Here is a 275,811-nt window from a genome sequence, read left to right as displayed (position 1 = left end):
TCAGTTATATTTCAAGCTAATACTTGTCTCACTTCTTTCTCCTAAAATTAGTAGGGAAAACTATCGTTCATAAGTTTTTTTGTTTGTTTTTTGAAAGAACAACTGTTTTCAAAATTGATAATAATAAATGTTTCTTGAGCACCAGATAAGCATATTAGAATGATTTCTGAAGGATCATGTGACACTGAAGACTAGATTAACAATGCTGAAAATTAGCTTTGTGTCACAGGAATAAATTACATGTTTAAATATATTCAAATAGAAAATAGTTTATTATTAAAGGTAGGGTAGGCAATTTTTTTATAAACACTTTTTGTTATACTGGTTGAACCTCTCTTCACATCCATAGCAATCAATAATAGAAGAGTTCTAAATATTAAAACATGTACATATATCTTCTGTGGAAGTCTCAGGACAAGAAAATGTTTGTCCAATCATTACATTCGTGCAGCTGTTCGCGTCCTCAGACTCGGACTTATGCGTTTCTATGGCAACAATATCGTCAAAATGAATCTGCAGCAGTCAGGTGGTACAAGTCAGCGCTCTGTAAGTTGTTTACATTCATTATTTTTGTAATATTACATTCTAAGACATGAGGTAATTTAATGCTGTCTCTTGTGACGCTTTGCAGACTCTGTCTGTGCGCGTTCATGTGTTTTGTAGGAGGCATGGCTTTGGAGACGCTCTGAAGGGAGGGTGTGATTTTATGCTTTCAAAGCTAGCTTGCTATTGCTAGCCTCTCTGAAATTGCCTACCCTACCTTTAATTGTAATATTTCACAATATAACAGTTTTTACTGTATTTTTCATCAAATAAATGCAAATGCAGTTTTGGTGAGCAAGAGACTTTCAAAAGCATTCATTTACACTGATTCACTTATTTCATGATATATTTCTATGTTTTATTTTGTCCACTAAATTTCATTTCAAGACAGACCTATATTTCATGTCATATTTTATGAGGTTTTTATATGTAAGCAATAAGGTACGAGAGGCTGTGCTGTATCGTGAATAAGTCATGGCTGAAGTGCGTTGTTAGGCACGAAGCGAAGCCTTATTGCTTATATAAAATGGTTACCACACAATACAAATATTAAAGCCAAAAATATGTATCAATGCAACTTTCATGAAGCAAACTTTCACTAAAAGCCTTCCTTCCGCCAGAAAAAATAGTCCCTGACCGTGAACAGCAACAGAAGTTACATTATTCCGCCATTAGATGGTGGCAAAGACTGTCTTTGTGAGTGTGTCACTCAGTAGCGAAGACTTTTACATTGAAAAGATTGAATTGTTGTGAACACGGAACAAGACGCAACTGACTAGTACGGAGCCCCGGACATAACATGCAGGAAAAAAATAGTAGGCTAAATCGTGCACACGATTTACTAATTCGTTCCCTTGATTTTCTAAATCGTGCGCACAATTTACTATTTCGTTCCCTCAAATTAGTAAATCATGAGCACGATTTAATTTTTTTTTCTTGCATGTCATGTGTGGGGCTACAGAGACTAGCGCTTTGACTAGCGCTGTCAGTCATGGGAAAACCCCTTAACTATTAAAAGGGCAAGATAATACATCAGACATTTAAACAGATTTTTTATTATGAACATAGGACTGACCTGAAGGAAAATGCTAAATCTGAATGCAGGGAACTCGCTAACTTGATCTCTTTCTCACAACACTCTTCTACATAATACACTAAGCTTCAATGAACAATATAAATTGAGAACAAACAGTTTACATTGCTAAGAGTGGTTGCTAAGGGTGTTGTGTAGTGATACACAGAACCGTTGGGTGAAGCGGTCATGGCCGTGTTTTATCGTGAATAAAACACAGCTATTGACCAATCAGAATCAAGGACAGGAACTAACCGTTTTATAAATACACAATACGACATGAAATAGGAGACTTCGTCCTGACATGAATGACAATCAAGGAGCTTTAACTGCTACTTCTTGATGTTCTGTAACTGTTTACTACAGGGGAGAAGCTGATTTGCCGTAGTCATTAATACTAATTAGATAAGTAAATGTTATGTTTTATGGTTATGTGGAATTTTACTTGTATCTGTATATCATTTAATGCCAAAAGCAACCCTTCTCTTGCCTTTTTTAAATCACATTCTTTTGTATTTTGTCAAGTGATTAAATGATTCTTTACGCCATCCTCTTTATTGTTGGTTAGTGATTTTTGCGTTCTTTGCCTACGGCAGTTAACAGTTCACTTCCGGTCGCCATCAGCAGCTGTTGCTTAAAGTCCCTATTGTCATTTCATATGGCAACTGCAACTTTATTTCATGAATTTATTATTTTTGTTTGACCTTGCAGGCTATGTTATTATTTTTATAACTATTTGAGGGGCTCAGTTGTTCTCTTGAGACAGAGTAGGACATTCTGACCTCAGGCAAGCAGAAACTGTGCGAACAGCTTGAAATGCAGCCTGCCTACCCGTCAGTTTAATGCATGAAGTCACATTTTCTCAAAGCTGTCAAGAATCAAAGGACCTTAAGCAACAGTAATTAAGCAAAACCCTTCATGATGCACAGCTTAAAATGCTCATGCAGATTATTACCACTGTACTGGCCCTTTGGGAGATGGATCTTTCTGCTAGAATGGCTGATTTTTTCGGTGCTTTCAGACCAAAGCTGAAGCATCATCAGGATGATGACAAGCGATAAATGTGTGGACACATCGGTTTTCACAGAGCTGTTTTGATGTTTGATGGGGCCACTGAATCATAAATAACTCTTGTAGGATATGTTTGCGTCTCTGATGTGAGGCTTTCTGATGGGTCAGTGTTTCAGGATATTTATGGGAGTGTCACGTTTACAGAACAATATTAGGCAAAATAGATCTTGAAATAATGCTTTACCAATATGCCACGTCAAATGATTGTAAAAAAAAAAAAAAAATGTTTGGTGTTATTTTAGAACAAATGTTTGTTTCCATTTATTTATTGAGTTGTTCAGCTCCATTGTCTTCATAAGTGGTTAAAAAAAAGTACAATGAATTTGGGTTATCACTTTGGCACCACTTTGATTTTACTTAAAGCTGAAATGCACCATTTTGGTGCTACTAGCATAACGGAATTGCAAAAATAATGATTAATTTCTTAAACCAGGGTTCCCATGGGTCCTTAAAAAGTCTTAAATTCAGTATGATCAAATTTAAAGGGATAGTTCACCCAAAAATTCTGTCATTTACTCACCCTCAATTTGTTCCAAACCTGTATACATTTCTTTGTTCTGTTGAACACAGTGGAAGGTATTTTGAAGAAAGTTTATAACCATACTGCTTTGGGGCACCATTGACTTCCATAGTAGAAAAAAATACTATGGAAGTCAATGGTGCCCCAGAACTGTTCAGTTTCCCACATTCTTCAAAATGTCTTCCTTTGTGTTTAACAGAACAAAGAAATGTATACAGGTTTGGAACAACCTGTGGGTGAGTAAATGTTGACATAATTTTCATTTTTGGGTGAACTATCCCTTTAAGGTCATAAAAGTCTTAAATATCTTAAATTTTATAACAAAAGTCTTACTTAATTACCATTTTAAGAGGTCTTAAATTTGGGGACCGAAAAACAGTACTCAAAAAGGAATAATTAAATTAAAATAATTAATATTAAACATCAAAATTATTACATGTGAGTGCTGTATGATTCAAAGCCACAATGCGACACTGCTGCACATTCTACAGGCTCACAGTTTCAGAGCAGTTCGCAATCAAATACTGTGTATTTATGCCGAGCAATAGCTTATGATCTACTTTTGAGAATTATGATAATCTTTACTTAATGGTGTTAATATTGTTATAAGATATAGATTTGTTGCAAGAGTGTGTATTTTATCTCCCTCATATTTTTGAATTAGCAGCTGGAAACAGCTTTCAAAATAAGAGTCCCAGTGTTTTTTGGGCTTATTTATAATTAAAAGTCCCACATTATGCATAAAAATGTTTCTTTCTGGTTATTATTAGTATTTTGGTACCAATTAACTGGCATTTAATTCTAGGAAAACTCTTGTAGTTTCTCTCTGGGCCTCCCCATCATAGGAAGGAAAGACTAAGAACTTCATTTAACACATTCAATGTATAGACTTTACTAGCGGCACAATATGTTCATTGCCTTTCTTTAAACACATTATTTCTGTATCAGCAAAATCCAATATCAGTAGACCTCTAATTCATATGTATTGATATATAAGTAAATAAACCAATTTCAAAACATATGTATATATTCAGTCCTTTCAGGGAAAGTCTGTTCACTCGGCAGCCATATTTGCAACGCCTCCGGGCAGCTATTTCGGGCATCCAAGACCATGTCCTACGTATTTGAATGGCAGAATCCTGAAATCTCAAAAACTGCTTGGTGAATTCCCAATTAAATTATATATTTCAAAACAGCAACAAAATCTGACATGAACCATCCCATAAATGTTGTTTCTTATGCTAAAATAGCAATGCGCATGTGCAGTCCTAAGCGCGAGTCTCAGATTTCTATGGGAACCGGAGCCTCTAAGGGCAGCTGCAGTGACGCACGGATTTATCAATCAGTGATTGGCTCTTTTACTTAGAAGGAGGGAAATATTCCGCCGTATTGCGCGTTGCAATTTCTCCCGTTCATAACTAATATTAGTGAATTGTCTTTCTATATCTACTGTATATTCTTTTTGGAATTTTATGGAAGCTTGTTTCCGCCACGGAATAAAATAATTTACAAGATAATTGTGACTTTTTATCCCACAGTTCTGACTTTTTTCTCACAATTGCGCATTTACATTTCAGAATTGCAAGATATAAACTCGCAATTGCAAGAAATGAAGTCAGAATTGCGAGATATAAACTCGCAATTGCGAGTTAGTGAAGGAAAAAAGTGACTTTTTTCTCAGAATTGCGAATTTATATCGCAATTCTGACTTTATAAGGCAATTGTGACTTTATATTATGCAATTCTGAGAAAAAAAGCCAGAATTGCAATATGTAAACTCGTAATTGTGAGAAAAAAAGTCAGAATTGTGAGATAAAAAGTCACAATTACCTATATTATTTTTTGTTCAGTGGCGGAAACAAGCTTCCATAGTTTGTTCTGTATGAACATATGGCACAGGCCTTAAAAGGCTTAAATTTGATTTTAAAAGTTTGTAGATACCCTGCCGAACATTCCCCCTATCCTCCATTGGTTGTAATTTTAGATTTTTTTTAAAACATTGAAAATACTCTTGACCACAAATAAACGTTTTAATTTATGGGGGTTCTATTTTTTTTTTTTTACAATGTACATTGATCTCTGGGGAATTTAGGTGTGAATAATTCTCTTGAACATGTAAAATCCATTTGAGAACTTACAGTATAGTGGACTTGACAGAAACAGACTTGTGTTGTTTGAGACTCTGAGATATTGGCTGTTAAAGCAGCCCTGGCTTGATCTACTGTGCCGCCCCACTATGAGGCCCAGGGCACATACAGGAAGAGCTCGTGGCAGCGGTAGGACTGCAGGAGCATATGGTCCTCACAGCAGGGCTGTCTCATCAACCTGACACTGCTTCAGAACCTCAGAACATGAACTGCCCAAACCAAAGCTCTCTAAACACTGCTGAAAGACCTGTTGTAAGTGAAATATGTTATCTGCTAAATGGCAGAGAGAAAAATTAAATTCACACACAATACTTTTTTTATAAGTCTAATTAGAACACTTCTTTACATAAGTGAGTCCCTTGTAAAAAAAGAAGTACACTTTAGCATACTTTTTTAAAGTTGCCAGCCACCACCAGCGTTTTTTGATAATTTTCACAAAAATTAGAGAATATTTTGTTGTAAAATCTCTTAAAAAAAAAAAACGTTTTATTCTAGCTTCATGCATTCTTTCTTTATTAACACTTGAATGTGGGTAAGTTTCAATAAAAAAGCAACATTTTGAACAAAAATCTGAGATAATTGCATTTCTTTCAAAGACTACAATGTGCATAAACAATGCTTTCGTCGCTTGATTCTGCTTCTTTGCCTGTGTTTTGATCAGGAGATTCTCTACTCTTTCAGAAGTTGTGTAATAGCGCCCCCTATTGTATAACAGTGAAAACTCGGAAGTCCGGAAATTCTGTCAATGGTGGGGACACGTCGTCTCAAAAATTACAGAAAATTCCATCAATGGTGGGGAAAGAGTTAATATACTTCACCAGAAAGTCACCATGAAATCAAAACAACGGGACAACCTGTCACCCACATGAGATCACAGCAATAGCAAATGAACATGATCCAATGATCCCAACATTTCCCGATGGACAAAATCATGTCCTGTCTTATATTTGTTCTTGATTGAGAAACGTATATACGTCACAATAGGAAAGAAAAGACTACCACAACTTCCATTTCATGCCGACTTTTAAAGAATATGCTTAATGTGATAGTAATGTTTTAGACACTTAAATGCATGTTATATACAATCACATGAAAACATTATATTTTAAATGTATATTTAAATTCAATTAGTTGAATTACACAACGCTTTTTTTTTTGGGCCCACTTCAGTAAGACTTTGGTACATCTTTATATGTAATTTCATATTCACTTCTATTATTTTTGAAAAATTGTTTAAGTGGACTGCATTTACAAGCATTTATGGTACTAAAATAAGTGGTATTAAAACTAAATATACTTTAATGTAATTTCTGTTTAAACTTTTAAATGAGATTGTGTTTGAATAATTGTTTGTATATGCCTGATGTAGGACATGGGACCGAAATGTTGCGAATAAAGTTGTTTTGATAAGTGTGCAAGTACTGATAGTGTGCAGGATTTTTCATTTTGGATTGTTGAAACTTGCCATGTACTTAAATGTATTTGTAAGTCACAATCAAGTAAATTTAAAACATATTAACTGTAAATGTAATATCAAATAATACACTACAGTTACATTTATAATGAAGTATTTTACATGTGTTTTAATATGTTAACCAACGCATCAAAATATGTCTACTTCTACTTTAAGCATGACAAAAGATTATTAAAACAATAATTTAAGATGTACTTTTTAGTTTGACATTATTACAAAGAGCACTTTAGAAATGTGTACTTAAGAAACAGTCATGAAAGTCTACTCTCTTTACGTACTGTACACTTAAGTGGCCTTTTATTTCAGTAATATTTTATCTGCAAGTATATATGCAATTGACATGATTAATGTAGAAAAGTGTTTTTATGATCAACAGTGTTGAGTTTTATAGACATGCTGTGAAAGTCACAGTGTCACACAAGCACTGACACAGGTTTCCTCAACACGAAGGTCATACTCCACTGCTTTATTTTGGGCCTTGCTGGGCATTCGTTTAGTATTTGGTAACATAAAACCTCTTTGAATGGTTTCTTTTGCTCTAATTGTGTCATTGTTCAAGGTTAAACCTGGTGTCTGTTTCTGCCGACTGATATTTCATATGCTTTATAATGGCACTGTGCTTAACCATTGGTTTTTACATAGTTCTCTCTCTCTCTCTCTCTTCATTAATGATCAGGCTATATATAATAAGCAATGTGTGTTGTCTCATCTAGCTTTGCATTTAATAACGAAGTGACGAAAAAGCTCTATAACAGTTTTCCTTTTGACTTGCCAACTCCAGAACAAGTTGTATTGCCTAATTTATTTCACTAACCCCATGGTTTGTTTTTTATAATAACATAATCATATTAAACAGTCTAGATCTCATTGGTATACGTTGTAATCCATGCAATATGCTAAACCAACTTTCTTTATAACACTACTGGACTATGCTGGCTGTTGAGCCGAAAATGAAAATTCTGTCATCATTTACTCAGCCCATTGTTGTTTCGAACCTGTTTGCCTTCTTCTCCTCTGGATACACAAAACTAGAATTTTTAAAGGAAGTACTAATTACATTAAAGCTTCAAAAAGGACAGAAAAGCACCACACGTGATGCAGTAATTTCTGTTATGGCTCTTACAATGAAATGTCCATTTCACTTATCAGTCCTCATCACAACAGACTGATCTGTTTTTAGAGAGCATCAGAGACATATTGTTCAGTATTTACTAATCTCTGTTTCTAATCTGAATCATCAGGTGAATGAAAATGGGCCGCAGACAGCAGGAAAAACACTCAGTGTGCAAATAATAAAATGCAATTAACCATATAATTGTTATTTGTGTATAGTTAGAAGTTAGAAAATAGATTTGTCAGCTTTTAAAAGAGAGAAGAAAATCTCTGCCACATTTTGGTGCAAATCCATCATGAATCAAATCCATAATTATGAATATGACACATATTTAAGATGCATTTGGGCGACGCTTTTATCCAAAGGAACTTACACTGGATTCAAAGTATGCATTCCTTTTTCATCAGTGGATCATCATCATGCATTTCCTGGGAATCAAACCCTCAATGCTAGCAAGATGCTCAAACAGTAGAGCATCTTGCTAGCAATGCCAAGGTCATTGGCATTGCTAGCAAGATGCTCTACTGTTTGAGCTACAGGAATACTTAAACAATATTTGACCAGTATTTATTCCATGTGATGATACACAGGGCAACTTTTTGAGCAATGTTGCCGTCAACGGCAAACTGGTGAGACACAGGGCAACTAATTAGGGCAACGGAAAGTTGGCAGCAACCAATCAGAGAGGAGCAAATCTATTGCCAACCCAATATATACTTTATTATAAACACTTGTTAGGCACTTTATTTCAACTTTTCTACTTTTCTTTTCTTCACTTTTATTAAATATAAATGCCTTTCCTGTCTGATTTGTGATAGGAAAACGGAGAAGAGCGAGTTTGGCAAAAGGCGGATTAGAACCAGAGTCGATCGCGTCAAAAGTTGCTTTCACATGTCATATGCCCTACAGCTTACTCCACTACAGACATTAAACAGAATGCATCTTTTTAGTATTTAACTGAAAACATTAGATGGCTAAATTACAGCCTGCGCAAATTAAATTGAACACTTGTTGGTATTTTAAGCATTAAATGAGGTAAATTCCCTATTTTGAGTTGACACATGACAACTTACCAGCGTAAAAAGATATAAGTTCACTCTCCTTTTCTTCGCTCCACTGCCACTGAGAGGCCACCATCTTGTTTGAATTGTCCACACTGGTCACGTGATTGGCTGCTAGCATTTTGATTGCTCAGAAAATTGCTCACGACTGATCTAAAGTATCCAGATTGTATCATCACCTTTAAAGTGATGATCCACGGGGTAACTTTTTGAGCAATGTTGTCGGGCAATGTCACCGAGCAATGATGCTTGGACACTTTCCCATTGAGAATGGTAAACAAATTTCGATCTAAAGTATCCAGATACTTTAGTTGCCCTGTTTATCATCACCTTTAGTCTACTAAACCAAACTTGTGCTGTTGTTTATGCACTGACATAATTTACACAGCCTATATCACGTTAATTATTCTACATATTAAACCTATCCATACCACCAAACCTGTCCCTAACCTTACCCGTATCACACCTCAATAGCAGCAAAAGTGTTTTGCAATACAATATGAACACAATAAGTGCATTGTACTTATTTTTTTATGTAAGTACATAGTAGTTAAGGCCACCTAATATAAAGTGGGACCATTTCATGTATTACCGCTTTCAACAAAACATGCAAACAATACAAAAACAGCCATGATTATCTAAACCTCATCTCAGATGAGAGTCTACAGATGAAGAGACATAGCTGATGTTCAGTCTTTATCCATGAGTGAACAATGAGCTTGTCTAAAAGGATCATGTAGAGCGAGGATGAACAATCACATGACTCTTAATAGAGCAGCAATGTGGCATGTAACTGACTTAACACTTAACACTAGACAGATAAGTTGTGAACAGCACACACACAGTGTGAAACTGTGATGCCAGCTATATAACACCACAGAGAAGAGATGTGGTCTGAGAAAAGCAAGCCTGGCATGGTGTTTCTTTTGGTGTGATGTTTGTGCATGAGGTGATGGAAAAACATACAAAGTTTGAGCTGAAGGGCATGGTCTTGAGCTTTTATTAGAAGTTTAAAATTGGAATTTTGTGACTTTTTGGTCTACATCTATTTTGGTTTAATGCAGTGACAACAAATCCCGTTATTTAATTATGGAAACAACATATTTTTCTCAATGGGTTTTTATACATGGATGTATGTAGCTGCCTTTATATTTTAGGAATCATATTTGGAGGTCTTCGGCCTCTCAGTGGTGTATACAATTTCCCCCCCAATCAAATGCTCCCTATAATGTCCATCTCCCTGATACCACTTGCCTATTAATAGCAATAGCAAGGAGCAAATCATGTTTACATCAATCATCTAAAGGAAATTCACCCAAAAAAAAGAAAATGCAGTCATTATTTACTCACCCTGGTGTTGTCCTAATGTCTTATGACCTTTCTTTTTCAGAACACAAAAGGAGAAATTTTGAAAAATGCTTGTGCTCATCAATATAATAGCAGTGAATAGTGACTACCTTTAAGCTTTAACAATAAAGATGCTAATGTATGATCCCATACAACTTGTGCAGTATTTCCCAAGTGTTCTAAAGGCATACAATAGAGTTTGTTGGGGGAAAAAACCCTATATTTATTATTTAGCCAAATCCTGGCCAGCATGAACAGGGGATTTTTTTTTTTTTTTTTTTTAATTTTGTGTTCTGAAAAAGTAAGGTCATATGGCATTAGAACAACACCAAAGAGAGTAAATAATGATAGACAAACTTGTGATATTACATAAGCCAGAAGGCTGTGCAAATTTGACCTACATTATTTCTGACCAAAGAGTCCTTGAACTTCAAGTTTCTATAAATACTTATAGACTCCTTTTGATGTTACATCAGCCAGACAGTAGTCCATATTTGACCTATGGAACATATTTCTGGCCAAAGAGTAATTCTTGAATTCAGGTGTTTCAATCAGACCCATTGCCATAGGTGTAAAAATCAAGCACCTAGCCATACAATCTGCATTTACAAACATTTGTGGAAAAAAATGTGTTGTTCTCAAGAGCTCACTGAATTCAAACATGGTACTGTGATAGGATGCCACCTTTGCAATTAGTCAGTTCATGAGATTTTCATCCCTGGTAGAGGAAGACCACATAAAATCACAGAGCGGGGTTCTTGTTGAGGCGCATGAAAGTTGCCAACGTTCTGCTGATTCAATAGCTGAAGAGTTCCAAACTTCCACTGGCATTAATATCAGCACAAAAACTGTACAGCGGGAGCTTCATGAAATGGGTTTTCATGGCTGAGCAGATGCATTCACATCACCAAGTACAATGACAAGTGTTGGATGGCACATGTAAAGCATGCCACCACTGGACTCTGGAACAGTGTTCTGTGGAGTGACGAATCACGCTTCTCTGTTTGGCAGTCTAATGGGCAGTTCTGGGTTTAGTGGATGCCAGGAGAACGTCACCTGCCTGACTGCATTTTGCCAACTGTAAAGTTTAGTGGAGGAGGGATAATGGTGTGAGGCTGTTTTTCAGGAGTTGGGCTAGGCCCAAGTGAAGTGAAATCTTAAAGGATTAGTTCACCCAAAAGTGAAAATTCTATCATTAATTACTCATCTTCATGTTGTTCCAAAGGCGTAAGACCTTTGCTCATCTTCGGAACACAAATTAAGATATTTTTGATGAAATCCGAGAGATATCTGACTCCTCCATAGACAGCAATTTAACCACCACTTTCAAGGTCCAGAAAGGAACTAAAGACATCATTAAAATAATGCATGCGACTGCAGTGGTTCAACTTTAATTTTATGAAGCGACGAGAATACTTTTTGTGTGCAAAAACAAAACAAAAATAACTTGACTTGATTCAACAATATACCTTCCCTTATGTGTCATTTTCCTATGGTGAATACATTCAGTGCTTCCAGGCTCTACGTCAAAATGCAGACTCATTATAAATACCTTAAACCACTCAAAAATATCTTAATTTGTGTTCTGAAGATGAACAAAGGTCTTACAGGTTTGGAACGACATGAGAGTGAGTAATTAATGACAGAATTTTCATTTTTGGGTGAACTAACTCTTTAATGCTTCAGCATACCAAGACATTTTTTGGACAATGCTATGCTTCCAACTTTGTGGGAACAGTTTGAGGAAGGCCCTTTTCTATTCCAGCATGACTGTGCCCCAGAGCACAAAGCAAGGTCTATGAAGAACTTGACTGGCCCGCGCAAAGCCCTGGCCTCTACCCCATTTAACAGCTTTGGGATGAACTGGAACAGAGATTGCAAGCCAGGCCTTCTCGTCCAACATCAGTGCCTGACCTCACAAATGCTCTGCTTGATGAATGGGCAAAAATTCCCACAGAAACACTCTAAAAGCCTTCCCAGAAGAGTGAATGCTGTTATAGCTGCAAAAGGGGGACCAAGTCCATATTACTGTCTATGTATTTAGAATGTAATGTCATTAAAATCCCTCTTGGTGTAATGGTCAGGTGTCCCAATACTTTTGTCCATATAGTGCATTTAGATATAATCCAAAATAGTTTACACTCAGCTGACACATTTTGCCCCAAATGCCACTTATTTTAACAGCATGATTGTCTTTAGGAGTATGTTCAGCTGAGAATAGGCTAATAATCATGAATCAGCTCCATTATTTGTCTGATCTACATCTGCTTTGTTGTTGTTTTGCTGTGCTATATGCACAGTGGACACAATTAGCAAATTGATGGCCATGTTAAATAGTTTCTTTCACTAGCAGGCGGGCTTGGCAGATGGTCGCCCCTGTTCTGGAGCCAGTCCCCCCATACACAGCTGGCCAAAGCTGTATATTCAGACAGGGGTAGTGAGTTAGCACTGTCAGGCTCCTGTAGGCCTCACACAAAGGACTACCCATCTGAGGCCTGCCCCGAGGGGGAAGAAACGCCCCCCTTTAATGCATGCTTATCAAGGAGTCCCGCAGCACAGGGGCGGCTCGTCCATTTTTATCTTTTCACAAATGGATGCCTGTCCTTAGAGTATTTTATGGTTCAGAAGCAAAAGCTTGCTTTGAGTGCATCTGCAGTTTCACAATGATTACATAATGGAAATATGGTCTCGTTCCTACTGAATCCTAAAGGAGGAACTTACCATATTGGCACCCAGCATTAACAAGAAGGTCATAAATTGGTTTGAACACTAAAATGAACGTTTAGTCATTCTCAGGAAAATGGTGCTATTAGCTTCACAATGACTGAATTAAGAGAATACTGACTTTATTTACATTGTTTGATAGATTCATTCATTAAAATAGATGTTGAAAATGAGTAAAACCCCCAGAGTCTTACTAGGTCTATTCAAATTATAAGTATATTAAATCTTACTGTGATGGGGTTGAAATAATGCTTTGAGTTTGGGTTTGGCTTAGGGTTATTAATGATAAATAAATCCGTACTTTGCAAGGCTGTAACCGCATATTTAGGATTACGGGTAATAGTTTATTAATCAGACACTGAAAACCCCATATTTGTTGACCACTGATCTGAATAATGATGGGAATCGTTCCCTTATTGTGGTCCCCAGTGTCTATCGCGGTTATAACCATAATACTTTGAGCCTGGGAGATGAAAAACACGATTTCCGCAGTTCAGCATTAATCTTTTCCAATGAAATTATTTGAAAAAGTCCTGATTTTTTCTTCTTCAAATGGACAACCTAAAGTTGGAATAAGTTTACTTCATAACTTGGTTAGCCTTTCCTCTAATCTCTGACACAGATGTCCATTATTATGCCAACACAAATGGAGAGGGGAGGTGTTGGAGTGTTTATATGGCACGCTGAGAAGTATAAAACTCAGGGGACAGATGGGTCGGAACAGAACGTACCCAATGTGACTCAATCATGTTCATCATATCCTCGTCATGTTCCTTCTTGGCCCACATCTGTGCACAATTTTGTCCAACATCCATTAACCAATCAGATTAGATTCTGTGATTCTGTCCATGTGCTTTAACATATCTAGTGCAAATACTAGCATCTAAATGATATCTATTCTGTTGGAAAGCATTGGGAAGGAACATAAAGCACATTTCAAAAGCTTGACACTGTCCATAAGATAAAGTCTTTTAAAACAATAGAATTTAAATCAATAGAGTTGTGTGTCCACACCCATTATATCACTCAAAGGACTGTGACAGCATCGATGCTACACTGCATGGACCGTGTCAATAAGAACGTTCTCTCTTTGTTTGTCTCTCTCTGTCTTGTGACAGCATGGCTGAAGGGACTTCGAGTTCCTCTGCACAGTGCTGGTACAGAATATAAAACAGAGCTCTTAGGAAATTTCGATCAGCTCGCACAAAGCATGTTCTTTGCTTTAGCGCTGAGAGACTAATGCTAAATAAGTCCCCAGAAATCTGTAGACTTGATATAAATGATAATAACCATCTAGTTTCTTGCATTTGTACTGATTATTAGTGGTCAACTGATTAGGGTTTTCTGAATTTAAAATTTTTTTTGCACTTGCTTTGAAATATTTATTCTTTATCCATTGACCAGAATGTCACTACACTTGTGAAATCGACACACATCTGTAATGTAAAAATTACCAGATATTGGACAATTAATTGGCTTGGCCAAAAAATCAATTGATTACGAAATACTAAATATTCTGGCATTGTGATACAGAAGGAAAAAGATACACTTAAATGCTTTGTATTTTAATATTACGCTCCTCAGCTTATTATATTTACATATTCTCCTTTTCCAGAGCTGCACAATGCAAGAGAGCTTTCTCTGGAAAATAAATGACTAGGTATGCCTAGAAACGCATGCACTGGGATACACCCATGTAAACCCTGTCCATAACCATTAATTGTGAACTTACAGTAGTAGACACACACATATGACAATGTACAGCACAGTGTGTCACCCAGATGAATCAGCATATTCAGTGTGTGGATCGACTTAACATTTTGCTGTTTCATTACGATGTGAGTGAATTGCTCACCGGCCGTATAGCCTCAGATGCATGCAGCTGCAATCCGGTATTGTTTCAGTATGGTGCGCGCGCAATGACCGTGTCCATGGTGCTGAACGTTACGCGAGCATAGTACTGAAACAAGCGTTCATGTGCATGGAATATTAATGCTCTGAGCACATGCATCCATCAATGACCCAAAGGAATATCAAAATATCAAAATTTATGCGCCTTAGGAAATATGGTTTATTCATCAAAACTCAGGACGTGTCTTATCATGAAAATAATACTTCCTTGTCTGGAGAGCTTTAATGCAAAGCTGTCTTGAGAAAAATGACACAACCATGCAAATCTATAGTATGCATCAGTCATTAAATGCACGCGCCTTAAAATAGTCATCAAAAATGCGCTTTTTTAGTTCTGTGATTTCTTTTGTGTGCATTAAAAATGACATTTCCCTGTGAAAGCTCAAATGTAATGACACACCAAACCAGCTCCAGCCAAAGCAACCTCACGCGCACCTCTCAGGACCTTTAAAAGCATGTGCCTTAAATTCATTTGCATTTTGTATTTTGCATGCATTTAAATATTTCCCCGTCTAGAAAGCTCAAATGGCACTGATCCTCCACTCCAGTTCAAATGGGGGAGAATTTAACAAAAGCAACTCTTCTTACCTTCTCTCTCACAAAGCTGGATGGCGTCCAGACTGAGATTCTTTATCATGTCCTCACACGGGCTCGTGGGGCTGCTGACACTGTGTCCCACGCGTGGAACCTCCATCATTGAGCTTCTAACGAACGATATTCCGGCAGTGAGAGTGACTGCAGTGCCGCAGGACAGATCTTCACTCCGCGCTCTCTCTGTCTCCCACGGGTTTCCACAGTGTGCTGCTGATGAGGGCTACGTCAGCACATCGTCACGGCCGCTCCATCAGAGCTGATCTCTCCTGCGACACCACAGTCAAGGGCAAAGAGCAGCCTCTCTCCAGTGACGTGTTCTACTGTAATTACACTCCCATATTCATATTTATATGGTCACTCTTTATATCACAGTGCCACTGCACCTGTGTAAGTACTGTGAAATACTAATAAGCTATTATTATGTTGTTGTTTTTTTTGGTGTAATTTTGATGTAGTTCACAGCTGATATTCAGTACAACAGCATGAATATGAGTGTAATATTGCTGTATACAACAGTTCTATAAGTTATTCATATTGGGTCACTTACATTTCACACATAAGTTTGGCAATAATTTTTTTTTTTTTTTTTTTTTGGTCTTTGCAAGTGGAAATAGTTCCAAAACAACTTAAAACCTTGCGAAAATGTTGTACTGTGCAATTAATTGTATTGAATGTGCACTTATAGATAATATAATATTAATGAAATGAAAACTCACCTAATAAGAGTACAATTTCATGACTGTGTTTCTTAACACTCTGAAGTTCACTTTTAAAAAGTATGCAATAAAGAAGGATAAAAAACTTCGCCGTAATTATATTGGGGCATATACGTGTGCATGAGTGCGAGCACGAGCACCAGCACGAGCAATAAGTTGCTGGCTGCAGTTCACTTAACGGCCACCGGTGTCGCTAATAAGACGGTTTTCTGAATTCTACAAATAGCCACTTTAAAGGCCTCAATATACTCCTGGTGAAGTTCGTTTTTGTTCTTCGCTTAGATGTAAAAAGAAGTTCAAAATATGTGACCAGCAAACATCCAACACCACCCACGCTGCTGAGAGTGATGTTTAGATAATTATGTAAATGTGTGCTGCACAATTTCCTTTCAATAACAAAATTAACACTTAACAAAAATAACAGGGATGAGAAAACAGCAGTTAAGAAAAAATGTATATGTTTGCACCATCTCTGATATGTTTGCACCATCTCTGCAATTCGGCACTCCAGTAAAGTCATGTAAAGTTTATTAAAACAGCATTTTATACAATAATATTAAACATGAAAAATCAGAGCCTCAGTGAACATCTATTACATCATCACCATGGACCAATGCTAGTGCAAAGGTGTTTACCAACCGCTGCAAACTATTCCGGAAATTTCACTTTGGCAAGCCTGTTTTGAACTCCCGAAACAAACTTAAAAGAACTTCGTTTTGCCCTATTTTTGATGGAAATGACGTCACACCAGTTCATTCTTTGATTTTGCTTGAAGTATCAGTGTCTTCTTTTAAAGTATAAGTACTTTTTTTTTAAAGTAAGTTAAAGTGTAGGCTACTTCTTTTTCACAAGGGAACAAAGGACTCATTTTAAAAGTACAGTCTCTCACAGAAGTGAGTACACCCCTCACATTTTTGTAAATATTTTATTATATCTTTTCATGTGACAACACTGAAGAAATGACACTTTACTACAATGTAAAGTAGTGAGTGTACAGCTTGTATAACAGTGTAAATTTGCTGTCCCCTCAAAATAACTCAACACACAGCCATTAATGTCTAAACCACTGGCCACAAAAATGAGTACATCCCTAAGTGAAAATGTCCAAATTGGGCCCAATTAGCCATTTTCTCTCCCCGGTGTCATGTGACAAGTTCATGGCACCTCATGGCAAAGAACTCTCTGAGGATCTGAAAAAAAGAATTGTTGCTCTACATAAAGATGGCGTAGGCTATAAGAAGATTGCCAAGACCCTGAAACTGAGCTGCAGCACGGTGGCCAAGACCATACAGCGGTTTAACAGGACAGGTTCCACTCAGAACAGGCCTCGCCATGGTCGACCAAAGAAGTTGAGTGCACGTGCTCAGCGTCATATCCAGAGGTTGTGTTTGGGAAATAGACGTATGAGTGCTGCCAGCATTGCTGCAGAGGTTGAAGGGGTGGGGGGTCAGCCTGTCAGTGCTCAGACCATACGCCGCACACTGCAACAAATTGGTCTGCATGGCTGTCGTCCCAGAAGGAAGCCTCTTCTAAAGATGATGCACAAGAAATCCCGCAAACAGTTTGCTGAAGACAAGCAGACTAAGGACATGGATTACTGGAACCATGTCCTGTGGTCTGATGAGACCAAGATAAACTTATTTAGTTCAGATGGTGTCAAGCGTGTGTGGCGGCAACCAGGTGAGGAGTACAAAGACAAGTGTGTCTTGCCTACAGTCAAGCATAGTGGTGGGAGTGTCAAATAGTGGTCTGGGGTTGCATGAGTGCTGCCAGCACTGGGGAGCTACAGTTCATTGAGTGAACCATGAAAGCCAACTGTGACATACTGAAGCAGAGCATGATCCCCTCCCTTTGGAGACTGGGTCGCAGGGCAGTATTCCAACATGATAACGACCCCAAACACACCTCCAGGACGACCACTGCCTTGCTAAAGAAGCTGAGGGTAAAGGTGATGGACTGGCCAAGCATGTCTCCAGACCTAAACCCTATTGAGCATCTGTGGGGCATCCTCAAACGGAAGGTGGAGGAGTGCAAGGCCTCTAACATCCACCAGCTCCGTGATGTCGTGATGTCCATGGAGGAGTGGTAGAGGAATCCAGTGGCAACCTGTGAAGCTCTGGTGAACTCCATGCCCAAGAGGGTTAAGGCAGTGCTGGAAAATAATGGTGGCCACACAAAATATTGACACTTTGGGCCCAATTTGGACATTTTCACTTAAAGGTGTACTCACTTTTGTGGTCAGCAGTTTAGACATTAATGGCTGTGTGTTGAGTTATTTTGAGGGGACAGCAAATTTACACTGTTATACAAGCTGTACACTCACTACTTTACATGGTAGCAAAGTGTCATTTCTTCAGTGTTGTCACATGAAAAGATTTAATAAAATATTTACAAAAATGTGAGGGGTGTACTCACTTCTGTGAGATACTGTATGTTAAATTGCAGGCTACTTCTTTTTCACAAGGGAACAATGACAAGCAGACTGAAATACACACACACATAATCAGCACTCCTACAACATTGTTAGGCTACGGAGCCCCGCACATGACATGCAAGAAAAAAAATTAAATCATGCGCACAATTTCTATTTCGATCCCTCAATTTACTAAATTGTGCGCACAATTTACTAATTCGTTCCCTCGATTTACTAAGTCATGTGTGGGACTCCTACTAGGCAAATCAAAACCGAGAACAATAACTCTGTCACGATCACCAGCTGGAGTGCCTTTGACAGCCACCAGGGGGCACTCCCTCACAGACTTTTGCCATTCCATCAAAGACTACATCCCCCATAATCCTCTGCCCTGTTTCATCATCACTGATTGTCTACAACTGTTACTCATTAGCCTCATTAGCTTACCCTTTATAAGCCTGGTCAATTCAGTCATTCTTTGCCAAGTCATGTATATGTCTACTGCATTTCTAAGCCATTGTATTCGGTTCTCCCGTGTTTTGGTTCTCTGCCTGTTCATTTGGATTTCTCTGTTTACCTCAGCCCTTTACTCAATATTGCCAATTTAGCTATTTTGTCACTAGATTTTGCGACTCCCTCGCCCCTTTTGAGAACTTTTTCAAAAGCCTAGTGACAAATCTAGCAACTTCTTGGACAAATCTTCTCTAGATTGTTATATGGCTCACTGATAAATATATTTATATAAAACAGTGAAATTGCCATTATGATGTCATCTAGTGACATTTAGCGATCAGATTTAGCTACTTTAAATTGAAAACAGTTGATAACACTGCCTGTACTCGGTTATTGTTTGGATTGTTTTTGTTTGTGTATGACCGTTTCCTGGTTTTGGACTACGAATGTGGATTAGCCTTTCAATAAATACTGCATCTGGATTCTCAGCCTTCGTGTCCTCGGAGCAGTTTCATGACAATCATTGTTGTAGCCTATATGTTGTATATTTGTCAATTAAGACCAACATGAATATTTGTCAGGCTAGACACAAAGCAAATTTCACTCCTGTACAAAATGGTGCTGATTAACAAAATTTTCTCTGCACCTTTCTTAGGACTGTCAACATGAATGCTTTAGCACATCGAATTTGTTTACTTGTTAGAGCAATTAATGAATTTCCTTATACTTTATTGATTGGTCCCTTTATCTCTGGGTGAAACAAAAATGATTTGGGCTTGGGGTAAATAGGCCTTTAGTGCACTTAAAAAAAAAAAAAAAAAAATTATGAATTGAGGGAAAAAGGAAATACTTTTCTGTGGTAATTGACAACATGCCACAGATGCTGTCAATAGAGCTTAAGTATTCGTTCACACAGAACATTTGGTTCTTCATTACAGGAATAGTACACACCCAAAAATGAAAATTCTGTCATCATCTACTCACCCTTAAGCCTGTAATGTAATGTGTAACATAATCTCAAACTGGAATCTAATACTGAAAGTATTATCTAAAGTGTTATATTGTGAGCCTAGAGGAAAGCTACAAGTGTTTATTCTTCTCCTGGGCACACAGTGAACACAGAACGGATTAACGGTAAATGAAGTGAAGTGAATTAAATGTTTTGTTATGTAACAAGATTACAGCCTGTCTGCTTTCTTGTTGTCCCATTGGTATTCTGGTACACTTTGTCAACCAAATAACTTTGACTCTGGTAAAGGAGGGGATAAACTGCTGGATCTCTCTCTCATATGCTCCTCTCTGAATAGGTGAAATCTGTAGTTGTTTTGTAATCAGTGCATAATAAAAGTAGTATAATGAAGGTACAGTGAAATAAACAGAATTCAGACATTAAAAGATGATGCGCAGTTGATGGTGTTACATCATGGCATATTTATTCATTTAAACCAACACCATTGTAATAAAAGTATACATTTTTATCACTAGCCTACAGTATGTCTTAAAAGGTTCCAAAAGGGGGTTTTCACAGCGATGCCATAGAAGAGCCATTTTTGGTTCCCCAAAGAACCTTTCAGTGAATAGTTCCATAGAACCATTTTTTTTTTTTTTTTTTTTTAAGTATGAAGAACATTTTAATAAATCTAAAGAACATTTTTCCACTATATAAGAACAATATTTTGAATGGAGATGTTCTATGGGTTTTAATGATTCTTCATGGATCCTGATGCCAATGAACATTTATTTTCAAGAGTGTGGGACTCAAACCCTTCCTAGCAACCAGTTGATCAACACTAAAATTAAAGTTTATGGGAAAAAATGCAAATAACTGAGACCTACATACTAATACTACACTAATACATCTTAGAAAATGTTATGCAGTTTGAACCACATTTTGCAGATTACGGCTTCAATGCGTAATCCCCAATCTACTATGCAGAGGAAATCAGTAAGCCATTTATAGGTTGATTCCCCTCGAAAGTATAACACTGTCTCTGTGTCCCTTTCAAAACACGTACTACATCCACCATGTTGTCACTGTCATGTGACCTTTGGCATCAGTTGTGTCTCTTCAACGGCATTCACAAAACCTGTGGCCTCATCGGATAGTAAAGTGTCCATCGACTACACATTTTATGAATAGCTATGAATTCAGACATATACTCGGCTCACGTACTGTTTTTCTCCTACTATATAGCATCGAAGTAGGTATAATCGGACACAGCTATTGTTTGTTTGAGCATCCTGACCAATATTGGCTCAACCAATGGCATGAGTTTTGGGCGGGACTATCTGTTTGTCCAACCAATGGAAGAAAGGGGGAGTGTCTTTGATGCTTGTTTAAAAACAGTAATTTTTGCAATTTAGCTTGGAGCTTGAAATTATTATTTAAGCTTGAAATTATGCACTTCTACTTTGATTTAGGTTTTATCCTGCTTAAATATCTTTGCTCTGTTCATTATACTTTTGCTTATAATCGTCCTTGACTTTGCTATCATTTAAATATTCATTCATGCACATAAACCTAAATCATTATGTATGCACCTCTTGGAACAGTATCTTATCCTTGGAGCTGACCTCATAAGTGGTGGCAATATAAAGATATGAGCATTTTAGCCTAAAAGCATTAGGGTTTAGGAATGCTTTTAGTGTTAATATGTCTAACTGTGCCCATAAAGCTTGAAACAAATCATTCATATGGTTAAGCAGTTCAATAGACTGCACAATATGATGTCAGATGAAGCAAAGTCACATGGTTGAATAGTCACACTATAGAAGCTTTTCATTCAGATCAAATAGAAGAATGCACATCTTAATGTGTATTTTTGCTGCCAGCTGAACCAGGAACAGTGTGTGGTGATGTAAAGCAGCTGGAGATACAGTAGAGTCGTCATCAGTCCCTGAGAGGGCAGATAATCCAGTACCCCCGACCTGCTAACCATTAATAATCTGCCGGTAGGATCCTCCCCCCCCAGCGGAAAAACCCAACACACCCATCCCCCCTCTAACCATCCCTCCATACATACCTCTCTCTCTTTGTCCATTCTCAAAAATAAAGGTTGCACCACAAAAATAAATTACATTATATTTTCAACAATACATTTTTTTATTAGTCAGAAAAAAAAGTCATATTTTACATTGCACAACACAGTTCTGGCCCTAGATAGTGATTGGTTGAGGGGTGTTTCCAAAGTGCTGATATTGCAACACAGGCTCACTGGAAAAACATGCCTTTACCTACATTTTTATTCCATATTTTCCTTTTCACACAAATTGTGTGTGTGATTGATACACACACACACACACACAAAAAACTTTTTTCAAGAATGACGTATTTAAATTGATAGTAAAATTCCGTCAATTTTAATGCTTACATATTATTCATATGAATTAAGAATTTTAATTGAGTAAAACAAACTAGAGCTTAATAAAACATTTTGTATAAATCTTAAACTTAAATTTAAACATATTTTCTTTTTTATTTATGAATACGAATCACAAACTAAATTGTCCATTCCCTTTGTTCTATTCATATTTATACAAAATGTTTTATTAAAGGGTTAGTTCACCCAAAAATGTCATTTATTACTCACCCTCATGCCGTTTTACACCCGTAAGACCTTCGTTAATCTTCGGAACACAAATTAAGATATTTTTGATTAAATCCGATGGCTCAATGAGGCCTCCATAGCCAGCAATGACATTTCCTCTCTCAAGATCCATTAATGTACTAAAAACATATTTAAATCAGTTCATGTGCGTACAGTGGTTCAATATTAATATTATAAAGCAACGAGAATATTTTTGGTGCGCCAAAAAACCCCAAAATAACGACTTATATAGTGATGGACGATTTCAAAACACTGCTTCATGAAGCTTCGGAGCGTTATGAATCAGCGTGTCGAATCAGCGGAAGTCATATTTTACAGGATTATTCAATTCAATTCAATTCAATTTGGAATTTTACTAATATCATTTTTGAGTGTAGTTACTTTTTTTAGCAAGTAAAAGCTTTTTTATAATTGTAAAAATGTCCACCTTTCAGGTCATGGTACATGTGCCTTTTTGCTGTGAAACTTAAAGTAAATGATAAAATAACTTTTATTTGCCTCCACAATAAAACTACAGAGATTTGATGATAAATTTTAGTGGCATCTTGCGAACTGCAACCAACGGCAGATCACCCCTCCCTTTCGTGTGATTTGAGAAGCTACGGTGGCCGTCTGGCCGACCCAAGTCAAAGATGTTGTCGTTTGAGACAGCAGAGACGTTAGCCAGTCAAGCAATGAGGTTTCTTCTTCTAACAAAGAATGGTCTCTGCTTCTAATAAACCAGACGACCATACTACTACTACTTCTTCGTAAGTATTTGATGCAAGCTGCCTCTAAAAACATGAACGATTTAGAAGAACAACAACATAGTGACTAAACGCGCTCTGTAGAGTGTTTGTCCGTTTAGGGCTGCTGTAGAAACATGCGGCGCAAAATGACGACTCGACATGGAGGGGGACCCGCGGTGTATGTAGATATAAATGGCTCATTCTAAGGTAATAAAAACATAATGGTTCATTATGTAAGGTCTTTATAGACCTTATGCGCCAGAGAAACAAGCACGCCACCATCTTTATATATTGTCTTTAAACTTCCGCTTTTTGTGGTAGCTCCTCCCAAATTTTACACATTGCACCTATAAGCGAGGCATACCGTTTCGTACCGAGCCGTCCCATGCAGTGGAAAAGCGCCAAAAAGTGAGCCGTACTGAACCGTAGCATGCAGTGGAAAAGCGCCATGAGCATTTAAATATCATCTTGCTAAGACATTGTATTGGGCGACATATTGAGTGACAACTGATATTTATATGCATTTTATTAAAAGTATTCTGCTGTTATAAAGATCTCACTGATTTACATTTAAAACTCAGAATTCAAATAACATCATCAAATAACAATATCTGCAAAAAATTGCATTTTGGCTCATTTTTCCTCATCTCAGTATAACATGCTATATGGTCCATAAAACCCTGATGTATCAAATATGATACAAAAACACATAAGTTGCAGGGAGTTCCATCAACCGGACTGAAGCTCTATTGAAATTATTTTCTTCTGGTCACATGGTAAGGCTAAATATCTCCTCTTGTTTCTTGTAATGTATTCACAATGATGTACAGTATCTTCATCTACTGCCAAATGTGAGGGGAAGATGGCAGATGGCAAGACTTTATTATTATGCGGAGGAAAGAAACAACCACATGGAGCGACAGAGCCAGATACAGTAACAAAAGAGCCTGGACGTATAACAGCGATGTATTGTGGATCAGAGAAGTTCAAGTGAGGTATGCACACATACTCGCATGACTATGATGAAGGGCAGTGATTATGAGGCAGGGCTCTAATGTAATCTCTGCTGCAGTGAGGGGGTTGTGTTGCACACAGAGGACACATACATTTCTGACCTACTCTTCCCTGCTGTACAGTTACACAGCAATTAATGTGTTGAGGACTCTTACAGTGATGGAGGCCAGGCTAAAAAGAACACACTGACATATGCCATTAGTTTGTAATTTATATTTTAATCATGGGGTGGAATACATCCAACACTGCTTAAACTGACCCAGTCACTGATAATTCCAAACAAAACCATGACTTGCTGTCCTTTGGAGCATGCACTTTAAAGGGATAGCTTACCCTAAAATGAAAATTAAGTAATCATTTGCATAAGGCAGCAATGTCATTGCACCATTTGAGATACAGAAAGGTAGTAAAGACGTCATAGTCACCGTGACTGCAGTGGTTCAACCTTAATGTTATGAAGTGACGAGAATACTTTTTGTGCGCAAAAACAAAACAAAAATAACGACTTTATTTAACAATTTGAATTGTTGACATACGCCGTTGATGTATAAATCAGTGCAGGCTTCCGTGTTCTATGTCAGGACTTATTATTGGCCGGCTCCTGCATCAGCATCACACACATGCGTCACGTGAACAGAGTCGGCCAATACTGAACTGCCGTTTGGACGTAAACACGGAAGCCTCCACTGTGTTCACTACGTCAACTGCGTATGACAACAATTCAAATTGCAACTATATTGTTTGACTTTTCACTTAACACCTTATACCTACTAAGATTCTGGGCCCTATTTTAACAATCTAAGCACATTGTCTAAAGCGCACGGCACAAGTGCACGACGGGAAAAATGGTCGGCGCGCCCGGTGCATGGTCTAAAAGGTTTGTACCTACTCTCTTAATGAGTGAAGGCTGATTTATACTTCTGCGTCGAGTATACGCCGTAGGCTGTGTGTGCCACGCGTAGCCTACGACGTAGCCTGACGTGCACCTCTTCAAAAATCTAAGAACGCGTCAATTCTACGCGGACCGCAAGCGCTGTGATTGGTCTGCTAGAACCCCTCCCTCAGGTCAAAAAACTGGCGCGGAGCAATCGGAGAAAAGCGAGCGTTTTCAACTTCCATAGGAATGAAAAAACGCTCTGTTTCAGGGGACACATGCAGTCATACTGCAACAAAAGTCGTTACCTATTTGCCGCTTCTATTTGTAAGCTTCTCTGACAACGTACATGACAAGCTGCTTCTTCTTTGGCTTTTGCCTTGACACTCAACATGACCACTGTAGTGATTTTTACTCCATTCACCGGTGACGTAGTGGTTTTTGATCACGTGTCACTTAAGGTGTGGTTTTGAGTGCATCAGATGACCCCTCCCCCCTTTTGTAATACGGGGCACCAGTTAAGAATACTTAACAAACTAATCTTAACAATTTAAGAACACTCCAAAAGAGCTGTTCAATAATTCAGAATTAACATAAACTGGAGGGAGTCGGTCAACTGATTTATCTGAAGGATTTGCGAGAGTCTTTGATCATCAACACAAGGAAGACACAGTTATAATAAAATCAATGAAATTTATTAACAATAGACATGCAAGAGTAAATACCACAACGATTAATAATGAAATAATGAATATGCACTTCTAAAAGATAGTAAAATAATGATCAAAGGAGAATACTGAATTAAATCAAAGAAACAAATAAATGAAGTGAACACAGAATGGATAAATGCAATGCTGTTGAACTGAATGTAGAATGGAAGAGAACTGTATGGGAATGCTTCTTATGGAAACCACCTAATGGCTCTGGTAAAATGGTGATAAATAATTGCTTATTTATCATTCAACAAATAATATCCCTATTATTTGTAACAAGCTGACCTCAAGTAAATGTTATCTAAACAGGTTAGAAAAACATATGCTGCATGTATAAACTAATGCCAAGGTCTCTAGAAAGAGGTTTGGTAAGTTTATATTTACGTTCCACACAGTAGGGTGATCAATCCGGTAGCAGAGACGTCTTCCACTGATGATGCAGGCTGCGTGCAGTGGGAGGGCGCGGAGTTGCGAGTTCCAGTAGTCGTGCCACGCTGGGCTGGAGGATGCTGAACTTCGGTTGCGCCAAGAGGGTCCTTTAGCTGGGTCAGATGAATCTTCACGGGTTCCTTTGCAGGCTGGCTGAGGAGCCGTGTGGTACAGGCAATGTCTGCCAATGCAGAGGTCCTTTACGGACTGGGCTGCGCTGCTGTAGGAGCCGTAAGGGTCAGATGAAGTCCCTCAATGCTGGGGCCCTTTTTGCAGCTAGAGTGCAGCTGAAAGCAATGTAAAAGGTTTTGCTCGCAAAAGCTTCACCTTAACCGTCTTGTAGTCTCTTTCCTCGTCAAGTCAGAAACTCAGGACGTGGGGTGTCTGTTAATGTCTCCTTCCCCGTCGAGCTGGAAACGCAGAACAAGGGTGTGTCTACCCGGGGGACATATTTATCCTTTCTAATGAGGAGGAGATTGAAATGTGGCACCTTGCCGATCCTGGAGTGTGATTGGCCACTGTTATCTGAAGCAACCCCGGTGTTGCCCACCCTAGTGTGGAACTCATTTGCATAGCATAAAGTACAGTGTTAAAATAGTGTCTTTAACATTTTACCCATGCGTTATTTCTTTACCAAACCCCTTTCAAATTATTAAAGGCATCGTAGGGAACAGATAGACACCAAACACAATATGAAATGGTTAAATCATCGTCCATGCATTTGTTTATCTGTTAACAGGACTGTCCCATGACCTGTTGTTTTAACAGTCAGTAACCATTAACATAAACTGTGCTTTGCATGAAGATGGAGTGGATGTGATGCAGTTTCGATCAAATTAAGGCCTCCAAACATAGGTATGAATGGATTTAGATAGATCTCTGTGGCCTCTCTTTATTTCAGTCACTGTTGCTCCATCCAGGGGGTCCTGAAGGAATTTTTATGGCAGTCCTTGCCTAAATCTTAGGAATGAGTTTGGTGGTTAGAGTCAATGTGTCGTCCAATGAGAAGTCCTCTCCTTGGTTTTGGTGGGTGCAGAAGGTTCCCCTTCCTGCTCTGGAAGAGGTGTCTGGTAGTTGTCCTAACATCTTATCTGATGTTGCTGAACATTTGTTTATGTTCATTCACCAAAGATCCAATCACAGTGTGGCACATCTTCTTACACACCAGCAGTTAGAGAGGGGCCCTGTCGTAAACTGGTCCCTGGAATGCCATCTTAACTGTTGTTCACAACACCACGGACACTGCCTACTAGTGGTCTGCATGCACGTTGACGCGGACAACAACGCTGAAGTATAAATGAAAACAGACGCATAGCCTACGGCGCAGAGGCTCCGGCATAGGTCTGACGCAGAAGTATAAATCAGCCTTAAAGGGTATGTTTTGGGTGTAATGTGCAATAAACCAATCAGAGTCTCATCTCCCATTTCCTTTGAAAGTCAGTTGCACTCGCGCCATGGCAGATTTGCTATTTACATGGCAGAATTTGCAAGCGGAAAAACTGAATGCTTTTCTAGCGAGGAAACGGATCTGCTCATGCGCGAGGTTAAAGTGCGCAAGCAGACCATCTACGGGAAAAGCCGGATTCCATCAAAGCATTTTTATCTTTATGTACTCAATAATAATCTTATACATTGTTATCCTTTTATTTTTAATATTTGGCATGTTTGTGTGCTGCTGCGTGTCCCTTTGTTTGTAATAAGCAGAGTGTACGCGCATTGTGCACGCGCATATTCTTAACACGTTCTTTAAATGCACAGTTGCCTCAAAATAGCAACACGCCAACAATGCACCTGAACACCTCATTTTCAGACCCCATGGCGCACAAATGGGCGCAAATGCATTTGCTATTTAAACAACGTGGCACAGGACGTGAAAATGATAACTGCGTCGGGCTGAAACTAGCATAAAACACTATTTTGACTGTCTACTTTAGACATTCCACTAACTAGAAGTAACTTTGCAACTACATATCAACTAAGTCTCAGTAGAGTATTAATAGACTGATGCTTAATATCTACTAACATTTTATTTTGATGGTCTAACAGACATTCTACTAGAAACCTTGCAACATGTCAACTTATTCTAACCCAAACCCTAACACCTAACCCTAACCTAGCAGTCTACTACAGTATACTAATGCTAATTAGTACTAATTAGTAGACATGTAGTTGCAAAATTAGTAGAATGTCTGAAGTAGACCATTGGAATAAAGAGTAACCGAAAGAGAAAAAAAAAGCTTATTGGTGTTGATTTCCACAATCTAAAGTAGGATTCTCTCCAGGTTGTGAGTGACTGTGGAGATCAGCCGACAGTGGTTTGGGGTCCGTTGCATAATGGGAGGCATTTCACAGTGAACAGATCAGATCACCTCATATGACCTGTCTTCAGTCAGCATATGAAGGTCAATGTCAGATGAGGAGGTGAAATGTTTCAGCTGGTTCTCTATTGATGTTTAAATCTAATATACACATGGTGATTTGAGGTTTAATGCTGGTAAGGGATGCACTACGGCTTCTGAATGTAAATAAGGTGCATGAACACATACAGAATGCAAAACAGAGGCAAAACACATGTGAGATGATGATACAGGCAGGGGAGGTGATGGATGAGATCCAAGTATATCACATATAAAATGTCGTTCCAGACCTATGTGACTTTTTTTCTTCTATGGATCACAAAAGATGGTATTTTGAAAAATGTCTCAGTATTTATTTATTTTTGTCCACATAATAAAAGTCACTGAGGTCAATGATCGACTTCCATTGCATGGGAAAAACTAATTGAAACATTCTTCTTTGTGTTCCACAGAAAAAAAAAAAAAGTTTATTTTTAATTTGAGAAATGGAACTTATGAACAAACTGATGGTAAAATCATTTCACATCCTGCTTCATGCATTTCTACAAAACATAATGTTAACAATAAACATGTTTATCAAGCATGAATGTTTAAATATTTCAAAATGACTGTAATATATATATATATATATATATATACACACACACACACACACTGATATATAAATTAATGACAATATTAAGGCTGCTCAGAGGCAATACATTACTCTTATGTACAAATGTTGTTTACTGTTTTTGAATAAAGGAAAACTTACTGGCAGATGCAGATCAATAATAAACATAAAAGTAATAGTTTAAAGTCAGGTTTGAGCAAATTCATGCCTTAGTGCCCCCTGTTGGAGAACAAACAACAGTAATGCATTTACATTGAAAGAGGCATAAAACACAGAACACATCAGAAATCATTAATCATTAATGACAGAAATATAGTCTATTGATCAATGATTTTATTTTTTATGCTGTAAAAATAACACATTCTGGACCTAATATAAATCAAGTTATTCTCTATGTGAAACCCCAAAAGACTAAACATTACTGTGAGATGTAATCTTACTCTTAATTATAATAAGCTAATGTAATAACATAATGTGAATTAATTAGTAATCATATAAATAACGCATTAAATTAATGGGTACAACAGCTAATTTCTCCTAAATATTATTGCAAAAGCATTTAAATTTCAACTGCTACGGGATTGATAATCTGTTTAGTGTATAGAAATTCATTTTATAGATGAGCTCAAAATTCTCCTCAGCTTCTGAAAAGTATATAGTGACACTATGTAGTCTGTCCATCGACACTAACTTAACGGATAAAGCTCTTTTGGTCCAGCTTAATATGAACAAATAATAAGTCCTTTTCCTTGATGTTTGTATCTGTTTATGAAAAGATGTCTGAATGTTGCTGAAGGATTTAGTTTTGTTGTGGTGAAATAGACACATTTCATCCTCCCAATAACCCTTGGACACTCTCTTCACATTATATCCATAATCCAGACAATGTGGCGAGATTCAAAAGCTGGAATGCAAGCTAGCCAGAGGAAAATGAGAATATTTTTTTCCTCTTGTTCCAGCCGCAAGCTGTCCTGTTCCATTTCCAATCCAGGCCCGATTTACAGTATCCGCAGAGATAATCCAGAGAAAACACAATCTAGCAAAATAACAAAACAGTTACACCCAGTTTTCAGACTTCTTTGTTCCATTCTTTACAGATTCATATCTGCATAAAAAAAGATAAAAAGAACATCCATTTCCTCAAGTCCATGTGTGTGTGATTGAGTTTGTGTGTGTGTGTAAGCAAAGGATTTCAATGAGATCACTGACATATTTGTGACATACTGTAATCAGACAGAGCCTCATATAAGCTCTGGTATGACTGGGTGCGGTTCATCTCAAAACACATTTTACACAGTGTCCTAACCAGATGCGACGCCGTGACGCGATAAAATGTAGGCCTATCTTTTTTTCATGTTAAATTATACATTGAGAATTTTTGTCCTAACCAGCCGCGACACTTTCTATTTCTGCGACTTCATGACTGGAACAGCAACATCAATGATAATCTCAGGTAATGATTATGTGCTTTATTTAATGTTTAAAAAGAATTTGATGTGAGTTTGAATTTCATTTTGTGTGACCTTTATAGCCATACTGAAAGCGACGAAATTCACCTCAGATATTGAAAATAAATTAAAATTCAAACTGAACTCAGTGGAAAATGAGACAAATGTTGTATCAGTACATCAGTATATATTTTAATAATGTTAAAATGGTGTTAATAAATTTGGTTATAGCCTATTTCTCTATTTCGTTGCTAGTGCAGTGTGCTTTCAGAGAGAGCCCGCCCATACGCTCTTCTGATTGGCTGTGATTTTTGATTGATTTTGTCGCGGCTTTGTCTGGTGTGGACAGACAAATTTTGTGTCGCTGGAATCTTATCGCATCACGTCTGGTTAACGCTAGTCTTTTTCCTCTCTACTGTCTGCCACTACATCCACTTTAGTCTGTCATTCACAGATGTTCATGCAACTAAAGAGGGAAATTAATTATTATGTAGGCCTATGTACAAACCCGATTCCCAAAAAGTTGGGACACTGTACAAATTGTGAATAAAAAAGGAATGCAATGATGTGGAAGTTTCAAATTTCAATATTTTATTCAGAATACAACATAGATGACATATCAAATGTTTAAACTGAGAAAATGTATCATTTTATGTATGATTTTAAATTTCATGGCATCAACACATCTCAAAAAAGTTGGGACAAGGCCATGTTTACCACTGTGTGGCATCCCCTCTTCTTTTTATAACAGTCTGCAAACGTCTGGGGACTGAGGAGACAAGTTGCTCAAGTTTGGGAATAGGAATGTTGTCCCATTCTTGTCTAATACAGGCTTCTAGTTGCTCAACTGTCTTAGGTCTTCTTTGTCGCATCTTCCTCTTTATGATGCGCCAAATGTTTTCTATGGGTGAAAGATCTGGACTGCAGGCTGGCCATTTCAGTACCCGGATCCTTCTTCTACGCAGCCATGATGTTGTAATTGATGCAGTATGTGGTCTGGCATTGTCATGTTGGAAAATGCAAGGTCTTCCCTGAAAGAGACGAAGTCTGGATGGGAGCATATGTTGTTCTAGAACTTGGATATACCTTTCAGCATTGATGGTGCCTTTCCAGATGTGTAAGCTGCCCATGCCACACTCACTCATGCAACCCCATACCATCAGAGATGCAGGCTTCTGAACTGAGCGCTGATAACAACTTGGGTTGTCCTTGTCCTCTTTAGTCCGGATGACATGGCGTCCCAGTTTTCCAAAAAGAACTTCAAATTTTGATTCGTCTGACCACAGAACAGTTTTCCACTTTGCCACAGTCCATTTTAAATGAGCCTTGGCCCAGAGAAAACGCCTGCGCTTCTGGATCATGTTTAGATATGGATTCTTTTTTGACCTATAGAGTTTTAGCCGGCAACTGCGAATGGCACGGTGGATTGTGTTCACCGACAATGTTTTCTGGAAGTATTCCTGAGCCCATGTTGTGATTTCCATTACAGTAGCATTCCTGTATGTGATGCAGTGCCGTCTAAGGGCCCGAAGATCACGAGCATCCAGTATGGTTTTCACGGCCTTGACCCTTACGCAGAGATTGTTCCAGATTCTCTGAATCTTTGGATGATATTATGCACTGTAGATGATGATAACTTCAAACTCTTTGCAATTTTTCTCTGAGAAACTCCTTTCTGATATTGCTTCACTATTTTTCGCCGCAGCATTGGGGGAATTGGTGATCCTCTGCCCATCATGACTTCTGAGAGACACTGCCACTCTGAGAGGCTCTTTTTATACCCAGTCATGTTGCCAATTGACCTAATAAGTTGCAAATTCATCCTCCAGCTGTTCCTTATATGTACATTTAACTTTTCCGGCCTCTTATTGCTACCTGTCCCAACTTTTTTGGAATGTGTAGCTCTCATGAAATCCAAAATGAGCCAATATTTGGCATGACATTTCAAAATGTCTCACTTTCAACATTTGATATGTTATCTATATTCTATTGTGAATAAAATATAAGTTTATGAGATTTGTAAATTATTGCATTCCTTTTTTATTCACAATTTGTACAGTGTCCCAACTTTTTTGGAATCGGGTTTGTATTTTAAAATACACAAAGCTAGACATCAGTCCCAAATGTAATGAGGATCATACCAACAGTAGTGGAACATAAAATGGAAAAGCTTTATTCTTTCATAACACCTTCAACTTATCAAGAACATTCAGCAATACCAAACTTATGGCAATTATACAAATTTATGACCATCATCATAGAACAATACAATGGAGTATATTACAAAATCTGCGCCAAGCTCACAGAAAAGTCAATCCCAAGGCACTGGCCAATTAATGAACATTTGGAAGAATAATACTGGTTGATGTGCTTCACTGCTCTGTACATTTGTGCACTCATGATGTTTGTAACCTCATAACCCAGAGGTTACGCATTTGACTTTGGTCAAAGATACTCAAAAATGTGCTGGCCACATGAAGGCCATGTCAGAATATTAAGACGTCCCTTATTTTTCCCTCTTGGGTAGAGAACAAAACAATTCTACAAATGAATTACAATCGGTCTCTCACTAAAGTAGCATTTGATGCATATAAAAGGCACTAATCTAAGATATAACAAAGTAGCAATTTACGGAAAACAAAGTCTATAAAATTAATTCGCTTTAAAACAAAAACAAGGAACAACCAATAAACCACAAAAGCGTATGTGCTTAAACAGAAACATTTAAACCTAAAATGGCAAAGTGATTCTTTGCATAGTCTGTTGCATTTTATTATTACTAATAATATTTTTAGGCTACACAGAGAGCTATTGTTTCACTCATTTGTCAGTCTCAATTTAAAAAAAACAACAAAAAAAACCATCATAAACTATTACACAAATTGATTGACTGGTTGATTGCTACTGTCTGTAAATTATCAAAGCAAACTACATAAAGTCTATAAACAAACATAATAAGACAATATGCAAAATACAAACTTAAATAGTACCTCTATCACGTGTGAGGTACAAATTCAATGTACTTAAGAGCTAAATGGAAGTACTAAATATATACCGTACATGTAAAGATAAAGCAATGCACTGCGAGATTACTCTGTAAGTGGTACTTCCCAGTAAAACATTTGTACCTTTGAGAGATCGATAGTCTTCGATTACTTTGGAAAAGTTGTCAGTGCAAGACAAAAGGCACTTGGTGGTATCAATCCTTTGGAGTACATCTGGCAACATTCACAGCTTTAGATATAGTCAGAATTGAAAGACGTGCTTTGGAAATATCCGAAGAATACGAGAACACAACGAGCGCGTTGGGATAACGTAACAATGGTGAGAGAAGATAGAAGTAAACAAGCCGCTTTAGACGATGTAGGAAGTCTAGAGCTCAAGAAAAGCAGCACAGACTTTGGTCGCGTGCAGGAGAAAAGCCGTAGATTAAGCCATGGTCAGCTCTGACAAGAATTCCAAGTGCGGTCAGTGAAGACTTGTGGTCTGTGGCGTTCAGGAAGGTGGTTGAAACAGAGCTGGTGTAATTTGCACTTCTGTCAGAGGCTAAAGAGAGACACTATTGAGAGAGCTACTACTGACAGGCCGACTCTAACCTCTAAAACCAACAGCTAAAGGGATAGCTTATCCAAATTAAAATTCTCTGTGACTTCTTTCTTCTGCAGATACACAAAAGAAGATATTTTGTCCATACAATGAAGGTTGTATTGGACCCTATAAAGTGAAACAGTTTGGTTCCAATTTTGAAGTAATTTTTTTGATAGACCTATTGTGAGCTCCAAGGCTGTTAACCAATGGTATATGATTTTGTTGAAGCATCTGTTTGCATTATTGTTCTTTGCTTTTTTTTTTTTTTTTTTTTTTTTAATCCCTATGGCAAAAATGAATCGAAAAATACTTCTGGAACCAACGCTGTGGAAAAAATGAGCGAGAACTAATGCACTCTATTAACTATCATTGTATGGCCAAAAACAGCTGAAACATTCTTTAAAATATCTTCTTTTGTGTTCCATAGAAGAACAAAAATCATACAGGAAATTATGGCACAATTTTCCTTTTTCTGTGTACTATCCCTTTAAGAGTAAACAACTTATAGGTTCAGAAATAATATATATAGACAATGTACAGTGGACCTTAGTTAGGGTAGACGTCATATTTAATTTGACCTGAATGAAAACAAGCCTGTGAGGGATAGACGTACACTATTTGTGTCAAATGCCGTCTACTCTGACTAAGGTCCATCAGTAATAACAACAGGCTGGTGATTTCACTGTGGTGCAGCCTTGTGGGATGAGATAAGATCCCCTTATGGATAATTTGCGCAGAACACTTTGGCTTGATATCCATTTAAGTGCTTTAAGTAAGATCCAAGCACATCTAGTCAGGCGAATCTGTCCATAGACTAAGTATTTAGCATTTTTTAAAGTGCAAAGATTTAGTATGGCGAAGCCTAAGACAAGCATATAAATAAAAGTCTGCCTGCACCATATACAAGGACAGTGCAGGAGCTCCAATGTTCCTTCACAACATTTCCTTCATTGTAACATGAGTACCATATTGCATAATGTACCATACTGCATATAATATTCAACAGTTCTTTGACCCTAAACCTCTGTTCCATGGACATTGTTTATTTGGCACAGTTTCAGAAGGTCCGGGTTTTGGTCCAGTACTTTATGTCAGGTTGGGAATGGGAATTTGTGCAGTTCAGGCCTATGTTGATGCATTGGCATGGGCTCACCAGCGCCCGCTCACACTGGCAATGTCTGTGTGGAACTGTCGTGGCAGTCGACCGCTGGCGCCCCCTTCCAGGAACGAGGAGCGGATGTTGGGCGGCTCAAAGAGCTTCCTTCGGTTCTTGTTCAGCTCTGTCAAAACAAGAAGAGGGCTTAAATATTCATTGTTTACACTGCATACATGCAAGTTAAAGTCCCAATGAAACAGAAGTAGACAGATCTTTTCTTCTGTATTGATGTACATCAACGTTTAAGGGATTATCGAAAAAAAGAAACCAATGTAGGGTAGAGATTTGGTTCGATGCATTGGTTATTGACTGGATATTGAGATGCGGAAGTTGCATTCAAAAGTGGAGGTAGATGAAAGCAAGCTTAAAGGGGCGGGGTTTAAAGGGATAGTTCACCCTCAAGTTGTTCCAAACCTGTATAAATTTCTTTGCTCTGCTGTACACAAAGGAAGATATTTGGAAGAATGTTTGTAATCAAGCAGATCTCGCCCCCCATTGACTACCATTGTAGGAAAAAAAATACTATGGTAGTAAATGGGGGGAGAGATCTGCTTGGTTACAAACATTCTTCCAAATATCTTCCTTTGTGTACAGCAGAACAAAGAAATTTATACAGGTTTGAACAACTTGAGGGTGAGTAAATGATGACAGAATTTTCATTTTTGGGTGAACTATCCCTTTAAGCAGACTAAATGATTGGAGAGTTCCTGCATACGTCCCCAGAGAGAAGTCATTTTTATTGAAAGATCCAGCTATGACATTTTGATTACACATTACAATGTCAAAACATAAAAAAAAGAAAAGAAACATATGCACGGATGAATCATTCACAATAAGATCTATAACAGGCAGAAAATAGACAGCGACAGATTTCCATTTAAAGGGGACCTATTATGCAAAATTCACTTTTGCATGGTGTTTGGACATAAATGTGTGTTGGCAGTGTGTGTACACAACCACCCTATAATGATAAAAATCCAACCACTCCTTTTTTTTTTAATCCCCATAAATCATAAGCAATGTCTCAGAACAAGCCGTTTGCAGGTTAATGGCAATGTGACGTCATATTAGCCACAGGCCCCGCCCACGAATGTTGACAGACACTGCCGTTTTAACATAGAACCGCCCTGAGCGAGTTCACAGCGAGTTGTACACATGTTCGTCATTGCTGCACTGATGAGAATGTCTCCCAAGCGTTTTAGGTGTTCTGTAGCTGGATGGATTAATCCACATAGCTCTCTCAATTTACTCCTGAAACCTGAGCCACTGAAGACATGGATTAATTTAGCTTTCGAAGAAAATGCTCCCTCAACTTTACCGAAATTTGTTTATGTCTGCTCGAATCATTTCACACCGGACTTTGTGAACGAATGTCAATACGAAGGGACAATACAAAACAGAGGCTGTGCTAAAAATATGTTACTCAAGGGTAGATCGGTACAAACTGTTCTTGATCCAGCTTATAGCCTCCAGAGTGATACTAGATACAGCAGTAATGAAGGTGAGAGCACTTTATTACAGTTCATCGGAGTTGATTTACAGATATAAAGTTTACCAGTTTATTTAAGCACCACCCGAAAAGGCATAAGGTCTTTATATATTTGTTTACTGTTAGTTGTAACGAGTGTTTCTGTGTACTTCGCTATGTATGTTGATGATAATGCAAGGGAGAGAGAGAGTTTATGGATAATATTTTAATGCACACTTGCACTGTGTTTTATTAAGCTCTTACAGTGATTTTCTAGAGTGAAAACAGATGCTTCTTATGTTGTGTGAAGTACAATAAATGTTATAAAACTCATCGGTAAACAGGCTTGTACTAATATAGTGGATAAAAACAAGAAGACAATATAAGTTATAATCGTAATTAAACTAAACTATACCTGTTCTATCTCCATGCAGCATATATTCGCAGTTTCTGACATTATAGTGCATCATGACTGAATCCTGACACTGGAGAACGAGCTCTTGAAGCTCCGCCCTCTTAGGCCGAGCGCAGCAGCTCATTTGCATTTAAAGGGCACACACTGAAACGGCGCGTTTTTGGTCACCCTTAAAAAGTGGCAATTTTAACATGCTATAAAAAATTATCTGTGGGGTATTTTGAGCTAAAACTTCACATACACACTCTGGGGACATCAGAGACTTATTTTACATTTTGTAAAAGGGGGCATAATAGGTCCCCTTTAATGCTGACTTCAACATCATGACAGAAACACCAAGGCACTGCCGAAAAACTGAACTTGCAGATAAGACTGTCTAAGACAAGGATGTCATTTTTATATTCATGTTTGGTTCATAGGGTTTTGAAAAATGTTTTAAAAAATTTCAACAAAGGTTTAAATGTAATGACTGTAAAAATGTCATGTGGTGCAACCATTAAATAAAAAATAATCATTATTTTTGTAGGCCAAAACCCCAGAAACGAGTTGGCCATTGTAGCACTTCCGGTTCCTTTGTCCTAAAGTCAATGTATTTTTTGAATGTTTTTTTTGGTTGTATGCCTGAAATAAGGTCTGGTTAACACAAGCTCAAGATATTTTCATGCTTTATATAATTTATCAGTCATACCCCTTGGAAGCTTTTACTTGTCTTGAAAAAGGGGGTTGCTAATAAGTGGCTAAATGGGACTGCATCATCATCACACCGAACAGGAAAACTATCTATTTTTGCACTTAGTTTGTCACATTCTGATGCATTGTCTTAATAAATTGGTCAAAATAAGGTATACTACCTTAAAATGACACCTATGTTGACAGCTCACTAAGTTTTGAGCAGCTCCAAGAGTTCGCGCTATGTTTTTTTTGGGATGACAGATCTTATTTATGTAGGTGGGCTTGACAATGCCAATGTTCCCTTTTTTTGCTGTAGAGGACACAAGCAAAAGAGGACATTTCTCTCACTGGGACCAAACTTGCATCAGCCCAGTAGGATTGTCTTCTGGCATCTGAGGTCAGTCAGAGAAATAAACACAGGCCTGCAGTCATTTCCTGTCCTCCTCGTACCTCTACACTTTGGAATCCCATCTGTACCATAATTTCACTTTTAACAATGAAAGGGCTACCTCAACCTCAGGCATTGTGTTTTATTCTCAAACCACGGGGCTGATAAAACAGGAACAATGTTTTTGTTTTAATAAATATCTTTGCCAGACTGCAGGAAGTCATTATGGTTATCTAGCAGTGGGTGGTCGAAATATATCACAGATGTTCTAGATGTCTAATGGCCAAGCTTGTCACTTCCACTTGCTGTCATGCTAGGATGTGGACAGTCAGTCAACCCTGGCCGGTTATGTAAGTGGAAAGCCAAATCCAATTTCATCTCTGACACCTCAATAAATCATAACCGTAATCCCAAAACCCTGCAGCTGTCCAAATTACTCAAAGCTATTAAAAAGGAAAATCTTGCTTGGCATGTTGTGTCCATCAGATATTACGGTTAATGTTCTTCTGGTTAGTACCAAGTTGATACTAAACTTTCGGTAACACTTAATTTTAAGGTGACGCAGTTACAGAAGTTACATGTACTTACTATAGTGATAACAGTAAAGTATGCATATCTACAAGCAACTAACACTAAACCAAACCTTTACCCTATAGTAATTACATGTAGTTAATGACTATTACCAAAGTCCCTTTAAGGCAAGTCATTTCACTCGGTGGCCATATTTGAAACGCCTCTCAGAGCAGCTATATCCATCTTTATATATTTAAAGTCTTTGCTATTACTCAGTACTTTTGTGTAATTACACTGTAACAACGTCACCTTAAAATAAAATAATTTTTTAATTTTTAAAATAATTTTGCACCTCAGGGATCTCTGACTAAGGCGGCTGCTTTTCAACAATCAAATGAGCATTTGTGTGGTTTTTCTGTGCTTATAGTAATGTCGCTGTGCACATAAACATTCAATTGAACTTCTTGGTATTAAAGTGTAAATTTGCTGATTTTCAACCCGCTTTGTAATGTTACAATGTCGGTAGTATATGTAAATGAACAATGGTTACTCTTTTTTTTGTGTTACCTGGACCGAGAAATTCAGGTTTATTTGTCAGCAAAAGTCTTTGACAGCTTTTGACAGCTCCAGGACTTTTGTGAAAACTAGATTATGCTTCTGTATTTTTGTATCCCCGACCATGGACTGTTGGATTGACAGAGGGTTAACAAAACAGTTATTGTAAGAGTATGTTTATCACTGAAAATTGTATTGCACTATGTCTACTCTATAAACAGCATTATAGAGCATATGGTAAAAATGGAACACTATGGCAACAGCGTTCTTACCTGTACATGACAGCGTTTTGTGTGGAGTTCCTCAGGGTTCTATCCTGGGACCAATTTTGTTTTTCCTTTATATGCTTCCCCTAGGTTCTATTTTTGAGAAATTTGAGATTCACTATTATCTGAATGTGGATGATTCTCAAATGTATTTATTTATACTGAAACATGGGCATAAATGTGCCATTCAGTCCCTGCGTAAATGTTTGACAGAGGTTAAGTGCCGGTTGGCGAATAACTTTCTCCAACTGAATGAGGATAAGACAGAGATGATTTTATTTGATAATAAGGGGTGTGTAGAGGATGTTTATGACTGCATGGGGTTGTTTCCTGGGAAAAACTGTCTAGCGTGAGAAACCTTGGTGTCATTTTTGACTCTGAGCTTAAATTTGACCGGCAAATCAATGCTGTTGTTAAGAATATTTTTTTTCCATCTTAGATTAATTAAATCTAAATTGAAGTCCATCCTCTCTTTTGAAGGTTGTTCACGCCTTTGTGTCATCCCGCTTGGATTACTGTAATGTGTTGTGTCTGGATGTGAGTCAGGCCTCTCTCTCGTTTGCAGCTTGATCAACTGCATTGGTTACCCATATGATACAGAATTCATTACAAAGTGTTGTTGTATGTTTTTAAGGCTCTGCATGTGGTGTTGAAAGTGCTCTATAAATAAAGTAGAGTTGAGTTGAGAGTTTGCTTCAGAAAACTGGAAACTGAAAGTAACTCACTCTCGCTAAACGTTTAACTCTTTTAAATTTTTGCACCCAGGAACAATACAAGTTGACATCATTATGACTGAAAGTTTGCCAAGAAGTATTTCCCACTAAAGCAAGTGCTATTTGACTCTGATAAGCATATTCAAAGCAGACTGGTGGGAGTGGCCTCGGTAAGTAATGCCCAGTGCATTATGGGTGTTAAAGTTTTCTTATTTGGCAAAAGGGAAGTTTTTCTGTTTTCTCTATAGTCAGGTAGCACCGATTTCATTTTTTTTCACCTTTCTACTGAATAGGCATTTCATTTTTGCTGTGGAATCAAGAAATATATAGAGAACCTGAAAGGTTACTGGTAATAGTATTGTGACAACTGACCTGAGATGGCCAACAGCATTTTCCTGCGGGCTCCGAATGTAGTGATGCCAAGCTCTTTCAGGTCTTGATCGGTCAGCGTGAGGAATGTCTGAAGGTCAATCTGATAAAAAGACAGAAATTGTATTTTTGGTTTGGACTTTCAGAAAAAAATGAGTGAAAATTAGTGTGGTCAGAAAGACAGAATCAAACCTGCATCTGAGAGTGCATGTGCACTGACCACTGTACTCTTTCTCTAACATTATAATCATATGTTTACAAGATAAAAGCCAGAACCATACTTTGGACTCCACAGTGTTATCTCTGGCATCTTGAAATACAGGGAATCACAGAACTACCTTCTGGCTTTTCTAAGGCTTTCAGTTCTGTGCTGGAAGTTGCGTCATTTTAACCGTAGGCCAGTTTCAGACAGTATATGCAAATGACAGAGCTGTCACACTGACAGTGTTTCTGCCGTGTAACAAAGCTGTGGCTCTACACAAAACAAAGTCATTTCTGGGTTATTACATTGAGTTTTTCTTTTAATAAAAGCCATAAATTATAAAATTGGAGTTCGTCATTTATAAATATTACAAACCTGACTCACAAATTCTAATATGAGATAGAACATTTACATCCAAATTGTTCAGATTCATTACGTGTGGAACTTGCATTAAACCTGGCGGATGTGTTTATTCAAAAAATGAGTTAGCTGTTCACTCCAGTATTTCATATCGCTTCATAAAAGACTGCCAAAGACTGTGTTGATAAATAGGTTTAAAGTGCCTTCTAAAGCTAAAATAGACTAAGCGCTGAAAGACATAAGACACCTCCCGGTGACAGAAATCATCTAAAACTCATTTATGTGCTCTCATATCAAACAGCAACATTAATAGAGAAGATATCGACAGCCCCGTCTGTACCTCCTGCTGTTGGAAGACGTCTGTATACTTCCCGAGGCCAAGTTTACTGAAGAGCTCAGGCAGATCAGATCCTTTGAAAGATGTGTTGAGATTACAGCCGTTAGTTCCCGTCACTGACGAGATGCAGTCCATGTAGTTGCTGCTGCTTAGGTAGTGCTCTATTCCAAAATACATAAAATATAGTTACCAGTGTTTACCAGGTTACCAAACTGTACACCTAAAGGGTTAGTTCACCCAAAATTAAATTTCTGTCATTAATTACTCACCCTCATGTCGTTCCAAACCCGTAAGACCTTTGTTCATCTTCGGAACACAAATTAAGTTCTTTTTGATGAAATCCGAGAGGTTTATGTTATCCCCCATAGAAAGCAACGTAATTACCACATTCAAGTTCCAGAAAAGTAGTAAAGACATCGTTAAAATAGTCAACGTGACTATAGTGGTTCAACCTTAATGTTATGAAGTGACGAGAATACTTTTGCACGAAAAAAACAAAACAAAAATAACGACTTCATTAAACAATTTCTTCTGTCGTCTCCTACGCTGTTTATGTTGTATAGACAGTGCAGGCTTCTGGGTTCTATGTCAGAATGCTGGCTCAGTATTGGCCTACGCTGTTCACATGAGCAGCATGACGCATACGTGTGATTCGGATGCAGGAGCCGGCCAATACTGAGTCGGTGTTCTGACGTAGAACCCGGAAGCCCGCACTATCTATACAACATAAACAGCGTAGGACCATGGACCTACTTTTCTGGACCTTGAATGTGGTAATTACATTGCTTTCTATAAGGGATAAAAAAACATTTCATCAAAGATATCTTAATTTGTGTTCCGAAGATAAACAAAGGTCTTACGGGTTTGGAACAAAATGAGGGTAAATATTAATGACAGAAATTTCATTTTTGGGTGAACCCTTTAAACTAATGAGCTGGCTACCAAAATAGTATTTTAGGGCTTGTTTTGGCCAAACTGCATTCACACCCTTGTGAAAAAGAAGTGCGCTCAATTTTATTTAATGTGCACTTGAAGTGTGCTTCAAAGTAAACATTCAAAGTAAATACTGTTACATTCAAAGTAAATACATTTTAAATGCACTAAATTACAAATATATTTATATACCAAACATAGAAGTTTCAGTAGAAATTACATTAATTTACATTTTAGTTTACCATAAATGTTTGTCAGTACATTCAACAGTACACTTTAACCATATTTAAAAGACACTAGAATTATGAAGTTATATATAAATACAGTGGGTACAGAAAGTATTCAGACCCCCTTAAATTTTTCACTCTTTGTTATATTGCAGCCATTTGCTAAAATCATTTAAGTTCATTTTTTTTCCTCATTAATGTACACACAGCACCCCATATTGACAGAAAAACACAGAATTGTTGACATTTTTGCAGATTTATTAAAAAAGAAAAACTGAAATATCACATGGTCCTAAGTATTCAGACCCTTTGCTGTGACACTCATATATTTAACTCAGGTGCTGTCCATTTCTTCTGATCATCCTTGAGATGGTTCTACACCTTCATTTGAGTCCAGCTGTGTTTGATTATACTGATTGGACTTGATTAGGAAAGCCACACACCTGTCTATATAAGACCTTACAGCTCACAGTGCATGTCAGAGCAAATGAGAATCATGAGGTCAAAGGAACTGCCTGAAGAGCTCAGAGACAGAATTGTGGCAAGGCACAGATCTGGCCAAGGTTACAAAAAAAATTCTGCTGCACTTAAGGTTCCTAAGAGCACAGTGGCCTCCATAATCCTTAAATGGAAGATGTTTGGGATGACCAGAACCCTTCCTAGAGCTGGCGGTCCGGCCAAACTGAGCTATCGGGGGAGAAGAGCCTTGGTGAGAGAGGTAAAGAAGAACCCAAAGATCACTGTGGCTGAGCTCCAGAGATGCAGTCGGGAGATGGGAGAAAGTTGTAGAAAGTCAACCATCACTGCAGCCCTCCACCAGTCGGGGCTTTATGGCAGAGTAGCCCGACGGAAGCCTCTCCTCAATGCAAGACACATGAAAGCCCGCATGGAGTTTGCTAAAGATGGTGAGAAATAAGATTCTGTGGTCTGATGAGACCAAGATAGAACTTTTTGGCCTTAATTCTAAGCGGTATGTGTGGAGAAAACCAGGCACCTGTCCAATACAGTCCCAACAGTGAAGCATGGTGGTGGCAGCATCATGCTGTGGGGTTTTTTTTTTAGCTGCAGGGACAGGACGACTGGTTGCAATCGAGGGAAAGATGAATGTGGCCAAGTACAGGGATATCCTGGACGAAAACCTTCTCCAGAGTGCTCAGGACCTCAGACTGGGCCGAAGGTTTACCTTCCAACAAGACAATGACCCTAAGCACACAGCTAAAATAACGAAGGAGTGGCTTCACAACAACTCCGTGACTGTTCTTGAATGGCCCAGCCAGAGCCCTGACTTAAACCCAATTGAGCATCTCTGGAGAGACCTAAAAATGGCTGTCCACCAACGTTTACCATCCAACCTGACAGAACTGGAGAGGATCTGCAAGGAGGAATGGCAGAGGATCCCCAAATCCAGGTGTGAAAAACTTGTTGCATCTTTCCCAAAAAGACTCATGGCTGTATTAGATCAAAAGGGTGCTTCTACTAAATACTGAGCAAAGGGTCTGAATACTTAGGACCATGTGATATTTCAGTTTTTCTTTTTTAATAAATCTGCAAAAATGTCAACAATTCTGTGTTTTTCTGTCAATATGGGGTGCTGCGTGTACATTAATGAGGAAAAAAAATGAACTTAAATGATTTTAGCAAATGGCTGCAATATAACAAAAGAGTGAAAAATTTAAGGGGGTCTGAATACTTTCCGTACCCACTGTATGTACAGTCCTACTTAAAGGCACAATATGAACGATTTTTAGATTAAAATATCCAAAAAACACTAGAACAGTGTTATATATTTTGTTAACTTGTGCACTTACATTAACGTTTCCAACAATGTTTAAATCCAGAGAAATCAGCAATTTTAACCAGGACACGGACGTGTCATTTCGGCGCCTGTCAATGACGTCATATCTGCGTTACCCTCGATTTCCAGTTTTACTTTCGTAGAAACCATGGAAACACCATGTTTTTTATTAGACAGGTGAGCAACTGTTTGGATACATTTATCAACAGAAAACTAATCACTGTTATATAGCTCAACACGGTTAGTCTTATTGTTCGAATCGCTTGTTTTCTTGATTTACCATGAGTACCATGTTTTTACCATGCCTCAGAGACAACACTATTTTGTCAAGTGGCTAACATAGCATAATCAGAGAGAGTGTTTTCCATCATACAATATATTTTAAAATTAACTGCATGTCATTTAGCAACACAAGCCATCCAGTTTTTATTAATATGACATTCTTATATCTAGATTAGAAGTGCAACAAGTCTCTCATAGCAGTGTTATTTTCGTAATTGCAATGGTCAGCCATAAGTATTTGAAAACATATGCCTTTTATTTTGTCACATTATTACAGTCACGTTGACTGAAGAACACACCTGTTTTGTTCTGCTTCCTTTTGGGGCTGATGGGAGAGGGGAAATCACTGTGTGTCGGGAGCCCGCTCCCATTTCTTTCCCTCCAATTATCCGAGTCACTGCCACTCGCCATGCCCTCTCTACTGTTGGAGCGGGACAAGGCTAGAGGCGACCCCTTATAAAAATACATATCATATCATTGATCATGTTTAATCCACTAAAATCCTGCAGTGATGCATCATTAGAAAATAATAATAACAAGTATTGCCAGAGCTAATAGACATCAGTGAGAATGCACCGGATGAACTACAATCAGCATAGAGCAATTCATAGGAGACATATGCTTATCCCATCTGCTGGAGAGGTTGAGTTTACCTCATATGTAGTTGACATGGTAGGTTTATAAGACACATGGTTCGCCCTGCGCAACTCCTTAATAGTTTCCGCAGGCATAGACTTTGAGAAGCCCAGACCGCTCCATGTGTTAGTGGGGGTACGGACCTCCGTCACCACTGGCTTCTTTAACATGGCTGAAAAGAGAAACACAGAAGAAGATGCATTTAAACAACTTGATAGATGTCAAGTGAAGGTCACATCACACTTCATTCAGAATTAAGCATGTGATTATCATGAAGAATTAGGCCTATGTCATATTTCAGCCCTAAATAGAAAAAAATAAAACAAAAAAAGACATTATAATTTACAACATATATTTATTTTATAGTCCATTTTTATAGTTAAATAGTTAACAATAACAATAAAAAAAAAAAAAAATTATATATATATATATATAAAGCAAAAAACTGAATATAAATATTTATTAGATTATTTTATTTTTCAATATACGTCTTTATTTAATTACTTTTAACATACTTTTTTGTATACAATAAATGTTTTTTATTTTTTTCTGTATACAATAAAGAGAATGATGGGGAGAAATTGTGAGGCAACTGTCATGACAATTTCACAACACAAAAAATATAAAAAAAAGCTTAATTTTTTTCATTTTATATATATATATATATATATATATATATATATATATATATATTAAAATTTCTGCTGCACTTAAGGTTCCTAAGAGCACAGTGGCCTCCATAATTCTTAAATGGAAAACGTTTGGAACGACCAGAACCCTTCCTAGAGCTGGCCGTCCGGCCAAACTGAGCTATCGGGGGAGAAGAGCCTTGGTGAGAGAGGTAAAGAAGAACCCAAAGATCACTGTGGCTGAGCTCCAGAGATGCAGTCGGGAGATGGGAGAAAGTTGTAGAGAGTCAACCATCACTGCAGCCCTCCACCAGTCGGGGCTTTATGGCAGAGTGGCCCGACGGAAGCCTCTCCTCAGTGCAAGACACGTGAAAGCCCGCATGGAGGACTCCAAGATGGTGAGAAATAAGATTCTCTGGTCTGATGAGACCAAGATAGAACTTTTTGGCTTTAATTCTAAGCGGTATGTGTGGAGAAAACCAGTCACTGCTCATCACCTGTCCAATACAGTCCCAACAGTGAAGCATGGTGGTGGCAGCATCTTGCTGTGGGGGTGTTTTTCAGCTGCAGGGACAGGACGACTGGTTGCAATCGAGGGAAAGATGAATGTGGCCAAGTACAGGGATATCCTGGACGAAAACCTTCTCCAGAGTGCTCAGGACCTCAGACTGGGCCGAAGGTTTACCTTCCAGCAAGACAATGACCCTAAGCACACAGCTAAAATAACGAAGGAGTGGCTTCACAACAACTCCGTGACTGTTCTTGAATGGCCCAGCCAGAGCCCTGACTTAAACCCAATTGAGCATCTCTGGAGAGACCTAAAAATGGCTGTCCACCAATGTTTACCATCCAACCTGACAGAACTGGAGAGGATCTGCAAGGAGGAATGGCAGAGGATCCCCAAATCCAGGTGTGAAAAACTTGTTGCATCTTTCCCAAAAAGACTCATGGCTGTATTAGATCAAAAGGGTACTTCTACTAAATACTGAGCAAAGGGTCTGAATACTTAGGACCATGTGATATTTCAGTTTTTCTTTTTTAATAAATCTGCAAAAATGTCAACAATTCTGTGTTTGTCTGTCAATATGGGGTGCTGTGTGTACATTAATGAGGAAAAAAATGAACTTAAATGATTTTAGCAAATGGCTGCAATATAACAAAGAGTGAAAAATTTAAGGGGGTCTGAATACTTTCCGTACCCACTGTATATATATATACACACACACATATACATTATATTATATATATATATATATATATATATATATATATACACACACACACATACAGTAGTCAACATTGAAGTTTTGATCCAAATTTGACTTCAAATGTTGACTACTATATATATATATATATATATATATATATATATATATTCTCTCTTAATTTTATGGTGAAACATTACCAAGAAATGTTATTGACGTTTTTTGTGAGAAATTATAATTAGTTGATCAAGAATGTAATGCCAAATTCCCTAATATTGTGTTAAATCGGCCAAAACCCAGAGTTTTACAATAAAACTGCCACATTTCAAAACAGTTCCAACATAAATCATTAACAAAGAACTGTTTACAGTATGAGGGAAATAAGAGCGTTAACACTGGGTACATTCCACAATTTCAGGCCAAGAGTTTACAGTATGAATGCTGGACACATGAACGTGAGGTGTGGAGAAGCTTTATGAGGCTGAGTATATTTACCGTAAATGTGAAACAGGACTTTAATGACACCCTACTCATTGCCAGACATTCAACATATGAAGACACTGTAGTCTTGCTTTGTTCATTGCTGGCACACTAGACTAAACATAACCAGTTTCCAATTCCCCAAACCGCCTACCAGCAGAATTGTTTTTAACAATATAGATGGGTGGGAGACACTCTTAAAGGTTCGGTATATAGCTTTAACTGCGTTTTGATTGGTCAGTCACATACCTTTGGTCGCCAATAACTTCTTTTGCTCGTAGTCGAACGCCTGTAGAGGTGAACAGAGAGAAAGCAAAGAATGTTTAGGCTGTTGGAAAGGATTTAAGAGTTATGTCCCTCATTTCTCCTGTCAGCTTGGTTTATGGAATGAGAAAGGCAAATGGTAAACATTGCCTCATTCTGTCAAAACCATTTAACAGACTGTGGCGAACAAAATAGTGTTGACTTTGTCGTTTCAGAAACACTGCATTGTCTTGAGAGGCAGGGCATGAGATCACGATACAGACGCACATATACTACCAGTCAAAATTTTGGCATAATTACAATTTTTTAATGTCTCTTATCCTCTCCAAGGCTGCATTTATTAGATAAAAAATATAGTTGAAACATCAATATTGTGAAATATTATTACAATTTAAAAGAACTGTTTTCTATGGAAGCTTGTTTCCGCCACTAAATAAATAAATAAAAAAGATAATTGTGACTTTTTATCTTACAATTGCATGTTATAAAGTCAGAATTGCGTGTTTTACTTTTTTCTCGTGATTGCGAGTTTTTAATCACACAATTCTGACTTCACATATCACAATTCTGACTTTTTTCTCAGAATTGCAAGATAAAGTTAGAATTGCATGATATAAACTCGCAATTGCGTCTTTTTTTGTCAGAATTGTTTATATCTCACAATTCTGACTTTTTTCTCAGAATTGTGTTTATATCTTGCAATTTTGACTTTATAACTCGCAATTGCATGTTATAAAGTCAGAATTGTGAGATATATACTTGTAATTCTGAGAAAAAACGTCAATCTTTTTTCCCTCACAACTGCACATTATAACACGCAATTGCGAGTTTATATCTTACAGTTCTGACTTTATAACTCGCAATTCTGACTTTATATCTCACAATTGTGATATTATATCTCGCAATTATGAGAAAAAAGTCTGAATTGATAGATATATACTCGCAATTGAAAAAAAAAAAAAAAAAAAAAAAGACAGAATTGTGAGATAAAAAGTTGCAATTACCTTTTTTGATTTTTTATTTCATGGCAGAAACAAGCTTCCATAGTTTTATTTTTAAATACATTTTAAAATGTAATTGATTCCTGTGATGGCAAAGCTATTTTCAGCATCATTGCTACAGTCTTCAGTGTCACATGATCCTTCAGAAATCATTCTAATATGCTAATTTGGAGATCAACATTTTTTTTTTTTGTGGAAACAGTCATACACTACCATACAAAAGAAATTCATATTTAATTCATCAAGGATGCATTAAATTGATCAAAAATGACATCAATTTGAAGTGTATAATGTTACAAAAGATTTATATTTCAAATAAATGCTGTTCTTTTGAACTTTCTATTCATCAAATAGTCCTGAAAAAATGTATCACGGTTTCCACAAAGATATTAAGCAGCAAACAACACTGATAATAATAAGAAGCATCATTAATAATTGAGCACCAATAATCCCTGATAATAACTGAGCAGCAAATCATTTTGCTGATTTCTCAAGGATCATGTGACACTGAAGACTGGATTAATGATGCTGAAAATTCAGCTTTGATCACAGGAATAAATTACATTTTAAAATAGATTAAATTAGAAAACAGTTCTTTTAAATTGCAATAATATTTCACAATATTACTGTTTTTTACAGTATTTTTGATCCAATAAATACAGCCGGTGAGCATAAGAGACTTTTTGCAAAAAACATTAAGAAATATTAATTATTCCAAACTTTTGACCTGTAGTGTAGCTATTATTTCCATGAGGGGTGTTGGCCTGAAATGCTGAAAGTTAAATGTGATATTCATGGCTGCTCGATTAATACGATAATTGTTTTTTAAACTAAGGGAAGCACTTTGACTCTTCTAATGAGATTCCAAGTGACATTAAGAGTGCATCACCTGCATACTGGAGAAGGAGGACTGGGGAGGGAGGCGGATTCTGTCCGAGTTCTGCTGAGCGGCCCGTTCGGCTGCTCTCTCGCTGCCTGGAGCGCGTTTATCAGCCACCGGACTCTCCGAGGCGCTGGAGTCAGAGTCTGACAACAGACACTCTGAACTAGATAGGTAAAAGAATAGGTGTAAACATATTGCATGAGCATCTACCTCTAACATTGACTAGTGATTGACTGTTGAGTGATTGTGTTTGTTCAGATGTGTGTTCGTACTGTAGGAGGGAGTTCTTGGTGCCCTGTAGCAGCTCCAGGGCTTGCCTCTTTCCTGACGATGTCTTACAGGATGCCAACATCTGCTTCAGTTCATTGCTGTTTCCCGAGTGAGAAGGGCTTCGAGGCATGCCCACTTCCACGAACGTATCCGAGCCTGAAACACACACACACACGAAAAGGTGTTTTTCTTTCCTCAAGCCCCCATATTGAACATTTTAGCTGAGTAGTTTGAGATTGTATTCCTGCAGCACTCAGCATCAGAGAATCTAACATGGCATTTTCCATCACTTCTTCTAAGGAATAACGAGATTGAATTGACTTCGCCTCATCTCAAAGCAAATCACACAGGCTAAATGGATGTAGGGCCAACTCAAACATCTTTAACAATGCCAGAGCACGAAAAACCTTGGCCTTGTATTTCCATAAATGCCCCGTTCATAGAGCAGGAAGGAATGGTATTACCATTTGGAACTGAGTTTATATTTATCTATAATTAGACTGACCAAAGTCAACAAATTCTTGCTTTCAATCAAGAGAAGGTCAAGGAGTTCTTTCAAGTGTTAATCAAATGGTTGACATAATTCAGCAGTGAATGTCACTGGTTGCATTAGGCTCGAATAAAGGTGAGTATAATATATCTTTCAATTAATGTAGCCTTGGAAAGTGGCATGCATGAAGTATTGATTCACATGGCATACACTGCAATACAAATAAAGCTTGCTGGCATTTACCAGATAAAATTACTCAATTCTGTCAGGAATCACTCTTGTAGAATATGCCATCACACTTAATTGACATTAAGAATGAGTGTGTGTGTTTGTGTGTGTGTGTGTGTGTGTATACAGTGTATATATATATATATATATATATATATATACTGTATACACACAAACACACATTACACCATTTGGGTTCAGTAAGATTTTTTATGTTTTTGAAAGAAGTCTCTTATGCTCACCACAGCTGCGTTTATTTGATAAAAAAATACAGTAAAAAAATGTAATATTGTGAAATATTATTACAATTTAAAAGAACTGTTTTCTATTTTAACATATTTCAAAATGTAATTCATTCCTGTGATGGCAAAGCTGAGTTTTCAGCAGCCATTACTCCAGTTTTTAATGTCACATGATCCTTCAGAAATCATTCTGCTGATTTGGTGCTCAGATAATATTTATTATTATGATCAACGTTGAAAACAGTTGTGCTGCTTAATATTTTTTTTGTGGAAACCATGATACTTTCAGGATTCTTTGAGAAATAGAAAGTTCAAAAGAACATCATTTATTTGAAATAGAAATCTTTAGTATCAAAATAAATGTTTTCACTTTCACTACTGATCAATTTAAAGCGTCCATGCTGAATAAAAGAAAAACAATTACTCTGAGAATCAGTTGATAATATTAATATTTCAAAGTTTAAGATAACAGTTTTATCTTACATAAAGCTTAAAATAGATCATACAAAACATAAATAATTATATAAAAATTCTATATAAAATTATAAAAAATATTAAAATATTTAAAATATATATATTTTTAGTACATTATTAATTATAAAATCAATTCATAAATTATTTATAATATAAAATATTAAATTATATCAATAATTTATGGATATTTTTACAAGTCAAGTAAGTGATTTTTTGCAGTGGAAATGCATCTTGTAATGAGGAGCTGTGGGTAATGCAGACCTTGGTCTTGGCTGGACTTGCTGGACAGCGGTTCAGAAGGACAGTGAGGGCTGGCTTCCTGCACTGAGTCACCATGAGCTGCGGTCAGAACTTTGTCTGTGAGAGACGCTGCAGACATTCTGCTGTACATGGTGCTGGGCTGCTACACAACACATGCACACAATATTCTGGTCAAGAGGAAGTCCAAGATGACAAACTATGAGAGATATTCAAGACAGCTTTTTAGCACAACTATATATAATCTCATGACAGTGAAAGAAGGTGTGCTCACTTTACTACTGAGGGGGGACACAGCTTTACTGCAGTCTGATACCCCGTTGATTTGTGCGTCAATGGGGGCGAGACCAGGAGGAGGGGATGGAGTGTTCTGTGTGTAGCCTGGTACTCCTGACAGCAAGATGCTAGTTAGAGTGGCCTGGGTGGCTGGGTGAATCATCAAGGGCGATGAGAATCCTAAGAAAAATAATTAGCCAGCTTTTTTAGTATTGTATAGTAAAAGTCCAACATTACAAATAAAATAAAATATAATAAAATAAAATAAAATATACAAAAGGACTTGGTTATAAAAACAACAATGTGAATGTGAAGTAGAATGAGACCCTAGAGAAATATTACTATTGTACAGTAAAATTCCAACATTTAATATAAAAAATTAAATATAAAATAAAATAATAAACAAATGGACTTGGTTCTAAAAACCAACAATATGACTGTAAGGTACAATGTGAATGCAAAGTTCGATTTATTTCAAAGAGAACTGACGTGTGAACATATAAGATTATGAATGCATATTGAGTGTGATTGTTTGTGGAGGAAGTCTGTCAGTCATCTCTTTACCTGGTGTGCTGGCTGGACTGGCCAGAGAGTTGGACCAGAGAGTGGGGCTGGGCGTTCCAGAAGTGGGTGTATGTAATGGGCTGATGGAGCTGTTGAGAGCGTTGAGAAGGGAGTTGGTGGAATGTCCTGTCATGGAGGCTGTTGTAGGTCCCAGAAGACCTGCAGGTCAGAGACAATAAGCCATACACACACTGTCAACATAAGACATATGATAAACACAAATGAAGGCACTTCCTGCGCAAGCAGTACACCTCCTGCAGCTCATCAGCTAATACAGTGTTAATTTCGACAACAAAAAGTCGGCATGAAACATAAGTTGCGAAAGACTTTTCTTCCCTACTGTGATGTATATCCATGTGAAATGGCTTCTTGATCAAGAAAAAAACTTGATTTTGTCCATTAGGAATTGATTGGATCATTGTTGTTCGGTATTGATGCGATCTCATCGAGTAAGCGTTGGAAAACACGGTCATGTAACACAACAACTTTAGGACCATGCAGAAGGCTAAGCCCAATGGTTGCTTAGAATACCCCCCTCACTTTTTGTATTGTTTCCACAGTCCTGTATTTCAGACTTTTGAATACTGTAATGTATACTCCAGTTTTAATACACAAAAAATAGATTCATGAAAATTGAAGTCAAGCTGATTAGTAGATTAAAATAAATACTTTTATAGTCACCATGACATAAATTCACTGTTGTCTTACCCAAGCTGGTGAGGCCGAGGCCGGCAGAGGCCAAGATGTCGAGCCCCACGGGGCAGCTGAGAGCTGGAGGTGGGGGAGGGATGGACGGAGGACTGCCGCCATTACTGCTGGTGATGCAGCTGGTGTTGGTGGGGACTGATACGCCGCTGCTCTCCAAACCCAGCAGATAGCGTCTGGCCTCATACATGTTCAGAGCGTTCCTCTCCACACTCTTCACTATAACTGACTGACAGCCCACAGAAAAAGAGATTTAGAGTTAGAATCATCTCCCTTCCACTAGTGGGCGCTATATTTGATTATTACAGTGTTTGTTTGGCGTCTTTTAAAAAAAAAAAAATCAACAACAGCAGAATCCAGCAGAACAAGACAATAAGTTCTCATGAAGACAGCAAAGGCTCCGATATACTCATGACCTCAACGGTTCCACATCAAAGAAGGTGGAGCCTCAGCGCACACCTATCTATTACATAGTCGCCATAGACCAATGGTAGTTCGAAGGTGGAGTGAACTTTTCCTGAAAGTTCGCTTTGGCCAGGGGTGTCCAATCCTGCTCCTGGAGGGCCACTGTCCTGCAGAGATTAGCTCCAACCCCAATTAAACACACCTGAACCAGCTAATCAAGGTCTTACTAGGTATACTAGAAACTTCCAGGCAGGTGTGTTGAGGCAAGTTGGATTTAAACTCTGAAGAAGTGGTTCCCAACCCTGCCGTTCACACAGAACACGTTTCCTTAACTACACATTTTGTCAAAATTTAGTTATGACTGGAATCTGATCTCTTAGGCCCTGTTTCCACCTGGTATATAGATGCGTTTTGGTTGATCGGATCACAAGTGGACGAGGGAGACACATTCCCATTTCCACCTGTTATTTTAATCTGTCTCTTTTGTCCACTTTTAACCACTTCTGCCCTGATTTCTTTGAGGGGAGGGTCTATGGGCAGGTAAATGTATGGGTTTTTTCAGATCTTTTGATCTAATGGACAAAATAAGCTTGCACAATTTACATATGAACTCGCCCGGAGATGACTGAAAAACATACAGAGAGCAGCAGCTTTCATTTCTGCTCTGATAGCCGCAATACCACGCTGAACGCTGTGAAAATGGTGAGAGACATTATGCTTGGTAAGTTTTTTGTCTTCAAACAAAACTTGGGTCTTCAGCTGACAAAGTTTAAAGTCCTCTCTGGCTAGCGCGCTTCCCATAATGGTTATGAGTTAGGTCAGTAGGCAGAGAGTAGGTAGACTTTAGTGGCTGTTCGAATACATTCGACCACATGAGTGTTTCCACTACGAAAGCAATCTGGTTGAATGCATTTTCGACTACCTCTGGAAGTGGTTGAAAGTGGACAAGCTCGAAACGTTTTACACTCCATTTGCACCTGTATTTAGCATTGTCCACTTGTGATCCGATAGACCAAAACACATCTTAATACCAGGTGGAAACAGGGCCTTAGACTATGATCTGATTTTGTGATTGATATCAATTTAGTCCAAAATTTCAAAGGCTGTTTTTTCTCAGTTCTAGTGTTGGTGTATAATCACTGCCTTTTGTCTTTGTAGTGCAGAATGTCATAATTATGAGTATAAAGTGCTTGATGTTTCTTTTTCAAATATTTTTTTTTGCCTTAAGGTCCACTTATTGCGGATGTTATAGGATCTGTAGAGCGGCAGGTGCTGCACACAGCAAGAAACAACACAAGGTTTGATGAACTTTCCTACATTTTACTCTAATCATTAAGTTGTTCTTTTGTTTGAAATAAATCAAAATCCAAAGAATTCAGAACAGTTTCAAAAGATGTTTTTTTTTTGCTGGGGAGGAAGTTTTGATTTCTGAAATGTACAGTATGTTTTCACTGTATGTCAAACTCTTTTATTTCAAAAGATCAATGTTATTTTTATTTCTAATGATCCATTTACATCATGAAGAACTGCCTATTAGTGGTGAACTCTTTGAACTGAAATTAATCTAAGGTTTCTTGGTATGTATTGAAATTCTGCATGTCCGCATTTTTTCCCCCCTGAATTGGTATAGAACAGTATATACTTCCTTCCTAATATATGTGCTGTATATACTAGTCAAGGCTACTACTGTAGCGAACTATTAGCAGAGTGAAAGAAGAGAAGCTGGAGGTATCAAAACAAATCACTGAAATGGAAAAACAGAGGTTTATGCTAAGACTGATAATTTACAGTGCTGCCATTCAGCCTAAAACACAGGATAGGATTTCACCATTGACCATGACCAAGGACGTGAAACATTCCCAGTTTCCACATCCTGGTTGTAAGCCACCCAGAAATCCTATATGTTCCATACATTACTTTTACAAGACTAGGCGCCTTAATTTTGAGCCCCTGAGAGAACTAGGCCTTAATGTTTGATCTGATTCAAAGTGTCTTACATGGTGGCACTAAAAACCAAAAATCACGAAGGCTACATTTATTTGCTCACAAATACAGTAAAAACAGCAATATTACGAAACATTATTACAATTTAAATGAACTGTTTTCTATTTTAATACATTTTAAAATGCCCTTTATGTGATGGCAAAGCTGAATTTTAAGCATAATTACGCCAGTCTTCAGTAATTTGTTGCTCAAGAAAAATGACTTCTGTCAATGTTGAAAACTACGGAGCCCCACACATGACATGCAGGAAAAGTAGGCTAAATCGTGTGCATGCTTTACTAATTCGTTCCCTCAATTTATAAATCGTGCGCACAATTTACAATTTACTAGCTTAATTTGTGGAAAACATGTTTCATTTTTCTGGATTTCTCTGATTAATAGAAAGTTCAAAATAACATGATCTATTCAAATTACATTATAAATGTCTTTGATCAATTTAAACTGTCACTTTTGATTAATTTAAAGTTACGAAGAAAGTGTAAACTGGCATTGCATCAGTTAAGTTTTTCCGTAAGTTGAATAGGGAAGGTGTAGGACGTAGCGTAAGCTTTTTGAACGGCAAGAGTTTTAGACTTTCTTCGTACATTGAATACGGAAGGCGGTCTGGCAGAAGCTAGATATTTTACTTTATAACTTGTTAAATATGTTTTTTTTTTTTTTTTACACAAATGCATCGCTTTGCTTCAGAAGGCCTTTATTAACCCAGGAGCTGTGTGGAGTATGTTTATGATGGATGGATGTGGATGGAGGCACTTTCTTCAGGCCATACTCGTTGGTCCCGTTCACTGTCATTATAAAGCTTGGACGCGTCAGGATATTTATTAAAATATCTCAGATTGTGTTCATCAGAAAGAAGAAAGTCATATACACCTAGGATAGCTTGAGGATGAGTAAAGCTTGGGCTAATTTTCATTTGAAAGTGAACTAATTTTTATTTATTTAAATGAATCATGCAAGGTGATTTACTAATGTTTGCGCTAGTCAATTTACTGGTATTTCCTTATTTGCGCTGCTGGTAGATTGCGTTGGTCATTATGGAAATGATCCGGCTGCTTCTGTATTCTTTAATTAGTGCGTCGTCAGTAGATCACGAGCAGAACTTTCCACTCCCACTGCGCTTTTTTTGGAACTGCGCTCTCACACTAATTTGCAATAAATCAGGCCCTTAATGTGATGAACTACACCTGTGGTTCCTCTGCTAGGACAACTGTTTGAAACTGAAGAGAACTGACTTCATTCATCCACTAAAAATCACCTTGAAACAGGTTGATTAAAAGTAATTGCAAAAATGGCTCAAAAACAAAATGTTAGTTGTGAGAAAAGCTCAGAGTGGGACGTAGACATATGGTGTCTGCCACCATATGTAATGTTGCATGTGTAGGTTTGGGTGAGTGTGCAAACCTTGCTAGGTTGCTTGGGTTTTGGTTTGACGCTAATGAACACATCAAGCTGTTCCATTAGGGAAGTAATGCACTGTGGTTCCACCTCAATATCCTCTTTGATATCAAACATCAGCACCAGTGGCAGGCAGCCCTGCGGAAAGCACAAGGAAAAAAACAAGAAAGAGAAATGAACAAAGTTTTTCTAAACTGTTGTAAATCATTCATTGAGTCGAACTTTAAGTGTTTCAAGGACTCAGTTGGCCTCAGTCCTAAAGCAGCAAAGCTACAGTTATTCAGCAGTGATCCATCACCTAGTTCTCATGTTGAAAAGAAAAACAGCAGCAGGTACTCCAGGCGTAAGGCTTTCATTTACTGGTCCTTGACCTTCTTTTTCCTCTCCTGACACAGCTAACTCAGCAGGCAGTGAAGAAACTGCTACATATGCAGGAAAAGTTCTAGAGGCTAGATTGTGTGGTGGAAAGCCTTGCTATCACAGTCTTATTTGTGAATGCTAAAAATGTCCTTAATGGATCTAAATCGAGCCAAAAGGCATGAATAAATTATTCTTGAATACTGGCTCTTCCCTCTGCCTCCAGCTGCGTGCTTAAATCAGGACTGGGCTGGCTTGCGGGGACAGACGGGGCGATATCTGTCTCCAGAGAGGACCGCAGAGTAGTGAAGGGCTAATTATTTCGCTTTCAGAGTGTGGGGAATGCTCTCCACTTGTGTGTTCCTTGAAAGGATTGTGTTTTTATGCTTCTTCTGGTGCCTCTGCCTTTGTCACTTTTATATTCTTCTGTGTTGGTTGGAGACCATTAATTTGAAAAAGACCACCACATAATGAGGCAAACCAGAGTCACTATTTCTCTGATGGCTTGAGGGAAGATGAAAATGAGAGAAAACATGCTCGCTTGTGCAAAATTTGGCAGTACTTTTAATAATTAACACCTAAATAAAAACAGAGTTGTATATAAATATTTAAATTGCTCATGAGGCAGTTTTTATATCAAAGGTGCATTAAGCGATTTCTGAGAAACGCTGTTGAAAGTTGATTGGGCCGAGCATCAAAACATAATTGTAGCAGCAAGGGGCGTGTCCACTCATTAAGGAGGAGGTGCCTGTGTTACTTAGCGTGTTTGTGAATTAGTGGGCGGAGCTATCAGATGGGGTAGGGGCGTGTGTTTTGGTGATTTCAAATATCAACAGCATTTCTCAGAAAATTGCTTACTGCACCTTCAACTTTTAATCATATATTAATTTGTTGTTGAACTGTAAGGTATTTTAACAGTGCTTGTAATAAAAACTTTAACAACAGGTTAAGTAAAAATGTAAATATAATGTTCATACATTGTTTACAAGCTGTTTTATAGACGTCTTTCCGTTGTTGAACACACTGACTGCGCAAATACTTGAGACATTTCGGAAAGTTGTACTGTATCTTTCAACATACCTTCTGATGTTCATTCATGTTTATTTGGTACTATAACTAGTAATAAAGAGGAAGACAGATTGATTCACATGCCGCTTGAACTGAGGCGCTGCAGCGATCTGTCAAGCCACATTATAGAGTGTCAAAACAATATTCATTGTATGAATTTCATTATAAAAAATGACTTAAAGCTGAGACTTTGTTTCATATTAAAATTTACAAAGCACAAAGACTATTGCCATTTATTGGATGGGAGGCATGCTACAAATAATGTTTAGTGAAGTTATGTTCACGCATCAACTGAATAGGCCTACAGCATAGACTAAAAGATTGACTGGAAGATTGATTAAAAACAACAATATTGTCAACACAAAATAGACACTGACAGTCAAAACGCGCCATTGAAGAAGCCCTTATTAAACACTGTTTCAGTCAATGATTTCAGCTGCTTCAGTTTTGGCCGCTGAAATTTTGGTGAAACACTATCAACTGTCACAAAAAGGTCAAATTATCTGATATTTTAAGAGATTTATTGAACTTGACACACAGAAATAAGGGTCTGCAGGGGGTATAATTTCCCGTTTTTCATGTTTAAAAAAAAAAAAAAAAAAAAAAATTTAATAGATAAATAGATTTTTTAAATGATACTCAAACAAAATGAGTATCATGTCATTGTCTCTTTCACAGAAACACTAGAACAGTAAAAAGAATAAGATTCACTGCACTCAAGTGTAGAATTTATTGCCAGACAGGTCTGATTGCTTCGAGAAAATAGCACACTTCTCCTCAACAAGCTGCACGATTTGAGGTTCCATTCATGTCGGTAACACAAACGCTGTGGAACAAGACAGACAGAAACACTGAAATAAAGAACAAACAATCTCTCACCATCAGGTACTGACGGGCCAGACACACAGAGTCAATGGTTCCCTGCACGTAGACGGTGGATTTCTTCTGTGGGCAGTTAGGGTCTGGGAAGTGGACCTGGGCTCCTGTGCGCTGCATGATGTGCTTGATGTTGCTGCCGTTGCGGCCCATCATGAAGAGGTGGTGCTGGGGTGCGATGTCAAGCTGCGTGCTGACCGTGATGGCGCTGGCTAGGTTGCCCGCGAGGTGCTCTAGTAACACCGCTGTGCCCCTCTGCAACAAGACCAGTTGTGGAAATTAATGGGGACTTGGGGGAAACATGCCACCAAAACAAACAAAAATGTTCCCAAATTCAAGACAAAAAGGCTCTGCACAATTAAACTAAATCTATTACAACTGTCGATTACAGCGATTTAATCAACAGTTTAAAGTGATTAAAGTGATATTTGGTTACATCTTCTTATGCTGAATCAATAACTTCTTTTTACACAATTTTTTTTTACAGTGATGAGAATTATAGCCAATCACATACATTTCTGTTGAGCGTATGAATGCAATGGCCAATCAGAGGCGTTTAGATTAGTCACCAGTGAAAAAATCTACTGAAAAATCCATTAAGTACTCACCCTCATGTCGTTTTCAAACCCATAAGACCTTTGTTCATCTTCGGAACACAAATGAAGATATTTTTGATGAAATCCAAAGCAACGTAATTACCATCATTCAAGGTCCAGAAAAGTAGTAAAGACATTGTTAAAATAGTCAATGTGAGATTGACAGGGTAGAGAAGAAATTGTTGAATAAAGTCATTCTTTTTGCACACAAAAAGTGTTCTTGTCACTACATAACATTAAGGTTGAACCACTGTAGTCACGTTGATTATTTTAACATTGACTATTTTTATATCTTTCATACCTTTCTGGACCTTGAATGATGGAAATTACTTTGCTTTCTATGGGATAAAAAACCTCTCGGATTTCATCAAAAATATCTTAATTTGTGTTCCAAAGATGAAAGAAGGGCTTATGGGTTTGGAAGGACATGAGGGTGAGTAATTAAAGGGATGGTATAATGCCACTTTTACAAGATGTAAAATAAGTCTCTGATGTCCCCAGAGTGTGTATGTGAAGTTTTAGCTCAAAATACCCTACAGATTATTTTTTATAGCATGTTAAAATTTAGGGTGAGCAAAAACACTCTGTTTTTGTGTGTGTCCCTTTAAATGCAAATGAGCTGCTGCTCTCAAAAGGGGGCGGAGTTTCAGGAGCTCGCATTAGCACTTAGCAGCGCCTCACATTACCTCACGCAGACACGCAGAAACTGTTCTGCCTTTTATGTTCGAAACGGAGTCGGACAATGATGGAGAGGCTTTTGCCGTTTGTTGTAGTCCTTAAATAGAGAATTCTTTAAAAGACAATATCTCCGTTTGCATTGAACTTTCAGCGCTGTAACTTTGCAGATACTGTTTATGCTCAAGCAGCAACATTACACATTAATTAAAGTTAAAAAAGTGAAATCGCAATGAACCACCCCTTTAAATGACAGACATTTTATTTTTGGGTGAACTAACCCTTTAAGTTATGATTTTCTAATGCATAATGCCATGCCAGATGCAGCTTCTCTGCCACCTTTGCAGTGTAAAGGTGGCTTTTGTTGATGTTGATCAGATTTTATTGGTAGCAGTCTATAATATTCTGATTAATTGAAGTAACTGGTTAAATTTAAGTATGACATAGAAGCCAACAAAAATACATTTAATAAGGTAATAATAAAAATTGTACTTCCAAAGGTCAAAAATGCCCCAGTAAATCAATTCCGGGGTAAATACTGCACTTTAATGTGAAAGTTGATTTCTGACCCTGAACAAAACTGCAAATACCTCACTGACCACTTTTTCAGACTTGTGTCAAATTTAACCACCCTGGTTATGAACCGCTAACACGAATGGTACTTTTTGACACTAATGGAGCATGTTTTAGTAAACAAGAACCTCTTTATGTTCTTGCTTTTCCATCTGGCATATACGACCCTGAGAATGGCCTAGACTGGGGAGTTTCTTTCAGCACGACATAAAACTAGGGGAAGAGAGGAAAGGCAAAGGGGCTCTTTTGGGGTTCCTTTTTGGCTGTATTCGTAGGCGGTTTTGGCACGGCCTCCTCACCCCAGTTCTCAACACATACCAGGCATAGCCAATAGCCCACAGGACAACTCCAGCCCTAGACCCTTCCTAAAGGCCAGAGATGGAAGAAGATTCTCTTTGGGAAGAATAACAGGCTCTACCAACACTAGACCCTTGGTCTAAAGCATTGCCAGCAGCTATTCGCACAACCTGAAGAGCTCATCGTCACCAGAAAACACCACAGACACAGAGAGATGAAAGGTTGTGTAGGAGTGTGCTGGAGGATTTAATGTGTTCCGGTGTGGAGCTAATGTGGATGCTTCTTTTTAAGAGATGAAAATGCTTTGCGACCATATTACTCCATAGGAAATGAAAATCACAGAAGGGATCTCTAATATCTCAAGTTTTCAATCTGTTTCTTCAATTTTTCTCCTGTGAAAAAAAAGTAGTAATCCCACATGTATCCCATTTAAGAGATCTCAACAATGTCACACTGTGCTCAGCACTCTTACTCTATAGCAGTCTTGTTTGTTGCAAGTTTCAGTCATTTTTGGAGAACCATCTGAGACAAAGGTATATGTATTTATTTTAAATGTATTAATTATAAACTTTTTACATTATTTTTGTAATTAACTTAATAAACAAACAGCACTTTAACACATTTCAGATGCACAATATCACAATATCCTGACTTAAAAGTGCAATATAACATATTCACAACCCTCTGTAGAAAATATAAATAATAATTACAACAAAATGGGTGAACTATTCATTAAGTGCTATATTTGAAAATACAAAAACGTGAACAACATCTAAGAGTTTAAATGAAAATTTATATTTAAATGACTTGGCTGAGAATTTAAACCTAAATGAAAAAGCAAAAAAATCCCCAAAAGATTAAAAAAACTGCAAATGCCCGTTTACACCAAGAACAATAACTATAAAGATAACTATAACAATAATTGTAATAGCGTCCACACCAGCAGACGATATTGTTCTGTTTATTCTAAGCGAGCAAGTGTGCGTTGCAGTTATGTAGTCCACCGATTTAAATGCTCAAGTGCTTTAAAGCAGGATGGATTTTGATTGGCTGTCAATGTTTTTATCATTCATCAGCTCAAAAAAATAATTCTGAAAGTGATAACAACAATATAGTAACATGAACTAAAAATGAGCAATACATTTATTACAGTATTTATTAATCTTTGTTAATGTTAGTTAATAAAAATCCAACTGTTCATTGATTGTTCATGTTAGTTCCCAGTGCATTAACTAATGTTAACAAATACAACACTTGATTTTAATAATGTATTAGTAAATGTTGAAATTAACATTAACTAAGATTAATACATTCTGTAGAAGTATTGTTAATTCTCAGTTCATGTTAACTAAAGTAGTTATACTAATGTTAACTAATTAAACCTTATTGTAAAGTGTTACCACTATATCTTCAGTTATCGTCCTTGGTGTGAACGGGTTTTACTGTAAGTCATGAAATATTCCCCTTGGACAATTAGAAAGTGATGCATTTATATGAAAAAAATGTCGCCCCCATGTACAGTACGTCAGTGTATGAACACCTCACCTTCACGGCTGCAGCATTATTCTGTGAGCCCCGCACTACTCCTGTCGCTCCATAGAGTCTGGACCTCTGTTTGAAGGCCACAGAGATGTTGTATGTCTGGGAGATGTGCTGGATGGCAGGAGAGCTGGGGTCAGGGTTCAGCTGTACTATGACTGGCAGCTCGAACATCAACACCAGCGGGAGTAACTCCTGAAAGAATATGAATAAAACCATCAGTTAATGTTATATATCGAATTATTGATACTTAATTACAGTCAGTAGACTAAAATCAATTTTGTGATTTCAGCTGGAGACAGGTAAGGATTATGAGTAATTGATCAGCAGACCTACACCGGTTCAAAAGGCCATTTCTATTTTGGGGGACTTTTGAAACATTTTAATACACAAAAATAAAATAATCAGGAAACCATAGGGAAAAAGAGGAGGACTGAAACAGATTTAAACCCACGCATGAGCACAACAGCTCAAGATATCCCTTGTGAAATATATATATATTCAGACTGTACGGTAACACTTTATTTCACAGTGTCCTTGTTACATATTTTACATGTATTTACTATACAGTATATTATGCATAATTACAAGCAACTAATCCCCAAAAAACCCTAATCCTAACCCTATAGTAAGTACGTTGTTAATTAAGATAATACACTGCACGGCCAAAAAAAAAGTTGCTGTTTGGATTTTAATAGGCAAATACTTAAGAATCTATGAATGGATCATTATTACAGTGATAATTATGTTTCTAGCATGGTATATGTTTGGCAAAGGTTCTTTTAACCCTTAAAGATGGAGTGTGTAGCTTTTCATTTCTTAAACAACCATGTAGAAAGACACATCATGGCCATATTCCAGGATGACAATGTCAAGATTCACCAGGGTTACAATTATGAAAGAATGGTTCAGAGAGCACGAAGAATCATTTTCACACATGAATTGGCACCTCTGAGTCCAGACCTTAATTTCATTGAAAGTCTTTGGGATGTGCTGGAGGAGACTTTACAGAATGCTCACCTCTTGCATTGTCAATACAAGATCTTGACCAAAAATTGATGCACCTCTTGATGGAAATAACATCACAACATTTATTTCCATCGAGAGGTGCATCATTTTTTGGTCAAGATCTTGTACTGACAATGGAATTGGATCTAGAAGTGCTTAAAAAGTCAAAGGCTTAAAGAATCTTTAACTGCTGCTTAGCTATTTTTTAGAGTTTGTGTGAGAATGCAATTTTGGGACTGTAGCTAAGTTGAGGAGGAGAGCGACTGTAACTGATGCACATAGTCTGCAATTAATTGTGCACATAATGACTTCGACAATAATAAATAAGAAATTTGGGGGTGACAGGATAGTGTGTGCTTGGCTTTAGAAGCAAACAACATGGTTTGCTCTAAATGAATGCTGGTCAGAATTACAGTAACTATAACTAGGGCATTTGGCTGACATTCAAGCTATGAAGTCTTCCAGAATACAATGGCATAAGCAAAAATTTCCCATCATTCCACTGTGATTTAGGGTCATCAAGGGCCCAGCAAACAGTGCCTCACCAAACTGAATTGGTAAACAGAACGAATGGCCAAGCCGTAAAAATGCGGCTCTGATAAGTCCCATATGTTGTGGGGGCTTCGCTCACCCTCATGTTCTGTACCGGGGGCCAAAAAGAAAGACATTCTCTGCCCCTTTAGATGTGGTCAGGATAGTCACTCTCCCTTTAGACCAGGAGATGTTTATTGGGTTCAACTTTAGCTGGGAGCAGGGAATCCGTCATGGAGCGAGCTCTGGAATTCCAATCATTCATCTTTGTTAATGGTTCTCCTCATTCTTGAGCTATTAAAACCATAACCATGGTTATTTTTAACTAACGGCTTATGCATCGGCTATGAGCAGAGCTTTCCAAACAAAAACCTCCTGTGCTTTTGTTTTGATTATTGTTAATAAAGAATTTGGAGGGGAGTGCTTTTTTCTGATCTTTTACAAACAAGTGGTCTGAGCTTTCCTTTGACCTTCTGTAGAATCAGTAACTTCTGTATTTGCTTTCCCAGTGTTTTCACAGACAACACACATCCAAAGAGCCAGGAAGATGCTCCGTGGATCATTCCACTGGAATGAACTCGGCTCCTCTGAGAAAGTAGGGCTAATGTTTAAACTGTTTAATCTCTCAAGCATCAAGCGTTGGAACATGGTCAACACGCAGGGTCTCGCACAAAAATATGCAATACAAACATTTTGCTTGTGGGTCAATGACTCTTCTATGATAAACATGTTTTTAATTTCTGAATTAAAATTCATTTTGATATTTATTGGGGGCCATAAAGTAAAAATGTCAGGGTGATACGACTTTCTTGAAATCATAATGAAGAAAACATCTCCTTAAAACATTGAAATTCTTAAAGGGTTAGTTCACCCAAAAATGACAATTCTGTCATTAATTACTCACCCTCATGTTGTTCCACACCCGTAAAAGCTTTGACTTTATTCAACAATATCTCGTGATGGGCGATTTCAAAACACTGCTTCATGAAGCTTTGAGGCTTCGAAGCTTTACAAATCTTTTGTTTCGAATCAGTGGTTCGGAGCATGTATCAAACTGCTAAAGTCACGTGATTTCAGTAAACGAGGCTTGGTTACATCATAAGTGTTTTGAAATTTCAATGTTTCATCACTGGGGGGCGTGACTTTGGTACACGCTCTGAACCACTGATTCAAAACAAAAGATTCGTAAAGCTTCGAAGCTTCATGAAGCAGTGTTTCGATTGTTTTGCAGTGATTGTTGAATAAAGTCATTATTTTGGTTTTTTTGGTGCACAAAAAGTATTTTTGTCGCTTTATAACATCAAGGTTGAACCAAAAATATCTTAATTTATGTTCTGAAGATGAACAAAGGTCTTACGGGTGTGAAACGACATGAGGGTGAGTAATTAATGACAGAATTTTCATTTTTGGGTGAACTAACCCTTTAATAAAACTTTATCAAGTAGTTTGGAACAATATTTTATTTTTTTGTAGAAACTCCTTCACTGCTTATTAATATTTGATAACTTTGGTCCACCAATGTGCAGAAAATAAGTCTTAAAATATTAGATAATTTGACCATTTTATGAAAAGGCAAGGTTAGTTCTGGTTGTAAAATATCATGTGGTACAACTCTCCAAAAGTATAAGTATTTTATGAATAAATAAATTATGACATTCGATTAAAAAACAAACAAACAAACATAACGTCTTCACTTGAAAAAAACAATTATATATAATATTATTTATTACTTTTAAATTTATGGTTGCACCTCATGACATTTTTGAGTCATTTTTATTTAAACTTTTCTTGAAAATGGTACAAATAATTTTTCAAAACCACTGTAAATACATTGTATTAAAATTGTTAGAATATATATACAACATAAAATTGTTACACTAAATAAATTGTTACAATATACAATATTCATAAGGACAATGGCCTGGTTTCACAGACAGGGCTTAGATTAAACCACAAGTAGGCGTTAGTTAAATTAGGTAATTTAAGTAGCTTTTATAAATGTGCCTTAAAAATATTACTGATGATTATCTTGAGACAAAACAATAGCACTGACATTTCTTAAGATATGTCACTGAAAGTTGCTTTCGGTTAAGACAGCACAAACATACATTTTAGTTTGGGACAAGGCTTAAACCTTTTCTGTGAAACCAGGCAAGAATGTTTTAAATATTTTTAACATTAGAGTTGTCAGTGGACGACACTGTTATTTGTCATTGACCTTTATAAAACATTAAGATTTTGTAAAGAAGTGGAATTATCTAATTCTGACAACTGCACAAAATTCTGCATAAACTGCCACAATAATCTCAGTTGGCTTTAAAAGAGAGGTTAAGTGTGAGAATTATGCTTGCCCTACACCATTCACAAGGGCGTAACGACACAATAAAGCACAAAAACGACTGTGGGTGAAGATCTTTGAAAGACAGAGAAAAGAGGAAAAATAGAGAAGATTAGGTGGTCAAAAGAAGGATTCCCAGCAGTTTTGGTCACGCGAATGAGGAAGGGAAAAGTGAGGCTGCCCCACTAACATCCTTCCCTCAAATGTACATTTTACCCACAGAACTTTATGTTTGGACAAAAAATGGAGTGTCTTCGGTTTTTCAAAGGTGCTCATTTTATACAAATTGCTTTTTGAAACAATAGTGAAGGCTTATGATGGATTCTGGTGTAGAACGTCCTCGAGTTAATTGGGGCTTGGGCTTTGTGCAAATACTAAGGAAGCCTGCTGTGCCTGAATGCTTTGGTTTGTTTTTCTTGGTTCTCTCTGAGGAGGAAGCACGTGTGCGCTGGTGAAATCCGAGGAGAGTGTCTGGACAGAGAAAGAGCGCACAGGCGACACCCGGCCAAACAGTCAAGATATCACTAAAACTGCAGTTTCAAACCAGCTTCAATTGGCACCATGTGTTTGGCATCAAGACATTACTAACGCTGGTCTTATACATAAAATCACAATTCCAGGTCAAGACCTTGAGTGTCAAAAGCTTCAATTTTAAAAGACAACCTTCTTATTCCTTATGTTTTATCCCATTAAATGGCTTTTGTCTGTACAACTGGGTGAAAAGAAGGTGTCCATGGCATTAAGAAGTGGCTGTAATGTTTATAAAACACCAACAGAGGGTAGCAGCTCTGATTCAAACACCAGATTCTCGCCTAGAAACATACATTCCTGAAAAAAAGATGAATACTGCTTGTTGTGTTGCTGTGATTACTGCTGGGATGCTGAGGAATGTGTTTATCTCATCTAAAAAAATCATTTATGTTAACACCCCCCATACCTGTCAACTTCCTCAAGATAAATAACAGCCTCCCACCTCTACTTCCTGCTTATCTCAGAAAAACACAGACGTTTGTAATCGTATCATGAAAGTTTATTTACCCGAATTCGGGCTCTGGCGGCCTCCACTCCTCCTGGCTGGCCGGCTATAGACACCTGCAAAAAAAAGAAATGAGAAAGTCACAAGTATGTTCATGGAGTACAAGGAACTTGATTCAAATACATCATACATCTGGTATGGATTAAAAATAAATAAAAATACATTTATACAGTGCACAGCATAAACGAGTACACCTTCTCTGAACAAATACAAAAGATGTATTTTCTTAATAATCTCTAATACAATTCATGGAAAGATGGCAAAATTGAAATGTATTAAACATATACTTAAAAAAAACAAAAAACAGAATATATGTCATTAATATCTGTAAAATAAGTAAATGAGCTGATTTTGTTTAAATGAAGGATTGCAGAAATTAGTACACCCCAGATTTAATTCAAAAAAAGGAATAATGTTCTAGTACTTAGTATGTCCTCCTTAATTTTAAGTATACTGCTCTGACCCTTCTTGGCACAGAGTGTACAAGTTAATGACAAATTGTCACATCTGTCCTGTTTAACTCCAGGATGATGACCTCCACCACAGGTGTTTAAGAGTGTTAAGATTGGGTGCAATACATGTCCACAGAAGGTTTTTTACCATAAGAGAATGTATATAGTCATTGTCGTGTTGCAAAAATGCTCAACAATGTAGGGAATGAGGATATCTTCTGTTTCAAGTTTTTGTATTAAATCACTTGTAGTGTGTAAATTCATGACAGCATTGATAAGCACAACTACCTCACACCTTCAGCACTCACACATCCCTATATAAGAGCTTTACTACCACTGAACTTTACTGTGGGAACCAGGCACTTCTCACTGTACTCCTCCTCCAGCAATACCATCACATTTTGGATGCTGTTAGATCCGAAATGATTGACTTGGTCTCATGAGGCCAGAGTATGGATTCCCAGAAGTCTATATTTTGTAAATATAGGACCTTGGAAAAGGCTAATTGACTTTATTGTGCTTTGGCTACAGTAAGTAGTTCCAGTGAGGACAACGACCATGCATGTCACTTCTTACTCTGTGAGATAAACAGTCACTCTTTTCATAGCTTTTGTTGGCTCTGAGACACTCGCTTGGTATTTCTCTTTGTCTAGCAAAAAAAATCACTCATCACTAAATGAAAGCTTAAAGGGTTAGTTCACCCAAAAATGAAAATAATGTCATTAATTACTCACTGTCATGTCGTTCTACACCCGTAAGACCTTCGTTCGTCTTCGGAACACAAATTAAGATATTTTGATTAAATCCGATGGCTCAGTGAGGCCTGCATTCACAGCAATGGTAAATTACTTCTCTTTAAATGTTTTGGTTCAACATACTTACCTGTTGATCAAAAATTACACCAGAAAAAAATATTTTGTTTTATTTAGAGGCTTTCAGGAGGGTGTACTCTTCGCAACACAACATTTTATCACTTTGATGGGAAAATCTTATTTTCCTAAATAATTTTGACAATTTTTTGACAACTTTGATAATTTCTTTGGTAATTGATCAAACAGACTTGCTGGAACATTATATTTCTAAAGAATCGTAACATGTCTTCTAAGTAAAGAATATTTACTGAATTTGTTAAGTTTCAGAGGGGGTGTACTCATTTATGCTGTGCACTGTATATATATATATAAAGCCTGTATAAGATTTAAGCAATAAATGTTTTTGGTAATACTTTAGTATAGGGAACACATATAAACTATTAACTATGACTTTTCCCTCAATAAACTCCTAATTTACTGATTATTAATAGTTAGTAAGGTAGTTGTTAAGTTTAGGTATTGGGTAGGATTAAGAATGTAGAATAAGGTCATGCATAATAAGGCATTAATATGTGCTTAATAAGTACTAATAAATAGCCAATATTCTAGTAATATGCATGCTAATAAGCAACTAGTTAAAAGACCCTAAAATAAAGTGTTACCATGTTTTCACTAAATATTTAGCTTAAAATTAACTCTGTTCCTCACTCAAAGCTATCATATAACATGATGAAGTCTTGGAATATACTGCACAAGTCACATGGGCTACTTCTCTGGTACTTTTATTTAATTTAATTTGTTTTTCACAGAAAAAAGAAAGTCGTGTGTTTGGAAGGACATGAGGGTGAGTAAATGATTTTCATTTTTGGGTGAACTAATCCTTTAAGAATGAAAAATACACTTCTGCCAAATGTTATCATAAGAGCACCACTAGGAGGTGAGATTTCTTAATTCTAGCCTGACTGGCTCTCATTCACCTGTCAGCAAGTACCAGCCACTCTAAAGCCAACACATGAGCCCACACTGAGGGAGTGCCATGCCATTGCTCAATTTCCACATTCCCCACTTCATCAAGCCTGAAAACATGTCTCGCATCCAATTAGAACTCGGTCTTTATCCCTATTGTTGAACCTCCCTAAGCCTGCAGCAGTCAATATGCATAGATACAGTAGCTCAGCGATACATTTCATTTTAGAAATCAAAACCGGCCGTTAGAACCTGAGAACCTGAAACTCTTTTGGGTGAACCTCAAGAAACCTGTCAAGAACACGTCCAGGTCATCTTTCATTACAAAATAACAAGAATATAATTTTAAATGATAGATAATTTAGTGTAATTAATAAATATACAGTACATAATATTATAATATTTCCAAAATTAATACTTTTATTCAGCAAGTACATACTGGTACACATTATGTAAATGAAAACTTGTGCTTAATTGCTTTAAAAATAATGTCACAATGCTAAAATTATTAATGTTTATTTATGCACAAACTTCAGTAATTGATTATATTTTTTTCTGTTGATTAATGAGGTGAAATGAGATTTGGACATGAGCTGGGTAGGTCAGAATCCCACCTGGTTGCTCTTCTCAGCCTGGTTGTTTCGGTTGGAATCGGGGAAGTGGATGTGACAGCCCGTGTCCTCCATCACCTTCTTGATATTGTTTCCCCCTTTGCCGATGACATGTGAATGCTCTGTGTGCGAGACGTCCATCTTTAGAGTCACGCGGTTGCTCTGAGGAAACAAAAAAGTCAGACTGGATTAACTGCGGTACCATAGCAGCACTCGATTTAAAGGTGAAATGTGTCATTTCTCCGCTATTATCTATACTTTAGCATCACAGTTTCCACAAAATATTAAGCAGCACAACTTCTTTCAACATTAATAATAATAAGAAATGTTTCTTAAACACCAAATCATCATATTAGAATGATTTCTGAAGGAACAAAGTTCTGAGTTGCTTCATTTAAGTTGTGACAGACCGAATCATATCTATGAGCTACAGCCAAGTCAGATTTCCATTACATCAAGACATTTTACGTCATCAATTTGAGAGAATTACCTCACAAATCTACAGTGATATTACAACAAACTCTTCAGTTGGTGTTGGTGGATGTTCTACATTATGTCTGGTAATAATTACGAAAAGAATGGATGTAGTCTTGAATCAGTTGTGCAAATTCTATAACAATCCCTAATGTTTTGGTACAGCTCACGCAGATGCCACAGTTGTCAGCTGCCCTTGATGGCCAATAGCCTTAAAGTCAGCATGAAATGGAAGTTGCTATAGTCTTTTCTTCCCTATTGTGAAGTATAGTCATGTGAAATGGCTACTTGAACAAGAAAAAAATGTAGGACAGAACTTGATTTTGCCCAACAGGAATTGATTAGATTAGCTCGGTGTGTTTTGCTATTGGTCAATCTCATGTGAGTGACAAGTTGTCCTTAGAGAAGAGAAGTCGCTGCAAGTTATTTTAAACTTGATTAAAAAAAAAAAAAAAGAAAAAAAGATGTGCATGGATAAATTATTTATAAATACTGCAATATTCCATAAAAAATCAAGAATTTTCATTTTGACTTCAGGGTGATTTTAAAGTCAACCAATGTTATCAGGCGATAAGTAATGGCATTTGTATTCTTTTCAACCAAACACGATTTAAGCCATGATTCATTCTACATCTATATGAGGAGCTCCTGATGTCAAGTTTCACCTAGTTCCTCACAGAATCTTCAAGGTCCATTACTTCAAATGTCACAGATTGCCTAAAACCCAACGCAATGCAGCAAGCAGCAGTATGATAGGTATGATGAATGAGGCATTTTTGTGTTGCACGATGTTGCTGTATCAAATAAGAATCACCCAATCTGAACTGACACGCTCACCTTTGTGTCCAGTACAGACATGATCTTCTCCTTGGCTTCCTTCACATTGTCCCTCTTACCACTAACTTTGATGTGTGGATCTGAAAGACAAAAATATATAGTGTAATCCATGTAACAAGGTTTATTTACACAATTTATAGCATTTCCATCAGCACACATTAATTAACAAACATCTAACTCTTTGTTTCAAGGTTTTATGCAACAGACATGAATAAAATCTCAAGTCATTCAGATTGTTGAGAAGAGGTGTAATATTACTGTTATTTATTTTCAACTGGCCAATGGTAAAATGGGTTTCCATAAACATATTAAGCAGCACAACTGTTTTCAACATTGGTAATAATACAAAATGTTTCATGAGCACCAAATTAGTATATTAAAATGATGAAGACTGGAGTAATGATGCTGAAAATTCAGTTTTGCCATCACAAAAATAAATTACACTTTAAAATATATTAATTATTTTTGATCAAATAAATGCAGGCTTGGTGAGCATAAGAGACATTATGAACAAAAAACATTACCGACCCCGATGTTTTGAACGGTATTGTTCTAAAAAACACTCAAAGTACCCTAGTATCATGGTGGACAGTTCTACATAGGCAAGCAGTGCTTACATTTTCAGATAATGTAAAAATCTAGTTTTTATATTTATCATAAAGCTTCATTAATGATATGGCTGTTTACTCACATAAATTATATGATAAGTCATATCTCACATGAATAATGTTGGGATCAAGTGGGGCTGGCAGAAAAATGCATGCAGTGTTTCATGGATAAATAAATCCAGACAACATTTATATAATTCCGGTACTTGCTCATTCTGTCATTGACTTCCGCACCAGAAACATCTGTCTCACCGTGCTGCAAAACCCCCCAAATTCTACAGAACTAATCCACTTCATGCCATCATGCTGTATATCTCTGCTTGGTGTCCCAAAGGAAGACTTCTGACTAACGGCATGAGGTCTGGTCTACTTTACAACTTATTCCGGCTAAGAGCCGCCCACTTAGACAAGATGATACCAATGAATGGCATGTAAAGAAACCTCCTGCTTTTGCTCGGATTTTGCCCCGATTTGCTCTCTAGATGAGTTGACAATAGTTGTTGAAAGTATGCAGGTTTTGGGCAGTCGGAGTTGACAGAATTCACAGAAAATCGTGTAGCGTATGATGGGCACAGACTCAGATTTTTTAGCTTCAGACTATGATTCCATCCAGCCGGTGGATATCAAAACATGTTTGATATTTTGAGGCGATTTTAGAACACATCATAGTGTTTGACACGTCGCTACTGAAACTGGAGCTGTCCTCCATCTACGAGTGTTGCAATAAAATACAAATACAATAACAAAACAAAAGTAAATTAACAGAACACATTAGCCTCTATATTTGACTCCTCAGCACAGATAAAACAACTGACTGCGCCACTCACTTCTTACTCCCATTGTAATCTGTAGAGTCCATACTGTCCACGTCTACTCACCCAAGACTGCATCCATGTACACTTGGCTTGATTTTTCTGTTTAGATTTTAAAAGTTGTGTAGTGTATTCCAGCCGTTAGTTAGAATAGATAAACCCGATTCCAAAAAAAGTTGGGACACTGTACAAATTGTGAATAAAAAAGGAATGCAATAATATACAAATCATAATAATAATTTACATCACTTATATTTTATTCACAATAGAAATATATATATATATATATATACATATCAAATGTTTCAACATATCAAATGTTGAAAGTGAGACATTTTGAAATGTCATGCCAAATATTGGCTCATTTTGGATTTCATGAGAGCTACACATTCCAAAAAAGTTGGGACAGGTAGCAATATAAAAGGCCTCAAAAAAAGGGTCAAAAAAGAAGCCATATCTAAACATGATCCAGAAGCGCAGGCGTTTTCTCTGGGCCAAGGCTCATTTAAAATGGACTGTGGCAAAGTGGAAAACTGTTCTGTGGTCAGACGAATCAAAATTTGAAGTTCTTTTTGGAAAACTGGGACGCCATGTCATCCGGACTAAAGAGGACAAGGACAACCCAAGTTGTTATCAGCGCTCAGTTCAGAAGCGTGCATCTCTGATGGTATGGGGTTGCATGAGTGCGTGTGGCATGGGCAGCTTACACATCTGGAAAGGCACCATCAATGCTGAAAGGTATATCCAAGTTCTAGAACAACATATGCTCCCATCCAGACGTCGTCTCTTTCAGGGAAGACCTTGCATTTTCCAACATGACAATGCCAGACCACATATTGCATCAATTACAACATCATGGCTGCGTAGAAGAAGGATCCGGGTACTGAAATGGCCAGCCTGCAGTCCAGATCTTTCACCCATAGAAAACATTTGGCGCATCATAAAGAGGAAGATGCGACAAAGAAGACCTAAGACAGTTGAGCAACTAGAAGCCTGTATTAGACAAGAATGGGACAACATTCCTATTCCTAAACTTGAGCAACTTGTCTCCTCAGTCCCCAGACGTTTGCAGACTGTTATAAAAAGAAGAGGGGATGCCACACAGTGGTAAACATGGCCTTGTCCCAACTTTTTTGAGATGTGTTGATGCCATGAAATTTAAAATCAACTTATTTTTCCCTTAAAATGATACATTTTCTCAGTTTAAACATTTGATATGTCATCTATGTTGTATTCTGAATAAAATATTGAAATTTGAAACTTCCACATCATTGCATTCCTTTTTTATTCACAATTTGTACAGTGCCCTAACTTTTTTGGAATCGGGTTTGTACATAGATAACCAGACGCTGTAAGTCATTGTTTTTCCTCACTTTTTAAAGCATTTCAGTGATGAAACTCTACAGTAAATTTAAATTTTATTAAAGGGGTAGGGTTAGGGTAACTTGCAGGGGAGTGGTCTGTAGTACTGCAGGATGCAAACAGACCCTTCTTGGAATTTGGATTAATAAATTAAAAGTAGGACTGTATAATTAATCAAAAATCAATATAGACTAATATCTGTGAATAATAAACTGCTATTTAAAGATGAAGTCTGCATGTTCTGCGCGTGTCTGTACAAATGAGCGGCACAGTTTCATCTACTACCCATACTCAAGCACATGAGACGCTCATGGTGTTTACATATTAATTACATATTACATATTAACAATGATTACATATTAAAAGATTAATTAAACTGTTTAAGTCTTATACATTCATTCGACTACCACAGTTTTTTCATAATGAATTTGTATTAAATCATAAAACACAGAATCCAAAATGAAAACAGACAACACAGAACTTCCGAAAGAGTAAAATGGAATTTGGAACAAAACAAAACGGATTTCATAGAGTCCTATACATGTTTTAGTAACAAGGCAGTTTAAGAATCTGAAACAACCCACAAGACACACCAAGCCTTATAATTCACTCTCCGCAAAGGAGGAAGACAAGCATAAGGATCCGGGTCTAACGCTACACGTCTGGCTTTCTGTGCTATAGCTGCTTTTCCGGAGCTTAAAGGAAACTCGTGATGAGAGCTTTCAATGCCAGAGGGAATGAGTGAAAAAGCCATGCTAAATCACTGTCCCACGCAGAAGTGAATTTCTCCACCACAAAATCCTGCAAAACATCCATTCGGCCAGCTGGACGGACATTGCGGGAGGAAATCTCTCCAGCCTGGCTCCAGTGACATTCCATGCATCAGAAAATGTACAGAGCATTTCGAGTTAGCCACTACAGTAAGACTGGCCTTAGTTAAAATTTCATGTAATGTGACCATTTTCTGTGGTCAAGCTCAAGTGCTCAGTAGAGGTTTTACAGTTTATACTGTGGTGTTAGGGTGAAAACAAGAATATAATCGCATACAAAAGGGCTTGTCTCATGCAAACATGCCAGTTCAGTGTGGTTTAACACATGTAGGATTACACCGATGATTAGGATCTCTCAGCTTCCACACTGGCAATTATTGTCCACCTCACCAGTTTTGAGTGGCATCCCCTTAAGGGTTGGATTTACAAGAGTGGTGAAAACAGTGTAATGTAATATGTTCAGTGCATACCAAGTGAAGCAATGCTGGCTACCAAAATGCTCCAAACTTTCAAATTTGTGCATGCAAAGCAAAAATGGCTTATTAAATTGCTTCGAAACCATAAATCATCATGCCGCTGGTTCATTTATTGTTTAAATGTGAGGGAGGGTGCCATTAGGGAAAGCATTGACAAAATGTTTGGGATTCCAGAGATGGTCATGAAACTGTCTGGTTTTAACCTACATGTTACCATGGTAGAATAAATTTACATTTACGCATCTGGCAGATCCAAAGCAACTTTTTTATGCATTCAAGGTACTGTATACATCATGAATCAGTTTGTGTGTTCCCTGGGAATCAAACCCAAGACTTTGGTATTGCTATCCAAAAATATAATGCTCCTTTAAGACACAAAGTTCAGCAGAGTTACAATCAGGGCCGTCCTTATGTTGTGCGAAGGCACCGGGCCCCATGCTTTAGGGGGCCCCGCAATGAACACGAATGGACCGAGGGGACAAACCACGACCCCACCCACCCAGAAGGCGATTGCGAACAGGGGAACAACCACAAACCACCCAAACCGTCCTTCTCCCCCACCACCTGGAAGGCAAACGAACCAACCGAGAGGGGCCCCGCTTCCTACTCGCACTGGACCCCGCCCCATGCTTGGGACACCCCTGGTTACAATATTTAAACTAAGGTGAGCAGATTTCTGAAATGGAAACCGGGGACATTTCCTAGATTAGTTGTCAAAATATAATTGAAATCTCACTTGTTACACTCTTAAAAATAAAGGTTCTAAAAGGGAGTTTTGGTTGCGAAGCCATAGAAGATCAATTTTGGTTCCCCAAGGAACCTTCTAATTTTTCTTAGTGTAAAGAATTGTTTATTAATCCAAAGTACTTTTTTTCCCCACTATAAAGAACCTTTTGTGCAACGGAAAGGTTCCATGGATGTTAAAGATTCTTCATGGGACCATCAATGTCAATAAAAAAAAAAAAAAAAAAAAAAAAAAAAAAAAAAAAAAAAATATATATATATATATATATATATATATATATATAAATAAATATATACATATATATATATCATGTATTATACTTCACGAAACACATTACAAAATAAAACAAAATAAATATGAGAACCTATGATAAATATTTAGTATTTTGACTTTCACAAACTGTTAATATATACTCTGTACAGTAATTATACAACTTTTTATGAATTTATGAATATGAATCACATCACATAAACAGAAATGATCCATTCCCTTATTCCATTAAGATTTATAGATTTATAAGTTCTAGTTTTTTTTTTTTTTTTTTTTACTTTTTTAAAATTCTTAATTCATACTATGAATAATATGTAAGGATTATTCTTACATATTTCTATTCAATTATCTGATGAAATGTTTACTATACAATTGATATTCGTAAATGTAAAAAAAAAAGTTGAGTGTATGTGCTTACTGGAATTGTTGCGAGTGTAATTGTGATGTTGATTTATTATTATTATTTATTTATTTATATTGGGGTGAATGCCTGGCTACTTTTGAATGGTTGTAAAAGTGTTGAACATGGATTAGCGTCGTCTACCTGATCTTATGTGTGTACATGTACAGTGTGTATGAATATTGTGTCTAATTTTTATCTAATTTTGTCTATTGTGTTTAATTTTTAATATATCAGGTTTTGTCGAAATGCTGGCTATTGATTCCACTACAAATTTCTCTATCAGGGACAATAAAGTATATTTCATTTCATTTTATTTCATTAATAGAGAAAGACTTGCCACCATAATTGTGTAGTTACAATATCCACCAGCAGAGGCTAACTAGTAAAACCCATTGTGGAATGTTCTTTCACATGGTTTGCTCATGCTCACACCTTTTTGACTACAGCATTTAAATATAGCTCCATCTAAGGCTGCTTACACACACCTCCATCTACAGCTGGCTTTGATAAGCGGCACACTGCACTGATTGTGGCGAACACATCTGCTGAAAAACATTCCTCTGAGAATCTAAATCAGTCATTTCAAGCAGCGGGGGAATGTGAAAAAGCTGAGAATTCAAACAATCAACAAGCTGAATATACCAAATCAGTTCATTACAATTATGATTCATTATTCTGAATCATGTGGAAGGAATCTGTTTGACTGCTACTGGCTTTAGAAAGCATGTCGTATTGTGATCCTTTGGTTTTTTAAAGTTTGAATTTAGGTGGGGAAGTAGAGTTTAAGAAAGCACTGTCTTTTCAGAGAGTTATTTATCCACACAGGGGGTGGCGTGAGCTAAATGGAGCATGCTGTTTTGGAGGCTGCAGTGTTTTATGGGCTGTTTGGAAATGCCCAGAGTGGATTGTGTCATGTGGACATGAGGAACCCGCGAACTGTTGCACTGCTGCCACTGTGAGTGAAAACAGCAGAGGCAAAAGATAGCAAAAGGTGTTTTGCCATTAGCAGTTAGTACTAAAAAGATGTTCAGGAGAATGTGCATCTACATCCTGAGAACCATGTTATACGCTCATGTTCTCTTTAGGGCTGGGCTGTATGATGGTGTATATACCATGTGATAAAATAAAGGCATCAACTGTTATGCTATACTCTGCTTTATATTATTTAAGACAGAAAGTTAAATAATTTCATTAAATACACACTGTGAACCCAACTAAGTTGGCAAAACAAAAAAATGTGAAAAAAAAAATGAAAAAAGTTGCCTCATTTTTTTTACGTTAAGAAATTCAAAGTTTAAGTCAGCAGAACTGGCAGGTTTTTATTTTGTACTCATATTTTAATTGTTCATAACTTGAAATATTTGAGTACACTAATGCATAGATTTAACTTAAAATCATCATGTAACCTCAATGTACACATTTTATTAGTGTAAACTTAGCTAACTATAACAAGCTATTTCAGAAAATGCTAACTTGCTAATTTGCTAACATGTTAACAATAACATGGTACAGCATGTGTTATACTATACTCTCAAACCAAGCCACTTGCACCACTTGTCACCATGATGGTAAATTTCCAAAAACCCACATTAACAGAAACCCTTCTAAATTAGCATAACTAAACATTAATCACTAATAAATCTCCCACTTAACATTAATCTTGTACAAAAAAACCCATTATATAACACTTAGTTTTAGCATTTACTCTCCCTTTCGAGTGCCATGGGCAAAGCATGCTGGGAAATAGAAACCCCAGCCCAGTTTCAGTTAAAAATAAGTTTGTCTAAATTAAAAGAAGTTCATAAAACTCAAAACAATGAAACAGTTCAGTTTACTTAAAATATATCAGTTCTGTGATCAGTTCTTGAGAGAAAAAGAAAGTGCTAAATACTCAGTTGATCTGACTGAACTAATGTATTTAATTTACGTTTATCCTACTCAAACCAATTAATTATTTTGAGCGTTAGGGTTTACAGTGTTTATTTAGTTTTAATTATGTGATAATTTACAAATGATGTAATAAATGACATAATAAATGTACATTTATGCATTTGGCAGATACTTTTTATTTTATTTATTTTACCTTTATTTAACCAGGAAGTCTCATTGAGATTTAAAATCTCTTTTACAAGAGAGACCTGGCCAAGGTAACAGCCAAACAGTAAGACAATTTTAAAATACAACGGGTACACATTACAACAATATTTAAACACATCCTCTCAACAAAAACAATCACAAGCTTCCAATCCCACTCTCTTTGTAATGCATTTAAATTCACCAATAGACACAAATTTATCTAGTTTTAGATCTTTTTGCAAATTATTCCATGCCCAGGGTGTATAATATGAAAAAGCAGTTTTCCCCAGTTCTGTACAAACTCGAGGTATGTTAAAAAGCAAACACTTGGAAGAGCGTAGCTGGTAATTGCCAGAACAAAGACAAAGAATCCAAAATGACTTATATTGCACTAAAGTTATACATTTTCATCAATTCATGCATTTCCTGGGAGTCAAACCCATGACTTTTCCGAATAGTAGAGCTATTTGAGCTACAAGAATGTACTGAAGTAAATATAATTTAATATGGATTATTACTTGATTAATTTTTTTTTTTTCTGAATTTTCAGCAGAAATAACAATATTGTGATATTTAAATGTAATATAGAATTACTCATTCTGTGTAATTAAATATATATATTTCAGGTTAGGTGTCCACTGAACAGAGCTCAATGCTCTGTCACTAACTGACTTTAGTATTACTGTACCACTAGGTGGCACCCTCAAGACTTTATGTGTTGCTTTAAACTTTAAGGTGGTCTAAGGAGGGAAGTATCCTTACAGAGATGTTCACCAATTATTCCAAGAGAAATAATGTCCTTGAGTCCTTGTTTTAAATGTTCTTCAAAATATAGGTGCTATAAATCTCCTCAATTTCTTAGCTTTAAAGTATGCATTCTCATGCGCTTCATAAGTCACATGATTTAGCACATCTGGAGTCACGGCATCTTGCACAACAAACAGCGCAAAAATATGCGACTCTACTGCTGTGTGTGACCGAACAGATGTTCGTGAGCTATAACAAAAACAAAATGCACTCACGCACTCTGGCTGAATTCACAGCACTGTTCACATAAAAAAAAAAAAAGAAATTATGAAAGAAATTAATTAAGGAGGCTAACAATTAATTCCAATTTAAATGACAGTCATTTTTAATGGAGCTCTTAGGTCACACAGGCGTATTTGCATGGAGAAAAAGCAGGAAGCTGCTCTGTTTTTCTACTACATACTTTGGATTGCTGCACCACCATGAACAGTCAGATGTAGCGGCAGCAATGGAGACATGATAACATCTTCTCGTGTGAGGGCTGCAACCAAAGAAGGCTTGATGATTATACTGAGACCTTAATGGAGAGGCGCAAACAACCTTCCTGAGGCCCTCCGAACAGTGATGAGCCCTCCCGAGTGGCTCTGGATGTTTATTGTTCCCATAAAAGTCACAGAGAACACACGTGTTCTGTATACGCCTCGCCTCGTTATGTAGCAAAACACTGCTACACTGAACACAGTGCACCATTAAGAGCTCAAACAGACATAGGCAAAGGCGACTGCATTAGTTTTTTTATTGGTGGGAAATACATTATCACTACTTAGGGCACTAAAGGAATAAATCATGATTTTGGAAGGATTGAACAATTTTGACTTTCTGCAATATTTTCTTCACCAAAAGAGGAAAAAAAAAAATTCAATCCTAAATAACAGCCCATAGAATTTACATTTTATATTTACATTTATTCATTTTGCAAACGCTTTTATCCAAAGTGACTTACAAGTGAGGAATACAACAAGCAATTCATTGTGAAGAGGCAAATAGACACAAGAAGTGCTCACAATACAAGCTTCAGACATTGCTTAGAGTAGCTAGAATAGGGAGAGATTAAAGGAAGTGAAACATTTTTAATTTTATGAGGAGGTTAAGTGTTCACGAATGAGACAAGTTTTCTTGCTGTCTTTTGAATATTGCCAGGGATTCTGCATTCCGGATGAAATTTATAAACATTTAATTTCGATTTAATTTCATATAATTTTCCCACTTAAGCCCAAAGTATAGACCTTATGTAGTGCCGCCCATTTTCAGTGCTGTGCTCGTTGTGTTCTGTACTTCCACAGCATGAAGGTAAGATCTTATGAATGAACCACTTGCTTTAAAGTCTTCCCGGTCTACTGACATTTGTTATGACATCCGCTTCAATGCTCATGATAACTCTATAATAAGTAAATCCACTTCACCAGCGATGCCATAGAAATATACAGAGCTACCGCAAAAACAGAAGTTCAAACACAAAATTCTAAAGATGGCTGCGTGCTTGTTTCTTTGGTGCATAAAGGCCCGGGTATACTTCATTTTCTGCATTCAGCTCCATCTCACACACACTTAAAGTCAAGAGTGTACTTCATCTGTCCGCGTTTCATGATGATCTGCATCAGGAGGGTCTGCGGATGTCCGGTGTGCATACAAACGTCCACTACATAGTGTGCACACCATCCATGCGCACACAAAAATTGGGCTGCACGCGGACAGTGAGCGCAGACATCTGTAGACCCTCCAGATGACGAAAATTACGTCACGTGGACCGTCGCAGAAAGCAGCCAGCCGAAGTATACTATGGGCTTTAGGTTTATATTTCGGCTGTCCACATTGTGAGACGGTCAGCACATTGTCCGTGTGATGTAATTTTCATTATCAGGAGTGTCCGCGGATATCCGTGCGCACTGTTGGCATGCAACCCAATTTTTGTGCCCGTGTGGTGTGCATACAACACATAGACTATAAAAAAAAGATGGACAGCGCGACTCTGCTTCCTTCCACGGTAGAAAAATTAGGGCAAAATATCCCAGTAATGGTAGTTGCTGAGTTTTCCATCTTAGGAAAAAAAATATTTGAACCAAAAAAATACATATATTTTTTTTTTGTTTCTCTCACATCCCATTCAATTACATGGCGAGGGTTTAAGACCTATACTGCAGCCAGCCATCACGGGGTGCTCGAAATGCTTTGGCTTCACTTTTCAGGATAAAGATGTCAAGGGTGAAAGGGTTAGTTCACCCAAAAATGAAAATTCTGTCATTAATTACTCACCCTCATGTCGTTCCACACCCGTAAGACCTTTGTTCATCTTCGGAACACAAATTAAGTTATTTTTTATAAAATCTGATGGCTCAGTGAGGCCTCCATTGACAGCAAGTTAATTTACACTTTCAAATGCCCAGAAAGCTACTAAAGACATATTTAAAACAGTTCATGTGACTACAGTGGTTCAACCTTAAATGTTATGAAGTGTGTGACAAAAAAACAAAATAATGACTTTATTCAACAATATCTAGAGATGAGCGATTTCAAAACACTGCTTCATGAAGCTTTGAAGCTTTACGAATCTTTTGTTTCGAATCAGTGGTTTGGAGTGAGTATCAAACTGCCAAAGTCACATGAACCATTGAAATTTCAAAACACTTATGACATAACGAAGCCTCGTTTACTGAAATCACATGACTTTGGCAGTTTGATACGCGCTCTGAACCACTGATTCGAAACAAAAGATTCGTAAAGCTTCAAAGCTTCATGAAGCAGTGCTTTGAAATTGCCCATCACTAGATATTGTTGAATAAAGTCATTATTTTGTTTTTTTTCACACACAAAAAGTATTCTCATCGCTTCATAACATTAAGGTTGAACCACTGTAGTCACATGAACTGTTTTAAATATGTCTTTAGTAGCTTTCTGGGTGTTTGAAAGTGTAAATTAACTTGCTGTCAATGCAGGCCTCACTGAGCCATCAGATTTTATCAAAAATATCTTAATTTGTGTTCCGAAGATGAATGAAGGTCTCAGGGGTGTGGAACAACATGAGGGTGAGTAATTAATGACAGAATTTTCATTTTTGGGTGAACTAACTCTTAAAGATGTCAATTTTCCAAGGCTGGACAGTGCTTTTGGCCACTAGTGTTTAGGTTATAATATAATATAATATAATCCATAAAATGATTCACATAATTTTATCTACTTATGTCATGTATATAAGCAAAATGCACTGTTTTATGCTTATATCTTAGTTCAATGTTTTAAGTTACAAAAATAAATAAATAAATAAATGTAATCATGCAATATTATGTAATGAAATAAATATTAACCCTGGGTATAATAAATATATAAATAAATTTCATTTGCGTAGCATGCGTGAGAAATAACAACGCTAATGCTTGAGCTCTAATTTCTCACTGCTTTATTTTACCAGTTTATTGCAGCAACTCTAAATTAATGATACATTTATGGAACCTTTTTATAGAATTTGTTTTGTATCAACTATAAAATTCTGTTGGAGTCATAAAATTCCACCATCCCTCACATCTGTTGTTATGGAAATGTCTCATTTGCTCCTCAAACTGTAACAAAGTCATTCTGGGAAGAAATTTATTTCCTTGGGATCAAGAGGGCAAGTCCATTGTATCCAAAATCTGCTGACAAAAGAGCCAAAGATGTTCATTTGAAGTTAGGAACTTTAAATCCCCTGTCCGTCCACAGTGGGAGCATACTGGGCAGCGCACGCCAGCAGCCTAGCAGCTCTCCATGGAGACGAGGGCCCAGTCTGATGCAACAGAGCAGTGGACAGGGTGATACTGGAAGAACGGAGCGCTCCGGACTGTTTTTACAGCTGCTGCCCCCCTTTAAGAGCAGGCCAGTGGGAGTTCTGTTCTCCTGTCCTCCTATAAATCTCTCCATACAGCAGCCCGAGATTTATTCAGCGCTCCAAGTTGGATTTGCCAAGACGGCTAGGAGTGAGGGTGAGTCAGAAATGTCAGCCAGCTTGTGGGTCTTTGAATGTGAGAAGATGGCACGGTTCGGGCAGAGGGAACTCCAGCAAAGCACTGTTTAAATGTTTAGGGAATTTTTAAAGAATTCATTTAAGATGAACTGATAATTGTTTCTAAAAGGAGACATACCAGGAAATATGCAAAAATTTATCTAATCACTAATGGGCTTCCCTCACACTTTTTTTTACACAAACTGTTAAACCAGGGTCATTTTCATCCCAGATTAACATAATTTTGTGGTATGTTGCTCCATGTTACACACTATTCATATTTCAACTTGTGTTAGTAATTCACACTGTTTAACTCTAGCACTGGAATTTGGCTCTGCTTTAGAGTAAGGCCTCAACCCATGGTCAAAATCAACATAAAAGCTGCATGAAAAATCGTTAAAAGATTGTGATCTCGATTAAAACACCCCTGTAATCTTATTCTTAAATGACAATGGCTCAGCTGTCTTTGGCAAGTACAATCACAGCAGAACATTCAAATCTGCGTTGCCACTGCTGTTGATCCAGAGAGAGCAGTTGTCATGTTTAGGTATGAAACAACTTCACAAACAGTCTTTTCAACCACACAGTATCAGTAGTTCTGTGTTACAATAACACAATTTATCACAGAAGTACTAGGATAGAAGTTTATAGTTCGGAGATAAACACTGATGTCTACTGTAGTGAATACAGTAGCTAAATCATCTTTTGAAAGTAACTTGACGCTTCAAATAGAGATTTTATCAACTGCATCGTTACACCAGTAGGTGGCGACGTAAGTCGCATGATAATGACAACATGGCGAATGTAATACGTCCGTATTACATTCTTACTACACACATTCAGGGCAGTCACTAGAGTGAAGCAAGGTGGTGACGATTCTCGGGCCCGCAGCTTTCGGATTTCAACCAAGAAGGGCCCACAGCAACAACCTGCACTGGGGCCCCGGATACCCTAGCTAGCTACGGCCCTACCCACACAGCAGGAGACTCCTAGGCGGATCCGCATTCAAGTCGCCAAACCCGCGTGACTGTCACATTCGTTTTGGCGCCGCCCAGAGGATCAGCTCCGCCTCCGGGTGGCGCCGTAAATTCTACTGTCAATCAGCGGATCCTGAGCGGACCCATGTCGGATCCGCAGATGCGCACGCGCATTTACTGTAACGGTTGTATCAATTTGCGGGTCCCAAATGGACCCGCCACGGAGGTAAGGTTTTAATCGCGGATGCGGAGCGGATGCAGCGCGGAGCCATGGCGGGTCCGCGATCCGTCTTCATTGCAGATCCGTCACCGCGCGCAAGTGGACGCCGATACAGGTTCGTTCGCGGATACATTCCAGAAGCCACGATACCTCCGCGGCCGATCCGCCGCGGTGTCCTTTTGCTGTGTGGGTACAAACATTCACAGTATATCAAATGCACTTTGTGCAGTTGTGAAGTAAATACTTTTTCAAAATAAGCACCTACTCAAGACCTCACTCGTATACATTTTTTTGCTAAATCGTACGTATTTTATGAGTTGCCAAATTCGTATGAATTCGTATTAATGACCTACCCCAAACCCCGGCCCTTAACCAACCCCGTCACTGGGGTTTAGACAAATCGTATGAATTTGTACGAGTGAGGTCGTACGAATTATCCAACTCATAAAATACGTATGAATTGGTTGTGAGATAGCGTTGTTCAAACCGATTTTTTTTTAAATAATTAATTTAGTAATAATTAAAATAATTAAATAGACTGCAGCAAATAACATTTTGTCAGAACCTCTAGTAAATTACATACTATTTTGTTTAGTTGTCTATTTAGAATCGTGGGAGAATTGTGATTTTCTTTACTTTAAACAAAAAAATTGTGATTCTTAATTTATCCAGAATCGTGCAGCTCTAATCAATAAAAAAAAAAAATAAATAAATAATTTTATTTTCATTTCTTTTCATTTGTGGTTTACTTTCTTAATACACATTCCTGGTCTTAGAGTGGTGCAGGGATGACGACAAAACCTGGAAGACTAATTCGCCACTGGTTCCCTTAAAATTTTCCCATGAGTTTTTTTATAATATGTTTTATAATAAGGTGGTAAACATAACTTGACAATACTTGAATGTTTTGCTCTACAGCATAAATTACACACACCCATATCGAAAACGTGAATTTTAAAGCTGTTATGTTTATTTTAAATAATGTATGTTTCAAGTAAATAGATAAGAATGTTTAAGGTGTTTTACTTTGTGGAACAAAACGTACAGGTATTGTCAAGTTATCAAGTTTTAATTACATTTCTGTCAAATTACTCTGAGAGAACTGACATTAGACAGCTTAATGTCTGAACTGAAAGCAGTTTGTTGCCCTCTGTTTACACTGATTATGTCTTTAATAAAATAAAATCACATCACATCAACCTTTAAAGTCAACAGAACAGCATTCACAATCCGTGTTATTTTTGTAATATGATGTATTTGCAAGTGAACCAGGATATTCAACTAGAGAGAAAATGCAGGCCAAAAGATTGCATGGTGATTACATTGTGAAAAGTGGTTTCTGTGAGACAAAAGAGTTGACAAATAGCAGTGCTTAGTGATGTCAGTCCTAAAGGAGTTTTCAAGAAAAATAACAAAGAGAAGCATTTTTTTTTTCTATTAGAATAACATGCACAGATGAATCGTTCAAAATAAGACCATGAATATGCATTAACAAAATAAATATAGGATCAATTTTGAATCCATGTTGACTTTAAAAGATCCAGTAATAAAATGTTGCTAATTTTAGATCAGGACATTCATTGAATACCGCTAAGATACAACAAGAGGACATCATTCTGATTTAATGTCAACATACACACTCAGAAAGAGAACTCTGACAGAGACAAAGTCTTTCAGAGTAAATCAAATCCAGCGTTTTTTGTGACAGTGCTGTGTGAAGGTCTGCGGAGTATCAACCTGAGCTTTACGATGGCAAATGAGTGAAACAGACCGCGAGAGACTTCAGAGACCAAGATGAAAACTCCCTACGTCAGCTCAGACTTTGCAGAAAAGGAATGCGTCCTCAGGAGCCACATAAATACACCGCAAGCTGCATTTCCACTTTTAACACACAAAGAAAGCGTCTCGGGGCCATTTCTAGTTCTTAGCATTCCAGTTAGGGCCCATCTGAAGGCGATGATGACTGCATTAGCTGTGATGACTCTTTGGCCAATAGAGGCGAGAGATAATAGCACATAGCTGTGGGTGTTGGTCCTATCCCAGATGATGCAGGCTTCCAGAGACTCTTAGGAGCCTGTAATGTGTCTGCAAAGTATCTGTCATTATTAAGAAGTCGAGGCCCTGATATTACTAAGCACTTTCAGCCACCAAGGGACATGCCTAGCATACAGATTCAAATATTTAATTGTTAGTAAACTTCGACATTTTGGCAGAAAAATAATATGTGTAAAAGCTGGTTCCAGTAATGACACTCAAAGTAAAAAAATAGTGCACTGTTAGTGTATAAAGACAAGAAACATTTAGGCTCATTGGAAAAATGTGCATCTACTTACATTCCTATACATAAATTCACTGCAGTTTCCAGTTGAAACGCCATATGGTGGTAGTAAAACACCAACAACTTTTATTCCTTAAACAAATCATGATTACAGGGACAGATTATCGATTAATGTTATGACTAGGGGTGTAACGGTACACAAAAACCCGAACAGTACTACTAACTTATAAAGATTGAGTACGCTGCAGTTAAAGTCTGTTAAATCATTGATGGAACTTAAAACAATTACATTTTCTGAACGAGGAGTTTAGTTTTATTTTTGTGTAGCTCAACATTTTTGAGTAAACCCTTGTACTTAAATTATTATTTTTAAGTTTACTGAGTGATATAAAGTGACGTCATCCATGTCACTTCACTGCCGATGTTATCGACGTAACCGACGTTATCAGAAGAGTCCATTCAACATTAAACTGAGTTGCAACAGATTTCAAGTTCCCAGCATGCTTTGCGTCACACTCTGTAAGGGAGAATAAATGTTGAAATTGAGTGTTATTTTGTGTGTTATTTGCACAAGATTAATAAAGGGGAAGATGTGTTATTGTTTAATGTTCTGTTATTTTGGTATTTAAATGAGTTTCTGTGATGTTGACGTTTTTAGGGTTACCATCGTGGTGAAGAGTAGTGCCTGTGGATAGGTTGAGAATGGGCTGCAAAACTTTAAAGCTTTATATACTGCATGTTGATTAACAGTTCATGCAAGTAAAAAGTGATAGTTTCTTTGATGGTTACATTAGCACATGCTGGTGTTCTGTAACTAACACTTAACCGTAAAGATTAGGTGTTAGTTTATTCAATATTTCAATTAAAGTGTAATTACTGAATTTGTGAAGTATAATATATATATATATATATATTATATATATATATATATATATGGATGCACCGATCCGGCTTTTTTTGCTTCCGATACCGATCCGATACCTGGAATTCAGTATCGGCCGATACCGATCCGATACTCAAGTAATAATAAAAAAAGTGCTAAATTGCCTAATAAACTGTATGCCTCACTTAGGGCTGTGACGGTCGGCATGACAAAAGCACCACCGCGGTCGTGGAGTGTCACTGGCGGTAGTGTGACGTGTATATATATATATATATATATATATATAAATAATCTCAAAGGGCGCGTTAACCGAAAACTAAATATATTTATATATAAATATAGGCTATACTATAAAATTAAAAGACATTTAAATTTATAGCGGAGTTTTTTTTTTTAATGAGGCAGCAACGTATGATAGATAGGACAGAACAAAAAAAATGCTATTAACAATCTTTCATTGCGCAAAAGTATTATAATATGAACTGCTCCCATACAGAGCGGCACAAAGCGCTTATGCGCATCCCGTGTGCAGAATGATGCGCTTGAAGCATCATGGAGTCACAGCGCGCAGCGGCAGTGCTTCGCATTGAAAAGTTCAAAGCACAAAGTGAAGATATATTGATGCGTATTGCATTAACGGTATCGTTATCTACAGATGAAGTATAATAATAGAAACATGGATTCATCTTGGAGAGGGTTTCATTGTGTTGATTGTCGTAACCGAACGTGACACGCAGTTTGAATGCTGAATTGAGAATGACTGACAGCCGTAGCGGAGGGAGGCATTTACGTGAACTTTAATTTAACGACTTAAATATTTATCTGTACCTCAAATTAAACTATGGAATGGCTTCAGAACACTTGGAATATAGTGCACAGAAACTTTCTGGTGCTTTTTAATGTTTTTGTGCCTTTTGTGGAGCCTAACAATAACACAGACTATGTATTACAGCCATATACTGATACGCACAGTATCGGATTTGGATCGGTCCCGTCCGGCCGATACCCGATCCGGCAAAAATGGCAGTATCGGAGCCGATACCCGATCTGAATATCGGATCGGTGCATCCCTATATATATTATATATATATATATATATATATATATATAATTTTTTTTTTTATTTACTTAAATGTTTTGAGTAATCTGAATTTATTGGGTTTTACATCCACTGCATCAAATTATTGAAAAATAAGAAACATTACGTATGGTAAACAATAGTTTTAAGTACAGTGGACTTAAACATTAAATAAAACTAAAATTAAAAAATTTCAGTGTGACAATTGTTATAAATAAATAATTATTATTTAATTAATAATAATTAAATAATAATTATTCTTTACTTAAAAGATTTGAGTTGCTTACATTTTTTGAGGTAATCGGTGTCTACAATAATTTTGAGTACACTGAACTTATCAGGTTTTACAGTGTGAGGTAAATGCTACGTGACAAGCTGTTATATTGACGTCTTTCCGCGGTTGAAACACTGACTGAGCGATTACAGGAGATATGAAATGTTTCAGTAAGTTGTACTGTATCTTTCAACATACATTCAGATATTCACTCATGTTTATTTTGTAAATAGTATTAAAGAGGAAGGGATGATCGTGTTCACTCGCGCTAGGCGCTGTCGCTTGAATTGAGGTGCCGATCTGCTATGCATCAAAAAGCCACTTATTGTTTGAATTTCGAGATAAAATGGACAGAATATGAGGGACAAGACTTTGTTTCTTATCAAAAGTAACAAAACACAGAGCTTATTGCGATTATAAGTGGTTAATGGGCTATAGCTCTGTATTTGTCGGTACACGTGTACCGAACCGAAAGACACATACCGAAAATTCTTGGTACGAATTTGAACAGATGAATTCATGTTCATCTGTTTCGAATAAAAGTGAATACACTTTTAGTACCACTCACTAGAAATTTCACTTTGAAATGTGCAAGAAGCAATGTAATATCATTTTGCAGTCACCAGACCACATTTTCCCAATGAATCTGGGTTGAAGACAACAGACAGATAGATTTCTGCAGCAATGCTTACACAAAATTCTGTATTTTTCAAACAGCACCAAAATGTATGGTAAATGCAAACACTTCAAACACAGTCAAAATTAAAAATCCAATAGAAATATAAACATTCATCAAACATAATGATTGTGGGTGATTTTTCATACTTCACTTGATCATAATTGAATTCCTTTGTACAGTGATTTCAAATTATTTTACTTTTGTTAAACCAGAACCTTGTTTAATTCAATCCCCTAAACTACAAACATCTCCACTCCTCAACAATCACATACACCCAGCACTTTCATTGTGCAGCAGAGGTGGACCCAAAGTCAAGGCTGTTGGTTCCATCGCACGCTGTGCTATCGAGCTGACCCGGAGCGTGTTTTGTTCCAGAGCTGTTGCGCAGGATCAACACTTCTTAACTGTTGTAATAAGCTGCAGACAGACTCGCAGGAAACAGCAGGTCCCTGAAGGCCACACAGGCTAAGCCGGGCCTGGTGCGGTCCACATGTCAGAACCGTACATGTGTTTTCCATCATTAATTAGCTGGGATGTTTGCTGCATGCAGTCACCAGATAACCACAAGCGATTATGTAACATTTTTGGTCAGCGCAGAAAATGCCCCCAAAATAAACCATGCGCAGGAATGTGAATGGCCTTTGACTTGGGCCGTGACCCTGAAAAAACATTGTTGGCACACATGAACTTGATCTGATGTTTGTTTGGAACGGCCAAGCTGTTGTTGTCATTGTTTGCATTCCGTCCGCTCGATTGCAGCATTATTACATGAACATGACTGTTGCCATAAGCTATTAAATCTTTACAGAGAAATGAAACACTCGTGTAATTGTGCAACAAATGTTTGATTGACATTATGGCTTAGAAAATATGTAAGTATCAAACATGATGCTCAGCAAAGTTATTCAGCAAGAAAACATATGTTGCTATGACCTCTATGAAAGAGTGCAGCATTTGGAAAGCACTGAATTTTAACCTTATAAAAAAGTGATGTGGTAGTACCATGGTACAGTGATGGTTCAGATGGTAATATCATGGTACTACAGTTGCAAGTTCTTGGTTTACCAGTTACTTCCAAGAATACTTCCAAGTTACGTCAAAAAAAAAAAAAAAAAAAAAAATCATAGTAGCACGTCAAAACAATGGTATGCAGAACCAAAAGACATGACAGTACGATAGTACTTTTTGGTACTTATTTTGTACTCTGTACTAAAGTTTGGGTTGGTAAGATTTTTTAATGTTTTTGAAACAAAGTCTCATGCTCAAAAGAAAGGTTGCATTTTAACAACTTATTTCAGACGAGAAAACACTACAAATAAGACTTTTACATTTTCTGATGAAAAATGCGTTGTGGTTGCTGTGTTGATCTGGGTGGTTGCTTACTTTTCCAAGTCAAACGAGTCAAAAATTATAAGTCTGATCGCTTAGAAAAGCAATAGAGCACCTCTTTTCAAAAAGCCACATGATTTAATCATTCATTTCCACATTCATTTTTCTGTAGCAAAATCATTCGTTATTCTGTAGCAGTGGTTTGGGATGAGTTATGTGCCTAAGTTTAATAGGTAAAATGCTACAAAGGAAGAAATGACTGGACTCGTACACTGTACTGGTGATTAAGTTTCTGATGATTCCAAAACAAATGAAGCAGCCCAGTGCAAACTCCTCATGCACTGATACACTGTAAATATGATAATAATCCAACAAATATATTGTCAAAACAGGACTGATAAAATGAAGCGCAAGTCGTCCTCTTCTCACGATAACTTAGACAAAAGACGCCCAAAATCAGGATAGCCAATGCTGAGATACTACTAAAACTATCAATCCGACCCTGAGGCCAAGATACTGCCAGGAATGATTATGTGATGATATTTAAAATGTTTTGTTACCACATCGTTTATGTAGCACTTTGATAAGACAAAAATTCCAGTGAAACGAAAGCAAGACTGTTAAAAGCTAAACAGAAGGTACATTTACATGCAACCAAATAATCTATTCATAATCAAACTGATGGCTCAAAAGTTGGCATGAAATGGAAGCTGCGATAGTCTTTTCTTCCCTATTGTGACTTATATAGTATACATGCATAGTGCATGTAAACATACCTAATGAGGGAGTAACAGAAAGACCCCACAGCAGAGAAATAAAACAAACAAAATCTTCAGAAGAGCGTGTCTCAAATGAGGGACAACAGGTCTTACCTTTCTTTGATTTGGCACCAATCTTTAGCTTGGAAGGCCATGCAATCTGAGTATCTGTCTCCTCCATAACCTGTGGGGAAGAAAAGGATACACACGTTAAAAGGACCATATTCTACACCTTTTTTCAGTCAATTCTACTTCTAAGTTTAGTGAAGGTTTTTAGCTCCAAAAATAGTCATATTTTGGTTTTATTCACCATTCTCCACACTCTCTCTCTCTCTCTCTCTCTCTGACAGGTCAGTTTTGCTACTGTACCTTTAAGAGTTCATATAAATGACTATTAAAGGGGACCTATTATGCAAAATTCAGTTTTATAAGGTGTTTCAACACAGCTGTGTGTCCACAGTGTGTGTAAACAACCAGCCTATAATAGTAAAAATCCACCCACTTGTTTTTTTTAATAATCCCCATAAATCATAAACAGTCTCTCCAAATGAGTGGTTCCAGATTGTGAAGCCCCACCCATGACTTAGCTTAGCCCCTCCCCTGAGGGAGCTGTACACAGTCCGCTATGTTTCTCCTTGCCAGAACATTTAACAGCAGCATTCAAGTAAGAAATGTATTCTTATTAAAGCTACTGAAGTTATTTAATCAAGAGTAGTGAGTGAGTTTTTTTTCTTTTGTTGTTTGATTCATATTAACAGCATATATAGCAGTAGTTACTGCATATTATGCTGCTGTCACTTTAATACACTGAATTTTCAGCTTCATTACCCCAGTCTTCAGTGTCACATACATAAGAGACTTCTTTCAAAAACATTAAAAAAAGCATCATTATTCCAAACATTTAAGTGGTAGTGTATATCCATGATTCATACTCTTGCAAAACGATACATCTAAATAATTGCATCTAAACTATTATTATCCAGCTATTATGGTAAAATTGCTGCATGTATAGCACTGTTGTTTGTCTTTACTTCCTCACCATGGTAACGTAATGGTCAACATCAGAAATTGGGCCTGCCGTGGTAATACACATTCCAATAAGCTGATGTTGGTCATCTGAATAAAATGTGAAGAGCGTGTCTGCTTAATATGTTATTAATGATAAACCACTAATTACTTACAACATCAAAGTAGAGCCAAGAAAAGATTATATTTTCACAGTACTGGACGTGGGAGGAGTTTCTGACCTTTCTTTAAGATTTAGATGACAAGAAAAAGAAAACAATATTCATATACAGGTATTTCATAATCAAAATATTTATCCCTCAGCCTTAACAACGCATAATGATGCTTTGGGAATTTTATTTGGACAAATTGAGTTGTAACTCTTTATTTAATTTGGTTTACTATTGAAATACCAGTGCATGCAAGACAGTAAAGCAACTGCAAAATCTGTTAAATATTTAATTTAGGTTCAGGTTTTAGGCTTTGGTTCTGCATATCAAATGTGTCTGTGATGACTGTTGTTGAATGTATCAATGTGTCCTCTGTGAACGGTCCCTAAAGACACTATAAATGCATGCACGCAAAGAAAAGATCAATCACAATTCAAAATCAAAACAGATGTAAGAAAGAAGATGAACAAATTCAATTGTTGATGATGAAAGATAATCAACATGTAATCTTAAAGGTGCAGTCAGCAATTTCTGAGAAACACTGTTGATATTTAAAATCAAGCCAAACAAACACATCGCTCCCTTCATTGCTCCACCCCCAAAATGCATGAACAATCAATGCAAGAGTGTCTCTTTATCATAGCTGAAGCGAAGCAAAATAATGTCACCAGCACCAGCTCCAGAATGACACTCAAATCTGTCCTGTTAGGTAACATTACAAAAACAGCATATCTTGGTTCTGTGCCCCCTAATACTGATTGGTTACAGGTGTGTTGTGGTGCTCGGTCCAATCCACTTTCAATGGCATTTCTCAGAAATCGCTGCACCGTTAAATTTTTAATCAAGCTTTACCAGCTGGCCCGGGTTGGCACAGAATGGAACGGTTACGCAATGAGAACCGTTTGGCCCGACGGTGGAAAAGCAGCTATAGATAACATAACAAATGTTTAAACAGAGAAATTTTACAATTTTATGCACAAAATGAGCTTATTTCAAATTTGATGCCTGCTACAGGTCTCAAAATAGTTGGGACGGGGGCATGTTTACCATGATGTAGCATCATCTCTTCTTTTCAGAACAGTTTGAAGACGTCTGGGCATCGAGGTAATGAGTTTCTGGAGTTTTGGTGTTGGAGTTTGGTCCCATTCTTGCCTAATATAGGTTTCCAGCTGCTGAAGAGTTCGTGTTCGTCTTTGACGTATTTTTCGTTTAATGATGCGCCAAATGTTCTCTGTAGGTGAAAGATCTGGACTGCAGGCAGGCCAATTCAGCACCCGGACTCTTCTACGACAAAGCCATGCTGTTGTAATAGCTGCAGTATGTGGTTTTGCATTGTCCTGCTGAAATACACAAGGCCTTCCCTGAAATAGACGTCATCTGGAAACCTTTATATACCTTTCAGCTGCCCATACCGTATGCACTTATGCACCCCCTATACCATCAGAGATGCTGGCTTTTGAACTGAACACTGATAACACGTTGGAAGGTTTCCCTCCTCTTTAGCCTGTAGGGCACGGCGTCTGTAATTTCCAACAAGAATGTCAAATTTGGACTCGTCTGACCATAGAACACTTTCCACTTTGAAACCGTCCATTTTAAATGAGCCTTGGCCCACAGGACACGACGATGCTTCTGGACCATGTTCACATATGGCTTCCTTTTTGCATGACAGAGCTTTAGTTGGCATCTACAGATGGCACGGCGGATTGTGTTTACCGACAGTGGTTTCTGGAAGTATTCCTGGGCCCATTTAGTAATGTCATTGACACAATCATGCCGATGAGTGATGCAGTGTCGTCTGAGGGCCCGAAGACCACAGGCATCCAATAAAGTTCTTCGGCCTTGTCCCTTATGCACAGAGATTTCTCCAGTTTCTCTGAATCTTTTGATGATGTTATGCACTGTAGATGATGAGATTTGCAAAGCCTTTGCAATCTGACACTGAGGAACATTGTTTTCCACAATCTTTTTACGCACTCTTTCACAGATTAGAGAGCCTATGCCCATCTTTACTTCTGAGAGACTCTGCCTCTCTAAGACATCCCTTTTATAGCTAATCATGTTACAGACCTGATATCAATTAACTTAGTTGCTAGATGTTCTCCCAGCTGAATCTTTTCAAAATCTTTTCCTGTAGCAGGCATCAAATTTGAAATGAGCTCATTTAGTGGATAAAAGTGTAAAATTTCTCTGTTTAAACATTTGTTATGTTATCTATGTTCTATTGTGAATAAAATATTGGCTCATATGATTTGAAAGTCTTTTAGCTTTCATTTTATTCAATTTTAAAAAACGTCCCAACTTTTCAGGAATTCGGGTTGTAAAAAAAATGGCGAGTGCACCTACAGCAAGAATGAAATATTTACTAAAACTTTGGAGTCAGTCTGTTAAGTTGTTTGAACTGAATTAATTGTGGAAGTTTCTCCGAAGTCTCTTATGCTCACCAATTTCATATTTATTTGATCAAAAATACAGTAAAAATACAGCAACTTTTTCCTGTAATGGCAATTTTCAGCAGCCATTACTTTAGTCTTCATTGGCACATGATCTTTCAGAAATCATTCTAATATGCTTTCTAATTTGCTGTTTAAGAAACATTTATTATGTCGAAAACAGTTGTGCTGCTTAATATTTTTGTGGAAACCATGATAAATTTGTAACATTATAAATCCTTATTAGATTTAACCAATTAGACTGACTAAAACATAGAGTCATACAGATTACTTTTAGGCTGGCCTTGTGTGCTTTTTGAAACATTGCAAACTATGCGTAATATAATCAGTTGAAACCACCCGTGTTATGATCCATATCGCTCTGTCACATATGTTGTGCAGTAAGAGTAAAACAATACCACCTAATTAAAATATCTCAAAGTATCTAGAGCAAGAAGTCAAAAATCTCAGGAAACCGAAAATCTATAAATGAGAAACAGAAAAAAAGTATCCCTCCGAATATTTTCTGCATTACAAATGGAGCATGCAAAAGCCCGCAGCCATCAGGAGAGCATTACGGCCTGTACAGGATGTGAGGGCCAGTTAAGTGCTTGTGAAAGTCATTGTGTATATCTAGCGATATCAGCAGTGGTCAGTACAGTCCTGTAGGGTCATTGATTCAGTTGCTGTCTGGATAATTACAGAGGTCTTGAGATCTTACAGACAACTCTGAGGTGTCTTCCTCAAGTGAAAAGCAAACAAGCTGATGTCACTTCTGGGCAGTAGGCATTTCCCAGGCCTCTTACTAGCAGATGTCGCCTCTGGCTGTTTACCAAAAATCTAAGTGAGCTGCCTCCATAGGCAGCATTTTAAGTCATCACAAGCACTCAGGATGCGAAGGCTGGTCCAAAGTGTTGGCACTAAACTGCATTATTATGTCTTTTAAGATGCCTACTTTTGGCATGAACACTAGTGGCAGTAAAAGGGCAACAACATTTATACCTTTTCATACAAATTATAATTATGGTGCAGATTATCATTTAAAAGATGAGTATGAAACATAAAGAGACACCACTTGCATTCAACACACTGTTCCAAAGCCTAGTATACAGTCTTGATGTCAACTGCCTTCTTAAGAAGCATCCAAACTGAAATGGAACCTCATTTTGAACCCTGCCCATAGGCAACAACTTCTAGTGCATCATACAAGTAGCGCTCCTCACACAAAGACTCAAACCAAAACCATTTCAAGCATGGTTCTAAGCTAACAATGTGATACTTATTGTGCATAAAGTACAAATGCTGGGTAAAACAGTCCATTTTTAATAGTGATAACTTAAAATATTATATAAGTTTTAATCAAGATTTTTCACTTTGTCCATCTTGGATTTCACTTTGCAGTACTTTCTGGATTTGCATGTAGCTCACTGCAAATTGTGTTTGCTTCTTGCACATTTTGCGACACTTTCAAAGTGAAATGTCTAGTGAGTGGCACTAAAAGCATGTTCAGTTTTATCCAAAACACATAATCTGGCAATGTTTTATTATGGTAATTGTTGTACCTATCGTGTCAGTTCAGAAATTAAACATTCGGTGAGTGGCGCTAAATGGTTAATACTATATATATTGCATTTGAAAATAACGTACTAGACCCGACAAGCAAACTTGAGATAAAAAACACATTCGCTGAAGCAATCATGCCATTTTAGCTTACTTCTACAAGTCTTTGAGCTCTTTTATCGTGACTCGTGTTTCATGTGACTCGTACATGAGCACTATGCATTGCTGTACCAGGTGAGCTACTGAGCAAGTTTACTATTTTACAAAAGCCATACATATGGAGCTGATTATGTACTGTCAAATCGTGCACTATAGGTTAAATGCGTTTTGAAGGAACCACATAAAAATAAGTGTTTATTAAGGTTCTTTATCAATTGCGACTGTGAAGAACTCTGTTTTCTCTATGGTATGGACTCACTCAGAGAACTCTGGCTGGCGTCCTACTATCTAACAATGACCCGCGTAAATGCTTCTGTGAAGCTGTTTTTGGCAAAGCTGTGCCCTCCTGAAAGACATTTTCAAAAAGACCACACACAGCTCCTGAAAACTTACACAGCCAAAACATTTTACATGTTACAGGACACCTCCGTAACCGGTTTAATGTTCTTACAAATTAAACGGACTGTTAATTTAACAAGCTCTGAATTAATAGTCAAGTCTGGTTGCCCACAGACACACTTTCAAGGATATTGCTTTTTTAGAGCCAGATTAAATTTAAGATTTATTATTTGAATTTATGTGAATGTACAGGTGATGACAAAAGTGCAAAGATGTCTTTTGATCTGCTAAAATATGAATAAACAATTCACAGCAACCTACAACAAAATATTTTACCAAAATTAAACATTTTAGCAGAGACATCTATAGCAAATGTTAAAAAAACACTCCAAAATATATAAGAATTATATAACAAATTAATACTAAATTAAATAACATATATAATAATATAATAAGTAGTGCCATGAGTCGATTAAAAAAATCTAATCAAATTAAATACATGATATGCCAAGTAACTAATCCTATTTAAGTCTCAGATTTATTCTAGGAATTTATAAATAAGGACGTGAATATAAAGGTGATGACAAAAGCACAAAGAGCCCAAGATATCTTATGATTTGCTTAAATATAGCTCAAATATGAATAAACAACAATGCACAGCAACCTACAACAAAATATTTTACCAAAACTGAACATTTCAGCAAAGACATCTACAGAAAATGTGACAAAACACTCCCAATAATAATTAGTTTAAATCAAATTAAATACATGATATGCCAATAATTATTCAAATGAATTAATATTTGATGACTGAAGTCCCCACATAAAGATAATGGATAATTGTCCATTATTGTGGCAGAACATTGAATGTAAAACACTGAACACACACACAAAAAATTTGTTTTTTCAAGTCAATATATAATTTCCATATAATTGATCTATCACTGGACTTCAGTTCACAGAAATCCATTATGCAACGTGTTCCCCCAAACTCTATTAAATAATGAGTAGATATGTGCATAAAACGAAATTAAAAAATGTGTTGGAAACATAAAAAAAAAAATTGGACCTCTGAGAAAAAGCTTGAAAATCATTTGTGTACACCATGTGCCAGACTACCAAAACATGTTTTAGAGAGAGAAAAAAAGATTTTGCGTAATATATTAAGCCATGTGATTATGTTTATGGTGCGAGCACACTCCTGCTGTGCTCCACAGAGAGAATGGACAAAATGATGCAAGACTGTGTTTGCCACCTGTTTCCTGCCCCAGTCCCGCTGTGCGGTGCCACAGGTGTCCGGCATGGAACTGTGGGCCTTAGAACCAGACTCAATTTGGGCCTTAGTTCACATAAACAGCTTTAAGTGTCATTATAAAATACGAAGGGCCTTCTATTGACTCAGCTGAGGCTCTGAAGTGTGTTTGGTCCACTGGGTCGGGGTGACATTGTTTCTGTTTTTCATCAAAGTTCGGGTACGTAGAGAGCATGAACACAAGTGCGAGGGACACGTAATACAAATTCAGCTCGGCATCATAGATGCTCGGTTTGCAGGGTGAGCTGACTAGAAACAAGCCTTTTCCAGAATCACATGGAAAGGGAGGAAATGCCTCAAACGGTTTCTACTGCGGAGGCCGGAACTGTATAATATCACCCTGTTTTTCTTGATCTCCTCAAAAATTGCTATCTTTGAAGATTCTCTTCCATAAATAGAAAGGATCGGGGGAGTTGAAAAACAAACCCGGGTGCTCTATTCATGCTCAGTGAAAACAAAAGCACATCCACTGTTCAGGAAAAGAAACAGAATTATTTCCTTTAATCTGTTTTATACATCAGCAAAAACACTTAATTTCACATTGGCCGTCTGAGCATCATGAAAAACAAACTATTAATACTCCTAGTTAATGAATTATAAAGAGAAAGAGACCAAAACAAGACTAATACTAGAACGCTCCCATCCTATTACAGTCAACAAAGCTGTCACTGTATGTTTATACAGATTAATGTGACTGTTTGAGTCTTGCAGTACAGCTTCAGTTTGTTCTGGACTCTCGTGAATAGTCTCATAGTCTAAAGACACATCTGTTCTGTGAGTGATATTTACCTTGTTTTCCTCACATATCACATTTCATATTTCACCTCAATTCATATCTCAAGTATGGTATATTCTGTACAGTATATGGTATCCTCCTGTATAGATGGTTTTTGTAAATATGCCAATTGACAAACTTGCTGTTATTCCTGCTGTTATTTCCCAGGTGATTCAAGATGCTGTCTTTATGTATTAGTTTACAGTGTGCTCAGTTTTTAGTTTTATTACTACTTTTTCCACAATAATTTAACAATAAGGACTCTAGCCTTCAAAAATGCCCCGCAACAAATGCAAAGGGTCATACAGTCGTTAATTCACATTGAAATTAGAATTTTCGAAAAGGGTCTTAAAGGGGTCATGATATCAGAAATCAAATTTGCCTTGATCTTTTAACATATTAGAGATATTTGTACCAGTAATGCATCCTGCAAGATTTAGAGCTTAAAATGTCCTCCTCATTATAAACAAAGCATTTATTTAATCAAGCTCCAAAAATGGCTCGTTTGGATATTGGGGGACACACGGGGAAATGTATTTGCATATGCCTGCCTCCACAGTAAGACATCAATATTTCTTCATCATCGCACCATAGGCCCCGCCTACTGCCGTTCAGTCGCTTAAAGGCTGACACTTGCCTACACCGGATGCGAGCGTCACGTCAAAAGCAAATAGAACCATTATAATTGCTGATGCTGTCTACGCTGGATACAGTATACAGATGCCCGCTCACTTTACTTCACGAGCTTGAGTCTGCTGAGAACAGGACAAATGGAAGAGTAAATAGAAGCGTAAAGGAACATTGGCTTTGGTGCGTCCAATTTAAACAGCTTGCTTGTGTCTCTGTACAGACTTTAGAAGGATCCCAATATCAGGAACAAGTGGATGGTTTATTTTTTTTGGCGTCCTGGATCATGTCGGAGGATTACATGTTTGTTCAGAGAATTTGACCGTAGATGTTCTGTAAATGAGGCACAGTGTAATGGAGAGATCACAAAGAAACTTTTGCTGACAGATGAAGCAGCCAGCTGTATTGGATCTAACAGCAGCTACATCATAAGTAAACTTTTTAATAATGTTTTGTCTGTAAATGAGGGTTTTACATGGATAATGTTTTCAAAAACACATACTCGCGTGTAATAATGAGTGGGCGTTGATACTGTTTCCTATGCAATGACGTTAGCCAATAATAACAGTGGCCGTTTACTGACAAGCCTTAAAGGAGCCGCCCCTTAAAGGATTAGTTCACTTCAGAATTTCCTGATAATTTACTCACCCCCATGTCATCCAAGATGTTTATATCTTTCTTCAGTCGAAAATAAATTAAGGTTTTTGAGGTTTTTCTCCATACAGTGGACTTCACCGGGGTACAAAGGGTTGAAGGTCCAAATGTCAGTTTCAGTGCAGCTTCAAAGGGCTCTACACGATCCCAGCCGAGGAATAAGGGTTTTACCTAGCAAAACAATTGGTCATTTTCTAAAAAAAACAAAAATGTATATACTTTTTAACCACGAATGGTCATCTTGCACTGCTTTGCGATGTGCCACACATTACGTAATCACATTGGAAAGGTCAAGCGTGATGTAGGCGGAAGTACCGTGGCAGGGCGAAAATCTCATTTTCTCTTCCAACTTCAAAATCATCTGACGCCGTTGTTTTACCTTTTTTTGTAAAGGGCATTTGACTTAGTCTTTGCATGTTCGCTCGGTACTTCCACCTACATCACGTGTGACCTTTCCAACGTGATTACGTAATGCGTAGTGGTTTCCAGAGCAGTGCAAGATGAGCATTTGTAGTTAAAAAGTATATACATTTTTTTTTTTTTTTTTTTTTAAACGAACGTTTTGCTAGATAAGACCGTTATTCTTCAGCTGGGATTGTGCAGCTTCAATTTGGACCTTCAACCTGTTGCGCCCCGGTGAAGTCCACTATATGGAGAAAAATCCTGAAATGTTTTCCTCAAAAACCTTAATTTCTTTTCAACTGAAGAAAGAAAGACATAAACATCTTGAATGACATAGGGGTGAGTAAATTATTAGGAAATTTTAATCCTTTAATGGATCATTTCAGACAGAGGGTCAGAATGGAGGTTGAAAATAATTGTTTTTCCACGCATATATTAATTAACATAGAACCTCAAAGAACATGTTAAAAAAAAACCCATGTCATGACCCCTTAAATTGAAGCAGGTAATCGGATTGTGGTGTATACATGATTCAGTGCTATTCAGAATATTGCTAAATTCTGAGTAATATTGGAATATTAATGTGCATGTAAATGTAGTCACTGACATGGTTGTCTCATTTGAAAAAAAAAAAAAAAAAAAAAAAAAGGGACAAAATTGTTCGGTGAGGTGAAAATTATGCCACAACTGTGAGAATTTTTTTTAAATAGTAAAAGTGTTAAAGTGAATAGTTAAAGTGAATTGAAGTCAGGGACATCAAAAGGTATACCCATGAAAAGGTAAAACACTAAAATCTATGCATAAAAGACACACTTACAATGTAAGTGTAAATGTAAAATGTAAAATATGTGTTTGTCAGATTTTTCCTTAGAATTTACAGTTTGGGTTTATATCTTTTAACTGATAAAATAACACAATTTAAGGTGCTAAGGTTACTAAGCATAACTGGTTTAAGATTATGCATGTAAACACACTCATTATTTTTTAGCAATATGCATTCCCAGAGTTTTTCGCTTTAGCCCTACCAATAAAGATTGAAGAAGACGTTGAATGAACCACTGAATCTTGAACCAATGCTCTTTTGCACACCAGCCAAATTCCTGCAGAGATGCTCCTCTGAGATTCTAAACTGATTGGACATCTGAAAAAATGATCAAACGGAAACCTACGCTGTTAATTGCATACAATAAAATTCGTCATTTAGAAACTTGGACAGAACAAGGCCGTTATTTTCATTGATGGTATCTATGATCAAAAAGCACATGGCTGAATGGCCAGTCATCTGTCACTTGGTCAGAATGGCATTACTCATTAGCATAATAGAAACCAGTCCGTTTGGAATAAAAAGACTGAACCTCCGACATATATTATGATAGTCAATATGTAGCCACCTTGTTCTTGCATGAGTGAGTGATTTGTTCCCTCAAACATGCTTTTATGACCAATACTACAAATCCCAAAGGAAAATGAGCTCAGAGGATTTAGTATTCAGTGGCACAGAGTTCTTTTTTTACTTATACTATGTTTTTTTAATCAATCTTCTTCTAATATGCTCACATTGATCTACACCCCATTTCAAATAGCTTCACTTAGGATCAAGGCAAGAAAGAAAGCCATTCTTCATAATGCAGAACATGTCACAATGGAAATGTTTACAGCGCAGTTTCCATGAGATGGATGGAGTCTCTAGAGGCCCAAAGCGCTATTAACTCATCAAAGATGTGCTTTTTTGCTCCTTTGAAGGGATACAACTTCGTCCAACAAAAGGAAATGTACTATCACATTCAAAACAGTTCTCTTTCGATTTGAGTTAACGAGAACTTATAAATAATATTCCGACCTCACACACACACACACATCTTGGTCCAGGCTTGGGAAAATCCCTCGCCTTTTGTTTTGGAAAAATGTGCGGTAGAAAGGTCAAAAATAAATCCAGCCAACCAGAGCACTTCATTATTACGTTCAGCGGAAATCAGGCAGACAGACAGTGAGCAATAGCGAGTCAAGTCATCTATCATGAGGCGCGGGGAAAGCTTGGCAATATTACAAACTCGCCGAGTAATTCCATATGATCCCTGTTGCAAACAGATTCTCTTATATCTGTGTGAGGCGCAAACACCCGCTGAGGTCCAGAAGTCTGATCCATCGCGCCAGCACACGGAGGCTTACCTCACAGCTTGTGTGTCACATCCAGCGAACGGGTTTGTGGGTGGAGGGCTAGGAAACGGCCCAAATCAGTGTTTCCATGAGCACACAGGCTTCAGCGTACTGTGCTAGATGTTGTTGTTCACCCTGTGCATCGTTGAGATTGGCATCTTCCACGACTGACGAATTGTGTTTGTTTTTATATAATTCATGACATCTTGTCAAATAAAGAAGACATGTAGGAAAACTCAGACTCTAAGGGGAATCGGGCCAAATGTTTTTGTAGACAAAATCAAGGATTCAGCGGTGAGAAGAATTCAAAAACAGGAAGGATCAGGTAAGGCTGAGAACATCACTGATGCAAATTTACAGAATAATAAACAAAATAGCTTAACCAAAAAGTCTTTTTGATTCAAAACCGCATGACTTTATTTCTTCTGTGGAACACAAAAAGAGATGTTTTGAAGAATGTTCACGTTGCTCTTTTTTATAGATGAAAGTGAATGGTGACCAGGGTCTGTCAAGCACCAAAAGGACAAAAAAAGACAATAAAATCATCATAAAATAGTCCATATGACTTGTGCATTATATTCTGAGTCTTCTGGAGCCAAACAATAGAGTGCTGCAGGGATGACATATTTTTGTAGGCAAAAATCCGGAAATGAGTTAGTATTTTAGTATTTCCGGTTCCATAATGGTAAGCCAATGGCTTTTTTGGATGGGTTTTTGGTTATAACAATGTCTGTGGTTAACACAAGATCAAGATATTTTCATGTTTTATTCTACTGCATAAAATATATCCGTAATACCCCCTTTTGATATACACTATATTGCCAAAAGTTTTGGGATGCCTGCCTTTACGTGCACATGAACTTTAATGACATCCCATTCTTAATCCATAGAGTTTAATATGGAGTTGGCCCACCCTTTGCAGCTATAACAGCCTCAACTCTTCTGGGAAGGCTTTCCACAAGGTTTAGGAGTGTGTTTATGGGAATTTTTTCCCATTCTTCTAGAAGCGCATTTGTGAGGTCAGGCACTGATGTTGGACGAGAAGGCCTGGCTTGCAGTCTCCGCTCTAATTCATCCCAAAGGTGTTCTATCGGGTTGAGGTCAGGACTCTGTGCAGGCCAGTCAAGTTCCTCCACACCAAACTCACTCATCCATGTCTTTATGGACCTTGCTTTGTGCACTGGTGCGCAGTCATGTTGGAACAGGAAGTGGCCATGCCCAAACTGTTTCCACATGAAACAGCATGAAATTGTCCAAAATGTCTTGGTATGCTGAAGAATTAAGAGTTCCTTTCACTGGAACTAAGGGGCCAAGCCCAACCCCTGAAAAACAACCCCACACCATAATCTCCCCTCCACCAAACTTTACACTTGGCACAATGCAGTCAGGCAAGTACCGTTCTCCTACCAACCGCCAAACCCAGACTCGTCCGTCAGATTGCCAGACAGAGAAGCGTGATTCGTCACTCCAGAGAACACGTCTCCACTGCTCTAGAGTCCAGTGACGGCATGCTTTACACCACTGCATCCGACGCTTTGCATTGCACTTGGTGATGTAAGGCTTGGATGCAGCTGCTCGGCCATGGAAACATATTTCCATGAAGCTCTTTACGCACTGTTCTTGATCTGAAATTTGAAAGCCACACGAAGTTTGGAGGTCTGTAGCTATTGACTCTGCAGAAAGTTGGCGACTTCTGCGCACTGTGCGCCTCAGCATGCGCTGACCCCACTCTGTGATTTTACGTGGCCTACCATTTCATGGCTGAGTTGCTGTTGTTCCCAATTGCTTCCACTTTGTTATGATACCACTAACAGTTGACCGTGGAATATTTAGTAGTGAGGAAATTTCACGAATGGACTTATTGCACAGGTGGCAACCTATCACGGTACCACGCTTGAATTTACTGAGCTCCTGAGAGTGACCCATTCTTTCACAAATGTTTGTAGAAACAGTCTGCATGCCTTGGTGCTTGATTTTATACACCTGTGGCCATGGAAGTGATTGGAACGCCTGAATTCAATGATTTGGAGGGGTGTCCCAATACTTTTGGCAATACAGTGTATTTTCAAAGCTTTTATTTGTCTTAAAAAAGCCTGTTGCTAACAAGTGGCTAAATAGGATTATAGAGATTGTCAGGTACATTAAACGTCATCACGCCGAACATCTACTCACTAGTCTACTTTTACAGCCTCACTGTGTTTATAATCACACTCTTGCAAATTATTCTAACTCAAAGTTTGATGGAAAATGTTGTAATATAAAGACTGAAAGAGCTTATTGGTGGTGACGTTGAAGTCATGTGACCGTGGTGTAGTTCGTTTCTATCCTATTTTTAGCTTTTTACTTCTGGCGATTGTATTTAGGCTTCAAAATTCATCAAAGTTGTGTTATCATGATGTACAAAACGTGTTAGAATCAAACATTTGTTAGTCACAAAGTTTATTTTCTACACTAATCCAGAAGCAATGCAATTGGGTTTTTGTCAAGGGAACCAGGGTGATGCTGACTTCTGGGTTGGCCTACAAAAATACATCATGACTTTAGCACTCTATAGTTTTCCATGCAAAATAGACAAAAAATTAATTCATTGAAAATCATCAGCCATGGTTCCAATTCACTTGTATTGCACTGAAAAGAGCAGCTTATACATTCTGCAAAATAACTCCTTTTGTGTTCCACTGAAGAAAGAAAGTCATACAAATTTCATGAAAAAGATATGATGAATGAATAATAACAGAATTTTCACTTCTGGGAAAATTATTTCCTTTAATAATCATAAAAAATAAAAAAATAAAAGTACCTCAGAGGAAGCTCCAAATTCAGACCTATTTAAAAGTCCAATATGAAATAGATTAAATTATGGCAAGAGTACAATGCAAGTCTTTGTACAGACACAAGTGCCATGTTTACTTTTTACGCCCAGCCTACTTGTTGAGGCTTTACGTAGTTGCTCCAACCAGCATGCACCTGCTTTTCATTTCCCTCCAAAAATTCCACATCAGCCTGTTGACAAATAACTTTACAACAGTTTACAATTAATCCTCATTCTATAAACATCTAGGAGAGTTTGAAGAGGCAAAGAGTTTATAAAATGAGTTTACGATGATGGTAATCCACACCAGAAAAAAATCATGCAAGACCAGCTGAACAATTATCAATTCAGTTCATTGTCTAATTTGTGTAAAAAAAAAATTCTAACTACACTAAAACATAGATGTTTATATTTTCTGAGTGATGCAAGCCTGTGTGTTGTGGATGGTGTCAGAGCGTCGCTAAGGGGTTGCTAAAGTCTTCCGATTGCTCGTTAGTGAATTGCTACGTTGTTGTGAGTGTTTTATGGGTGGTTTCTAGGTGGTTGCTTACTGGCCCAAGTCAAAAGAGCCTCTATGATAATCTAGTCCTGGGGTGTCCAATCCTGCTCCTGGAAGGCCAATGTCTTGCAGAGTTTAGATCCAACCAACTCTAACACACTTGCCTAGAAAAAATGTTTTTAGTGGTTGCATCAGAAGGTAGGAAGGCATCAAGGCATGTTAGCTTCAATTCCTGTCTCCTTCATCTGATCGTTTTTTCATAGATATATCCTTCGCTGCCTATGATATCCCACAATCCCATGCATTCCATTCTGTGACAATTGTGCTAAAACTAAATATGGCATCTGAAAGTTGTGGTTGGTGGTCCGTTTGTGTGTTAATGTACAACTTTTTCCACTAGTACTATAGTACTAAAACTATTGTAAATATTTGCTTAGTTGTCACCAAAGCTCACTCTATTTTGTTGTAGATTATTAAACCGTTGCGCTGCCCCAGAAGCCTGTCCAAAATCAGTTTCGTGAGGTCTTGCGCAAATGATAAAAATTGGGATTGCAATTTAAAATGCAAATTGAAAAAAAAAATCCAGGTTTGCTGTGCTTGTTTATAGACCGTATGCACCAGAGAAACAAGCACACAGCCATCTTTAGAATTTTGTTTTTGAACTTCCGTTTTTGCCGTAGCTCTATATATTTCTATGGCACCGCTGTCAAAGAGTAATTGGCTGCTGAAGTGGATTTACTTATTGTAGAGTTAACAAAAGTTATCATGAGAATTAAAGAAATTGTCATAACAAATGTCAGTCAGCCGGGAAGAGTTAAAAACGAGCAGTTTATTCATAAATCCGTAAGATCTTACCTTCATGCTGTGGAAATATAAACCAGAAGATAGAACACAACGAGCGTAGTGCTGAAAAGGGGCGGGGCTACATAAGGTCTATTGGGCTGCACAATTTGGCCAAAACATTGTGCCTATACTGTATATCAATATGGCTATAAAAATTTTATTTTATATTACATATATAAAAAATAATAAATAAAAAGAAAATATTACTGTAAAATAAAAAAATCAAGTATTTAAGAAAAATAATATATTATTTTATTTTACATCTGTAAAATTGCAAAACTACTATTTATGACTGTCTTAATTCCTTCATTTTCAAACTTTTTTTTGACCGCAGGGAACCCTTACATTATATACATAGTTCTGTCATGAAATTCTAGATGGCGCAGGCTGATGTCTTAACGCAAGCTGATGATAATTACAGCGTTAACTACTTGGCACAAGCTGATTGGTCCATGTCACATCTGCAGCCAATGAGCTTGTTGCTCACACATTTAAATGGCTGGTTACATTCACTATAGCAGTTTACAGTGCGCTTCAGAGTTCCTCTAAATTCCTCCATCTTCCTCACCTTCACCTGTATAGATCTGCTATGGGTTATTGATATATGCTATTTGTGCAGCAGCACTATGCCTTTCTCACAGCAGCGTATATATATTATATATATTTATATATATATATATATTGGCAGTAGCAAGTTCCTGTACTTTCTCTGCAGCAGCAGCAATTCAGCAGCAGCATAGCAGATCTATTCTGCCAAGACCAAATACATTAACTTTGTCATATCCATTACCATGCTAACAATCTTTCGAGAGTTGTCATGATAGAAGTAAGTATATACAAGCCATATTGTAAATCTAAATATCTAAATATTGCCGCATTCTTTCAGAGAGGTGAGGCAGGGTTTCCTGAGGTTTCGCCGTTACCTGATCAGAGCTCTCAGCGTGAGAGAAATGTCTAAGGAAAAAGAGCTGAATCCCATCTTTGTGCAGAATCACGGAACACCTGATGGCTTCGACACGAAAACCCAGCCGCCATGATGGACAGGAATGCAATGTTGTTATTAAAAACACGTGCAATTTTAGCAGGCTGGTATCACTCTACTGAAGACATGCTCTTGGGGCGTGGGGTGCTGATTCGGCAGAAATATTTTCCTCACAGTCAAAAGATATATTATATGCTTTCCTTTTTTTTTTAAATACATTTCTAAAAAACACTCTTTTTAAAAGGATTTGTTGTTGCTTTCAATATATGTGAGATAATTCCTGAGGTCATTTTTCATGAATTCATCTATGTCTCTGGGTGCAGGCTGAATTTCACATTCTTACATAGTTAAATAAATAGATAAAGTATTTGTTTTCAGCACAAGTATGTTGACGTGAGCAGCAAAATACCACTCTTATCTTATGTTAAATCACATTTACAAGGTTCCTTAGGAGATACACTGTGTTATTTCACAGAGGAAATATCATATCCTTCATTTTTACCATCTACTAATTCAGATAACAAATAGGGTCCGTCCCAAAGTGGAGCAGTCGTCCACAGTGCAGGCTTTGCAGAAAGTGCATAGCTGCTGCAAAAGGAGTGCTTGTGAGCATGGTTCTGAAACCTAAAATGAAAAATTGGTTTCCTTAACAAAAACCCAATAGGATTTTTCAATTTTTTCAGAAAATAAGCTCTGTAAGCAACTAAAGATTATGATTCTTACATTTTCATCATGATAATCTTCACAAATACACATATGCTTTATGATTTGTGAAGCCAAATACAATCAACAGAAGTAAAAAATGTAAACGTCTGAAGCCTAAAATGAAAATAGGTTCCCCTGACAAAAACACAATAGGATTTTTTCAGTGGCTTTTGGATTATTGCAAAAAATAAACTCTGTAACCAACAAACTATTATGATTCTAACATTTTCATCCTGATAATCTTCACAAATGCACACAACTTTTATGAACTTTGAAGCCAAATACAATCCCCATAAGTAAAAAGTTAAAAGTCTGAACTAAAATGAAAAATTGGTTCCCTCAACAAAAACCCATTAAGAATTTTCCATTTGGTTTTGGATTATTGCAGAAAATAAGCTCTGTAACCAACAAAAGTTTATGATTCTTACATTTTCATCATGATAATTTTCACAAATGTACACAACTTCTATGAATTTTGAAGCCAAATACAATAAAAAGTTAATCGTCTGAAACCAAAAATGAAAAATTGGTTCCCTCGACAAAAAACAAAAACAAAAAAAAAACCAATAGTATTTTTTCCATTGGCTTTTGGATTATTGCAGAAAATCAGCTCTGTAAGCAACAAAATGATAAAACATGATAATCTTCGCAAACGTACATAAGTTCTATGAATTTTGAAGCCAAATACAACCGACAGAAGTAAAAAGCTAAACATAGGCAATAAACGAACTACACCGAGGTCGCATGACTTCAACGTCACCACAATTAAGATTCCAACAACTTTTTAAGTAAAAAACATTTTCCCTGAAAGTTTAAAAGTTGGAGTAGTTTGGACAAGCGTGATTATAAATGCAACAAGGCTGTGAAAGCGGACTAGTGAGTTGATAGGTTTTCCTGTTTGGCATGATGACAGCCTACGGTGGAATGGACTTCACGGACGCACGCGAGCAAGGTCCATGAGACCGCAAATCCACATTTAGGCTGCCATTTGGGACACAGCCATTGCTAAAATGCTGTTCGTGATATGGTAGGTTATGTTTATTTGAAAAGCAGGAATTGGCGTTTCTGAAGCTTTGCATCAGCTGCGACTTCCCAAATATGAGGCAGCCCGAGGCTTACGGTGCAGCCAGCCGTATCTTCCAGAACCGGCCGTTTCCAAGCCCTCTTAACTGGGTCTGATTATTTTCACACACTTTTCAGGTTAACACAAATGAAACTTTGACATGTGCCGGATTTCTTAGTAATATCGACTTGCCTGCGAGAGTTTATTTTGAAGGCCAGCATGCTTCGATTCAGGTGCTGAGTCTCATTCCTGTCCTGAGCTGTCTGGTTTCTCCAGCCTGTATTTATTCACAGCCTGCCAATTAGACCAGCAAGTGTTTGCCCTAAAGGCCACTCTACCTTGCTGAATCCAAATACGCAAAGTGTGCTTGTTTTGGCGTGGCCATAAACGGACGGGAGACCTGTTTTGAGTATCCTTCGGCGAAAGGTGTTGTGTCACGAGTCACTGACTAAGCTCTCGAGGTAAAGGTGATTTATCACACACTTCAAACTTTTGCATGGACTTCCTATACACTTTTGCAGAGATCAATTTGAATTCAATTATTTTGTCATTTTAGGATCCAGATTTTCTAACAGGCAGAGTTTACCATTGCCAGCTAAAGTATCACATATATCACTCATGCTGTGTTGGATTAATAATATTATTCTAATATTCAATATGGTGATAATTAAGCAATAAAGTACCGTTCAAAAGCTTAAGGTCTGTATTTTATAATCTTTTTGATAGAAGTCTCTTATGCTCACCAGAGCTACATTTAAATGATTAAAAATACAGTAAAAACAGTAATACTGTGAAATATTATTACAATGTAAAGTAACTGTTTTCTATTTCAATATATTTTATAATGTAATTTATTCCTGTGATGTCAAAGCTGAATTTTCAGCTTCATTACTCCGGTCTTCAGTGTCACATGATCCTTCAGAAGTCATTCTAATATTTTACGAATTTCTAATATTTTTCAAAAAAGATTATTCACTAAGGTGATAATTAAGCATCATGGTACACTATCATTCAAAAGTGTGGGGTTGGTATAATTTTTTTTATGTTTTTGAAAGAAGTCTCTTATGCTCACCAGAGCTGCATTTAATTGATCAAAAATACAGTAAAAACTGTAATACTGAGAAATATTATTACGATGTAAAGTAACTGTTTTCTATTTTAATATATTTTATAATGTAATTTATTCCTGTGATCTCAAAGCTACATTTTCAGCTTCATTACTCCAGTCTTCAGTGTCACATGACCTTTCAGAAGTCATTCTAATATTCTTATTAATTTCTAATATTTTTCTAAAAATATTTTATTCTAATATTCAATAAGGTGATAATCTAGCATCAAGGTACACTATCATTCAAAAAAGTGTGGGGTTGGTATAATTTTTTAATGTTTTTGAAAGAAGTCTCTTCTGCTCACCAGAGCTGCATTTAATAGATCAAAAATACAGTAAAAACTGTAATATTGTGAAATATTATTACAATGTTAAAAAAACTGTTTTCTATTTTAATATATTTTATAATGTAATTTATTCCTGTGATGGTAAAGCTGAATTTTCAGCATCATTACTCCAGTCTTCAGTGTCACATGATCCTTCAGAAATCATTCTAATATTTTTCTAATTTCTAATATTTTTTACTTAATATTCCACAAGTGTATTGTACAGTTTCTTGATTATTAAGTTGTATCTCACCAAAAATGAGACTTGGTGCTTCATTAAGCATATAAATGTGTCACATTGTACTGCCATTGCCTGAATTCACCCAATTTTGACATTCATTAAATTCTTTCCTTTGGTCTTCTGAAGAACGGATAGAAAGTCATACAGGTTTGGTATGAACTCTCTTTAAAGGATTAGTTCACTTCTGAATGAAAATTTCCTGATAATTTACTCACCCCCATTTCATCCAAGATGTTCATATCATTCTTTCTTCAGTCAAAAAGAAATGAAGGTTTTAGATGAAAATATTCCAGGATTATTCTCCTTATAGTGGACTTCAATGGTCTCCAAACGGTTGAAGGTCATAATTACAGTTTCAGTGCAGCTTCAAAGGGCTTTAAACGATACCAGACGAGGAATAAGGGTCTTATCTAGCGAAATGATCGGTCATTTTCTTAAAAAAAATACAACTGTATATGCTTTATAAACACAAATGATTGCCTTGCAAGTGCTTCCACCATTCTGCTTTCCGTATTCTTCAAAAAGCTTACGCTTATGTCCTACGCCTACCCTATTCTACTTACGGAAAAAATGGAACTGGCGTCGCGTTCCTTCCGTAAGTTGAATAAGGAAGGCGTAGGACATACAGCGTAAGCTTTTTGAAGAATACGGAAAGCGGAAGCACTTGCAAGGCGATCATTTGCTTTTACAAAGCACACACATTTGTATTTTTTTAGAAAATAACCTATCGTTTCGCTAGATAAGACCCTTATTCCTCGTCTGGTATCGTTTAAAGCCCTTTGAAGCTGCACTGAAACTGTAATTTTGACCCTCAAACGTTTGGAGGCCATTGAAGTCCACTATAAAGAGAATAATCCTGGAATGTTTTCATCAAAAACCTTAATTTCTTTTTGACCGAAGAAAGAAAGACATGAACATCTTGGATGACATGGGGGTGAGTAAATTATCAGGAAAATTTTATTTGAAAGTGGACTAATCCTTTAAAGATTGTTAGGTACAATGCAGAGTGGAGTGACTATATTCACAATACAACATGTTTCCTACTGCTTTTTTAATGAAAATCTTGTATATTAAAAATATTAAGACATTTTCATAGAAAACTGAATTAAGACGTGTTTTCTAAATATGCTCATTTTCAATTAGACCTATAAAGTGCTGTCATCTCCTCTTAAGATTGGTTTGCTAAGCCATAACAAAAAAATCAAGCGAGCCTCTTTATGTTACTGAATACATACAACTTCTATTTTGATTCAAATTTGGCAGAGCAAATACACACTGTGCATACAACGGTAGTTATGTAGCACCGCATTTATTCTATTACCGCAGTAGTAGTATTTTGAGGCTTGAGTACCGCAAAACTGTTGCACTGCTGTGTCGTGCAGCACTGATTGCAGTTTGTCCTTCAGCAGAAATAATTACACATGCAACATGATGCTAACCTATTTTCTACCACTGCATGAGGCTGCCAAAGCAATGTGGTTTTCTTTACCTTTTGAAAGAAGTCCTCACCTCCGTTGACTCGCCCCTCCGTGGCAGCTGCGGAGAAGAATGGGACATTTCAGAAAAAGCGTAACATCAGGAATCACTTATGTTGGCGTATTAACAAAATCAGCAATTCATATCAACACATTCTTCCACATGGCCTTGGGTGGAAAAATGTCTGTGCAATTTAGGCAGGGCGGGGGTCATTTTCCTGTCCATTTGCAGCAAGTCACCTCTGTAGAAAAATCAATGCATTACTACTTTCTAAAGGTTTATGCAGGATTGTACTAAACTTTGTGATGCGTAATACTAGGTTTAAATGAAGTGTGTTCTGTGTTCGAACCCCATCTAAGGCTTCCTATAGCTCATCTTGTAGATCATGGCACTAGCAACGGCAAAGTCACGGATTCAATCCCCCAAACACCGATCAAAATGCATGCAGTGAATTCACAGTAAGTTGTTTTGTATAAAATCGTCCGTTGAATGTAAAAATGTAAATTTAATCCACATGAGACAGAGAAACTGACATGCTTGTTCGGTTTGAGATGTTTGCCAAGAACATTTGATTTAAATTAAACAATAAAATGCAGACTTGTTCATCAGCAAATTTGGATGTTGTTTAAAGACATTGAAACCACAAAATGCAGCAGCTGATGGACGTCTAGAACTTTTTCAGTTCATATTTCTCTGGATCAGAAACATGACCTACATTGTGAGATGCAAGCATAATCTTGTTGGGCCAAGCTTTAAAATGTGTGTCTACTGTAATCCAGACAAATGTGACGTGTTTATTTATATCCAATGAATTACAGGGGAGTTTTTCAGAGCAGATTGACTGAAAATTGCTCAAACCACAGGCACCGGCTGAATCAGCCCTGCTTTACCGCTAAGATATGCTATCCAGAGGCAGTGGAGGAAGCTCTGGAAGCCCTGAGAACAAACTGAACTCTACAGAGTTAACTACATTCAGAGAGAAAACAGAATTACTCATTTTTCTGTGATTGGCCAAGGAACAAACCAAAACAGGATCTAATGGATTTATGAGACTGTGGAAAGGCCTCAGGAAACTATTCATAAACACCATAACCTTCTCAAAAATTATGAACAGACTTTGACCATTTTACTCCATGTTGCTCAAAACATTTGATGTGTGACCACCATGTGCCAATAACAAGGGTGGTCTCAGCCTCACACTCATGGATGCCCACGGTTTGTTTTCTCAGCATTTGATGCATATAGCACACAGCACTGGAAAACACTTGTGGAGATCACAAGGTTCAATCAGACTGCTACAGTGCTAGTTGGTTTTTTATCACAAAATCATGTTAGTGATACACCAACATTTTTGGCAGGAAACAAAATTCTGTTTCAGACAAAATCATTCTGGAGGGCCGAAATCATTGACCAGAGCAGAGACGCTTAATTAGTGCTTCTCCAATAAGGTGTTTTGACTGTGTCAGCGTCTATTCCGTGTACACAACGTGGATAAGCTACAACAGGTAATGTGGACGTAATGTTGAAATATCGAGAGGTGGTTCAGTGATGAAGAACTCTACATACGCCTGGTTTGATTTATCACCTGAGAACATGATACCCTGAACAACATAAAGAGTTCAGTTGCCCAAATTTAAATTACAGAAAACCATTACTTTTGGGTAAATGAAAACATCCCCTGGTTACTCACATAACTTCGGTTCGCTGAGATATGGGAACGAGACATTACGACAATAGCTGACACTATTGGGGAAACCACCTTTCTCCGAAAATACTGAAGCCTTACTGAATCACGCCAGCGTAAGTGCACTGTCCAATGACGTTCATCGCCTGAAACAGAGGCAGGCTCGACATTTTCTCGAAATCTCTTTCGACTGAAGTCTCTGAGCAAAGTAGCACAGCAACACATGCCATGATTGTTTCCTTATTTTAGGGAACCAAGGTTATGTAAGTAACTGAAGATGTTTACTTTCAATTTTCGTAGGGTTGCCTTCTAATAGTCAACTAAACGTTAGTCGATGAGATGAGGCTTGGGGCCAGATTTACTAACAGTTTGCACTAGCGCAAACCCTCTTTTGGCCTTAAAAAAATACTGTCAGGATTTACTAAAGACACGCAGTGAAAAATTTGCGCTGAAAAGGTGTGGACAGTTATTTTTGCGACTGACCTTATTGCATATGCATTTGTAGGAGTTTCACTTTCAGACTCAAAATGTATGGGAGGAAAGTATTTAAATGAATCATACAAGGTGATTTACTAAGGTTCGCGCTAGTCATTTTACTGGTATTTGCGCTTTTATTTACCACCCAAAAAAAGCATGTCTTAAACCAGACGCTAATTTGATAGATTGCATTGGTCATTATGGAAATGATCCGGCTGCGTCTTCTTTAATTTGTGTGTCGTCAGTAGATCACGCGCAGAACTTTATACTCCCATCCACGTTTTTTTTTTTTTTTTGGAATTGTGCTCTCACGCTAATTTGGTTTAGTAAAGTTTAGTAAGTTTAGTAAATCTGGCCCTTGGTTGAATAAATTAGAATTGGTGAAGTCACGCAGTGACAGACTGTTATCATGGCTGGTCCATGCAGTAGGATATGTTGGTAAGTAAAAAGTGTAGGAAGTTTTCGAGAGGGTAATGACCATGAAAAAATAAAGTACAACCTCAAACATGACTTTAAAACATGTTAGTAGCTTAATGTATAGCCACTTTACATTTGGTGCAGATCCTGAGCATCAATGACAAATATCTTGTAAAATGTGCAGTCAGTACCGCCACTCCCTGTACAGTATACGTGAGTATAAGAGTATACGTGATCACGAATTTGAAAGAAAAAGTAAAAAGCAAGCATGCATTCAAAAGTGATTTCAATACCCCAGATATATATAGTGCCTTCCTGGTACCCACAAATTAAAGGCTCACTGAAGTGCCTTGGAACATGCAGCATTATTCAATGTGTTGACGTAATTTCAACTGAAACAGGGCAGGACATATCAAACAGCTCCTCTCCTTTTTTAAAATAGCCAATAGCGTTTCATTTATATCACAGCTCAGCCAGAGCCGTTAAGCTAGGTAAAACTTTCCTTCTAATCTTTAACCATTTCTGCTCATAACCTCCTCCATGTCGCTTCAAAATATAGCATTCTGTGCAGAATTCAAAAGGGTCCAATATGTTTTGTGGTCTGTGCCGACTTGAGGATATGATCCGTTCTGTGCTATTGTGTCTCTGGACCGGAGCAGACTGTGTGCTCTGCGGTTCATGTGACACTAATGTGAAACCAGACGTCATTCGCCTCAATGGAAAGCATATTTACACTGTCTTAATCGTTGCCTATCCCCTATATAGTGCACTATTTGCCATTCACTATGTAGAAAATAGTAAATGTCTGAACAAGTGATTTCAGCCGCAGCTTCAGCGTCTATTTATAATGTAGGGGACGGGACGCTTTAGATTCTAGAGAGCATTTGATTGGACAGAAGATCTCATGAGAAGCTGAAGTCTGCGGTGATGTCATGAAAATCTGTGATCCATTTTAGTGGAAGCGAGAGACTGTAAGTTTTAAATGCGAATCTCCTAAATGCGAATTTTGTCATTGTTTTGGAACACACCAGCTTATTCATAACCTTAAGGCTAACATATTCATACTAATAACTAAAAAACTATACAAGGTGTACTATAAAGGCCTGTACAGGTGAGTACATGTGAATGCGATTTCAAAGTCGAAAGTGAAAAGCGAGCGCGCAATCAAAAGGGAACTTTAAAGTATTTCAACTTTACAATAGTCATTCATAAACATTGCTGAAACATTGTTAATAGGATAAGCACCATTGGAAGCCATTGTAAAATAGACAATAATTGCACATCTGTGACTACAAATCCTTTTTACATTACTATGCCAAAATACTAGAAATAAAAGTAACTATTTACAGAACACTGGTGTCTTTTATTCTGTTGCTGTTGTTGCCATATTATAAAAGCAATAAGCCACGCAAGGCAATGCATTACAGTGATTTTACCACATATAATGTGGTTTCAGGCATTCTTGTTGATTATAGTAGATTGCCACAGAAAGGTACATTTAACTTATTATTCATTATAACTACACTTGGGAGGTCGAGCAACTGCTCTTCGCTGTTCTTCATGCCAACTTCTGTATAAAAGCTTCAAAGACATATCTTTTTGTAGTTGACATTATTTTTACTTGGCACTTAGTGTCTTATTGCTTAGCGCAACGTGCCAACAAAAGCCACGGCCTTATGGAACACAAGAATAAATCAACAAAATGCTCAGCTCCACAGACAAATGTCAAGACTTTGTCCATCGACACATACATTGAATAAAAAAACATATCTATGAATTGCTGGCACAGATAAAACATTCATTCTTATCCAAGATGGGCTGTGTTCAGGGAATAGTTCCCCAAAGCAGATTAGTGACCCAAATGTCTTCTTTGTGACTAGATTTCTTCCCTTTGGAGCAAAGTGCAAAGTTAAAGAATATAGTGCTGCCAACATCCTCTCATGCAAGGTTAGTGGTTAACCTCACTGTAAGCAAAGAAGGCCACCAGGTTATTGAGTCTGGATAGGCTACACCGGCATGAGAGGAGGCTTTTATAAATGGGTTTCTACATTACAGAGAACATAATGTAATCATACATAAATATAGTAGGAATTTCTGCATCCATGGTTTAAAAATAAAAAAAATATGTTCCTAACTACAGTCCCCCTAGTAAATCTCGGCCATTTTCGCCATGACTTTAACACTACTTTATAGGCAAATTGAATTTGTATTCATAGGATGAATCTGAAATTGTAGAGACCCTACAACAATATTTTGATTCAGTGTTTTTTCTATATGCACTGATATTAAAATTCATTAAAAATGTATTGGCTGTTAACCAATAAATTGCTGATACTACAATTCTATACTATTTTCTCCACATAAATTAAACATAAACTAAAATCATTTTAAATACTACAAGTGAATTTAGGAATCACAACATTATAATGTACACAATGAAAAAAATATCCGCTTTGAGATTTGCTAAAGATTAAAGTTGCTTAGGCACCTATTGTATCTGTCAGTGTTCTTCTTCTTCTTCTTCTTCTTCTTCTTCTTCTTCTTCTTCTTCTTCTTCCTCCACTCTTGTGTCTATGGCAGCCCATAGAACCATATGGTAAAAAGTTGTGAAATTTGGCACACTGATAAAAGATAGTCTGAACATTAACCACAGAAGTTTCTAACTCAATCCTTCTAGTGCCCAAATTTGCACTTGCGTTTATGCAAATAACATTTGAACCGTAAAGGCTAGAAACAAAATTCCTCTGATTCCTTGGTGATTTGATTGCACCCAAGTCATTTTCTGTCATGAAATTTTTATTCGCCATTTTAAATTTTCAGAAAAAAAAAAAAAAAAAACTTTTTCAAACTCTTCCTAGACTATTGCTCTGATTTTCACAAAACACGGCACAGATCATTTTCAGACCATGCTGACACATAAACATGGAATTCAAGTAGATTCATCAAATTCTCGAATAACAAGCAAATGAATTTGATAAAGAGCATGCCAAAATGCACGTGAAGCTATATCTCCACAATGCTTTAGCGTATTTAGAATAAACTTGGTGTGTGTTATAATAACCATGATCTGAGGATACCTGCAGTTTCTGTGTAGTGCCACCTAGTGGTCCGGAGATCCGAAAAATGGCTATTTTTGCTTATAACTTCTGAAAGTTTTGGCCAAAACTCACAAAACTGGTCTCTTTAGATTTGGTGTAGTGCCGAGTTGAATGATAACCAATTTTCCAATATCGCCTATTTTGGGCATCGGCCATTCAGAATTTTGTCGTAAAATGCTATAATTTATGAACGCATTGGCGTATCATTATGAAACTCGGTAAGCGTCATCAGCACCATGCCCTGAATGTACTCAAAACATTTTGGGGCTGTGCCACCTTGTGGTCAAGAATTATAATGACATTTCAAAAATGCTAGTAGCATCATTGTAATGAAACTGGTCTCAATAGTTTCTTTGGGTCATGTCGAGAACCAATTTTGCCATAGTCGGCCAAACTTCCTGTCCACCAATTTAATCAGAAAAAAAAAAAAGCCCCTCAGCTGGTCTGATGCTTGCTGCCTTGATTTTTAGCTCCTTATTCTTCCTTTGTGGTGCTTGGTCCCTTAATTTTTTTTCCACACAAAAGTGACATCTAAATAGATGACATCTAAATGTAACAATAGAAGAAATGCACAATTAAACACCCAATATAAGGCAATATGCTAAATAAAACAAAAATCTCTAATATCAACTGATATGGAACCCATATATTGTGCAACCATAATGTCTTTATTATATCATCATCATCATCATCATATTGTCAACTTTCAAGAGTGCTACTGTCATTAATTGAGATTAATGAGAATACTAATGGACAGCTCCAGGTATATTAGACCTCCTTGCTTAGATCAGTATGGCAGTATTTTAATAATTAAGTGTGAAGCTTCTGTCTAAAGTATATTCTTGAATGGAAAAATACTGCAGTTTAATCCTGCTCTGTCACAACTGTTAACAATATTATATATTATTAGTACTCCTGACCTTAATGCAGTGGAATCTTAATGGCCAAGGCTCTGGCCTTCTAACAAAAGGGTTATAAGTTCAATTACAGATGGGAGTTATCCATGAACAGAGAATTAATGAGATCTCATTCAGTTCTTTAATAATTCTGGCACTTGACACAAGGTTGCTTCAGAGGGACCGTATCTTTAACTTGTGCACTTTAACTTGCTTATGATGGAAAATGTATCTATTAAATGTCATTATGCTGGTTCAGTGGACCTCTGCGGGAACGACGGCCTGCTGTTGCCTGGAAACCAACAAACAATCGCACAGATGTGTGATGCTGCCGCGTCCAAGGCTCCAACTGGATTTGCTGACCTCATAATTGTTGGCTAGGATATCATGAACTTTCAAACTGATGTCATGGAAATGTTGCATAATGCAAACAGCAGAATACTGATGGTTTGATGGCTTTGAATGCATAAACAGTGGCAAGTTAAATGCATCACAGTTTACAAACATTTTAAAGCCCACATTACATTGCATTAGGGACCATGAGCGCACAAGATCACAGCACTATGATGCAATTTGCACAAAAAACATTTCATATCTAGCAATGCAAACATGACTGAACAATCAAATAATTCAAAAATCAGGTACATATAGCAATATAGCAGGTGAGTTATGTATGATGTATATTACAATGTTATGATGAACTATATGCCTTTCTTAACTGACTTTCTATGATGTTCAAAGCATTTCTAAGGATACTGATTTTTAGAAGGCAGCTGTCTGACTCTGAGACGGCGAACAGAAACATGGTTTGTGAAACATTAGTGTTAGGATGTACCAACGGCCAGAGGTGTAAAAAAAGATAGCAGGGGACAAAAATGCACAGTTCAGAGTGGTTTTAATCCAACACATTTTTTTAGCTGTTTGATAACGTAGTCAAGCCAAAGGCTAATCATATCAATTACTGTTAGAGAGCGATACATAAAATACATAAAAAGCACTACCATTCTGATACATCGACTTGTAGACAAGCCTGTATAACTCACTCTTCCTTTTCTTCTTCTGAATCAGTTCCTGGTTCAAACATATATGGCTGAATTAAACCAATATTTTCACTTGCCTTGTGTAGCGTTTACTACAGTAAAGTTGACAGAGTAGATGAGGTAGTCTGAGCTGGTGTGATTGGGTGGAGGCAGGGACTGATTTGCATATTCATGGTTCCACGTATACTGTTTATTGTAGAGTCACAAGAAAAAAAAAGTTTAAATATGTCATTTTGATTTTCAAAGAGGTGTTTTAAGGGATAAAACTGATGACTGCAGGGGGACTTTAAAAAAGATTTTTGATTTGCAAAATAATATTTCTGTATATTTTACAAAGTTTTTTTTTTTTTTTCTGTCAAATTCAAGTCAGTGAGGTGTAACCAAGCCATGTTGTGTTTTAAGGTCAGTAAGATTTTTATTTGTTCAGATATTTTAAACGTTTAAAACAAGTGAGTACGGGTTTTCAAATATCCATTGTAATAATTCCCCCAAATATTCATGATTTTTAAAAATACTTTTATTCATGAAATATATATATATATATATATATATATATATATATATATATATATATATATATATATATATATATATTAAGAACAAGTAATTTTTAATGACATTTTTAGAGTAATTTGGGCCGTATTTATTAAACAAAAGCAGTGAATTTGCGGTAATAATGCAATATGTATGAATGGTTTTATCAATTATTTACACAGAAAATCGTTCTGCTCATGCACATGAGCAAAAGGCCTTAAATCAAACCTATTTTTTAAAATAGAATAAACAGTTCCCAAAAATGTATGAAAAAACCAACATGAGTTCACTACAAAGATTACCCTTTCATGAACTTGGCAGGCACAGAAGTTTTAAACTAGAGTTTTAAAAGATCTTTCCTTTCATCATCTCGGATATCCTTTGTCTCTGACCCTTGAAGAGAGTAAACGGAAACCATTAAAAATGATAAACAAAGCTTGCAGTTTGTCTGCAGATTGTGGCACATCGTTCACATGTCCCAGCTGAGTGTGAGTCAGTCTAGAAGAATGCATGCTTTCTTCAGATTATCTGTGGATGGAGGGTACATACCATCAACATACGCACTATCTGCCAAATGTTGGACTCAACAGTGTATTGAGAAACCATTATCAGCAGCTGCCTTTCTTGGCTCCGTTTACTGGGATTAAGATCCATCAATGGCCGTGTTCAATTTAAGAGTCTTTAAAAGCAGACATACTGTAGATTATCTGCTCAAGGCTCATATAATTAATAATTTTAAGTTTAAAATGCACATACGTACCAAAATGTAATATTTGTATTTATGTCACTTTCTTGCAGTTTTAAAAAAAAAATCATAGAATTAAAAAAAAATGCTGATTTAAATGGTTAGTTCACCCAAAAATGAAATTTCTGTCATTACGTACTCACCCTCATTTCGTTCCACACCCGTAAGACCTTCGTTCATCTTCGAAACACAAATTAAGATATTTTTGATGAAATCCGAGAGGTATCTGACTCATCCATAGACAGCAATATAATCAACACTTTCAAGGTCCAGAAAGGTACTAAAGACATCGTTAAAACAGTCGACGTGACTGCAGTGGTTCTGTAATGATGGGTCGGCAGAGCGGGGATCCAGTTGCAGCTTTATTAAGAATAGTAGATACACAGGTAGACAGGGGCAAAGGCAAGAACATAAACAGGGACAGGCAAGGGTCGAGGCAGGCGGCAGACAAACGGTATCAGGAAGCAGGCAGAGATCAGGGCAGGCGGCAAACAAACACAGTCCAGTAAGCAGGCAAGGATCAGGGCAGGCAGCAGAGAATCACAACGAATAAACAGTCCAACAGAAACAGAGTAAACAGTCCACAAGAAAACGCTCAGAGTTGATCACCGGGGCAAATCAAGACTTCGCAATCGGGTGGTGTGTGTGTGAGTCTTTTATAGTCCAGGTAGTGTGCTAAACTGTATGTGGCAACAGGTGATTGGTGTGGAGTGTGCATGTGATTGGCAGGGAGGATTATGGGAAATGGAGTCCAGGAACTGACAGGAACAGACGGTGATCGTGACATAACGCCCCCTTCCGGAAGGCGCGTCCTCGCGGCGTAAATGGCACAGATAGGGAGGGGGGGTGGGTGCATTGGAGACGTAGACAGGAACAGGGTCTCCAATGCAGATCCAGGAACTCAGGCAGCCATGGCGGGTCAGGTGCCACGGGCAGCCATGGCGGGTCAGGTGCCACGGGCAGCCATGGCGGGTCAGGTGCCACGGGCAGCCATGGCGGGTCAGGTGCCACGGGCAGCCATGGCGGGTCAGGTGCCACGGGCAGCCATGGCGGGTCAGGAGCCACGGGCAGCCATGGCGGGTCAGGAGCCACGGGCAGCCATGGCGGGTCAGGAGCCACGGGCAGCCATGGCGGGTCAGGAGCCACGGCCAGCCATGGCGGGTCAGGAGCCACGGCCAGCCATGGCGGGTCAGGAGTGTCGGGAGGCCACGGCAGGTCAGGTAGCTCGGGCAACCACGGCAGGTCAGGTGGCTCAGGCGGCCACGGTAGGTCAGGTGGCTTGGGCGACCACGGCAGGTCAGGTGGCTTGGGCGACCACGGCAGGTCAGGTGGCTTGGGCGCCCACGGCAGGTCAGGTGGCTTGGGCGACCACGGCAGGTCAGGATCCGTAGCCGGCCACAGCAGTTCACAGGCAGTTGAAGGCCGTGGTCGTGTAAGGTCCCCACTCGCAAGCTCAAGCAGTTCGGAGGCCGCTGATGATCGCGGCCGTGCAGGGTCCCCACCCGCAAGCTCAAGCAGTTCGGAGGCCGCTGATGATCGCGGCCGTGCAGGGTCCCCACCCGCAAGCTCCCCACCCTCAGGTATATGCCCCCCCCCAAAAAAGTTCTTGGAGAATTCAACGGAGGCCGTGGCGGTTTCGTGGGTAAGGAGCTCGGGTGGCGCCGGCAGGGCAAGGAGCTCGGGTGGCGCCGGCAGGGCAAGGAGCTCGGGTGGCGCCGGCAGGGCAAGGAGCTCGGGTGGCGCCGGCAGGGCAAGGAGCTCGGGTGGCGCCGGCAGGGCAAGGAGCTCGGGTGGCGCCGGCAGGGCAAGGAGCTCGGCGACGGCCTCCGTGGCCGTATCAGGAAGAGCGGGCTGCTCGGGGACGGCAGCGGGCTGCTCGGGGACTGACTCACGGGCTGGAGCGGGCTCTGGAGCGGACTCACTGGCTGGAACGACCCCTACGTTCACAGACACTGGCGGGGCGGCCATCTTGCCCGTGGGCACTGGCAAAGCGGCCATCTTGTCCATAGCATCCAGAGAGTTTGAGTGCGTAGCAACCGGCGCGTTTGAGTGCGTAGCAACCGGCGAGCTTGAGTGCGTAGCAACCGGCGAGCCTGAGTGCGTAGCAACCGGCGAGCCTGAGTGCGTTGCAACCGGCGGCTTTGAGTGCGTTGCAACCGGCGGGCTTGAGTGCGAGGCGGCCGGCGGGCTTGAGTGCGAGGCGGCCGGCGGAGGTTTAGGAATGCCAGCCGCTCGTGCTGAAGTCAGCGGTGGATCAGCCACACTGGAACGCAACCCTCTCCGCTTCCGGACAGATCCAGAGACGTGACGTGATTCTAGACGGTCAACGGAGATTTGACTTGGCTCTGGAAGATCAGCGGAGACATGATGTGATGATGTTGTGGCCGCCATTTTATGAATGCTCTCTGTAGAGGCAGCCATTACATGAGGGGATGAGGTGTCGCGTTCCTCCGCGACACCCACGGTAAAGCTAGAGCCACTCATCTGTAATGCCAGATCTATATATTGTTCTAGCGTCCCATCAGGGTCATGCAATGGCATGATGGAACGGAGCGGATCAGACAGTCCCCCGCGAAAGAATATCATGAGGCATACAGTGTCAAAGGTGGTTAAGTGTGCCAGTTCAATAAAGTCCTTGACATAGTCCTCTACCGTTCTCTCTCCTTGACGGAGACACATTAACTGGACGGATGGACTCATGTTAGCTGAGACAGGAACACTCACGGTAGCTGCTGGATCTTGTGTTGGCGAAGTCTTCTGTAATGATGGGTCGGCAGAGCGGGGATCCAGTTGCAGCTTTATTAAGAATAGTAGATACACAGGTAGACAGGGGCAAAGGCAAGAACATAAACAGGGACAGGCAAGGGTCGAGGCAGGCGGCAGACAAACGGTATCAGGAAGCAGGCAGAGATCAGGGCAGGCGGCAAACAAACACAGTCCAGTAAGCAGGCAAGGATCAGGGCAGGCAGCAGAGAATCACAACGAATAAACAGTCCAACAGAAACAGAGTAAACAGTCCACAAGAAAACGCTCAGAGTTGATCACCAGGGCAAATCAAGACTTCGCAATCGGGTGGTGTGTGTGTGAGTCTTTTATAGTCCAGGTAGTGTGCTAAACTGTATGTGGCAACAGGTGATTGGTGTGGAGTGTGCATGTGATTGGCAGGGAGGATTATGGGAAATGGAGTCCAGGAACTGACAGGAACAGACGGTGATCGTGACAGGTTCAACCTTAATTTTATGAAGCAACGAGAATACTTTTTGTGCGCAAAAACAAAACAAAAAAATAATGACTTTATTCAACAATTTCTTCTCTTCCCTGTCATTATCCTTATGCAGTTGCTGCAGTAAGCACAGTGAAGGCTTCCGTGTTTACGTCTGAATGCTTGCTCAGCATTGGCCAAAGCTGATCACGTGAGAAGCACGACATGTGTGTGATGCTGACACAGGAGCCAGCCAATAATGAGTCGGCATTCTGACATAGAACCTGGAAGCGCTGGATGTAAACAACATACGAGAATGACACAGAAGAGAAGATATTGTTGAATAAAGTTGTTATTTTTGTATTCTCGTTGCTTCATAAAATTAAGGTTGAACCAATGCAGTCACATTGACTGTTTTAACAAAGTCTTTAGTACCTTGAAAGTGTTGATTATATTGCTGTTTATGGACAAGTCATATACCTCTCAGAATTCATCAAAAATACCTTAATTTGTGTTCCGAAGATGAACAAAAGTCTTACGGGTGTGGAACGAAATGAAATGGAAATTCACCCTATCTGTTTTTAAAATGCATGTTATAGATCCTATTGTGAACGATTCATCCAAGCATGTGTGTCTTTTTTGAAAATCTCTTTTGACCTCCTAATTTTTCACCAAAATGTCATAACTGCCAGTTAAAATCTGCCAAGGGCTAATAATGGAACAACAGTTTTAAAAAGTGATTTTTAACTGTTATTTACAACAGGATCTGCATTTGCATGGGTTTAAATGAAATATTTTTGTTATAAGAGACAATAAAAAATAACTTTGTGCATCAAAACCACTTGGTAAAAAAACTAACCTGATTTTCAAACATGTTAGTCTCTGAGTAACGTAATTTATTTAAGCCACGTAAAATAAGTATGATAAACTAAGCAAAAAGCATTTTGAACTAAATAAAGAAATAAATAATTATTACCTTATGATCCATCTGTTTTCAAATCCACATCATTTGAATATCACAACATTGTCTGTTAAAAAATAAAGTGCACAATACACTGTAGTATTTACAAGAAGAGATCCAGCGAGTACACACATTTCCTGGAAAACCCACACTACTGGATGTTTTGAATGCATCAGAGACAATAACGTACACAATACATAACACACGGGAGTATAAATTTGTGCTTCACTCGCTGAAATTTAATCAGAATAATCAGGAAACTGAGTAAAATACTTCACACTGCATGCTAAAGAGAGTAAACGCCAATCCAATTGAAAAACTTAGTGAACATCGTTCAGTGTGTTGGTTTTGAAAGACATTTTTTATGCACAAACTACACATTCTAATTCTGACAATCTTGATTTTAATATTTTCAAAAATGTTCTATTCTTGACTGATCTTTTTTTTTTTTCATAATTTTGGGAATAGATTAACTGTTAAATGAGTGATCTTGAGATGAGTCCCTGTAGTCATCCAATTTGACTCTCATGCTGACAGGTGATTTTTATAAAATGTAGTTTGATCACTATCTTCTCAGTAGTTTAAAAGAATAAGGCAATTATCAAAGTTTAATAAAATGTTGTTTAATTTTCCAATAAAAGCTGTTTTCTGTGAGAACGTATTCAGGCAGTTCAGCACTGACTGTGCGCGCTCGTTGGTGAGACACGCCATCATGTTGACCGAGTCCAGCTCCACACTGAGAAAAGAGATACTCTGCATGGTGGAGAGTTTGTTCTTTTCCTAGCTGACCCGAAGCCCCAACTGGCTGAGGTGCCAGAGCACCAAGTCCTCGTGTTCGCACAACTGATCTTGCGACTGGGCCAGAATGAGCCAGTCGTCGAGATAGTTGAGTATGCGAACACCCACTTCCCTGAGCGGGGCAAGGGCACCTTCCACGAGGTGACAGGGACAGCCCGAAGGGTAGGACCTTGTACTGATATGCCCGACCCTCGAACGCAAAGTGTAGAAATGGTCTGTGTCGAAGGAGGATCGAGACATGAAAGTACGCGTCCTTCAGGTCGATCGCTGCAAACCAATCCTGGGCGCGAACGCACGTGAGGATGCGTTTCAGCGTGAGCATCTTGAACGGGAGCTTGTGAAGGGCCCGATTCAAGACACGCAAATCCAAGATTGGCCGTAACCCCCCGCTTTTCTTGGGTACTATGAAGTACGGGCTGTAAAACCCTGACTTCATCTCGGCTGGAGGGACAGGCTCTATAGGGTCCGTTGCCAAGAGGACCGCAATTTCTGCCCACAGGACAGGAGCGTCCTTGCCTGCCACCGAGGTGTACAGGACCTGGGGGAACGCCTGGTGAATTGAATTGCATAGCCGAGTCTGACTGTCCAAATGAGCCAACGGGACGGGTTGGGGAGGCGTAGCCAGGCCCCCAAGCTCCGTACGAGTGGCACCATCTGGACAGCAGAAGTACCCGCGGAGGGGCAGCGTGGAGAGCTGAGGCCCAACCCTGGAGGCAGAGCGTCCTGAGGTACAGGCAGTGAGTGGGGTGCACTCACGTGGCTCCGAGTGTCCCCTGGGGGACGGGGCAGGGAGGCGTGGGGAGGCTGTGTGTCCCCTGCCCGTGGCGAAGGAGGGTGTGGCCGAGAGTGAGGAAGCAGTGCGTCGCACACTGTCAGCACAGACCCTGTATGGCCAAGAGATTTTGGAAACTGCTCTTTTATTGAAAAGGAGGGCGGAACAGAAATAAAACGAAACACAGGATTCTCCACCCAGCCCTCTCCCGGGGGAAGGAGCGGTGCCTTCACCATCTCTTGGGACAGAGCAGTCCCCTCCATCTCTGGGCCACCCGTCTCAGGACCGCTTCGGAGGCTTCATTTTCGAGGGCTTAGCGGCCTGGGCGGGCTGCGTCGCCTTCCTGTAGGAGGCTCTGGGAGGATGGGAAGGTTCCGATCTCCCAGGAGCCTGTGCAGCCGCAGGGGGACGCCCTCGGCGACAAACAGGTTGGGGGCCAGCCCGTGGCGGAACGGTGGCAACATCACGCCGGGGCAAGATGTGTTTTATGGCCTCCGTCTGCTTCTGCACTGCCGAGAACTGCTGGGCAAAGTCCTCGACAGTGTCGCCGAAGAGGCCGGCCTGGGAAATGGGGGCGTCGAGAAAGCGAACTTTGTCGGCGTCCTTCATTTCAGCCAGGTCCAGCCAGAGATGTCGTTCCTGGACCACCAGGGTGGACATCGTCTGACCCAGGGCACGCGCTGTGACTTTCGTCACCCGGAGGGCGAGGTCAGTCGCCATGCGCAGTTCTTGCATATTTAAAACAGTTCATGCGAGTTCAGTAGTTCTACCTTAATATTATAAAGCGCCGAGAATATTTTTGTGCGCCAAAAAAACAAAATAACGACTTTTCAACAATATAGTGATGGGCCGATTTCAAAACACTGCTTCGGAGCTTAGAATATGAGGGCGAGTAATAAATGACATTATTTTCATTTTTGGGTGAATTAACCCTTTAAGTACAGTGATGTGTTCTACTTTCATAGAGCGTCACATGAGAGCGGTTAATCAGGCGCGCCGGCGCCATCATGTGGTCGGATCATTTTCTTCTCCTAACGGTTATCATTGCTGTATTGTCAGCATGTCTAATTGTAACGCTTGCTTATTAAAAATCGCGATTTCTCGATTTCAAAAATAATAAAATCGAGGCAAAACGTTAAATTCGAATTAAGCGTAAAAAATCAGAAAAAATCGCCCAGCCTTACTGCAGTACTATACTAATTTTACAATACTACAGTTTTTAAGAATTCCTGTCTTTTTAATGAGTTTTTTCTATATTTTGATCTCACAATGACATACACATTTTACTGTAATGTCTGAAAAAAAAAAAAAAAAAGAATTTTAATTTAGACATTAAAAAAAAATCATAGAGGAATTGTATTATTGCCTATATTGCATGTTTAATATATTTCTGAACAACTTCCAGACAAAAAAAAAAAAGGAGCGCCACGTCATTGACCCTTTGAGCAAAGTTCCCACATATGCAGGCAGCTGGTATCTGGGAAACCACAGCCACTAAGCATGCAGCAATCCTGGAACAGACCAAAAAATAATTCAACTGTAACTTCTGCCTTAAACTGCACATAATATAATGGATCTTAAGTGCAATAGGTGTGTTAGGATGTGAATAAAAAAAATGCCAGAGACATTACTCATTCCGCCAGGAAACTCTTGGGTGGATTCTACTGAGGTGTTTTAAATGAACTGAGAGGTTCACCTAAACACAAACTATGAAATGTAATTACTGATTATTTATGTATATGATGCCAATGCCAATGGCAAAAAAGCAAATTTAAAAGACAAAAAAAAAAAAAAAAAAAAAAAAATTGCTCTGCAACATAAAAGACATGCCTATAAACAAAATGTGACAATGTCATATCTAAGATGTAACACATTTACAGGTTTGATTGCTTTGAAAAACAACCATTTCGTTTTCGACTCAGATGAGTTGAGTTAGTAGCTATAGTGTAATGGCTCGTTCTTTTCCTTGTCATAACAAAGTCTCTGGTCCGCGCCAGCATTTTTTAAAAACAGAGACTCTCCAACAGCTGCAGTGAATTATGTGCTGTGAGCACTGGGACTCTTCCGCCCACCACCTCTCAAGGGTCCCTCAGACCCGAACAACACAAGCCAGGGTTTCCTGAATGGTCCCAATATACTCGATTCTACCACCTTTTACAGAATGATTTCCATTCTTTCAAACATTTATTGGCCTTTCGCATTGTATTACGTTTGCTACGTGCCAACTGAGTTGCTAGGCTTTGTCTGTCCGATGTGCTTAAAACGCCATACTGCTATGAACTCAAAAACAAGGCCACGGCGATTCACCTCAGCAGTAGTTCTTGGGGAGAATGCCACGTTTACCCTCTGAAAGCTACAGGGAAAAGTGTTTCCCTAGGCCTCGATCCAGAGGACAGTTAGCCCCAAGCACATTCCTCACCGAACTCACTTCCTGTCTCTATACTTTCATCCGACAGACAACAAAAAGATGAACTTTTTAACCAGGCCTCGGCCAAGCACGCGCACAAACATACCCAGAACAGAGTTAGCCAAAGTACACTTTTAAGACACAAGCAGTTTCAGAATGTACTCTATGTAATTTAGTAAGCAATGATACTTAGTAAATAAATTATTGTCTTAGTAATAGTCAGAAGTTTTTTAAATGGGAAAAATAACTCCAAAGCCAAACCAGCTTTCTTCAGTGGAAGAAAGTTCACCTATTTTCCACATTATAAACATGCTATAAAAACTGAAGTGTTTTACAAAATCACCAGGCAGCAACAATGTTTTATTTGGGCTCCCCAGAATGGATCAAACCCATCTGCGATAAGAGTTATGCTTGTTAAACAAGCCATTTGATCCCTTCCTGTTTGGAATCTTAAACAGACTGCTAGTTCACTTTGGTGCCCGACTCTGACCTACGGTGATCAAAGACATTGAGATGTCGTGTAAACTTGTTTGGGAATTTCTTTTGCAAGGGTACTTTTGCAAATCCCCTGCCAAGATTTGGGAAGAGAAACTGTTTCCATCTCATCTAAGACACGTAATGAAAAACAATCTGGGCTTTGGAAATTTGGAAAAACCCAAAGCCCTTGATGTAGACTGGACAGAGAGTACTACTCCTTATTTGTACAAACACTATCTAGAAAGTCGAGAAATTGGAAAAATAAACAATTATCTCCAAAATACGCAGTCAATGACTGCTAGACACTTAACTTGACCCATGAAGAGGGCTTTCAACATCACCACTGCAGTATATCCTGAACACGTCTGCCACGTTCACACAGAAGCAGAATACGGTTGTCAGTCCTTAATACGGTTCTGTTCACATACAGTTCGGTTATTTATGGGAGTGACAACCGCATTCTATTACCAAACTCACACCCGTAAATTTTCAGGACTCACAATCGTATTCTCTGAAAACCTACACTGTGTGAACGGAACCGGACTGGACAACTATTTGTCTGCCACGTCATACAGTGCAAGAAAGCCGCTCGACGCTGCACGAATGCGTGTCTACCATTTGCTGTGGGCTTTCTGAAGGTTTTAGATCCAGTCACTGTTCACCACCGAAGCTGCTCCCATCAGTTTTTTTGTTCTACACGTGACTCAAATGCTCTGCTCTCCACCCAGATATAAAAGCTGCTGTCGGTTAATGAAGATTTAACGGGTGAACTAGCTTCTCAATTGGACTCTTGTCATATCAAAAGTGATAACACTTTTCAGTTTTATGGATGTCGCCATCTTTGATAATACTCTGGTAAGAGAATTCGGGCTGGACTCCCGTTGCACGTTCATACACAGACAGTATTTGAGACCCTACTGTAAGTTAGTTGCTGTTTCAATGGGACATTTCAAGACTCACACCTGTAAGTATATGCAGTTGTCAATCCCAAAAACTGACAGTGTGAACACAGCCTTTGACGCTCAAATCTGAGTCCATCTCAGTCTGTTTCCATTAGCCTCTGGTATTTGGTCTCAGAGTAAATAAAGCAGGATCCACAAGAATCAGAGACAAAATATCTTGATTTATAAAGAAGAAATCAAATTCAGTTCAGTTGCAGAGCTACTATTTATCTGTTTACGAATGACTAATTGAGCAATGAGCAATGACATTATGAACATTTATAGCTCTTTTTATGAAAATCTAGTGGGTTAACATTTTGCCTAAGGGACTGTGTAAAGCAGAATCCTGACTTAATGGAACCTCATAAGTGACAGTCTGAACACTATATTGGCTGCTGCTCACACAAAGGAACTTGATTCACAAATGATTTCAATAGAGTTTGGCATTAGCACGTTGATAAGATAACAAAGTGATACTCTAATAATCATAAAAATAATTGCACATACATTGCATATTGAGTAAAATAATCAAATTTCAAAAATCTCACTTTAACATTCAATGGAAAGTATCTTAGAAGGCAACTATGGAATACCGATGTTAAAATTCTGACTAATACCGATAGGACAACAATTATTTTCATGTTATTCATCACTGATAAATGGAACACATTAAAATTCAATAATATTTTGTCCAAATAAATAAAATATAAAACACTAAAAACTAAAATCAATCAATTTAAATGCAAGTGCATTTCGGAATCATAAAATTGTAATGTATAGTTTGAAAAATTAAAGGGATAGTTCACCCAAAAATGATTTACTCACCGTCAAGCCATCCTAGGTGTATATGACTATCTTCTTTCAGTTGAACACAATTGGAGATATATTTTAAAATATCCTTAGTCCTCCAATGGTGGTGAATGGGGGGCTGCGTTTTGAAGTCAAAAATAATGCATCCATCCAAAAAAAAAGTAATCCATACGACTCCAGTGGGTTAATAAAGGCCTTCTGAAGTGAATCGATGCGTTTGTGTAAGACAAGCATCCTTATTTAAAACTTTACAAAGTAAAATAACGTGTACTATGTTGCAGAAGTTAACGCTTTTTGGACATACAACAAATGCGTATGGCTGTCGCGCAGGAAGCTCGTTATTTTACTTTGTAAAGTTTTAAATAAGGATGCTTGTCTTACACAAATGCATCGATTCACTTCAGAAGGCCTTTATTAACCCCCTGGAGTCGTATGGATTAATTTTTTAAAATTTTTTGTCTTCAGAATTTGGGTTACCATTCACAACCATTATAAACCTTGGAGGACTAAGGATATTTTTAAATATATCTCAGATTGTCAGAAAGAAGATAGTCATATACACCTAGGATGGCTTGAGGGTGACTAAATCATGGAATAATTTTCATTTTTGGGTGAACTATCCCTTTAATATTAATTTTTAAATCTAATAAAGATTGCATTAAACAATGCTATTAAAGGGGTCATGAACATTTTTTAAAAAATGTTATAATGTTCTCTGATGTCCATAATGTTAGCAAGATTTATACATCAAAACATCCTAATTTACAAGTAATAGGCTATTTTCTATCCTGTTTGACCCTTTCTTTGAAACACTCTGTATTGATTCTTATGTGAAGCATTCAAGAATGGTAATTAAAAAGTCGTAATTACATTTTTATTTTTTTATTCTGTGATGAAAAACAAGCTTTCATTCCTAATAATTAAGCTAATCACATTTTGGAACAGCTTTAGTGTTGGGAGCCTATATGATGCATTAAAATGCTGCCTACGTAAGCAGCTCACTATAGACTTTCAACAGACTGTATGTTACATTATAATTGGTGCTGATCTTTAGGCATAGAAGCATACATCATTTTGACACAGTAGTGCAGTGAACATAACATTAAACAGAGTCATCCTGGTATGGATGCATTCCTGCTCAACATAATCTACACAAATACAAAAAATAATACATATCTGGGACAGAAAACAAGTTCAAGCCTCCTTTATGTGATCCAGTATAGAGAATTCCAGGATGACAGTGTATTTCGTCCACTTGAGCCAGCTAAAATAGTTATAAAATGAAATGATGAATGGTTCTTCCCATCCAAGAGGTACAATAAGATTCATAAAAGCATTCTTGAATGTTGCTTAACTGCTCTCATTATAGCCTATCTGATGGAGAAAGAGCTTTTGGAGCACGCACCTGTGATGTTAACATTTCTGAAAACACGCAGAGATGAGCGGTTCACAGCTATTAAACATGAAGCTTGAAGTTGGAACTTTAAAATATTTGAAAACTGTTCTTACGATTAACAACCGTTGCATCCTTCTTCAACAAAATGACACTATATCTTGTAACAGCTGCCAATGAAGTATTCATGCATTGGCAAAGTCGTAGATAATCAGACATGCCAGAATGTCAATTAAAAGAAAAACAAAACTTTTTTTTTTCTTTTTTTTTCTCACAATAAAAGTGCTTTCTACTTCTGTGGATTGTAGTATGATTGTTCTGGATATGAAACGCAAGGTCACTTCATGTTTGATGAACTCTAGTTTTATGACCCGTCTTAAATCTAATTGAGTAATGCTAAGTTTCTAACATTTGGTTTGGTAAATAAATCTCATAATTTACATGAGCTTCTCTGTGCGTCTTCTAGAAGAATCCTAATCCTTAAGGCATTCCTGCAGCAAGCAGGTTGATCAAATACACTGTAAAATCCTGTGAGGAGATGCTGAATGACCTCAGCAGGAAGGATTGCTGTGGTGAACTGAACCTAGAGACTGTGTGTGTAGGAGGATGATGATGTCCCTTTCAAAACTCACTCAGAACCATGAAACAACATGGAAAGCATGACCCGACATGGACAAAGCATTACAGCAGAGACTATCAAAGCGCTTTACCATCCCTACAGAGCCGTTGGATGAGAAGCTCTTGACAATTTTTATAAACTGCTGGATAAATCCACTAGTTTAAAAATCAAACCGCAACAGATTAATGGAAAAAGTTGCATTTATGAATGTTTTGTGACTCTACTAAAGCCAATACAATTTTCTTTTTCTCAGTTCTGAATTCCACAGTTTTTCAGCCAATCATCTGAACAAATGCCACATGCTGTCTGAACTGTGAGCCAAAACATGACAATTCATTGTCCAAAAACTGCATTTCATTTAATCCTTAACTTTTTTGAAGCCGTTAACTACATTGTCACTTTACAATTACTTTAACAAAGGCAAAGATGTTTTAACACTGCCCCCTATTGATTGAGTTGTTCACTGCGCACACAGTTAATGTAGGCCTACTTGTTAGAATATTAGAATATACAGTCCTCTCAGTAACTACATCAAAATTGGGGTTTTACACTAAAGTGACCTAACTACTCAAAAGGCGTATCAGAAGAAAATATATATATATATATTCAACCCATGTTTTCAAAAACAATATTCAAGACTGCTGTGGAAAAGATGAAAAACGAGAAACTAAACAAATAATAATTTGAAGAATCAATACTTTAAATACGCAATAAAGACATAGTTTCTATGTCTATTTTCAAATGTAGTCTATAGAAACTTTCTTTGAAACAACTGAAAACTCTATGCAAATGAAAACTGGAGCCTTAACTAGCATACTATATATTTCAACTCATGTTTCTGAAGACAAAATCGGTGTGGAAGCAAGAATTGTACACGGGAGGTGAACAAAGGAGACGGGGAAAATAACCGGCTCAGCTGTGCAGATGCTGGAGGCAATGCGTTAGATTTTGCATTACTATTTGTAAGTGTTTGTTCAGTTAAACAATTATAAAAGACAATTATTAACAGCAATGGTGCCTTCTTCTAATTTGTAAACTTTGCTGAGTGTTTATTTCTTTCAAACTCTCTAAAAATTGATGATTGTTGTCATGGAAACAAGATTTTTACCTAATAACATGATCTCCAGTTTTTTCCGGTCCACTCGAAACCTCTCCTCGGTCCACTCGGGGTCCGGAGGTGCCGTGGGTCCGCTGGAGTCATCTTCAGACACTGGCAGAGGGGAATCAGTGCTGCGCTCGCTGTTGGAGCCCGGATCAGATTGCTGTAAATATCCGCTTAAGGGTTCACACTGAGCGGCCATGACTTTCACAGAGCACCGCTGACTCTCCGCAGCCGTCAGATCAGATCATTCCAGCGGAGAGTGAGCGCCAGTCATCGCGGCCACGGGCTCTGTGTGTGAGTTACATTGACCGGAGAAGTATAAAGTGAAGGCAGGCAAAAGTAGAGCGCCGCCCTTTGTTCAATATGAGCCAGAGAAGGTGGTCTGTGGGTTACAAAATGTTGTGAGCTAGTTAAGTCAACTCAACCCATGATGCCCCAAAATGCTTTACGTTCCTTCTTTGCCTAAATGCTGTCTTGGACTGGGTAAGCACTAGCAGTTCACGTTTTGAGACACAGCCAGTGTTTACAAACACGAACTTTATTATGATCTTATATGAACTTATTATTTTGGCATATGAATTGCATGCTTTGTTTTAAATTAGCAAATATATATATATTTTTAAACATTTTATATTTAAATATACATATATTTATTTTAATATTTTATTATCTTTATGTTTGTATTTTATTATTATTATTATAACACTGGGAACGTTTTTTTTTAAACAATAACATAAAATATAATGTAATATAAATAATATAATGTAGTTTATTATATAGTAAACAAAAGTTGTAAAATAATGTTTAGTTTAATAAGACAATTATGTCAACATTTAAGACCATATGAAATATACACTATAAATACATTTTATATTTTTACAGCAGGCTATAAATGCATCGAATAATTCATTAATATCATAAAATAACAACAGTAGTATAGTGTAATATAATATAATCTTTTATAGCGAACCCAGATCACGTGACCCATGATGCTTCTGCTGCAAGGATGTAGCCTTCAGCTGGACGAATTTGACAGATATGACTTGAGGTGCTTACACAAATTTCAAGTACGTACCTTCTTTATTTTCCCTTAGATGTACTCAAGGCAGCCGTATTCTCTTTTTATTCAAAATCCGGCTGTGCAAATGGTATAAGGTGGCATTAAAGGCTTTGTTTTGTTAGCTTAGGTTGCTAACAAAATGGAGGCGAGCGCGTCTTTAAGTGTAATCTCAATGAGCGCGCAGCAGAGTTTGTTTTATATTACACCCATAAGTCTGAGGCTCTTTTTACCATTGTATCAGTCTGAGTAATCATGTATTATGCCCAACACAATTGTCAAGGGTTGGTGTTTTCAGTAAGTGTTTCTGGGGTTTGGTAGGATGTCTGAACATGGAGATGGGGATGGAGAGGCGAGTTCATCTACTGCTTTCAGACCATCATTTGCTGTGGGCAGAGGACTGCCAGGCCGAGTATCACTGAATCCCCCTCCACCAGGCAGACTGACCTCTTTGCGCTCCCGAGATCTCACCCTGGGTGGATATAAAAAGGTTGCACTCTCTAATGTCAATGGTTCAGTATCATGAGTGGGTTTTTGTGCTGCTCTTAGCTTTAAAAAAGAAAGGAAGAAGAAAAAAAGGATGTTACAGTAAATAGATACAGCATCTTAAGTTCAAGATTAAAAGAATGCACATATTCTAGAAACTTTTACAACTGACTGACTTTTTTTCCCCAACAGAAAACCTTTGTACCAAATGTTCACTCTGTTCGCAAAAATAAAGATGAGTAAGTATTTTAGACATCATTATAAACTTTGTAGTACTTGTGTTTTATAGTTGGCAAGCAGACATCTTGTAACTATGGCTACATGGTAAAGCTAAAGTGTAAAAATTAGGATTTAAAAAAAAAAAAAAATACACATGTATATATTTGGATGTGTAAATTGGACGTTTCATGATATGATCTGACATTGATTCTTTTAGAAAATCTGCTTATTTCTCAAAACTTGCCGTGATATGATTGCGATTTGAAAAGATTCAGGATCCTGTGATAGATATATTGATAATTACATTTTACATTTCATTTTATTAACTCAAAATATAACATGAACAATTAAACTCACATAGAACGACCACAAAAAAATACAGTTGATTTTTTTAAATAATATAGAAAATAATAAAAAAATAAAGCAGCACATGAGATCAATGTGACATCTTATATATATATATATATAATTATATATATATATATATATATATATATATATATATATATATATATATATATAATTATATATATATATAACAGTATATAATATAACAGACGTTTGTTAACATTTTTAAGTAATAATAAAGAGTTTTTAATCAGTTTATTGAAACTTCATAATTATAAGTTTACAACCCTGGATTAACTATCAGAGATTAATTTCACAGTATTGACACATCTGCAACACTCTTTGAAAGTAAATGACATGTCGTTCTGTCATGTAAACTGCTGTCAATGTGAACTCTTGTTTTCTGAAGGTTACAGGGGACTCGCACTGCACCAAAGAAAGAGAGAAGAGAGAGAGAAGACAGACAAAGAGAGAGACGGCGGCGAGAAAAACCTCAGACTATTCAGTCTCACTCCATCTTTGAGCAGGGTCCTGCAGACACCTACAGAAACCAGGTAAAGAACACTTTTAAAGCACACAATTATTGACATTATATTTGGACTGTAGAGCCAGAGGAGAACTGGTCCCCTGGTGTTGCCTGGTTTCTCCCAAGGTTTTTTTTTTTTTTCTTCATTATCCAGCATGAAATTAACTTTTTCATTCCTTGCCATGAACTATGTTTCCATCCAAAGTTGTGAATTTAACTTGTGGGCAAAATTAGAAAAAACACTGTTTTTATCCATGTGTTCAAGAAAACAAAATCGTCACTTCCTGGAAATTGCCGCTAAATATCTGTAATATAAATGGCCACTGTGCCTCTTTTTTCATATATTACAAATAACTTGCACCTCAGAGCAAGCAGACTAAATGCTGTGCGTTCGAATGCCTGGTGTTTAAGTAAGAACAGTGGCATTTTCATCACGCACTGTTACCGCAGCAGAAACTAAATATTCCAGGGTAGAAAAAGAAACATTAGCAGGTGTGTGGGCCACAGAGGGATAGATGACCTACCTGTGGGGACGACACTGTGGACTGATGACAGCCCACTGACCACTCTCCTGTCATCTAAGGGCCAAGGCAGAGCAGGTATTCGAATACCCAGATGGTCAGCTAGGCTGATGGCATTTACTTATGACATTCAGTATAAGCTAGGATGCGAGAATGTGACCGCAGACTGTTTATCTCTCTTACCATTTCCCAGTACTGAACCTAGTCCGGAAAAGTTGTGGCACTCACCTCTACGCTCACAGTAACCAACACTGAGTTCAAAGCTGCACTGAATTCTTGTCCTATTCAAGCCGAGCTGTGCAGACTGCTCAAAATGGCCAAAGTGTGCTAGGGCTCTGGATCATGCTTTACAGCCATACTTTCAATAATTGGCTTGAACTTTCACTCGTACTCGATTTAAAATTTTACCTGTGTTGGGTAACCGGCAAAATACCAGAAGTGGCGCATTCCACAGACACATTATTAGACCATTTTCTAATGCTGCAATATGTATTAAAGCCATTTAAAAACCACAGGGCTGCGATTCAATTAAATAAATATATACCCTGCGGGTTTAATAGATATATTCGCTTTAATTATTTACATGCGTGTAGATTACATGGCATCTCAGAGCGGCTCCTCGTTCACAGTAAATGCTGTTTAAACAGTTTGTAAACAGTTCCAAATGAACTGTTATCATTTACATGCGTGGAGCGTCTCATACTCCATCTCTGCATATGCTACGAGTTTGGGTTGCTTATAACGTTCATCTGGGAGGGCAATTTGTGCCATTTTATCAGACATTTATCAGACATATTTTATCATTTATAAACCTACGCCAGCACAGGAGAATACATCAATATCTATATAAATATGCGAACTGTTCATCGTGATTTCAAAATAAAAGTTTAAACCTTTGCTCTGAGTTTGCTGTTGCTGTTTTGATGTCCACATATTCTTGTTCAAGAAATTACAGTGGCTGTACCATTTCTATTGTAAAGAAGTTGCCAAATATTAAAGATTAAGTAAACATATGAATTTAATGTTGTTTGGTCATTAATTGCCAATATTAAACAAGGATTTGATCTGCTGTAAGTGTAACAACACCAGGTTGGTGCCCTCTGCAGGCATTTGTTATAATACTTAATGTACAAGATGATTGTACATATTTTGTACATTATGTATTTCAACAGTGTTGTTCTATAAAACCTTATGTTTACTTGCTTTTGATAGTTTATTTGAACCAAATATTATTGCCTGATTATGTATTTTAAGTTAGGTCTTTGCTTAGGTCTATTTTTATTACCACCAAAAAAAATCTTATTTTTAATTATTATTCTTATTTTTAATGATTAATCTTGATTAATCGTAAAAATAATTGACTCGATTACTCCTGGCATGGATGCACAAACGGAAATGGCTGTCAAATTTTGTGTCACGTGTCAGTTACATGACAAATCTGCTATCACACATACAACACCACTTCATCCCATATAATACCCTACTGACGCCTGGGAAAAAGTGGCCATAGACATCATGGGCCCTTTTGACGCTGCACCTGTGGACTGTCGCTTTGTGGTCATTCTGTTACAGCAAGTGGCCTGAGATAGCGTTCGTCTCACATCCTACCACTCATTCCATGATACAGTTTCGGTCTACTGTGTTTAGCAGGAAGGGGAATCCGAAAGAGCTGATTTCTGACAATGGAGTACAGTTCACTTGGCATGACTTCAAGCTGTTCCTGCAAGACAGAGGAAATGTACACAGGACATCATCTGTGTATTACCCAAGAGCAAATGGGGAACGTTTCAATCACAGCTTAAAGGATAGCTTACAGACTGCATCACTGGAAGGAAGAGGGTGGAAGGAGTTTACCAGTCTTTCTGCAGGCACACCGTGCAGCGTCACATGCCACAACACATTGCACACCAGCTGAACTCTTGCATGGTAGAACTTAACGTCTCGGGTCTTCCCTTGCCACCTGCAGGTAAACTGCCCTCACCTTAACAGCTTGCTTCACATGTAAGAGACAAGCAGGCAAAAAGTAAACAGTACAGTGACAAAAAACGTTTCAGTGTGGATCCTATGTCCATGTAAAGAGACCAGGAATTGTGGAAAACCCCTAAAGGTTGTGAGTAAGCAAGGTCAGATGGATGATGCTGGAATGCAACTTAGCTGGCACCTGCAGATTTTCTGTAAAGCTGCTTTGAAACAATGTGTATTGTGAAAAGCACTATACAAATAAATTGACATTTACGCTGACTCATAGTGTTAAAATGAATATTAAATACCAAATCAAATTTCATTGAAGTAATTTTACTGTGTCTGATTTTGCAGGTAGTTGGTGCAGCACTAACCTGAATGACTGTGATCCTGCACTTGTCACAAAATGCATTAAAAAGGAAAAGAACAATACTGAGGATGATAACGAAATTTTACAAAAACTCCAACGAGATGATGTAAGCTAAGTCATAATGGCCCTTTATCATTTGACCCATTTCATGGAGTCTTTAAGGTTAATCAATAGTAAATTAATGTTTTTTTGTTTGTTTGTTTGTTTTTCTGGTTTAATTGAGCAGTTTTTGGATGATCCTGGATTAAAAAATGATCCTAAGCAAAGACCAATCAGACTTCCACTCCATCAGTCATACACCTTTTTGTCAACAGAGGCAGCTAGTTCATGTAAGTTACAGTTTATGCTAGCAGTAATTTTATGTGGTTCGTTTTATTGCCAGTTAAAGTGTTTTCATGCTACTTACAGTAAACAAAGAACTGAATCCAAGACATTTTTGCAGTTAAAGAGACCACATCTGATAATGCACTGAAATCACCCAGAGCTGAGCAGAAATACCCGCTGCCATTGAGGGGAACATCTGCATTCCCGCAACAACCAACTGTTGGAGAACTTTTCCAGCAGCTAAGTGTTTCAGATCAGGAAGAACTACTGTTTATTCAACTTCCTGATACCATACCTGGTCAACCTAAAACCTCAAGCCCAGAGAAAACCAAAAAGGACAACAAAACTGAAGACAAGCGCTCATCACAAATTAAATCTCTGGTAAGTTTGTTTCATACTATGCCACTTGAAGGGGTCATGTCAGGTTTTTTTTTTTTTTTTTTTTAATTAAACTTCTTTTTTTTGCCACTGTATATTACACAAGTTGTTTTCACAGGTCAGTTTCAGTATACACTATCTTTCAGAGTTGGGGAAAGTTACTTTTAAAAGTTATGCGTTATAATATTGCCTTACTCCCTAAAAAAAAGCACACAGCACATGCATGAGTATGATTTCATAGCATACTTATAAAAGAGTTTGTTTCCTCATGAAATGATCCTTTGAAGACAAACCGCATTCAATTACAAACATGTAATATCATCTTTACTGTCCCCTTTTAATGCTATGATGATATCATTTTTCAGGATCAGCCTGATAAAGCCGCTGTACCTTTGCTGTCTGACTTCTCAGAGGGTCTGATTGGAAAACTGCAAATTAGAAAGTCTGGTAAAGTCCAGCTGGTCATGGGAAATGTTACATTAGATGTCTCAGAAGGAGCGGCCTTCTCTTTCCTACAGGTGAGTTAGCACATTGTCATTTTAGTTTCAGTGTAGCAAAATGATCTAGTAAAGATTGACAAATAACAAAATCAGTTGAGACTTGCTCATCATTATGCAATTAAATCACACTCTTTTGAAATACAATCATCACATTAAGCCATATCGCAATTCCTGTTTTTCCATCCTCAAATTTAAGACTTCTTGAAAATATAATTAAGAATGTTCTTTTATCCATTTAAAATATTTTGTAGAAATGCACCGATACTAAATTTATTTGTCGATACCAATAGCCGATTATTCAGAATGATATCGGCCGATACCGATAGTTTGGTTTTTCTACAGGAAAAAAAAAAATCTCTCCCAAATAATGTTGCAAACTATACAGGGAACCCTCTATTGTAGTGTACCACCAAATGTGGTACACTACAATATTAGAGAAATGTGTAAAACTTAGTATCACGTAAGGTAGTTTTCATAAGCACTTGTCTTCATGGCAAATTTTCACAAACATATAATTAACAGTAAACAAGCTCCTCTCTAGTGTTTTTTTTATATGTAGATAGCTAAGGAACTGTGAACATTGGAAAACATTCCTGAGGTAAAAGTGACATGATGTGACATATTGTTCACAAGCTGTTTTATTGACGTCTTTCCGCGGTTGAAACATAAAGTGATTATATGAAACATGATACATGCTGGTAAGTTGTACAATATATTTCAACATACCTTTGATGTTCATTCATGTTTTTCGAGATATAGCTTGTATTGAAGAGGAAGAAAAGACTAAACTGAGGCATTACAGTGATCTGACATCGGCATTTATTGTTTGAATTTTTATGATAAAATGGACAGAATTTGAAAACTGAAAGTAACTGAAGTAATAAAGCACAAATCTTTTTGCGATTATTGGATGGGAGGCACTACAAATAATATTTGATGTAGGAAAAAAAACGCAGACCTGGCAACCCTGGCTTGAACTACGGGTGATTCATAGGGTCAAAAAGAGCCTGCTTTAACGTCACTATTTTTAAACTGTTAATGCATTAAAATTCAACACGAGTGATTTTCTTCACACACAGTATGTATGAGTTGCAGTCTGAACACGTCTTTCCGCACCCTTTTGATTGACAGGATATAGTCAGCCCTGATCATCGACAGTTTTTAAACAATCGGCCGATGGCTGATAGTGATAATAATAGCTTTTATCGGCCAATACCGATTGTTAGCCGATACATCGGTGCATCTCTAATATTTTGGACAGTTTATGGCTTTAAATTTGATCAAACTGAATTTAAGATTTTTTAATGGACCTGCAGGAACCCTGAAAAATAAATAGTCAAAGGAGTTTTGGTTAGTGGTGGGCAATATGGCAAAAATATCATATCACAATATTTTTTTAAAAGATATTATCACAATCCACGATCTTGTTATGATTCTTTTTCATGACAGTTTAAGCGCAATAAGACATGAAAGATAACTTAGGGTGTTAAGCTTATGACAGAAAAGTTTAACTGGCAAGACTTTAAAACACATGTAAAAGATAAACTTTCATGATGGCGAAGAACTGCATTCACATGATTGTAATTCTACTGTTGCGCTGCTAAACATGATGTGAATCTATGCCGTGATATACAATATTGTGACGGCGCCAAAACTGCAACAGATGGCAGAACTGCACTGTAGCACGATAATAAGATCTCTCTTCAAAGGCAGATCATAGAGACATTTTAATCATTCACAATTTAAAATTGCGATATCGCATAACCCCTAGTTTGGGTCTGTGTCCAACATTTTTTGTTCCTGCTGTACCATTCTGGATAGCCAAGCTGATATTGTCAACTGTGGATCTGTTCTGTTTATTCAAGGAATGTATGACTGATCTCATTTACATGAAAGATGTTTCATGCGATATGATCATGTTCGTATTTGCAGCAACTTGTTTGTGTTCGGCTGTCGGAGGGCCTCACCGGGGACATGACTGTGCTGGGAAACATCACACACAAGCTGGTGTGTTCACCTGATTTTGAGACTTTACTGCAAGAAGCCAAATTGCCATCTGATCTCTCCTCGGCTACAAAAAAGTCCTGATTTTATCCCACAAGAGTATTTAAAATAATAATGTAAATAACTTTTTTTAAATGTAAAAGTTTTAAATGTGAGGTTTTGTACAAAGTACTGACAATTATAAGTCAATATTCAGCCTAAATCTGAGGTCACTTGATTTGCATTTAAAAGGGATAGTTCACCTAAAAATGAAAGTTTTGTCATGTTTCATTTTTTACTCATGCTTATTTATTCCTGCTTCAAAGAAATGTAAAATATCTGAATGTTTTAAGGCCTGTTCACACCAATGACTATATTGATAAAGATATATAGAATCCTTCCTGCTTTAAAGAGCTTGAATATTTAAAGTGGCAGACGACAAAACTGCTGCGTTTATAATAAAAAGAAAGTTTTATTTCGTGATTGCGGACACTAATATAGGTATCGTTCTTGGTGTGAACAGGCCTTTACACAAAAGTCATACTGGTTTGGAACGTGACGTCAAGTAAACGACTCAGTTGTCACTTTGGGGTGAACTATTTCATTTAACCTTAGAAAGCACATTTATAATGACGTTTTACAATTTAATGAAAACTTTTAAAGTATTCTGTTGTAAATACCTTCTGTTGCTTTTATATAAAATGTAAATGTTTATTTTGTAAGTAAAGACATACAAAACATGGCGTCCTCTTTTAAAGCATGATATGCAAACTCATACTAAGAAGCAAATGTCAGTAATACGGTTCATGGTAAGTTAAGAAATGTTCTTAAGTAGCTTAAAAGCAATATAGTACTATGAAAGCAGTCATATTCAGGGTCTAAAATATTATTTACATGATAAGTGAAACCAGCATAAAAAAAAAAAATTTTTTTGAAAAGATGGAGACTTCATGAAGGGTTCTTCACAGTTTTAAAGCCTTCATGTTTCGAACAGTATATAAATGCAGCTCTAATAACGGAAAGCACAGGCTTTTTATTGAGGACGGAACTGGCCTTTGTACAACACACTTTGTCTCACAGATACATAATCTCACTTCTTGGTGCTCTTCACAGTCTTTTTCACAGCTGTTCCAGCAACAGTAGCCTTCTTTTTTGGTGCTTTTGCCTTTATCACTGTTACTTTGGATTTCTTCTTTCTGTCTTTGACGGTTTTGGCTTTGATGGCTCTCCTCTCTTTTCTCCGAACAAGGTCTTCCCTTCCGATCTCAATCATGTGCTCCTCCCACGATTTTATTTCGTTCTTGTAACGGACTTTGTCATCCTCTGCCAGCTGTGTGTATATCTAAAAATAGATCAGTGTAGTCAGATAAAGCAAAACATAGGCCATGTTCACACAGCAGTAGAATACAGACATCAGTCCTGTATTTGATTCCTTAATACGGTTCTGATCATACGTAGTACTCACAGTATTATTTATGGGAGTGACAACCACATTCACCTAATTCTCTATAACCAAATTCACACCGGTATATTTTCAGGAATTGCAACCACATTCACATTCACTCAAATTTTTGAACAAATCTCTTGAATGAAAGATTCAATGACTTTTTTTTTTTTTTTTTTTAACCAGTCACTTGGTGCACCAAGTGCCATAACAATTCAATCGATACAATCATTATTTGAGCACCAAGTTACTTTTAAAAGGTAATTTGCTCTATTTTGTTAACTACTGTAGACGTCAGTGTTTACATCCGAACTATAAACTTTTATCCCAGTACTTCTGTGATAATTTGAATATTTGTAACAGAAATAACAAAACTGTGTGTTTGAAAAGACTGTTTGTGAAGCGGTTTCATACCCATTCATGACAACTGCTCTCTCTGGATCAACGGCAGCGCCAATGCAGTTTTGAATGTACGGGTATGTCAAAGGTTTAATAGACACAGGTCAGTCGTTGTCATTTAAAGGCAGGAACACACCAAGCCGACGCCGACAAACTAGTGGCAACAAAAGCAGACTGCGGGGTTGGCTCACGTCGGCAGCGTCTGGGTCCAAAGTTGCCCTGACGCACCAAACTGACACCAGACAGCCAAGTAGCACGTCCCTTTCCATACCAGCAGGTGGCAGTAGCTGAACAGCCAATTAGAATGATCAGATGGCCTGACGGACCGACAAGCTCCGACGCCGAGTCAACATGTCGCATCGCCCGAATAAAAGCCGACGAGGACCAACTTCAGCCGACGGTGCGGAACACACTGAGAAAACTGCTGACGAACAAAAACTGCCTGACGGCCAACCGTCGGCTTGGTGTTTTCCTGCCTTAAGAATAAGATTGTGTTCTTTCAATGATTAATCGTGCAGCTCTATTTTTCAGTATTCTTTAATGAATAAAAAGTTGAAAAGAACAGCATTTATTTATTAAGTTGAGTCTCTTGTATGCTTTACCTGAGCATTGATATTTGTATGATGCAGAGTTGCTGCTTATCTAGTGTTTCAAATCAGACATTTTATGAGGTGCCTTAGATGGCAACAGCCTATGCAGACAGTGAATAGCAAGGCAGCTTACTAGATTATGGAACAGAGCCATATTGTGTGGCACTTTTGAAAAAAATGACGCTCAGTTTAGGCAAAACTCACTTGTTTCTGTGTGTTGTTGAATCGCATCCAGTCGTCTCTCAGCGACTTCAGCTTCGCCTGAAAGGAAAAATGACATTTAACAAAATTGTTGCAACCAATAAACACTGTATGAAATACTTAAATAGTATATTATGGAAATATTTTTTTAGGTTTTAATGGTCTGTAATATCAGTTTTGTTATACTGTAAACCTCAAATATATCAATAAGCAAAATGCAGATAGCTAAACTAGGTGCTAAGATTCAATATCCAGTCTCCAAAAATATTAGCTCCCTTGCAAAAATAAATAAATAAAATCATGTATTCAAAATATACTACAGTTTGATAATTTGGAATCAGTAAAATTATTTTAAAAAATTACACTTATCCAGCAAGGACACAATAAATTGATAGTAAATCAAAAGTAAAGGCATTTATAATGTGTCACAACATTTCAATAAATAAAATAAATGCTGTTCTTTTTAACTTTCTATTCATCAAAGTGTACTGAAAAAAAAATTATCATGGTTTCCACAAAAATATTACTCTTTTCAACCTTTATAATATTAAGAAATGTTTCTTGAGCAGCAAATCAGCATATTAGGGTGATTTTTGAAGGATCATGTAACACTAAAGACTGGAGTAATGATGCTGAAAATTCAGTTTTGCCATCACATAAATAAATTACATTTTAAATTATATTCAAATAGAAAACAGTTCTTTTAAATTGTAATAATATTTTACAATATTACTGTTTTTACTTTGTTTTTGATCAAATAAATGCAGCCTTGGTGAGAATAAAAGACTTATTTCAAAAATTATTTTTAAAAAAATCTTACAGACCCCAAAGGTAATGTATGTTAAGTTTTAGATAAAACTAAAGTTCATCTTCACCTGCATAGTAGTTCCCTTTGCTTCCTCGAAGTGCTCTGCCATGAAGATGTTGAAGGCGCTTCTGGGGCGTTTGGGCTTGCCAAGACTATTCAGCTCCTACAGTTGAAGTACAATATTCCTTTAATATAACAGTAATCAAAATGCTTAATTTCTCAAAAACTCAGGAACTAAGTTATGCAAAACAAACCAAGGATGAATATAGTATAAAAGAGAATAAAATAATTGGTGGTTTAGTATAGTAGTTACATGATGGAGGGTAACACTCACCTTCTTTCTCCTAATTGCTTTTCTTTTGGCCACTCTTTGTCGTTTTTCCTCTGCAATAGCAGCGGTCTGTGCAGGAGTGAGCTGGGCTTTGTATGTCTCCAAAGCAAGCTTATACTGCTCCCTGGATACCAAAGATGCATCCTGAAATGGCTGCACATGTGAGACAGTTCAAATTAGTGGCTGACTGTGGAATTGTTCAATACCAATAAACAAAAAAAAAAAGTGTGGTAGCAGATATAACGTTAAGATCCACAATTAAGGGATCTGGGCAAAAATGACAAAAAGGCGCAGAGATTTAAGATGCCTCTATAGTGAATTCTATGTTGTTGTTTTTTTTCACTTGTTATGAAACATTTTATATTTTATTTCATTATATTCTGTTCTAGACCTATCTTGTTATGTATTATGTATGTTAGATTATACTGTAAATAAGAGTTGTAAAACCTGGACAATTGTATAGAACAGATATTAGAAGAGTTTTGTTCAGATTTATCATTTATTTCAATTAGGCCAACTGAGTATTTGACCTAATCGGATAACATGCTGTGTTTTCATGTGTTTCAAAAAAATATGCCCTTTGTAGTAGGTAGGTAAAAGGTAAAAATTGGGTTGGGTTGATTAATTTCTCGATTTTAATTGATCTTCATTTTGATGAACCGATATTGATTCTTAAATCCCAAGATCAATCTTTTAGTCTATTATGTGTCTGTTGATGTGTGAACAAAACCACTAAACATTTTAGCTGTAATTTTGCTAAATATATGCTAAATAATAAATATATGAATATTACATATTCATTATATTTTTATTAATCCTGTTAGTAATGTCTTATTTAATGCATGTTGAATAGATTTGTCAAGTTCTTATGACAGCCACTGTTTATATCAACAAATTGAAGTAGAAACATGGTTATATCCTTAAAAAGTATATATAAAAACTGCCTTATGTGCAATTTAAATGTCTGTATACAATTCAGTTTTTATTTAAGTATCAATTAATATCTCTAAAAGTAAATAGCAATTGAATTTAATCATTTTAACTTTGAATAGTAATGTACCAGCTGACAGGGTATATATACTGTATAGTTTACAGAATTAGTAGAGGGAGATTTTTTTTTCTTAAGAAAAAGTCACACATACTGTACCTGATATATAACCAAATGAATCAGTATCTAGTCGAGCTGAGATCAGAATCTAATCTAACTGAATTGTTTGTGTCAGTACCCAGACCTAGTTAAAAATTCCCCATAAATCAACTCCAATCTTTCAAATATTGGCCCTCATATAATTTCTGATACTTATATATATATATATATATATATATATATATATATTTATATATATATATATATGTGTGTGTGTGTGTGTGTGTGTGATTTTTGGCAAATACAATTTATAGTAATGGATATATACACATATAAGCTGACATTTTACACAATATTCATACAAATTACAGCAATAAATAAATAAAAAATATATGAAGCAGGTATGTACCTGCTTCTGTTCAGGAGTCAGCATTCTCCACTTCTCTGCTAACTTTCGGATAATATCCACATTTTTCAGTCCTAAGCAAAATAGATTGCTCTTTATCTTATTTTAAAACAAATCAGAAATTCAATTTTGCCTTGCAACTCGAGTGGAAATTACCTGGGTTTTGTCTGCTGAAGCTAGGCTGCATCTCCTTCACATATGTCATGTATGCTGTCAGGGGTCTTTTGGGTGGACCCCCTGTTGTGGTGCTAAAACTCTTTATCACTGGAGCTACACATGAACACCTACAATTGCAAAGCAATGTCATTATAAAAAACTGTCATGAAATGTAAAATTATTAATTATATATATATATTTATATATATTAACATAAAAATAGCACAAAACGCTTTTTACACCTTACGAAAAAGTTAAATGATCACTATTAAACTAGTGCAGCGCTGTCACTAAATCTTGCATTAAATGATCATGTCTGTTAAACTGTGAGAATATGAATTTATAGCTGTCTATCGTTGCTGTATATTTCTGACGCATATAAAATATATTGCCAAAATAAAATCTATCAGATATGGGACATGCATGAATAACCTTAAACTTGAAGCATGCTCACCTCACAACAGATGCACTCGAGAACAAACTCAAAGACTTGACCAAAAGATTAGCACCAACTGACATCAAACTGAACGGAGCCATCGTACACGTGATGTGATCTTCCCAATAATGTAAATCGAATATTTAATATGCACGGTAAGAACAATGTACACACAAGCTGACTAAAAATATACTGTTATGGTTGTGAATTCTGTTTCTCCTCCTCCAGTTAAGGCGCCATTCCATCTGCCGTCTGACCGAAGTGCACCATGGGAGAATTATTCACCTAAAATTTCATACAAGTACTTTCACTAAATGAACATTTGGGAAATAGCAAAAATGACGTATATATATATATATATATATATATATATATATATATATATATATATATATATATATATAAAACCACTTATGCACTTTATTTAAATCTAAATAAAAATGTCCATTAGTGGTTTAAGTTTGTGTCATATTTTATATTAAAAAGCCTTTCTATATATTATTATTATCCCCTAACTTCTTTTACTTTCTTTTCCCTTTATTATTTGTTTGCTCTATCTGTAATTTACCTACTTTATACATTTAGGCTCAATTGTAAAAAAAAAAATGCTAACGCTCATGCAAATAAGGCTTTGTTGACTTTTTTATTTTTTTATTTTTTTAGCATTTCTCCTTGAGCTTCTCTGGAGATGCAATAATACATAATGACTTTTATTTTGTTTTTAACCGGTCCGCACCGGAAGTGTGAGCTTGCTGAGCTACAGCTGTCTCCCTTTCTCGCCGCTCACATTCGTTTTTTTACTCAGGGAAACACAGTATTGCTGAGCTGTTTCGTAGCAATAATATCGGACAGATAATATAATCGCGTAAATCTGGGGCGGTACACACAGTAAAGCAGCATGGCATTAAAGAGAATACAGAAGGTAAGATCTTTGTGTGTAAATGACAAACATTAGCCAAGTTTTTGTTAACCTGCTCGCGTTGTTAATGTCAAATAATGGGGTTAAAATTCGCATTTATATAACTAATAATATTTTATTTGTTATTGTTTTGCGTTGGTAGTCTGTAACAAGTCAAACCGTTTAAGAATAATGTGTATATCTAATATGTCGACGGTGTAAGTGGAATGTAGCATATAACGGCTAGCTAGCTGTGTTTCTTCGCTCAAATCATGTCGGGTTTTCGCTGTTTGTTGAATGTTTACTGGCAGTAATATAAATAAATATGCGCTTTCCTTAATTTATCAGTAATACTGGTAAAACCTGAAATAATAGTGACGCGTCAAGGTTGTCAGTCAACCATCGTATTGTGTTTGTGTGCTAGAAACGATACACTTATACCTGGAAAATCAAACAGTTACGTAAATGAGTAATTTGTTTACATCAAGACGCGTGGTTTATTAAATTCCTCACATAGAAAACGAACTGAAAATATATATATATTTATTTAATAATAAACATTTTTGTGTTCTTTTCCTCCGTGTTCGAGAAGGCCCAGAGCTGAACAAAGACAGCAAACCTGCTTCAGCCTCGGCAGCAGCCGCACTAAACGAGGCCAATCTTTGTGTGGATTCATCCACTTTTGTGTGCTTTGTTAAACCTCACAGCTGATGTGACATTTCGAGTGACTTTGGCTACAATTGATTTGGTGTAGTTTATCTGAATATAGTCGGTAGGCGCTATTGTGTTGTGTGTTTGACACAAAGCAACACAACCTGATTCTCTGAAGTTCCAGCGTGACGCCATCACTTTGTCATTTTGACAGTTTCTGTTTCGCAACACTATGATGTGTATCGCAGTCTGACAGTGTTGTTAAACACACTTTCAACTCCCAAAGTCCTTGCCAGAAGGCACATCTATCCACGTCTGATAAAATCATAATTATTTATGTTTTATATCTTGTATTGTTGTAATTTAAAATGTATATTATTACATATTGTTCATTTAAAACTTAACCCTGTAAAGCCTGACATATGAAATAATGAAAAACTTTTTTTTTTTTTTTTTTTTTTATAAATAGAACAGTTTTGATTGAAACCTTTTGACAAAATATATATAAAAAAAATAGGTTACAATTTATTTTAAAGTGTCCTTGTTACAGTGTAATTATACATTTAAGTACTGAGTAATATTAATTAACTACATGTACTTACTATAGGATTAGGGTTTGTTTCAGGGTTAGTTGCATGTAATAATGTATAGTTGTTACTACAGTAACTACATGTAACTTGCAACAAAGACACTGTAAAATAGTGTTAACAGAATAGTTTGCATATGTTTTGTTTGCATCATATTTGATACATTAGGCTTTTTGTCCTATAAACAATATGATATAAGAATATGGAGCTCACATTTTTTTATTCATTTTTTGATGCCTAAACTGAACAAAAATACACAGTTTGGTACAGTTGCTGTTATTTTTATGAACAAAAATGATGACATTCTGATTTGCAATGTAAATCAATGAGAACTACAACTGAGTACTTGCATAAAATGCATATAATTATTTTAGGCTTAGTTTTATGATCAAAGTTTTTATTGTGGAGGTAAAACATAAAATGCAATGCAATATGATGATGATTGAGAGATGAACATATAAACATTCATCAATAATCTGATGTATCATATTTGATGCATATGATTTTTCTAAAAAAAAAATCACACATGGATATTCAAGTAAACCTACGTTGCTTTAGTCCAGAAAATGTTCATCTCGAAATACTAAGAATATAAAAGTTATGTTAACTTTATAATAATACGATTAAAGATTTCACAGCAGAAAGACGTGTATAACAACCTGACGGTTTTAGTATTATACAGTTTATTTGCAAACAAAAGTAGGAACTGTCAATCAAAAGGCACAAGGAATGTAATAGATTGTGTACAACAGGTTTTTCAGCACAGTTTTGATAATGATTCATGTATTAAATATGTACAGGGTTAATAAACTAAATTATAAAGTGTTCAAGTCACTTTTATTGTTGACAGTTTGGAGCCCTGTGATAATTTATTCAAACTCAATTTGAATGCCAGTATCTGAAGCCTCACTTAAAAATGGATGAATGTCATTGCATTACACAACAAAATATCAAGCCAGGTGGTTTTTATTTTAAAGGTTGCACATTTCTCAAGCATGATGTTTAAAAATGTGAAAAACACTTTTCAGTAGTTCACTTTAGACGTGTCAACTAGCAGTCATTGGAGTGTTAGTAGACTGTCTGCTTCATATCTGCTAACACTTTATTTTGATGCTCCCACAACAGACTTTCTACTGTCAACTTATTCTTCTAACCATAACAGTCTACTAATACTCTGATGAGAGTTAAGTTGACATGTAGTTGCAAAGTTACTTATCGTTAGTAGAATGTCAAAAAGTCGACTATCAAAATAAAGTGTAACCAAAAATGTTTTAGTATTTAATTGATGAAACCGATACTGTTCAAAATGAAAACAAAAAGCATCGTGCCATTTTGTGGTTGTCAAACATGTTGTAGAACATGTTGATGATTAATTCACACATGTGGTTACTCTGATAGGACACCTGTATTGTATTGACTTCATACATTCACTAAAAAACATCTTGACATGGGGTGGTTATAAAATCTTTTCAAAATTGCCTTGAAGATTGAGATCAGTAGAGTTTTTCCACTCATAATGTTATTTTATTTAATTGAAATCTTGTTTTTTCTTCTTCAGGAGCTTCAAGACTTGCAGAGGGACCCTCCAGCTCAGTGCTCTGCTGGGCCGGTTGGTGATGACTGTAAGTTCACTGTTATTCTTTTTAATGAGGTTGCTTTACATAACATCTGACACAGCGGACAAATTTCAATAATCCTCTTTTTTGTATTTGTAGTGTTTCACTGGCAGGCAACAATAATGGGACCTGTAAGTACTCCCTCATTAGCCTTGAACAGTGTGCTTTGCTCAATAATATTTGCTGAATGTGATAATGTGATGTTTTAAAGTGACTTTTAGGAATAACTTGGAAAATGTAATTAACTACAGTGGCTAGCAAATGCCCAATTTCTAGTTTTATATAACAACTGCTCATGCTACATGTGTGTAGCATCTTAGTTTGGATTGTGATTAAAATGCAGTGGTTGTCTGTAATTTCAAATGGTTACAGATATTTTTTTGTTTAAGGCTAGTTTGCTTGTTTTAGAGCAAATAAACTTCTAGTTCCAGTGTAGACAGCATCACTGAATATAATGGGTAGACAGATTATAATGTAGACAGCATCACTGATTATAATGGATTCTAGGGGTAGGGGAAAAATCTATTCACATATGAATCACGATTCTATCTCCTACCAATTCGCATCAATTCAATAATAATAAAAAAAAGATTTTCTAAAGTGTTACACATTGCAATACTAAAAGTTATTGATACGTTAGAGTGTTATTAATTACAATAAGCCACAAAAAAGGACTCAATGTGGTGCTTTTTCGGGACTTAATTCAGGATCGCATGCATCTGAAAGGCGATGCAATCCCGTAGTCACTCCCGAAAAAGCACTACATTGAGTCCTTTTTTGCAGCTTATTGTAATTAATAAAACTCTAACTCAGTTCTCTTTCACAGCTTATTGCGCTTGCATGGTCAAATACACACAATTATGTCACAATGCACATCGTGTGGAGTATTCACAGTCTGTTATGTCCTACACTAACGTAAACAGTTAATCGGATGTGTAACATTATATTACATCCGTGCATTCTTAAAGGGACAGCAGCCTCATAAACTGTTGCTGTCTGTTTCATTAATGTTAATAAATCACTCACTGCATTTTCACATCTTTAATATGAATGAATTTATATTTAATTCATACAGTGAAGACTACAGTGTTTTATTTTTTACATTTGATTTTTCAATATCTGTAGTATTTCTTACTACATGTTAAATAAACCTATAGGCTACTGTACCTGAAAAACTTACTTTATTTAATTTGTATATTTTTTTTGTGTTGTATTTGTCCTATTTTTTTGTAATTTGTTTCTTTGTTCCTATTTTTAATATAAAAAATAAAATAAAATTGCCTGCCTAGCTTTATTAGAGAAGACTGCCAGTCGTGTGTAATGATTGCAGTCGGCTTAATAATAATATTGGGTTGACTACAATAGGAAGAAAATAAAATTCAAGGTTCGCATTTAATTCAGTAGGTTTTTTTCTTCAAGACCTATTAAACAGTCTACCATAGTCAAATAGGAAAAGTAACGCAAAACAGTAAACTACAGTCAAATCTATGCCTATGTCGAATCAAAATTTGAATCGATTTTTAATCGAATTGTGACCTCAAGAATTGATATGAATCGAATCGTGATAGGCCAAAAGATTCCCACCCCTAATGGATTCTGTTGTCAACACGGTATTGTAGACAGTGTTATCTTAAATATAAGGTGGTTGCACATAGCATCTCAGGGTGCCTACTATTTATGTATATTTGTTACTAAGCAACAGCATTTTTGTTAAAATCTGAGATGTCTTATTTTCATGAACCTAAATCCTGTGTCATTTCCTTCAATTTGTAGAGTGACAGCCCATACCAAGGAGGAGTCTTCTTTCTCACAATTCACTTTCCAACAGACTATCCCTTCAAGCCACCAAAGGTAGTAATGTTACACCCCACCTCCATTTACTTGCCTTGTTTAAAAATCACATTTTGACACCCATCTCAATTTAACAGGTAGCGTTTACAACGAAAATCTACCATCCCAACATTAACAGTAATGGAAGTATTTGCCTGGACATCCTGAGGTCGCAGTGGTCTCCAGCACTAACAGTTTCAAAAGGTACTTGTGTGTGCCTCGATTGTTTATTGCTTATTGGTTGAAATGCAGAATTCGTAATTCCCATAATTTCATTATTTTGATGATTGTTTTCAACTCTTTTTCAGTTCTTTTGTCCATATGTTCTTTGCTTTGTGATCCAAATCCTGATGACCCCTTAGTCCCAGACATAGCACACATCTACAAATCAGACAAAGAAAAGTAAGTATAAAGTTTGAAATTAAATTCTGTCTTTATTTATTCACCTCATGTTGTTCCAAACCTATATGACTTTCTTCTATGGAACACAAAACACAAAGACAATTTGAATACTGTGCTGGTTGCTCTTCCACATGCAAGTACAATCAATGAAGACAAGCAACAAAGGGACCATATAAGTATTGCCAAGTGCTGCGAGTGACTTGTGTGCTATATTTCAGGTCTTCTGAAGCCATACAAAAGCTTTGTGTGTGAAAGACCACAATTTAAGCTGTTATCACTGATAATAATATCCTCCAGTGCATTCAGGTCATTGAGTGCTTTTCATTTTTTAAATAGTGCATCCTCATTTTCTTTCCTCATGTCCAATGCTCCTCCCAACTAGGATGTGAGGAAAGGATTGAAAATGAGGATAGAGGAAAATTGAAAGAACTTATTTGTACATTGGAATGTTTTTGATCACTCATGTGTCACTTCAAAGCATCATCAGCTGCTCTCAAGGGATCTGCCCTTGTTGTTGAGTGTTGAGGGTTTGGTTATTTAAGAAATGCATAATTATTAATGAAGAAAGATGCTCTGTTGAAATAGCTCAAAATATTAAAATTTCCGCCTAAATGTAAAATTTCCATCCATTTTGATTACACAGTTTTAACATGAACTTAATGTGATACATATTTGTCAGGCATGCATGAATGAAATGGGTAAGATTTCGGCACTCAAAAAATCATGGTATAGGCATAGTTTATTCAAGGTGCAGTAAGCGATTTCTAAGAAACGTTGCTGAAAGTGGATTGGACCGATCACCACGACACAATTGTAGCCAAACAGCAGCAGGGGGTGTATACACTCATGATGGGGAAGGAGAGAGAATGAGCAAGAGGGAGATTTGAAGAAAGACTGTAGAAAGAGAGATGGCTGAGAGACATCACAAAAGAGAAAAGGTCAGAGGAATATCACTGGAAAAAAAAAGATCAGGCAAGAGCTTTAAGACCCGTGTTAATGTTATAAAAACTTTACAGCGCTGGAGAGACCTAAGCAGAAAGGCCTGAAAATGGAACCAGAGGTTGCGTTGTTTCTGCTCCATACGTGAATAACATTGGTTTTGCTGTGTTTCACAGAACCAAGCTATGCTGTTGTTGTAATGTTAGCAATAGTAATAGGACAGTTTTGAGTTTTGTTTGTCTGGAGCTGTTATGCTTCTGGTGACTAACAACGAATTCTTGCTTGTATACACTCTTGTGTAATGTATTTTCATTTTTTGATCTTCCTTGTCGTTCGTTCGTCACCTTAGCTATATTTTCTGTGAAGCATTTTGTTACGCTTCGACTATGATAAATAGACTAATAGACATGCGCGTTCATGCATTTTGGGGGCGGAGCAATGAAGGGGACTGGTTTGTTTGTTTGTTTGTTTGGGTGGATTTCAAATATCAAGTGTTTCTCAGAAATCACTTACTGCACCTTTCACTATTTGCATGTGTTTGATTTTATTAAAATCATATTTTCAAATTGCTTAGATTTAACACTTAAAAAAGAACAATTTAAAAAGTATGAACACGGTTAAAATATGGCTAGCTGTGGAACAAACAATATTCAGTTAGTTAAAATGTATGAGATTGAAACAAAATGGAGTTATTGATTTTAATAAACCTGGTTATTGTGTATTTAAAACACATTTGGTTTATTAGTACTGTTACAGAAAATGTACCTATTTGTTTCATTGACTGATAAATATGCATCACATTAAGTTTATTAGTTTAAAACTGTAATCCAAAATGGATGGAAATTTTATATGCAATTGAAATGCTTATCTTAAATTTAGGCCTAAATATTTTTTTGGTGAATGTGAAATGTATGGTTTGTTTAAACTGCAAAAGTAAAATGTGAATTAAAAAGTGACAGCTCTGAAGGGAGTAGACAGTATATATGTGCGGAAGGTTTTTTGATTAAAAACACTTCCGCATAGGATACGCTCCTCCTTGCTTCTCTGAAAGCTTCCTCACTCCCCGCTCCTTGTGGTGCAATTAGAGAATTGAGATGTCCTTCAAGATGGCTGACGTCGATCGATTTCCAGGTTACAGGCTGGAGGACGGAGGAGCAAACAAATGGGAAGGCATCAATTTGAGTATTGAGAAGCACCAGTTGAGTAATAAAGCTCGAGAACAGGAACAGTCTAATTTATGAATGAATTCTGACCAGTTCTGTGAACTAGATAATATGATTAATTGAAAAGATCCAATGCAATGAATGATTCTTTTACACAAGATTTACATATTTGTTAATTAAATTTTGGTTTGTTCTACATAAAGCTTTCATGTGACTTCACAAGAGATAATTTAGTCCATTGACAGCTATAGTACTTTCACTTTCATTATATTGACAAGATTCGGCCAAGTTATTCTTCAGGAATTCACCTTTTGTGTTTTGTGTTAGAAGAAACATCAAACTGGTTTGGAACATCATGAGGGTGACTAAATAAGGATCATACTTGTTACATTAGATTGTGATGTCAGGTTAGACAAACTAGACTGTTTATGAACTTTTTCTTTTTCTTTTTTTCAACCAGGTACAACAGACTAGCGAGAGAATGGACCCAGAAGTATGCAATGTGAAGACTTAATGGACATTTTTTTTTAAGTCACAAATCACTGTAAATTCTAGCATCTAAAAGTAAGATTAGGTTATATTATTAAACAAATTGTACTGTTAACATTTACCATCTGAAATGACCAATAATAATAGCTTAACTAGTATTTTGGAGGGGACTGTGCATTGCACAAAAAGACATTAAGCTTTTTATTGGTTTTGTGCATTTTGGTCATCCCCCGCAGTGGTGTTGGGCACTTTGTTTTCTTGTTTCATAAATCCTATTTAAGATTGGCATGATGTTATACAACTGCAGTTACCCTACAAGAGGGCAATTAAGAAATTGAAAACAGTTTTATTGTATCTCTCATTCAGTTGATTACATTTTCTTTTAGATATTTTTATTGTATAGTTAAGAGCAACTATACTGGATCTATTTTTTTCTTTTTTATTTTGCATTAAAATTTGTTTAAAAGCGTGCATCTGTGTTTCTGATATGTTGATTTGTGTTTGCTCATATTTATACAGTGTTTTATTTGCTGAAATGCTATTTGAACTGGCCTTGAGTACAAGTTACCATAAGTTCCACAAGCAGCCTCTATTTCCACTAGATCCAATGCAGTAATATTCAGTGTCTCTGATTTCAAAATTAATCTGGCATATTACATATCCATCAGAAAGACAATGTTGCTTCATTCCTCCTTCCTAATCAAAAAATATTTTCTGTTGCTTTTTGAAATATTCTGTGTCCATTAAAATTACAACAACAAAAAAAGTAATCAGAGGCTAATTTATATATCCCCATAGGTATTCACATAATATTTAGCTATAAATTGAGTTGATGTTTATAAACAGGTCCTCATATATCCATAATTACAATGATATTCCCAGTAGAATTTCACAAATTATGCCTGAGGGATTTTCTTAATTACCCAGTACTTTGAGAACACAAATCATATCGTTATATAAAATATTTTCCTTCGCAATGTTTGTTTAGTTCGGTTAGTTTTTATCAGCTTTCTCATTAGTAACACAATAACTGAGCATTCAGCAGCATAAACAGACTTTTATCGTATCCGATGATTATACGTTTTTTTTTTTTCCTACCCGGAAGTATTTACAATTAAGACGAGCCAGCCATTCATCGTTATTAGAAAAATTTTCCATGTTCGACTTCACGTTATCCCTCTAATATTATCATATTTTCGAAAAGGTACCCAGTGTGGACGTTTAACGAAAAATAAGAGAAAAGAGCTCGACTTATTATGTGACGTTTCAGCTCGCTGTGCGTCGTGACATCACCCGCAGCGTGTCTCTCGGGGACGCGCGTCAGCTTGTGCGGGGCGGAAACAAACAGCGAAGCTTTCGCAGAACTGTGAGTTCCCGTGCGATATGACTAACTCCGCCAGAATATCGTGTCGATCTTTGTACCCTGCTCGTTCCGTATCTACCATCTCGTACCAATTACCGCGGGAGGAGTGTAAACATCTCTGAAGTCAGGAAGTGGGATGTGGCCCAGGTGAAAAGCTCGTTATATGGTTGCGAGCGTGGGCGCCGTGACTGATGGCACGCGATCGCTCACACACATCAGGATGACGCGTCGAGGGTGTGCAACCAATATGTGATTTTGTGTGTAGACAGTTGTTTAGAGAAATAAAGAGCCATTGCAGTGAAGTCTTCGGTCTCGGCATCATAATGGACTCTTCTGTGGCGGTGGGGAGGCTGGAGCTCGCGCGTCCGTTAATGACCCGCGGCTCGTGTTTACCGGAGGGCGCGCAGAGCGCTCACCTGAACGGCTGCGTGCCGCTCTCTCATCAGGTGGCCGGACACAAGTATGGCGTTGATAAAGTGGGTCAGTACACATTTGATGTAATTCCTTTTTATTTGAACCTTGATTCTGTTATTTGAAATTGACCTGATATTGTACACTGGAGAGACCGGAGCTGGTTGTCACAATTTTTACTCCAGTCAGTATTCCTCAGGGTCAGTTTCTGTATTTGCACATACCTTAAAGTATTATTTGTATAAAGCTGTTGAACAAATATTACCTTTATTACCCAGGAAACAAGATACAGTTGACCTTTTGTGACAACATGCTGTCACACTATATGGGGTAAGTTGTCACAATGGGACTTGTCATTAAACAGCCTTTCATGTGATTTGCAGTAAAAAATTAAACAGTAAAATAATTGAGGCACAAAATCATAAATCAAAGTGCAAAAATGTATACATATAACAGTCATATAACAGTTTATTAAAAATAAATGTTATATTATCTATTAAACATTTACATATATAATGTATCATTTAAAATATTTCAACAAAATGTATAAACTTCCCACATAAAACAATTATGAAAAATAATCTGAGAACACTGTTTCAGTTAAAAAAAAATTACTTTTGACATATTGTTGACCTTTCCCTGAAATTATGGTTTCATTTGTGCTTTAATTTACCCAACAGTTATTCATATATTACAAAAACAAAGTGATATTGAACTTTTAGTACAGAGGAATTGAACTTATAAATTAATTGTAATTTAAGGCATTTTTGCACTTTAGGAGTTTGAAACAATCATATAAAAGCACTGCTAAAAGGAAAGCAATCATTTGTGTATTTTTTTTTTAGACATTTGACTCCAAATCTTATAGTTACTGACATACAGCCTATGTGACAACTAGCCCTGGTCTCATATTAGTAATATTTTCAAATATGCTTTTCCTGATGAAACTACGAATTTAATAAAAAAGGCTTTGTTTGTATCTATATAGACAGTGCTGACTCAATTGGATTTGTCTCGTGACACGCTAATATGTTAATGACATGCAAAAAAGCTCTAAACGTATGACCCATATAGTGAGTCATTTGTAGCACAGTTTGAAACAGAATTTGGCCAATGCAGTGATGCACAGCAAAGATTTGATTTGCATTTGTGTCCACTATAGTTCTTTATTTCGGCAAAGCGTGTCGAGCACTTTTTTGGGTTGCACAAAATTTTATTTTGCATGAGTCTATATACTAAATTGTAACATTTGTAAACAAAAAAATTGCATTACAGTGAAATAGTTAATTTTCATTAATTCTCTCTGCACACATTTATTTTATTAAAATAATACAAATTATTTATTTTACTATATACTAGTAATTTATGTGTTATTTACTAAAATAAATGATTGTGATGTATTGATTTATTTTATTAAAATTATACATAATTTCTCTCTCTCTCTCTCTCTCTCTCTATATATATATATATATATAGTAATTTATGTATTTTAATTTAATTATTGTGTGCAGGCAGTATTTTAATGAAAATTAAGTATTTTACTGTAATGCAAAAAAATGTACAAATATGTTATAATTTGTATAATACAACAGTAATTTCTGCTTCTTTTGATAAAAACAATCATTTTGCGTGGACAGGAATTTTTTTTTTTATTAATGTATTTTTATTTTTACTTCATTATTTATTTACTACAGTCCTCATGAACAATTTTCCATAATAAATTTACAGTTTTACATTTTTATGAATGAGAATAATCATTCAAGATTATAAAATTGAAAAACTAAAAATTGAAACAATCCAGATGCATTACAGTGGTGAGAATAAGGGGGAAAATGTGCTTAATTGTCATTAAAGTATTGTTGCAATGCAAAAAAGAAAAATTCATAATAGCCATGAAACAAGCTTCATTTTATTTTATGCAAAATAAAGCAATTTATTACTTTCTTTAGGGTGAAACCAATAGCGTGTAAATGTATACATTAGATGTACTGTACGAAAATCACTTTGCATAAGAGAGACGTATAGTATTAATTTAAATAAAGGCGTTGGTAACAATTTCTGTCTGGTTGATCACATGTTTGACATCAATAATTTATTCTTGTCATGTTTGCCTTTCTTTACCATTGATGTGAATAGCTTTTAAGATGGCTATTTTTAAAGAGGGGGAGCCTGACCTAAATCCAGAGCTTCACCGTCTATGACCGTAATCTCTAAGCCCTATCAACCTAGTTCTCAGCAGCATATAGGCCAGGCTGTGATGTCATTTACACTCACTGCTGTCATCTCCCCATCATATAAGCTTCAAAAGGCCTATGTCTCTCACTTAACTCTGAATGAACGAATGTGTATTTCAAAAAATGTTAGCGTGTGCTTATTGGTATGGCCTGTGCAGTGCGATCATAATAACGGTAATGATTGAGCTGTTTTTCAATCACAGGTATCTTGCAACATCCTGATGGCACGGTCCTGAAACAGCTGCAGCCTCCTCCAAGAGGACCCAGAGAGATGCAGTTCTACAGCATGGTGAGTGTTACAGGAATGTTCTGGGTTCAAGACTGGTTAAGCATCTGTAACACGCTGTTAATTGCCACAATCATTTTGACTGGTCCTTTAGCTTAACAAGTCAAATTGCACCCGGATAATAAGGGTGCTCCAATTGATCGGGCGGCGATTGTTATCGGACAATAATAGCTTTACATTGTTTGATCGGTGGTCTCTATAAAGGCCGATCAGATGAGGCTAAATGCGCAAGGCAATTTTTCTGGCAGTTCTGAAAAGGACAATAAATTTGCAACGTCTTTACGGAGAGCTGAGACATTGCATCGACAGCAACCCTACAGCAATGACAGCAAGAAACTAGGGCTGTGATATTTTAGTGCATTTCATTCCCGCACAGTGGTGTGCTTTCTTTTCTCCCAAATTGGCTAGATCAGTGATTGTCATAAAATACAGTCTACTGTTGCTAAACTGCAGAACGTGTTCAATAATAAAACGTTATTTACTCTGCATGAACCTGCAAAACAGATAATGTTCGTGTTCCCCAAGTGGCTTTTTGTGCGCGCGCGCTCTGGGACGGAGTGGAGCACGGACAAGCACAGTGAACTTTGAGCCTCGGGTTCACTGTTAAAAGAAATATGAAATATGTAAAAATGTCTGGCTTGGTGAGTGTTCGCTTAACACCGTCTGTTATGTGAACATATACATAAACAGTTGGGAAATAACTCGCATATGTAACGGTATATTTCATTATTGCAATAAAGAGTTGTGAATTCATGATACTTTCTCATCTCTTAATTTTTTTTACTTAAAATAAATTGTTGTTAAAAATAGTATTATTTATTTTGGTGATCGGTATTGGTGATTGTATCGGCTGATACTGCTTTCAGTGATCGGTAATCGTTGATCGCCCCCAAAAAGCACCCTTATTGGATAACCCAGGGTCCTGTCAAATATAAAGTTATATATCCTGTATCCTATATGCTGTATTTCATCAAATGTGCATGGATACCAGAAAGGCACTGATTACGTAGAGGAAAATTCTCCCACAGGAATTACTTTAGTAAAGGCCTGTTCGCACCAAGGACGATAACTATAACCATGAAGTCTTAGTAATTGCTCTAACTCTAAAGCCCCTGATGTACTTTAAGCAAGATCAAAGAATGAACTGGTGTAGCGCTGGGTTGAAAATATTGATTTCTCGATTTGAATCAATTTTCATTTTTATGAACTGATATTAATTCTTAAATCCCAAGAATCAATCTTTTAGTCTATTCTGTTTTCAGTTGTGTGAACAAAACTTCCCTAAACTTTATTTTTAGCTCTCCTCCCATCCAATAAACCACAAGCTTTGTAACTTTTGATATGAAACAGGCTCAACTTTTCAATTCTGTCAATTTTATATACATAAGTATATACATAAGTCATGGAAATAACAGACGATGGGCACAGAATGGTAACAAATCTGACATTTACAATTACACACCCACCACAGGTTTGCAAACCCAAAATACCGGTTACATACCTCACTTTAAATATTGTGTACATTTTTGTGTGGGTAGGTTTCAGAGATGTTTAGATAACTAGAAAAGTATTCACATTCACTTTTTAATTTTTTTTTTTTATTTAGCTTTTAAATTGAGATCTATATGCTTCAGTTTGTTATATTATTATATTATATTATATTGTATTATCTAATAAAAGTCTAAGTCTATTAAATATAATTGCTCTCAAAAGGGGAATTCATGAGCAATAAATAAACAATGTTGATGGTTTAATGCTGTCTGTATACATATATATATATATATATATCATGAATTCAGAAGGGGAATTCATGAGCAATAAATAAACAATGTTGATGGTTTAATGCTGTCTGTATACATATATATACATATATAATATATATATATATATAATATAATATGCTTCATTTAGTGACTTCGGAATTAACTGATTGCTTTCGAAAATATGATTTATCACTAAGTTGCATCAAGGATCAAATCAAATATAAATAGCACATTAAAGTTAAAAGTTACAACTGCATGAAATGACCACTTTTTGTGTGTATGCTGTACAGGTCTGGTATAAAGAATGTTTTTGATCAGGTGGCCAAAATGTCTGCCCAATAGAGCGACGTTTGGCTCAGCAAGAAGAAAAAATTAAGAGGGAACATTGGCACCTGGTATTAATATCCATTTCGATCATCTGGTGACAAGTGATCAGTACAAACAAGTGATCAGTATTTAAACAAACGTATAAATGGGGTCCAAAATGTTTCATGATCTAAACGCTGAAATAGGGAGCGTAGTCAAAAACACGTTACATCATTGTATTTGTAGTGCAAACACTAATGCATTGTGGACAACAGTGAAGGGCCACCGCCTCCCCTGTCATTCAAACACTTCACTAAAACAAGGGATTTAAATTTTTTTTTTTGTATTGCCGATCACGTGGCTTTTAAAAAAGCAACCATCCAATCTGAAAACGTGCATATATATATGGCAGAAATGGTGTGACGATTTATTTATATTTTTATTTGCTATTTCTTATGTTTGTTGTATCAAGGCACAGTTACAGGCAGGCATAGCAAGTCATGTATCCATTCTAATACTATTGAAATTTCACAGTGTGATTCTTTTTTTTTTTTTTTTTTTTTTTAATTCCAGGTGTATGCTGATGACCACTGCGACCCCTGTCTTATAGACCTCCAAGCGCACCTTCCCAAGTACTATGGCACGTGGTCCTCGCCAGACGTTCCCAAAGGTACACAGATGGGTGCATGGAGCGATCAGGAAATTGGTCGATATACAGCATGAGTTTAGTAAGCATATCTGCTCGCTCTCTTCCACAGACCTGTACCTCAAGTTGGAGGATGTGACGCGCAGGTTTCAGAAGCCGTGCATCATGGACGTGAAGATCGGCCAGAGGAGCTATGATCCCTTCGCTTCACAGGAGAAACGGGAACAGCAAATCAGGAAATACCCACTGATGGAGGAGATTGGCTTCTTGGTTCTGGGGATGAGGGTATGTTTTCTTCTTAAAAATGTTGGTTTTATTGATTATCTCGGATTATCTTCTAATGAATAAGTGAATTAAACTGCCCCTATTATGTTATATTAAAGGCTCCTAATTTAGTTTTGGAGGTCTCCTACAATAGGTGTTCATTAGGAGTTAAACAGATCGTAGTTGATCTGATCCGTATGGACCAGGCCTCACAGTTTGGCACACATGTGATTCACAGATTAATTGCAGTGATTATCCATCATAGAGTGAAAGTTTATCATTTGCACATGCTTTGTCTTGCCAATTTACACATTCAAGCGATTTTAAACCATTTCAGCACAAGAAGAGGCAAAAGAGAACTCAATTTGGTACTTGCATGCTGTTATCTGTGCACACAGCCGTACACACACAGAGAGGCATGTTTCAGACAGCACGCAAACACCAAATTGATTTCTCTTTTGCATCTCCTTGCACTTGGACAGACATATACAAACAAAATTGTCAAAATACCCGTCTCGGCAAGTTTTTTCATAAACACAGTTTGGGATGTCTTAAAGGACACTCCAATTTTTTTGAAAATAGGCTCATTTTCCAACTCCCCTAGAGTTAAACAGTTGAGTTTTACCGTTTTCGAATGAAAAGTTGCGATTTTCTAGGCCGATATGGCTAGGAACTCTACTCTCATTCCGGCGTAATAATCAAGGAACTTTGCTGCCGTACCATGGGTGCAGCAGGCGCAATGATATTGCGCAGCATCTCTCACAAATGTCTCTATGGTTGCAAGGCACGCTCCCTGTGCAAGCAGGGGGTCACAGGCGCTGCGTAATATCATTGCGCCTGCTGCAAAAACTCAACTGTTTAACTCTAGGGGAGTTGGAAAATGAGCCTATTTTCAAAAAAAAAGTGGAGTGTTCCTTTAAGTGAATGTAAACAGTTGAGAAAGAAATCATTCACTCATCTGAAAATCTTACATTTATACTCCATTACTGTTATTACTCTCATTAAAAAAATACAATTTCTTGTATTTTATGTATTAGACATTAAAAGCCAGTTTAGAATTATTATTATTATTATTATTATTATTATTATTATTATTATTATTGTATCGATTAGTTGTGGCTAGAAATGTGCCAATATTCTGTATTAATACGATATGAATATGCACGATATTGTTATCGTGGGCACTTCAAAATACCATGAATAATTATTTATTACGAATTATTCAAATTTTTATAATACATTTTAAGAATACTTTCCCCATCAACTGTATAAAATGCACAACACCACTGTATGCTGCGTCAAAGGGACACGCGCACTCAGATGTAAACAAGCCCAACATGGCAGAACGAGTGAGGGAGACGCGCTACATGTAAGTGCATGTTCACTCTCTGACAGCAGAGGGCACTGATGGAACAGAAGAAATTCTGTGGTTACCCCGGAAACCCCGTAAACAAATCAACTGCGCTACTAAACAGTATCCAAAATGGTTCAAATAGCCATTTAGTATTTTTGTATTCGTAGTGTTGTTCATCACAGCACCAAATACTTAATACTTAAAGACTTAAAAGGCTATTTCCAAACTTAAACATTTTTATATTTTAATCTGGACTACAATATGCCCTATGATGATTGAAAATGTTGTGATTTGTTATTGTTCAGTAACACTTACTGACATAAGGCTTCATTATTTAACATGTTAATTTATTATTACCAAACTGACAATGAAAAATACTTATAAACCATTTATTAATCATAGTTAATGTTAATTTCTTAGTTAAAGTTTAATAACATTACTAAAAAAGTTGTAATTATTATTTAATGAACCTGAGCCAAAACTAACAATGATCAGTTGTATTTTTTAACTAACATTAACAAAAAAATAATTCTGTAACAAAATATTCTTAATCTTAGTTAATGCATTAACTAACATTAAATAATGAGACCTTATTATAAAGTGTTATAAAGTATTATAAAATGTTACTTTATATTTTTTTTGTGTATTGCATTATTGTATTTAAATGCTTAGAGTTCTTAAACCTGTTATAATATGACAACACTTTTTTTGCATCTTATTTCAATACCGCGATAATACCGTATACAGTGATAAAAGCTTCAGCAATTATCGCAACATGAAAATTTGATACTGTCACATCCCTAGTTGTGGCAACTCTAATTGTATTTATACCTAGTCATGCAGATATAAGGGTCTCTTTTTGGTGTGAAAATGTTGCAAGGTCCAAATTAGGTCTATTTTTGAATTTGTGGTGTTATCTGCTGTTACATTCACGTCACGGAACTTGTGAATTGTGTGGGGGGTCATGTTTGCTGTGTAAAATTAAGCAGAACCGCTTGGGTTGAAGTGTCAGAATGGCTTTGCATTCTGACTCACCTAACAAGTTCAGAGGTGGTTGTTCCACTCTCTACCAGTTCTTTTGAATCATTTGTACTTCCTGTGTAAAACCCAAACACTGCTGTCCTCAAAGAGATAGCATTTGTCTTTTCGCATGAGAAATAAGGATAACACAAGAAATTAACGAAAATATAAATATTCTTGGGGGTTTGGTGGGAGCAATAGTTTACTTATAATTAATTGACTTATTTGCTTGTTTATTTAATTATTTACTTACTATGCCAGCAGCCATATCACCCTGTAGCCCAAGACTGGTTGCCCAATGAAGCTAAGCAGGGTTGAGCCTGGTCAGTACCTGGATGGGAGACCTCCTGGGAAAACTAGGTTGCTGCTGGAAGGGGTATTAGTGAGGCCAGCAGGGGGTGCTCACCCTGTGGTCTGTGTGGGTCCTAATGCCCCAGTAAATAGTGATGGGGACACTATACTGTCAAAAAGCACCGTCCTTTGGATGAGACGTTAAACCGAGGTCCTGACTCTCTGTGGTCATTAAAAATCCCAGGATGTTCTTCGAAAAAAGAATAGGGGTGTAACTCTGGCATCCTTGCCAAATTTGCCCATTGCCCTCCGTCCATCATCATGGTCTCCTAATCATCCCCATATACTGATTGGCTTCATCACTCTGTCTCCTCTCCACCAATAAAGCTGTTGTGTGGTGGGCGTTCTGGCGCAATATGGCTGCCGTCGCATCATCCAGGTGGATGCTCCACAATGGTGGTGGTTGAGGAGATTCCTCCCTTCCATGTAAAGTGCTTTGAGTGCAGAGAAAAGAGATATATAAATGTAACAGAGCTATATAAAAGTTACTTTGTTTTATTATTGTGGGAAATGAGAATCTTTTTCTGTCATTTTGTGAGCAAAGATGGAGTTGATGAAGAAAAATGTCACGAAACATATAAATATTTCACCAAAAAGGCGGATATAAAACATGCAATTTGCAAACTTTGCATGAAAGTAATGCCAGTGAAGGAGTCTCAACCCAGTCAATTCAAGTGAAAGCAAAAACTGACCGAGCTTTTGGCATCTGATGCTGCATTAATTCTCTCAGACACGACGAGAATAGGCTTTACAGAGTGCTCGACCCTTGCATTGTCAGTGCAAGATCTTGACCAAAAAATCATGCACCTCTTGATGGAAATAAATGTTGTGATGATATTTCCATCAAGAAGTGCATCAATTTTTGGTCAAAATCTTATATTGACAATGCAAGAGTTGAGAACTCTGTAAAGACTACTCCAGCACATCCCAAAGACTTTCAATGAATTTAAGGCCTGGACTCGGAGGTGCAGATTCATGTGTGGAAAATCAGTTCTTTGACAATTTGAGCCTGATGATCTTGGCTTTGTCATCCTGGAATATGGCCATGATACATCTTCCTACATGGTTGCTACACACTCCATCAATTAGGGTTAAAAGAACTGTATAAACATAATAAAGACTTCTTTTTTTTTTGGCCAGGCAGTGTGTATATATACAGCCATTTCAGCTAATTATGAGCTTTGGTATGGCCAGTGCCTGAGCCTCTTGTTTTTAGAGGTTTTAATTAATGGTCAGCAGCTTTAGAGTGGGCAGAAGGGGATGAAAGCTCAGTGGTAAAGCCACAGCGTTGTGTGCACTGGAGTCACACATTTACTGAGCTCTGGACACAGCAGGCAATAGCAACACTGCCATCAACACTGCTGGAGTAAAGTGTTCGGATTGCTCGGGAGGGACATTTGGTCTGTATAATCATGGGAAATGGGACAAACGGAGCATGTAAAGACACAAAAAGTGGACCTAGCATTTACTGCAATAGTGGTTGAAGCAATCATAAATCCTCTGTAAACTGGTGAACTTTGATCACCTCAACCACTGAAAATATGCATAATGTTGTGTAAACTGTTAATCGACCACAAAAATGGAATCCACACTCATTCAAAATCCTTGGAATATTTAAGAAACGTCTGTGTTCATAATTTCTTTGTATGACAGCCTGGCCAGAAATTATGTCGGCACATTTTGGCATGTTTCATTGCGATATCACAAATAAAACAATTGACTCCAAGCACAATTTATCCCTACAAAAATAAGGTTTTTACAGTTCTCACAGATGTGTATATATAAAATAACATGTCCTTGAACATGTTATTTGTCAGCTCTTTTATTCATGAGCATTTAGAGCCATGCACATGTGTTTGTAGCTGTATCTTCTGCACTGGACTGCTTTGTATCCATGTTCTGTAAATACTCTGTGTGGATCAAAATGAGGTCTCTGCACCAGCTGTCTTGCGTAACACATCCTGTTCATAAAGCTTGATTGTTTAGTCACATGTTTTCTTGGCAGTACATGTATATGAATAAATCTTGGAAATAAGACAAATTCTAGAGCTGTAATTTCTCAAAACTTGGTTGACGCAGATCATGACAACTCTTCCCATTTATTGTGTAATTGCGTAGAATGACCACAGTGAGTGGACTAATGGGGTAAAAAGGAGGGGAGCCATTCTAGGGGCCAAAAGGGCCCATGACGTACAAAGAACAGGTTTTGGGGATTACTTCTTTTGGTATAAGTAGTTTTAATATATCCATCTATGGTCTCCATCTTTTAAAAAAATAAATAAATAAAATTTGATCCTCTGCGGCACGTTCTAAATCTGAACGGATGAGAGAAATTCATGCAATGAGTGAGTCATATTGTCAGGAAAGAAATGAAAATCTGTTCACCATAAAAGAGAAGAAGGGCCGGCAGCAATTTAGAAGGAGAATGTTTAACCAAATAATTTTTCAAGGAAGGTGAGTGTACTAACAAGTCATATTAACCATAACAGAGAGAGAATGGTGCCACACTGGTCTGGAAAAATATGTCTGGATTTACCACATCGAAGTTACACTGTTACAGGAAACCCTCGTTCAAAATTAAACAGAAAAGGCTGATTAAAAACAGTCCAAGGGCTGTTTTCCACAGAATTTGTCATTAAGTGAGTATAAAGAAGGATATTTCTACCAATGTTAAAATACATAAAATGATCAATATTTAAAGGGTTAGTTCACCCCAGAATGACAATTCTGTCATTAATTACTCACCCTCATGTCATTCCACACCCATAAGACTTTCATTCTTCTTCGGAAGACAAATTAAGATATTTTTGATGACAGAATGCTGTCAGATTTCCTTCCTTTGACTGCCTTTGCAACTTCCAATTTGACGCTTCAAAAACTTCATAAATAGATCGTAAAACTAATCCATATGAATCAAGTGGTTTAGTCCAAATTTTCTGAAGAGAATCGATCGCTTGTTATGATGAACAGATTTAATTTATGCTTTTACTCGCATGTAAACATTGATCAGCGAACATAAGCAGAAGCTCAACCAAACCTACTACATGCGCGAGAACCAAACGTTTGAGCTTCTGGATTATTCACTACCGATAAAAAGTTTGGAATCATTAGGATTTGTTAAGTCCCTTACAAAGGCTGCATTTATTTGATCTCCAAAAAAACAGTAAAAACTAATATTGTTAAATATTACAATTTAAAATATCTGTTTTCTGTTTTAATATATTTTAAAATGCAATTTATTATATGTGATGCAAAGCTGAATTTTCAGCATCATTACTCCAGTCTTCAGTGTCACATGATCCTTCAGAAATCATTCTAATATGATGATTTGCTGCTCAAGAAACATTTCTTATTATTATCAAAGTTGAAAACGGTTGTACTGCTTTATATTTTTGTGGAACCCTTAACTACCATTCAAAAATTTGGAATTTCCATTTCAAATAAAGGCTGTTCTTTTGAACTTTTTTGTTCATCAAAGAATCCTGATAAAATGTAACTGTTTACACAAAAATATTAAACAGCAAAAACTGTTTTCAACATTGAAAGAAATGTAATATTTCACACTATTACTGTTTTTACTGATTTTGATCAAATAAATGCATCTTTTGATCGGTATTGTGTAAATTTAAAATTAAGGGATAGGGTTAGCAGTTATAGCAAACATCATTAGCTTATTATGAAATTACTTCACGAATATAGTGAAGTGTGTGTGTGTGAGAGAGAAGGATATGTTTGGTTATCAGTGCCATCAGACAGGATGAGCTTATCACACTGTGGCCTCTCCCAGCATCCTCTGGGTCTTTCGCTTCTCTCTTGAGAAACATGGGTGGAGACCTCCAGACTCTTTATCATCAGTTTATGATGGATGAGGTTTACTCAACACCCCTTTACTCATGCAGAGCCATGTCATTTTTAATTATCTTAGAGAAAATGTACAGTCAGAGAACAAAAAAACTTTCCTGATCACATTACATGCTAAAGCTAGGTAAGATGTGTCAGTGAATTGCCACTAAATAAATAATCTTTAAATAAATCTTTACAATACATCTTTATATCTTTACAAGTGGCTTTACAATAAATGTCTGTAGTATACAAACAACCCAGTATTTATGATTATAATATAATAAATGTCAGAGTAGATTTTCTACATGACAGGTAGAATGTGTTTTATATCAAATGTATCCAGATTTAGGTAACCACATCATGCATGTTGGTCATTTGTCATTGTATTAAACTATTGTGCAGTTTTTAACTGAAGGTTAGGCATGAAATATTAAAGCATTTTTACAAAATGGTAACTATTGGGTACAGTGTGTCAGCTACAGATCTTAAGCTTTGTATATATATGAATACTATTACATTGGCCTGGGGGTCAAATGTCTGAAGAATCTGCCGTAGTGTTGGCCATAAGAAACCCACCTTTTAAAGAAAATGCTCATCACAAAGCCATGTATTTAATAGGGATGTGCAACAGCGATCGAGTACTCGACTGTGACAGCGACGATCGATCATGTAAACGATGATCGAAATGTGTTTTTTTTTTTTTTTTTTTCCTTCTCCTGATTGGTTAGCAGCACTTTGGGCGGCACCCTGAGCTCTGATTGCTTAGCTTGCCACATCATACGTCAAAATACGTGAAAGAGAATGTCTGGCTTCACTTTGACAAGATGGATGAAAATACAGTTTAATGCAAGCTGTGCAGCGCCAAGCTTTTATCTTGTGCTAAAAATATCCTTTAAATTATATTCATAATTAATTTAGCAATAATCTTCAGCATAGGCGCCGAGTTGAAGGTTGGTCTGATGAGTCTCGATTTCTGCTGCGACATTCAGATGGTAGGGTCAGTTTGGCGTAAACATGATGGATCCATTCTGCCTTGTATCAACGGTTCAGGCTGGTGGTGGTGTAATGGTGTGAGGGATATTTTCTTGGCACACTTTGGGCCCCTTGGTATCAATTGAGCATTGTTTACACGCCACAGCCTACCTGAGTATTGTTGCTGACCATGTCTATCCCTTTATGACTACTATAGTGTACCCATCTGATGGTTACTTCCAGCAGGATAACGCGCCATGTCACAAAGCTCAAATCATCTCAAACTGGTTTCTTGAACATGACAATGAGTTCACTATATTTGTTCTTATTTATTTGAAATGTGAATCCTTTGTTTTCTCGATTGATTGAACTTGACATGACACAGCTAACCCCTATGAGTCAAATTTAAATTACTTTAAATTTCTGCATCCTGAAATATAATTTATGTTGTTTGTTTTACCTCTTTCATTTCTCCTGGCTTAAAGGGCAGCTTAAGTTAAAAAATAAATAAATAAAAAAGTAGCACAGTCTAATAGTTTGAGGAAAATTATTGGTTGACCTTTACTATGTTTAAAAAAAAAAAAATGAAATTTTGAAGTCTTCAGGATGGGAGTTGTCTAAAATTGTGCATAAAAAGGGCAGTGAGGTCCAGTTTCTTGGTGAAATATTGATGGGGAGCAGACGGTATGTAAATTCTCAGTCTCAATCCGTCCCAGGGGTTCAGCTCTCTGCCAGCCCGTACGGAAAAACAGATGGATGAATAGAGCCGATCTACATAACCACCAAGCAAACAGAACCATTACTCATAATTGCGCTGTTGATTTGAATGATATAGAAAGCAACTTAATGCCCCTCTCAAAATAACCCCAAATTACACAGTACGATATTACACTGGCTCCCTCATCACCCTTTCCAGAAGTTCAACTTGAATTTCATTTCCTCACTGGAGCTTATTCAATCAGTGGAGTTACTGTAATGACCTCACATGTCCTCTAGAGGGAGAGCAAGACCTATGAAGAGACTATTCATATTTACCTCCAGTTAAAATGTTTCTCTCTGTGTTTTGTGTTTTTAGGTGTATAAAGTTGGCTCAGACAGCTTTGACACCTATGACCAGCATTATGGAAGAGGTCTCGTGAAGGACACAATCAAGGAAGGTAAGATCACCACAGGGTCAAAGCATTATACTGTTTATGGCATACCACTATAACCTAAAACAACATGTTTCTGCTGTGTTTAAGAAAAACAAGTTTCATTTACTCTTAAAGATCCCTTGAAATGCCTTGACGAGCAGAGTGCTATTTTTTTAAATGGCACATAACCAGACGTTTACTTTGTGAACCATAATTTGCTGCTTGTTGTTTTTGTTGGAAGGCAGTATTAGCAATTGTTGCCAAGTAGATTAAAAATGTCTAATGCAAAAAGTAAAATATAGAAGTATTCCTGTGGCTCAAACAGTAGAGTATAATTCCCAGGGAATGCTTAAACATAATGAAAATGTTTAACTTGAATGCAATGCAAGTCGCTTTGGATAGAAGCGAAAATGCTTAAATTTATAATGTAAATGTAAAATACAGTAAGAAATCTTGTTAAAAATAAATGAGGCATGCTTTCCATGCTGTTTGCAAGTAAAAAGTAAAGTAAAGCACAAGGAAAAGTAATATTTTGTTCACATGTAGGCTTTTTATATGTACCAGTATAACCATGCTTGGTAATGAACAATAGTAGTGATGCACCGAAATGAACTTTTAACTGAAACACTGAAACGAAAGTTTTAATTTAGCTGAAACTGAAAATAAAGTTTATTCAATAATGAATCAGTCAAATTTATTTAATAATCAACACTAAGGCTAAGGCACCTAAGGCTGTTTTATATCCACTATTTAATAATATATTAATTTGTTTTTGAAATACTTAAACATTTAAACGGTGGCTGTAAAATTTTCATGACAGATTTATTGTCCCACTTGATATTAAAGGGTTAGTTCACACAAAAATGAAATTTCAATCATTAAGTACTCAACCTCATGTTGTCCCAAACCCGCAAGACCTTCGTTTGTCTTCAGAACACAAATTAAGATATTTTTGATGAAATCCAAGGGTATCTGATCCACACAAAGGCAGCAACGACATTGCTTTTGCTTTTAGCCCTGATGAAGGCCTGTTTGCCCAAATGCGTTGGCAAAATAAAATATTAATCTATTAGCTCCATCTTTTGTTTATTTTGCCCCCTTGATGCCACAAGTGTTGCTGGTATTGTCCATAAACAGCAACGACATTGCACCTTTTGAGGTCCAGAAAGGTACTAAAGACATTGTTAAAACTGTCTGTGGTTCAACCTTAATATTATGAAGTGACGAGAATACTTTTTGTGCAAAAAAACAAAACAAAAATAACAACTTTAATCAACAAATTCGTCTTTCCCCTGTCATACTGCTACGCTATTTTCGTTGCAGAGCTTCAGTGTTTACATCCGAACGGTGGCTCGGTATTGCTCTGGTCACGTGAGCAGCACGACACATGCATAAGCCCGCGTTCAAACATAAACACTAAAGCTCTGCAATGAAAATAGTGTAGCAGTATGACAGGGGACAGACGAATTTGTCGAATGAAGTCATTATTTTTGTTTTGTTTTTGCGCACAAAAAGTATTCTCGTCGCTTCATAATATTAAGGTTGAACCACTGTAGTCACATCGCCGGTTTTAACAATGTCTTCAATACCTTTCTGGACTTCAAAAGGTGCAATGTCGTTGCTGCCTATGTGTGGACCCTCGAATTTCATCAAAAATATCTTAATTTGTGTTCCGAAGACAAACGAAGGTCTTACGGGTTTGGGATGACGTGAGGGTGAGTACTTAATGACAGAAATTTTTGAGTGAACTAACCATTTAAGTGTCTTTAACTACTATGTACTGATATTTAAATAAATCTTGATACAATGCATTTATTGTGTACATAAATGTTTTTACATTGTACTTTTTACATAAGTACTTATATTAAAAATACCTGCATGTAATTACAGCTGCAGTTACTAATTACACTGTTGATCTTTCCTTTACCCTTCAACCCACCATTAAACCTGATACCATACTATAATACCAGTCCCTAACCTTACCCGTATCTGCCTCAATAGAAGTAAAAATGTTTTGCAATACAACATGAACACAATAAGTACATTCTACCTAACAGGTTTTTTTTTTTGACGCAAGTACATTGTAGTTAAAGACACCTAATATAAAGTGGGACTGAATAATTCAAACATACATTAATAAATAAATAAATAAATAGACAACAGGGTAAGTAAAAAATATAATGACTATGTAATATAGTGCATATATTTAGCAAAATGATCCTATCTAGAGTTTTTCTTTCTAACTAACAAATATATGGACATTGAATGGCTTTTCTGAGGTAAATGTATTGTTGTGTGACATTAGCTTCGTTTACATGGACCCTAATAATCTGATTGTAATCAGACTGGTACCAAAATTGAAAAAAAAAAGCCACACGTAACCACGTCAATCAGAATGAATAGGCCACATCCAATTTAAATTTTATTCGGATTGTAAGAGGTGGTTTAAACCTTTTGCAGTCCTTCAACAGTACATGTAAACACTTGATCGGATTGAAAACTGAAACTGGAATGTTCTGTGTATGTGCAATGGCGTATGACATACAGAATGTGCTGTTGTTATTGTTGAATATAATGTAATAAATGACTGTTGTGTCAATCTAAATTTCTCTTTCCAACCATCATCTGTGCAGTGGAGCAGGACTACATTGTCCCACCAGTCCTTGTTTCGGACTCTCATCTGCAGATGCCTTGTTTTGGGTGTGGGAAGGGGCGTTTTTGCTGCTTGATAAATATAAGCATCATGGTACACAACAAAGAACTCTGTATATTTGTGCTGTGTGCGCATATCAGAAGATTACATTTTTTGCAGCTTGGAGATATTTGGAGCTTGTGACACATAAATGCGCACATCAACCCAATCACTTTATTTATCATTCTTGTAAACACCATGTTCAGATTCATCAGTTGGAATGATTTCATTCTGATTGAAACAAAAGGTGTCCATGTAAATGTAGCTGGTGTTTGCAAGCTGTTTTATTGATGTCTTTACCGCGATTGTAACACTCATTGAGATGCAAGTTCAGTTTTGTCTTGAATTACCTGCAGATAAGATTGAAATAGTCTCAGCATTTGACATCTTCTGTGGTTCTGTTTCCTAACTGACTGGTAGATTTGAGTAATTCAGTTACAAACCAGATCCTCTCCATGCTGCAGGTTTATCCAAGTTCTTCTACAACGGTGATATTCTCCGCAATGACGCCATCACTGCCAGCATCCTCAAAGTCCAGAAGATTCTTCAGTGGTTTGAGGGCCAGAGTCGGTTCAACTTTTATGCAAGCTCTCTGCTCTTTGTGTATGAGGGCGTCTGTGCGCCCAGCCTCGATTCTCAGACCCTACGAGAGAGCCAGATCGCACCCGAGGCCTGTGAGCAGAACAACAACATCAATCAGAGCCTTTCCACCATGTACTCCCTGCACAAGAAAGGCTGTGTCCGGAGCCACTACCAATCCAAACAGGACAACGGCGTATGGAGCTCCTCACAGCAGCCCAACGGCAACCGCAGCCTGGCAAGACTGGAAGAGGACAGGAAAGACACGAAGAGTGAAGCGGGACAGGAAACGGTCAGTGACGTGGAAGTAAAGATGATCGACTTTGCACATGTCTTCCCTAGTGACGTTCCCGACCAGGGTTACATCTACGGACTGAAGAACTTACTGAAGGTCCTACATCAGATTCTGGAAGAGTAATGGAGTGGTTGTTGTTGCTGCCTGAAGGTATGAATTTTGTAGCCACTTTCATGTCTGTCTACTCGCCTCTCTCTAATCTGCACTACCTACACCATCAGTGGAGTAACAAGTTTGTAATCCTTCGTCTAATGTATGTGCTTTAGTCTTTTAAAAGCTTTGTACAGTTTGTACAAATGTATCTTACTCTTACTCAGGTAAATGAATCTATAATGCTTGTATATTTATCCCGGCAAATGAAATTCAAACACTCTCATCATATTATGTCTCAGATATTACATTAGTTCCTGTTTCCAGAGCCATTCCAGGATTTTTTTTTTTTTATTATTCTTTTATTGTTTTTTTTAAATCAGTGTAAATGAAAATAAAAATTTGACGAGTGAGGATGTAGGGAAATATTTAACATTTATTTTGCATATGCTGCCAATATGTCCCTGCCTGTTTCAGACCTGTTGAATTGTGAATTTTATCAAATTTTTTTTTTTTTTTTTTTTTTTTTACGTGATTTGAAAAGAATTAAACCTTTATAAGTGTATGCATGTTCTGTGATTACTGATGCAATATGACTAAAACAACAATGACAGTAATGAAGATCATTTATTTTTTTCATTGTATGCCCTTGTGGTTTGTCTATATCGAATGCCAAAGTTTCCATCGATGAAGTGAACTTGAATTGTGATTTTAATAATAGTTTTTCTCTGATTACTAACCAATTTACTTGAGAGGTGTCCGGTAATTCATTAGGGTGTTTGTACAGATTTATTTGGTGACTGCATAGGACATGATAGGAACTTATATAGAATGACTTGAAATTGGTCATAAAAAAGCCATTTAATGTGACTCAATATGAGAGGAGAAAGGAAAAAAAGAATACCCTCAAAATAAATTTCACTTCTTTTTTTTCTTTTTTTGTTGTTGATCTGATTTGTATGGAAGCTTGTTTCCGCTAAAAAATAAAAAAGGTAATTGTGAGACTTTTTTTCTTGCAATTGCGGGTTTTCTCAGATCTGTGTTATGTAAACTTGCAATTGCGAGTTATAAAGTCAGAATTGCAGGATATCTCGCAATTCTATATTTACACTGACTTTTTTTTCCTCACAATTGCGAGTTTATATCCTGCAATTCTGGCTTTATAACTCGCAATTGCAAGTTTACATCACGCAGATCTGAGAAAACCCGCAACTCTGAGGAAAAAAAAAAAAAGATGTAAACTCGCAATTGTGAGAAAAAAGTCAGTGCAATTACAGGAAAAAAGTCAGAAATGTGAGAAGTTGCAATTATATTTTCTTTTTTTTCATGGCGAAAACAGGCTTCCATAGATTTGTCAGTAGCCATTTAAATGTTTCTTGCATTTGCGGTTTACATGTTTATTAGCAATACAGACTAACATTGTGTTTTTTTTTTTAATTAACCAATGACTATACAGGGTTCCCACAGTCATTAAAAAAACTTGCAAATATCAGAGAATTTTGAAAATTGATTTACGGTCCTGAAAAAAGAAGAACATGCAGGGGGGGGGTTAATGCATAGAAAATTTAATTGGCTAGAAATGACTTGTTTTGAGTATTCAGCCTTGACTGAAAAGTCATAGAAAAATCATGGAAATTCATTGGTCAGTGGTGTGGGAACCCTGTCTATTGCATGTTTTAATACAAATGGTCTTATGCTTGCATGTGTAACAATCTTTAATTTACATCTCAATATGTTTAGCTCAAGACATCTGGAAATGGTTCTTTTTTTAATTTAACATGGATCTCTTTTGTTTTTGTTATGTGTTATTTGTGTAATAAGTTTTATTAGCTTGGTTGTGATGGATGTCGAAAGACCACAGCTCCTATAACGTAGCACAGCAAGTGTACGAAACATTCTTGTTCACATGCACCTTTAAAATGGCACAACATGGGAAACATTTGCTTTCCATGTGTACCCATAAAGACAAAAAGTGCATGAATAGCATAGCTCTGAAGTCTTTGGGCAAAGTTAAAAATTGCCTTTTGTGCCTATAAAAATAGTCTTTTTGCAGCTCCTAGTGTATTATAAGAAAGTCTTTAAAGGTGCAGTAAGTGATTTCTGAGAAACGCTGTTGATATTTGAAATCACCAAAACAAACACGCTCCTACCCAAAACGATCACACCCCTAACATGATAGCTCTGCCCCCAAATTCACGAACACACTATGGCTGCGTTCCACTCCACTTTTAGACACGCATTCGCAAACTTCCCTAAGCACTTCCCCTCGGGGGAATCCCTGCCACCATTCTGAAGTGCGTTCCACTTCGTGAAGTGGACGAGAGAAGTTTATATGGACAAACCCTCGCTCCCTCAGTCAAAATTGAGTCTACTTCATATGTAGACTTCAGGCAGCTCCATATACCACAATGGAACATGACTGTGACGTCACCGCATATCGTGTTTAATTTACCCCACCACAAACAACTCTGATATATTAATTTTTTTTTTTAATATTTAAAACAACCCAAACACACCTATATGCATATAGAATGCTGCATTAAACAATTTCTTAAGGGAATAAAATTAAATAAAAAATCAACTCCATAGAAGGATTCCTAGTGATCAAGGGCTTAGGATGTTCCCATTCAGCCCTTTGCGAAGGTTCCGCCAGTAGTGGGCACTCATGCAAGGTAAGCAATGACGTACATCCGAGTCAACGAGACTGAGAGAAGTTAGTGAGGGAAGGGAATAAAAATTAACTTGAATGCAGCCTGTGCAGCACAGGCACCTCCCCCTCATGAGTGTTTACGCCCCTTACTGCTGATTGGCTACAAATGTGTTCAGTCCGATCCACTTTCAACAGCGTTTCTTAGAAATCGCTTACTGCACCTTTAAAGGTTTTAAGTAGACCTCACAAAAATTCAAGAACTGCGAGTGGTCTAAACTCTGGAGTACTAGATTGCTCTCCATTATAGTATGCTTTTGCTCACAAATAAATGAACTGATGTCATGTTTACAATCTACCTTTATGGTTATCTGGACAAAGAGACATTTGTTATATAGCCGTACATGCATAGCTCAATAATTAATGTCCATTAATCATTTAATCTTATGCACTGAAAGTGAAAATACTATGTGTACATTTTATGCTTTGGTTAATCTGTCATTTGATTTTCTTTTCTGATTGTTTTATTATTTTTTTTTTATAATATTATATAGCACCTGATTGGTAACTACTGTATGGTGGTGCTTAAAGCACTTTAGTGAGCCTTTGGTGAGACTGGATATTTCCCTGTGGTATGGATTGATCAATCTTATTTAAGGGCATAAAACTGTTGAATCTCAACAAACGGACAAATGAAGTCTGAACACTCACATAAACGTTTGTACACTGGCTAGATCTTTTGTTCGGTGGAACAGCAGGAATATTTCCATGGCATTCATTTTCTCATGCAGAGTCTCTGTGGCGTCCTTATGCTTGCTGTTCAATATGCTGAAATATACAGGCCTGGTTCAGTGATGTCTCAATATACGTCCATTTTTGAAAACCTGTCTTAAGCTTTGTATCGAGCTAAACTTAGGGATTAATACAGAAAGACAGAATTCAGCAAATAAAAACTACCACTCAAATGTCATTACATTCAGATGGTTTCCAAATGAATAATGTATTCTAAATGTCAGCCATGGTTTCCTGGGTAAAATCATAGCTCTGTCCTGAAATGAACTGTTTTTATAGTGATTTTTCATGAAAATTGAATCAAGTTGTTGTAATGGGCAATCTTCATGGAAAAGAGAACTAATCAAAATGGATCAATGAACATACTGACCTGTATAGTGTGTAGTTTTTGGAGATATAATGTCTATCCAACCCTGATCTAATCGTTCTCTTAACAAATTACCACTTTTGAATATTGAAATATGAACTTAATATTTACTTGGATGATATTGGATGTATATTTGGCAAATTTTCATTAATAAAATCTGCATTTAATACCAGATTTTGTTGCTTGTGATCATTTTATGGGATGTTTTACACACTCAAACTTCAGAAATCACGCATGGTCTGTTTTTAGGGGCCATTTACACCATGGTTTTCAACTAAAAACGGGAAACTTTATGCGGTTTGCCCGTTCATTTACACGTTAACACGCAAACGCAAACTTTTGAAAACGTGTTTCAAAGTGCAAGTTTTTTTAAAATGATACCGTTGTTGTCTCTGTGTAAAGGACAAAAATGAGAATTTGTGAAAACAGTGACGTCATGCACATATGTGTTCAGTCTATAGGCGCATAGTTTTTCTTTACAAAGTGGCATCAACTACTGGTCTGGCATGCATAATACACCTTTTTTTAATAGTTTTCGCGGATCTGTGTGAATGGGGATCGTTTTGACAACGTTGTTGTTTGTATGTGTGAAACTCAAGGAAAAACTTTTCCATTTTTAGTACATCGTTGTCGTGTAAACGTACCCTTAGACAGTTAATTTTACTGATTTTCAACCTCTTAATAGAACTCTCACACTCTGGTAGAAGAAAACCACTACAGCATAGCACGTAATAATGTAATTTATTAATGGTGTTTTCTAAGGCAAGGCAAATTTCATTTATTATTCAAAAAGAATCACTCTTAAATTAGCCAATTTTAATGCCTTGGTCATTGTATTAAAGGTGGAAGTCATGATCAGTAATGAGCTCATTTCAATGCAGAGGGTGGCTAAAAGTAGAAAACTGGTCTAGAACTCATGCCATATCTACCGTATACTGCAAGCATCAAATTGATCGCTTGCAGCAGGCTGGGTGTAAGACAATCTGATGAATGCACAGACACACACACAGAGATTCATCATTGGGGTATTTTAATGTAACATGTATGACAGACCAGTGCTGAATAGCTTGTCTCTCCTCTTCTGCACCTGGCCAGATGGACCAAATGTGATTTAAATATTCATGAGTGCCTGATGAGAAGTTGAATACGTTATCGCACTGGGATTGAGATGTCTTTTGACACATCATGTCATATTACATCTTTGCAAGCCCACTACTGTGTATTTGCACTGAACTAGCTTACTGTACTCTTAAATTATATATTCTGAGATCCCCCCTAGTTGCCATAACCTTGATTTATTTTATTCACAACATAGTTTTATGATATGACCAATTTTAAACAGACTTCATTAAAACAAAACTAAAAATGTTAAGACTCAAGTGTAAATAAACTGCTAAAACTGAAATGTAAATAAATAAAAACAGACACTCTTGAACTTAATAGCCTCACAGATATTTACTGAGAGCATTAATGATAATCAAAGTTACTACAATAATTTCTAGTGAAATTTCTAGTGTAATTATTTTTATATGCGGTTTTGTGACATTTACTTAACTGAGATTTCATTAAAAAAATGCTGTCATATTTCTTCGTCTTCACTGAAGCATAAAAAGTTTCTGACGAGCTGTCTATGATGTAAATTTCAGAATTTCTATACAAACCTGTGGAACTCTCTCGTGCTCGCACTTCCTTCTGCAGCAACCCTAACACAAAACTGGCGGTCAAGACGGCAAAGTTAAGATTTTTTTCTTAATTATTGTGAATATTTCGCACCGCATGGGATCTACTTACCTGCGTTCATGAATTGGCGTCTGTTTTCATTCTCCCAGGATTTTACTCTCATTTCTCGGAAGGTGTTTGTGCTCCGATATGCCGCGAAGCAGCGAATCCGGATCAATCCGGTTATTCACTAACAACAGCACATGCTATGAGCATAAACTCCTTAAAGGTAACGTTTCTAAACGGCCTTTAATTTTAAAAGGTTCTTCATCAGGTGGTGCTAAACCCCGCGCTTCCTGGTGAGTATATCTCTCGTCCAACAAAATAAGAACCTGCATATTTTCATATGTTTTTAGTTTTAAGTTGTGATTACACCATGCGATTTTGCGCGCTCAGTCGTTAAACAATGTAGTCATCAAGGTGGTTATTTAAAAGGGATATTTTACATGACAATTCTGTCATTATTTGCCAACCCAGTATTACTTTCTTCTTTGGAACTCAGTTTTTTTGTTTGTTTGTTTGTTTGTTTGTTTTTTTGTCTATAAAATGGAAGTCAATTGTGAGCAAAACTGTTTGCTTACCAACATTCTTCAAAATATCTTCATTTGAGTTCTGCAGTGCTGAAGCTTTGAGGCCACAGTGACACCTTGTGGTGTGACTGAACGAAACCCAAGAGGTTTGTGAACATGCCATTGCAAGTCACACAGGGTATGAATGATTAGAGAAGGGCAATATGGCCAAAATCTTATATCACGGTTGAAGCCATTTAATATCACCCAAACTTATGTTGGTTGACCATACATACTCTTTATTCCGGACGTGGCCGTAAAACATCACTGGGATTTCGATTAGGATTTCTAAAATGTCTTGGTACACATTAGCAGAACCTGCATCTTCAACGGATCTGAAAATAGACACTTTGACAAGGAAACGCGTGAAATTATCCACTATTAATCACATTTAATGTAAATTCGCTGGATATGGCTGATAATAGCTTGAGTATTGTCGCTCAGAATGCGGAGAAACCAGCGCACATTTCACTGAAATCTATGCAAGCATATTGATCAATGCTTTTGAAATGTGACTGCAAATACAGTTTACATTCGCGTTTCCTAATTTTGCATGCACAATGTGACAGTTCAAAATATGACATATTTGAAAGATGCTGCTCTTACATACTGATTAATCACACATCATCAGCTGGAATTATTCGGAATTAAATCAAACAAAAGGTGTCAATGTAAACGTAGCTAGTGAACGTATAGGTTACGAATGTAACCCCCATTCCCTGGAGGAGGGAACGGAGATGTTAACGTCAGTGAGTAACATATTGGGGTCTTGCCTGAGAGCCCAATCACCTTCAAGTGGTAACAAAACAAGCCAATGTACATTGGCAAGTGAGATTTACATCGCGAACCACTCCCAGCACGGCAGGTATATAAAGAAACACACAATCATTAACTCACTTAAGTTTCCGCTGAGGATCAAAGACCATGTCCCGGCTGCTCAGCAGTGGTCTCAGGGATTGTGGCATTGGGAGTTAACGTCTCTGTTTCCTCTTACTGGGAACGGGGTTACATTAGTAACCTAGACATTCCCTACCAGTCAGTCACGTTCAATGTTAACATCAGTGACTAACAAATTGGGATGTAAGCTGCCTAATCCCCCCACACCTGTTGGGGTGTAGGAAGGACAGGGCTTACAAGGAGAATGTCGATCACTGCTGTTCTCTTACCCTATACAGTGAAACTATTGGATAACCCTGGAAAAGCGTGCCTATTGCAGATGGCGCTACAGAGACCACATCCTGCCTGTAGGGAGGTAACGTGGAGATGCACATATGGACTGGCCATTAGGGCAGTGCTACATATGGAATGCCTCTGTGGTAGATCATGCCTTGACAGGGATGGAGTCAATACCGTTACGGAGACGGCAGAGCAGGCTCTATCAAGGGAAAGACATGGACTCACCAACAGGGAAGCCATACTGTGGAAAAATACACATGGGATCACCTGAAGGGAATCGCAACATATGGGCACCTAGCATAGCACAGAGGCTGACAAACCGGGCATACACACAAGTGTTAGACCTCTCCCCTACTAGCTACTTGTAGCCAGTACACGGGAGGAAACTGGCTATACATGGAGATTGTAACGTGTTAGGTGTTGCCCAGCCTGTAGCTCTACAAATGTCTGCTAGAGAGGTGCTGTACGCCAATGCCCAGGAGGAGGCAACACTCCGAGTGGAATGAGCTCTCACCCCAAGTGGCACAGCTCATCTTGGGACTGGTACGCCAAGATGATGGCATCCACTATCCAGTGGGCCAACCTCTGTTTGGAGACGGCCTTTCCCTTCTGCTGACCTCCAAAGCAAACAAAGCTGTTCTGAGGTTCTGAAGCTCTACGTGCAGTCCACATACAAATGCAGGGCTCGAACAGGACACAGCAACGCAATGGCTGAGTCTGCCTCCTCCAGGGGCAGCGCCTGGTCCCTGAAGGGAGTGGTTGGAACTTTAGACACGTATTTAGGTCGGGTCTCAGAATTACGAGAGAGTTAAACGGCCCAAATTCCAGGCATGTTGACCGGAAATGCTTGCAATTCCCTGCCCCTCTTGATGGAAGAACATCAATGAATGAACAGGCTCCACTTTAATTCGTAAACGCACCTCATTGAGGGGGCTCTAACTGAAGTGATAGTGTGTATTACAGCTGGGGGCAGATCACTTAAGTCCTCCATGTCCTGTCTAGAGACCACACATGGAGGTTCCAGAGGTCTGGACATGGGTGCCATATGGTGCCCGTCCCTGAGAAAGAAGGTCCTTCCCCAGGGGAATCCGCCAGGGAGGCGGTGAAACACTTACCTGGCTCCATGTTTCCCATGAGGGAATTGGAAGAGGCACGTGAGAAGGTGTTGCGTCCTCAAACCGTGGACTCCTGCCTGCTGGTGATAGAAGAGAGGGAAGAGAGTGGCAAGGCATAGCATCGCACACTGTCAACCGTGCACGACAATTTATAGGGGAAATATCACCTTTTAATGGAAGAGTTTGTTTCTGTTGCTGTCAGTGTTGTTTTTGGAAGTTACATTAAAAATGCAGTTGCCTGAGGGGGCAAGACAGGTGCTGTTTGAATGGGCATGATGCTTCTGTGTACGTATATACAATGCATGGCGCAAGGTGTGTGTTTCATTAGCTGTGTTTACATGAACATGAAATTCTGAATAATTCCAACTAATGACATGTGATTAATCAGTATCTAAAGCCGTGTTTTCACCGCAGAAACTTTCACCAGGAACTAGGGACTTTGGGGTGGTACTCAGTGAGTTTCGACCGCAGGGACCATGGTCTAAATGAGGTTCCAGGTAAAAATCCTCCCCAAGACATTTTAGAAATTCCCGACTAGGCGATGTTTTACGGCCATGTCCGGAATAAAGAGTATGTATCATAGAATATGTATGTATATTGGTCAACCAATATACATAAAGTTAGGGTGATATTAAATGACTTAAACCGTGATATAAGGTTTTGACCATATTGCCCATCTCTAAGTCATTCATTCCCTGTTCAGTCCTCCTCTGTCCAACAAATGAACAGTGCATAATTTATGATTCAGGCAGTATTACAGGTCAGCCTCAAAGCTTCAGCACTGCCAATCTGAGCTTGATTGCTGCCTGAGGTAAAACACGCCCCCCTAATTACCATACAGACAAAGAAATGTATAAATAAATAAATGTGGAAATAAATGTATAAATAAAAAAATGTGGAAAAAATACAATCATACATAAATAAGAAAAAATATATGTATAAATAAAAATATAAGTATAAATACTCATTTATTTATTTTTACATTTCTTTGTATATTTGTTTATGTATTTATTTATTATTTTGGCAGCTTTGGAATTCCATAACATTAGTGCATTAAAGGGAAAGTTCCAGCCGTCTCCCAACACTCCTTGAGCAAAAGCAAACAACAAACAGTGCTAATATACACTCACAATGTGCTGTAGTACTCTGAAAAATCATAATCCTAAACTTTATCTCCATACCTCAGTTGGCCAGACAGTGATTTTTTTTTTCTGAATTGTTAAAATACTGGTGTCCAGGACATTGTAAGCCTGGAGACTGTAGTGAAGACTGAGTTTTTAAAAACTTAGCTTAAAGGTGTGCTATGTAAATGATTAGTGCTTTTGAACGGTTGTTGAGATTGTATTCACACTTGAAACAGATTAGAGTCTTGGACCTGGAAACAGTATTATCGGAAGGGCAATACGTCACGACTTAATTTTGTTTATATTTATTGCATTTGCAGTTGGGTCATCAGTGCTCTCACCAGTCCAATGAGGTAGGCTTCCCGGCGTGAATTTAACTGCGATATCGTCTGTGCTATCGGTCAGATAACCGTGTTTACACAACATGGTGCTCTCGGTCAGATGGTACTTTAAGCTCCGCCCTTCCAGGTGTGTGTCTCGTCGTTTATCTGCTTGTTAAGCCGTGATGTATTCCTATAATACTGTTTCCGGGGTCCAAGCCTCTACTCTGTTTTCAAGTGAGAATATATTTTCTGTGTTGAGAGTTGCAATTACACAATGTGGTTGTCGGCATTCTAATATGTTTACGTTTACATGATGCGGTCGGAGGAGTTCTTGGTCAGATCTTTGCGTTTACACAACATGACCAGTAGGGATGTCGATCAGGTGGTGTTTTTAACCCCACATTTCCAGATGCGTGCCTCATGTATTCAAGACTCGCCACCATCTTGATCATATTTTCCTCATTCAGATTTGCAGTTACACAACACAGTCCGCCCTAATACACCTGCTTTGATAACTGTAAAAATTTTGAAAATGCAAAGGAATAGAATAGATGCACAGGACTAAATTAATTAAATTATTCTTGAGTGGTGGTTAAAAAGAACATTTAAAAAATAATAATAATAATAAATGTGCAAATGCCCTTGTGTGTCCATGAATTGTGTTTTGCATTTCTGAATCAAATTTTTGTAATTGGCTATGCCTTTGTAAATCGTACTTTAGTTATATGAACTGAATGTGTGAATTGCTGTTTGTTGTGAATATGAATTAGCTTACACATTTGTATCACATTTTGTAAATATCTTCATTTACTATTCTATTATTCTTACTCCATAATGAAGAACTACATATTTCTACACCATGCTAATGTGACATTTTATTATAAACTTTTATTATAAAAGTATTGCTCTAGAAAGCATTTTCAGATTAAATGTTATGTACTCAGAATATCTTTTTTCTTACTTTTAAAAGCATTAGTTTGTAATCTTTAAAGGATGCTTAATTTAATAATTACTTTTTTGTGCAATCAGTGCATCATGAAAAATTGTCATAAAGAATATTTAATCATATTTTTAATAGCTGTTGGATAACAAGTGAACACTATAAAACACCTTCATACAGTACTGAACATCCAGACAAAAGTCAACAAGTTGCATGCGTTTTGAATGTTTTGACTTTTAACAATCAAATAATTAAAATATCTTGTATGTTTACTGAATCAATATTTCGCAATTTTGCTGTTTTATGTGTCATTTTAAATGTAAAGTGTTTTACTGATTAAATATTTCTAAAAATCCAGTAAATAAATATCCTTTAAAACATTTTTAACTCAGGTACACTGAGGAAAATGGCCTTGTAAAACTTCAGATAGTATTTAATATTTCAAAAACGCTATATCCTCCTTAAATCGTACTTCACATGATGTAAGAACATGCCCAGCTATCAATATATCAATATATTTTTTCCTGGGCATTAATGGTTGAAATATTCAGTAGATTTTTATTTATTTATTTTTTGCAAAGGCTTCCTGTGCAGAAATTGGCATTCCAAAATAAATGTACCGTGAGAAATATTTACAAGAGTAAAAAGTGTGAGCACTCTCAAAGAAAAACCAAGAACTGATATTATCAGAGATTTCACAATGTCCTCTTGGTGGAGCCAAAAACCTTCACAACATGAAGTTGTGAATAAACATAATGTATTTTGGGGCATCCAAATGCTGTATTACAGTCTTAATGAACATTGTCGCAAGTAAACATAGCCTCAGATTCCCCAGAAGAATGAATATTTCAGCAGTAGATTTGTCTCTTGGAAAACATAATGAGCAATTAAGAGAATTCATCCTTCCGTGGGGTCCTGTCCTGGCGTGAATGAGGTATGTGGAATGGGAACTCAGAGGGGGTTGTTGGAACCTCTCTTAATATCAGAGCTTCATAATTTACTCACTGTGCCCCTGGAGCCAAAAGAGTGACGTCCTACAAATACAGCTGCCAGTAAACTGACAGCTCAGATGTAATGATTCTGGGTGATTGAATTTTGGGATCCAAAACTGTGGAGCCCGTCTGGCGCATCTCTCCCCAGTATATCGCAGGGGAATGTGTGCAGGCTTTTCAGACCTCACTTAAATATGGAGTGTCTATGCTGCAATGTAATTTCTCAAAAGTATCTCATGCTCTCTGGCTCTAAGACTATGTTCAGACTAGGCTCAGTAGGCAAAAGTGGCCCTTTTTTTTTTTTTTTTTTGCTCATTTGCTACTCGGATCTGTTTTTTCACAGCACAAACCACATGGAATTTGATCTTCTCAATTCTGACATGGGTCACTTCCATATGTGGTCCTAAACCAGATACAGGTCTGATGTTCTGCAATGCGATCTCAGTCTGAACAGTATCGGAGTCCATGTGACTTTTACGTCACTGTTGATCAACATTCATCACAATTTTGTACTGATGGGAGTCACTCCAAAGAGTTTAAATACCTGTAGTTCTTTGGTCACTCAGTGAACATGGAAGATGGCAGTAAGGTTAGTCAGTGGAGGAATAGTGAGCTGTTATACACTGACAGCTACAAGCAAAACTTGGAAAAACTATAAGAAAAACTCTGCTCTCTTTCTCCTCATCCCCGTCTATGTTCTCCTTATCACCTGCGCACAAATTCGCTGAGTTCCTCGACGCATCTCCTTTTAAATGAACGCATAAATGCTGACTTCAGTGGCCTCTGTGTTTACTTCCAAATAACAGTGTGCTGCATGCCGTCTTTTTTTTTTTTTAATGTCCTTTTCTGCATGCTGGTCAGTTCAGTATCGTGACCTGTTCACACTCGAATCTGATATTGGCCACATTTAAAAAATAATTTGATCAGACAAACAAAATAATTTGGATCTGAGCTATAAATCAGAATTGAGCATTAAGGCTTGCATTGTGAATGTAGATTATAAGAGTAGGAACGGTGCACACTTATACTCCTTAGGAGGCTGTTTATAAATGATTTATCTATGCCAACTACCCAAAGGTACATTTTATTGCTCAGAAACTTACTCTTTCAGAGCTCAGGGGAAATTGAGTTCTCAGTTGTCTCAGATGTGTCTCCTAAACATAATCTGTGACATTGATGCGGATAGCTCAATTCACTTGCTCTTGGAAGAATTTGTTGAGAAATATACAAGTTCAAACTGAAATCTCTGATTTTGATTGCAGACTTTGAAGTCTGAGCACAGTTTGAGACATTGTTGAGATCTGTTCTGAAACTAGAAGAGAAGAATCACAAAGAAGAAGCAGAAGACTTCATCAAAAGTCTTCAGTGAATTATTCGATCTTATTTGGGTTTTTTCTTTCCCCTGGGCAGTGCCAGCATAAGGGTTATATTTTGTTGTAAATGGGCAACTGAATGTGCGTGTGCTATTTCCATTGCGACTAGGAATCTTAACAGAGCCATAAATAATGCAAGCTTTCACGTTCAGAGTATTTAGATGGCCTTGGAGGCAGTCAGCAGAACACTGCCTCCCTGGTGGTTATCAAAAAAAGCCTTGCAGGCTTCAGATGTTGTCTAGTATGTTTAGTAAATAAAACAGACACTTCCTGAAAAATTTCTCTGCCAACTTTCTCAGAAGATAATGTGGAAAAGTATTCCCTCAAGATAATTTGTTCCCAAAGTTGTTTAATCAGAGTTTGGACATAGTGTCACTATGCTTTGTTACACAATAATTATTGAAGACATTTTTAAGCATTTATTATCAAACTTTCCCAAGAGAAATCTGAGGGGTAATTACCTATAATAGTTTGGTTCAGAGCCACCACAATGGCTAAAACTCTCAGTAATGCAGAGGATACTTATTTTGTGTCAGTTTATTGTAGCAGAAACAACAGGCATGCCAAAAATTCATCACCACGCAAACATCCCTTCATGTCAACCCACGAAACCTTTGTTTTTTAACTACCAATTGTTGTTGCGGTTCATACCAATTTTCAGATAAACTTCACATAAGCATCATGGTCTTGTATTGTGTTCCTGTTGAAGATTTTACAGTTTGGACAGCATGCTTGAGTCATGTTTTTAGTGTGTATATGTGGGCATGCTGATAATGGCAGCACCCTTAAGAAAGCTCAGCATTCTGTGAGGGTTTTTATTATAAGGCTTATTTCCCAGAGGGAGCTTGAATGCTGCCATGAATGCTGATTGGTCAATACAGCACTCCAGCCATGCTAAAATACATGGTATAGTAACAGCTATGACATGAAACGTATATTCACCTACATATTGTGCCGCTTCGCAGAATCCATAGCAACATATCAGGACTATATCTTCTAGTGCAGTGTTTCCTAGGGTTTGTCAGTTGATCAAAAGCTAACAATTAAATCATAAAAATGTAAAATTATTTATTGTAAAATAAAATAAAACTACTAAAAAGATGAAAGATTAAATGGGCTATATGTAAGATTTTTTTGTATTGTATTGCCTGTGTGAACAGCTTGTAATGAAATGAGACCTTCCCCGACTTTCTAGGCTCCTAACTATCATAACAGTGTAATTTTAATTACCTAATCTGTCAACATGATGCCGGTGAATTGCAGAGCTGGTGCAAACATATTCACATCGCTATAATCAGATGCTTTCTTAACTGCTGATTTCTCACTGCTGTCATTTTTGTTGTGTGTTTATTTTGTTATTGAGGAAAGCACGCAGCACATACAACCCGAATTCTGGAAATGTTGGGATGCTTTTTAAATTTGAATAAAATGAAAACTAAAAAAAACTTTCAAATCACATGAGCGAATATTTTATTCACAATAGAACATAGATAACATAACAAATGTTTAAACTGAGAAATTTTACAATTTTATGCACAAAATGAGCTCATTTCAAATTTGATGCCTGCTACAGGTCTCAAAGTAGTTGGGACGGGGGCATGTTTACCATAGTGTAGTGTCTCCTTTTCTTGTCAAAAGAGTTTGAAGACGTCTGGGTATCGAGGTTATGAGTTTCTGGAGTTTTAGTGTTGGAATTTGGTCCCATTCTTGCCTGACATAGGTTTCCAGCTGCTGAACAGTTTAATGATGCACCAAATGTTCTCTATAGATGAAAGATCTGGACTGCAGTCAGGCCAATTCAGCACCCAGACTCTTCTACGACAAAGCTTATGCACCCCCATACCATCAGAGATGCTGGCTTTTGAACTGAATGCTGATAACACGCTGGAAGGTTTCCCTCCTCTTTAGCCTGGAGGGCACGTTGTCCGTGATTTCCAACAAGAATGTCAAATTTAGACTCGTCTGACCATAGAACACTTCTCCACTTTGAAAATTTTAAATGAGTCTTGACCCACAGGACACAACGGGGCTTCTGGACCATGTTCACATATGGCTTCCTTTTTGCATGATAGAGCTTTAGTTGGCATCTGCAGATGGCACGGTGGATTGTGTTTACCGACAGTGGTTTCTGGAAGTATTCCTGGGCCCATTTAGTAATGTTATTGACACAATCATGCTGATCAGTGTCATCTGAGGGCCCGAAGACCACGGGCATCCAATAAAGGTCTACGGCCTCGTCCCTTACGCACAGAGATTTCTCCAGTTTCTCTGAATCTTTTGATGATGTTATGCACTGTAGATGATATTTGCAAAGCCTTTGCAATTTGACATTGAGAAACACTGTTTTTAAAGTATTCCACAATCTTTTTAAGCACTCTTTCACAGATTGCCCATCTTTACTTCTGAGAGACTCTGCCTCTCTAAGACATCCCTTTATAGCTAATCATGTCACAGACCTGATATCAATTAACTTAATTAGTTGCTAGATGTTCTCCCAGCTGAATCTTTTCAAAATTTCTTGCTTTTTCAGCCATTTGTTGCCCCCGTGCCAACTATTTTGAGACCTGTAGCAGGCATCAAATTTGAAATGAGCTCATTTAGTGGATAAAAGTGTAAAATTTCTCTGTTTAAACATTTGTTATGTTTTATTGTGAATAAAATATTGGCTCATGTGATTTGAAAGTCTTTTAGTTTTCATTTTATTCAAATGTAAAAAACGTCCCAACATTTCCGGAATTCGGGTTGTATTTACTCATCTAAACGTCACTCTCAGCTGCGTGGACAGAGTCTGGATGTTTGTTAACAGTAGGCTATATTGTTGCAAAGGTATTTCCAACTTCTTTTTACTTCTAAGCAAAGAACGAAAAAGAACTGCACAGTGAGTTTATTGGGGCATTGAATTCAGTCGTGTGCACAAGTGTGAGGACCAGCAATAAGTTTCTGGCTGCAGTTCATCTAACTGCCACCGGTGTCGCTAATAACAAGGGTTTCTGAATTCTATATATAGCCCCTTTAATTTACCTCACTGTGAAGTTACCTAATGTGACTGACATCGGAGAACTGTGAACATGTGAATGTGATGTTAAATTATTGAAATATTAACTTTATTAAATATTAAATATCAGGGGTACTTCAAGTAAATATTTTATGTCAAAGTTTGGGAATCCCTGTAGTGGAAAGATGGCATCAAGTTTATTTGCTAAATAATATGCTGTTTAATATATATATAAAAATAAGTGTCCTAAATAAATAAAAAGGCAATAAAACGCTCAGTTAAAGCAACTCTTGCTGCATCCTTGCGCAAAAACTAAAAACTTTTTGTCCAAATGAAGTACAGTAACCATTTATAAAACTGATTTACCTCATTATTGAATCATATTTCTATGGAGACCACCACAGCATTGGCTCTGACTCCATCTGTGCTCCCAGAGGCTTTTGCGCCATGACTCAACCCTTGCCACAATCACCTCCCTCATCAAATATAGATGGGGAAAACAAGCCAGTGGTAAGTCTGCGGCTCAAAATCCCCTCACACGGTGAGTCTTCAAGGAGAAATTTTACCGGAGAGACATTAGACAACAACAAACGCATTGCACAAATTGAAAGTCAGTGTTTGTTTGATGTGTACGGTATGTGCTGGATTCTTACTTTTGGAATGTGTCATTAAAATTTGTAAAGAACACAATCTCAGACATCAGTCACAAAAAAAAAAAAAAAAAAAATTAAATGGATCATAAAAACAGAGTATTTACACCTTAGCTCTCATCTCTCCAAGGGAGTAAAAAAAGTTTATGAAGGCCAAAAGTATTAGATAACATGTTCTTTTTAAAGTTGATATTCTGTCAACCTTTTTCCCGAGTGATGCCAACTTAAGAGAAATCTCCAACAGGAATATTTGTTGTATGTGTGTAATGAAACTTGGCCGCAGTGTATTGATCTTAAAGGGTTAGTTCACCCAAAAATGAAATTTCTGTCTCGCACTCATGTCATTCCAAACCCACATGTTAAGGGCTCCAAACATAGGCAGCAATGTCATTGCACCTTTTGGGGTCCAGAAAGGTAGTAAAGACATTGTTAAAATAGTCCACATGACTACAGTGGTTCAACCTTAATGTTATGAAGCGACGAGAATACTTTTTGTGTGCAAAAACAAAGCAAAAATAACTTTATTCAACAATTTCTTCTCTTCTGTCAGTCTCCTACACTGTTGACATAGTGCAGTGCTTCCATGTTCTATGTCATAACGCCAACTCATTATTGGCCAGCTCCTGCGTCAGCATGCACACGCCGGCATTCGGACGTAAACATGGAAGTCACGCGGACTATTTTAATGATGTCTTTAATACCTTTCTGGACCTCAAAAGGTGCAATGATGCTGCTGCCTATGTGTGAATAGGCAAAAACCCTCGGATTTTATCAAAAATATCTTAATTTGTGTTCCAAAGATGAATGAAGGTCTTACGGGTGTGGAACGGCATGAGGGTGAGTGCTTAATGACAGAAATTTCAGTTTTGGATGAACTAACCCTTTAAATTTGATATTGAACTTCCTCATCAATGTCATAGTTTTGCACTCTGGTCTGTTGACAGGAATTTTTTTTATAGAATATTAGAAGTAGAGCCGGTATTTCATCCATTTTATAATGTCTTTCCTTAAACGGATCATGTAATGAAAAATCAATATGTCCTTGATATTTACATATAAATACATACTGCAAGTTTCATACCACAAAACTAAATCCCTTGTTCAAAATAGGAGTTTTTGTTTTTAATCCTTCAGAAACACCAGGATTTGAAATCGCCCCATTTGTGGCATCACAATTTTCCTCTACAAGACCCTTAACATGCGAATGTAAATCAAGGCGATATGCTCTTAACAACTCATGTCTGTCCATCAGGAGTTATACTGCTGTCAAGTAAGACTGTCCAACATTGTTCTGTCCCTGGATGTAGACAAACTGCACCTCTATAAACAGCATACCATTCCAAGAGCTCAAAATATAAGAAATGCATGGATAAAGTTTATTTTTAACGACGTGCCTGAGTGACTGAACTCAAATATTTTCATTTGACCTGTCTATCTATCTATTTATCTATCTTTTATAACTGAAATGTTTGGACATTTAACTCTTCATTTAACGCATAATTACATTAAATATGATTGTAAATACTTAAAGGGAAAGTGCAAATGCGTGTATAAGCTAAGCTATCAGGCTAATCAGGTATCTGTATGCTACACTAATGCATAAGCTAACTAATACAGACAATAATGGTCATTATAACATAGTTCAAACAGCATTAATCATAACATGATTTTGTAGGTATTGTAATCAGGCGCTAAAAGTAATTTGAGCCAATGGGATCGCTTGGAGGACCTGATTTGTCACCATACCGGTTGACACAGAACGTGTTTTTTTTTTATTCTACTGTGCTTCTTTTCCATTGTTTTTCAATGTAAACCCGATAGAAGGATGTCTTTGTCCATCAGTTTGTATATGACTAGCGTGTGGCGTTAACGCCTGGCGACGCATCACATTTATTTAACATCTGACAGCATTATTTTAGCATCGTACATGTTTAAAGAACACGTTTCAAAGCTTAAAATGGCAATACAACACACTTGAATTCTGACCCTTATGGCTTTTTATATTTGTGTCCATACTTTTGCAGCATCTCGTGCATGACGCAGCATTCTAAAAACGCAGCGCTCAAGTTCAATTAGTTCCTTTAAAAAATGCATCTGTCTCGCATTTTTTAAGATGATAAAAATGTATATTCATATTTTATTGAGTGATAGGCAGTGGGTTTAATCAGTAACATTATTACTAGATTTGCTATCCAGCGTCTTCTCGTCACCTCCTCAACCTGCTGTCCTGGTGTTTTTACACATAGAAAAGGCAAAAAAACGTATTACATTGTCCAGTTTTCTCCTTGAACGATTACTATGGCAATTCTCAATGCAGCAAACTACAATGACAACATTTTTCACAATAACAACAGAAAATCAAAATACTGCCCTAAATTCTCTAGCAGTAAAGCAGCAAGATCCTCCCAGTATGGCGTATATACACAAAGCAGTTACCCAGAACGTCAGCTTCAAATTCTAAGAAAAAAAGAAAAAAAAACTAAATTATATTTCAAGATTTTACTTTTCAATAACATATTTCAGATCAGCAGTAAAATCTTGTTTAGCTAAAATCACGCTAACAAACTGTATTTTGCCGGTTGCTCCAGTTAAATGCACACAATCCAAAGACATGGAGGTGAATTGGTGTGAATGTGTGTGTAGGCCTATGTGTTTTTTATTGTGTGTCTATGTATTTTACTGTTTGTAAAGCACCTAGAGCAGTGTTTCTCAACTGGTGGTGGTGAGACCATTCTGAGTGGGTCGTGGAGGTCCTGAGAAAAACGTGTCCCGGTTCAGTATCTGCGGTCAGATGATATGTTGTCAGGCTATATGTCAGTGTCATTATTCTAACGTTATTCTCGTAGCTTGTTCCAAAATAAAAAGTCTCTCTCACCTCAGAAAACCAAAGACGTCCTGTTAGACATTATACTGCGCTCGTAGCGCGAACTCTTCAATTGCACAAGCAAATGTGGCGGCGCGCGCTGTATATCACTTCATATATAAAGTGCAAGAGAAACTACGAGCATGCAACGTTACGTTGTTAATTAGTAAGTCATGAAATAAAGGTAAAGTGCCGATAAATCACGTACATCGTGTGTTAGCTGGGAAGGATTTGCTTGTAGGTATGATGTTCATTCTATTCATCAGGAGAAGTTTCATTAACGGTTCATGTTAGTATTGTGTAGCCTATTTACCATAGTAACTGTTGTTTCTGTTACCCCAAAATGACACTTTATTTATACTTTGTGTTATTTTGTATATTTTTCAATTACTGTGGTGGCTCATGCAAACCTACCAACTTTATAGTATTAACAAAAACTAGTTTGGGACTGCTATTAGCCTTGCCTCATAGGCCTATTTATTCATTAGTCATATTCGTAAAATTTATGTGTATGTTAAGTAGAGTGGACACGTGTGTGTGTGTGTGTGTGTGTGTGTGTGTGTGTGTGTCAACAACATTTGTTAAATAAATTTGGTTGTTTTTTTAAACACACACACACATAAATATCCCTAGAGCAGGCATGGGCAAACTCGGTCCTGGAGGGCCACTGTCCTGCAGAGTTTAGCTGCAATCCTGATAAAACTCACCTGTGCGTAATCCTGAAGACCTTGATTAGCTGGTGCAAGTGTGTTTGCTTAGGGTTGGAGCTAAACTCTGCAGGGACAGCGGCCCTCCAGGACCAAGTTTGCCCATGCCTGCCCTAGAGGAACATTTATTTCTCTGGAACCACCCTGGTGGCTAGTTCCTATAACTAAGTTCCTATAACTACCTGGTGTGAAAGCCCCTAGACCACTGTATTGCTCACATGTCCCTGTCAGTCTCTGCAGTGAGGGTGACAGACCAGTCAGTGACCAGGTCTTTACCTCACTGTTAAGGTGATTTTTCATCAGGAACGCTACTAGGAATAAAGAGATCTAATTCAGTCTGGGATTTCATTGCAACTTCAAATGCACTGAGTCCTGTCAGAGCAGCGGTCCTTTTGGGACAACCAAGCCAGCACTATACTGACACATAATACGACAGATTGCTGTGTACCTATTTCCCCACGGTCTGTAATGTCTGAAGCTATCCTGCGAGAGATTTCTGTGTGCACATATCTGGAAAATGTGCTGCAGTCTTTAGAAAGATTACAGAGGGGTTTCTTTTGCTGATGCTCGACAAGGTCAGTTTTTATTTCATGAAATGTTTGTGGCGCTTCATTCAAATGCCATAAATGCATTCATTATACGTCACTGATTGGCTCCATAGAGGGGTTGTGAATTAAATATACATTAAACGGCATGCATTAATACAATTTTCTGCAGCTGCATGGCCTCATTGTGAGTTGTTATTTTCATCAGCGTAATTGATGATTTTATTTTTTTTTAATATCCCAACACATTCAGACACTCATCCTTTCATATGCAGGAAGATTTGATTTCCTTGAGTAGAAAAAAAGAGGCGTGACATTTTCAAATAAATAGCATTTAAAATTTCCACAGATGAGCTGAATGTCATTGTATGGTGATCAAAAATCAATAAGCCATTTTTATATATGGCACTCTGTGATGCAGTCTATTTTGAGCTCAACTGCTAGAAATTGTCTGTAAAGTTCAAGGCCCATTCTCGAGTATCGCTGCTCCACAAGACAAACACTCCACGCAGTCAAGAGTGAATCTCGCTGCACTGCCGATTGGTCCTGTCGCTTAAAGAGGCTTGTGTTGCAGTGGTAGCAGACTGAAATGAAAAACTGGCTCTTATGTATATTAAAACCAATCAATTTGGTGACCTTTCGGGTTCTGCTATATGGAATCCCAGTTGAAAATCCTATTTTTATCGATGATCTTGGTGATGTGGTGGAGAGGTTTAATAATGAATGACTCAAACTTCAAATTTGATGCCTGCTACAGGTCTCAAAATAGTTGGGACAGGGGCATGTTTACCATGGTGTAGCATCATCTCTTCTTTTCAAAACAGTGTGAAGATGTCTGGGCATCGAGGTTATGAGTTTCTGGAGTTTTGGTATTGAACTTTGGTCCATTCTTGCCTGATATAGGTTTTCAGCTGCTGAAGAGTTCGTGGTTGTCTTTGACGTATTTTTCTCTATAGGTGAAAGATCTGGACTGCAGGCACCCGGACTCTTCTACGATAAAACCATGCTTTTTAATAGCTGCAGTATGTGGTTTTGCATTGTCCTGCTGAAATACACAAAGCCTTCCCTGAAAGAGACGTTGTCTGGAGGGGAGCATATGTTGCTCTAAAACCTTTATATACCTTTCAACATTCATAGTCCCTTCCAAAACAAGCTGCCCATACCGTATGCACTTATGCACCCCCATACCATCAGAGATGCTGGCTTTTGAACTGAACACTGATAACACGCTGGAAGGTCTCTCTTCTCTTTAGCCCGGAGGACACAGCGTCCGTGATTTTCAACAAGAATGTCAAATTTGGACTCGTCTGACCATAGAACACTTCTCCACTTTGAAAATTTTAAATGAGTCTTGACCCACAGGACACGACGGGGCTTCTGGACCATGTTCACATATGGCTTCCTTTTTGCATGATAGAGCTTTAGTTGGCATCTGCAGATGGCACGGCGGATTGTGTTTACCAACACAATCATGCTAATGAGTGATGCAGTGTCGTCTGAGGGCCCGAAGACCACGGGCATCCAATAAAGGTCTTTGGCCTTGTTCCTTACGCACATAGATTTCTCCAGTTTCTCTGAATCTTTTGATGATGTTATGCACTGTAGATGATGAGATTTGCAAAGCCTTTGCAATTTGACGTTGAGGAACATTGTTTTTAAAGTATTCCACAATCTTTTTACACACTCTTTCACAGCTCTGCCCATCTTTACTTCTGAGAGACTCTGCATCTCTAAGACATCCCTTTTATAGCTAATCATGTTACAGACCTGATATCAATTAACTTAATTAGTTGCTAGATGTTCTCTCGGCTGAATCTTGTCAAAATTTCTTGCTTTTTTAGCCATTTATTGCCCCTGTGTCAACTTTTTTGAGACCTGTAGCAGGCATCACATTTGAAATTAGCTCATTTAGTGGATAAAAATGTACAATTTCTCTGCTTAAACATTTGTTATATTATCTATGTTCTATTGTGAATAAAATAGTAGCTCATGTGATTTGAAAGTATTTTAGTTTTCATTTTATTCAAATTTAAAAAATGTTCCAATATTTCCGGAATTCGGGCTGTATACCAAAAAGACATTCATGTCCAAAGTCTTTGTACTTAGCTGAATGGAAAAATCGTATCTATGTAAGCAATGAGTTATAAAGGGTGTTGTTAGGGCCTGCAACTCTTTTAGCTGTGACTGTATTCACAATACAGCATGCCTTGAGTACCTTAATTGCTTTTATAAAATGGTTACCACACAATACAAATCAACCATAGCGCTAGTTTTGGCAGTTCACGTCAGTCAAGCTCACATCAGCTGACTCTCAGCTGATCCACATCTACCTAAAGGAATAAGACGCTTCGACCTAAAGGAATAATCAAAGCTTCTTTATACAAGTCTATTCAGTATTGTCAGCAGCATCCCCAGCTCTTCCTCCTGTCCACAGTTAGGACTTGGCCTTCTGATATTCCTTCCAATATTCCTGTATCTTGCATTATGTTGTTACGTTAAATTATTGTCATCAAGAACATGAATGATATCTGCAATAATTTATGTTGGTTCTGTCCTGTTTACCCTAACGTGGTTATCGCTGTGAGTACTTAAGAGTACTTGCCCAGAACAGAACCATACCACCAATCCAAACTGTATTCTACTTGTCAATCATCTTTGATGATAGTGGTCCTGACAGAAATATTAAAGCCAAAAATATCTTACTTTTTGAAGTAAAATCATTAAATGCCATCCTTCCGCTAGAAAAATAGTTCCTGACAGTGACAGTAAACAGAATGTTACTATGTGTAACATGTCTCATCTCAATTAAAAACTAGGAACTTTTCTCATGCACTGCGTCATTTATTTTTAAACACAGTACATGGTATTTCCTCACACACGTACATATGCTTATCTCTAAGCATGAGAAATGTTCAGAAAAGGTCATTAAACAGTTTAACTCGAACAACATACACAAGCTCTGTACTTTGGAAACTATGGGCTTCCACGCAAAGTGCTTTATCGTAAATAAAACACAGCTATTGATTAATTAGCCTCAATTAGCATTATTTATCAGTGCTCTAGAATATCCTCAAATATTACAGTATCTGTCTGAGAGAGCACATGAAAGAAAAAACTGAGGATTGATTGACACCTGTGTAGTCTTATTCCTCTTCTGGTGTTCTTGTCTTCAAAGGTAGAGAAGTCCTTGGATTAGCACTCAATAAAACAACAGGATCCTCATCAATAACCACAGCATGGCTTTCCTTTTCCACCATGGACCTGTGATGATACATTACACTAGTAACATGTTCAACAAATCACATTATCATCTGTTTTCTGTCCCTCCTTGACAGATAAATCACGCCAATACCAAAGAAATTGCAAAATCTCTGAGGACCACTGCAATATTGTAACCTCAGCCCTATTCAAAGCATGTTTGTGTGCATTCATAATTCAATTAAAATGGAATGCAATTCAAATAACTTCATTCAACTGCTGCTAGTTTTAGTAACAAATTAAAATTTTCAGTATGAATTATATTTAAAAATGTTATCTCAAATACAAGATATGGATTATTTCCTTTTACATTTCCAGAAAATGTAGGTACTAATGTCAATTATCAAGTCAATTATATAATTCAGGTAGATTTTAATAGTTGAACTGTGTTCTCATAAATGTCTGGTTGGGGCAAGTTAGCACATGTGTTTTAAATAATATAAATTTATACAATTTATTAATTGCTGTCACAATCCGTTGAGTTTTCTGTTTCGTTTTAAGGGACTTTTAGTTTGTTTTCATCATTTCCTGTGTTTCATTTCAGTTTACGCATGTCGCCATGGTTATTCATTGTATCATTGATTATCACACACCTGTTCCTCTATTAGTTCATTAGTTCCTGTGTATACGTATTTGCCCTCACTTTCATGTCCTCATTGCCTGGTGTTGTCTATGCATAGCACACTGTTATGTTGGCTTTTCCTTTGGATTACGCTCTTTCATTTTGTTAAAGTCTACACTGTTAAATAGATCTGCTTTGCTTCACCTCGTCTTCATCCTAAGCCAATCTATGACTGTCATGAATTGGTGGTGTTGGTTGTTGTGGCAAGCACTGAGCACAACAATTGAAGATCCAAACACAGTTTATTGAGAGTACAATCCAAAGTCATAGTCCATTAAACAGGCAGAAGGTCAGAGCACAGTAAATCAGTCCAAACAAACAAACAAACAAGACCAGAGGGCAAGACAGGAATGGGAAAACCAGGATGCGGACAGATATCAAAGATCAAGAACAAGGAAACAGGGAAAAATGTAATGCTGAGGGCAGAGTGGTGCAGACCGGGCAGGTTGGCAAGGGTGGTGCATACCGGGCAGGTAGCCAGGGTGGTGCAAGCCGGGCAGGCAGCCAAGGTGGTGCAGGCAGCCCCTTCAGTGAAGTCTGAGACCCCCGCGGCAGAGCAGACGACCATTACAGTGTAGACGAGTCTGAAGACCCCCACGGCAGTGCAGATGGGGCTGAAGTCCACCAAGGCGTTGGGACACCAAGATGGAGCCAAAGACACCCACGGTTGATCTGGTAGGATTAGAGACTAGTACAGTTGAGACCAGTACAGCCATCACTGGACCTGCAAGATGTTTCAGGTTGCCAAGAAGTTTGTGTATGATGTGGGCAGGAAGTTCAGACACGACCTCTGTGGTTGCATTGAGGCAGGCAGGAAGTTCAGATATGACCTCTGCGGTCACGTTGAGGCAGGTAGGAAGTTCAAATATGACCTCTGTGGTCTCATCAAGGCAAACAGAAAACTCAGGGATGACCTCCGTGGTCGCATCGTGGCGGACTGAAATCTCAGGGACGAGAGTGGGCTCTGGAGCTGACTCATGGGCTAGAGCGGGCTCTGGAACAGATCCATGGGCTGGAGAGCAGTATGCAACTCAAACACACACAATGGCTGCCACCGTTACACGGAGTACAATTGACAGGGGGACCACCTCTGAGACCCCCATACTTGACACCACCGCAGAGATGCCAGCTGCTCGCACTGAAGTCAGCGGTGTGTCTGCCAAACTGGAAGCCTGTCTACAACACCTAGGGACTGCCTTAATGGCTTCATGTGTGACGATCATGACGACTGGGAACTCTGGCGTGGCGTCCATGACGGCTGAAGAATCTGGCGTGGTGTCCGTGTTAGGGCTAGGCGATAAGACGATATTATTGTATATCGACGATGTCTTGCAAGTATCGCGATGTCGATAATAAAAGTCAGTTACAGACGATAATTGCCAATATCGAGAAAAAAAATACAAATTTATTTAACATAGTCCCATAGTTACCATTCACATATTTATTCACATGCAATAGCATAAATGAAATATTTTGTAGCAGCTAATTAATAGGGTTAGGAATAAAAAAAATCTATTCTGTAATCATATTTACTTAAGGCCAGGAATTAAATAGGCCTAGGCTACTCTTTATAAAATTAACATTTTGATTTTGCTTATTAACAATGTATTTTTACTTTTAAAACATTCAAGTGCGAGATGAAGCAGACAACACTTCTGTAGGCCCGCGCACTGTTTTCTGAGTTCCGCACACATCCAGAGCGCGCACAGAGAGCCGCCTCATAGGTTATTTCGTGGACAAATACACAGAAAATTATGTCAAAATATTCCCGTAAACACAGTTTTGTCACTCATGTGTGTGTAACAGACTATATTGGATTTGTGTATTGACATCAACCTAGGCCTATACCCGCGGCAATAATAATGTTCATTTTTTGTTTTAAACAGACAAGATTGTTAAATTAGAATTAAAAGGCTAAATTAAATTAGAATGGATAGCCTATATGACTCATTAAAAATAGCAAAATTTGTTTTCCAGTGGTTTCGTTTTACACGTGCAAACAACAGAAAAGGAGAATTCACATCACGCATCTGCAGCGCAAAATAAACTCATATAGCCTAAATAAAAGGAATAAATACACAAATTATATTCACTTAAACAATTAACAGATTAACAAAACATAAGAAAAAGAAAAAAACTGAAGCCATATGCTGTTTTAATTGATTTATTTTTTTGCGACGCTCTCCACACAAACACGTTCAAAAGGAAACTAAGGCGGACGAAAGCGGTACCTGTTTTCTTTATTTTACAAAAACAAAATGTTTTGTTTTTATTGTGAGTGTACACAGATATAATTAAACTCTTTACAGTTTATGTATGACCAAAAATGAGTAGCCTATTTTAAGTTGTTTTCACTGGTGTAAGGAAGCAGTTCAAGCGATCACACCGGCGCCTCGCGCGCACACGTCAGTAGCACTGCTTGACATCGCAGCCTGTTCATTATCAAAATAAATGAAAAATAAAATTCACAAACAACATTTGTAATTTTTCCAAATAAATAATGATTTTTTTTATTTTTTTTATTTCGTTATAAGAGGCCTGTAAGGACACATCAGAGCTCTAAAACATGAGAAAAAATAACCTTTCCGTTTTTGGTCATGCAGAATGAATCAAATTGTTTTTAATCGTTTTTAAAAAATCAGCGCTACACGTTAAAATTAAATAAATTAAACGTATCATCATGTGTCCAATGTTTCTCTTTCAAAAATGAAAGAGAAACATCGGACCTTAAGAAAAAATAGGCAAGACACATTTGACATCAACATGCATCATTCTTACAATCACCACCAGAATGTCCACCTTCACAATGAACTCCGTTAAACTCTGATCAATTCAACAGTTCTCTTCACGAAACGAAATTCATTTCAAACGCTTGATAAGAGCAGTGTGGAAATGATTAACAACACTAACATAACAACAAAGCTAATGTTTTATATTAAAGCACAAACTAAGAAAAGAAAAACAAACCTTTAACCGTTAATTAAATTAAGTTTATGCCTACTGATTTGCAGGCTATTGTCAGATAAAATGCAACCAAACTGATGTGTGTTTACAGTGCGTGTTGGCTATGTTGTCTCCGATGGGGGCGGGGCTCGATAAAATATTTTTTACATATCGCCCAGCCCTAGTCCGTGGCGGCTGGAGACTCTGGTGTGGTGGCCATCTTGGCTAAAGACTCAGGCGTGGCTGCCATCTTGGCTGAAGACTCAGGCATGGCGGCCATGTTGACTGGAGGATCTGGTATGGCAGCCATGTTGTGAAATGGCTCTGGTGTATGAGCCACAGGACAGGAAGGTACAAATAGTGTAGGGCTAGTAGGGCGATTGGTGCGGGCCAAGTTCCGTGGCCACTGGCTACAAATAATGTGCATTACGTATCAGATTACTTTTTTGATGTAATGAGTTACACTTTAATGTTTGAGTTACGTTTTTAAAAAAAAGTAATGCACGTTACTTTTCGGTTTAATTAATTAGCTTAACCCAGTGCATTCACTGGATTGTTTCCTCACAACAGCGGAAACGACTTAGAATACTTTGTCTCTTATGGTCATACAGCAGAGTAAGGCATCATTCATAATTGTAAAGGGTCTTTTTATTAGTGTACACTCACAATAACAACAAAATGTTGTGCTTTAGTAAAATAAGGAAAACAAACAGGTGAGCTTTCCCCAGGTGAAAAAAGTACATTTCAGTAATGTACTTAAAGTGCTCTATTTTCGCGCACTGATTTTGTACTTAATATACTAAAAATTCTTCTTTAGTATTTAATATACTATCTCTGTATTTTAAAAAAAATATTTAGTTACCACTTGTAGTACACTATGGGTTCAAATGTACTATAAGTAGTATCTAAATACATTTTTTAAATACAGAGATAGTATATTAAAAGCACATTTTAGTTCATATTTCATGGTGTCTCAAAATAGTACAGTTGAGTACACTTAGATGTTCTTAAGATTATCTTAAGAAGTACTAAAGAAGAATTTTTAGTATATTAAGTACAAAATTAGTGCACGAAAATAGAGCACTTTAAGTACATTATAGAAATGTACTTTTTTTTCACCTGGGTCGTGAACTTGTTTCTAAAGCACATCACAAAAGCACCAAAATCAGTGATCACACAGACATGACAAATATGTTTATATGAACCTGTGAAATGTCTACTTTTAAATGACCCAATTCAAATCAAAAACAAATATTCTCTGATTATGTAATCCATATAAAACAACCAAAACATCTGAGCTTATTATATGCCTATATGGCTATAGGCATATAGAATGATGCATCATTCAAATTCATAAGGGAAAAAATGTAAATAAATTAGCTCCATAGCAGATTCTAAGTGATCAAGGGCTTAAGATGTTCTAATTCAACCCATTGAATGAGTTCCGCTAGTAGTGGGCACTTGTGCAACGTAAGCAATGACGTACATTCAAGTCAACAAGAGGGAGGTATGTTAGCAAGGGAAGGGCATAAAAAATTGGAAGTGGAATGCAGCTCTGGTTGAGATGATGAATTTACTGCTGGCACTAATGAGCTTCAGGGCTCCATTAGCTGAACTGTCACCTGAAGTTCTTTAGCGGATGAAGCTCCACTTAAACTTCTAATATGGTGCTATTAATCTACAAATGATGTCTGAAAAAAGCTTATGTCTGTGCTCGGGCTCATTTATTATTAGCTCAAGATTCCAAAAACATTGTTTATTGACACTTGTTATGCGTTAAGCCCTGATTCATATTCCAGCCTTCAGTCTGAGAAAGTCTCAGAGTTAGGCCTGACTTTTACAAAGTGGCGTGTCTTCAGGTCGACTGCCCTTCACGAAACAAGGCCATGGTTTCCCGTTATTACTATTGATTCCGTGGACAATATGCGTGGTTGCTAAAGGCAAGAATGAGATTGTGTCTGCTTTGCAGGCTTCAGTGTATCAGTATCAATGTCTGAAGGTCTCATCTCTCGTCCCTGAGGACAGGATGATGAAACTGAATTTGACAGTCTCTCAAAGCTTTCCACCAGGTGCTTGTATATAAAATTTCAATCATGTGCAAAGAAAAGTCTACTGCCTACATCTCATAAGTGCAGCCTCATAAGTGACTGATTTGTAACACTCTATAGACACTAACTCAGTGCGTCATACAAACATACGGGATATTTGACGGATGGCTTGGTCATACTACTTAAGACAAAGTCTTAACATAATGGCTATGTTTATGCGACTGGCCGCTGGGAACTTAAAGTGTTTTATTTGTAGCTGTAGCTTTTGTAACATTGTGGTGGTGGCCGTTTGACTGGTATAAGATCAGTTGTACTGTTTCCTCACTGTACTTTGTAGTCAGGGTCTCCTATGGTTCACATTTTGTATTCTGCCCGAAGCGTACACCCACTACAAATGTGCAAATGACTCACAGCACTGCTGCTTGCCGGTGGAAATATAGCCATTTCATTATGAGCAGGCTGTTTGAGCATCGCACAAAGAAAAAAATTGTATCATCTGCATCATGTGTGCAGTGGCAGTCGGCCCTACAGCTGTCACAGGCACAATAGATTGGCATGATGAACAGTGTTATGTTCCAGCCACACAATCAGCATGTGGGCTGTATTTCACCATATGCACAACATGTCAAATCACTCTGCTCATGGCTGCTGTTTCTTAAAGGTGACATTTTATATAGCCCTTACATTTTAATGAGACTTTCTTTCATTGTCTATGCACCCCATTCTCTTTTTTATTCTTCTCATATTCAAAGTTAACCATGAATTAAGTACACATTGTTGTCCCAGCAAAAATCCTGTTTTTTCTACTTTGAAAAGGTCATTTTTTGAGAACTATTAGGCTAGATTTGTTAGACAAACTACTATCTAACAGCAAATCTCAACTGCTTGATTGTTTGTATCGTCACATAACTTTTAAGTTGAATGACTTAAAATGTAATATTTCCCAGTGTCTCACATTTTTATATAAAATCATAACCTAATTTTGATAACATACTTTTGTCACAGTACAGAAGTATGCAGACAAAGGTGAAATCCAAACAGAGTTTTATTGAATAACACATGGGATGTAACCAGTTAAGTAACTGGAAAGTAGATAGTTGAGAAGATGCTGGCAGGGTAATGACTGTTCTTATCTGTTTGCAGGCAGAGATAACAGGTGACTGGAAGGCTGGCTGACTTGAAGACGAGATCATCACTGAAGACTGAAGGAAGCTTCGGTTCCTATAGAAACAGTCAGACGCGCACCTCCGAAATGAGACAAGAGACGCGCATTTAGGATTGCGCATGCGCATTAGGTTGATCCAGCCTGGAAAATACTGTTTTTTTTTTGTCATGATTTGAGCCTCTAGAAACAGAATGTATGAGACAGTTGTTGTCAGATTTCATTGGTGATTTCAAATATGAAATTTAATCGAAAGCTTGGCAAAAAGCTTTGGAGAATTTGATGTTTCCCCATTCAAAGAGATAGGAGCTTCACTTGCATGCCCAAGAGGCGTTTCAAAGATGGCCGCCAAGTGAAATGACTTGTCTTAAAGGGACTTTGAGGTGTGGATAGTAGTGATGTTCGATTCTTGAACGAATCGTTCTTTTGAGCCGGTTCTCAGGAAGTAACCGGTTGAGCCGGTTTACAAATCGAACTGAATCAAACTTTAGTTCGAGTTAATGATGAAAGACGCACAGTCGAAGTAGCACGTCCAACTCAAAAAGAACCGAACGAGCCGGTTTAACCAACTGTCTAAGTTTGCCGAGGATTACCGAGGAGTCTGATGATACAATGCAAGCCTGAGGCACGTACTGGAAATATGCTTTTTATGACTACTGTTATTAAATAACATTTTATTAAAACTTGCAAAAACATTTCTGTCGAGAGATGTAAATAAATTTTACTATGGTTTATTGTGCATGCAGATTATATTTTAAGTTGTTAAGTGAAATCAATGAGTTTATAAGACTGGTTTATTCTTTCTATATACCTTAGACATGTAGAACATATCCAATAATCAGCAATATGCATTCATACAAATAACTTTTAATTCGAATGTTTCAATATGCTTTGACACAAATGACTTTATTTGAATATTTCATTGATATAACATGACAGTGAGTTGTTAGAAAAGAAATGCATAGTGACATCATTTATGACATCAGGAACCTATGAATCAGCTTTTTGAACCAGTTCATTGAGCCAAACTGTCCGAAAAGAACTGGTTCGCGGAAATGAATAGGACTTTGCATCACTAGTGTATACTGACTGTTAATAAAGGGAGTGCTGATGAGTGAGTGCAGCTGCAGAGAAAAAGTAATCTGGTGATTAAGGAGTGTGAGCCGGAGGGGATGATGGGAAGTGTAGTGCTGAGGAGACAGGCATAGTGAATGGAACAGGTGAGCTGGTGACAACTTTAACCATATGTGTGTGTCAGGGGAGTTTCCTCCGAGGAGGCAAGGGAGGCAGTGCCTCCTCAAAAAAACTGGATGAGAAAATAATCGATATTACAAAAATAAAACAAAGCAAATGTTACAAAATTTGACATTAAAAAGTGTAAAAGTCACTCGTTTTTCTAAAGAAACACTGTCAAACAGCGACACCCGCAGGTGAAGTTACAGCGGGGAGCCCGCGTCTTTGTGCCTGCCTCCCTTCAACTCATAGAAATAAAGCAGAGCCTCAATAGCGTGCGGTGGGTTTGGTGGGGGGTAATTGAGAATGAATGGGGGAAAGTCACGTGAGAGGAGGCAATGCCTCAGTTGCGCTATGACTGGATATGATCGGTTACGATTGGACATGATTGGTTCGTGCGATAAATCCCGCCTCTTGTTTTCGTGCGCGTTCTCGTCGAATCGGCCTGAATGAAGACAGTGATGGCGTTAATGGGAAGACTAATTAAAAAGTAAGTAAACAACTGTCACTTACATATCACCGCTTTGTGTCATGTCAAAATCAAACTCGAAATGGCCTGAAAACATGATGACTCGGGGTTTTTTAGTGAGCAATCAGTGTGGTGAAATTAAAGGTACATCTTTGTGTCTGTGACCACTGACCAGTGTGTACAAGCTTGATGACTGCTGAAAATAAATTGACTATTAAAAGAAAAGCTGAATATTAGTTTATAAATAATATACATTGTTTAAATTGTTACTGCCTTTAGTTATTATTTTGGAATAAATGTAAAAATGAGTAAAAACACTAACTTGATTAAATTTATACTTGGTTTTAATAAATAGAACATTATAGTGTAAAAATACAAAATAGAATTGTATTTGGTCTCTCTTTTTATGTAATGTTAACTTAAAATTGTGTATCAGGGACATAAGTGAGGACTTTGCCTCCTCATTTTAAAACACCACCGCACACCACTGGTGTGTGTGTGTGTGTGTGTGTATATATATATATATATATATATATATATATATACAGTATATATGAAACCATATATATATATAACCATATATATGATTTCATATATATTTAACCATATTTAACCATATATATAACCACCATCATATATGAAAAATATAAATTACTTCTGTTTGGGCCTCTAAGACCCCAGATATAAAACAATAATTCAAAATGCAATGAATTTTCAAATGTGTTTGAATGGCAAACCCCTTCAGAAATGTACTTACAATAAGTCATTTCAGCAGATGGAAATCAAATGTTCCCATTCACCTCTATCTCAGAAAGCTTTAATTCAATCTCATATGTCAACATCTGTCTTTTATCAGGGTATACATAGATCAGGCTAGTAAAAAAAACAAATCCTCCAGAGCTTTGTTATTGAAGTGCAAATTTTATTTAACTTCTAGCTTGCTTTATTTATTTAATTCTCATATATATATATATATACAGTATATACACATACCCACATATATCTGCAAGCTAAATGTATTGTTAGAACAAAGCATTGTTGTATGGAAATAGACTGATTCCATTTGCATAATATTTTCATAAAGCTGACTTTTCACTTCCAGTGTTCTGCAAATTGTTGGATTTTGAATTTAAATAGTCTACACACTCAAAGTTCTTTTTGTTTTTATTATTGAAGCCAGTTTGTTTGTGCTCATGGGGGCTAAAATAGGCATGTCAACATTTATCCCATTTACACAATGATGATTTCATGAATGTAATGAATGACTAATTGAAAATAAACACTTCATTGTAGAAACAAGTGCAAGCACTTGATACATGTTTGTTAAAGGGCATAATAAAATAATTCTTAAAATAATTTATGGCAAAACACTATGTTAATATAGTTTTATAGTGCATTTACAGTGTGTTTAGTTGGGAGTATGATGTGCAATTCTGGGATGCAGCAAAAGAAATATGTGCCACAGACATAGGATGTGTGAAACATGCTTAAGAATATGAACACAATTTGTTTTTTTCCTTTACTTTTTGAAGAAAAAGAATTAAATAAAAAATGTAGCCCTTAGTTATTAAGAAAATGAAGGCAAGGCACTACAGGGAAGCTAATTGTCTTCTTTCACACGGATATGATTAGATAAAAAATACAACATGTAAACATCTTAATGCTATATGAGCACCGAGAGTTTTTGCTGCAAAATCTCAGCTGCTACTAAACAAATGAACCATACTTTGCATGTAGTTTCTCTATATTGTAAAATATATTAGAGAATGATTTGTCTATATAATATCTATGTCTTCATGTATCATACAATTTGTGTTGATATGAAAATAATTAGTATTCCTAATTAACATTATGTCTAATTGTTTATTATTATATGATTTTTAGGGCAATTTGTACTAAACATATTGCAATAATAATAATGCGAGTATAAGAGCTTTATACATTTTCTTTAGGGAAAAAAGCTTTTGAATTTTAAAGTGCCCTTGTTACAGTGAAATTATACATTAAGTACTGAGCATTATTAATTATTGGGTTAGGTTTTTTAGGGTTTGGTTTAGGTTGCGTGTAATTATGCATAATTTATAGTTATTACATGTAATATGTAACAATGACACTTTAAAACAAAGTGTTACCAAAATCAATTTCTGCATTGAAACATCACTGAAATATTTTAAGAATTATAAAGTCACTGAAAAAAATAAAAACAATATGAAAATTCTATTTCTATAAACATTTTCCGAACTTAGCATGACAGCCATTTCTTAGATGACCGCTTAGATGACCTTTTAATTGTGCACACAATATTCATAGAGTTAATCAGTTGAAAGACCCACTAATTACACAGTAATTTCACATTTTACTCATTTACAGGGAAGTTTAAACTCCCTTGAGCATTTGCGAGATAATCCGGATAAATACACCAATGGCTTAACTCTGACAATGGGATCTCAATAGACTTCCTGTTGCGCGGTTGTTGCATCAGTGGTGCATTGCATGCTTACACCGTGCTTCAGATATATGAGACAAGATGTTGATCAAAAACAAAAGAGCTTTTGAGTGAACCCATCTCTGCCTCCTCAGAGACTTGATCAACTGCCATGATTATAGTTCAGCCGCCTTATCTGTTCTGCACTGCTCTGATGAATTTTTTCCAAGGGCATCTGGAGACGCATGAAGCAGAGACAGTTCTAAAATCTTAACAGTAGGCTAATTTGACATCTCAGTTCATCTGAAGATTACCTGACGCGAGAAAAGTTAAGAGTAGTCATCCCAGCCAAATACGGGTGTGATGTTGTTCCAAAGGACTTGATGTTGTTGTTGTTGAACTACCACTAATCATCTGCCATCTCCAGCAACTGTTGCAGTAATGTTACATTGCAGTTCACAAAAACCGTGGGAGTGTTTTTTTTCTGTGTGTTCAAGTCACAAATGAAAGCTTTTGTTCCCGCACTGTCCCTATAAGCTCCTAATAGCTGTCTGTGATTGCACTGGCCTTGTAGTCAGAGAAATCTGTCATCAATTTATACTGTTTCATAACAGAATTTCAAAATTTGTCATGTTCTATGAAACTTATGCACTTTTCACTTTGAAAAGGTCAAGTTTTAAGTAAATGTCTGCAATAGTTTCAACATTTTTTCAGACAGTGTTAATAAATTGCACTGCGCCATCTTGAGTTGAATTATCTGTCTATACTGATGCTGTGTAAGTTGGAATATAACTTTGCCTTCAAGGTTGACCGTTTTAAAGTGCAAAGAGCTTACTAGAAAGAAGTGTCATATAAAAGACGTTTTCAAAAGAAGTCTCACCAAGGCTGCATTTATTTGTGATAGAGTAAAAACAGTAATAGTGTGAAGTATTATTACAATTTAAAAGAACTGTTTTCTACTGATTATATTTTAAAATGTAATTTATTCCTGTGATGGCAAGCTGAATTTTCAGCATCATTAAGATTAATTATTATTAATCTTTCTTATTTAACTTTTTTGTTATATTTTTATAGGGTCTGGATCTGCTTTTTAGATGTTTATATGTCATATCATAGAATACACATATGTTGCGTACATTGTGTTATTTATTTACTGTGTTGTGTTTTTGACGTATATTGCTTGTTACTCTGCGTGACCTTGTGAATTGCCCTTCGGGGATAAATAAAGTATTTGAAATTTAAATTGAAATTGAAATTACTCCAGTCTTCAGTGTCACATGATCCTTCAGAAATCATTCTAATATGCTGATGCTCAATTATTATTAATCTTTCTTATTATTCTCAATGTTGAAAACAGTTTCTGCTGCTTAATATTTTTGTGTAAACCATGATATATATATTTTAGAATTCTTTGATGAATAGAAAGTTCAAAAGAACAGCATTTAATTGAATTATAAATCTTTTGTAACATTATTATTATTCTTTACTGTCACTTTTCATCAACTGAATGCATCCTTGCTGAATAAAAGTATTAATTTCTTATAATAACACCAAACTCTTGAATAGTAGTGTATCACAGTTTTCACAAAAAAGGATCAAGTGACACTGAAGACTGGAGTAATGATGCTGAAAATTCAGCATTGCATCAGAGGAATAAATTACATTTTAAAATATAATCGAATAGAAAACAGTTATTTTAAACTGTAATAATGTTGATGTTTTTACTGTATGATCAAATAAATGCAGCCTTGGTGAGCAGAAGAGACAAAACATTAAAAAGTCTTAATTGTTCCATTTTTTTTTTTTTCTAATTTACATGCTTCATCTAAAAGGATGATGATGCCATTTGACAGGTTTATGAACCTGTAAATTGATTTTGATCTCATGGTATCATGGTTGAACCGTAACCTGGAAATAGGCCTGGGCGATACAGCTAAAAAATGTGTCACGATAATGTTTCATATTATTCAGTATCGATAATTATTGAAAAAAAATTATTAAAAAAAAGAACAGTAGAAAAAAAAGTTTGAATTTAACCAATGCATTTTTAATTAAGGCAAACAACAAATAATTTTAAATAAAAAAACGTAAACAAATCTTTCTTATAATTTATATGAAGATTAAATAAATAAGCGTTAAAGAAACTTAGAGCAGCACAATTCTGGATAAACTGAGAAACTTTTTTGTTTTGTCAAACTAAGATCACAATTCTGAATGAAAAACTAAACAAAATAACATGCAATTTACTAGAGGTTCTGACAAAATATTAATTGCTGCAGTCTATTTTAATTTTTTTTAATTTATTTGAGTTAATCATTTTTTAAAAATCTGTTTGGATGTATGATTCAATGACTCACTCATAAATACTCTTGTTTCATTACTGGATGAATCAGTATATTTGAAAGAATCTGTTAAATGAAGATTCAACGTCAAATTCATTTTTTAACACTCATTTGTCGCCTCCTGGTGGTGAAACAATGTAATCGATAAATGCGTCGTTTTCATCGCCAAGTTTCTTTCAGAAGCTGATTTGCTCTATTTTGATCGATAACATAGACATTAGTATTTATATCTGAACTCTAAACTTTTATCTCAGTACTTCTGTGATAACCTGAATATTTGTAACAGAAATAAAGATACTGTGTGGATGAAAAGACTGTGCAGCTGTTAATACCGACACGACAACTGCTCTCTCAAGACGAACTTTGAAGTAGATCAACTGTAAGACGTAAGTAAACCATGAAACTGCCACACTGACGAGCTGAAATGCGCTTTTTTATTCACAATCTCCTCGTCGCCGGAAGGCACAGCACTCAGTTTCATGTGTTTGTGTGTTCTGATCTCACGTGGCGATTGCGCAACTGAACTCCACAGCAACTTGTTTGCGTGTCACTCGTAGCGCGTCTGTTTGTGATTCAGGGATGGAGCAAGCTTGAGAGTTGTTCATGCAACCGAACTTAATGTCTGTCTACATTTTAACGCATTTAAGTGAAACTATCGAACATTTTTTCTATCGTTATCGATTAAGACGTACCGTCGATAAATATCGATACCGTTTTATCGCCCAGGCCTACCTGGAAATACAGGTGCTGGTCATATAATTAGAATATCATCAAAAAGTAGATTTATTTCACTAATTCCATTCAAAAAGTGAAACTTGTATATTCATTCATTACACACAGACTGATATATTTCAAATGTTTATTTCTTTTCATTTTGATGATTATAACTGACAACTAAGGAAAATCCCAAATTCAGTATTTCAGAAAATTAGAATATTACTTAAGACCAATACAAAGAAAGGATATTTAGAAATCTTGGCCAACTGAAAAGTATGAACATGAAAAGTATGAGCATGTACAGCACTCAATACTTAGTTGGGGCTCCTTTTGCCTGAATTACTGCAGCAATGCGGCGTGGCATGGAGTCGATCAGTCTGTGGCACTGCTCAGGTGTTATAAGAGCCCAGGTTGCTCTGATAGTGGCCTTCAGCTCTTCTGCATTGTTGGGTCTGGCATATCGCATCTTCCTCTTCACAATACCCCATAGATTTTCTATGGGGTTAAGGTCAGGCGAGTTTGCTGGCCAATTAAGAACAGGGATACCATGATCCTTAAACCAGGTACTGGTAGCTTTGGCACTGTGTGCAGGTGCCAAGTCCTGTTGGAAAATGAAATCTGCATCTCCATAAAGTTGGTCAGCAGCAGGAAGCATGAAGTGCTCTAAAACTTCCTGGTATACGGCTGCGTTGACCTTTGACCTCAGAAAACACAGTGGACCAACACCAGCAGATGACATGGCACCCCAAACCATCACTGACTGTGGAAACTTTACACTGGACCTCAAGCAACGTGGATTGTGTGCCTCTCCTCTCTTCCTCCAGACTCTGGGACCCTGATTTCCAAAGGAAATGCAAAATTTACTTTCATCAGAGAACATAACTTTGGACCACTCAGCAGCAGTCCAATCTTTTTTGTCTTTAGCCCAGGCGAGACGCTTCTGACGCTGTCTGTTGTTCAAGAGTGGCTTGACACAAGGAATGCGACAGCTGAAACCCATGTCTTGCATACGTCTGTGCGTAGTGGTTCTTGAAGCACTGACTCCAGCTGCAGTCCACTCTTTGTGAATCTCCCCCACATTTTTGAATGGGTTTTGTTTCACAATCCTCTCCAGGGTGCGGTTATCCCTATTGCTTGTACACTTTTTTCTACCACATCTTTTCCTTCCATTCGAGTCTCTATTAATGTGCTTGGACACAGAGCTCTGTGAACAGCCAGCCTCTTTTGCAATGACCTTTTGTGTCTTGCCCTCCTTGTGCAAGGTGTCAATGGTCATCTTTTGGACAACTGTCAAGTCAGCAGTCTTCCCCATGATTGTGTAGCCTACAGAACTAGACTGAGCGACCATTTAAAGGCCTTTGCATGTGTTTTGAGTTAATTAGCTGATTAGAGTGTGGCACCAGGTGTCTTCAATATTGAACCTTTTCACAATATTCTAATTTTCTGAGATACTGAATTTGGGATTTTCCTTAGTTGTCAGTTATAATCATCAAAATTAAAAGAAATAAACATTTGAAATATATCAGTCTGTGTGTAATGAATGAATATAATATACAAATTTCACTTTTTGAATGGAAGTAGTGAAATAAATCAACTTTTTGATGATAGCACCTCTATATATTCAAATGTTTTTTTTAATGCTTTTTGTATATATGACCATGAAAAAAGACCACACAACACATTTCTTCAAATAAGTGAAGAGCATTTAAATGGCAAATATGAGTCTTTTTTGCAACTGTAGCCTAATGCAAATATTGTAGTGTAAAATTTAACTCCAATGTCAGTATTGAAGAATTGAACCAATGTCAGTGCAAGAATGCATTATTGTATTTTGTGCTGTCCACAATGTTTTTCCGAGGTTTACCATCTGCTAGATCCAGGCTGTATCCAGATGAGATGAAGGACCTGCACCTAGACATGACAACAAAGCAGCCCTTAAGTGTCAACTAAACTATCGACTGCGAAGGCCTCCTTCCCTTTCCTTTCCTTATGTATAGATAAAACGTTATTAAAATGATTCCAGTTCTCTTGGATCCATGGAAACGACTTGTAATTCTGTATTATGCGGGCCAGACAAGTAATGTGGTGATGTCACATTACAAACGTGCATACCTATAGACTAAACACGTAGATGAACGGCAAGAACGCTTTTAAAGTCTTATTTTTTCAGTTAAAAAGGCGTCATTTAAGCGGCCCCTAAGTTAATAATTAACGATTTTTACAACGGAAGCGATTCAATCAAAAACTTACTTTAGCTCGATAATAACTTTTTCCTAGAGCTGCTGTAAAGCCAAAATAATCTCTGTCCATTAATTTTCCTATTATCACTGTGAAGCTGATTTGAAACAATCTGTATTGTAAAAAGCGCTATACAAATGAAGATGACTTGACATCCACTGTCATATATGGTATAGCGACTATAAAAGACAATGTGGACACCCCTACAAAAAGCATTTAAACTCAAGTCAGGCATTTTCTGAATGTTGTGACAGCTGAGAATCATAGCAATGACTAAACAGATCTAATCTTAGCTACATGCTAATGCTTCAATCGTGTCATTGATTTCAGGCAGGAAATTAAAAACAAAAACACCTTGAGAACCTGGCATGGTCCACTGGTCCCAGAGCATCGGTAAACTGTGCGTCAGATACTCTCACCTTCACTCTGTCAAGGAGAAAAAAGAAGAGAAAGAAGACTTAAAAGGATTTCCAAACCTTCCCAAAAGAGATTAATGCTGATCGGCTGCTTGCTTTCACAGAAATTTGATAAGACTCTTTTGCATCATTTAACTTTGAATGGCTTTGCAGAAGCTGTGATTGGCCTAAACATCCCCCATGAGAGGAGACACAGACGCTGCTGATTGAGAAAGTGCCTGCTGTTGCCAAATAGCCAGTTCTACACTTATGTTTGACCTTGTAGTGGTAGAGCTCAAACCGAACATTTACTGAGCGCTTTGCAGCCAATAAAAGTGAAATCCTGAAATTTAATGTGCCTTAAAAACAGAAGTTACAAGAGGAAGAGCAGGTGTGTGCCAAACTCTTTTTTTGTATAGTAATTTTACACATAAAACACTGAATAGGACGAGCGCTAAGCACTTGATAGCACACTATCAAAAAATATTTTTTAAAGGGGGACTTTGGAAGTTAGTCGGGCCGAGTCCAATAACAAATCTCTAACCAATCAGCATCAGGGGGCGTATGATGGTCGAGGAGAGAGAACGAGCAAGAAGATTTGAAAATAAGAAAAAAAAAACCCTGCAGAATGAGAAATGGGACACAATACAAAACAGCTCAAAAGAATATCACTGGAATGAATGTTTATGACTGGGCAAGCGCTTTAGGACCCGGTTTAAATTAGGAAAGCTTTCCAGCGCTGGAGAGAGCTAAGAGGGAAGGCCTGAAAACTGCTTTGATCCCTCTTCTCATGTGAGTACACTGCGTTTTGATCGTCTGGAGCTGCTGTGCTGTTTGCGACTAACAACGAACACTTTGTATGTACTCTTGTGTACTGTGTTCATTTTTTGTGCCTCCTTGTCGTTCGTTCATCAACTGCACTTTATTTTTCGTGAAGCATTTTGTTGCGCGTCAGCTGTGATAAACAGACATCCACTCGCATTGCGTGTGTAACAGCGGCCAGATAGTTAGAATTTTGCAGTTAAACCACTGCGCACTGACGGCTGCTAGGGAATGAGGTGCTTAACGTTATTGGTAGTGCATTCGCCTCGCGTGCCAACAGTGATCGGGCCGGGGTTCGAGACCGACTCAAAGCAGCGTGCTTAGAATTGGAGTGTGAGTTTTGGAGGCGGAGCAATGAAGAGAGGAGTGAGTTTGTTTGAGTTGATTTCAAATATCAACAACTTAGTTAAAATATCTCTTACTGCACCTTTAAAGTTGTAAATAAAAAATAAAAAGATTATTGTAGTAGGCCTATGTTTTAAAAGAAAATACGATTTCATTTTTCAACTTCAAAATCTCACGTTTAATTCAATGTGTTACCTAGTGTTTCTTTGTAATTGTTTGTTAAACCATTTCTGAGTGAAAATTCTTTCTACGCCAATGTTTTTTTTTTTTTTTTTCTTCAGTGTGGTGTTCAAAATGAACAGTTATCATGAGGAAAACAGTGTAAAGATTCTCTAAAGATGTTCCAAAAAAAACCCACATCATATTATGGGTTTGGAACATTGTGAGGGTAAGAAAATACTGACATTTTAGTTAGTTTTTGCATGAACAACTCTTTAATGTGCCTTTAACACAGCAGTTACAAAAAGAGAGGTGCATATTTTTGTAGTGTAAATTTACAGAAAAAATTAATAGCTTTTTCGAATGATATCAATAAGATGAAGTGCTTGATAGTGGTGGTCAAAATTAATGCTGGTTGTGTGGAAAACAGCGTAAAGTGGATTTGGAGCGATGTGACAGTGAGAAAAACCTGACAATTTAGTACATTTTTGAGTGAACAATCCTTTTTAATGCGCTTTTAACAGCAGTTACAAAACAAGCTGTGTTTTTTTGTTGTATAATTTCACATAAAAAACTAGAATAGCACTTTTGAGTGATATCAGTACAATGAAGCGTTTGATAGTGATGCCAGAATGAACACTGGTTGTAATATGAACACTGGTGGAAAAAGATTCTCCTATTGTGGGATCGGAACAATGTGACAGTGAGAAAATACTGATATTTAGTTCATTTTTGAGTAAATGATCGTTTTAATGTGCCTTTAACACAGCGGTTACAAGAGGAATGAATGGCAATTGTGTGACAAAAACAAATAAACAAGAGAAGTGCACATTTTTTAGAGTATAATAAATATAGAGCGCTTGATAGTGGTGGTCAAATGAACATTTTTTGTGTGTGTGTGTGGAAAACAGCCTAAAGATTGTCCTATTTTAGGCTCGGAACAATGTGACAGTGAGAAAATACTGACATTAGATCATTTTTGAGAGAACATTCCCTTTAGTGTGCCTTTAACAGCAGTTATGAAACAAGCTGGAGAGGTGCATATTTTTGTAGTAAAAACAATGGTTGTGTGGAAAACACGGTAAATATTCTCTTATTGTGAGTTCAGAACGATGTGACAGTGAGAAAAAACTCTCATTTTAGTACATTTTTGAGTAAATGATCCCTTTAATGCGCTTTTTACACAGCAGTTACAAGAGAAAGAGTGACTGTGTGGCAAAAACAAGCAGATACAACAAGCTTAAATGAAGATTGTGAGGCCTGGTGATGGTATCTTCCCTTGGAGCTCTATCATGGAAAGGGTGAGAAACACAAGCTTGCCTTAGGGGGAAAACTCCCATCCTTAAATTCTGACACCGACAGATTTGCTGAATGATTCATTATTGGGGCTCAGAGGAATTTCGGTCTGCTTTTGCATTTTTTAAATCTTCAATCTGCTGTGAGCTGAAAAAAGCCCACACTTAACAATGGATTGATCCCTTTCGCTTGAGCGGCCCTCTAACATTTCAGTGATTGATCAGAGGCTAACCTTCCATCATTCATACCGCAGCCTGCGTGATAATGCAAACTAAACACACATACATGATTAATAATTAAGATGGAGCATTGATGAGGCATTAAAGTGCCTCTCTAGGGAAGCATTTATCAGCACTTCTCACTGATCACGGTGACATTTCTCCTCTTGGTTTGGTTCCGACAACTCAACTGGACAAAATGGCTCAGCTGGAATCATATATTTTGCAGCAAATTGATTTAATGCAAAGAGCTTGTGTGTGTGTTAGTGCCTGGAGACTTCAGACTATAGCCATAGATCTTTTAAAAAGGCTAAATGGAGTTTTGTGTATACTGTTTAGATAGAGAACTCTTAGTGATATCACAGCTTTTGTTGCTGCTTTATTTGTACAGAAATACTGAATTGTTTTCACCAGGCAATTTCCATGAATACAGCATTATTTTTAAAGCATCAGAGGCACAAATCTTATGTTTATGCAATAAATAGTGTTAGATATGTGAGATAAAGTCTTATTTATGATAAAATTAACCTAGCATGAAAATTAAAATGGTATTTTTGTCCCGTCCCACCTTGACTGTAACATACAACGTCACAATTTCAAATTATTTTCATTACCAAAACATTTTATTTAGCTTTGTTCAGATTTTGTATGTAATTTTCCTGATATTAAAGGATTAGTTCACTTTAAAATGAAAATTACCCCATGATTTACTCACAATCGTGCCATCCTATATGACTTTCTTCTTTCAAACAAATACAATCAAAGTTATATTAAAGCTGCAGTCCATAAGTTTTGCCTCTTTGCACAGTCTGAAGTCTTTTGCTTTTGACTATGGGTGAATCTCCAGTTGTAACTAATGTTTGTCATTTGGACCTTTCTGGATTATAATCCACCATCAAAATGATAAGTTTAATTATTGCAGCTGCTGTGAGAAAAGGCTATAAATGATCTGAAATCCTCACATGTGATTTAGCTTACTAGCTGGAACTCCTTCTTCATGTAAACAGACGTGACGTAATGATGCAAAGACGAATGACGGCATGCTCGAATTTCCTGCGGAAACCCACCAGTACCACTCTAATCAGAAAACATTAGTACAAGCTTACCGTTGTGAATCGGGCTAAGGTAAGGAGATAGTTTTAAACACTGGCTGGTTATGTACTTGTTAAAAAATTGATTTTGGATAATTTTTAACCCAAAAAAAACAAAAAAAAACAGAGCCCCGCACATAACATGCAGGAAAAAAATACATGTAGTAGGCTAAATCGTGCGCATGCTTTACTAAGTCATTCTCTCGATATATAAATTGTGCGCACATGCTTTACTAATTCGTTCCCTCGATTTATAAATCATGTGCACAATTTAGCAAATCGAGGGAAGGAAATAGTAAATTGTCCGCCAAACCGCCTTCCATATTCAACTTACGAAACAAGTGCAACTGTTGCGACGACAGTAACGCTTTTTCCGTAGGGAGGCGTAGGACGTAGTGTAAGCATTTTGAACTGTGAAAGGCATTACAATTTCTTCAAAAATCATGGGGTAATTTTCAATTTGAATTGAACTAATCCTTTAACACTGAACATTTCTTAAAAATGTGGTGGAAATTACACCTTTTTACAGTTACATCCTCACACATTAAAATTTTACAAATATTGTTGACTCCATTAGTCAAGTTCAACCCTGTTCTCAGGTAATTATAGGAAAAAAAAGTTACTTTAATTTTTGGAAGTTGGAATATGGCATATACTTTTCTATACATTTTTTCTTTTGAATTTTTTTTTTTCATTTTGATGTTTATTTAAACTTTTTATTACTAGACAGTTGCAAAATCACACAATTTTCGTGTATTTTTGTAAAAAAAAAAAAAAAAAAGTACCCATATGTACCTTTTTTTTTTTTTTTTTTTTTTTAAATTAACAAGACTTAACTCAATATATCATCAATCATCAATTAGTCCCTGATTTCTAATGTAAGCCTATTATAAGTGTAAATATTTCAGATCTGTCAGATATAACTATATAGAATTTATTTTCTCACCTGATGAGTGAAAATAAAAACATTTTTTTGCTGAGCCCTAGCTGTGAGACCACATAATTAAAATGGGATGCCCTCATTGGTCTAACATCATTTAGGTGGGCGGGGCATGCATCAAACAGGAAGTTGACCGTGAAACGCATGAACTGAGGAAAATGACATAAGCTTGCTTTTGGTAGTTTTAATAATAAGGTCCTAAAATTGTCATAGCTACTATATTGTACAAACTTTTGATAGAAACATGAATATGATGCACTACTTCTACAAAATCAGTAAAAGAAAATTGTTAATATCATATTTCTATTTTCAAAATTAGGTTGTTTTTATTTATTTAAAACACAATTTGGGTGGATGGGACAGTATAATTTTGGGTGATTGGGACAGTGCTTAAATGCTTTGCTAATTAAGAAAATTATTAGCCTTGCAATAGAGAACCATTGTATATGCTCTACATGCTCTAAATCAGTGTTCCCAACCATGTGCAAGCCCTGATCAACCACTAAAACATTCATGAACTAGCTAGATCTTACTAAAGTAAAACAACCAAATTCTGAAAATATAAACATTATAGTTAAACTAGCCTATTAGCTAACAATAGCGCACACACTAGCACATTAAATATTAGCTTTCAGCTCAAAGCTGAACTTGAATATGAAGCACCAGTCCACAGCCTAAGCAAATGCCCCACTCTTCTCTACAATGGTAACCCAGTGAAATTTAAAACATTCTAATAATTGCAATAAAAGTGAACACTGAACACTATCAAGCATCCCCCGTTTTCATCTTACAGCAAAACACATAAATTAACATCAAATTTTTAAACATTTTATCTCTTTATCCAGCCATATGCAATGCATGATGGGAACTAACAAGCACCGCCCATTTTCAGTTAACTGAACAAAATTCATTCATGTAATCCCAACACAAACGGATTAAGTAAACTTCAATACTAGATCTATTTAAGTGGATTAAACACAATGAAATTAAGTTAGGACAAAATGTGTAGGAATTGTGTTGCTTTAGCTCATTTTAATTAAGTAATTTGAACAAGCAGCATAAATCATTTTTTTCAGTGTTTTTCTTTTGTATTTTTTTTTTACTGATTGCAGTAATAATTTTACTGTTGCAGTAATAAAAGGTTTGTGCAGGTTAAATGTGTTTGTCAAACAGATAATTGGTGATGGGCCCACCCAACATCTCATCCAAATGTTACGAAAAAAAAAAAAAGGTTTTGGATCAGTTTACTTTTTTTTTTTTTTTTTTGGTATGAATTTTGGACTATAGCATTTGTTTTTTACTTGTTTAATTGATTTTTAAATGTTTTCAATGAATTATGGACTTCAAGCCTTCTTTTGTGGATGGATTTACAAACTGAGAAATAGAGTTGAACAAACATAAACATGGGCTCTTAATGATGATGAACAGAAAAGGAAATATTGCATATAAAATTATATCAAAGTATGAGCTAACATGTACAACACAGTAAATATGCTTACACTACCCTAAATTAATGGAAAGATGTGCTGTCCCAATCACCCAAATGTTACCAAAAAAAAATTTTTTGCTCAGTTTTCAGAAAAGTGTATGATACACATCCTTTCATTATAATATACCATTGTTTCCTCCTCAAATGGATAGTTAACATCTTCAGTATTACAGAAATGTATCATGTGTTGAGCTGATGATTTTCATTTATGACAAGAAACCTTGCACAAGGCGGAAATTCAAAAACTGTCCCAATCACCTTTAATTCACCCTACATCTGTCGTCCGTGTGTGTCTTGTCATATTCGTAAATAGAAAATAGCTTGAACCTCTGGGGAATCACCCATTTTAAACAAACACAGAACAGAGGAGAGTCTGATGGCAAAAGAATGCGACAGAGCTAACAAGAATCAACATTGGCTTGGCTTTTCGGAGATGGCAAGAACTGGGGGATTTGAAATGTTGTAAAAGCAATGCGGAGATGGTGTTTTTATTACTCAACAGGTGAGTATAAGGTATTTTATTGAACAGATAAATTGCCATATGTAGCTCTCTAACAGAGTTCATTGTAAATCATTATTGTGAAGAGTCATGACTCATTTCATTAGGTTGTTGTAGCGCTGTGCTGGAATTTATTTTCAATCAAGTACTGTGTCTATTAATGGGTATAGCTACAGTAACGTCTTCAGCTACTCAGCTTGAGATCCTTTCCATCTAAACTGGTTATATCTCCTTGGCTTAGCTGAATGTTTTTTGAGCGATTGATGAGAAAAGATAAGCATATTCTTCCGCACAGTCACGCAGAGCATAACCAAGACAATGTTTTTCCGCAAAATGCATGCAGTTTTGTCTTTAGTGTACTTTTAATCACTTCCTTTTAAAACAAGAGAAATTTCAGGCTCTGTTTTTCTATCCTCTCTATAGAAAAAAACACCAGTGCTTGCCCACTGTTATTGAAGATAAATCTCAAAACTACAAATTGTATCGTTATTTCAAGTTACGCATTTTAACTTAAAGATATCCACTGATTTTGATCTTGTCTTCTATTCTTTATTAGTAGTTTCTTGAGAGACACTAATGAGGTTGGTTATTTGAAGTAAGATTACCCCTCTTCCTCTCCCAGATGTCCTTTGTGTTTTAAGCCTCTGTGTGTATCATTTGTATTCAGGTCGTGATACTGTTTGCACATTAGATCTTAAACTAGACAACTGTCACCTTATTTTAAGCCAAGAAGTCCAATTTTTTTAAAACAAAAATCATTTAAACAATTTGCTTCTTCTCTCAAACACATAATTTTGAGACACCCAAGTGTTGCATACTGATAATATATACTAGATGTTTTGAGTCACAATGCACAAAAGAAATTGCTGAAAAAGAAAGCCAAAGCAAATTCATGCATTGACATTTAATTCAATAACTGCTCTTAGAGAAAAATACTGCTTTATTTAGACAACTTGAATTTGTTTAATAAATGTTTAAAATCTCACTCTGTGAATAAGTTCTTGTCAAGGAAAGAATTTGTATTGTATAGATGATTTTTTAAATAAAATGTATTAAAATGACTTTCAATAAATGAAGTGCATTTTGCCTTTGGCTCCGAAGAACACAACATCTATCAAAAAAAGTTATTTTTATTACATAGAATGTAAATGCTTTTATTGGAATAAAGGCTTAACCAGATTAAGGTTAAGCCTTTATTTGTACATATACAGGGATTTCTGTATATGGTAATGAACATATTTCAAGTCAACCTTTGAATAAACTGCGGCATGCACGTTCTTTTCCCGCTATTCTAATCTGCTCGCACTTGTCATTTGTTACGCTGCATTTTGGTACTTTAATCCAAACATTTATCCTCATTGATGCCCTTAACTAGGCTACAGCAGATGCGGATAAAGGATGAATAAACCTTTTGTTTATTTTGTCTTTGTGTATATTTATTCATTATCATTTTTTAATATTGTTAAAAAATGAGAATCAGTCTGTCCTCGCTTTAAAGGGTTAGTTCACCCAAAAATGAAAATTCTGTCATTTATTACTCACGCTCATGCTGTTCCACACTCGTAAGACCTTCGTTAATCTTCGGAACGCAAATTGAGATATTTTTGTTTAAATCCGATGGCTCCGTGAGGCCTGCATAGGGAGCAATGACATTTCCTCTCTCAAGATCCATAAAGGTACTAAAAACATATTTAAATAAGTTCATGTGAGTACAGTGGTTCAATATTAATATTATAAAGCGACAAGAATATTTTTGGTGCGACAAAAAAAAAAACCCCGAATTATTTAGTGATGGCCGATTTCAAAACACTGCTTCAGGAAGCTTCGGAGCGTAATGAATCAGCGTGTCGAATCCGCAGTTCAGAGCGCCAAAGTCACGTGATTTCAGCAGTTTGGCGGTTTGACACGCGTTCCGAATCATGATTCGACACGCTGATTCATTACGCTCCGAATCTTCCTGACGCAGTGTTTTGAAATCGGCCATCACTAAATAAGTCGTTATTTTGTTTTTTTTGTCGCACCAAAAATATTCTCGTCGCTTTATAATATTAATATTGAACCACTGTACTCACATGAACTGATTTAAATATGTTTTTAGTACCTTTATGGATCTTGAGAGAGGAAATGTCTTTGCTCCCTATGTAGGCCTCACGGAGCCATCGGATTTAAACAAAAATATCTTAATTTGTGTTCCGAAGATCAACGAAGGTCTTATGGGTGTAAAACGGCACGAAGGTGAGTAATTAATGACAGAATTTTCATTTTTGGGTGAACTAACCCTTTAAAATGTATGCTTGATGCTGGTTGGATATGAGCAAAATCAGATTCATACTGTAATATTATTGAGCATGTAAATGTGGTCAAAGTGCTCTGTATGAGAGAAACTTTGAAAAGGATTAAAACTTTAAAACAAAATGTCATGTGTCAGATGAGGTTATACGCCCTCGCTATGCATTCAAATTAATTCAGGCATGCACTGCCTGGTCTCCATAGGAACGTTTGCACAAATGAAAGATTGCCATGCGTCTTTTCTTTTCAAGTGAACTTTATTGGTGAATCAAGCTGATAATTTTCTAATGTTCTGTTGATTTGCTGTATTGTAGTTGAAGTGCAATATTCAGTTCATTGAATCATAGGATGTTTCTTTTGAGTTTTTGATGATTTGACTTGCAGTAGACTACATTGCATTTGTCATTAGTTTTATTACACTTTTGTTCATGTACGATAATAAGGTCAATCAACATTTTCAACAACATTTTTAAGTGTGACTTATGGTGTGTTCAAACTAGTTTAGCTTCCTTGGTTCTGTTGGTCTGGACCAAAGAAGAAAATGATACATTAAAGGATTAGTTCACTTTCAAATGAAAATTACCCCAAGCTTTACTCACCCTAAAGCCATCCTAGGTGTATATGCCTTTCTTCTTTCTAATGAACACAATCAGAGAAATAATAATAAATATCCTGATTCCTGATGCATCCAAGCTTTATAATAGCAGTAAGCGTTACCAAACGAGTATGAGCTGAAGAAAGTGTCTCCATCCACATCCATCCATCATAAACATTCCACACAGCTCTGGGGGTGGGGGGTGGGTGGTTAATAAAGACCTTCTGAAGCGAAGCGATGCGTTTGTGTAAAAAAATATCCATATTTAACAAGTTATGAAGTAAAATATCTAGCTTCCGCCAGACCACCTTCCCAGATATTTTACTTGTTAACTTGTTAAATATGGATATTTTTTTTTACACTTTCTTCAGCTCAGGCTCGTTTGGTAATGCTTACTGCCATTATAAAGCTTGGATGTGTCAGGATATTTATTAATATTTATTCAATGGTGTTCATCAGAAAAAAGAAAGTCGTATACACCTAGGATGGCTTGAGGGTGAGTAAAGCTTGGGGTAATTTTCATTTGAAAGTGAACTAATCCTTTAAGTCCTGGTTCGCTTAGCAGTGTCATTTTTAAAGCCGAACCTTAAAATTCAAAACAAACAACCAAACAAACAAAAAAAGGCCTTTTTGGCATACATTTTGCGATGGAGCGTTGTATGTGAAAAACAGCTTTTTGTCCTTTTTATAGTCGTATCTTGTGACATCATGTTTTGTTTTTTTGGTTCATTTAGATGTCTTTGGTCCGTGTTACATTTTTTTAATTTAATATTTAAGTCAAACCACAGTTCGTTTGGAAGTGTTCGTTCAAAAAAGAAAAAGGTCACACTTAATGAAATGAATTGCACTAACAGAGCAATCGCACTAGAGTTTTTTAATAGGACCAAACCTGTGAACACACCATTAAAGGGATAGTTCATTCAAAAAAGATAATTCTGTTATAGTTTACTCACCCTCATATCATTCCAAACCTGTATGACTTTCACCTGTGGAACACAAGATCATTTGAATAATATTTAGGTCCAAACAGCATTGGACCTCAGTGACTTTCATTTCATTGACAAAAAATGCATTTTTCAAAATATCTTTTTTTGTGTTACACTGTAGAAATCCATAGAGGTTTGAAATTACGTAACTGATTTTTCATTAGTAAACAAACCAGTCTTGTCTATTATTCTAGCTTCTGTTTTCCTCTTACTTTGTGTTCTGTTAGAAATTGAATTATTTCAGCAACGCTCAGATGATCATTGTGAACACCAGAAAACATTTGAAAAGTTTGAAAATGTCAGAAAAGTTTGAGAAATCTCTCTTTGTAACACCTAATTGCTGTAAAAGTAACCAATAAATGTGGACCAAATCAGACCCAGGAATGGACCCTATATGCTTCTTATCCCAGGAGTTTAGTCCATTAGTGCGTAGAGATCTCTTAGCGGCTGAAGAACAAAACAAGACCCAAACCTGTCCACTGCATCAACTCTGGAGAGAAAAATCACATCAGTCAGTGTGCAATTGAATTTGAGTGCAATGACTCAGACCTTGTTCACTGCAGGTTATTTGTTAGATTCTCAAATAGATTAGATTTGTTAATGGTCTTTGTGTTCTGTGTACCGCCAGTAGAGCAGAAAGTGTTGCAATAGGTTTAACTATGACAAATGATGAGGGAAATGAGGAGGCAATGAAGCTCATCTTATACAATGACAGTTTAACCATTTGTTTGCAACATAACAAAGAATTTTATTCATTATTAGCTGTCACAGATAAGCAGTACAGATGTTTTATGATCTAAATCAGCTGTTCTGGTGATTAGCTAGTGGATCGTGATCCAATATTTGGTCGCAGACCGCAGGGAAATAAAACAATGCTACAGTAAATGCAGATAACAATGCTTGTAAAAAAAGTAGTACACTTTAGTATACTTATTTACAGAAATAATGTACTTTAATAGAATATACTTAAGTGCAAACCAAATGTTATATTTTTTTAGACACTTTACAAACATATTATTCAGAATTAAATGAAAATGTATTACAGTTTAAATGCAGTTGATTGCTTGTTTTGACCCACTTAAATACATCTTTATATGTAGTTTCATAATTACTCCTGTTTATTTTGAAAAATGGTTAAAGTGTATTGCTAAATGTACAGACAAGCATTTATGGTACAACCTGAATTCCGGAAATGTTGGGACATTTTTTAAATTTGAATAAAATGAAAACTAAAAGACTTTCAAATCACATGAGCCAATATTTTATTCACAATAGAACATAGATAACATAACAAATGTTTAAACTGAGAAATTGTACAATTTTATGCACAAAATGAGCTCATTTCAAATTTGATGCCTGCTACAGGTCTCAAAATAGTTGGGACGGGGGCATGTTTACCATGGTGTAGCATCTCCTCTTCTTTTCAAAACAGTGTGAAGACGTCTGGGCATCGAGGTTAGGAGTTTCTGGAGTTTTGGTGTTGAAATTTGGTCACATTCTGATATGGGTTTCCAGCTGCTGAAGAGTTCGTGGTCGTCTTTGACGTATTTTTCTCTATAGGTGAAAGATCTGTACTGCAGGCAGGCCAATTCAGCACCCGGACTCTTCTACGATGAAGCCATGCTGTTGTAATAGCTGCAGTATGTGGTTTTGCATTGTCCTGCTGAAATACACAAGGCCTTCCCTGAAAGAGACGTTGTCTGGAGGGGAGCATATGTTGCTCTAAAACCTTTATATACCTTTCAGCATTCATAGTCCCTTCCAAAACATGCAAGCTGCCCATACCGTATGCACTTATGCACCCCCATACCATCAGAGAAGCTGGCTTTTGAACTGAACGCTGATAACACGCTGGAAGGTCTCCCTCCTCTTTAGCCCAGAGGACACGGCATCCGTGATTTCCAACAAGTATGTCAAATTTGGACTCGTCTGACCATAGAACACTTTTCCACTTTGAAACAGTCCATTTTAAATGAGTCTTGGCCAACAGGACACATGTTCAGGACACTTCTGGAACATGTTCACATATGGCTTCCTTTTTGCATAATCGAGCTTTAGTTGGCATCTGCAGATGGTACGGTGGATTGTGTTTACCGACAGTGGTTTCTGGAAGTATTCCTGGGCCCATTTAGTAATGCCATTGACACAATCATGCAGATGAGTGATGCAGTGTCATCTGAGGGCCCGAAGACCACGGGTATCCACTCTTCGGCTTTGTCCCTTGCGTACAGAGATTTCTCCAGTTTCTCTGAATCTTTTGATGATGTTATGCACTGTAGATGATGAGATTTGCAAAGCCTTTGCAATTTGACTTTGAGGAGCATTGTTTTTTAAAGTATTCCACAATCTTTTTAAGCACTCTTTTACAGCTCTGCCCATCTTTACTTCTGAGAGACTCTGCCTCTCTAAGACATCCCTTTTATAGCTAATCATGTTACAGACCTGATATCAATTAACTTAATTAGTTGCCAGATGTTGTCCCAGCTGAATCTTTTCAAAATTTCTTGCTTTTCCAGCTATTTGTTGCCCCCCGTGCCAACTATTTTGAGACCTGTAGCAGGCATCAAATTTGAAATGAGCTCATTTAGTGGATAAAAGTGTAAAATTTATGTTATCTATGTTCTATTGAATAAAATATTGGCTCATGTGATTTGAAAGTCTTTTAGTTGTCATTTTATTCAAATTTAAAAAACGTCCCAACAATTCCGGAATTCGGGTTGTAAATAAAATGGTAAATAATGGTAAATAAAATATATTTTAATGTAATTTCTTTTGAAACTTCCATGTCATGTATTTAAATTTGTAATTGCACATTTGTTATGGTGAAGTTGCAATTTAGTACATTTAAAATATATTAACTTTGAGTGTAATATGTTTAAGTACTCTTAAGTGGCAATTAAGTTATTTGTTAATATTTTATTATCTGCAAGCACAGCGTTATTTTTTAAATATACATTTTCAAGATTTAAAGGGCACATTCAATACGGTTAGCACTTCTTTTTCACAAGGGCATATTAACATGTAGTGTAAAAAAATAGGGGAGGAGAAAAGGCTTTTCTTTAGTTGTTCACATTAAAGGCTTTCGGTCCAAATCCAAATCTATGGTATTTTGGTGCACATTCATCTGTCACTTGCCAGAAGCAGCCAAATTATGCGGATGCCAACATGGACAGGTTGCGTGACATGACATCATCCATGTCGCCACTTGATGTCCAATGTAAAATCAGGGTCCCAAAACGAAACCAGTTTGAGAACCACTGATGTCCTAAATCATACATTTGTAGTGGGCAGCAGGGAAGATGACATTCAAAATTCTCTTTTCAACGACTTCTTTACAGTGGCAAAGTTTCAGTTCAATAGGGCTGGGTTTGACACAAACAAATGCTGGTTGCATCAGATAAGACTGATAGAATAACCAGCAGACCATCTCTTAGGGGTTTAAATGGGGACCCTGCATAGAATATCTGGTATTTCCATGGCAGAAAAGGATGTTCTGAGCTGATACTGATCCAGCAACATCTGATCTAGGCTGAGGGGCAGAATAATGTCCTCAGCAAGTACATTTTTCAAAACCCGCTACTAATTATAATTAATCACTCCCATTATAATCAACAAATCTGTCTACACTTCAAGAACCCAACGTGATGCCTCACAACAGGATTCATTCAGTTGGACACTCACTTTCTGTTTTTGTCAAGCAGCACAGCTACACCAGACATTTTCCTTTTTCCATCAAAATTTGTATTTATGCCATATGTTTAAATTGACTGCTGCATATTTATTTTATTATGTGATATTGGTGAAATACTGTAAACTTCTGTCCGCATAACTGTTGGAAATGTTATACTCGCAGCGCTTGCAGAAATGGAGCCCGTGAGAAACAGCATTTACTGTGAAACAAACAGCACAAAAGAGCTTTTTGCATCTCAGGCTTCCAATTTCAGCCAAATCAACTATCCCTTGTAGAACTATCCCTTTAAATGACATGTGACCCACCCCACCATGTAAGCGGTGCAACATGTGAGAACTACAGATAAATGAATTAATAAATATGCCATTCTCAAATAAGCTATTGTCATACAGTAATTACTTAAATTGAGACAAAAAGTTTGAATGGTCTTTCATGTTTGGATTGAACTAGTGACCTGCCTCTTACTCCCAGTTCATCCTCGCAAGCTGTCAGAGTGTGTAAACTGCAGCTGTTCTTGTCAACACACCATAAACACACATACACAGTGTGAGCGGGAGAAATTGACATGCCGCTCACGACTGGTGTGGGGAGACTCAGGCTTTCATCCAGCACTGTTCTGTCTGCTGAACTGGTGACAATGAGCAACAAAGATGCTTTATTTTGAAATAATTCGACCATCAGAATGAGACACAAAAGATACACATGTACAATGTAAAAAGAGGCAAACTGAGTGAAACTTCCAAGTAAGACCTTTTGTGGCTCCTCAAGTTTAATATTTAAAGTTTGTTTATCTGTTTTTGGGTGTAAAATAGGGGTGGATATGACCAAAATCTTAAATCTTATTCCACAACAACAATATATATATCATGATATAGTTATGTTTGCTAGAAATTGGGAAATATAATACAAAATGAAAGAGTGCTACAGGTATCTAAAAACAGAAAAACAGTATAATGATACCCATCCAAATTTTCTCCCAAATGTTACATTCACTTAAGACACTATGTCTGTTCAAGCAGAATAAAAGAAAAATAACTAAACGTCAGGGCAAAAGTTTAAAATTAAGTTCTATTTTGCATCTTATTGTGCTTGAGTTGTTTAAAAACACTTGGAAGTTTTAAATTAGCAATTGCAAATATATTTAGCCAACCATGTAACCATGATAGAGACAGTGTTGTAGTTGAGACCAGCTCATTCGAGTCAAGACCAAGTTCAGAGTATGTTGAGTTCGAGTCAAGACAGAGATCAGAGAGGGTTGAGTCCGAGTCGAGACCGAGACCAGAGAGGGTTGAGTCCGAGTCGAGACAGAGACCAGAGAGGTTGGAGTCCAAGACAAGTCCAAGTCTACATAAGGTTGGATCTGAGACAAGACCTAAAGAAATCTTCAAGAATATGTAATATGTTTGGTGGAAACAATAAAATTGGCTTGATATTGGTTTAAAAGATATTATCAGTTAAGGGCAAAAGGGCCACATAATAGGTGGTGTAAAGGTAGTTTTATTACAATTATGATTTGTCACTATTAAGTGACAGGTATTAAGTGCTCTTGTCCACATAACATCATTGTACCACTATATACGTCATATGTGTATGACATAAAAATAATTGTATTTGTTGGTTTTTTGTTTTCTGCAGAGTTTTAGCTAAGGTATCAATCTATTTTGCTGCTCACTGTGTTTCTGCTACTGTGGTTAAAATAACTGTGTCATATGAAGCTCTTGTAGTGCTTTACATCTTTAGGGGTAGAGATAAGCAATACGCATAGAACGGAAAGGGCTTGAATGAAGCACTTTGGATCTAGATAAAAATATTAGAGGAGAGCTTTGAAAGATCATCATTATAAACAACGCTGAGCGCTTGTGGTGTGTACCGCCCCACTGTTTTGATGCGCTTCACACTTTAAACTGTAGAAAGAGTAAAATGGTGCTACTGTTGTCATTATGACCCATGGTCCGGTTGGAACTAAGCCAGGCTCTGGAACCGGACTGCGATTAGCTATTTGACAACCCCTGGCCTACATCATGGTTTTATGATATTAAACCGTTCGAGATCCCTAGAAGTCAGTAAGGTCCATCAGCATGATATGACTAGATGGATACAGAAACATACATAAACCAGAAACCAACCTTAATCTTTAGAGCTCCTGTTTTGATGTTTGTGACATGCTGTTTGAACCAGGAGTCTGTGGAGAGACCAAAATCGTCACACTGGAGAAATCACGTGCACCACAGCAGGTGTCTGCAGCCTCTTTCTTCTCTCGGTAAACGGACCAGGGTGCCATAGCTCATCCAAGAACAGATTTTCACTCAATGTTAGGCTCGGGAAACTCTGACACAGGCCAGTTCTTGTAAAAACCTGGGACTGTGGGACTCATAATTAAGTGTGCTGAAAGCAAGCTTCTGACCTCATCCAAAAACTACCCTCCATGATTGAGATGATTAGCTAAAACAGCACAATCCACTCCCTTGACTAGTTTTACTGTTTACAGACCTTAAAGACCTGACGAAACGGAAATAGTGATATATTTTTTCTTCCGTAGTTTGACGTACATGTGAGTCTGATGGATTATGCATCAGTTGTTGATTAGATGTTGAGATGTGGACGTGGCACTTAAGGAGGAAGCAGATGAATATGAGCTTGCAGGGGTGGTGTTTAGTTAGACTAAATGATCGGAGAAGTCCTGCATACATTGCCAGAGAGAAGTCTGTTGTTTTCACCGGGCAGTCCAGGTATGACATTTTTAATTAAACATTATGAGGTTTTGTTTTTAACAAATGAAGCATATTAAGTGTTTGCAGATCAATAACATGCATTAAAAAAAAGAAAGAATTCATGCTGACTTTAAGGCTGTCATTGATTTTTTTAGGACAGCTTTTTCAGTGATAATCTGTCAGGAAGTAATGATCTGTGCTATCCCATATTGCTAATCTGGAAAAAAATATACTAATAACATGGGTCTTTGCATGCAGTTACACTACACTTTTCATTCCGTTGACAAATGCTAGAGACCGGAAACACAAGTTCATGTGAAGAAGTTTTGTCTTCACATGAAGACGTGTGACCAATAAAAGATTGACATGTCATGGCGTGACCTCTTCAGAAAACCCAAGATGGAGGAAGCACTGATTATAGCAGTATCACACCATCCTGTTTTATACAGTGCATTTGTTGCAGTCACAACAATAACAGTGGAAGCACATCAGAATCCATGAAAAGTAGATAAAAATAAATTAATAAATACCAACGCCTTGGCACGTGTTGTCATATCCAGTTGCTGACCATATTCGCAACGGTCTCTATAGAAATTTTGCATGCTGAGAGTCTAGTGTGACTGCCCCTTTAAGCCCAAAGTATACTTCAGTTTTTGCGCATACACCAGAGTATGGGTACAGTGCATGTGATGCTAATTCCATCATCAGCACAGTATGCATGAACTGTACCTGTGCAGCCCAATTTTTTTAACCATACGTGCAGCTTTGAATTTTTTAGTTAGTATAGTAACTGGCCCAGGCCGTTGTTTCACAATCGGAAAAGAAACTAAGGAGACAGACCAAGAACAACAACAAACTATCGAAGATGGTAACAACAATAGATTGCCACGTTGACAAGTGCTTGTGCGAGGTGATTAAGAGACACCCACAACTCTAGTTTTAACAAGTACAAAGAAATTTTTTATCTCACATAACTTCCGAAGAGAAATAGTGCAGAAACTGAACAAGGATGAATCTTTCAAGTCTGAATGCTATCAAATGGAGTATACTTTGAAAGGCTATGTGTTCTAGCGTAAGCGTGAAAAATGAAGAATAAGCCCAGAACACACCAAGCTAATGGTTGGCTGTCAGGCAGTTTTTGTTCATCGTCTGACAAGTTTTCTCAGTGTGTTCCGCACCGTTGGCTGAAGTTGGTCCTCGTCTGCTTTTTTTCGGCCGATTCGACATGTTGAATTGGCGTCGGAGCTTGTCGGTTAGTCGGGCCATCTGATCATTCTGATTGGCTGTTCAGCTACAGCCACCTGCTGGTACAGAAAGGCATTTCTTCTTATGCAGGCGCAGAACAGAAGTGCTACTTGGCCGTCGGGTGTCGGCGTCGGCTTGGTGTGTTCCGGGCTTTAGGACTTAATTTGACCTCTCTCCAGCAAAAATAATAATTCCTTTTCCATTGCGTTCATCACAGAAGGGAACATTTCTCCGCTTTTTATGGCCTAATTGTTACTTTCAAGGGGGAGTTGTAGAGAACACAGTGGTCAATAATGTACATCACAACAGCTACAAGGACGGCAAGAACTGTAAGATCACAGAAAACTCAACATTCAGCAGCAGTCTAGGGTCAGGTTCTGTCCACACCCTCTCTACTTTAATGGTTGAGTCTCAAGAGTATTGAAAGTCAGAGAGAGGTATTGATATTTCACAAAATTATATGAATATTTCATCCTTTGGAAGCTTTGGAATTATGTAAATATTCTCTCTGGCCAAACGTAGACATGCATAGATCAAGAGAATGAAATGGATAAGAGATAATGGAAAGTCATCCCTCTCTCTCCTAGTCAACATTCTTTGACCTTTCTTTTCTCGCCTAGGGTTATTCCCATATTGATCTTTTCAGATCACCCCAGATTAACGGCTGTTATCAGCTCCTCATGCTCAATACCATCTAAACTCACTTTCCTCTCTGTTTGTCTTCAGTCCTTAATATTTACCAGTGCTCATGCATTCAGTGTGGCCTAAACCCACCCAGTGCACTCCCTCCTGACCGACATCAGCAGTGAAATGACAGGTCGCCAGATTCTGCTCAGTCCTGCCTAAAGAATAAAAGTCAATTCAATCTCTTGAGTTTCAGATACCAGTTATTGTATTTGCTTGAGGAGTAGATTTTATTTGATAGAGGGCGTCATGCACCTCTTTTATTTCGAGTGGGCAGCAGTGGTGGTCAGGGCTCCCTTGCTACCCTAGGCAAGATGACCAAAAACCAAACATGCAACATTACTTATCCAAGAACATATTTTATAGTACTATATTTGGCTCAAAAATATGAGGAGACATTTTCTGGGGTATAAATGTCATTAATATAGACAAATCCATAAATATTATCATAGGATCAGCATTCTGATTATTAAAACAGAACTGCAATAATGATTTACACAACCATAAAAAGTTTGTAATGATTAAAGTGGCCCTATTATGTTTTTTTGAAAATTACCTTTCATGCAGTGTGTAATGTAGCTGTCTGTGAATGTAATCGATCTGCAAAGTTATGAAGCCGAAAGTGCATGATAAATAAAGTTATTGTCTCTCAAAAGAAAGAATAGACTCTGAACAGCCTAAACAAGTCGTCAGTAATTCGAATCCCACTTCTGTGACGGCTACACGTCACTGGGCAACACATTTGCCTAAGGCCCGCCTATGTACTTTGTTGACCTCCCGCGAAAAACATGACCCGCCCTTAAACACTTTAGCTTTTTCATGTGGTTAACATCATGTCGAGAAGACACTGTGTCCTACACTGTGAAAGTAAATTTGTTTTATTTTCACTTCAGAATGATGAGGCTGTGAAGAATCAGTGGTTAAAATTCATTTTTTCAACAATACGACAGCAGTACAATCCCAGTCTTTTGTTTTGTTCCCGTTTTTTTAGAGATGACTGATTGTCAAATCAGTTTTTAATGTTATGTTGTGTACAGCACAGCTTTAGGTCTCCGACTAACTGGCTAACTCACATTGTAGTTCTGCTAATCAGCTGTGGGCCCACTATTGTTTAAAAATAAGTAGATGATTAATGTCTTATAACATACCACAAACTCGTAAGTTGACACTTACCAGTGAGAAACGTCCTGCTCCATTCGTCCTGCTCCATTTGTGATTGAGTTTCTGGCTGATCGACTACTTAAGACGTTTCATCGTCGGACTCGTGCTCAAATTGATAAGGTAAAATCAATTCTCTCTTTTCTTTCCATATATTGTACAATCTCTTGAGTATTGATAAGCCTCTGGAGCTGTAATTCAGTTATGGCAATGGGCATTCAGTTTTCGGCACGTGCTGTACGAGGTAGACCAACCACAAGAGATTTGGCCATCTGACCAATCAGAGCAGAGTAGGCTCACAGGAAGGAGGGGTTTAGAGAGACTGAATCTTCGAACTGCTTCGAATGAATCGTTTAAGAATATTTGAGAAATGAGGTAGTTTTAAATGTATATTATGAGAAAATTAAAGTGTTTTTTGACCTTGCATGCTTGTAAGCCTTTTGTAAGAGACTGCCAAAACAATATTAGGAACCTTAAAAATGGCATAATAGGGGCACTTTAAGGTTTTTAATGTTTTGAAAGAAGTCACTTTTGCTTACCAAGGCTGTATTTATTTGATCAATAATACAGTAAAAACAGTAATATTGTGATAAATTATTACAGTTTAAAAGAACTGGAAACATGTATTATTACTGTTAATGTTGATTATGTTGATGTTGAATGTTCATGCTGTTTAATAATTTTATAGAAAACATGATCAAGATTCATAGTTGAATGAAAATGTCTTCTTGGTTACTGTTGTAACCTCCATTCCCTAAAGGAGGAAACGAGACGTGGTGTTGATGACTGACACTAGGGGTTGTACTTGGGAGCCCCAGTCACCTCTGTTACTTCAGAAAAGGCCAATGAGAATTGGTGAATGGAATTTGCATACGGCACTCCCCCGGACATACAGGTATAAAAGGAGCTGGCATGCACCCAGTCATTCAGATTTGTGCTGAGGAGCACAAGGGTGTGTCCCGGCCATCCAGCTAGTCCAGCGTTGTGGCAGGAGGGACACCACGTCTTGTTTCCTCCATCAGTGAATATGACAACAGTACAACAGGTTACAACAGTAACCAAGACGTTCCCTATTCGTCAGTCACTTTGACGTGTTGTCAGTGATTTCCATAGGGGTCCCTATGGAAAGCACCACAAAAGCTGAATTGAGTTGCGAGGTTCTGGCAATGCAGATGTAGGCATGCTACTGCATGCCTGGTAACAAGTGTACTCGCAACATCGTAACCTACCCATTGCCCATGTAGTCCTTTGTACCACTCGGGTACCACTAACAATGGGAATAGGTCTCTCTAGCCGGACTTCCTTTTGAACTTTTCTGTTCAAGTGGGAGAAGAAGTGAATTCTGGTGTTGCCCAGCCCACGGCTCTGCTGATGTCTGTTAGAAAGGTGCCATTGGCTAAGGCCCAGGAGGATGCAACACTCCTTGTGGATTGTGCTCAAACTCCAAAAGGGCACGGCACATTCCTGTGTGTCTGATAAGCCAAGGCAATAGCATCCACGATCCAGTGGGCCAACCTCTGTTTGGAGACAGCCTTCCCCTTCTGCTGTCCCCCAAAACAGACAAATAGCTGCTCAGAGTTTCTAAAGCCCTGAGTGCCGTCCAAGTAAATATGCAAAGCATGTACTGGACACAGCAATTATAAGGCTGGGTCTGCCTCGTCTCGAATTTCACCACTTGGTGCCTTATATGGGTAGTGGGAACTTTGGGCACATAGCCCGGTTGGGGTTTCGGTATCACGTGAGAGTATGCCAGACCAAACTCAAGGCACGTTTCACTGACAGAGAACGCCTGCAGTTCCCCAACCCTCTTGATGGAAGTGAACGTGGTCAGGAGCGCCATAAACTCATATTTTCACCCCAGGGTCAGCTGCGTGCTAGTGCATCTGTGCCAAGGGGGAGCTTGATCAGGGAATACCACAACAGAACGTGGAAGGATTCTTGGGAGGCGAACAAGTCTACCTGTGCTTAGCCAAATTGACTACAAATCAGCTGCACTACCTGGGGGTGGAGTTTCCACTCTCCTTGGAGTGTCATTTGCCATGACAGCGAGTCCTCTGCATGATTGAGCTTGCCTGGTGATGTGAGTGGACCACAGTGACTTCAGTTGCTGTTGACTCTAAAGGAGGAGATGGCAGGTGAGTTGTGACATGCGACGTGAACGTAAACCGCCCTGGCAGTTTATGTATGCAACCATTGTCGTGTTGTCCATCCGGACCAACACGTGCTTACCCTGGATCAATGGTCGAAACTTCCACAGGGCCAGCATGATGCGTACCATGGCGCCATGCCCCATCTCAGGATTCTCAAGTCTGAAACCATTGCTGAAGTGGTCTCTTATGCATCACCCCGAGCGTCGTTACCATCGCCAAGGATGCCATATGCCCCAGGAGCCTCTGAAATTGTTTCTGTGTGCACACAATAAATCTTGAGAGTGAGCTAGAATCAGCCAGTCATCGAGATAATTAAGAATGTGCACGGCCAATTCCCTATGCAGGGCAAGGGCAGCCTCTGCGATTTTTGTGACGACGTGAGGTGACAGAGACAGTCTGAAAGGAAGGACCTTGTACTGATATGCCTCACTGAACTCTGAGGTCTTGGAATGGTTGTAACTCACCACTTTTCTTCAGTACGATGAAGGGCTGTAGAAACACTTCTTCATCTCGGCTGGAGAGACGGGCTCTATTGCATCTTTCGTCAATAGGGCCACAATTTCTGCATGCAGGACATGGGCATCTTTGCATGCCACTGAGGTAAAGAGGATGCCACTGAATCTGTCATTGCTGAATAAAAGTATTAATTTATTACCTCAAACCTTTGAACGGTAGTATATTACAGTTTTCAAGAAAATATTAAAGTCGGCATGAAACCAGAATCAACCCTGTTTACTTTGTTAGTGCATATTACTGGTCCAGTGGTGAACAATTCATCCATGCAAGTTAATTCCTTCTGATGGTGTCAGTTTTTGGCTTGGGTAGAATATCCTCTCCAACTGTCAGTCTGCTGTGAGCTATTCTCACGACCCCCAGAACTGCTGGACAACATCATTGAGCTTGCCATTCACCTCGATTCTCGTTCTCCTGTTTTCTTTCTTTCCTTTGCCAGTGTGTTTTGTTTCCCGTATGATTCACACATACCTTTCGCTGTTCAGTTAACCAGTTTTTTGGTTTTGTCATTTAGTGTTTTTCTCTTGTGTCTCTGTCATCTGCCCAGTTGTTCCTTTGAATTCTCAGACTGTTTGAACTCCTTGATCAGCAGACTGCCCAACCTGGTCTTGACTTTAAGCACCGATTAGAGACTTTCAATTCTGGAATTCCTCCCTGCTTCGGTTTCCGGGCTGGACTGATCTTTGTAAACGACTGCTGACTGTCACTTATCACAGACTTGGATTAATTCTCTGTTTGTTCGCCGTTCGCCTGGGTTTTGACTTCTCGCCTGCCTAATTCTCATCTTTGCTTTCCCCTTGGACCAGACTCTTTACAGACTGATTGTCTGGTTTTGGACTATTGCCTGGCCTGCGATTATTCTCTCTTCTATTTGGTTGAGCCCAGCCCTGAGTTCTATGGCTCGCCAATAGTTATTTGAGCTTAATTAATAAAGATTTATTGAGCATCTCTCTGCTTTTGGGTCCTTCATTACTGGAACACCAATTTTGCATTCCCCCAAGACGCTTTGCATGGATATAACGAAAAACTGAGCCCCTAAACCTAGAGGTAAACCCAAATTGACTTGTCTGTTAATGCTAATACAGTAAAATTATTTTCAGAGAAAGGTCAGACATAGTTTTGCTCCAACAGCTTTCTCCTTCCTTTCTCCTCTTTTCTAGTGAGCAGCTTTTTGGTTGTTCTCTGTGAACACGACTCACCGTGTGAACTTTTTAATCTGTTTCAGATTATGCAGGAGAATAGAGGTTCAGATGTTTTTTTTTAAGTGTGTGAATAAGACCACAGATTGGAATATTAAAACTACTTGCATTACATAGAGAACAATTTGTTTATTTAATTATCTTTGTAAAACACTTTTTAAATATTATCACATTCAATATAAATCACATTTAAACACTATGTTTAGCTTGTGATCTTAATTCTCAGGTCACACACTTGCTTTGGAATGCTGCAAAAAATCTATTTCTTTTCCCCGATTATTATTATTTTTTTCATGAATTTATAGCATATCATATTCATAAATCAATAAAGGTCTCTGTTGCAAGCTTTTATTCATATTGCATCTTGTTTTCTTACAGCTGACATCTGTTGCATTTAGAAAGGCAAGAGTGTTCAGAGCCAGGATTTGTATTGTCATTAATGTAATATGGTCTGCCTGAAAATAAAATGTGATAAGATCAAACACTTTAATATCCATGTAATGAACAAATAAGAGTCTATGCTAGCCAGTCACTTTAGCTATTCTATCTCAGCATTTTTTCTTGAAAAGCCAAAACATGATTCACAAGGACACTTAGGGGAAAATAAGCAGCTCTTGAGGTAAACTTTAGCTAATCTTGCTGATTAGCATTTACACTGTACGCGGATAATCATGGAGCCCTTTGCTGCTCACTTATAGATTCCTTCTCCCTTTCCTCTTATATTTCATCACCTGTGGTGTTCTAAAAAAATATTTTTGCTATAATTTTTTTTTTTTTTTTTTTTGCTTTTCCTACAGTTCCTGGCAGTTACCATTTTTAAAGCAACAATCTATATTAATTGAGTCTGTCCTAGACTTGTTTATGCTGCATCAAGTTAACAATAGTTCAAACACATCTTAAGACCCTTGTGTTCTATTTCATTCTGCTCAACAAAGCTTTTTATTGTTTTGTTTTTGAACACAAATTCCTCTGTGAACATGTTAAATCGGGAGCTCAATAGTTATAGTTTACACTGTATTACTCTTTATTGCAACAATTTCTGCACAGCCTACCACACTGGTGATGTCACATGAGGTCATTGAATACTTTTAAAAAACAATAATAATATTTGCCAGTAAAAGTAAGCAAGAGCTACTAACAAACAAGTTACTTAACATCTTCTATACTCAACTCACGTATGTGTTTTCGATTCCTCAAATGTCAAATCCAAACAGCGTTTTCTGAAGTAATGAGCTGTAACATTGTTTATGTAGGTCTATAAATCTTAAGCAAACATTAAATGGTGTGAAATTGGCATGCTGTCTATTAACATACATGCACACAAACATTCACACATACTCTCAAATTATTTCTCATTGTACTACAATACATTGAATCTCCAAAAATGTATACACAGCAGGACTGTAAACATCAACAATGAATAAAAAGTTTTTGGTTACATTTTATTTTAAGGTGTTCTTGTAGTGTAATTATACATTTAATTACTGTGTAATATTAATAAACAACATGCACTTAGGGTTAGTATTAGGGTTTGGTTTACAATCCTGGGTGAATGAATGAATGGATGGATGGATGGATGGATGGATGGATGGATGGATAGATGGATAGATGGATGGATGGTCCAGGCCAAAAATGGAAAAATTTTCAGTGGTCTTTTAATGGTCTGAACCATTTTAATCACAAATCACTGGTCAGGAAATTAGCAAGAATTGCACAGTTACTGTAGATAAAGTCATTTAGCAATAGCCTTCCCCTTTGTTTTTTTAAGCCATGTGGGTAAACTTGCAGACAGCTTTTTACAGAAGAAGAGTCAGTGTTGTTCCACTCAATGCTGATGCCTTCAAACAGTTCATGAGTAGTTGAAAAATGTCTCCCAGTTAGTTTGAGTTTAATGTGAGATCAAATATTCACTATAGGGTTCAAATCTGGACTCTGACCAGGCCAAAACATGAGCCTGATGGACTTGTTCTCAAGCTACTTCTTGGTTGTCTTTGCAGTTAAGGTAGGAGCGTTGTCTTGTTGAAAAATAACATCTGATCATTCCTCTTTAGATAACAACTTTTCATTTGTGGGATGCAAGCCATTCTGCAATGTTCTATTGTACTCCAAAGCATTACATGACTTTTCACAGTGAAGTAGCTCACTAATACCAGCAGCTAAAAAGCTTCCCCACACATTGACACCTCTTCCTCCATGCTTTGGTAGAGATGCGGTTATCATTGTATTTCTCACCAGATTTTCGAAGACACCACTCTGGAGCATCATTCATCACATGCAACTCGTGTTTCATTGTGATTCATCACCCCACACAAAACTTCCCACATTCTGCCAAAAAACTTTATACTGTCTTTGATGTTTTTCTGAGACAGCAAAAGTAGTGCATTTTCTTAAATTTAGCTAATTTCCTGACCAATAATTTGTGGCTAAGACAAGTAAAAGCTTAGTGCTTAGCCTTTTTAAATAAAACAAATAAAGCAAGAAGATCTCTGTGGGCTTTTGAGCAGATGTGCATAAGGCCGTGTGCATAATTAATGATTATTATCTAATTCACAATATACACCCTCATCCTACCTCTGGGCTTAAAAAGTCCTCCAACTCAGGAGCTGAACAGGGGTGCATTTCCCGAAAGCACTGTTTGCCAACCTATGGTCGCAAGTTCTGTTGTTATCAACATAGTTCCAGAGAACATTCGCAAACTTATGTGCTTGGAACTACAGCTCTTGAGCTGTTGTTAGACACATAGGTTCTTGTTAAATGACATGTGGATTTAAATAGATAATGCTCTTGGGCACAATAAGCAAGCTAACAATCAGTACATTATACATTTTAATTCTATTTAAATGTACATACATTTTAATCTATTAATATCAGTGTCAACAATCAGCAACATTTTTGAAGAGTGTACATGTGCGTAAAATGCACAAGGGAACTCCAGAGTATGACATATGAGGGAGCCCGCACTGAATCAAACATCAAATAAAGCAAAATGACATGGAACAATAACAGTGAAGTATTCATTAGGTTCCTGTGTGATGTCATTAAAGGATTAGTTCACTTTCAAATAAAAATTTGCCCAAGCTTTACTCACCCTCGAGCCATCTTAGGTGTATATGACTCTCTTCTTTCTGATGAAAACAATCGAAGAAATATTAATAAATATCCTGACGCATCCTAGCTTTATAATGACAGTGAATGGGGGGTCACTATGAGCTGAAGAAAGTGCTTCCATCCACATCCATCCATCATAAATATGTGCTCCACACGGCTCCGGGGGGTTAATAAATGCCTTCCGAAGCAAAACAATGTGTTTGAAGTTATGAAGTCAAATATCGAGCTTCCGCCAGATTGCCTTCCGTATTCAACGTACAAAGAAAGTGTAAAACTCTTGCAGTTCACAAAGCTTATGCTAAGTCCTATGCCTTCCCTATTCAACTTACGAAAAAAGCTTAACTGACGCGACACCAGTTTACACTTTCTTCGTAACTTGAATACGGAAGGTGGTCTTGTGGAAGCTCGATATTTGACTTCATAACTTATTTAAATATGGATATTATTTTACACAAACGCATCATTTCACTTCAGAAGGCCTTTATTAACCCCCCAGAGCCGTGTGGAGCACATATTTATGATGGATGGATGTGGACGGAAGCACTTTCTTCAGCTCATACTAGTTACCCCCATTCACTGCCATTATAAAGCTCGGATGCGTCAGGATATTTATTAATATTTCTCCGACTGTTTTCATCAGAAAGAAGAGAGTCATATACACCTATGATATCTTTAATGTCTGTAAAGCTTGGGCTAATTTTCATTTGAAAGTGAACTAATCCTTTAATGACAGTCCTATATTGATGAACCAATGTGGCTAAAACAAGGTGCGACCATGTTACTATGATTTTGGGAAAGCATCATGACTAGTTGGTTAGTTTTTCCAATGATGCATCATACTATGGTAGTTAATCATTGAGTTACATTGCTGTACAGGAAACGCACCCCAGAGCGATCCTTTGGTGATTGAGGGCAAACACATCTGCTTCAAAACACAAGAATGAGCACAGACAGAGAAGGGTCTGCAAAGTGTCACGAGAGACAGCATTCAATTACCTCATGTCTCAAAGCACATAACATTACAATAATAATGAACATAACTTAAAGAGCACTGACTTGTACCACCTGACTGCTGCAGATTCATTTCAGATCCAAGTAGAACATTTGTCCAAATTGGATAAACATTTTTTGGTCCTGAGACTTCCGCAGCAGAAATATGTACATTTTTTTTTTTAGTATTTAGATCACTTTTATTATTGATTGGATGTGAAGAGAGTTTTAACCAGTATAACAAAAAGTGTTTATGAAAAACTGCCTACCCTACCTTTAAGTGCCAAATTATTTTGGTGATGTTACTGAGGTTTGACCACCTATTGACAAACTTGGCAAAAACAGAAAGAAAGCCACATAAAGCATGTCACCAGAAATAACCATGAGCGTAATTGCTCTTTTTTTTTCTCTATACTTTTTGTTTTATCCACTATTCTGATTACAACACTATTTTTGATTATAAAGTAAAGCTGTTTTTACATAGAGTCAGATATTCAATACATGTTGTGAGTACTGAATGCAAATGCACCTGTATTTTATTTTTGCTTTAAAAGGTGAAGAGCCCAGTTTTAGCTTTTGTATTTAATCATAATTATTTTATTTGATAATGTGTTGCTGTGCATAATGTAAATTTATCTGCAGTTGCATTTGTCATTTCTGTTATTCAAGCACTAAGCACTTAATTTTGGAAAATGATTTTTTAAAAACAATTAAATCTTTTTTTACTGATGACATCTGACATGATGACATTTCAAAATTTAGTTAAGAATTCATTAAATTTAATAGTACATCTAATGTGGTAATTTACTTGAGTGCATTTAGGTTTATAGATTTTGTAGGGTTTAGTAAGGTAATCAAAGGCTTTTATACTACTAAGTGGAGGCACTGGCATTTGTGTGATCTGGTAAAATTGAGGGGGAAATGATTTACAAAAGAAGAACACTTGAGGGAAGCACCAAATTTTACACTTCCTGCTTATATTCACAAAGTCGCATCTATTCAAATTCATAACAGCTAGCAGTGCTCAGTGCTGCACTGGAGATCAACCTTCACACCCAACAGGGGTTGAATTTGAATTTTGGTTTGAATGCTAGCATTTTTATAACATAATTTATCCAATTCATTTAATGCAATTAATTTTATTTTTTGGCTCCTTGACCCGTACTTCATTTCATTAATAATAGTTTTCCATCAGAGCAATTCAAGCTTGAAATACCACATTTGTGTTTTTCAGAAATCACTTACTGCATCTTTAACCACCTTTGCTGAGTAAAAGTATTCTTTAATAAATACTTTATTAAAATGATTCATAATGTTAAATTATGTTCCAAAAAAAGAGAGAACAGAGAGTCATAATTATAAATTAACTTTTTATCAAAGTGTTCTCTTCTTTAAAAAGATGCAATTAAGCAGGATTATTGTTTTAGATAAAGGGGAAAAAGTAAAAAGAACTACAGCTTTGATTTTACCACTTTTTCATTTTTAGTGTTGAGCTTAGATCTGTATTTTTTATCTACAATACAGATAGCATGTGGCTGTGTATTTATGAGTGGGACCTCCCATTCCACACCAACCAGAATTCGCCTGTGATGGGACCTATAGCCTCAGGCTTGAGTCAGAATCATGTGGATGAACCGCTGTTCCTCAGAGGAGCTCAGATCAGCAGGTGCTGCAGTGAATGTGCCAGTCACATTGGCCACTGATGTCAAGAAAGTATAATGAGGATTGAGTATATTGAGCTTGTTAGTTTTACCCAATGCATTCAGATTTTCAAATTAACCTTGCTCAAGTCTCCAGCATTTGGATGAATGTGCTGATCTTGTCTGCCAGATGTGGCAGGCGTTTGTCTTTGCCCTGCAGCTGGAGATTTAATTCATTCAGCTTAGATATGCCAGTGTCATAGAAATTAGTCATTACTAAACTTGTTGGCTAGAATTTGTTCATTCATTGCCCTCAAGAAAAATTCAAACCACCTCTCTGAGCTCATAAATTCTAGACTTGTAGGAGAGAAAACTAGCGATGTACTTCACACATACTGTAACATAATTGCATGTGCAAACAACCAAAACCTGATCCAGACTATCATATGTAAATGAGCTGAACTGTTTACAATGGATCCTGCTCACTTTTGCAAATAGACAAGAGGAATCTTGCGGTTACATATGATTGGACATTTTCATTCATAATGCCATTTGAAGAAGGATTTTTTTTTTTTTTTGAAAATGCACTGTACTCACTGCTAGTGTCCTTTTTGCAAAAGACTATTGAATGAATGTTTTCATTGCTAGCTCCCCGGGACATCTGCATATCAAAGCCTGTAATACACAAGCTGATCTGGTTCAGCAACATCTTCCATTTTCAATGGAAGAAACATGGTCTGATCATGTTGTATTTATTTTGCTTTCCAACTGTTTTCAGTTAGTTTTGTATCAGGCTGGGGGTTGATAAAAGCACTACTGAAGACACTACATTTTTCAAGCTCTTGTATATGTACAACGATGAGCCAAAACATTATGATCACCTGCCTAATATGCTGTTGGTCCTCCCCGTGCTGCCAAAACAGTGCCGAAAACTTCTTCCACTGCTCCAAGGTCCAGTTCTAACGCTAGCATTACCATTATAAGTGCTTTCTATGGCTACACAGCAGAGTGCAATATATTGTGTTGACACATTCCTCACATAACAATCATTAAAATTTTGTGTGACTTGTGCCACAGTAGAGATTCTGTTGCCCTCATGCATCGATGAGCCCAATTGGGCACCCAACACCCCGTTGGTGAATTCTCACCACGACACCATTAAGGATTTCATTGTCTTCTTAAAGGGTTAGTTCACCCAAAAATGAAATTTCTGTCATTAAGTACTCACCCTAATGTCGTTCCACACCTGTAAGACCTTCGTTCATCTTTGGAACACAAATTAAGATATTTTTGATGAAATCTGAGAGTATCTGATCCACACATAGGCTGCAACGTCATTGCATCTTTTGACCTCCAGAAAGGTAGTTAAAAACATGGTTTAAAATAGTCAACGTGACTACAGTGGTTCAACCTTAATGTTATGAAGTGACGAGAATACTTTTTGTATGCAAAAACAAAACAAAAATAACAACTTTATTCAACATTTTGTCAACCGTTGTCATACATGAACTCAGTGCAGGTTTTGTTGTTTACGTCTGAATGCCGGCTCATTATTGGCCGGATCCTGTGTCAGCATCACATACAGGCGTCGTGCTGTGCTCACGTGTTCAGCTTCGGCCAATACTGAGTTGGAGTTTGGATGTAAACAAGCCTGAGGGTGAGCACTTAATGACAGAAATTTCATTTTTGGGTGAACTAACCCTTTAAGTGTATTCTTCTTTTTTTAAAGTGTTTACTTTGAAACTATTTCACTCAGAAAGGGCTAGTAAATTTCACAAAGAACAAAAGAAATGGCAAGAAACACATTGAATTATACATGAAAAAGTAGAAAGACTGAAATAGTATTTTCTTGTAACATATACTCTAATAATATAATCTGCTTTATTTATACCTTTGAAAAAAAATCCTTTTTTTTTTACAATGGTAATTTTGGTTTGATAATTTTGGATGTTCAATGAAAAAAACTCGAGCCTTTTTTTAAATCAAAAATAGATGCTCATAAAATCTGAAATTAGAACTATGCCTTTATGGAGGATAGCTTTTAGCAGCTCTTTTTTAAAAATGCATTTGCTCAAAATATAATACTCCATGGTTTCATATCAGTCGGTGGAAGAATTACAAATTAAAAAAGTAGTTAAGAAAAAAAAAATGCTACAATATTAAGAGTGTAATCACATCTGTTGTACCAAATGGTTCTTTGAAACAGCACCACAAACAGAGATCAAGCACAAGTGTTTAAACACTAATGAAGACTTTGAGGCTCTATGATTATCTGACAAGCTGCTCTGAATCATGTCATCAGTGCTTGTACTGTTCCCCCTGAGGTCGTAAATATAATTTATTCAAAAGGTTTTTTATAGAGTTCATGAACTCTCAACAAAGCAGTGTGGATTAATTCTTGATGTGAATATTTGATATTTGATTTTGTGGTTCTTTTTCCCAGAGAGTACACTGAACTTTTGTATATTTTTTTTATAACTATTGTGCTTTTAATCTTTTGATTATTGAACTACACTCTAAATATTTCAGATGATTGATATTTTTTTCTGTTACATTACCATGTCTCTTTTTGGCCAAAATTACTCAGTGGGAAATAAAGTTGTATTATATATATACTCCTAGTTAAGAATGTTATACCTTGCATTTTCTCACATCATTTTGAAACACCATGTATAAGTTGAGTTTATGTTGAGTTTATCAGTTGAAGACAGCCTTTGGCAGGAGGATGCTGGATGTCAGTATTCGAGGCCATTTACATTATTTTTACTCTATTCCCACTTCTTTCTCTTGTAACCTTGATGCAGTCAGTACTTGATGGGTAACAATGAATTGAACAGTAAATATCATATCCACAATATATAGAGAGAGAGCAAACAATACATCCAGAGAACAGATGGTATGTAGTGTTCAGTACAATAAAGATTTATCAGGTGAGAGCTGGAGAGAGGCAATCAGACAGAGCCGATGTGACACGTTTACAAATCCTTTTATAGTATATATATAATGTATATATAGTAGTATAGTATATATATATGGTATATAGTAGTCAGCATTTGAAGTGGATCAAAAAAGTTCATCAAAGTTATTCTAAGAACTAAGTTGTCCTAAGAAGAAGGACAACTTTGATGAAAGGTTTTGATCTACTTTAAATGTTGATTACTGTGTGTGTGTGTGTATATATATATATATATATATATATATATATATGTATGTGTGTGTGTGTGTGTGTGTTTTGACAAATATAAACAAAATATAAAAACAAATGTGACAGGGTTTTATATCATATCATTTAGTTTTATATCATTTGAAACTACTGCAGCAGCAGGGAAAACACATGGATATTAATTGCATTATTTTAACGTTATGTTTAGCTTTTACCTAAAACCTACCCCATTCATATGGTAATAAACAAATATTTCCACATTCAAGCATTTAATACAATGGGCTTAAACTACTTGCCCTTTTATAACAGATTTACTTCACAAACAAGACAGTTGTGACCTAAATATGATTTCATTTACAATAACAAATCCTAAAATAAGCAAAAAGTACAATATTATGCTTTGGAATGTTGTGAAGTGAAAGTAACAGTTTCCCAAAATAAAAATAATCTGATTAAGTATAGAGACTTGAATGTACTTACATACAGTAATGAAGTAAAAATACTTTACTGTCCACCACTGCTCAAAACCTGCTCAAAACCTGTTCTTTTTTTAACAAGACATGTTCTTGCATTGTTAAAATGCTATCTTATGTAGCAAAATTTAGCTCAAAGGGGAAGTATTAATAATTATTCATAACTCATTATGATTATTAATTATGATTATGAATATTTGCATCAGTTAATCAGATTACTTGATGTAGCTACATTAACATTACAATCAATCAATCAATCAGTTCATCCTGTGAACACTCGGTATTGATTATTAATTAATTCTAAGAGAAGGGTATTTTTTTCATGGCCACAGAAAAATAATTTTTTCTTAGCATTTACAGCGCTTAGAGCATGTAACAAAATTGATCATTTAAGTGACAATTGATTTGCAGGTAGGGAGTCAGAACCAAACATGTATTGTGCACAAATTTTATTAACTAAATTACGAAAACATAACTAAACTAACAAACACATGGATGGGAAATGAAAGAATGAACAAAAAACGGAAACAGGGAATGAAGCTAGGGAGAAGAGTGATTAACCAGGAATGAATCATCAGCTTCATTACAAATGAAGCTCATTACAAAGCTCCTTTGTTTACAAAGGAGGTTCACAACTTTAACTAACTAGCAGCAATTTAGTATATCGTACGATACTTTCATTATGCCTCAGCTGTTGAAGAGTGTCCGAATATACTGTTGCAGTAGAAAGTCCTGAGAGTTCGATCCGATGGTGTTGAAGTTGCAATCGATCTTTCCTGCGTTGAATGAAGAAGCGATGCCAAACTTGCATGGTTAGTTTGACTCTTAGTGGAGAAAAGAGTCCTCTCTCTCTCTCTACTAAAGCACATGGCTGGAGTACAGGCCTTGGCCTGAGAGGCCACCCAGCAGGAGTTATCTTGTGGCAGTCGAAGATGCAAGAGGGTGAGGCGAAGCTGTGCATCTCCTTTTAAGATCCGGGAGAAGTCACACCTCTGAGGGTTGACCTGACCAATGAGATGGGTAGGATTTCAGAGCGGCAAAATTCCTCTGTGGGGGCTTTTATGAGCTTTTCCAGCAGGGCATCTGCATATGAAACTGGCTGAGTTGTTAAAGAAGAAACTATTAAAGATTCTTGTAATACTGATACAGGTACAGTACTGTTGCACAGGTATCAATATATCATATACACAATCATTTAAATCTTCAAAATACAAACTCGTAGACTCCAAACTTGGTGTAGGTAAGGATATGTTAACAATTTCTTATCATTAAATATGCGTGAAACAAAAATACCATACAAAAGACACTACACAAAACAGTCATAATCATAAACACAATGTCCTGGGATGCATGTTCATTTATAGATCAGTTAATCTATAAATTAATGTAGGTAAGTTTGTTTTGAGGGCTATGGGTTTTTCTATGGCCTCTGCTCTTCCAAGTGGCTACATAGTTCAGGGAAATAAACTAAGCCTTATCAGATGGTGTCCATGGTAAGTGAGGCCCTTGCCCAGGCTGGTCCGTTGGGGGAGGGCTCCGCAGACCCCAGAGTGTTTTTTATAGATTATTTGTTAAAGGGGTGGTTCATTGCGATTTCACTTTTTTAACTTTAGTTAGTCTGTAATGTTGCTGCTTGAGCATAAATGGTATCTGTAACAACATGTTCTCCAACCAATACGCCTATATAGGTCGTTTGTCATTTCCCTGAAATACGACCTATAGGAGCGTTTACTAAAGTTGCGCCCCTATCGACAACAGGACACTTTCATTTTATTTCATTAAATATGACCCATATGAGTGTTTGCTAAAGCTGCGCCCCTATCGACAACAGGACACTTTCATTTTAATGCATTGTTCCCTTTTATCTGAGTCATATTTCGGGTTTTGCGTAGCTCATTTGGCAGAGCATTGCAATATATAACAATATGCCATCATGTGATTATTCGATCATGGGTTAGATCCCAGGGAACGCATGTGCTCATAAAGTGTATATGCACTATAAATCACTGAGGATAGGTTTAGGGGTGGGGTGGTATGTAGTCGTTAATAAAAAAAAAGTTTGCTAGAGTTTTGCTAAATGGAAATAGGACAAATGGTGTAAAAAGTCCACACATTGCATTTAAATGAACACGCATTTTGATTGGTAACGACAGTCATACGTCATTTCATGATGACAGACGTAACACAACACTGTCATTATTTTTACGCCAGCTAGAGGGTGCATGACTTTAAAACGTAAATATAGGTCATAATAAGGTGGTTGAAAAATGACCTATAAGGTCGTTTTTTTTGGAGGACAGTCTGATCTGCAAAGTTACAACGACGCGTCAATAGATAATATAACCCATTATAATCAGTGATATTGTCTACACTGGATGTGGCACTGAAGACAGCTTCCAGAATCTACACAAGTTTAATACTGGATTTGCACAAAGGCTATTACTGAAAGATGAAGCAGTTCCCACTTTAAAAGCAGAAGCTGCTGTTTATGGGCCCCTAACTGTAAGTACGTTTTGTTGTTTGTACATTTCTTTTAAGTATATTATGTTGCTATTTTTTGGTTGCATCAAGGACGTAAACAAAGACCAATGCGTTTTTGCTTCGCTAGCCAGTTAGCTAAATTCTATTGCATACTTCTCCAACAAACACCAACAAACTTCTATGTTCATAGACAAACAGTTGTTCATGCTATAAATTAAATACCTTTACAAAAATGCTACTACTCAGTCATGTATTCAGCTACAGTAAAGCTTTAATCAGGATAAAACCGTATATTGAAAGCTAACAAACAGCAGTAACATTTACAAGTGACAGCATATCTAAACACTTTGACACAAGTACAAAAGGAAATACTTACCATTCATAAACGTCCTTTAAAAACCATGCTTGCAGAGGTTCTGCTTGACCCTCTTCATCATTACTGCTGTTTAGGTCTGATTCGGGCTCAATTTGATAGGGCAAAATAGACGCCATTTTTCACATCTTCACCGAAGCACATGTAACAACTAATGGTAAAGGGCATGGCATTTCCAGACACTTCAGCGAATCACAATACACTGGGGCAGCTAACCAATCTACAGTAAGCACATTGCGTATTTCGGAGGGAGTGGTATCATAGAATCAGGAAGTCAATCCAGCTGTTCAAATGACAATGGAAACAGCGGTGTAGAATAAAGGTAAAATATATGAAAAATACAGCGTTTTTTTAAAAACGAAGCATTAAGACATGTTAAACTGCGCCCCATAAACACAATCAAGCCTAGAAAAAAAAAAACACTGAACCACCCTTTTAAATATGACAAATAATTGTGTCTGATTTGTCTGTTGTTACACGTAAAAATCCAAAGCTTGTACGGCAGGGATGGGCAACTTCGGTCCTGGAGGGCCACTATCCTGCAAAGTTTAGCTTCATCCCTAATCAAACACACTTGGACAATCTAATCAATGTCTTCAGGATTACTAGAAAGATACAGGCAGATGAGTTTTTATCAGGGTTTGAGCTAAACTCTGCAGTACAGTGGCCCTGCAGGACCAATCCCTGTTGTAGGGGACTCTCAAAAACAATGTGAGATCTGACATAACAGCCAAAGATGTCATTCTGAACATGTCTGACAACAGATCCAGTTGCGAATTTTAAAGGCAAACCTAGCAGACTGCTCAAAAAACAGTATGAGATGTGGCAGTCAAAGGGGTCCGTCTCAATTTGTATGATTGTAGTGGTGGTGCTTTATAGGGGATGCTGTCTTCAAACAGCTAAACCACGCTAATGAAGAAAAAGAACGCTGCTACAAATGTCCAAATTTCAATATGTCAGAGATGCAGCTCACAATGTCCCAGCTTCCTGTCTGGGTCATGTACACTAATGGTCAAATGTTTTGAATAATAAAGAGAAATCATTCTAATATGCTGATTTGGAGCACAATTATTTTCAGTTATTATTGGTGATCAATAATAAGAATATTATTATTAATAATTATCAAAGTTGAAATCAGTTAATATTTTTGTGGAAACCATGATCATTTTTCAGGATTCTTTGATGAATATAAAGTTCAGTGAAACCAAAATCTTTTTTAACATTATAAATGTCTTTACTGTCACTTTTGAGCAATTTATTGTATCCTTGCTGTCTGAATAAAAGCATTAATTTCTTCATTTTTTTTTTAAAACCTTACTTTGCCCAAACATTTTAATTTTATCCTGGTTTCTACTAAAATATTAAGCAGCACACCTATTTTCAACTTTGATGATAATAATATGAAATGTTTCTTGAGCAGCAAATCATCATATTAGAATGATATCTGCAGAATCATGCGACACTGAAGACTGGAGAAATTATGCTGAAAGTTTAGCTTTGTCGCTTATTAAAATAAAAAAAACAATGGATAAACTTCTGTATCAGAAAATGATGCTGGAGGTCAGGAAGTAAAGCTGTTTTTCAGTAGCAAAGAGAGATATTTTCATTTTTTTTTTTTTTTACATATTATGAAATGAATAGCCAGAATATAGGTAGAAATTTGTCTTTGCATAAAAGCCATTGCAAACGACATTAAAACACGGCCGTTAATCACTTCAAGTTTTATTTTCTCTTCTGAAGTAAAGCAAAATTCAGAACAAGTAAAATTATTCTTTACTACTTTGTCTCCTTCATCAGTACAGGAACAGCATCCCATTGTCACCACACACATTTGTCGCAGAAGACTACAGCTGTGATCTCTCCTGTCTGCTGTTGTTTTGAAAGCAGCAGGGTGACGTGTTGACGAGGAGCAGTCAAAAGAACCATAGCTCAGTGTGATGGCAGATGTGTGGGAGTCGCTCTTGCTTCCAGAACACACTTCACCTCTGGCTTCCTGCCTCACCGCCTCAGGCCCAACCTTGATTTTACCCGGGTGAGACCATAGAATCTTAATTTAGCATCACTTAAGGCAGAGGCCATGCTGAGAATCTAAAAATACATGCGGCCAACAGGAGGCGTCATCTTCAATATCAAGGTGTCTTTGAAGAACAGAGAAAATGTTCATGATAGGCACCATGGTAAAACAGATGAAAGCCTCTACAAACTTCAAGTTAAATCAAAGAAATGTTATTCAGTTAAGGTTTTAACCACAAAAAAGCAACTTCTAATGGATAACACATTTACAAAAATACATCTGAGTCTAAAACATACAACAAATGAAGTGTGGTCAGAACTGTAGTGAGGCACGGTCATTGTGATTTTGTATAAGACATGTTCCTGGATCAACATATCTTGTTTATCTTGGAACATCATTCTTCTCTGGAAATTTAGTCTTAACTCTTTCTCTACCCCTAAGCCTAACCCTATCCTAAGTTATCCCTAAAATCAGAGGCAAATGATAGGTGAATAACACTGATGTAGAAGCACCTAACCATGGTTATAAGCCTAAACTTTACATAAACTGTAAACTTGTCCCTCAAATCTGACTGGTTGATTGGAATGTTGTTCCAGGATCAACAAAGATGATCATCCAGTTGTACTTGGTGAAATCACATTCACCAGTGAGGCACCTTCCTCTGAAACATCATCAGAAAAAAAACTGTGCAAAAATTGTACCTTTAGGGGTACAACAGCTTGTCACTGGAGCAGTAAGGAGTACCTTTAGTACCTTATTGTGAACACATGTACTCTTAAGGTACTACTATAGGTGCTTTTCCACTGCGTGGTACGGCTCGGCTTGGCTCGGCACGACTCGGTATGGCGCGCTTAGAACCTCAACCTAGGTGGTACTAAAAAAAGTACCAGGTACTAGGTACTGTACAAAGTGGAAACCCCCCCAAAAGTGAGCTGTACGGAGCCATACAATGCAGTGGAAAAGCGCCATATGAACTTTAAGGGTACTGCTCCAATGACGAGTTGTTGGCAAAAAAAAAAGCTTATACACTACTGGGAACAGTTTTCTTTTGACATTGCTATTCATAAAAGCATTCATTCTTTCATATTAGAATGACTTCTGAAGGATCATGTGAGACTCAAAACTGAAAAGTGTAATATAAAGCCTGTGGAATGAGGTGTATAAAAGTAAAAAAAAATAAATAAAAAAAGGAAAAAGGAAGTTGTTTCTTAGTAGATCATTATGATAATCATGATGAGTGGGGACTCTAAACCCTGACAATTTATGTAAATTTCTGCATTTGTTAAATGCTGATCCTGATAAAAATCTTTCATCCTCACAAACATATTGGCGATTTTCAGCTCGATCTGAATGATGCACTAATCTAAATAAGCTCTTTTCCTGAAGTACCTGAAGTTTCATTGTCAAGCGTATTATAAACAGTATCAAGACTGCATTCAATTTCTAGCCAATTATACATTTTAGAGCCATGTATTCCTAGAGCAATTCATAGTCACTACAGAAATATCCATAACTTTTTAAGGCCTGGAAATCCCAGTTTTAAAATGACCTAATATGGTTTTTATGACTGGAAACCCAATGTACAGTTCTGACTCAACTTTTGCTTTTTGTTATTTATCATTTATGGCTTACTCACCCCACAATCCACTTCAGAGCAGTCTATGGGCTTCCTGTCAAATTCATTGGCACAATAATACCTTTGAGAATCCTTGTCTGTTATCTGAGAAAATTCCCAGAAATTTAATTTACAATCTGTGTACCATAACGTTAAAGAAAATCCAATTTTAAACAGTTCAATGACTTCATGAAAAAGAACAGTGTAGTGTCGTAATATAGTTTCATAAAAGCAAGTGTAATTCATTATCTATCGAGCAGCATTTTCAATGCTAAGCGCACACACATAGATGCAAAAAGACCCCCCATCAGCTTCAAAATCCAGTGGGAACATGTTCATCTGCTGAAGTATAGTTCAAATGGAGCCAGCTCTCATGATGTTGAGAATGAATGCGGTGGGCTCCAGGGAGACCCGTCTTACCCCAGGGAGACTTTATCTGAAGATAATTTGGTGACTGTCAGATCTCATTCATGTGGGCAGTGTTCTCTGCACTGTGCAACCCTTCTGCTTATGGGCACATGAAGCAAAGCCCACAGAAAAATCACGCTGACAGTAATAGGTTTAAATTCAAAGGCCTGATAATATGATTCTGACACATTGCACAATGCTGCTTATGTGGGTGACTCAAGTTCAAATCTGGTTTGTGTCATTTCTCAAACCCACCTGCCTATTTTTGTCTGTCACCGCTTGCAGTATCCTCCCAATAGAAGTGGCAAAAGTTTCCCATTCTTTAAAGAGAAAAGTAACAAGCCCTTTCATGAATCCAAGAACAGGACTTAACTAGACTAATATGACTACCATTTTCTTGAATATACTGTTGTCACAATGTATTTTAAAGTATTTATGAATGTAATAATAAAATGTGATGTATACACTGAGGCAACTTATCTGTATTTTTTTTTCAACAATGCAATTTGAACCTGATGCAATGTAAAGTCTGATGTGACTTATTTTCTTAAAAAATATGGTATAACCAAACAAAAATCTGGAAATGGTACAACTTTAAAATTAAAGACCTACACAGATGTAATCCCTCGAGTCCTATTTGCCTCGCTCTGACTGGGACCCGAACTGGAGTTCCCAGCATGGGAGGTGGGCGTGCTAACAAGGATGCTAAAGACTGTAGTCTCCAGCATCAGTAGCTAGTGCACCTCTTGAGATCAGGGGAGTGAAGTTTACCTACACAGCTCTCACTGGCTCTCACTAGCTGGCCTCCTTTACACTCACTCCCCTAAACCTCACTCCCATCAGGGTCATAGCACCAATGTAACCCCTCCGGTCCTACTTGGCCCACTCCAAGCAGGACTCGAACCAGCGTCTCTGGCATGGGAGGTGGGTACGCTAACAAGGGCGCTAAAGACCTCAGTCTCCAGCATCAGTCGCTAGTTCACCTCTTGAGATCAGGGTAGTGAAGTTTACCTGCGCAACTCTCACTAGCTGGCCTCCTTTATATTCACTCCCCTAAACCTCCGTTCTATCCGGGTCACGGCACCAACGTAACCCCTCTGGTCCAACCTTGCCTCGCTCCAAAGGGGACTCAAATCGGCGTTTCCGGCATGTTAGGCGGGCGCGCTAACAAGGACACTAAAGACCACAGTCTCTAACGTCAGTTGCTAGTGCACCTCTTGAGAGCAGTGGAGTAAGGTTTACCTGCGCAGCTCTCACTAGATGGTCTCCGTTACACTCACCCCCCTAAACCTCACTTCCATCCGGGCACAGCACCAATGTAACCCCTCTGGTCCTACTTCGCTCTGAGCAGGACTCGAACTGATGTCTCCGGAATGGGAGGCAGGCGCACTAACAAGAACTCCACAGTCTCTGGCATCAGTTGCTAGTGTGGCTCTTGAGATCAGGGGAGTGAGGTTTACCTGCACAGCTCTCACTAGCTTGCCTCTGTTACACAGAAAAAAACATCTCTTGAGTCAAAGAGCAAGTTTTAACTCAAAGAGCAATGCAACAGGAACAACAGATGTTTCATCAGGCGAACAGAACAATATATATTTCACTACATACTATATAACTTTAGGCTATCTCTATATTGTAGTTAAAAGGGTGACTTCATGACTTTCTTTCTTGGAACACAAATTTTGAAGAATGCTATCATTAACAGTATAGTGACCAGTGGTAGCCAACCTACAAGACACAAAATAAAAAATACAATTTTAATTGAACTTGACAAATGGGAGATTAATGAGCCAAGTCATTTCGCCTTCTGCCCATTTCAGGTTGGGCTTTCTCAGCTATGTTAAAGTATGCATCAAATATGACAATGGGATATGATTCATAATCTAATGGTCTAACAAAACCCAAAGTTTGAGCATTTTTGCATGTACCAATAAATTATTATTGACCCTTGAACTTGACATATGGGACAATACAGATGAATGTTCTCTTTAGATGCCAGGCTTGACATCAATGAAAGGGAATCCCAAATGTTTCTAGCACCTCATTACTGATTGTTACTATCAATACTGTTTTTTAACATGAATGAGCTACACGATTTTCAGTGAATAGCTTAAATTTCTGATATAATTAGGCTCCATGGAACCGTCATTCACAGCACAGCTAAGACCTCTTCATCTGGACAGGCTGTTGGAGAAAGCAGACATCAGGACTTCCCTTTGGTCTCATGGAGCGCTGCCATGCATTTGGCAATGAAATGTTAATTCTTGAGCTTTGAGAGAGCTTTCAACAGAGCCAGAGCTCCAGTCCTGCTGAAACATTAACTATGGGCCAAAGCTGTTCCCAGGAATTGATCAAGAAAGTAACAAGTTAATGAAAAAATGAGTACATGTGTGTGCCTGCATAGAAGTTTTAAAGGCAAAGCAGCAAAAGATGAAACATTTACACCCGGTTTCACAGACAAGGCTTAAGCTAGTCCTAGACTAAAATGCATGTTTGAGCTGTTTTAATGGAAAGCAACTTGCACTGACATAAATTAAAATATGTCACTGCCATTGTTTTGTCTCAAGATGCACACCAATAATGTTTTTTTTCTAGGGCATGTTTATAAAAGCTACTTAAATACCCTAATTGAAATAAGGCTTAATCCTGGTTTAGCCTAAGCCCTGTCTGTGAAACCGGCCCTTAATTGTAAGGGTCACACAACTATAACTAAATTATAACTGTTTACATGAACCTTATTCAGACGGTATCCAGCTAACAAAAATATGTTCTACGAACATTTTTCTAATGTTCATATTCAGTTATGAAAACGTTAGTTCTGAATGTTCTCTGAATGTTTAAAACATCCTGTTTTTTTCTTGGTTATTCGCGTCCGAAAAGAATGTTCCATGAACGATGTATAAATAATATTTTTGTGCTAAAGACCAGATAAATTTAAATGAACATTCTATTAATGTTACTGGAAAAACGTTTGTCATAACTTTGAGACAACCTGCCAGAATGTTCTATGTCCCCATGAAAAAACAATTACCGTCAAAATAGGGCTATGGACAAAAAGTTTTTATGTTTTATGTATGATATGACCCTTTTAATGTATGTCTGAGATTTTTAGTTTATATTAGAATACATAAAGATGCCATGCAGCTGTAGTGTGTGATATCTGTTAGACCAAAAGCCTTCCTTTTAGTCTCTGCTCTGTACCAGAAATCATTCAGACCAAATTTTCAAAATCATGATTACATTAATTTGATCTCTGCAGAATACAATCTAATCAGACAAAAATGTTGCAAACAATCTTGTGAACTAGCAAAGACTGGTAGTAGCCTATCACTACATACTATTCAGGACATACTGCAATATGCTTCGATTCTGTTGCTTCAACTGTTAAAAATATGTTGAAAACTGCAGTGTGAATAAATGAAAATTACAGCTTTAGCAAATTTCTATTCCCAAGTAAATGCATGAGCTGATATTATGCAGCATTACGATGATCATTGTGCAATCACGTTTAACTCCATCCATGCTTTTTCACTCTACAGGAATATTCTCCTCTTGCCAGTGCTGACTTTTAGCTTCAATAATGTTCACTTAGCAAGTGCACCATGAAGACTTGTTATTTTCCACAGTTGCATTAAAAAGCAGTCACGCAGTCAAGCGTGTTACAATAAAAACGTAAATGGTGCAGTTAACTGATCTGAACTTTAGATTCATGTACTGAACTACTTTTACAGCAAATACTGTACAAGTAAGCTAACACAGTCCAACAGCACTGGGACTTTTCACTGTTTATATCACTCTGTGTGTCTGTGCTGTTTCAGACTCTCCAGACTTGCATTGTTCAGAAATGTTTTTGATTGGTCAAAAGTAGTAGTAAAATAATGCCTGTTGGCACTGTATATTTGACCGTGCATTTGGGAAATCTATGCATCCTACAGTACAGCTCTGCTCGTGTTCTCTTGACAGTCATTAATAAAATTCAATAATAAAACTCAAATCAATATTTCATGTCCACGTCTTTTTAAGTAGCTGTGCAATAAATGGGACAGTGTCAGTCAGCTGGCCATCAACACAAAATTTTGTATTCTTTTTTTCATTTTTTTGTAATAAGTGGGATAGTGCCTGACTGACTATACATTCACACATATATGGTGAAAAATGATGTTACATTGAAAAAGACAATTCATGTACATTTTACACATCAATCCTGGTTGTGTTCTTGTTTTCAGCCCGAGATGCTGGAATAGGCATGGATGTAGTTTTTATAGTAAAATAGAATGGCACATTAATTTTGATTACCTTTAAATGTGTTATTCTCTTTTTTTTTTTTTCTTTTTTTTTTTTTCTTTTACATTGGTGTGTTTTGTATGGCAAGTTTCTACCTTAGAGTAAATAAAAGTGACTTTAAAGCTCACAATTATACTTCTTACTACTACTACTACTACTACTACTACTACTACTGTGAAGCAGAAACAGGTTTCCATAGTTTTGTTTGTTTTGGCGGGGAAGTGTTGTGTCATAAATCATGGAAAATCTTGTCAATGCTGGGCAAAGAGTTAAAGCAACTCTCAACATAAGTATAAAGCAGATTGAAGTAGTTCATGTAGGTTGCTGTTCAATATACTACTGGCAATATAATGAAGGGTAAAATCTAAGCTTCACTCCATGTGTTTCTCAGTGTTCCTGTCGATTGTGATCATATCAGAATAGCTGAATGTTTTAAATAAATGAGCATCATGTCATACAGCCTCAGGCATGGCTGACTGTTACCCATCTTGTGCCTGGCATACCCCACAGCATTTGGCTCTAACAAGCACTTGTCCTCCTCATACAAGAGCTAAATGACCTATAATGCCCAGGGGGTCCAAAGGGTGGTAAAATCTGATCGGAAACGAGAGGGAGTTGCATCTCAATTCCTGGAGAAACTCCTGTCTGTGGAGAGGGCATAGACCATTCAGGACAGAGCAGACTGAGAAAGAGTCAGAAAGAATCTAGCACTGACCTGAAAGAAAAATGAAGATATTCTCTTTGACAAAGTAGCCGTGTCTTGGGGAAGGAATGAAAAATTTATCTCACTCCCCTTTTCTTGTCTTTTTAATGTTTCTTTTTATTTTGTATTCTGCTCTTCAATACCATAGGAAAAAGGTCTGATGGTCAACTGGATTGTCTGATCATATTAAAATGGTTTTAAAGTTCTAAAAAATATATATTAAAATACACACACACACACACACACACACCAACATATAAACTGATGTAATATTTCTCAATCTGATAAATACAATGCTAAGCTCTTGCTTGGACAGTTATTTCATTCTCAGAGTGCTGCAGTGATGACTTATTTTCGAAATTAGCATCGCCCTGATTTCCTCGACAAAAACCCAATAGGACTTTTCCATTGGTTTTTGGATTATTGCAGTAATTAAGTTCTGTGACCAACAAAAGTTTATGATTCTTACAAGCTTTGTTCATCATAATCTTCACAAATTAACACAACATTTATTAATTCTGAAGCCTAAATACAATCTGCAGAGAAAAGCTAAACGTAGGCTATAAATGAAGTACACCACCACGTTCATTTGACTTCAACGTCACCACAATTTAAATGTACATTTATGCATCTTATTATTTAGACACATAGTAATAGTTACTCAGTGTGTTAATAAATGCTTTATTAATACATATTCCTACTGTAATTCATGATTAATTCGGGTAGTTATAAAACATTTAGAAGTTGTCAGTTAGCTATTTTTGTGAGCTCATCTAAAGTGAGGACTATTCATGCCTCGACATGAATAGTCCTCACTTTAGAGGTCTGCAAATTTTAGTTTCATTTTTATGTCAAAAAACCTGTGGAATATAATATACTCCATTTTCATGTTTAAATTAAATGCCAGAAATCATCAGTGTCATCTTTACTATTCAAGTGGTGCTTCAACTGCTGTGATTCATACACCTGAATCTACTCTTTAAAATGTCAAGAGTGTATTTGACTGAATATATGCCTGGTTATAACACTCTTATCCATCATTTGATCATGTAGATTGTGCAGTACTAGTACATTAAGCATCTATTTAAGATGAATTGTGGATTAGTAAATAAGATCCACATTTACTATTTTGTGAATTTGCCCAGATCATCAACTTCAAGATCAAATACAAATTCAAATACATTCTATTTATATGTTCTGTCATGGAATCACACTAAAACAAAACCACAGTGATTAGATTAACTGGATCACATGGCAACACTCAAATCAAACCAATTATTCTGTATCAAAAAGCCCTGGATTACCCTAGTGAAAAAAAATAGAATACTTAAGCACAATTTATTCGTATGTACTTAGTATAACTAAATATATTTTTGGCACACTATAAATTGGTAAACTTAAAGTCTGTTAAATTGGAACAACTAATTTTGTACTAAATGCATTTTAGTTGTCGAAAAGCAGTGCTGAAGTTCAACTAAAGTTGTAAAAGATATACTTGTTTGTGCTAAAATGGAACTATTCCAAGTATACTTTAAATATATGCTCTTGTATTTAAGTTTTGAAATGCAGAATTCACTCAGCATAAACTTCAAATGTATTTTGGTTACATTACAATTGCAATTCAGTTACACTGTAAGAGTGTTGAACATAAATTAATATTATACTGATAACAAACTGAGGTCATACTATGCTTTAGTTTTAAAACACATTGCAATGACATTCCAAGTAAACTAAAGTCTGCTAATGGCATCATTATTGTGTGCTTCTATTGTGTGTATTAAAAAAAGTATTTAGTTACCACTTGTAGTACTACAAGTGGTAACTAAATAATTTATTTTTAATACAGAGACAGAATGTTAAAAGCACATTTTAGTTCATATTCATGCCTCAAAATAGCACAGTCGAGTACATTTAGATTTTCTTAAGATTATCTTAAGAAGTACTAAAGAAGAATTTTTAGTACACAATTAGTGCGCAAAAATAGAGCACTTTAAGTACTTTATGGAAGTGTAAATTTTTTTCACCTGGGTTAGCAGAAACATACTAGATGTTTCAATTTATACCTCACATTTTCTCACAAGTCTCCTTTAAAAAATTACATAGCATAATATTAAAATAACTAAATCATTCTCAGATTTGAAATATATGGTGAGACTTGTGTCTTTAGCTGCAATGAGCTTCTAGACTCTAAAGCAGGGGTCTCCAAACTCGGTCCTGGAGGGCCACTGTCCTGCAGAGTTTAGTTCCAACTTACCTCAACACACCTGCCTGCAAGTTTCTAGACCTTGATTAGCTCTTTCAGGTGTGTTTAATTGGGGTTGGAGCTAAACTCTGCAGGACAGAGGCTGTCGAGGATCAAGTTTGGAGACCCCTGCTCTAAAGGTTTCCTTCTGAGAAATGTACCAAATCTGCAACACAGATTCTCAACAGTGTGCACTCTATTGAGTTTGGTTGTTTTGGAAAAGTACAGCAAAACCGATTGTTGGTGAATTCCATTTCACAGCCTCTGAAAGTAAGGTGAGGAGAGATTAACTTATCAAACAATTCCAGGGAATTTCAGTCTCTTTTTTTGTGTTTTACTTCAGCTATTGCGGAGGAGTTATTTTCATAGGTAGACATGACGCTAGGCAGCGGTATTAAGAGGATAGGTTCGGGTTTTGTAGTCTATTTGCTTTATTTCAGTCACGTCATTGTCATACGAGGTAGGTTATGTTTTAACTTTAATCCATCCTGTGTATTAGTATTGAGCTGTATGTAGCTATAAAGCTCTATGCTATGGCATACTGGATTAAAGTGTGTAAACTATGACATTAAGTGAGATGAAATGTTACATTTTACATTGTTGGTAAAAACTGAGCTGTTGCATAGTTGAAATAATTTAAATATTTTAAATGTGAAATATTTTTATTTATATATAGTCAATGAAATTTTTTTCAATGCTTATAAAACTATGTGAAACATCTTTGCTGAAGCATTGTCTGTTTTCTGTCTTAAATTTTACAATATTAAACCTTAAAGGTCAAATAGTATGTCAGGCATGCTGATGTCTAGACTCTAGAGGGAAAGCCACTTTACCTGTCCCACTTTCTGTGGAATAAAGTCCTGGTCAGATGTTTTACAGTCGCTGCTTTCTGTCTAAACAAAAGGAAACTTAACTTAAAAAGTTCCTGCAATAATGTGATAAATTACCCACCATATTCCTACCTAAATTAAACGTCTGCACTGGACATAATATTTAGCACTGCCTTTTATGCTTGAACAAGAGAGAGAGAAAAATCATTCTAAAATAGGAAATAAATGTCATAGAAAGCATTAAATTGAACTTTCTCATGCATATCAGCACATTGTTACAACACTATTTTTTTTAATTAATGTTTTAAAACAAATTATAAATAAACTGTTTGTGTTTATTGAAAATTATTGCTTCAATTAATGTTTTGCAAGATAGAACCTTGTAATTCCAAATGAAAAATTATTTTTTAGAATTAGAAGATTCTATCTGCATTTGATCCTTTCTAAAAATCCCCATTTACAAATTTGAGAGGATTTTGATATTGTACAGTTAGAATACATTCAGGGTCTCTATCATTTTCATGTATGAAAGAGACTTGTTCCCCATATAATTTTTTTGCTATATGGAATGCAAAATCTTTGAAGCTCAATATCTCAAAACTGCTCAGAATGCAGACAGAACCTTATAATTCCAAGGTGACGCTATGTTAAAAATATATTATTTCAATACTTCAGACACTTTTAAGGGGCAATGGAACAAACAAATATCTATTCACAGAATGTGATATTGTCTCTTGTGCCTTAGTCTTGGATGAGAACTCATACAGCGGCCTTGTTTACTTTAATGATATGACAACTTACAAACAGTCCCCACAGACAAACATTAATATGGCCTTCACATCTACAGTATCATAAGATGAGTTGCCTCATTCATCCCTTACTGAGACTAGTTGTTGGGCTGAGTGAGCATGGACATGTCATTGGGGTTTTGAAGTGGGCATCCTCTTTTAAATGTTTCGTCTATATGTAATTTATACCCACCCTTTCGTCTATGGGTGGGTTTATAGATATTTGTGTGAGTGTGTGTGTGTTTGTAGGTCATATTTAAAGCATTTTTTGTGCTCAGAGAACATCATTATGATAATCACTTTTAACAAGTTTCATACATGTTGTAGATGGAATTAAGAACCTGGCCAGTGTACTTTCTTAAAGATGAATATACTATATTTCATTTCCCCAATTGCATTTGTAAAAGGTATACTACTTTACAAATTAATTTGTAGTGTACTAAGTTTGTGCTTGATGGAAGCATGAAATAACTTCATTTACAGTGTATTTTCAGTTAGTACATAGACATGTCAATGAATTTTAGTATACTTATCATGAAATAAATGTATTTTAAATACAATTAAGTATATTTATTTCTCACTTGGCAGGAATTTGAAATGGAATTAGCCTTTTCTTGTGTACCGGCACTTCTCACATGTTGCCTGTACTCTGAGTGCCCACACAGAAACATAGAATCAGACTATTAATTAATTGTATACATTGCGCTTTCAGAGCTTTTATAAGCTAAACAGTTCAATTGTCTGCACAATATGACTGTGACTGAAGCCCAGTTGTTAAATTTTGCATGAGTGGTGCATGAATCACTGTAGGCGCGGTTACCAGCGCGCTCCAAAAGTGTTGAGATTTGTATTAGCCGTTCCTATGCAATGCTGATGATAAAATGTGGAACTCATTTGAATTCTATTGAGAATATAGTAAAGTTGAACATGATATAAAACAGCCACTAAAATGACTGATGAAAAGAGGGGAAAACATCATCCTGCAAGCTTTTTAAACTCATAATGACCACATTTACTAAAATTCATGTTCTATTGTATTTATTGTGGTAAATTTTGACCAGTTGTAGAATTTATAATATATAAACCGGTAAGGAAAGAACTATGTTACTTTTAAGGCCAAGTACAAGTTGGAAAGAGCTTTAAAATATGGACCTTCTTGAATTATTTACTAAACAATTGGTTTTCCCCATGTGTAAAATGTTTTATGCTAATAATGAAAGATATTAGGAAAACATGGCTTTCAGATATTCCAAGAGATGACAGGAAATTAACATTTTAAGTAAAAAAATTTATGTAAAGATAGTTTGACCTCCCATGGCACTTGTAAACAACCAATTTTATCAACCAATTTGCATGTTTGGACCATTTTGCAAAAGACCATTTTGCAAAAACAAAAATAAATAAACCTCACGATGGAGCATATTCCCCGGGACCCTGTTAAACAGTTCACACTTCAACCCCCCAATGTTCAAACCAAAACTACGCTCTAGCAAGCCCCCGCCCCTTTTGGTGAGTACCGGCACTTTATTTTTTCCACTTCAAGCACTGGTCATAGCAGCATGCAGACTAAACAACACAATGCTGACAAGGTGCACAAACTACAAGTTATTTGATCAAGAGGCAGTCCTGACCAACAGAAAAAAAGAAAAAAAAAATTCACATTAATAAATGCGAGAAATTCACGCAAGTGATTACGATATTTTTCCATGTATACCATTTGCACTGTGATTGGCTGGATTAGATCCAACATGTTGTTGCATTACACTCTCTACAAGATCACATGGCGATAATGTCAAACTGGTTTTAAAATATCACAATATCTGTGACTGATCGAGACAGGCTCAGCTCATGTCGCTGACATGCTCATACTTAACGCGATCTGGGGGTTTTGTCGCAGCCCTTACAAAAAATAAGTATACTTCATATTCATTTTAAATATACTTAAGAAATGTTCAAGTATATTTTTAAGTGGTATATTTTTATGTGGTACGTATACTAATATCAATGTAGTTGTAAACTTGTAACTATTACTGCTTGGGACTAAATTGTCCCGCTTTTTAGTATATAAAATATAAGTGTACTATGTAGTAAACTTTAAGTGCACAACTAGTTCATAACTATGTTTCTCATATCTATAATACAAGTGAACATAAGTATACTAGTAGTTTACTATTTTAATGCTTGTAGTACATTTTTATTTTATGAAAGTACATTCTGAAGTATCTCTCAGTAAACTGCTTGTAGTTTTATACTGCAAGTATACTTGTAAGTTTTCTTTAAGTGAACATAACATCATACTTATAGTTTATTATGTATACATTATTTTTGCACTTTAAGTTTACTACTATGTGTCTATTTAGGTATTACATTTTTATACTTTAAATATGCTTTTAACTGTACTTTAACTCTTTCAATTTTAAAAACATTTCAATCTAGCTTCATATCCTTTTTTTATTTTTTTAATCAATGCTTGAATGTCGGTAAATTTCATAAAAAAAGCAACATTTTCAACAAAAAGCTGAGAAAATCGTGTTTTTATCAAAGACATGCGGATGGGATTCAGAACGATGATCAAAACACAGATGGAGTACCTTGAGTCCATCAATACCCACAAAGCTTCACTGTCGTTTCCTCTTCCTGAGTTTGACATTTAATTCGATAACATTAGGCAGTTTTTATTTATATGCTGTTTAATGTTTGATGATTGCGTTATTTTACATCTGCGTTTGCATTCTTCTATCACTTGTTTCTGCTGCTTCTTCACCTGTGTTTTGATCCAGAGATTCTGTACTCTTTCAGAAGATGCATAATAGCACCCCCTACCGTATAACAGTGAAAACATGGATAGGAAAATTCAGTCAATGGTGGGGAAAGAGTATAGATTTGAAGTAAATTCCTATGAACACTACCAGTGGACTAACCTACACTGTAAACACGAATAAGTTGGCAAAACTCAAAAAATGTGAGGCAATCAATTATCATGTAACCTCAATATATAAAGCATTTAACATACTTGCTCTCAAACCAAGCCACATGCACCACTTGTCACCATGATGGTAACTCTCCAAAAACCCACATTAACAGAAACTCTTCTAAATTAGCATAACAAAACATTAATCACTACTAAATCTCCTACTTACAAGCCAAGTATACTTAGAATACTTTTAAGTATATCTCGATCAAAAGATTGAGTACAGGTATAAGCCAAATAAACAGACTTTTCTGTCAATATAAGTATACTTAAGTGCATTCTGAGAAGTACATATAAAGTAGACTGAAAGTATACTTTCTTATTTTTTAGTTTAAAAAGAAGTATACTAAAAGCACTTTTTGTAAGGGAGACCTTGGAAATATTTCTGCGACAGCAAAAGAGCTTGCCTTGAATCGGGTGACAGAGAGTGAAGGAGCGTCTGGTGTGCTTGTGTCAAGAGAGCCTTGGAGACATAAAGGTTGAGAACCACTGGTATAGACCATTGGCACCAGTGGCTTCTATGATCTATTTAGGTTCACAGTGCTTTTTGGAAAGGCAGCCCTGATTGGTTTGGTTCAAGCTTTACAATTTTTCTGTAAGGGGGGTGAATCATCCAGCATTAAAGCTGGTGAATAAGTGGGTGGTCATTTTAGCACTCTATTGAACATCCATGCTGCACTCTCTCTATCTGAGAGTGGTACTGCTGTCACTGGCATATGGAGCTGAAAGTGACCTGATAATAAGTAGCATTAATCACAGTTTTAATTACAAATCAGGGTTCAGTGTGAGGTTAAAAGCTCACTACTAATGGCATTCCAAAGACTCGATCCAATGCATACCAATCAGACATGTATTTTGTAATTATGCTGTAAAGTTGTTCATATGATGGAAGGACTCATATGAAAAATGAAGGGTTGTCATGAAGCATTCCTGATTTACTATTCCTGCACATCACTGATGCCCTTTCACATCATCTGATTTTAAAGTCATCACTGTTGCTTTAATTTACTGATAGAGTTATGACACGGCTTGTTTACAGCTACACTACAGTCATCGAATCATAATTATGCTTCAGTGAACCATTCTGAAAACTACTCTTTTATAAACAGCCCAAATGTTCAGTTCCATACAGATAACATAAAGAGAGCTGGAGAGACGTTGTTGTTGTTAATTGCAACAATTTTATGTAGAATGGCTTCACGCCACAACATTCACATTCATTTTTCATTTCATTTCTTAACTAAAATTGTTATCTGTTCTTGTCCTTTCCTCCTCTATTATTTCTTTCTATAGAAAGAGTGGTTGGAGGGGGTCTGGCAGAGCAGTGTTGGCTGGCAGACACTGTTGGGGTTTGTGGGTTGAGGCTACTGGAGGGAGGTGGAGGAAAGAGATGATGCCAGACCCTGAGCACCAGAGCTCATTTCAACAGCCCGTCTCAGTGGACACACACAGAGATGCCACTCACAGTGCCAGCCTGCCAGGCCACTGCTCCGAGAGGATTCACACTCAGTTCCATTTCACATTGATCTTCATCTTCTGCACATACACATACAAAACACAAGTGAGGTTTCCTGACGCCCTTTATAAAAACATAAATCCTAATCAATTCATTGCCGCATTTTATTTTGGCGATGCGAGATGCGAATAAGTAATGTTCTCAAGCTGCGATCAGAGAGTGAGCCACGGATGATTCTATGGGGGACAAAAGCACTCCAAGTGAAATATTACGAAATACTACGCTTAATTAAGTTAAACATTCCAATTTTCTTTGAAATATTCCACAAAAAGACATTATCGATAAAATTATTCAATGATTACTATGAAAAATACAACACAAGCTCATTGGAAAAACGTGTGAAATTTCTGCGAAATGATATTGCGTTGCTTCTTGCACATTTCAAGACACTTCAAAGTGAAACGTCCAGTGAGTGGTGCAAGAAGTGTGTTCAGTTTTATCAGAAGAATGTGTATCTGGCAATGTTTTATTATGTTGTTGTATGTACTGGCAGTTTTGAAATGAAATGTCCATTGAGTGGCACTAAGTTTCATGCACTATTGCGCTTAAAATAATGTACCACCAACACTAAACCCGACCCTAAATCTGACCAATAGCTGGCTGTAACTTGATCTTATGAGAATACGTGTGTATTTTTTACGTAAGGTGTGGTTCTACCACATGTACATTTACTTACGTTTTCATACACACAAAAATGTACAATATTGACATATTTATAGCACTAAAACATAAAATACTTACATATTGACAATGTAAATTAAATTATTTATGTATCCAAGTGTGAATGTGTATGGATTCCCATGTATTAATTTTAAAATCGTGGCATTGTTTTGATCCTGTTGTATTCAATTGTCGCATCAATACTTAGTCGCATTTATTATACAATTTATTAATCTAACGTTACTTAATATGACATTTCTGTTCGTGACTTGTGCTGTGAACTCGTTTCGGAGGATTACATTACACAGGATTAAACAAGACTACACTTTAAAACCTTAAAAATGAATAACATTTCTGTAATTGTTTAATCATTTTGTAATATTTAGTTTGTTTGCTGTGAGTCACAAAAGGTGTTTTCTGCAGCGACTGACAAAACACAACATAAATTCACAAATCACATCAGTTTTATTTGTTCGCTTTATTCCAAATCTTTAGAATTCATATGTTTGCAAGGAACAGATTCAAATTCAGCCCTTTATCCGGCGATCTTTATCTTCATTCTCAGCAGCGACCGTCACGGT

General features: G+C 37.1%; 6 protein-coding genes across 9 annotated transcripts in view; 3 read left to right on the top strand and 3 right to left on the bottom strand.

Moving 5' to 3' along the window:
* The window catches only part of phyhiplb (phytanoyl-CoA 2-hydroxylase interacting protein-like b), a 36,509-nt gene extending 20,681 nt beyond the window's left edge, over window positions 1-15,828 (bottom strand). Inside the window, exon 1 of one of the 2 annotated variants that reach the window (XM_051915306.1) lies at window positions 15,573-15,828. In XM_051915306.1, coding sequence (XP_051771266.1) covers window positions 15,573-15,681 — 109 coding nt within the window. In that variant the 5' untranslated portion in view covers window positions 15,682-15,828. The remainder of the gene's footprint in view (window positions 1-15,572) is intronic. The other variant, XM_051915307.1, reaches the window with a different exon arrangement.
* A 17,266-nt stretch (window positions 15,829-33,094) lies between these two features.
* bicc1b (BicC family RNA binding protein 1b) lies at window positions 33,095-137,679 on the bottom strand. 2 transcript variants are annotated; one of them, XM_051914062.1, is made up of 21 exons: window positions 137,443-137,679; window positions 115,077-115,123; window positions 93,531-93,600; window positions 72,639-72,718; window positions 71,331-71,489; window positions 68,489-68,542; window positions 63,580-63,768; window positions 59,897-60,148; window positions 57,599-57,730; window positions 53,792-54,017; window positions 53,084-53,242; window positions 52,518-52,699; window positions 52,247-52,388; window positions 50,554-50,707; window positions 50,288-50,444; window positions 48,383-48,422; window positions 45,837-45,991; window positions 45,483-45,636; window positions 41,950-42,107; window positions 41,051-41,150; window positions 33,095-35,812 (listed from the first exon to the last, which is right to left on the bottom strand). In XM_051914062.1, exons 1-21 carry the CDS (start codon window positions 137,633-137,635, stop codon window positions 35,682-35,684), a joined length of 2,934 nt encoding a protein of 977 aa, XP_051770022.1. In that variant the 5' UTR covers window positions 137,636-137,679; the 3' UTR covers window positions 33,095-35,681. The 2 variants fall into 2 exon arrangements, with proteins under 2 accessions (XP_051770022.1, XP_051770023.1); XM_051914063.1 differs by having other exon boundaries at window positions 52,247-52,385.
* Window positions 137,680-137,748: 69 nt separating this feature from the next.
* zgc:171971 (uncharacterized protein LOC569690 homolog) lies at window positions 137,749-146,850 on the top strand. Its single transcript, XM_051914064.1, has 10 exons — window positions 137,749-137,919; window positions 138,402-138,503; window positions 138,815-138,983; window positions 139,172-139,218; window positions 139,956-142,559; window positions 142,910-143,031; window positions 143,152-143,254; window positions 143,368-143,630; window positions 143,993-144,145; window positions 146,060-146,850. Exons 5-10 carry the CDS (start codon window positions 142,481-142,483, stop codon window positions 146,213-146,215), a joined length of 876 nt encoding a protein of 291 aa, XP_051770024.1. The 5' UTR covers window positions 137,749-137,919; window positions 138,402-138,503; window positions 138,815-138,983; window positions 139,172-139,218; window positions 139,956-142,480; the 3' UTR covers window positions 146,216-146,850.
* A 273-nt stretch (window positions 146,851-147,123) lies between these two features.
* Window positions 147,124-152,249, bottom strand: tfam (transcription factor A, mitochondrial). Its single transcript, XM_051914065.1, has 7 exons — window positions 151,987-152,249; window positions 151,533-151,660; window positions 151,380-151,450; window positions 149,887-150,036; window positions 149,620-149,715; window positions 148,748-148,804; window positions 147,124-147,452 (listed from the first exon to the last, which is right to left on the bottom strand). The coding sequence occupies exons 1-7, from the start codon at window positions 152,067-152,069 to the stop codon at window positions 147,201-147,203; spliced, it is 837 nt and encodes a 278-aa protein (XP_051770025.1). The 5' UTR covers window positions 152,070-152,249; the 3' UTR covers window positions 147,124-147,200.
* Window positions 152,250-152,659: 410 nt separating this feature from the next.
* On the top strand, window positions 152,660-161,014 carry ube2d1b (ubiquitin-conjugating enzyme E2D 1b). Its single transcript, XM_051914299.1, has 7 exons — window positions 152,660-152,890; window positions 155,663-155,726; window positions 155,820-155,851; window positions 157,494-157,571; window positions 157,649-157,754; window positions 157,859-157,952; window positions 160,515-161,014. The coding sequence occupies exons 1-7, from the start codon at window positions 152,867-152,869 to the stop codon at window positions 160,558-160,560; spliced, it is 444 nt and encodes a 147-aa protein (XP_051770259.1). The 5' UTR covers window positions 152,660-152,866; the 3' UTR covers window positions 160,561-161,014.
* A 633-nt stretch (window positions 161,015-161,647) lies between these two features.
* ipmkb (inositol polyphosphate multikinase b) lies at window positions 161,648-184,125 on the top strand. 2 transcript variants are annotated; one of them, XM_051914298.1, is made up of 7 exons: window positions 162,245-162,386; window positions 162,596-162,647; window positions 164,755-164,840; window positions 167,480-167,576; window positions 167,665-167,837; window positions 176,432-176,513; window positions 179,646-184,125. In XM_051914298.1, exons 3-7 carry the CDS (start codon window positions 164,823-164,825, stop codon window positions 180,176-180,178), a joined length of 903 nt encoding a protein of 300 aa, XP_051770258.1. In that variant the 5' UTR covers window positions 162,245-162,386; window positions 162,596-162,647; window positions 164,755-164,822; the 3' UTR covers window positions 180,179-184,125. The 2 variants fall into 2 exon arrangements, with proteins under 2 accessions (XP_051770257.1, XP_051770258.1); XM_051914297.1 differs by lacking the exon at window positions 162,596-162,647 and having other exon boundaries at window positions 161,648-162,386.
* Window positions 184,126-275,811: the final 91,686 nt, after the last annotated feature.

The sequence above is a fragment of the Ctenopharyngodon idella genome, chromosome 12 (genome assembly GCF_019924925.1).
Source record: "Ctenopharyngodon idella isolate HZGC_01 chromosome 12, HZGC01, whole genome shotgun sequence".
NCBI classification, from domain to species: domain Eukaryota; kingdom Metazoa; phylum Chordata; class Actinopteri; order Cypriniformes; family Xenocyprididae; genus Ctenopharyngodon; species Ctenopharyngodon idella.
This window is presented reverse-complemented; position numbering and strand designations above follow the sequence as displayed.

Bases quoted from the DNA above. Each gene is read 5' to 3' on its own strand.
- bicc1b (XM_051914062.1), bottom strand. From the start codon at position 137,635: ATGGCCGCTCAGTGTGAACCCTTAAGCGGATATTTACAGCAATCTGAT. The intron at 68,543-71,330 runs GTGGGATTCTGA...TTTTTTTTGCAG, and splicing joins AGGCTGAGAAGAGCAACCAG to GTGTCTATAGCCGGCCAGCC. The intron at 52,700-53,083 runs GTAAAGAGATGA...TATTTTTCTTAG, and splicing joins CAGTCCAGCCAGCACACCAG to GATTCTCATCGCCCTTGATG.
- zgc:171971 (XM_051914064.1), top strand. From the start codon at position 142,481: ATGCCACAACACATTGCACACCAGCTGAACTCTTGCATGGTAGAACTT. The intron at 143,255-143,367 runs GTAAGTTACAGT...ACATTTTTGCAG, and splicing joins AACAGAGGCAGCTAGTTCAT to TTAAAGAGACCACATCTGAT. The intron at 143,631-143,992 runs GTAAGTTTGTTT...ATCATTTTTCAG, and splicing joins CATCACAAATTAAATCTCTG to GATCAGCCTGATAAAGCCGC.
- tfam (XM_051914065.1), bottom strand. From the start codon at position 152,069: ATGGCTCCGTTCAGTTTGATGTCAGTTGGTGCTAATCTTTTGGTCAAG. The intron at 151,661-151,986 runs GTGAGCATGCTT...TTGCAATTGTAG, and splicing joins TCGAGTGCATCTGTTGTGAG to GTGTTCATGTGTAGCTCCAG. The intron at 148,805-149,619 runs GTGAAGATGAAC...TTTTCCTTTCAG, and splicing joins CAAAGGGAACTACTATGCAG to GCGAAGCTGAAGTCGCTGAG.
- ube2d1b (XM_051914299.1), top strand. From the start codon at position 152,867: ATGGCATTAAAGAGAATACAGAAG. The intron at 152,891-155,662 runs GTAAGATCTTTG...TTTCTTCTTCAG, and splicing joins CATTAAAGAGAATACAGAAG to GAGCTTCAAGACTTGCAGAG. The intron at 155,727-155,819 runs GTAAGTTCACTG...TTGTATTTGTAG, and splicing joins TGGGCCGGTTGGTGATGACT to TGTTTCACTGGCAGGCAACA.
- ipmkb (XM_051914297.1), top strand. From the start codon at position 162,230: ATGGACTCTTCTGTGGCGGTGGGGAGGCTGGAGCTCGCGCGTCCGTTA. The intron at 164,841-167,479 runs GTGAGTGTTACA...TTTTAATTCCAG, and splicing joins AGATGCAGTTCTACAGCATG to GTGTATGCTGATGACCACTG. The intron at 176,514-179,645 runs GTAAGATCACCA...TCCATGCTGCAG, and splicing joins GAAGGACACAATCAAGGAAG to GTTTATCCAAGTTCTTCTAC.